This window comes from Lissotriton helveticus, chromosome 5_1, assembly GCF_964261635.1.
Source record: "Lissotriton helveticus chromosome 5_1, aLisHel1.1, whole genome shotgun sequence".
NCBI classification, from domain to species: Eukaryota; Metazoa; Chordata; class Amphibia; order Caudata; family Salamandridae; genus Lissotriton; species Lissotriton helveticus.
In genome coordinates, this window is record NC_136065.1 from 2,033,915,321 (window position 1) to 2,034,203,678 (window position 288,358).

Consider the following 288,358-nt stretch of genomic DNA (forward strand, 5'->3'; position numbering starts at 1 on the left):
AAGTTCCAGCAAATTATAGCCTGTACCTGGACCCTGTCTGAAGTGAGTCCTACCCTCCGAGTGGTGCCCACCTAGTCCTGGACTCTTGGAAGAGGTGCTAAAGGTGCCATAACAGTCAAAATCCAAACTTAGGATTTCAACGCACAGGATTGAGAACCGACAGGAGTCCGAGACCTTCCAGCTTGCCGATCTGCTCATGGTGCATCGCCGGTTGGCCTGCCTGCCATAATATTTTCCCAGTGGACTGGGACCCAGAAAGTTATATCTTTCAACTTCCAGAGATTATATGGTGGGTAATTTTTAGGGGCCATATACACTGATGCTAACACTGATGCATGGGCCTACCAAAACCTGAGTAGCGATTGCTGAAGAGCCAACCCAAGGGTAGAAAGTCAGAGAAACAAAAATATAGTCCTGAAATGCAGTCAGTGAATGTTAGAATAAAAAGTATAATACCTTCCCCTGCATGTTGAGTGCATGTTGGGTTTGCTCTCTAAATGGGCGAATTTACCAATTAATATTTACAATAGGATTAAAATGATAAAAATGACTTTTTTGCCAAAAGTGACATTTATGTTTAATTTTATTCCACTGATGTTCCAAAAGAAAGATATAGCAAAACTCCAGGAAAGAATAGGAAGCGTTAATTTGGCATCAAAGGGTGCCAGGATCTCCAGGAAAAAATTGCATAGGAGAGAGATTGGAGCATTGGCACTACCAGATATACTAGCTTACTGTTATGCCTTTCAATTCAAGAATGTTCGTATGCTGGCCAATAAGGTTGATCATTTAATGATTGGCACGCTTTTTGAAGCATTATTGACAGACGTACTACAAGATCAAATTAGTTTTCTTCTTAAATATGGGGACCCTACATCTTTTTTTAAGTGATGCTTAAGATCTTAAAGTCGGCACTGAAGGTATGGATGTATGTACGGAAAATCTTTAAAATCCCATATTTCTCATCATGGGCACCAATTTGGGACTCTCCCGGTACTCCAGAGTGTTTGAGGGACCAATTGAGCCAATCTTTGAAAACTGAAGGTATTTATCGTTGAGCCGACCTTAAGGTTGGTACAAATTTGATGAGCTGGGAAGCATTGAGTAACTGTGCCTTGACAAGGTTCAAATACTATCAACTCAGCTCTTGGTGGCTTATGCAAGACTGGGCAGAGGTTGAAGACGCCAACTCGGATCAAGTAATGAGAACCGGTCAGTGGCGTGAGAAAACATCGTTTTGGTATTGGGCCTTTGTGGAGACAAGAAGACATATTGGAAATTAAATCCTAACATTGTGGGGCGAAGAACTTGAAAATTGGGATCTAATGCAAATGTGGAGTAAATCATATGCTACCCTGCGAAAAGTAGTAAAATCAGCACCACTGAAACAAAATCATTTGTTCACCACATATAGGGTATATTGGTCCCCTGTAAAACTTTCTAAGGTAACTGGCAATATCTATACCTGTCCCAGGTGCATGCAGGTAGACGCTGATGATACACGTGTTTATGTCATGTCCGAAAATTGACCCTTTTTAGAATACGATATCTGCTTTTTTGGGAGAAACTATGGGGGTACAATTGAAAGTAAAATTAAGCTTAATTTTCTTTGGACTAAGTTTGGATCAAGAAGTGCAAATTTCTGCTGTAGAATCCAAATTTCTGTTTTATGTTGTTTTGTTGGCAAGATGGGAAATTTGTAAACTTTGGAAATCTGGGGATCCTCCAACATTTTCTGAATGCCTCAGAAATATTGTATATATTAGTGAATCTGATATGGGTGTGATCAAAAAAGCCGAGAGAGGGTGTGAGCTCCGTTGATAAAGTGGAGAGAGAAGGCAACGCGAGTCCAACAATTATGCCACCTACTCTGTTTGCCATATTATTTCCTGGCATTCCGGTTGGTACAGTTAGTATGCGGAGATGGAACTAGAAACAGCTGTATACGTGTGAGCCATTTTCCTCTGGGTCTCTTTTTAGGGTCTACGACCTGGGTCCCCAGGATAAGACTGTAGGAGGCCCTGGGGTCACTAAGAGACGGACACGCGTAAGGTGTAATAAGTAATTTATTATATACTAGCAGCCCGTCCTGACGTTGTCCGGGTATGACAGACATTTCTGCAATTAGAATGCGCCCCAGCGATATGTGCCTCTTGCCGTCCTGTTTGCAATTAGAATGCGCCCCAGCGATATGTGCAGGTGCCGACGCGTGTGTACCTGCTCTGAAGTTCTGGCCTCACAGTCTGCCCCAGCGATATGTGCCTCTTGCCGTCCTGCCGTGCACATCGTGCCCGGGTTCTGCATCCACAACACGGCGTGATGCACTGAGACGCCACACGCCATGTCAACATCACCCGATGGCGTACTCAGCCGCTGCGATAGAACGCTTTTCACACGCTCCAAACGTCACCCGACGGCGTACTCAGCCGCCGCGATAGAACGCTATTCACACGCTCAAAATTTATGCACACGCCCACCTCAGAGCCGGCGCTACTTCCAACAGACTACTTTGTCACACAACGTGCTTTGTCCCCTCCAAAGTATATGTTGCGCCGGTGTATAGCCTATGTCCATCTGCTTTGCCTCACCTTTCCAATGCTGCATGCGGCGCTCCGGTTGGCGCTGTGGTTCCGGAGCTTACCCGCCTCAAAGGTTTGGTCTCTCTCTTTATTATATTAGTATGGATATTCAGGAGCGCTGGGAACAGCACCAGCTCTGACTCGGCTGGGCAAAACAGTCCTCAACATCTGCTCGCGCTCCCAGCGTTCCCTGCCGTGACACGGCAGGAACACTAGAGCGCTACTCTACATATCTCCCGCCTTTAACAATCTGCAATTAACGAAGAACAGGACATATACATTGTCCTATGATTGATCCTGCTGATAAGTGTTTAAGTTTTCATGTCGAGCTCTTGATACCTCTTGGGCAGTACCACTGTCCTGCCTGTGCGGGTGTTTTACCGGAGTGCCCGTCCGGGCATCTCTGCTGTTGCTGGGTGGGGCATAGTTTGGTGTTTCTTGTGTTCTGCTCCCCCATTCCAATTTACCCCCTCCTTGGTCCTCCCGTTGAGCATTCATTCCTTTGTCTTCTAGATTCTTCTGTGTGCTGGTGGTAGTCGTTTCTTCCGTACTGGTGCTGCTCGTGTCGCTACTGGGTGCTTCTTTTTCTGTAGTGTTTTCTTCCCCCTCCGGGTTCTTGTCGTCTTCTCTTTCTGATTGCATTTCTCCTATCCTTGTCCAATTAAACACTTTGTTGCACCTTGACATTCTGTCCTGTGACCATATCTTTCTGTCACTTATTAGGGCTGATCTTGTGCAGACTTTGCGTACTTGCAGGAGTGTGCTTTACTTGCTGTCGCCTTTCCTTCTCATCTGAGCCAACTTCACTCTGACCCATTCCCCTTTTTCCAGTGACGACTCTTTGACGTTGTGTCGCTTGTTGTAGTGGTCCGTGTAGATCTTTTGTGCCCTTTCCAAGTTGCTGAGCACAACTGCTGGAGACCATTTGCTCTGTACTGTTCGTTGCTTCCATGCCACGTTGTCTCTTGTAAATGGGTCACGACCTCTCAGTATTTTGAATGGGCTATATCCAGTCTTGGTGGGGGTGATACGGTACGCCCATACTGTACTCTTGAGTACTGCCTCCTAATTCTTTGTGGCATTGATTGCTGCCTGTACTGACACCATAACAACCCGGTTAAATCTTTTCGCTAGGCCGTTCCCGGCCAGATGATATACCGGAGTGTGCTTAATCTGTATTCTGTTCTATTTGTCTGACGTAAATTGCTGTCCATTATCACACGTGATGAATCTTGGTATTCCTTCTCTCAAGAACGTGGCCATGAGGAATGCTAGTACGGTGTCAGTGTCCACGGTTTTGCATACCTCCACTTCCGGCCACTTCGAGTATCTGTCTACCAACACAATTGCATATTTGGGTACACTCTGCGCATCTAAAATGGGGCCTAGGATGTCCACTGCCAATTCTTCCCATGGATTTACCGGATTGGCAAATTTCCCCAGTGGAGGTCGCAGAGTGGTCTGCGTCTTGTCTGCATTGTACACATTCCCTGACATGCCTCTGCACCTGGTTGTCTAGCGCCGGCCACCAGTATGCTTGTTTGGCTCTCTGCTTAGGCTTCACTATGCCAAAATGTCCTTCATGCAGTATTGAGAGTAATCGCTTTACCAATTGGCCTGGCGGAACTACTTTATCTCCTTGCAGTATGAATACATTATTGTCCCCGACTGGTAGTTCCTCTCGAACTTCATAGAATTAATTTGCGGTGTTCTGCCCCCAAGTGTTTCTTCTCTGGCCATCCAGTGACTATGAACTGTTTAAGTGTTGTGAGATTTGCATCACTGTCGTGTGCCTCTCTCCACTCTTGTGCACTTATGACTGCTTCCTGATCTTCTGTGAAGGCCATGGTGTAATCATCCTCCCCAGTTTGCTTGGGCGCATCCTCCATTGCCGCCGCCTTGCTGAGGTAGTCCGCAACCTTGTTCTTGGCGCCCGGCATGTACTCTACATCGTACACGTAGTCCAGCAACCGCAGCGTCATTTTTGCTATGCGAGGTGGAGCACTAGCATGTCCACTGGATGTGAGCACCTTCACTAACCGCTTATAATCCGTTCTGAGTAGGAATCTGAAGCCCCAGAGGAATTGGGGGAATCTTTCCAATGCCCAGATCGCCGCCAGCTTCTCATTTTCCATCACACTGAATTTTTCTTTGTTCGGGCTTAGGGATCTTGATGCGAGGCTGACTGTCGTCACGTTAATATGAGTCATTCTCTCTATATAATGTGTGTGTGATGTAACGCACTCAGACACCCTGCCCTTCATACTTGGGATAAGTAACACTATAAAAGAAATTAAATACACATGAGAGACAGTCTAAGTGAAGATGAGGGACACCATTGGAGGGTGGTAGCAAGGCCGGACTGGCCGGACCGGGCATCAGGCGTTTCCCTGGGAGGCTGGAAAGGTGGGGGGCGGTTTTGTTGTTGGGGGCTGGCACTGCACAGTTCCTTGTATATCCAGTAGTTTTCAATCAACACTAAATGCGGCCTCACTTATATTCAGGTGTGGTTCACCATTGTCTGGTGACTAATGTACCTGCTGGAGTGAGATGCGGATTTTGAATCGTCTAAGGTAGCAAGCTGCGGCTATACTGAAAAACCATGAAGTGCACGATTATCTCAACCTAATATAAACTTATTTCGACTTGTACTTAGGTGATTGTTTATTTACTTACTTATATACTATTGCGCGACCACCTCTGATGTGTCTGTAAAACGTACCTTTTGTCCCGAAATTTTGTCCTGAATTTTGAACTTTTGTCCTGAATTTTTGTCCTGAATTTAGTCCCTTTGTCCTGCATTTTTGCACTCACAGTCCTAAATTTGCACCTATGCCAGTTGGTCACCCTAGAGACTAGGACAGTGGTTCCCAAACTTTTTTGACCTGTGGCTCCCTTGACCTAATCGGCAGTTGGCCGTGGCTCACCACCATTTTTTTACCGGTGGGTGGGTGGTATGTACCTCCTGTTATCTTCCTTAAAGTAATTGGGACGCATTCTTTCACTCATCCAACCATCCGTTCACTCATCCAGCCATCCGTTCTCTCATCCATCCACCCTTTCACTTCACTCATCTATCCATCCTTTTGTCCATCTACCCCCTTTCACTAACTCATCAATCCTTACATCCACCCTTTCACTCATCCATCCATTCACCATTTCACTTACAATTCATCCATCCACCCATTCACTTTCCCATCATCTACCCTTTCATTCATCCATCCATCCTTTCACACACCCATCCACCAATTCACTCACCCATCAGCTGCCCTTTCACTCATCCATCCATCCTTTCAGACACCCATCCACACTTTTACCCATCCATCTACCTTTCCAATCATACATCCATCTATTTACCTTTTCTCTCATCCATACTTCCACCCATTCACTCATCCATCCATCCTTTCTTTCATTATCTATCCATTCCCCTTTCCTTTCATTCATGCATTCATCCTTTCAGTAATCCATCCAGCCATTCAGACATTCCTTCACTTATTTACTCACCCACCTTTTCACATTATGAGCTGAGCCTTTGTCTGCAGAGTTGCAGCCAGAAGATGCCTATCAAGAACGAACTACAGCAAGGTGTGGGTTTCGGTGGGGGAGAGTTCACTATGCCCCTGCACATAGGCAGACTGAAAACGTATTGGTCATGCATGATGCACAGTGCCAGGATGTGAGGTTACTGTAATATGGTGTTGTTTCCAGGGCTTTAAGCGGTGTAAAAAAAACTGGGGGGGTCTCTTCAAAGGGGGTGTTGGATGTATTTAAGAGCGCAGTTTAAAACACCTAGGCTAAAAATCTGCGCTTAGCATAGTGTTGCGCCTGACTGGTATTATGTGATTTCTGTCATTACATCCAGATATATAATACAGCAAGTATCATTGCACCAACAACAAGCCAGGACTATTGGCTTTGTCAATGGTTGCTAGTTCCTTAAAATAAATAAAAAAGCAGCAACCATGGCTTTGTTGAATATAATATTGAAAATACTTAGTTCAAAAATGATGAGACAGTGAAAGAATGATAACCTGTTTTTTTAAACTTATTTCACAGGCTTCTTTTAATGAAGTGTTCTCTAACATTGCAGCATGGGCGTTTTACTTTTTATCTAACAGAAGGCCCTTCTGTACACTGAGGCAGGAGGCCGCCACCACATGCTTGAACATCCCTGACTGCCCCATTGTCATTCAGTAAGCGGCAATCAGCCCCATACAGAATTTCAATGGGCAGGAGGGGCTGCTCTTGTGCTCCTGGAGGAATGGGAGGCGGCTCCATCAGGGGGGTTGAGCCCTCTCTCAGGGAGCAGCGCCTCTCACAGGGAGCAGCGCTGCTCCCTGTCATGGCCAAAATTACAGATAAAAGGCGTAGGGACGGTCCATGGAATTTACGGACGGTTGGTCACCCTAGTGTGCACGGCACCCCTGGCACCTCATTACGGCGCACTGGGGTGCCGCGGCGCACAAATTGGGAACCACAGGACTAGGAGTATAACCCATCAAGATATTGGGCAAAATGAGGACAGACAAATAAAAAAATTTACAAAAAAAAATATGAACACAGAGATTCCTATAGAATGAAGAGTAACTAGATATCCGTAAGGGAAACCATTCAATGACCCCTTGAAATGCAGAGGAAGAATCCTCCCTCATTGCGCCCATGAAATCCTGTGAATAATCCCCAAATCATGTCAATGGGAAGTTGCCTATTGTTCACGGATTGATAAAGAAGGACCCGCGACTAAGACCCTAACTAAATGGTAAAACCTCGGCCTCAAAAACGTGCAGTTCCTGAAGAATGGAAATACACACAGGCCGCCTCTCCTGCGCAGCAAAATGAGAATATACAAATCGCTCTTTAGCTGTGTAGTGTCATAGCTGACACTGTTAAGGGTTAACAGTGTAAGCCTACACTAAACACCCACCCACCACTGATGTCACGAGGCACGTGACATCAGTCAATAAAAGGAGCCGAGCGCACGTGCTCGAGGCTCACTAACCCACGTACCCCTGGTGTCCATGTGTCGCAGTTCTTCTACCATGTGGGCCCCACACTATTACAATGGCGACGAGGCGGAGCCGGTGCCCATGCGTGCACCAGCATTAACGTTGGGGGGGGAAAAGAAGGGGAATGCTGCTCGTGCCATGAGCAAACTCCCCCCCACCAGCAAGTGACCTTCGGCGAGAGGCCCGTGAGGCGTGTGCCGTGCCCCGGGCCGAGTCATCGGAGAAGAAGCGGACCGGGCAGTGCCCACCTGCACCGGCCGCAACTGTGCCCCAAGCGGACCGACCGGAGCCCACCCGAGCCGGCCGCAGCAGCAGGGATCCCCACCGGAGCGGAGTGCTGACCGGGCGGAGCCCACTCGCCACGGCCGCAGGAGCAGACAGGCCCGTAGGTCGGAGGTGAGCCCGGGGACTGTGAATGCCCCTGGGGGGTCGCGTATGCCAGGAGCGATCCCCCCTATGACTGCCCACAAGCGGAGCCCACCCGCATGGTCAGGCGCCCCGCCGGGCGTGAAGCAGCCGCATATAAACTTTAAAAACAAAGCAGCGCCGGCGGAGCCCACCCGCGGCCTGCCTAGATCACCCCCCTTATAACTGATGTTAAGCGGAGCCCACCCGCGGCCTGCCAGAGGCGAGCCCCTATAAACAATTATTTCAGCAAGGCCAGCGGAGCCCACCCACGGCCTGCCTGCAACGTCTGTTGTCCCCCGCCGCGCCGCGTGTCTGGAGAGGCGGCCGCGGCGAGGGTGAAAGACAAGAAAGTGAAAGCAAGCGGGGCGGACTACAGTGACACCGGCCGCCGCTGCCTGCCCCGAGAAAAGAGTGAGGAGCGCTGCAATTTACGGCGGAGCCCACCCGCGCAACAGGAGAGGCCGAAGATGCGAGTGCCCACCTCGTGAGACCGAACCATGGACTGAAATGAGGCGCAAAACGCCTGCAGCGTGTGGAGGCTGCTACGGGCGGGAGCACCAAGGTGGACACGGTATTCGGCCGGTGGCCGAGTGTAGCGCCTGCACCCCCTCCCCCGCAGCCCGTGAACTGAATGGCCGGCTGCGAGGGGTGGGGGAGGAAAGAAAAGTCTGCATGCGGCCGGAGCTGCCTCGAAGTGTGCCACAAAGCCCCACCTCCCCAGGTGCCGAAAAGTAGGTCTTGGCCAGCCTTCAAACAACCAATAAATAAAAGAAAGGACTTACCTGCAGTGACTCTAGCCCCCTCCTCTCATGCACACTCCAGGGAAGCCAGCAAGCCCGGGACTTCAAGAAGGAAAGTCACCAAGTGGAGAAGCTGCTGCAGAAGTAAACCAACAGTCTACACTGCCATCTAGTGGTCACTAGGTGGTATTGCACCCAAAAGAAGCCACAAGAAAAAACAAGCACAAGTAAGCACAAGGGACAGCCTACAAGGAAAGCAAGCCTGCAGTGACGCGGATCAAGAAGAAGTGACGCCTGTGGCCACAGGTGATCCCCGCAATCGCAGAAGACACCCTCACGCTGGACGGAGAGGAAGAGTCAAGACGTCTACCGCAAGCAGCAAGTTTCACAGGCAACCAACTGGAAGAGCGCAAGTGTACCCCGGACGCGGACAGTACAAGACAGCGCCTGAAAGTAAGGAAGCCACACCCAGAGCACCAGAAGACGTGCGAGGCAAGTACCCAAGTGTGAAGAAGAAAAGTGCGACACGCAAGTGGAAGAGCGACAACGCCAAAGAATCCAATGAACCGCAAGGAACAAAGCTACACTGAAGATGTATCACGACGGTACCAAGTGAAGCAAGAACTTGCCACGCACACTGCACACTGACGTGCACCGGAAGAGTAACACAAAGTTACCCCGCAGCCAAAAGGAGGCGCAACAACCAAGCAAGGTGAACGCCCCAAGAAGCTAAAGAGCCTCACCGGAAGCGAGCACGAGAAGTGCATCCACCGGAGAAGGTCCAGGGAGAGGTGAAGCTAACCCTCCGGAAAAGCAGAGCACACGAAGAGCGCAGGAGAAACTGCGCCAACGCCAAAGCACTGCAGCAGAACTAATAGCGATCCCAACGGTCGCGGATAGCGAGAAGACTCACGAAGAGGAAGCTGTCCAACCCATCTGGTAGCAAAGAAGATCGCCCAGGAAAAAGGATGATCCGACAAGCCAGAGGGGCGCCCAAACAAAAGCCGATCACCCAAAATGATCGCCAGAAATGAAAGAAGAATTCTGCCAAGTCAGGATGGATATGTCCTGCCAGAAGACGTCCGTAAACCGAGAGATCAGAAGACCCGGAGAGACGGACGCAACACCAAGAGTAACTGGAAGTAATCGGAGACAAGAGAGAAGATCGTAATGACCGGTCCAGTCACCGAAGAGTGGAGAGAAGACCGTGTCCTAAAGACAGGGCAAGACCAGATGGAATCAGGCAGAGTGCACGCTGCTTGAAGAAGCCTGGTCAGCAAGACAAAGGAAGAAAGGTGACCGCACTGTGTCGTGAAAAGGAGAAGAGTGGCACGATGCCATGAAGAAGAGAACTGAAGTAAGAAGTCATGTGGCACGACGCCATCATCATCAACAACTTCTGGAAAAGGTGAAGAGACGTGTAACAAGTCCACACACCTACAAGAAGAAGAAGAGGTGACACACCACAACATCGTGTACAGTGACCCGCACGTCCTGGAGAACACTGACAGCACCAAGAACAGAACAGGCACCTATTCACAAGACCCCGACGACCCGTGGACGGTAGGAGAGCACAGGCCGGACCATTGGCAACACCCACCTTTGGGATTGAGCGGAAGTCTGGAAGCTGAGGGAGCTCAGATGTCCTGAACAAGGAGAACTGACCAATCCACACCAGCCCGTGGAGATCCAAGGGGCAAAGGCCTCAGGGACACCGGTGGCAGAGGGTCCCAACACGAGAGATGAGTCCATCGCCGTCTAACCTGCACGTCCCAGGAAGATGAGGAACTTGTGCGCAAAGGCAAGAGTCACCAACTACCCTTCAGGTGGAGCTACGGACTTTGCGAGGTAGTACCCCCATCGACTCCTCCATTCACACGCAGACTGTGGAGTTGGAGCAATGCTGTGGAATAATACCCGGCCCAGTGGAAACCTGGTGAAAAGGGCCTCCGGTGATATCTCGTGGCAGGAGAACACCCGCGAGAGGGGCGTCCTAGTGAGAAGAATGTCCTTCGAACACTCCATCCTTTGTATAGTAAAGCCAAGCTGCCCACAGTGAAGAAACCGACGGACCAGCTGAAGACAACATCATCCAAGTCTAACATCCGGTCATCCTGTTTGACGTCATCCTCAAAAACAAGATCTCCGTGGACTGACCACCACACGTCCACGGCGCAAGCCAAGAAGAACACGCCTACCGAGAACCAGGACGTCGAGCCAAGAAGAAATAAAGTCTCAGCAGCAATTTCCATCACCGTCATCAAGCAAGCAGCTGAAGAGAATCACTGTAAATTTGTAATTACTGTATATTTATGTACTTCCTCCCACAGGCTCGGACTTTGTGCCTTTCCTTAATTTTTATTAAAGTTTGGGAGGAATGTAGTGTCATAGCTGACACTGTTAAGGGTTAACAGTGTAAGCCTACACTAAACACCCACCCACCACTGATGTCACGAGGCACGTGACATCAGTCAATAAAAGGAGCCGAGCGCACGTGCTCGAGGCTCACTAACCCACGTACCCCTGGTGTCCATGTGTCGCAGTTCTTCTACCATGTGGGCCTAGGGCCCCACACTATTACAAGCTGAAAGAAACGCCTCAGAGCCGTTTATTCTGTCCGCTTGGAGCCACGGCCTACACATGCCTTCAGCTGAACCTCTGAAACAGTAATATTGAGTAATACTAATACTGAGACTGTTGTGGTTCTAGTTGTTTAATGTTTCACTATGTTCCTATTGGTTGCTAGGCACGTGCACACCTAGAATGTCTAGCAAGCAGGTATAAGTATGACGTCAGAGATGGCATTGTGGGATTTCACCCTGACTCTGTGTAGTCACCACTCCTCGCACAAGCTCTTTTACCTTACAAATAAAATTCATAAAGTTCATTCCTTTCTTCTGGAGTTTCTTCATTTCAATATCACTACAATGGCGACGAGGTACGGGATTGTTTTCATCTAGAGCTTGTGGAGGAATTTCTTCAAGATTTCGATTCTTCTTTCCGAGGCAGGTATTTGCTTTTCATTTCCAGTAGGGGGCTTTGCTTAAATATAATTCTGCCTCTTTTCTGTGTTTCATCGAGTGGAACAGTAACGGATGTTTCCAGGAGTCCAGTTTCAGAGAATACATCGCGGAGGAGCGTCTTGTCACAGAAGCATCTTATAATTATTTTTCAGGCAAGTGAGAATATTCACGTTTGGGAAGTGAAAATTGTTGTCAGTTCGTGAAATCGTGTCACATGTCTTTTACAGCGTTGTTGTGGAACTGTAATTCGTGGCAAAATAATATCTGAGGAGAGTGCAAAGTTCGTTAACAACGTTCGTTGGTAAGCAACTGTCAACTGTCAATTCACAGCTGACGCCATCTGTCATTCACGACCATTCTTGGTTCAGCATCATTGGAAGTTATAGCTGCGCGAGTGCGTTATCACGTCTTCGACGTAAGTACGCGACGCCATTTTGGATTGGCGGTTCTTTTCCTTTCAGCAGTGCATATTTACATGCATATGAGACAAATTTGTATTCGGTTCGTGACTAAATCTTCGGTTTTCATCTCTACGCTTGTTTGGTTAAAAAGGTGTTTGGCTATTAACCTTTCCTCTCTGCCTTTCACACGTAAAGAAGTGCATTTCTTCCTTTCAGTCGAGTATATTGTATTTACATTTAAAATGTAATTTCTCAGCTGACGGCATTCGTCAGGATGACAGCTCTTTATTCAGCATCATCGGCTATTCACGCTGCGTGAGTAAGTCATAGTGCCGGTAATGTAAGTACGTGAAGACAATTTGTTTAGCAAATTATGGCTTGTCAGCAGCACTCATCGTCGTGTTTATTTTGCAGCTAATTAAATAAAAAAAAAATTTAAAAACCAGTGTTCAAAGTGTCATTTCCATCGCTGATCATAACGGAAGATAAACGGATATAATTGGCATTTTAAGGAAGAGTAAAAGGACAGACCTGCTTATTTAATGAGTAGATTAGATGCTTCTTTTTCTTCATAACCTTTATCAGTCAAAGTGTTTTCTTATTCAAGTGATCAAATTAAGAACATTTCAAGAGTAGAGATTTATTCAAGTAACAAGTACAGTTTATGTATTCAGTGTGTTCTAAATATGTACCATGGTTCTTTTAATCATAAAGCTGATTCCGTAAGTTGTCCAGCAGTTATGAAAAGATGCACAAGATATGTGTTCCAGTATTGTTCTTTAGCTAGGGCCTAATGTTGATTCTTGCCTTTCTTATTGATCCTACAGCATTCAGGAAATATTAGATTAATATTCTTATCATTTCGAACGTTTTCTTAGCATAAGTTTATTTGGCAGAAAGGAGTAGAAGCATAGTAAAGTGGAGAGATAAAGTCACAGTTAAGTGATCCTATCACGGATCTTACTATCCCGCGTGTTAGATGTGGTGTCATTCCTTTTGTTTTTCTCCCATCAGGAGCCTGTAATGAATTATCTCTGTGTAGGTAAGTATATATATATATCATGCAGAAAATAGGAAATAATTCCCACATAGTACATTTCATTGTTTATAGGGCATACCGTGTAGAGAAATAGTACAGCATTCAGTATACCACATATAAAGCGATACCGCATGGATGGTATAATTTTTTTATTACGGTTCTATGCAATGTACTGCTAAAGTGTATTGATGGCCAGTGTTGTTACACATTACCGCTTGATTATTGCCAATTTAATTATTTGAGAGGGGCCTTTTAATGATACACTAAATTACTTCATCCTGCTTCTGAATTAGTGCATCTCGGGGATGACCGTTAAGTATATTCGCAAAACCAAGCGGCCTTGGATGTTCCACAAAGGGTGTACTTAGTTGCAAGTCTTCTTGAGATAAATGCATGTGATGTGTTTCTGGCTACACTAATATATAAATTCAGCAATCCATCATTTAACAGTTTTAAAAATGTTCATAAAGTGCTTTAAGAAGACAGTGAGGCAGTGCATGTACTATTTATTTTTTTTGACAATCTCCATGGGACAAGGGTCGAACCAGAGCTAAACATTGTCTCTAACCCTGCTTATCTTGCTCACTTCTAGGTGTATTAGCATGTTTGTGAGTTTCAGGGGCTACACATATTGCATCAATTGAAAGCTATCTTTATTGGAAGTAAACCTTTGTCTTCAAATCGTAATCTGCGTAATGTTTTTAGAACATTGTGCATGTGGCCTAAGATGTGAATGTTTAAAGAAGAAGAGAATTGCTCGTATCTTATCTCCCTATAGAGTTACACTCATTTTTATTATTGTGTATTTTTTTATTGTGGTAAGTCACATTTATTAATACATTGTTGAAAATTGTGATGTTTACCACTTGTGACAAGCATAGTACGCAATGCACATACATGCTATGTATCTCCTTCCCAAATCATCCCTTCTCAATGGTGCCTTAGATGGGCCTGCACCACTTTTCATTTTTATGCAAGTTTTTCAGCACAGTGACTATGCTGTAGTTATGGACTGCCTATGCTCATGTTTTCCACCGAGGGCACCCCGAAATTCTAGAGTACTCTCCATTATTTTCTCCAAATCCACGGACTCATTGGAGGAAGTAAAAGTTTTCTCATGGACGGTATTTGTCAGTAAAAGACATTGTTCATGAGGGATGGTTGTGGTGATCGAAGTTTCCTCAAGGAAAATTGGAATAAGCAGAAGGAGACAGTGTGGATTACAACGTTTTATTATTCATTTGTAGGAATGACAACGCATATTAAGCCATCAGAATGGAGTTGTTGTGGGTCTAGTAATATCATCATATGTATTTACTATGTATTCACTATGTTTTCCGTTTGTGCTTTGAGGGTTGGAAGGAGCTTACTTCATTCATCATTTATTCCAGTTATCCTGTGCACTTAATTAATATGAAAGTTTGTAAAATGTTCTTCCCCAAAAAAGGGAGATGTTGTGGTTCTAGTTGTTTAATGTTTCACTATGTTCCTATTGGTTGCTAGGCACGTGCACACCTAGAATGTCTAGCAGGTATAAGTATGACGTCAGAGATGGCATTGTGGGATTTCACCCTGACTCTGTGTAGTCACCACTCCTCGCACAAGCTCTTTTACCTTACAAATAAAATTCATAAAGTTCATTCCTTTCTTCTGGAGTTTCTTCATTTCAATATCACTACAGAGACCCTTCCTACATGCTCAGACAGCGGTATAAATCTCTCTTTGACAGATCTCAAATGATCAAAATAGCGAACAGTCTCTCTTCTCCTGTGGCGGTGGGTCAAGGTGTTCCCCAAGGATCAATACTAGCACCAACATTGTTCAATCTCTACTTAGAACCACTGGGAAACCTCCTAAGCAAATCTGGGATTCACTATCATCTCTATGCAGACGACACTCAACTCTACCTCAAGGTTGCCTCCACTCATGATCTCTCCATCCTAAGATCTACTCTTGACTCCATTCAAAACTGGATGTCTACTCATCAATTGATTCTGAATCCCTCCAAAACTGAATTCCTCCTCTTCTCCTCCTCACTCTCTCCTCCCCCGGTTCAATCATGGATGGATCAGATGAATCTACTAAACAATAAACCCATCATTGTCGACAGTGCAAAATCCCTTGGTGTCATTCTAGATAAAAAACTCAATCTAACTCCCCACATCAACTCTATTGCAAAATCTGCTCGCTACCAACTGCGCCTTCTTTGGGGAATCCGTCGCTTCTTCCCGGAGCAGGACCTTATAACCCTGGTGCAATCGCTGGTCCTCTCTAGACTAGACTACTGCAATTCTCTACTTACTGGCCTCCCCAAATCTCACCTGTCCCCACTTAAGTCTGTCTTCCATTCAGCAGCTCGTTTCATTTATGGGGCCAAAAGAAGCGATCACATCACGCCGATGTTATCCACCCTCCGCTGGCTTCCCTTCGAGGCTAGAGCTATCTACAAGTCTGCCTGCATTACCCACAAAGCCTTGCACTCCTCATCTCCCAGCTACCTGGCGAATAAACTGAAACTCTCTGGTGGCTCTAGACGTTCACGCAATGCGGAGAATCTACTGCTTGAACCTCCCACTTTCAAGAAGGAAAGAACAATGGCCCAATCCTTTTCAGGCAACGCAGTGAGAATCTGGAACTCCTTTCCACCTCAGCTCCGGACCACCGCCTCCTCCCAGGCCTTCAAAAGGGACCTCAAAGTTCTCCTCCTCCAGAGACACCTCCAAAAGTAACTCACGTCCTCTTGCTATTTGTGAGGAAGACTTCCCACAACTGATAATTTCTACTTTCCATGACCATGGAAGTGCCTTCCCAGTGTATGCCTGTGATTGGAGGGTCTGCCTTTTTGCAGTATTTTCCATGTACTGGTGTTCGGTGCCCTTTTGTAACATGCACACACCACTCTGCCCTTGCAACACACGGCTGCTACCTCTCACATGTCTTTACCCTTGATACTTGCACAAGTGCCACCTGGCCCACGTAACGCTTGTTCCTGAGCCTGAGTGTCTAGCACCTATTGCAGGACTATACCTCTAATTATACTCTGTTTTCTCTTATAACTGCACACTTGTCACTTTCTTTTCCTCTTGTGCACTTTTGACTACCTCATGTATTTTGGTTGCTCACAATATTTACTCAAGTATGTTGTTTGCTCACGATTGTCACTTTTACCTTTACTACCTCATGTATTTTGGTTGCTCACAATTTTTACTCAAGTATTTTGTTTGCTCACGATTGTCACTATTACCTTTACTACCTCATGTATTTTGGTTGCTCACAATTTTTACTCAAGTATTTTGTTTGCTCACGATTGTCACTATTACCTTTACTACCTCATGTATTTTGTTTGCTCACTATTACCTTATGTAAGTAACGTATGTTTTTGCAATCTGTTCTTTTGTAATGTTTCTCATTATGTTTCATGTCTGTTCCTAATGTGAAGCGCTCTGACGCCTTCGGGTAAAGTCCGCGCTATATAAAAATGCATAAATAAATAAATAAATAAATAAAATAAATAAATATAAACGGCAATGTCTCCTGGCGGCCCTTGCGAGGGAAAGCGCTCTCCCTGAATAAACATGCCCTGTCGTCGCTCATAGCTCCACGTCTGTTTCGGCTCCCTTTTCTTACCTGCGCATGCGTATTATTTTACGCACGCGACCTATGCATTTTGTCATCCAAAATGTCTTTTTAAGCTTCCCGCGGCAACACTGTAAACACCTGTTGCAGGACTGTGGCTCGGACCGGAGGCGCTTTAATACCACACCCGATACTAGGCGCTACACACGTGACATAGTAATCACTCAGAACAAATGGAAACCTCATGTCTGAATCCGTTTTGCATCTTTCAGCCCGGGTACTTTGATCCCTTGATGCTACTGCCCCTTTAATTATCTATTTCCCAAAAAGTGACCTTCTCTCCGAGCATGCGCAGTAAGACGCGACGTATACCTAGTGTCATAAACTACTTGGTGTATGGGATCTTCCATTTGCGCCACCTAGTAAGACACAGCTCTTAACTTGCGAGCATGCGCAGTGGTATATGATACTTATCTCCCGGGCATGCGCAGAAAGTAGCTCTCGGGAAGTAGTAGTAGTAGATGACACTGTGCTCAGGAAGGAGAGGGTTCCGTGCACTTCCAGGCTCCTCTCTCTAATCACCTACCCCCCTTTTCCATCCGTTAAGCGCAAGATCCCATTGAAGAGCCGCCCCGAGGTCCCATGGAGGTGAGATCGGTTTGTTGTAGGGAATTAAAAGGGCGGTGCCCGGGGGCCCTGATGCTTTGTCTGTACTGCGGGCTCATCACTGACCGGTGCCCCTCTGACAGCTTACTTCAGCACCCATCCCCCCAGTGTCACGTCCGGGTGGTTTAACCCCCCACAGTGGTATTACTTGAAGTAGGGTTAACCCCCCCCCCCCCCTCCCAGTTTTTTTATTTTTTTTATTTGTTTAATGCGATTTTATATAGCGCGAACTTTACCCGAAGGTGTCAGAGCGCTTTACATAAGAACCAGTTGCAAACCATAAGGATTTAGGATTACATGCGTTACATAAAAGATACACACAGAAACAAATTGCAAATGTACAAGATGTAAAGTCACACAAAGAAGAGACTGGTGAATATAGTTATTTCTATATACATAGGGAAGAGATATGAATGGATATACTCTAAGCGTCACATAGGAATAGTAGAGAGTACAAAGGTCTACTGCATATACTAGTGATTAGAGTTGTCTCTATATACATAGGGAAGGGATACACATGGATATACTCGTAAGAGTCACATACGAATGGTAGAGAGTACAAAGGTACTACATATACTAGTGATTAGAGTTATCTCTATATACATAGGGAAGGGATATGAATGGATATACTCTAAGAGTCACATAGGAATGGTAGAGAGTACTAAGGTCTACTGCATATACTAGTGATTAGAGTTATCTCTATATACATAGGGAATGGATACGAATGGATATACTCTAAGAGTCACATAGGAATGGTAGAGAGTACATAGGTCTACTGCATATACTAGTGATTAGAGTTATCTCTATATACATAGGGAAGGGATATGAATGGATATACTATAAGAGTCACATAGGAATGGTAGAGAGTACATAGGTCTACTGCATATACTAGTGATTAGAGTGATCTCCATTTACAGAAAAGCAGAGTTCCATTAAGTGGGGTTGGAGGGGGGATGCAGTCACAGCACCAAGGGAGGGACAGAGAAGGGCAGAAAAGTGAGACAAACGAGAGAGGGAAGCAGATAGTAATGAGTAAGACAGCCAGGAGTGTGTCAGAGGCAACAGGAGAGACAATAAAAAGGTTGCTAGGACAGAGGGGGAGGTCAGAGATCGCTAAAATGGTGGAGGAGAAAGGTAGAAGAAGCGAGTCATAAAAGAAAATGGTTTGGAGCACAAAGGTCCAAGTCCGAGAGTCCAGGAAGAGGGCTGCCATAGCCAGCAAGTCCGGGGGGTGAGGGGAGAAAGGCAGTCCGCAAGTCACAGCCTCTTCGTCCATGAGGAGCTGGGGCAGAGGAGTTCAATCCGGAGGCATGGTGGGTTGTTGTTGGGTGGGCACCTCACATTAAGGCACTGCAGATGTCAGGTAGATCGTGCTAGCAGTGTGACAGCAGTGTGGTAGTCTCCTCGCTGAAACCACGTTTGTTACGGATCTCATGGCGCTCCTCGCCACTTTTACCTCGCACATCTCACTAGCTTATTCCTCAGCCGCCGCCATTGTTGAGTCAGGCTGGCCGGTACAAAGCCGGGGTTTGTTGGGGCATGGTGTGACGCTGGGGTGCAGGCGAGGGGGAGAAGCAGAGCACTCCGCACAAGTCACCGCCAAGGATCCTTGAAGAGGGCTCACCCCCGCGGGCATGAGACACAGAGAGAGCTTGCGGCGTCGCTTAAAGCAACTCCGCATCCATTTTAGGGTCAGGCAAGCCGATCGCGAGGTGAGCTTTATTTCAGTATTTCATTTCGCATATGAGAGGCACCCACCTTAGGGATGTGAGGCTTCCGTGTAGTAGAGAGTCCGTTCAGCCCGAAAAACAGTGTCCAACGTGAGAGGATCGTAGATCAATTCGTGCCGGGAGTTGGCGCCATTTTGGGGGACCGCAGTGGGCTCTGCAGCGATCCGCTTACATCGCACTGCAAGTTAAACTTCGGCCCGTTCGTTCCAGAACGCGCTCCCCGCGTCCCCCGGAGCCCCATCTCTGAAGAGCTCCATAGAGGCCGGTGGTGGCGCCGCTCCGTCCGGAAATGGTGGCCCGGGGCACCTCAAAGCTGTCTGCATGAATTTCACTCTGGAATGGAATCCCTCCTCATCCTCGGGCGGAGGCGGCCGTGACCCCTCCCCGAGGGCCCGGGGCCCCCGCAGGCCCCCTCCGTGCCCGGTCCTGCTTACCATTTCTCTCGCTCAGCGCTGCCCCGTGCCCCCGCGCCCGGTGCAGGGAGAGCCCGGGAGAGGCCAGTGTCACTTATGGAAGGTTTAACTCCCCCCTCCAGTGTCACTTCAGGTAGGGTTAACCCCCCTCTAGTGTCCATGCAGGGTTAAGTCCCCCCTCCCTCCAGTGTCGCATAAGGGAGGGTTAACCCCTCCTCCAGTGTCACTTTAGGTAAGGTTACCCCCCCTCCAGTGTCACTTCAGGTATGTTAAAACCCCTCCCACCAGTGTCACTTCAGGTAGGGTTAAAAGCCCCCCAGTGTCACGTCAGGTAGGGTTAAAAGCCCCCCAGTGTCACTTCAGGTAGGGTTAAAAGCCCCCCAGTGTCACTTCAGGTAGAGTTAACCCTCTCCTTCCATTGTCACTTCAGGTAGAGTTAACGCCCTTCTCCATTGTCCCTTCAGGTAGGGCTAACTCCCCCCTCCTGTGTCACTTCAGGTACGTTTGACCCCCCGTGTCACTTTAGGTAGGGTTAACCCCCCTCTAGTGTCACTTCAGGTAGGTTAACTCCCCCTCCTCCAGAGTCACTTCAGGTAGGGTTAAACCCCCCCCATCACTTCAGGTCGGGTTTATCTCCCCACCCATGTCACTTCAGGTAAGGTTAACCTTAACCCCCCGCTCAAGTGTCACCTCAGGTAGGTTTACCCACCCTCCAGTGTCACTTTTGGTAGGGTTAACCCGCCCCCCTCCAGTGTCACTATAGGTAGGATTAAGGCCCTCTCTAGTGTCACTTCAGGTAGGGTTACACCCCCAAGTGTCAGTACAGGTAGAGTTACCCCACTTCCAGTGTCACTTCAGGTAGAGTTAACCCCCTAACCCCCAGTGTCACTTCAGGTAGAATTAACCCCCACTCCAGTGACACTTCAGGTAGGGTTAACACCCCCATTCCTGTGGCACTTCAGGTTTACCCACCCTTAAATGCTCATATTCTATATATTCCTATTCCTGAAGCTCTTCACACTCCCTTACCTCTACTCCTCTTCGTTATTCCACTGTCCACACCAGTGTTCCCAACACACACATCCTTACCTAAATGGTGTATTCTTCAACAGATTTCGCAGTCACTCCTGTTACAATTAACTGATTCTGCTTTTTTTTTTTACCCCATTAAGACACATAACTGAAGCGTGTTTCTCCACACCCAGAGCTTGTGCCTTGAGCACCGTTACACCTACACTGCACACTCTTTTATAATTTGGACACATGTTGTTTGTACCATGAATATGGTATCCTCCTCTAACATCCTACGACTGTCCTGAGAGTTGGCGGAGTGCACTGACCCACCCACCAACACGACGGACCCCAGCGAATCAGCCCGCAACCTCACACAGTGGCTCACCACCTGCGCCGACGACCTCGCACCACTGTAGAACCCTCCCAGCAGATCCGGCAGCAGGAAAGCCTCGTGGTTCACCAACGACCTCAAAAACTCCAAGAAAACCTGCCGCACCCTCGAGAAAGCCTGGCGCCACGACCAGACAACAGAAAACATGACAGCCTCAAGAACGCCACCCGCAAACACCACCAGCTGATCCGCACCACCAAAAGGGCAACATTCAAAGAACGACTGGACAACAACACCCACAACAGCAAGGAACTCTTCAGCATCGTTAAAGAGCTCTCCAACCCCAGCGCCTGCAACAACGATATCACACCCTCGCAAGACCTCTGCGACTCACTCGCCTCGTTCTTCCACCGCAAGATCGCCGACATACACAACAGCTTCGGCGCACAGACCACGCACCCAACCACTGAACCAACGCCCCCACCACCACCCTCTGCACCTGGACCCCTGTCAGCACCGAAGACACCACCCGCCTGATGAACACCATCCACTCCGGCTCCCCAACCGACCCCTGCCCACACCACATCTTCAACAAAGCCGACTCCATCATCGCACCCCGGCTCCGGAACATCATCAACAGCTCCTTCCCATCCGCCACCTTCCCGGAGAGTTGGAAACATGCTGAGCTGAGCGCCCTCCTGAAGAATCCACACCACAGCCAACTTCAGCCTATAAGTAACCCTTATCTGCAGACCTCTGCGACCCACCCCAAATACATGTGAAATTTCACAAACTTCATGTGCCCCTCATCATTGATGCCAGCACATTCATCCTCCTCAGAAATCTCAACTTTCACCTAGAGGACCCCACTGACCCATACTCCACAGCTCTCTTACAGACCGTCAGAAACCTAGGGCTCCCCCTGCATATTACCAGACTGATCTATGCCTCTGGTCATCGCCTGGACCAAATTTACACTTCCCTCAGCTACATCACAGTCAACAATACAGTACCATTGACCTGGACAGACCACGGGCCCATCAGCTTCAGCGTTCACATCCTATAACACCCAAAACGTCACTTCATTGGAACTGCCTGCCGGTTTTGGAACAAAATTACAGAACCTGACTGGATCCCCATACTCAGCACGCCCAACCTGAACATGCCAGCAGCCTACCTACTGCCATCAGAAGGTTCAACAGATGGTGAACCTTCCTGGGCCAACATTCTGGCCCTCTTAATTCTTAAACGGAAAAGCATCACACCAAGACCCATCCCAACGCAGACTGGTACACAGCAGATCTCAGGCTGACAAGAGACACTGCAAGCAACTGGATTATAGGTGGGGATTCACTCAAGACACTGCATACTAAGTCACTCGCTGATACCAATTGACAAAAGTACAACTACCACAGACTATATCAACGCCTGCACAAACAACGCCGCCTCCTGTCCAGGAGTTCACAGCCCTGCCAGGTGTCTCCAGCTGTAACCCCATCAAAGACCTCTATGACAAACTCTCTGAATACTCCAGCAACAACATTGCCACCATCTATGGAAACTTTGGCTGGCAACCAGACAACATCACCCAGGCCACCCAACTCCTCACTGAGACTGGGGAGCAAATACCGACTGCCTGGACCACTATCACCCAGACTTAACAACTACTACCATAAAGACAGACCACTCGGGCTCCTGCCAACTCCTGCCCAGACCACATCTTCATGACTCCTTCCTAACAGAGAAGTTCTAACTACCAACCTTAGTGCCTCCATCTGTTATATCCTGTGATTCCTAGTCCTGGCTGCTCAGCCTGCATGAGTGTGATGTTATAGAATGTTTGGTGTGTGTGCATTCTTTGAATGAGTGATCAGTTAGATTGAGTGGGGCTGAGCAGCAGGATGCTGCTCCCGGTGTGGCACCTTGTAGCATCTTACTTTAACTAATAAATCTACTTTACATCTCTGGCTCCTGGTCTACCTATGATGACAGTACTTCTTTAGATACAAAAATGGCGACAATGTTAAAAAGAACCACGCGTGAAGACCCAAGAAATTACAGATGGAACTAAAAGATGATAGCGAGAGTCTGAAAAGAAGCCTGAAAAGCAAGCCTGCGCAACGCCTGGGATGCCCCACTGGTGTCTTTTCCAACAGACAGTCCACAGAGGTATGTGTTGGGCGTTGGACATTATGTGGCTCGAGTGACTTGAAACCTGACTTTCTACTGACTATCTACTTTGTGCTTGGAAGTCGCTGCTAGTGTCTGGGACCTGTTCATATAACAAGCGCACCAAAGGTTAGTGGCAGAGTGTGTTGCAGCGAGTGTGCTCTGATTGCACCAGCGGCGGAGTACAGTGCAGTGCACGGTAATGCACGATGAAAGTGCTGTGATGGCACCAGCGGCTGAGTGTGAACAAAGTTGGTGTTAGTAGTACCGGCTGGAAACGCGAAGGAGAATTAGTGAAGCGTGAAGGGAGAATTAGTGTTGAAGGCAAGCTTCTCTTTAAAAGTAAACAAAGCCTGCTGGTCTTGAAGGTAAATCACCCTGCTGTGCATGTGTGTATCCAAGCGCGAGGGAGGATTAGCGCTGAAAGGAAGCTCTTTGTTAAAAGTAAACAAAGCCTGCTAGTCTTTGAAAATAAATACAAATCGTTTTATTCATATGGGAAGCTGCTCTAAGATACATGTGTTTTGGTGTGCGGTGAACTGTGTCCAGATCACTAGTTGGCAGCACAACTTAGATGAGGATGTTACAGAAATTTAAAGTGTGAATTTTCGTGCTGAACAAAGTTTGACCGTGTGCACCCAATCCTGCATGTCATATCTGCTGTGAAGAAAGTGGAGTTCTAGTGAGAAGGAGCGGGATTTGAAGGGGTTTATCTACACAAGATCAAAGCGCAACTAAAAAACTGCCAAGAGCATTTCAGATTGTGACTTGTATGGATCAGGGGCAGGTTTCCAACAAGATGTGATTGTAGAAACAGTGCTGCTTTTAGTGAGTCGGAGTCGTGAAGCAGTGTCTTGTGAAATAAGGAATCTGTGTGGAATAAAGAATTGTTTAAATTCCCACCAGAAAAGGCAAATATGTGAAGCGTCACTTTTCAATGCAATGGCTGGTCAGATTTCTTTACAACTGGAAGCCGCCAGTCTCTATGCCAAGGTCAAATCTACGTTTTTAAGAGACTGAACTGCATGTTTTGATGCATCTTAAGGTTGGAGCTGCGCTTGTATCAACTTACAAGGAAATGAGAGAGTTTAGGAACAACTGCAAAATGTTAGAAGCAGCGCCACCGGAGAGGTGTGATTCAAGACTTGTTATCTGGTGGAGATTTTGTTCTAGCAACTCCATTTAATGACAACGGTGACTACTTTGTGTTGTTTTAGTTTATTATTTTGATTTATTTCTGCTAAACAAGCAAGAAAATGTTTTCATGTTTTACCTACACAATTAATGCATGTTGTACTGTGGTAATGTTATGTCAAGTCAAGTCAAGTTAGAATTTGTATAGCGCACTACTCACCCAGAGGGTCTCAAGGCGCTTGAGGGAGGGAGGGGGGTGGGTGGGGGGGAGCGTTACTTATCGAATATCCAAGTTTTGAGTTGTTTTCTGAAGGAGAGGTGGTTCTGTGTAAGGCGGAGGTGGGTGGGGAGAAAGTTCCAGGTCTTGGCCGCTAAGTAGGAGAATGATCTTCCTCCCATGGTGGATCTTTGGATGCGTGGGATCGCGGCGAGGGCTTGATTGGACGATCGTAGTTGACGGGTGGGGGAGTAGAAGGTCAGGCGCGTGTTGAGGTATTTGGGTCCTAGGTCGTAGAGGGCTTTGTGTGCGTGGGTGAGTAGACGGAACGTTATTCTCTTGTTGACGGGGAGCCAGTGGAGGTCTCTCACGTGACCGGATATGTGAGCTTGGCGGGGGATGTCTAGGATAAGTCTGGCTGAGGCGTTCTGAATGCGTTGGAGTTTTTTCTGTAAGTTGGCTGTTGTTCCGGCGTAAAGGGTGTTTCCGTAGTCCAGTCAGCTTGTGACAAGTGCTTGGGTGACCGTCTTTCTTGTTTCGGTGGGGATCCAGCGGAAGATTTTTTTGAGCATACGTAGGATGTTAAAGCATGATGATGAGATGGCGTTGACTTGTCTGGTCATCGAGAGGGAGGAGTCCAGGATGAAGCCCAGGTTACGTGCGTGGTCCGTTGGTTTGGGTGCGATGCCCAGGGCCGGTGGCCACCATGAGTCGTCCCAAGCGGAGGGGGATGATCCTAAGATGAGGACTTCCGTTTTGTCTGAATTCAGTTTTAAACGGCTGTTCTTCATCCACTCGGCTACTTCTTGCATCCCTTCGTGTAGGTTGGTTTTGGCGGTGTTTGGGTCTTTGGTGAGGGAGAGGATCAGCTGGGCGTCGTCTGCGTAGGAGATGATGTTGAGGTTGTGTTGGCGCGCGATGGATGCGAGGGGACTCATGTATACGTTGAAGAGGGTGGGACTGAGTGAAGATCCTTGTGGTACGCCGCAGATGACTTCAGTGGCCTCTGATCTGAAAGGGGGGAGGCGGACTTTCTGGGTTCTTCCGGCGAGGAACGAGATGATCCAGTCCAGTGCTTTTCCTTGTATCCCGACGTTGCTGAGGCGTTGTATCAGGGTGCTATGGCAGACTGTGTCGAAGGCTGCGGAGAGGTCCAGTAGGATGAGGGCAGCTGTTTCTCCGTTGTCAAATAATGTTCGAATGTCGTCTGTGGCTGCGATGAGGGCGGTCTCGGTGCTGTGTTTGGCTCGGAAGCCGGACTGTGATGGGTCGAGGGAGCCGTTAGATTCGAGGAAGGCGGCGAGCTGATTGTTGATGGTTTTCTCAATGATTTTGGCAGGGAATGGGAGGAGCGAAATGGGGCGGTAGTTCTTAAGTTCGGTGGGGTCTGCTGTGGGTTTCTTCAGGAGTGCGCTGAGTTCGGCATGTTTCCAGCTTTCCGGGAAGGTAGCAGTGTTGAGGGAGCAGTTGATGACATCTCGGAGATGGGGTGCGATGATAGAGTCTGCTTTGTTGAAGATGTGGTGGGGACATGGGTCGGTTGGCGATCCGGAGTGGATGGAGTTCATCAAGCGGATGGTGTCTTCAGTGCTGATTGGGTTCCAGGCGCAAAGGATGTCGGAGGAGGGCTTTGGTTTGGAGGTGAGGGGGGTGGACTGGTCGCCAAAGCTGTTATGTATGTCAGCGATTTTGTTGTGGAAGAACGAGGCTAGAGAGTCGCAGAGGTCTTGAGATGGAGTGATGTCGTTGGTGTCGGCGGTGGGGTTGGTAAATTCTTTGACGATGTTGAATAGTTCCTTGCTGTTGTGGGCGTTGTTGTCGAGTCGATCCTTAAATGCTGATTTCTTGGTGGATCGGATCAGCTGGTGGTGTTTGCGGGTGGCGTTCTTGAAGGTGGTCATGTTGTCAGTGGTTGGGTTTTTTCGCCAGGCTTTCTCGAGGGTGCGGCAGATCTTTTTGGATTTCTTAAGGTCGTCATTGAACCAGGGGGCTTTTTTGCTACCTTGCTTGGTTAGATGGTTTTTCAAGGGTGCTAATTCGTCTGCGCAGTGAGTGATCCATTGTGTGAGGTTGATGGCTGCTTGATTTGGGTCCAATGATTTGGCGGGAAGGTTTTGGTAAAGCGATGTGAAGAGCTGGTCGGTGGTAATTTTGTTCCAGTTTCTGCGGGGGATTGGTTGTGGGTCGTGGTTTTTTTGTAGTTGGAAGTGAACGCAGCTGTGGTCCGTCCAATGGAGTCCTGTGGCGTGATTGAAGGAGATGTACTTGCTGGAGGAGAAGATTGGGTCGAGCGTGTGTCCGGCGTAGTGGGTGGGGGTGTTTACCAGTTGTTTGAGTCCGAGATTGGCGAGGTTGTCCAGAAGGGTGGTGGTGTTGCTGTCGTTGTTCTTTTCCAGGTGGAAGTTGAGGTCTCCTAGTAGAATGTAGTCCTCGGAGGGGAGGGCGTGTGGGCTGATGAAGTCTGCGATGTCTTCCCTGAAATGTGTGCGGGGTCCTGGGGGTCTGTAGATGAGGGTGCCTCTGAGTGTGGTCTTAGGGTCGGTGTGAATCTGGAAGTGAAGGTGTTCGGCGGTTGCGAGGTTGTCGTCGGAACTGGTCGTGATGCGGATGGTGTTTTTATGGACGATGGCGATGCCTCCTCCTGTTTGGTTGGTGCGGTCCTTTCGGATGATCTTGTAGCCGTCCGGGATGGCTATGGTGATGTCGGGCGCTGATGAGGCGTTCATCCAGGTTTCTGTGAGAGAGGCGACGTCCTGCGATGTGGTGTCTAGTAAGTTCCATAGTTCAGTGGCGTGTTTGTGGACCGAGCGGGTGTTGAGCAGGATGCACTTCAGGTGGTTAGTGTCGGAGTTCTGTTTGGCGTTTGTGGATTTGGTGTGGGTCCTGATGCAGTCTAGCTTGCAGGAGTGGCAGGTGAAGGGTCCATGGGTGTGTCCTGGGGCGGCTTGGTAGCAGTCTGGGAGACATCCTGTGTTGAGTGCAGAGAGGGTTGCAGCGTCGTACGTTATGCGGGTGGAGTGGATTGTGCGGGGACCAGGGGGTCTGGCTCTGGGTGCGGTCCGGGCGCGGACGGGCTTACCTTTGGCGCGCCTTCGGTGCGCATAGGGCGCGTCCGCTGCGCGTGGACGCTGCGCGCAAATGCATCTGTCATAAGTGGAGAGTGGAGGGGGGCGGAGCGAGGGAGGAGCAGCTGGGAGGCGGGAGCGGGGTGGAGAGACAGGCTAGGAGGCACAACAACAAGATGGCAGCAAAAACAAAAGTGAAACAGGACGAGATTTGGGCACAGTCTGGGATGTCGCTAAGATATGGGCAAAGGCACCGGCACAATCAGGCACAAATGATTACAAAAGCAGTGCGAGCAATGCAATATAGCGCTACGATATCAGTCAGCCACAAACAATAATACAAGCAATGAGGGCAATGCAATATAGCGCTACGATATCAGTCAGCCACAAATGATAATACAGGCAATGAGGGCAATGCGCAAATTGGTTAATGGCAGCAATGAGCACAATAGCGTTACGATACCAAGTGACCAGGGAGCGTGTGGGGAGCGACCGCTTCTGAGCGAGTCAGGACGGTCACAGCGCTGAGACAAACGGGACGATCCTTAGCTATCTGTGGGAGGGAGGAGCAGCTGGGAGGCGGGAGCGGGGTGGAGAGACGGGCTAGGAGGCACAACAACAAGATGGCAGCAAAAACAAAAGTGAAACAGGACGAGATTGGGGCACAGTCTGGGATGTCGCTAAGATATGGGCAGAGGCACCGGCACAATCAGGCACAAATGTAAGACCCTTCAACCAAAATTTAATGTGAATGTACTTCTATATTATTTTAGCATCTACTGTTACTTACATGCTGAGATTTTCTATAAAATGCCTGTGGGATATGTACCGTGTTTTGTCTAAGCATGTTTTGTGGGTCATGTACCCTGTGTTGTATTTTTTTTTTGCTTTCCCCTCGCACGCCAGGGTTGCGTTGGGAGTGTCCCTCGCACGTCAGGGTTGCGATGGCAATGTCTTTTGCCTCAATCGTCAAGGTTACGTTGGCAGTATCCCTCCCACGTCAGGGTTGTGTTGGGAATGTGCTTTGCCTCGCACGTCAAGGTTGCATTGGCAGTGTCCCTCACACGTCATGGTTGCGTTGGGAGGGTTCCTCACACATCAGGGTTGTGTTTGAAATGTGCTTTGCCTCGCACGTCAAGGTTGCGTTGGCAATATCCCTCGCACGTCAAACTTGCGTTGGGAGAGCTGTTTTTTTTGCCTCGCACATCAGGGTTGTGTTGGCAGAGTACTCAGGAGCAGTGCGGTAATGTCAATGTGCATTACATTTTTTGTGTTCTCCTTCGCACGTCATTTATTGTGCGTTATTACATCCTTGCTGGAACATGTGCATATTTTTTTTCATGTTCCTTTGCAGAGGGAGATGGGTGTGTTGTGGTGATTGGTGGTGTTCTTCAGAGTGTACTGGGTAGGTGTGGTGATTGCATTTTCCCTGTGGTGTTCTTCAGAGTGTACTGGGTAAGTGTGGTGATTGCATTTTTCCTGTGGTGTTCTTCAGAGTGTACTGGGTAAGTGTGGTGATTGCATTTTCCCTGAAACATTTGCAATCTGTTTTGATTGCATCCTGCCTGAAAACATGTGCAAACATTTAAATGTGAATTTACATGTTTCATTCCCATTCTATATGAAGAATACAATTAGTTATGCTATATGTTCTAATCTTAAGTGAACTAGAGAGGAATCATTTATCTCTCATCATCTTAGTTGACCTTATTAACTTTAATATCCTAGAATGCTATTTGATTTTTGTTGTGAACTAAGAATGCATTTACCTATCTAATATGATTTTTGTGACCTAATTCAATTTAATTTCCAAGTAACGAAATGTGATTATTTTCTTCACTTTGCTTCTTGTTGTTTTATTGTTTCTGAAGGGAGGAGATATGTTATGTCCTATGCTTCCTAGTCCTGGCTGCTCAGCCTGCATGTGTGTGATGTCATAGAATGTTTGGTGTGTGTGCATTCTTTGAATGAGTGATCAGTTAGATTGAGTGGGGCTGAGCAGCAATATGCTGCTCCCGGTGGGGCACCCTGTACCATCTTACTTTAACTAATAAATCTACTTAACTACATCTCTGGCTCCTGGTCTACCTATGATGACAGTACATCTTCAGATATTCCTGCCAACTCCTGCCCAGACCGAGTCTTCACCAAATGACTCCTTCCTAACAGCGAAGTTCTAACTACCAACCTCAGTGCCTCCACTGACTTAGGCGATATCCCAAACACCTAGAAACCGTCACTCCCCTGCTCAAGAAGCCATTTGCAAACCCAGCCACACTCTCCAACTACAGGCCCATCTCCCTCCTACCATACTCAGTCAAGGTCTCAGAGAAGGTAATCAATCTATTTCTCACTGTCCACCTCAGCAACCATTAACTCTTTGACATCACTCAATAATGTTTTAGACTCAACCACAGCATGGAACCGGCACTTATTTCCCCTATAGACAACATCCGCATGATTCTAGACAGAGGGGAATCTGTGTCCCTCATCCTCCTGGATCTTTTGACAGCTCTCAGCACCGTCTCACACCCTATCCTCATCATGTATCTGCATGACTTCAGTGTCCAAGACCACCCTCCACTGGACATGCTCCTTCTGAACTGAGAAAAAACAAGCTGGCAGCCTGACACTATTCCTCAGCAGCCTTTAAACTAATCTGCGGAGTAGCACAAGTCTGTTCCCTCAGCCCCATGCTCTTCAACACATACATCATTCCGCTGGACAGAGTCATGCAAACCCACAACATCAACATCCTCTCCTACGCCAATGAAATGCAACTGATAATCTCCCTCTCAGACAGGACCCCTAACACAAGAAGCAAGATCATCACCTGCATGACGAATGGAAGCAGTCCAACTATCTGAAGCTGAACACCGACAGTTCAGATGTAGTAATCTTCGGCCGCAGCACCTTAACTTGGAATTCCAACTTATGGCCGTTGAACTGGGACCTACATCTTCACCCAACAACTACACCAGGAACCGCTGGATCATTATATACAACTAACTGGGCATATAGAGTCAAGTTATTGGGGCTCCCACACCCTGAAAATTGTAATGAAGATCTACAAGTGCTCCCCTACCACACCAGAAGGACTGTCAGCAAGCCTTCGTCACTATCAAACTATACTGCAAAAATCCCCTCACTGCCGGAATCTCCAAACAACAAACCAGAAGGCTTTAACACCTTTGGTGCTTATGATGAGCCCAGCTCGTCATGAGTCACAGTAGAGCTGTGCTCATGACGAGCTGAGCTCGTCATAACGGCTGCACACTGCCCACGCGCGATTGATTCCCCGCCTGTGCGGGTGAATTAATCAGTGGGCGGGGTTGTGACGAGCCCAGCTCGTCATGAGCACAGCTCCACTGTGACTCATGATGAGCTGGGCTCGCCACAAGCACCGCGGAACCCCCCCCTGCACCGTGGGGGAATTACCCCTGCAGCGAAGGGGCTAATCCATCCCGAACTAAGCAGCAAGACTGATACTCAAACTCTCACACAGGACACCCCCCCCCCACACCTCAGGGAGCTCCACTGGGTCCCTGTACACATATGCCCTCGCTTTAGACTCCTTACACATACATTCAAGGCACTACAAAACTTTATTCCCCCATGCCTGAATCACCTTCTGCCAACCACAAAGACACCTCCGTTCTGTCCAACTCCTACTTTCACATATCCCATGCATACACAGAAACAAAGCCAAGGGCCGGGCGTCTTTGCATATTGCTACTAAAGTCCAGAATTACTTACCTCCTCACATCTGAGCCTCCTTCTCGCTTCTTGAGTTCCGTAGTAGGCGGAAGACTTGTCTTTTGAAGTAACCTCGTTATAGACAGTTTAGGCTCCAGTACCCGCATAGCGTTAGGATACCCTCCAGGTTGATAGCGCGCTCTACAAATACTTTAACCTAGCATAACCGTATGAAGGTCATCCAGATGGAATTACATTGGCTCCACTTGCCAGGCCACAACATGTTCAAACCAGATGCATCCTTTACCAAGCCATCATGAATAACACCCCTGCTTACCTTACTGACAAGCTCATCAACTCTGGTGTCACTCAACATACCCGCAGCCTCGACACCATCAGGCTGGAGACTAAGAACACTACATCTCAGTACAGTAACAAGCCACAAACTATCTCAGCTTTTATCACTTGTTGACCTTATTCTTGCCTTTGACCCTGTACATCACTCTTCTGCCATTTGGTGCTGTACAAGTACGATATTTATACAAACCTACGCACGTACACACATGCATTAACATATCCAGATGAATAGCAATTCATGTTCCCTAATAATTTCCTACAAATTTAATCTGCAAAATTTAATGGCGCAAGATCTTATCGCCCCCTGTAATTACTGCATGCAATAAACACCTCATTGTTTATAGCTGCAATCCCTTTGCAAATAGGTGCGTGTGAGGGGGTTGTCCTTTAATGACCCACTTGTAATCAGGCACTGAGTGTTGAAACTATTATTATTTAATCTATTGTTTCATATTTAAAAGTGGTCTTCAGCCCCTCCCAGTCAGTTTATTCATTACGCCTTTTTAATTTCTAAAACAGTCTTAAGTGCTTTCTTTAAAAAGAAGAGGGCAGAATGTGGTGGAAAGTTAACATTAAGTTCAATCTATTTAAGATGAACACAGGGACACAGAGTGTAGCAGCCAAGATAGAAACAACGTTTTTGTTTTTTTCAGACACAGGTTCCCATTTCCAATGCTTCTTGCTGTTTCTCTGCGGACGATTGGAATCTTTTACAAGAATGGCAGAAGGAGCTTTATGGGAACGTGATGAAAGAAATTCACCGAGCGCTGATCTCGCTAGGTAAAGTTGCAGCATTGATCATTAATATGAAACGTTGCTGTCATCCGGATACTCTTTGTTCTATTACTTTCATTCTTCCCGCAGTAATGATGTGGCTATGTTGAGGTGGAGTGGTTACTCCTGAAAAACAGGCAGCAGTGGTTATGATGCATGCTTAAATATTGTAAGTGGTAACATGCATTTGCAGTGAAATAGGTCACGCATTTACGAGAGTTTGAGCTATTGGCATTCATGACAATACCATTGGCTTAAACGTTTGCAAATGCGAGACCCATTGCATTGCATATGCTATTTTTGAAAAATCGCCCCATGCTGCGCTTTCACTTTGAACTGACAGCCAATCATTTGTAAATAAATAACTAAGACTAAGGGGAAATTTGAGGTTTTAATCATCAGACAGGGAAGACTTCAAAAGTGCGCATCGCTTCCCCTTAGCCACCAGAGATAATCAATGAAAAGACAAACTCAGTTTGAAGTCTACAGACAAATAGGTTGTTTAAAAAATAATTGTTTTCATTCAAATCTTTTGTTTTTATTTTTTGACCAAAAGCTGGCCAACACCTGTTTCACAGCATCAAGGTCTCTTCATCAGGGCCATACAATTGACTTTGAGTGGTATTATTTGGCGGCACAACTTCAGTGGCTCACGCAGGCGATAGCTCGTGAGTTCCGAGGACCTAAAGGACCGTGCGGCAGAGCGATTCCTCGGCATGTGTTGTCATTTATAGTTCTTCAGCAGAAGATCGATCTTAACCAGCTCACTCTTGAAGAGCGCACTCTTCACTTGTGCTGAAATCAGAGTCAGAAACGGGTGGGTTGCTCCCACCGGTATGCCCAGGAGATACCTCTAGGCATGTGCACGGCCCTTCCTCATGAGGGAAACTGGTCTGCGCTAGCGGTTTGGGAGGAACTCGGACTTCATATGGTGGGAGATTTATACAGAGATGGTTCATTGTTGTCATTTCAGGAATTGCAGGAACTATTTGAGCTGCCGTGGGGAGACTATTTATTGCACGCCGCGTTGGTGGTAGGGCTGCAGCGCCACTGGAAGATGGGGTTGCAGGAACCGCCGACTTCGCCGGGTTGTCAATATATCACTATGGTGGCGGGTACCTTTAAAGCTGTTACGTGCCTTTATCGACGCCTGTCGAGCGAACAGCTTCCACCCCTGGATGCCCTAAAAGGCAAATGGGAGGCAGATATCGGCAAAGCCATACCGGAGACAACATGGCCTCAACTGTTGCGGCGTGCCTGGAAAGGCACGCGCAATGCCCGGTTCCAGTTGGTACATTTTTAGGTTTCGCTGGAGGGCGGAGCTCTTAGCTCCGCCTCCAGAGAAATCTCTTGATTCTAGTAAGGAAAATGGAAAACGCCCCCCTGTCCCATTGGCTAGCTCCATAAATGGAGGCTAGCCATTGGAACAGACATCTGTCCGTCAAGGCCGGACCAGATTCGGGGGCGTTCCCGAGATTTTTTCCCAGGGCGGAGTTACGTTTTTTCCCGTTCCCTCCCCTTTCACTGATGCGCTGTCCATTTCCGCCCCCCCTCGCTGTCCTGTGCACGTTTCCCGCCGTCCGTGTCCTCTCCCGCCCCCTCCCGCCGTCCGTGTCCTCTCCCGCCCCCTCCCGCCGTCCGTGTCCACTCCCGCCCCCTCCCGCCGTCCGTGTCCACTCCCGCCCCCTCCCGCCGTCCGTGTCCACTCCCGCCCCCTCCCGCCCCCTCCCGCCGTCCGTGTCCACTCCCGCCCTGGTCTGTTTTGTTACGAAAAGGGACTGAACATGTTCTTAGATATTCAGTCATTATTGAGGCACCGCCCTCCGAAGTGTTGTCAACAGGGTCCCCACAGTTTACTATGTTTTTAGGGTACCCTCGAGTCCAGAGACGTATTTCTTTTTTTTTAAAGTACTCTGGGCAGTGCTTCCTAATCTCCTCTTGGGGACAGCAGAGGCGCGTGCATCTCTCCTTCAAAGGCGGACAATTACAGCTCGGGTTCGTCCAGGCGACTACAGAAACCCCCCCTCAGCGCCGCTTCCCATTCACATACGCCATCTGAAAGTGGCCATATTTCATTCTGCCCATTTAAAACTGCTCCCGCCGTCCGTGTCCACTCCCGCCCCCTCCCGCCGTCCGTGTCCACTCCCGCCCCCTCCCGCCGTCCGTGTCCACTCCCGCCCCCTCCCGCCCCCCGTGTCCACTCCCGCCCTGGTCTGTTTTGTTACGAAAAGGGACTGAACATGTTCTTAGATATTCAGTCATTATTGAGGCACCGCCCTCCGAAGTGTTGTCAACAGGGTCCCCACAGTTTACTATGTTTTTAGGGTACCCTCGAGTCCAGAGACTTATTTCTTTTTTTTTAAAGTACTCTGGGCAGTGCTTCCTAATCTCCTCTTGGGGACAGCAGAGGCGCGTGCATCTCTCCTTCAAAGGCGGACAATTACAGCTCGGGTTCGTCCAGGCGACTACAGAAACCCCCCCTCAGCGCCGCTTCCCATTCACATACGCCATCTGAAAGTGGCCATATTTCATTCTGCCCATTTAAAACTGCTCCCGCCGTCCGTGTCCACTCCCGCCCCCTCCCGCCGTCCGTGTCCACTCCCGCCGTCCGTGTCCACTCCCGCCCCCTCCCGCCCCCTCCCGCCGTCCGTGTCCACTCCCGCCCTGGTCTGTTTTGTTACGAAAAGGGACTGAACATGTTCTTAGATATTCAGTCATTATTGAGGCACCGCCCTCCGAAGTGTTGTCAACAGGGTCCCCACAGTTTACTATGTTTTTAGGGTACCCTCGAGTCCAGAGACTTATTTCTTTTTTTTTAAAGTACTCTGGGCAGTGCTTCCTAATCTCCTCTTGGGGACAGCAGAGGCGCGTGCATCTCTCCTTCAAAGGCGGACAATTACAGCTCGGGTTCGTCCAGGCGACTACAGAAACCCCCCCTCAGCGCCGCTTCCCATTCACATACGCCATCTGAAAGTGGCCATATTTCATTCTGCCCATTTAAAACTGCTCCCGCCGTCCGTGTCCACTCCCGCCCCCTCCCGCCGTCCGTGTCCACTCCCGCCCCCTCCCGCCGTCCGTGTCCACTCCCGCCCCCTCCCGCCCCCTCCCGCCGTCCGTGTCCACTCCCGCCCTGGTCTGTTTTGTTACGAAAAGGGACTGAACATGTTCTTAGATATTCAGTCATTATTGAGGCACCGCCCTCCGAAGTGTTGTCAACAGGGTCCCCACAGTTTACTATGTTTTTAGGGTACCCTCGAGTCCAGAGACTTATTTCTTTTTTTTTTAAAGTACTCTGGGCAGTGCTTCCTAATCTCCTCTTGGGGACAGCAGAGGCGCGTGCATCTCTCCTTCAAAGGCGGACAATTACAGCTCGGGTTCGTCCAGGCGACTACAGAAACCCCCCCTCAGCGCCGCTTCCCATTCACATACGCCATCTGAAAGTGGCCATATTTCATTCTGCCCATTTAAAACTGCTCCCGCCGTCCGTGTCCACTCCCGCCCCCTCCCGCCGTCCGTGTCCACTCCCGCCCCCTCCCGCCGTCCGTGTCCACTCCCGCCCCCTCCCGCCCCCCGTGTCCACTCCCGCCCTGGTCTGTTTTGTTACGAAAAGGGACTGAACATGTTCTTAGATATTCAGTCATTATTGAGGCACCGCCCTCCGAAGTGTTGTCAACAGGGTCCCCACAGTTTACTATGTTTTTAGGGTACCCTCGAGTCCAGAGACTTATTTCTTTTTTTTTAAAGTACTCTGGGCAGTGCTTCCTAATCTCCTCTTGGGGACAGCAGAGGCGCGTGCATCTCTCCTTCAAAGGCGGACAATTACAGCTCGGGTTCGTCCAGGCGACTACAGAAACCCCCCCTCAGCGCCGCTTCCCATTCACATACGCCATCTGAAAGTGGCCATATTTCATTCTGCCCATTTAAAACTGCTCCCGCCGTCCGTGTCCACTCCCGCCCCCTCCCGCCGTCCGTGTCCACTCCCGCCGTCCGTGTCCACTCCCGCCCCCTCCCGCCCCCTCCCGCCGTCCGTGTCCACTCCCGCCCTGGTCTGTTTTGTTACGAAAAGGGACTGAACATGTTCTTAGATATTCAGTCATTATTGAGGCACCGCCCTCCGAAGTGTTGTCAACAGGGTCCCCACAGTTTACTATGTTTTTAGGGTACCCTCGAGTCCAGAGACTTATTTCTTTTTTTTTAAAGTACTCTGGGCAGTGCTTCCTAATCTCCTCTTGGGGACAGCAGAGGCGCGTGCATCTCTCCTTCAAAGGCGGACAATTACAGCTCGGGTTCGTCCAGGCGACTACAGAAACCCCCCCTCAGCGCCGCTTCCCATTCACATACGCCATCTGAAAGTGGCCATATTTCATTCTGCCCATTTAAAACTGCTCCCGCCGTCCGTGTCCACTCCCGCCCCCTCCCGCCGTCCGTGTCCACTCCCGCCCCCTCCCGCCGTCCGTGTCCACTCCCGCCCCCTCCCGCCCCCTCCCGCCGTCCGTGTCCACTCCCGCCCTGGTCTGTTTTGTTACGAAAAGGGACTGAACATGTTCTTAGATATTCAGTCATTATTGAGGCACCGCCCTCCGAAGTGTTGTCAACAGGGTCCCCACAGTTTACTATGTTTTTAGGGTACCCTCGAGTCCAGAGACTTATTTCTTTTTTTTTTAAAGTACTCTGGGCAGTGCTTCCTAATCTCCTCTTGGGGACAGCAGAGGCGCGTGCATCTCTCCTTCAAAGGCGGACAATTACAGCTCGGGTTCGTCCAGGCGACTACAGAAACCCCCCCTCAGCGCCGCTTCCCATTCACATACGCCATCTGAAAGTGGCCATATTTCATTCTGCCCATTTAAAACTGCTCCCGCCGTCCGTGTCCACTCCCGCCCCCTCCCGCCGTCCGTGTCCACTCCCGCCCCCTCCCGCCGTCCGTGTCCACTCCCGCCCCCTCCCGCCGTCCGTGTCCACTCCCGCCCTGGTCTGTTTTGTTACGAAAAGGGACTGAACATGTTCTTAGATATTCAGTCATTATTGAGGCACCGCCCTCCGAAGTGTTGTCAACAGGGTCCCCACAGTTTACTATGTTTTTAGGGTACCCTCGAGTCCAGAGACTTATTTCTTTTTTTTTAAAGTACTCTGGGCAGTGCTTCCTAATCTCCTCTTGGGGACAGCAGAGGCGCGTGCATCTCTCCTTCAAAGGCGGACAATTACAGCTCGGGTTCGTCCAGGCGACTACAGAAACCCCCCCTCAGCGCCGCTTCCCATTCACATACGCCATCTGAAAGTGGCCATATTTCATTCTGCCCATTTAAAACTGCTTTCGTTGTTTGAGTACGGCAACATTCCTTAACCGCCTGATGTTCTCCATTGCACACATTTTACTGAAATACATTGCCCTTCGTTATTTTTCTTGTGGGAATATTGTGCTGAAAAGCCCGGAGTGAGCACTGTTAATGCCCGGACTCGCCTTCTTGTAGTTAAACTGTGTTTGTGAGCTTTTTGAATGGCCCTTTGTCCCTAGTTCATCGAGGACAAAGTCTGCATTTTAAACGTATGCAAATGGGAAGGTCAGCCAGGGCAGATATATACAGTGGAAACATCGCCCTCAAGCGTGCATCGATTGTGTAGTGTGTGGATGTACAGGGCTAGTTTGTTTAAATGTGTAATTTCATAATGTAACACAGCAGCCTCCTGGCAGAAGAGACTAAACATTTAAAAAGCAAATGGCACATTTAAAGTGGGGAGTAAGTGGACAGGCTGTTGGATTGTAGCAACAGTGGTAGTCATAGCATAAGAGACGCTTCCTGGCACATGCCCAGGCTGCCTGCATCACAAGGTGCTGGGCGCTAGCTTGGCCAATGCTGGGGCCACCTTATTAAGATCATACACTCAAGCGACTCCCTGCCTCTGCATGGCATGGTTAGGGCTATGGCAACCTCCTCTTGGCCACTCAGCTGGGGTCCAGGCTTCCCCGCTCCAAGAAAGGGACACACCTTGAGGTAAATAGGGATTTGGAACTCTCATTAGGCCCAAGTTAAATTATTTTGGATTAGGAGCTCTTATTAGACCCAGGTTAAACAATCATTGGCATTGCCAATAGGTCTCGCTTTTGGGATCTCCCGCCGTCCGTGTCCACTCCCGCCCCCTCCCGCCGTCCGTTCCACAGGTTCCTCAGGTTCGAGGGCAGAGCGTTCCAAGGATTACCCTGGCATCCTGCCAGCCTGCAAACATGTAGCACATATATAGCGTGACCCTGGCCAAAAGGCATCGGAGCGCTGCACTGTTGATCCTTGACTTAACCCCACGGACCAGGACGCTGCAGCGGTTTTAGAACCTGCACCTGATATACTCTTTCAAAAGTTTTCTAAAGGTGCTGGTAAGTGTGTCCTAGGACTTGTGGTTCGTTCCCACGGCCAACAGAGATGGACACCAGAACGACCACCCTTCTCATCTGTGCGTGATGAATGGTTTTTGAATCCGATTGGCATAGGAGATACCACGAGAGGAAGTGACGTCACCTAGAAGGGATCTGTCTGAAGGCATCTGGGCATGACAGGCTTTTACAAGGTGGTGAAGCTGAAACTCTCGACAGTCAACAGATGCACCCCAAAGCCCGGGTCCCCCCCCCACCTCCAACAACAAGAGAACAAAAGCCAGCTGTCATGGCCGACTTCCCCTGGACGTTGAGCCAAAGAGGCCCACTCCACGGTGGTCTCACCTTACCCGCCCACCTTATCACCTCTCGCTTTTCAACGCCCTGCAATCCTGTCCCCTTGTCTTCCCTGCTTGACTCAAAAAAGGGCCACCACCTTCCCACTCGGCGCCTCTCCCGTTTCAGAGGCCGAGCCTGCTCTCAGGGGCCCTCACACTGTCAGGGGCAGAACGGGCCATTCAGGCAGTGTTTGCTCGGCACACCTTGAGGTGTTTGCAGGACTCAGGAGGACACGGGACAGCGGCATGCCACCGAAGCGTCACACCCTTGGGGGGGTGAGAGGAGGGTAAGGCAGCAGAGGTGTGGTGAGTGTGTGATGAGTTGACAGGCTCCATACAGCGCTGACTTCAAGGTGTGTTTACTGGCCACAAACCCCTTCATATCTGCTCAGTCGAGAAGGTCAGAGAGGGTCCTCTAAGAACAGATCTCCTAAAAGAAGCTCCTTGGCAGTGTCCAGGCTAACTTTGCTCGCCATGGTGCCATGATGCCAGTTCAAGTTGCCGACCTAGGCCTCGTTTCCTTACGTTTGCGCTGATCTGGATGAAGTGTCAGCGATCGAAAATGTCCTCTGTCGTGAGAACTGCACACCAAACTCACACACCCGCAGCCCGGCCACCTGTCACCCACCTTCAAGAACGGATGACGCTAATCTCAGGGCCATGTAGAATGTTACTGGACCGCTGAAAGCGCCATGAAGCCATCCCGACAGCAGAAAGCATTATGCAAACACGGAAAGGGTCTATTTATATTCGTCTACACCTCATGAACAAAACACAGAAGTGCTACGTAAATTCCAGCTCCGAGGACCCTAAGAAATAAAACAAAGGTATCATTAAAAGCATTTCACTCAACACATAACATAAATGAACAAGACAACAAAAAAGAGAGAATAAATAGGACACCACAGCTAAATAAACAAGCATTTACAATGCAACGGTTTCGCCTTTGGAAAAGTTAGAGCTATTAGCAATGTAAATGACAATGCCATTTATTTATCTGTTTTCAAAACCAACACATAAATACAAATTTTGTCATTTACAATGCCAATAGCTCAAACTTTTCCAAAGGCGAAACCTTTGCATTGTAAATGCTTGTTTTACGTTGCATAGGGCGTTCTTGACCCCGGCCAAGATCTCGCAGTATTTTGGTGTTTCCCATTCAACATGCCCGAGGTGTAATGCAGACGGTGCTGATTTCTTGCACATGTTTTGGTCTTGTATAGGGTTGGGATCCTACTGGGAGGAGGTGGTGACGTGCCTAAATCAAGCGACAGGGCGGACATTAGAGGCAGAAATGGCGACTTGTTTATTGCTCTGGTTCCCGCACACCCCTAACACCAAGGTTACTAGTAAGTTCTATGACCTGGGGCTAATTATAGCAAAAAGGGAACTTACTATGCATTGGAAATCCAAGATGGGGCCTAGCTATCAGAGATGGCGGACACGTTTTTTGACTTGGGCGGGTAGCGAAGGGACGCTCCACCTGCAACTAGCTAGGCGCTCCGTTCATGATAAGGCGCTAGAAACAGCAAGGGCATGGGAAGCTCTGGTCGCCGAGTTACGCGCCCCGTCCGAAGACGCCGAGGATGAGGAGGGGTAGGAGCGCACAGAGCCTAGTCAGGGGGACCGAACGCCAGCGCCAGACGGATAGAGAATGTGTGGTGAGAGGATGTGACGTATGGGTGAGTAGGAGGGACACCCGGTCGCGAGGCAGGGCTGGTGATGCTAGTAGATTGAGCTGTGAATGTGTGGGCCCATCTGTATTCACGGAGACACTCCAATTTGTTTCTTCGTCTGCATCTTCTTGTGTAGCTGGTTGCACGACTGGATGGTCGGCTGACCTTATGGTGATCAACCGAAGTGGGGCACGCTGGCAGGGGGTGGGGGAGGGGGGAAGGGATGTTGGGATGGTGGGAGGGAGGGACAATCACTTGATATTAGCTTGTTATCCTATAGTGGAGTGGTGTGGCTCACTGGTTAGAGGCGGCAGACCCGTAAGCAGAGGACGGCCCGGGACCAGGGTTCGATTCCCAACGCGGCAGGGTCGTGGACCAGGGTCAGCGGGCTCGATAATTCTCGCCTCGGTGCCTACTCCAGTCAGGGACCACACTCGGCAACTCTGGGCATTAGCTTGCCTCATCTTCACAACGGCCCCCCAGACCGCCGGGGATGCTTGGTCGCACCTTAGAGATACCCATTAGGGACCATCTCTCAGGGTGAGCCAGGACGGGTTCCCCAGCGGTCGAAGCGCGGAGATACTCCTCCGGGAGTTGATTCCAGCGCTATATAAACCCACAATTAAATCCTGCGACAGCATGAGTCATCTGTGTAATGGCGGTCCTGGGACTGTCACCTCCACTGGTTTGTATTCATGGAAAACTAATAAAATCGTTTTATAAAAAAAAAATCAGGGCCATACAATGGCTTACAAAGTAAAAATTGTATGTCAAAACAGACGGTGATCATAACCCGATACAAGGAAAGACAAGAAAAAGGTAATGAATGAGATAAATAAACAAGCATTTACAATGCAATGGTTTCGCCTTTGGAAAAGTTAGAGCTATTGGCATTGTAAATGACAAATTTTGTATTTATGTGTTGGTTTTGAAAACAGATAAATAAATGGCATTGTCATTTACATTGCCATTAGCTTAATCTCTTGCAAATGTGAGACCTATTGTACCCTACGGACGAGCTCAGCAGACAGCAATTACTACCACACACACACACCCAGAGCCACCCACACACACACCCACCCAGAGCCACACACACCCACTCTGAATATTAATATTTGGCTTTTAAGGACTAAAAAGAATGTATTTACCATAACCAGGATTCCGATTTATGTACAAGGTAATGTGAGAATCTGTATTACTTGATCGAAAATCAGGTTCTGAAATGACCAAAGGGGTAAATATTCATACTAATATTCTCCTAGATTATTAGATTACAAGCTTCATATCTATTACCATCAAGACCTGTCAGGGGCGTAGCTAGAGCTTGTGGCGCCCGGGGCTATCCCTCAGGTTGCCGCCCCTTGGAAGAGGGGAGGGTGCTGGGGAAAAAGGACGGTGAGCACAATTAAGAGACAAAATAACAGGCCCCGCCATTGTGTGCCAGCCATCTTATTATTAAAGAACAACAGACCAGGAAGCAGTGTTGCAGCCTTGATTGGATGACTGGTGTTATTGTGACACTGGTAACCTTTCCATGAGTCAGTCCTGTTTTATAGGCACACGGAGTTCACTAACTAGGGTGTAAGGTGAAGCGATTTTGGAATGAGCTACAATATTACTGTGCCCTTTAAGATATAAAGGGAGGGTGACAGGGAACGACTTGCACAAATCTAGCTCATAAAAGCCCACCACTGAGATCCAGATTGTGTCAATATTTCCACCCTTCCTCGTGAATAGAAAAGTTGCCTGCATAGGAGGGATTATGGGTATATTACTTCTCTCCCCCCTCTGTGGTAAAGTGGACGATGCCTAACTAAGGGATTTTAAAGTAGTGGTTCATAGCTGCAAACGTTTCAGATTGCTTTGTGTGACATTTTCATAATTTCAGCGTAATTATGAGTGACATTTCAAAAACTAGGTGTGACACTTTTTCCGCAAATCAAAACCATGGAATTAGAACGAGGGAAACATAAATATCAGACATTACACCCATAGGGGTCACAACCCGGACACAGACTGTACTTTATTTCAAAAAGACACAATGAGCAGTTTAATAAATATCAATTTGCGGATTATAGCAGGGTTCGCAGCCCCGCTCATTATTTATTATTTACCCGAGGCTGAAAATACATGTTATTGCTATTCTAAGCCATTACCATACGACACAGTAAGGCATCGGAGGGAGGGGGGTGGGGCAGGGCAAGCCTCAGGAATAGAGGCTGACTGAAGTACATGTGGCCTAGTTCAGAGCCCGACTGTAAGCTGTATTCTCAAAAAAAATACACTTTTTGAGAGAGTGAGCAGTTATATTCATAAATAGTTGCACGCCCGTCAGCCCTGGCCATGGTTTACTGGTATGTCACCGCCTCTACCTAAGAGTACTTGCACCAGTGCGTGTCATGCAGGCTGTCTAAAAACACACATATGGCACAGAAGTCTTAATTTTAAAACATACCGGCACTCTCTCTCTCTGGTACATACTTCATTCTGATGACCAATGGCTTCGTGTGGCAGCTGAGCCCAACTCCAGCACTTCTCCTCCGGGGCTCCATGCGTCTCCGGGCGGGACTTCCGTCAGCTGGAGGAACCCAACTCCGCTCCTGCCGTCTCTTCCCCCGGGGCTCCCTCAGCACACGGGAGCCCCGCACCATCCAGCACTTCTCCTCCGGGGCTCCATGCGTCTCCGGGCGGGACTTCCGTCAGCTGGAGGAACACAACTCCGCTCCTGCCGTCTCTTCCCCCGGGGCTCCCTCAGCACACGGGAGCCCCGCACCATCCAGCACTTCTCCTCCGGGGCTCCATGCGTCTCCGGGCGGGACTTCCGGCCTTCTCTCCCACGCACCATGCCAACGGTGCTTCACCCTAACCCCCGTTTCCCCTCCCTTGCCCCACAGGACTCTGCTGACTTGCCTGACGCCGCGGCACCTGAGCCCTTCAAAGCATTCTTGAAGGGAGAGGACACGGACGGCGGGAGGGGGCGGGAGGGGACACGGACGGCGGGAGGGGGCGGGAGGGGACACGGACGGCGGGAGGGGGCGGGAGGGGACACGGACGGCGGGAGGGGGCGGGAGGGGGCGGGAAACGTGCACAGGACAGCGAGGGGGGGGGCGGAAAGGCACACGGAGGGGGCGGGAATGGACAGCGCATCTGAAATCACTTTTAGTGAAAGGGGAGGGAACGGGAAAAAACGTAACTCCGCCCAGGGAAAAAATCTCGGGAACGCCCCCGAATCTGGTCCGGCCTTGACGGACAGATCCGGCACCCAATGGCTAGCCTCCATTTATGGAGCTAGCCAATGAGAGCCGGGGGACGTTCCCGAAGTGCTTAGTGTCGACATAGGATTTCACCTGCACTGAAAAGCTGCGCAGAGCCCAGCCTTTCGGCAGGCGAAACCCAAAAATGAAAAATCATTACATCAGACTCCCTTGTGAATATCTTCTGAATAAAATATAATTGTAAAATCAAAGACACAACGAGTTTGTAAACATAAACAAAGATATGCAATAGATAGACACATAGGAACCAATAAAAAAAACATACTGTAGTATTGAAACTATAGTTATCGATCTAGTGGACATAGTTGCCTCCTTTTCGGTGATTCCTTTGCGATGAGATAGATATAGTTTTACTATAGCATTTATCAGTGGAACATTTACCATTTAAGTAAGTGACAGGATATGACAACAGAAATTCAGTAGGAGTGAATGAATGTTGGCAGAAGATAGCTCAGGGAAAAACAATAATACATAGGGGAAAACTGGCATAATAAATGAGTTCAGAAAGGCCTGGTACAGGCACAGGGAGTTTGAGTAAGCAAAGATAAAGTTGCATACCATGTAGAGCGGAGCTTTCCAAACTGTGTGGCGCGATACGGTACTGTGTCCCCTGCCATGTGTGGGTGTGTCGTGGAACGACGAGGAGATGCGCTCTACTCCTTTTTAGCAGGATGGTAATGCGCATGTCAGTGACGAAGTATATGGAGGAAGGCGACGGAGACATTTAGGCATGTGCGCGCAGCTTCGTTCCCTTTGCCGCGTTCGTCGAATGTACAGTCCAGTTCAGAGAGCCCCCTCCACTCCCCATTCCCGGCAAGTTTTGACACAAGTGGGACAAGATGGAACGGGGGAGGAGTAGATGGTACACACTGACCCTCAAACAATAACTTGAATGCTGATGCCTCGTGCTCCGTTTTGGGACTAAAAACAAATGAACTGTTTCAGCAGTAGCTGAACCTAAAGCACCTTAATAAATTGACAACTTCAAACAAGCAATTTATAAGCGCTATCAACAACACACCCCATGCGTAACCTGAAAGAATGCAAACTAATGTGTCTGCTTATGAATCGGTCCCCAAGGCGAAACATTTGGCACAAACCCCGCAATGCAAGGTTTCCAGGCGCTTTTTAAATTGTCTAATAAAATAGAGGGTAATGGATTTGCCAATTTAATAAAGGTTTGACAGATTCGTGTTTCTGCGGTGTGCGAGCAAAGATGTTTAGAGCACTGTAAAACGAGGACATGTTTATGATGCAGGAATAATCCTCCCATTAAAAACCATGGCACAAGTAAGGACCCATACTGTGTTCAACTAATTCGCAAAACACTTTACATGTAAGGACTTCAGAGAAAACGATTTATAATACAGAATATGTCTTGCACCGCATAGAATAGGTAAATCTCTATAATATTAGTTGCCTTAAGATGTATTCGATTTAGGTTATATGTCGAAAATGCAATACATCGATAAAAGCAAACAATGTAATATCACCTAAGAGAATATTTCTGTTTGCCCCCATCAGCATGCACTGATGTTCAGCTGCAAAGGCAAGGCCATCTCCATCAACATTGCTTTGCACTGCACCACTATACACACAGGTCAAGTGATCCTAAATGGCGTCTGATACTTTCAGCCAGGCCTTCTTTGTAGCCAACAGCACTTCACATGTTGAGATTCCAAGGCCTAGTGGCCCTTTTTGCATTGTTGTTCGCTTACATTTGCAAATACATAATTTTTACGAGTTCAAAATACTTTCCGCATTTAAAAAATGTTACATGCATTAGTTTTCTTGTGAGTACACAAATTCACAGTTGCATTGAGCGTAGAGGGAGCCATCTTTCAGATTTGAAATGCCTGTGTATTTATGCGCACCAGCAACTTTACAAACTCCACTGCTATCTCTTCCTACCCAAGAAAAGGTTAGAATTTTACTCCCGACAAAGGCAAGACACATTCACTTAGCAGGGTGTTAGCCCTGTCATCCTTGGCGTGATTTTCCCTGTCTTTGTTGCCTCTACCTCCTGTACTTTTGACTATATGCTGGACTTCGTTTTTGCTGGTTTGTGTACTCTGGGCACTTTACCACTGCTGATGAATGCTAAAGTGAAAGTGGTCCCTGTGTAAATTGTGATTATGTTTGGTTATCCATGATTGACATATTTGATTTAATGGTAAGTCCCTAGTAAAGTGCACTGTGTGTGCCCAGGGCCTGTAAATCAAATACTACTACTGGGCCTGCAGCACTGATTGTGCCACCCACCTAAGTAGCCCTGCAACCATGTCTCATGCCTGCCGTTGCAGTGTCTGTGCGTGCAGTTTTGAGCTGTCAGGTCGACCTAACAAGTGCAACCACTTGCCAGGCCTAAACCTTCCCTTTTCTTACATGTAAGGCATCCTTAACGTAGGCCAAAGGTAGCCCCATGGGCAGGGTGCAGTGTATGTGAAAGGTAGTGTGCTGGTGTGTTTTACATGTCCTGATAGTGAAATTCTGTCAGTTTCACTTTTCACTATTGTAAGGACTATCTCTCCCATAGGTTAACATTGGAGCTGCCTTGTAACATCTTACATGTGTACCTTTCAATTGAGAAGAGATATAGATTTGGAGTTAGGGTTCCCTGAGCACAGAATTTAAAAATACATCTTTTACTGGAGGGGGTTTTTAGGTCTTGTCTATTATATCCCGCAGGGATTAATAGGCGAGTATATAGTAGGTGAAACAAACTCTTGACCAAGCGCGGATTACGTCCAGTGCATGTGATCCAGTCGTGTGAGACGTACGTGCACGTCAAACCCATCAGCCTCGCACCAGACATGGAATGCTGCCTCCCAAGCTGCTCCCCCGCCATCAGACTTCAAAGCAATGCGCTCCCGCCCCGCCACAGCAATGCCAAGAGCTTGTTTACAATAACGTTCTCGTGTTACTTGCAGCTTTGCACTGCTTCTCCCGGTGTTGAACATTTCCTCCCTCCCTTCCACCATCACCATCTCCTACTTGTGTTTTTACGCAATAACGTTCTCGTGTTACTTGCAGCTTTGCACTGCATCTCCCCGTGTTGAACATTTCCTCCCTCCCTTCCACCATCACCTGCTCGTGTTTTTACGCACTTTCACGGCCAATGCTTGTCTCTACGCTTTTTCTCCTCACCCTTCATCTCCCTTTCCTTTGGTCTCCGTTTCTCCACTTCTTAATCACCGTCTTTCTTTGTTTCCTGCTCTCTCTTTCGCCCTTTTCCTCATTCTCTTCCTACTGTTTCTTCCTTCTGCTTCTTTTCACTCGGAGCAAACCTTTGCCCTGCTCTCCCCCTCTCTTTTCTCCCCTATGTGTTTTCCGCGCTCAGTCCCGCTTCCGCCCTCCCTGCACGTTACTCGGTCCTTCCTCTGCCAAACTCTCCATTTCTTCTCCCTATCTCACCCTCTTCCTCCTAGCACCGCCTTTGGTGTCCCATTTCGCTCTCAAGCATTCCCCGTCCTCCTTTCTATTTTCTCTCACTCTCCTATCCTATCCCTCCCTCCTCTATTAATTCTTCCATTAATCACCCCCGTCATGCCCTCACACCAGCCCCTCCCCGCCTCGCTCCCTCTCATTGACTTTGGCAGGCATCCCTGTTGTTTGCAGCCCTGACCCTTTGCATCTGGAACAATCCATTGAAGGCGGAGCTCGGTTCCTCGTGCTCGGATTTCACTCCTCCCTCGCACACCATGTCGCCCCCTCTCGTTCACTCCCCCCCCGGCCCGTGCACACCCACTCTTTCAAGCCATTCCTTCCACAAGCACACCTTCTTTCACCATCCAGCTTTCACTCCCCTCATCATTATCCTCCAACATTTCTCCCCCTCCTCTCTCACTTTCTTCTCCGCTCTATCCTTCACGCCCCCCTTTTCTCCTCCCCTTCTTTACCCTGGCTCATTCTGCGGATCTCTCCTTCCACTTCTCTTTCCCCTGGTTCTCTTCCACTCTTCCTTCTAGCATTCCCCATCTGCCCACGCATTCTTGGATTCTCCAGTTTAAAGTACTCTGCGCCCCTTTTACTTTGTGTCTCCTGCTCGTGTTTTTACGCAATACCGTTCTCGTCTTACTTGCTGCTTTGCACTGCATCTCCCCGTGTTGAACATTTGCTCCCTCCCTTCCACCATCACCATCCCCTGCTCGTGTTCTTACGCACTTCCATGGCCAATGCTTGTCTCTGCGCTTTTTCTCCTCACCCTTCATCTCCCTTTCCTTTAGTCTCCGTTTCTCCTCTTCTTAATCACCGTCTTTCTTTGTTTCCTGCTCTCTCTTTCGCCCTTTTCCGCTTTCTCTTCCTACTGTTTCTTCCTTCTGCTTCTTTTCACTCGGAGCGAACTTTTGCCCTGCTCTCTCCCTCTCTTTTCGCCCCTATGTGTTTTCTGTGCACAGTCCCGCTTCCGCCCTCCCTGCACGTTCCTCGGTCCTTCCTCTGCCAATCTCTCCATTTCTTCTCCCTAGCTCGCCCTCTTCCTCCTAGCGCCGCCTTTGGTTTCCCATTTCGCTCTCAAGCATTCCCCGTCCTCCTTTCCATTTTCTCTCACTATCCTATCCCTCCCTCCTCTATTAATTCTTCCATTAATCACCCCCGTCATGCCCTCGCGCCAGCCCCTCCCCGCCTCGCTCCCTCTCATTGGCTCTGGCAGGCATCCCTGGTGTTTGCAGCCCTGACCCTTTGCATCTGGAAGAATCCATTGAAGGCGGAGCTCGGTTCCTCGTGCTCGGATTTCACTCCTCCCTCGCACACCACATCGCCCCCTCTCGTTCACTCCTCCCCGGGCCGTGCACACCCACTCTTTCAAGCCATTCCTTCACGAGCACCCCTTTTTTCTCCATCCAGCTTTCACTCCCCTCATCATTATCCTCCAACATTTCTCCCCCCACTCTCTCATTTATTTCTCCTCGCTATCCTTCACGCCCCCCTTTTCTCCTCCCCTTGTCTACCCTTGCTCATTCTACTGATCTCTCCTTCCCCTGGTTCTCTTCCACTCTTCCTTCTAGCATTCCCCATCTGCCCACGCATTCTTGGATTCTCCAGTTTAAAGTACTCTGCGCCCCTTTTACTTTGTGTCCCCTTCCCCTCTCAGGTTTTATTTTTTCTTCTCTGTTCTTGCATATCATCTCTCTCACACACACACTCTCTCTCTCTCACACACACACTCTCTCTCACACTCTCTCTCTCACTCTCTCTCTCACCCTCTCACACTCTCTCTCTCACACTCTCTCACACTCTCTCACACTCTCACTCTCTCACACTCTCACACTCTCTCTCACACTCTCTCTCACTCTCTCTCTCACTCTCTCTCACACTCTCTCACACTCTCTCTCACACATACACACACTCTCTCTCACACACTCTCTCTCACACACTCTCTCTCACACACTCTCTCTCACACACTCTCTCTCACTCTCTCTCTCTCTCTCTCTCTCACACACTCTCCCTCTCACACTCTCTCTCTCACACACTCTCTCACACATACACACACTCTCTCACACACACACACACTCTCTCTCTCACATACACTCTCTCTCACACACACACACACACACTCTCTCTCACACACACACTCTCTCTCACACACACACTCTCTCTCACACACACACTCTCTCTCACACACGCACTGTCTCTCTCTCACACACACACACACTCTCTCACACACACTCTCTCTGACACACTCTCTCTCTCACACACACACACTCTCTATCTCTCACACACACACACACTCTCTCTCTCACACACACACACACACTCTCTCTCACACACACACTCTCTCTCACACACACACACTCTCTCTCACACACACACTCTCTCTCACACACACACTCTCTCTCACACACACACACTCACTCTCACACACACACACTCTCTCTCTCTCACACAGTACAGCCTTCTACTGCCACCACTCTACCACTCTCTCCACCAACACTCTACCACTCTATCCGCCACCACCGTATCCGCCACCACTGTATCCGCCACCCTATGCACCACCACTCTAGCGCACACACTCTAGCGCACACACTCTAGCGCGCACACTCTAGTGCACACACTCTAGCGCCACCACTCTTCCCGTCCACCACTCTACCCTCCAAATCCACCATCCAAATCCACCATCCAAGTACTACTACACCCTCCAAATCCACCCTCCGGCTACACCCACTAACTCCACCATCCAACTCCACCATCCAACTCCACCATCCAACTCCACCATCCAACTCCACCCTCCAACTCCACCCTCCAACTCCACTGTCCAACTCCATCCTCCAACATCCAAATACACCCTACAAATCCACCTTACAACTCCAGCCTCCAAATCCACCCTCCAAATCCACCCTCCAACTACAACTAAAAACTCCAACTCCACCCTCAAAATCCAACTCCACCACCCAACTCCACCACCCAACTCCACCCTCCGACTCCACCCTCCAACTCCACCCTCCGACTCCACCCTCCACCTCCATCCTCCAACTACACCATCCAACTACAACTCCAGCCTCAAACTCCACCCTCCAACTCCACCCTCCAAATCCAACTCCACCTAACTTTTATTTAAGTATTAATTATTTAAAAATAAAAAAACATTGTTATTTGTAAAATCAATACTTCTAAGTCACGTAAATACTAAACATGTTGCATTAAAAATGCTATAGGTGTCACATTGTCAAAAAATAAAAGTATTTGCATTGTAAATGACAAAGCTATTAATTTCACAATTTTCAAAAATAACACATAAATAACAAATTTGTCATGTACAAGACTAATAACTCAAACTTTCCTAATGCGAGACCTACTGCATTGCAAATGCTTGTTAAATTGTGTGTTTGAAAATGTCCCTTTTAGAAAGTGGGCATTTTCTTGCTGTTCCATTCTGTGTTTTTGCCTGCCTGAATAATCCCCATCTGGTTTAGACTAACAGCTGGGATGTTTTTGCATTCACTGAATGACATAGCCTGGCGGCCATGGACCCTAAAGCGAGAACTGAAAATGCACTCACTGCATAGTTGCCCAACTGAGGGCCTGGGGGAGGTGTGGGCACCCGTGTGTGGAAACACCTTGAGTGATCTCAGGGGTTAATGGGGCACTAAAGTGCAAGTGGAATGCGGCTACTGCTAAAGTGAAAGTTCTAATTGTTTTCACTAATAGGGTAAGAACTGATTAACTTGGCAACAGTGCCCTCGCAGCCCCCACTCTTGCTGCCCCCACAACGTGTCGCTGCTGACCTGCAAGGTAATTTAGTTTTAGAGAACTCCCACAAATGTGAGTTCAATCGCAGTCTCTTAAAATTAGGTTTACTAGAAGGCTACTCCTAGCTCCGCTGTCTCTGTGCTCCCATGTTAAGCTTTCATTGAAGAGTATTGCACTCTGGGAGTCGTAATCTTCGATCACACTATTTTAATTTAGCAGAGTACTGCTCCCCAAGTCGTTCTACGTCATGTGTGGCACCTGCGGCCATGCCTAATTTATGGAAAAGCACTTGCATCCTGGGACTTGTAGTTTGTGGTATGGGTGTAAAAAGACAAGTGTCCCTGGAGGGGTGGTTTGTTTGCCCTCCTAGACCCCTGGCTGTTCTTGCTATCCCTATTTATTATCTGCAGTTTCCACTCATTCCTTCCTTTTAAGTTAAAAGTCCGATATTGGAAACACTGTCTGGTGACAAGAAGCGAGGTTGGTACCTTACCTCTTTTGGCAAAGGGACCAAAGGCACATGTGGTGAGGTATCATCTGTGGGCAGTGTGATAAGGAGCCAGGGACCTGGACAGCGACATCAAGTCACACCGCCTTAACCCTTATATTTAGACTCCACTAGGGCTCAAAATGGTGTCTTGTGACTATTAAGGCTTGTGACTGTGTAGCCTTTTGTTAGCCTGGTTCCACGGTGAACTAAAGTCCCACTCATTGCGAGTGAGGCTCACGCATTTGGAGGTGCAGTGAGTTGTCACTCAAAGGAGGCTAAATGTGTCAAGCAAGGGCTAGAACTGTCTCCAGAGTTCTCTATGCAAAGTAGCTCATGGGAGGCGTTGCACCTAAGCAACCACAGTGTGACCACTGCCACAGACCCGTTTAGTTGGAGGGAGGAGCTGGTTTGGGCCCACCTGGTGGCTGTAATGCTACTTTTAAGCCAGGAGTCTATTTGCGAGAGGATCTGATGTCACTTTCTTCATTTGACACATTTATTTTATTTTTGTTACATTTTATTGATGTCATTAGCCTTCTAATTGATGTCAAAAGTTGTGTGCCGTTTTGTCCTCATGTCATTAGAGGTGCTAATTAGATCTTACTCCTACACATTTTCAAAATCAGGTCTCAGTCACTCAAAGGAACTCCACATGCTTGCCTGTGGGGGTGAAACATGTGATGCTTTGTGCAATCCAACACATCCTGCATTAATAGGAGCAGGGACGTCACCCACCCACAGACATTGGATGTTCATGATATGCAGAACCGGTTGTGCCACATTTACTTCCACCTACACATCCCTCGACCTAATATCAGTAAAAACTGCTTCTCTCATGGTATTTACTGTAAATAAGGTATAAATATAGTTTTGAAATATTATGAGTGTGGTGCCTGTAATGTAGCGCGCAGGGTAGCAAGCTCACAGTGCCGGATTACATAAACTTCCCAGGTAGTTCTATTTTGTCCTGCATTATTTGACACCATTTCTTTTTGTGCTATTTTTCGGTATGAAAAATCAGTGTTTGCACTTTGTCTAGCTCTAGTTGGATTTTGGCGTTTTGGCCTTTTGGCTTTTAGCTCTGTTGGCATTTGGAGAGCGGTGTCATCTGAGTTCAATGTGCAGAGACTAGCTGATAAGTTGCATCGTTGTTTTACCACTCACAATATCCCCTTCCTGAACGGATTTTTGTATAACTCATATTCTGCAAGGCAGCAGGCGGACTTTGTGCATGGTTGGAAGGGTTGGCAGTGCATGCACCCGCACTTTTTGTGCCGTAAATCCCTGGGGCATGTGTCAATGTGTGCATTATTAAATCCCCCCCCCCTCCAATCCCCCTTAGGTGGTTCGGGCTCGCTTGCTACACTGCCTTACTGTGTCCCAAAAATGTTGCATCTCCAAAAGGTGTGTCACCAACATGAAACATTTGGAAAGCCCTGGTGTAGAGTCTGTGATTTCAAAGAACGCAAGAAATGGGCAGGCTGAAACGGCTTCACTTCAAATTTTGTTGCTGCGTAGTTTTGCAAATGCCCTCTATTCGTCGGACGATACAGAAAAGGGGGTGGTGATGAACGTCGTCGGAGGCTGTGGAAACTATTACTTCATGTTACTGCAATGTCAAACAATACAAGAAATACTTTTCTTGAAAAAAATATAAGTGGGGCAGTACAATTTCAAACAGGAACAGAGCAGATCTTTTTTAATCGACTTCTACATCTTTCTCCACACTCCCACCCAAAAAACTGAATGTCGTGTGCGCTCAAACAGTGTCCAAATTCCTTCCGTTAATATGACCAAAAATCTGGGAAACTGTGTGCAGACTGTAAATACTTCCCTGAGGAATACGTTTCAGTAGGCAAAGTATGCAGCCTGTGAGACAGGCTGGGGCATCTTAATTGAGTCAGTCTGTTTGTGAGCGGTACAACAATTACATTGCGCTTCCCAACATGCCTTGTGTCGCTGGTGGAGTAAGACGCCCCCAGGTTTGTTTCTGACTCCCATCTGTTTATGGAGTTAGTTAATAACAGCTATATTGGTGACATTATAAAATATTTGGACATTATCAACCATCTACAGATGTAAAACAAGTGAGAAGGGACTGCTCTGTGAGGCCAACAGTTACACATACCCCACATTCGCACATATTCTCTTTTTCCTGCACACAGCGTATGTAAAAACAAGTTTGGAAGAAAATAAAGGCGCGCTATAGTAAAAGCATTCTGCGCTGCCAAAGGAAAAAGTACTATTAATAGATATCTACCTCACTGACCTTGCTGGGAGTGCTGTTCCTGTTTGTTGCCTGCTTTCCGGCCATTACGCCACGCCTCGCGGCCCCCGCTTCGCGGGAGCCGCTCGCAGGCTAAAGACTTTGGTGGGGATTCAGTCCCTGGGTTCCTCCACGTGCTTTGGAGCACCAACGCGCCTTCAGTGATATTCCATCTGGACACCAGTGCTAGAGGCGGGACTGCGAGGACCAGCGTGCTGAGCGGCGCTGATCGGCCGCAGCTGGTCCTCTTCCCGCCCCCTCCACCCGCTAAAACCACCGCGGAGTGAGTGCAGCTTGGGTTACCTCACTGACCTTGCTGGGAGTGCTGTTCCTGTTTGTTGCCTGCTTTCCGGCCATTACGCCACGCCTCGCGGCCCCCGCTTCGCGGGAGCCGCTCGCAGGCTAAAGACTTTGGTGGGGATTCAGTCCCTGGGTTCCTCCACGTGCTTTGGAGCACCAACGCGCCTTCAGTGATATTCCATCTGGACACCAGTGCTAGAGGTGGGACTGCGAGGACCAGCGTGCTGAGCGGCGCTGATCGGCCGCAGCTGGTCCTCTTCCCGCCCCCTCCACCCGCTAAAACCACCGCGGAGTGAGTGCAGCTTGGGTTACCTCACTGACCTTGCTGGGAGTGCTGTTCCTGTTTGTTGCCTGCTTTCCGGCCATTACGCCACGCCTCGCGGCCCCCGCTTCGCGGGAGCCGCTCGCAGGCTAAAGACTTTGGTGGGGATTCAGTCCCTGGGTTCCTCCACGTGCTTTGGAGCACCAACGTGCCTTCAGTGATATTCCATCTGGACACCAGTGCTAGAGGCGGGACTGCGAGGACCAGCGTGCTGAGCGGCGCTGATCGGCCGCAGCTGGTCCTCTTCCCGCCCCCTCCACCCGCTAAAACCACCGCGGAGTGAGTGCAGCTTGGGTTACCTCACTGACCTTGCTGGGAGTGCTGTTCCTGTTTGTTGCCTGCTTTCCGGCCATTACGCCACGCCTCGCGGCCCCCGCTTCGCGGGAGCCGCTCGCAGGCTAAAGACTTTGGTGGGGATTCAGTCCCTGGGTTCCTCCACGTGCTTTGGAGCACCAACGCGCCTTCAGTGATATTCCATCTGGACACCAGTGCTAGAGGCGGGACTGCGAGGACCAGCGTGCTGAGCGGCGCTGATCGGCCGCAGCTGGTCCTCTTCCCGCCCCCTCCACCCGCTAAAACCACCGCGGAGTGAGTGCAGCTTGGGTTACCTCACTGACCTTGCTGGGAGTGCTGTTCCTGTTTGTTCCCTGCTTTCCGGCCATTACGCCACGCCTCGCGGCCCCCGCTTCGCGGGAGCCGCTCGCAGGCTAAAGACTTTGGTGGGGATTCAGTCCCTGGGTTCCTCCACGTGCTTTGGAGCACCAACGCGCCTTCAGTGATATTCCATCTGGACACCAGTGCTAGAGGCGGGACTGCGAGGACCAGCGTGCTGAGCGGCGCTGATCGGCCGCAGCTGGTCCTCTTCCCGCCCCCTCCGTCTGACCTTTTCCTTGATAATCTGTGATTGTAACGCGCATGCGGGACGCGCGCCGGGGCGAAGACCGGGCAAAGAGCGGGCCGTTTAAGGCCGTTCAAGGACGGCAGAGGTCGGCCCTGGCCCTGAATCCCTGCATCTTCGCCATCAACCCACCGGCAAGGTAGGCGGCATTGTGATTTCCATTCTTTCATCCAGTACATAGTGGCCGCCTACTAGATCGAATATATATTGCATTCAAGGCCAATTCTGCTGCATCTGCCCTCGCCGCACAGATGTCATCTATGCGCAATAGAACCAGAAGTCGCACTAAAAAAGCTATGGCCGTTGCACAAGTGACTGGACCTATAGATCATTTTATCTCACGGGTAAATGAAACTATCGATAAAAGCATCATCTTGCTGGAAAAAAGGGTTTCCTTGGATCTCATGAACGCTAAGCGCTCGTCCTTGGGCTCTCTCGCAAATGCAAATTCCCCCTGCCAGCAAACCTTGAATAATTGTTCCCTACCCCTACCTTTAACCACTTCCGGCACGTTTACAGTCCCGAACGCTGTTGATTTATCAGTGACTCAATCTGACTCTGATCCGTCCTATGTAGATCTTGAGGCTACCCCAGACTTAGAAGCCTGTCAGCTATCTGACAAGCCAGAATTGAGTGCAGATAGGCAATTTGACACAGGAACAGCTCCTGATGTGATCGACTCGGGGAGAAAGGGCACTATTCCTACCAAGGTTGTGCGTAAGACCAAGTCCAAGGAAAAACCCAAAGCTAAAGCCAGGAATCACAACCTGATATCGCCCACCCCGCATTCTGCATCTGGCATACCCTGTTGGGTTGAAAATATGGTAACCGATTTGAAACTGGACCTTGAAGCTACACTAGCAGCGCAAATCAAGCCTTTAATCTCCAAACTCGATAGACTTACGTCGTTCATAAACTCGAAATGGACTAATACGTTGAGTGGGACTGGGCCCACTCAGCCACAAGGGTCTAAAGAAGCACCTCCCAAGACTATACCTTGCATCAAGCTTTCTAAAGACCCATCCAACAAGGCTAATACATCACTAGCTACCAAGGCTCCAGCTACACCACTCTTGACCCAAACAGGGAACAACTCTGCTTTACCCCTACCTTTATCTACCCCTAAGGTGGTGGGTTCTACTCCGGCATTGCAAACATCTGCTGGACGAAACAAAGCTGCCAACTCACAAGCCAAAGATCCAAATGGGAAGTCTGTCAACCCAACAGTACCCTCTTCCTCAAACAAGCCTGAAGGTCCTAAGTCAAAACAGGCGCGATTCAAGTTAATCAGCCTGCCACCGGAAGTTTCGCCTTTCGTGGTCGTGCTGACAGCTGTTCCACCATTGAAGGAGGGAGTAAAAGAAACTTTTGTAGAGCTCAGAAATAAATGTGCCCAGTGGCTCCAGCTACACAAACCTCTACCTAGCCATATGAGTGGTGAAATTCTCACTGTGCGTAGAGGGGATTGGGTGGGCAGGAACAGGAAGACTATAGCAGGTGATGTAATTACAGTTAACTTCAGGGATATAGGGGCAGCAAGTTATATATGTAATGCACCCAATAGTGGACCTGCTACCCAAATCAATCCACTCCCCTTGTCTTACTTTCTCCCCATGCCCCTGAAGCCAAACTCTTATCAGCCTACCCTTCCAAATACCAGAGGGTTTGCGTATCCCCCGCAACATACCACCAAACAATGGCAGCAACCTCTACATTTCCCATCATTATTCCCACAGCATACCACTTTGCAGTGGCAACAACCTTTTCAACATCCACCACCCCCTTATCATCCTGCCCAGCAGTGGCAGCAACCCCTTCAGCCCTTACAACCTCTTAACCATCAGTGGCAACAGCCGTGGCAAGATTTGCCCCCTTCCTTCAATCCCTTGGTTTCACAGTTTGCTCACCCAAATAGATTGTGTGTGCTAGATGAGGTAGATTGACTCAACCTCATGGAAGTTCCAGCCTCAAACTTTGTTACCAATAAGGATATGGAGGATGTTTCCTTAGCTATCCCTCTCCCTATTTGTCCCGAATCCCCAACAGTGGCACCTGCTATACCACTATCCCATGTTCCAACTAGGGATTTTGTAGATTTATTTAACCCCAAAACTACTCCCACCATTGGAGGCAATTTACCACATGGCGAGTTAAAAATTCTTAGCTGGAACCTTGCGGGGATTACTAGGAAATTAGGTCTGCCAGAGTGGAACGCCCTGATTGAAGCCCACAAGATCTGTGTTTTCCAGGAGACCTGGAGCACCGAGCCACTGTATAGAGTTGGGTTTGTTACCATCTTTGCACCAGCTGAAAAACCTAAGGAAAGGAAGGGGCGTCCGTCAGGGGGGCTTATTATCTGGGTAAGCGTCTCGCTCAATTGCCGTATAAGCATAAAGCGGACAGGTAACCCAGATATTCTTGGCATTTCTCTATCTGGCCATCGTGGGGGACTATTAGTAGATCTCTATGATGTCTATGCTAGAGGTTCCAAAAATGGATGCACATCACCTATAATATCTGAGCTTGAGGCCCAACTTAGGGATTATAGAGAACCTGACCACATTATAATAGCAGGAGATTTTAACTGCACATTTGAGCCACTTCCCCTAGAAGGAATACCTGATCTAGGAGAAGAGGATAGTAGGTGGGGTATCCCCATGCTTTCTATCCCTCCCATTAAGCGCTGGACTCGCAGCGCAATACAGCTTAATGCACTGACCTTAGAGTTCGGATTAAGAGCAGCTAATGGCCGCACTTCTTCCGATCAGATGGGTGCCCCAACATTCAACAGAGTTGGTCATTTCTCGAGAATCGACTACATTCTGTTGGATCGGGGGCTTTGGAGTTCGGTCATTGACATGGTTGTTATTCCAACCATAGAGAGTGACCATAACTCACTTTCTTTAACCCTAATGAATCCCTGGTCCCCAGGAGTGCCGTTGGCTCCATCAAACTGCACACAGGAGGTTACTGTCTCCTCTTGTGGAAGGCGCCTTAAGTGGAATAAAATCTCGAGTAATGTTGATAAACTCTCCACTATTGAAGAAGTGCTGAAAGGCTCACAAAAATAAATCAGCTCCTTAGATCTATGTTAGGCAGCAGATAGGGTAACACCTATCTATGAAGCAGCCGTAAAAGTAATAGGGGACGTCTTTTGGGTAAAAGGGACTACAGGGAAAATCATGCCTAAAACCAAAATCAAAGGGAGACATGACTGGTACTCTGCATCATGTAGGAAAGCCAAAACACGCCTAATTGAGGCAGTTAAAGGAAAGTCCCAACTATTAATACAAACGGCTAGGAGGGAATATAAAAGAGTTCTGGGGCTAGCAAAAAGGGAGGGGGAAGACGCCTACTGGTCAACCCTCAAAGAAGCCAGCTCGAAAAAAGACTCGAAATGGTTTTGGGACACCATAAGAGCTCGCAATAGACCAGATAGCGATCTGCTAACTTGCAATATCCCAAGCCAGGCGTGGGTGGATCACTTTTCCAAACTATATTCTTGTCATGATGTTCTGGATGAGGGAGGGGTGGCTCTACCTTCGTTCACCCCGAATTATGTAATCTGCCAAACAGACCTTGATTTTACGATCAAGGAAGTGGAATACGCAATAAGCTCTATTATTCCACAAAAAGCGGCTGGTCCCGATGGCATCCCCGGCGACCTCTTAAAGTCTGATAGTGCTAAATGGGGTAAATTAATCCATTCCCTCCTTGTTGCCATTTGTAAAGGTGCCCCTATTCCCTCATCGTGGAAAGGGGCCGAGGTGGTCCCGATCTACAAGAAAGGCGCGAGGGATGATCCATCCAATTACAGGCCGATCAGCTTGTTAGACATTAGCCAAAAAGTTGTCGGCAAAGTCCTGTTAGTTAGAATTCTAAATTGGGTAGAAGAGAACAAAATTCTCTCTGACTTCCAGGCAGGCTTTAGAGTAGGTACTGGAACGATTGAGCAGGCCTTTAGGCTCATGATGGTATACTGGAAGGTGGTGACTATAGGCAAGGGCAGTCTTTATCTCGCGTTTATCGACTTAAAGACTGCCTTTGACCTTGTTCCTAGGGAATCATTATGGCAAGTGCTCGCTGACATGGGGTTGCCCCTTTATTTGCTGTCCATACTAGTGAGGTTGCATCAAGATAGCTTTGCCCAAGTCAGGTGGGGCCCTGGAGGGGAGAAAACGGGTAGTATTCCGGTTGAGAGAGGTGTCCGCCAGGGATGTGTTCTGGCTCCCACCCTTTTTTCTCTCTACATCAATGGGGTGGTAGAGCATCTCCTTAAATATCCTTCTGATGAGCCATCCCTGGCTGGTGAACGCATACCGACCCTCCTCTTCGCGGATGATACGCTTTTAATATCCAAATCCCCAATGGGACTCCAGAGACTTTTAGACAACTTCCAAACCTTTTGCACCAAACGAGGTCTGGTAATAAACGCTAACAAAACGAAGTACCTTGTGCTAAATCCACCGAAGCAATATGTGCGTCCTCCCACCCTAAATGCTGAGCTCTTGGAAAGGGTAAAGGTCTTTGACTACCTTGGGATACGCCTATCGGACAAAATGGACTGGACGCCTCACTTAGACAAAATGTTGTTGAGCCACAAAAGGATTACAGGAGCCCTTTTGAAAGAGCAACGATCCAGTTCATCAAAGCCTATTGCCACAGTCCTTGAGATTTACTCAGCTAAAGGTGTTAGCTCTGCCCTTTACGGGGCCGAACTTTGGGGCTCTTCTACTACTGATGCTCTGCAGAGATCTGAAAATAAATTCTGTAGAGCAATCATGTCTCTCCCTCAAGGCACCCCTACATTACCTCTAACAATGGATCTAGGCTGCCCCCAGATTGGCGATATTGCAAAATTCCGCCCATTATTATTATGGGCACGCATCTGGCGGGTGGAAGAATTGAGTGGATATGCTAGAGGCCTTGAAGAAGTCATGTCATCGCCAAGTTGGCATAAAATCAAATGGCTTAAAGACATGAAGAACTTACTAACTAAGTTGGGACAAATTGAATTATGGCTGAATAGAACTTCACCCCCGAAGCAAGTCCTCAAAAAACTTTACTGGGACTGGATTTGTACACAAAGAAATTCTAGTACCACCTTGGGCATGCTCACAGAGGATTTTCTGAGGTTTAAAGACTGCCCTAGACGGGAACCGTACCTTGATGCAATTGGAAAACCCTTTGATAGGGCATTGTACTTCAGGTTCAGAGTGGGAACCCTTCCACTTAATTCCTTTACCACAAGATGGAAATCCCGTATGGAATTGCCTAATCTATGCCCAGTTTGCCTTGCCAAACCGGAATCATTGGCACACTTTTTGTTCGAGTGCAGCGGGTACGCAATTCCAAGGAGGGTCTGGCTCAAAAACCTATGCCGCCAGTTGGGGACTAGGAGGCATGATGTGGCAATTAGGATACTCATATCTGATAGTAGTGTACCCTACGCTTGTGCCCTAGCCAAATTTCTATCATGGGCTTGGGCTATTCGAGCCAAAAAGCTAAAATTAATTGTTTAATTCCATTTTTATAAAATCTTTCAATTGAATGAACTGCCATTTTTTGCCTGATCTGTAAAAACTCAATCAACTAATTGGCCAGTTTAAGATTGTATAAGCACTTTTTTTTTTATTTTTTTTTAAAACCTTTATTGAAAGACACGTAGAAGTACAAGCCTGGCCTACAACCACAGGGGCCGGCCGCAAAGTCAGGAGAATCAAAAAAACAAAGCAATGTATACGATAGGGTGAATACAGGACGGATGCAAATAAAGTCGTTACATCACCAGCGCCAGGATAAAAAAGGTTTCATTTTACATTATATAAAGGAGGCAGCAACCATATCTACCAGCGCGTCATGCAACATATACAGAAAAGAAGGGGGGGGGGCGGGAGGGAAATAGCCCCCCACGCAAGCAGACGACCACAGTAGGGCAAAGCCCAAAGACCTCACACGCCCATACCAGGTGCAAAATAGAGGAAGAATACCAGCAAACAAATAAAGTGGGTGCCACACGTACAGCCCACCCGCCCCGAAAAAGGAGAAAGTGCAGACGCTTACGAAACAGAGGAGTAAACACCAAGGGACATAGCCCACCCCCTGGAAAAAGGCAAAAAGGGACCATAGAATAAAACAAACTAAAATAACAAACACCCCCCCCACCCTACATCACTGTAATGGCTACGGCCTACCCCACTAAACAGCGTGCCTGTCGCCCAGAGTCACCCGAAATATAGAAAAAGAGAAAGGGAATTATAACGAAGAAAGAGAGGGGAATAAGAAAAGGAAGGAGAGGAAAAGGAAGAAAGAGAGAGGAGAGGAGTCAGCGACCGAGACATAAAACACTACCCCCCCGCAACAATAATTCACTAATCGAGGTCGAAAAGGAGAGTCAAGAAAAGCCTACACCGGGATGCAAACAGGAACCATCCAGAACAACGAGGCCCGGAGATGCCACGCAAAAAGGTCCCACAGGCATCCGGGCACGATCACCCCTGTCCACTTTTATGAAGAGTCGAGTTTCCCAACCCCGCCATAGCCAAAAAACAGCAGAACACAGTGGGTCCATACCAGTCAGGAAAAGCCGGTGGGATCCCCGCAAAACACCGTCCCGGCCAACTAGAAGCAACCAGGAGAACTCGGCAACAGCCAGAATGCAAAAGTTCCTCAAAGATCCACGTGGCCAAGCACAGTATCTGGGCCGTCCAGCACGAAGCAAAGAAAACAGGATGTAGAAAACACTGCAGCATCGGCACCGGGTCCGCTAGATCCCATAGAATCGAGCACCCAGCCGGAGATCCCAGCACAGCCGCCGGCGAAGTTTCAGGCAGTACAATTCGGGGAGACAACACTTCGTCACAAAATGGCGGAGCCACCATGGCAGCGATCCGCAACTCCAAGACTCGACATTTCAAGGACAGGTCGATCCGCAGAGCAGACAGGGCAATCCAGATAGCACTCCGAGTAGGGGCCGCCCAAACCAAACGAGGGCTGGAGAAAGCAAATGTGGCAACTTCCCTATCTCCAGGAGAAAGACACCCCGAGGGGCCATCCGCCATCTTAAGCACAGCACCCTCCGCCATCGCCGCAGGTTCTTCCAAGTCCATCAGGAGCACCGGCGGCCACAGGGCTCACCGCCAAACCGCGGCAGAAGGCGCTCGGCGGAGAAAGGAGAGTCACCAGAAGAACGGGCGTGCTCCCCACAGCACTCGGGGGGAGCCCAGCACCGGATCCCAGGCGGGACTAACAACAGGAGTGGGTTTCTCACTTGAGGGGTGCCGGACAGCGCGGCTTCTCTTCTTCGGGCCGGTAGGCAAACGGACATGCGGGGTGGCCCACCAGCGGGGGCGGGTCCGCCCCGGGGGTCCCGGCCCGCGGCTCTCAGGCTCCCACCATCGGGTCTCTCCACCGGTTCCGGACCGCCGGCACTCCGAACATCTCCGGGCAGGCACAGCACTCGAGGCCCCGGCGTCAGGGCCGGGAAGGCCAACAAGGTAACCAGGGCAGAACGCCGGAATCACTGCACGCCAGAGCCCCGGAAAAGGATGGTAAGTGACGGCTCTTCCTCAGTGACCAAATTCAGAACACCCCGAACAGGATGAAATACAGGATAGGTGGCGGGGAGGAAGAGATCACGGAGCGAGGCGGTTATGCGACCGTTCCGATCGCCATCTTGGCTCCTCCCCTATAAGCACTTTTTTAAAATTATTGCCTCTTTTAAATATTGTACACAGACAAAAATTCTTTTTTAATCCACTACTGTTTTCTATTTGTAATTTTTGATCTATTGAGCTGCTTTTATGATAATTGTTTTATCGAAATAAAGCACTTTGACTTTGATATCTAAATAATTTTAAAAAAACACTTAACTGTGCCACTTACCTTGCTTGTTGACTGCGCCTCTTCCTGCGTTGCTGCTCCTGGCTTCTGCTGCTGAGCAGTGGGGGCGGGGAGAGGGGGGTGTCATGTGAGTCCGGTACGGTGCAGTGCTGGCAGGCATATAGGGCTGCTGCATGAAAGTGAAAGTGTGGCATGGCGCACTGTTATAAAATAAGAAACGGATGTTTTTGACTGCCATTTTACATAATAAATGTGGTCTGGACGCTACAATGAAGGTGAAACCGTGCATGGGGCGCTGAATGTTGCAGGAAAGTATAATGTGCCTGCAGTATGAGGAATTAATTAAATAAGAGTGCTTAAAGACTAAAATAAAAGTACTGTGTGACAACCAAAGTAAAAGAGCAAGTCCTCATGGGCGGTTACAAATGAAGAGCGGTCTGAGTGGGATGACTATAGTAGAAGAAGAGAGTCCTTCTTTTGTTTATAAACCCCTCACTCACCAACCTGGTTGGTGACATGCTTCATCATCGGGGTCCACCCTGATAGCCGAGTGCCATCAGGGTGTGCTTCGACACCTGGATTACAGTGGAGCTGGTATTTGTGTGAATGGTGCAAAAAAATAATGTTAAAAAATGTCCTGGTATAACTTATGTGAAAAATAATTTTATTTTAAAGCTACTGGACAAAATTAAAATGGTGTATAGATACAGGTAAGGTTTGTTATGACCAAGTGTCATGCCGCCCCGCTATGGAGAGGCGAGTAGGTACCTAGCCACATTACCTCTGCGAAACTAGTATGCCCCTAACCGAGGCCAACCTTCCCTCCACCCCGTGAAGCCTTAAGACCCGGAACAGGAGTCTTTTTGCATTTTCTCTTGCCCATTTGGGAACGAGACATTTTCCTACTACAGATTTTTGTCAGTAGGTCGAAGGAATCTAGGACTGGCAGTGCGTTAGTGTGCCCTGACCACCCATTTTCCTCTGGTCCTGAAGAAAACCCGGCATTTTCCATCCACGGGTTGAAACATGTAGACCTTTCACATACAGATACACTTGGTCATAACAAACCTTACCTGTATCTCTACACCATTTTAATTTTGTCCAGTAGCTTTAGAATAAAATTATTTTTCACATAAGTTATACCAGGACATTTTTAAACATTATTTTTTTGCACCATTCACACAAATACCAGCTCCACTGTAATCCAGGTGTCGAAGCACACCCTGATGGCACTCGGCTATCAGGGTGGACCCCGATGATGAAGCATGTCACCAACCAGGTTGGTGAGTGAGGGGTTTATAAACAAAAGAAGGACTCTCTTCTTCTACTATAGTCATCCCACTCAGATCGCTCTTTGAGCACGTCTTGGTGGTACTCCTCTCATGTTTTTTAGATATATAGTCCAGGGGAGTAGGAGTACTCTCCATTCACCTTTGTGAATAGATTCCCTTACTCTCCCATTTGTTTATATATAGGTTACAAATGAAGACAAGGCGGTACTCAAGATGGACTAACAAGCCTATTAACCAATTAGAAGCCTGCTTTTACGATAGAAAATTACACAAGAAAATGAAAAATATGGGTGGAGAGTGGGTGTGGCTTCAAGTCCATACCCTAATACAGCATGGCTCGCAGAGCAGCAAATGCGCTGCCCATGCTCGACCTACAAAGGGAAAGACGGCCACTGGACTGGGATAGTAGTAAATTAGGGCTTACTTTGAACACGAAGGCCGTGCTAGGCTGGTTGGGGTAGAGGCTTCCTGGGACGAGGGAGTACTGACCAACAGCATGCTGCGAATAGCCAAAGGCCAAAGTGTGGCCGGGCATTTGCACTCTTGAAGGGTTGGGCGCAGAACCTTCCTGTCCATTAAGCTAATAATATTAACAAGTTAGATGTGCTTTCTAGGATATCTAAGCCTGAGGAAGTTGCTACTCTGCTACTGCCCACTCTATTAATTCTGCTTTCCAGGCTTTTCCTTCGGGCCTTAATCCTCACCCACTGTATTGCAATGCGCCTCCTCGCCAACATCATACTCAGCGCCAAAATTCAGGTTTTCATTATGAAGCATTTCCTTCTGGCATCACACCCAAGAGGCACATTTTGATAGAGAAGGATGCTTGCATCTGCAGCAACCTGCGGATCTGGCGGGGTATTTCATAGTCAATTTGTTTGGCCTCAGGTAGGTTCCGTGTAAATGGAGAAACCGCACTCGCTTAAATTTTGCCTTGACTTGTTCACATGCTGTGAGGAACCATGTCTTTTTGTAGTGCGTTCCCCCCCCCCCCTATTTTTTGCCCCAATTGGGACCGCTAGATGCTGGTTTTCTGACTCTGAGATTGCCCTGGCCTATGCTAACCAGACCCACTGTTATGTTTTATATCGGTACTCTAATATAGGTCCAGGGAACATCATACCCTTTGCCTACATCATCTCCCCCACATTTCACATGAACGAGCCTTTTAAGGACAAAACGCCTATAGGGACAGAACGCCTTATAGGGACAGAACGCCTTATAGGGACAGAACGCCTTATAGGGACAGAACGCCTTATAAGGTTTGAACGCCTTATAGGGACTAAACCTTTTACCTCGTTCCATGTAGAGGGAGGGTTTTCCCCAATCACAACGGCTAAGATGTCATCCTTAGCACATATGAATCATTTATGAGGACACTACGCAGGGGGTATACTAAACCTCTCCTATCTACGCACAAGGTTTAGTCCCGTACGCCATCCTCATACTAAACAATGGCTAACACACTCACAAGGACTGTATAAATACAGCACCTCCTGCTATCAGTAGTTGGAGGGAACTGAGACTTCAAGGCCGACATACTGACCAGAGACGCTGAGGCTCCTGCATGCAGTCACTTCAGCTGACAGTGGTCTAAACATCCCTTGCGGGGTGTCCAACTAGAGACCAGAACGAGGTCCCACACTCTCATTATTCAGGTAATGGGGTTGCGACTAAATCCTAGCAGGATTCTTGGCTTCTAGGCTTATTAGCTCTTTCGCACCTACTCACAAGCTAGGTACACTTGGGTACATCTAGACAGGCATTGTAGGAGTATGCGCTTCATTTGATAAATGCATTTTATATTTATGTATATGTTCATGACTATTGCAAAATGGTAGAACTGTACTATTCCTTTTTATTCACTTTCCTGCTGATCCTATATCTCTGCTACTGTGTAACCAGTTGTAGCAGCACATATATTTTACACCAGAAGAACAACAGTGCAATAAATTCTTATTGTAATCAAGCTCAACTGTTTGTTCCATGTATCTCTCTGAGACCAAATGATCAAGCCCGAGTGACTGGGTGAAAAGTAGTATATTGTTTCCAAGAGTCTGAGGAATCTGGGTTGTTATCTTCTGAGATTGCCAAATGCTAATCTCTCTGCTAAAAGGAGATTCTAGTGGCACTGTGAGCTAGCTAATGCAAACAATGCCAACACACGCGGCGGGGGTGCACTGAGTCAGCCTACCACCAGACCCACAGTGTATGTTATCCAAAAGCGCAGGTCCTGCAGAGGTGCTATAGGAACTACACTACACCAGGGCCAGTGCTCTAATTAAAAAAGGTATGTGTTAAGTGGGTATAATTACAATTGGCAATGACAGACTCCTCTAAATCCCTAGTATATAATAGGGCAAGAGGGATTCAAATTACCTTTAAGTCCCTAGTATATAATAGGGCCGGTAGGTTTAGAGGCCCAGTAGACTTCCTGCTCTGGAGTGTGCACTGTTGTTTTGCCGGCTGTCACTTTTAAAGGCAGGCCTGCTATGCAGGCTGGCTTTAAAAGCAAAATGTATGCAAATTTGACTTTGGAATAAAACGTACTTCCAAAGTGGTAAGCTATCTTATTTTTACATATTTTTACATATGTCACTCCTAAAGTCTCCCCTAGGTGCTATATGCAGGGACATTATAAATGTGTTTTATATGCCCTAGTGAGTGAAAAATGACCAATATCCCTTTTCCCTATTGTAAATACTTCGCTTCATAGGCTAATATTGAAATATTTTATTTTAGTATACATAGTGATAGGAAAATATCATTCAAGGATTCAAAAGATTGGTAATGATAAATTCAATGATTTGCCCCTGTTGAATTCATCATAAATAATGCAGAAGAGAAGTTATAGGGCTTTTTCTGTGAACCAAAATCCAGTCTTCTAGCAGCCTCTCCTGATTAGTCAGCCTTAACAGGCTTAGTCAAGCTGCTTTGATGAGGTGATGAGTGGCCTGCATGAGCAAAGGTTATATGGTGGGGAGAGCTCTGCAGCTGCAAGGAACAGGTCAGAAGGGTGAGTATGTAAATAAAACTGGACTTCAAAGAAAGAAGGACAGCAAGGAATGCCAGCCTGGCCTACCCCCTCTTCCTGGGCGCCCCGCCAGATGGCAGGCCCAGGAATGGAATTTGCAGAAGGTCTGGATGGGGATTGTTAATGGAAATGAGCCACACAGACCCAGTCTCAATAGAGAGCCAGATTTAATCGGGGCAAGTTATTTTTAGGGCCTACTCACCCATTCTGGCAAGCTGACAAAAGGTGTTCTGCTTGCTCACAAAGTGAATGAGCAATAAAGATGCCTTTAAAACCTGATAGCTTGTCACATATTTGCTCTTTCAGAGACCGAGGTCAAAAGTCAGTTTGTCTCTCTACATTTACTTTCTGTTACTGAAGTTAGAGGATTTTGTAAAATGAACTGTGTGACAATCAGTATGAGACCAGTTCACGTGCCAACTACATTATAGTTAGGTTGAGTAGTGTATTCAAGTTACTAGACCTGCTGGAGTAGTAAAATGTTTGATTTTTGAGCCCTGCCACACCAGTCGGTTGGTTTACCTATGTCTTACTCTGCTGGAGAAGAATCCTCCATCTTGAATTTTAAAGTGCGGTGCTTTGTGGGACAAGAATATGCCACACTATGGAGGAGCTGTCATGCTTTTGGGTGGCACGCAGCACCTAGTAGTAGTAGTAGTAGTAGTAATAATTCTTTATTTAGATATAAAACCATATCTTTAAAAGATTACACAAATCACATTATGTACTGTTTTATGAATAAAAAATGGTGAAAGAATAAAATGTAACCGTAAGCATGCTAGTTAAAACATTTCAATTTGTAGATTAGCCCTCCCGGTCATTGCAAGTTCTATTAAAGTACTTGTTCGATCTTGTCAATCAGCAGTACGGCCTCAGCAATGTCTGTTGTATCTAGGTTGCGATACACGTGCTGGATGAATTTGGACAAGTTTATGTTTAAAACAATATTATCTGGAGACAGAGCAGCGAAAATGGCATGCCTACAGGTCCGAACTCCCAACCTGTTCCATTCTGACTTAAGCAGACATCTGCGTTGGGAATTAAATAAGGGACAGATGCAGAGCACATGCAAGATTGTTTCTGTTGCTAACCCGCATCCTCTGCATGTTGTGTCTTCCTTCTTACGGCGCCAGGTGGGTAGATTTTGGAGAAAGCGCCAATCTTAGGGCAATCAGGCAGCGCTTTAGATAAAGTGAAAATGTCGTGGAGAGGTAGGCAGCAGGGGTCAATCGTTTGTAGGAGTTGACTACCGCCCAGGAATGACTACGTTTCATGGCAAGAGCTTTGTCTGAAGCCAGAGATTTCAATCTTACACATTTTTTGATTATATTTTTAAAAACAGTCTGACTAGGGTTAAGAGCCCAAAGGTCGGCAACTGACATTTTTTTTTTTTTTTTTTGGTGGTCAACCGTTTATTACAAGCTGTCACAATGCACACAGCTACATCGCCTACAACCCTGGGGCCGGCAGCATCAAGGAAGGGCAATAAGTGGGAGTGAGATGTACGGACACAGCCACAATACCGACAACCCGGGGGTCCGGTGGCGTTCAGTAGCGGAACATCAAGCATATAGTGCGCACATCGGAAGGCAGAATGAAGCAATCTGGACGGTTGGACCTTTTTTTTCGTCAGGAATGCATGCAAGACACTTGACAATTGGATGTATACTTTTCTCCCAAAAGCAAAACCAAATACACAATAAGGGAATAATTACAACATGACATAACGATTCAGAAGGTGACACAGTCAGTCATCGCCAGTAGAGGTATCATTCACCGATCCTATATTCGAGACATGGCCAGCATAGAAACGGGGACCATCATCAATGGTGTATGCCAACCGTGGCCACTCAGGGCCGCACATTCAGTCGGCAGCGCAAACACACTAGCTAACTGGGTATTTCAGTCGTAGCAAGATGCCCACCCAGAGAGAGGAGGGGCAGTAAGAAAAAGGGGGTGGGGGAAGAGGGGTGGACAACCCCTGTGTACTTCAGCCATAGTTCAGTGGAGGCCAAGCCCCCCCCCCCCCCCTCAGCCGATGCCCTCAGGGACCCTCGCAGGGGCTGGTGTAGCCTGCGAACCCTCAATGGTGGTCGCCATGTATGCGCGGTAGGGGCCCCAGATGTCAACCGGTCGTGACGCAGAGGGGACCCTCTCCGAGTATTCAGTGCTGTTTAGGTTGCAGTGTGCCATGCTCCGGAGCCAGGTGCTATGTAGGGGGGGGGGGGGCGTCGGTCGCACCAACGTAGTGCAATCTCCCGTTTCGCCAGCAAGAAGCCCAGCGCCGCTAGTTTGCGCACTGTTTTCGGAAAGTCTGCAACATAACCCAGAAGGGCTATTTCCGGTACATGGGCCAGTGGCAAACCGAGCATGGTGCCAAGTGTCACGTGCACTCGGGACCAATAGTCATGTATTTTGGGACATGTCCAGGAGAGGTGTGCAAAGTCAGCGAATTGGTCGCCGCATTTGGGACAGTAGTGTGAGCGCGATGGATCTATTCTGTGGAGTCTCGCGGGTGTAAAGTATAGCCTGCGCAGAAATTTAAAGTGCAAAAGCTATTGCTTGCTGTTAAGCGAAACAGTTTTGGTCGCCCTGCAGCACCATTGCCACTGGTCGTCTGAGATGGGGTACCCAAGGTCAGCTTCCCAGGCAGCCCTCACCGCCTGGTCTCGAGAGGGAAGGAGATCACAGCACATCCGGTACAACTTGGAGACCAGGTGTGCACTCGAGGGGTGTTGGATGATGAGAGTGAGAGGTGTCATCTCCTCGGGGGGGAGGGGAAACGACGGGAAGGACGCGCGCAGTAAAGAGCGCAGTCTAGTTAGGACAAACGAGTCCATGACTGTCCTATCAGTGAACCTGGGGTCCTCAGTCAGGGTGAACGCGTGCCCCTCCGGGAATAGATCCCCGATCGAGGCAATGTGGAATTTGGCGAATGTGTTACGCACCACTACCTCCCCAGTTATCGGAAGCCAAGTGGCGTTAGGAAGTGAAGCGCCGGAGAGTACAGATGTGGGAGGTCGACCAAACGCCTCAGCCTCCCCCATGCCCAGCACGTGGTGGACACCGTTTGGATGTCCTTTGGGTCTCTAGGGAAGCCCGACGGTAGCGTCGTAGACAGGGAGCCAGGCAACACCAAATCGGCTTCAGGTTTCAGATAAGGTATCCTGGCGTCAGGGTGGAACCATGGGTAAGCGTATGCGCACTGCGCCACAAGGAAGTAGAGGTAAAAGTCAGGGACGCCCAGCCCGCCTCTCTCATATGGGAGAGTCAGTACCCGCCAGGACACTCGGGGGGTCTTGTTTCCCCATACCAGCGACAGGAGCAAAGAGCGAAGCTGCGTGAAGAAAACCTTGGTGAGGGGTATGGGTATATTGTTGAACAGATACAGAAACCGGGGTAAAACTATCATTTTGATGATAGCGACACGGCCAGCCATGGATAACGGGAGCCTGGTCCATTGTTCAATCTGTCCCTCCAAGGCTGCCACAGCAGTGCCGTAGTTCAATCTGAGGATGGCCTCCGTCTCCATGTGAATATGGATGCCAAGGTACTTTACAGAGTCATGGCACCACGTAAGAGGGAAGGAGCAGGGCCATTCGACAGTGCAGGGCGTCAGCGGAAAAATAACCGATTTGTGCCAGTTAATGCGAAGGCCAGAGAATTTCCCAAAGCGGGTGATTTCCAGAAGGAGCGGCTCCAGGTTGGATTGTGGTTGCCTAACGTAGAGGATGGTATCATCCGCATATAGCGAGACCAATAGCGGACCCGTGCGGAACTGGAGGCCGCGGTGAAGATGCAACTCCTGGAAGTGTCGGACCAAAGGGTCCATTGCAAGAATGTATAATAGAGGGGATAATGGGCAGCCCTGCCTCGTGCCGCGGCCCAGTCTGAACTGGGCAGTGAGGGTGCCGTTAAGGCGGAGTCGGGCGACTGGTAGAGTATACAGTAATTCCACTGTATTGACCAGGCACTCCGGAATGCCCATGCGGCGCATCACCGACATCAGAAAAGGCCACTCTAAGGAGTCAAAAGCCTTCTCGGCATCTAATAATATCGCAGCTGCTGGGTATCGGGATCCACCCGGTGTAGAACCGAGAACAGTGTGCGGAGGTTGAGGGATGCGGAGCGGTGAGGGATAAAGCCCGACTGGGCCGGCGAGATTATGGTGTCCATCAGAAGTGAAAGTCGCATGGCCAGAACTTTTGCAAGGATTTTATAGTCCAGGTTAAGGAGGGACAGTGGGCGGTACGAGGAACAGAGGGTGGGGTCTTTGCCCGGCTTCGGCAACAATACAATAACCGCCTCTCTCAATGTGGGGGGGAGGCAGCCCGTTTCCAGCGCTTCTGCATACATTTCCACCAGGTGGGGGACCAGTAGTTCCTTGTAAACCTTATAAAAATCTGCGGTAGACCCATCCAGCCCCGGCGCGGATGAGCTTTTCATAGAGTCTATGGCCTCCTCAACACTGTCCGCTGTTATGGGGTGTGCCAGAAAGTCAATCATCCACCTGTCTAAGAACACCATAGCAATCTCATTCAAGTAATCCCCCCTCTCCGCGTCGTCGTCCATCAGGGTGGAAGTGTAAAGGTCGGTGTAGTATGATAGGAAGGTGTTGCAAATTTCAGAAGTGGTGTGCACCATGTCACCCGCGTGCCCCCTAAGTTCAGTGATGTAGGAATTTGAGCGGGAGGGGCGGAGAAGGTGGGCAAGCAGTTTGCCGGGTCTATCCCCCTCCCCATACTGCCTGGCAGCGTACGATCTCTCCATGAAACGAAGTTCCCTATCGGCCTCCTCCCTGAACTCCACCATAAGTTGCAAGCGTCTGGCCTCCCTGTCCTCCGTGTGCTGGTGAAGTTGCTCCAAGTCTAGTGCCGCAATGTCGCGCTCTAAGCGTGAAAGGGAGGCCCGCACCTCCCGAAGTAGTCCAGTGTGTCTAGCGATGCATACCCCCCTGATGGTCGCCTTGAACCCCTCCCAAAGTACCGCATGCGTGTCCTCCGTGCCCTCGTTTAGCTCAAAGTAATCCACTATAGCCTCCCTGATTCCTTCAGTGAACACTGGATCTTGTAAGGCCTTACCTGGAAAGCGCCAAACCCTCTCGTAACCCCCTTCCCGCGGGACCCGGAGTTTAAGTACAACTGGAGAATGGTCGGATAAGGTGCGCGGAAGTGTTAACAGGTCAGTTACCCACCCTACCAGTTCTGGGGATACTAGCCAGTAATCAATCCTGGTCCAGGTGTCATGAAATGCTGAGTAGTGGGAATAGGTCGGAGTGGTAGTGTGCAGTAGCGCTTCAATGTCGACCAAGGAGAAGTGGGTGCAGATATCCCGCAGTACGGGGCGGGCGCGTGGTCGGGAGTCTGGGGTAGTCGCAGTGCTATCTCTCGGGGGGTCCAATAGGAGGTTAAAATCCCCGCCCATTAGAATCAGGCCCGGGTCAGAAGCCAATAAGTGCACCAGGATATCTCTGAAAAAGGCGGGGGTGTCAGTGTTAGGACCATATATCCCAATGAGAGTGACCTTGTGGCCCAGTAGGGTGCCAGTGATGATGACGTATCTGCCTTCCGTATCGAGGACTGTGTGGTGCGGCCGAAATAGGAGCCGCTTGTGGATGCAGATCGCCACCCCTCTAGAGTACCTGTTGTAATTGGCAAAAAAGCGATGCGCGCCCCAACCCCTCGCCACCCCGGACACCGAACCTGCTGACAAATGCGTCTCTTGTAGGAAGACAATATCGATCTTGTGTCTGGATATGTAATTAAAGACCTGTTTGCATTTTCTGACGTTGTTCAAACCTCTAATATTCCAAGACATGAGGGACAAGTCCGATGGGCCTTGCTGCAGTCCTAAGGCAGGCATGGCGATATCACAGAGTTAAATGGATCGCAGCATGACTCGATAAGGATCAAAACAGAAACTGTAAGGACTGTCAAACACCTTCGTTCAGAAAAATAACAGACAAAAAAAACCCCAATCCCACCCTCCGCCCAGCCTCCAACAACACCCCGAGAGGACCACCCCACCCCGCACAAAGGAAGAACATAACAGCATGAAGAGCAAGAAAATGAACGGAGGACGAACCCCCGGAATGTAGAAGAAATCAAACCAAACTCAGTTAAATCGGCGATCGCCAGGGGGGGCAGCGACGCCTCGACATCCGGGCAGTCAGGACACTTTTGTGGAGTGGATAGATCAAGAAGGCACCGGTAGCGATGCCAGTGGATCACCATGGAAGTGCGGTAGCCAAAGTGAGCAAAACAGGCGTTAGCCCTGCCCAGCGTCTGTGAACAGGTCTATACTTTGTTGAGAGTCACCCTGCGCCGGTGATTGCGCCCTTGAGGTGTCCGAGTGCTGTGAGCCTCCAGATTTGTAGGTGCGACAAAACTCCTGAACTTCCATCGGTGAGTCAAAGATGCGAGCCCTGCCGGCCACTTCCACCCTGAGGCGAGCAGGGTAAAGCATGCCGTATTTCAGGCCCAGATTGCGCAGTGTAGCCTTCACCCCAGTGTATCTCTTCCTCGCTTCCTGGACCATGGCGGTGAAGTCAGGGTAGAACGACAGAGAGTCACCTTGCCATCTGACCTCGCCCTTGTCACGGGCGGCCCGCAGGGCCGCATCTCGATCCCTAAAGTTCATTAGCCTGGCAATGATTGGGCGAGGTGGAAGGCCCGGCTGTGGTCTCGGGCCCAGTGAGCGGTGTGCCCTCTCCACCACAAATCCCTGAGTAAACTGGTCTCTCCCAAACAGTTCAATAAGGAGTTTTTCCACGAATATGTCCATACGGCCAGTCTGAGTCGATTCCGCCCATTAATGCCCAGAATGCGAAGGTTGTTGCGCCGTCCGCGCGCTTCTAAATCCTCGTTCTTAATGGCAACTTCCTTCAGGATTTTCTCGACTCTTTCAAGGCGTTTCAGTGTCTTCGAGCCAGAATCCTCTATGTCGGAAATGCGAGCATCTGCGACGTCAAGGCGGCGGTCATGTGCCTGCACTTTAGAGCCCATATCTGCAAGTTTTTGCTCCAGCGCGTCAAAGCGATTGTCCAGTGCCTTGAATCCAGCCCTCATTTTGGACATCATGGTTGCGACCATCGTGGCGGCGCTGTCCAGTTGGGTAGGGGGGATCGGTTCCGTGGCGCCAGAGGCTCCGTCGCCGCCCAGTAGTGGAGTCTTGTCAAAACTACGTTTACGTTGGTTGGGGTCTCTTTTCCCCATGGCGGCCGCAATGGAGTACTCCGCGTGGGCCCAGTGGAGGGAGAGGCAGGACACAGACGTGAAGATCCGGGTCGATAGTGAGCAGTCTAACGCACCGCTCCCGTGGGTTCTGGACTGGTGGATCGTCGGCCACACTCGTGTTGCGGAGGCAGCGTGGGGGCGATGGGTCAGGGCCGGTAGTGTGGCAGCCAAGTAGCCAGGGTCAGCAGGGTGGCAACCGGCCTGGTGTAGATCCTCCAGGCCTGTTTGGATGGCTATTTGGCCTCTAGCAGCAAGTCCTCAGAGCACCCACCGGGCTATGGGCAGGATCACTGGGCAAGAGGGCGGCCCAGGGCGTGATAAACGCCTATAAGAGACTTTTCTGCGCCTCTCCAGCGCAAGCATCGGGTGAGGGGAGAGCTTAGCAGAGGGGACCAGGCGGGGCCCTCAGGCCCGAGGTAGACCCGCACCCAGAGCACCCACCCCCGTCCAGGAGACCCCTTCAGGCGCCGGCGCCCGTCCCGCCCCACAGTCCCCGCCCCGGGCAGCTGTCACGCGAGCCCCCGGCTCCCGCACACGCACTAGGCCGCAGGCCGTGCACGGCGCAGAACCCGGAGCCCATGCAGGTGGACCCTCGGGCAGGCGACCGCGGGAGGCAGCAACAGGCCTTCGGCCCCCACAGCGGACCCCCAGATCGCGGGCGCAGTGTCTCAGCGCGGCACCTACCCGAGCTCCGGGCGCAGTGAGAGCGGCCGCCGATGGGGTGGCGGCCCGCTCCTCTGTCAGTAATGGTCCCTCCTAGCACCTCCGGTCTCGAACCCCGCGCCGATCGGCAGCAAATCGCCGCCGCAGAAGGATAGGTGATGGGAGAGGCGTTAGCAGCGTCTCAGGCTCCCAGGATGTCGTGCTTCATCCGCCCGGACAGCGGAGCTTCAGTCAGAGGCGGCCATCTTGGTCGCTTCCGTGGCCACGCCCCCCCGTCGGCAACTGACATTTGATGGATGTAATCATTCAGAAGGCCCCCGAATGTTCCCGCTGGATTAGTCTCATTGATTTCTTTCCAGATTAGGGATTCTAGTGTTCCTGGATCGGCCTGTCTTAATTTGTGACATAGCTTAAGGTAAGTACCCACGTTAGAAGCTTCATAGTTGGTTAATCCCAGCTTTAATCTAATCTGGGCTGGGGAAGCAGTGCTCGGTAAATGAAGTACCTTTCTGTAGATTTTAGTTGTATATTTGTTTAGGGCAGTATTCATTTTGCCTTTAAAGGTCTCAATGCCATAAGAAAGTGTTGGCCCAATTTTTGCTCTAAGGACTTCTAATAAAGGGGCAAAGGTTGGACCTGAAAGTTTCTTCGATAGCTTGGCCAAGGATACCACTGGGGCCGTAGTTTTAGCTGCGATCAGACTGCTTTGCTTTGAAAAGCTGCCCCTTTCGTCCAAGTGGACGCCTAAATATTTGTATGATTGGCCAATCGAAAGATTTGTTTTATTAATTGACCAACCACCGCCGCTGTAGTGTTTCTTACCAAATGGGACTATCAGGGTTTTCTCCATATTAATTTCTAGTTGATTGCCAATCGTGTATTGCGATAATGCAACAAGGAGCCTTTGTAACCCTACTCTAGTGAGGCTAAACAGGGCCAAGTCGTCGGCATATAAAAGGTTACATAATGCCGCGCCTCCTATTTTGGGTGGATGACTATTTACCCTGTCCAGAGTACTTGACAGGTCGGATATAAATAGGTTAAAGAGAAGAGGGGCCAGCACGCATCCCTGCTTGACACCGCGTGAGGTCATGATTTTTCGCGAGAAGTGCGAGCCGGACCCTAACTTCACTCGAACCCATGTGTCAGAGTAGAGTTGAATAATTGGGTTCAGTATTTTGTTTGGAATACCCCACTGTGTCAGTTTTTTCCAGAGAGCCGCCCTAGGCACTCTATCAAACGCTGCTTTAAAATCGACAAAGCAACAAAAGACCATCCTGCTTGTTGATAAAGCTTTGTCGATTATAGTGGAAACTGCCATTAAATTTGTCGTAGTTCCTGAATTGGCAACAAACCCTGTCTGGTTCAGGGGAATCAGATCGTGGTCCTTTACCTATTGCCTTAGATCCTCCAGAATGAGTCCTGCAAAATGTTTTGCCTCTATGTCCAATAGGGCGATTAATCTGTAGTTGTTAGGCATGGTTCGTGATCCAGGTTTATGAATGGGATGAATTATTGCGCCCCGCCATGAGTCCGGGATTGTCAGTGATCTCAGGGTGTAATTAAAGAGGTTTAGTAACACCGTGGACCAGAAAGGGATGTCCGATTTGAATAGCCTTTGGTGCAGGCCATTCGGGCCTGGTGCTCCATCTTGTCTCCCCTTTGTCACTGCTTTGGCAACTCGGTCCTCGGTTAGCGCATATGCAGGGGTAAGTCCCCGATTTGTATCCAAGGATGTATTCAGTGATACATCTTCTACAATCCCGCAACCCCTAGGTGGTCTGCTGCAATCCTGGTTGTCTTGTGCCTGAAAGTGATCTGTTAAATATGTTACCCATTCTGCTTCCTGTATATTTGCAGAGCCAGAGTTTATTAGGTGCAGGTTGGTGTGGTTAACAAGGGACCAGAATTTCCTTGAGTTTTTTTGCTTGCTTTCCCACACCAATTTTACCCAGTATTGGTTTTTCCTGAGCCTGTTTCTCTTGGGAGACTGCCCTCCTGAATGCTTTTTGGGCAGGATGATATGTGGCAAGGAAGGCGCTGTTCCCCGGGAATTTTAAAACCAACCTCAGTGCGGTGTTCCTTGCTCTCTTTAGTGGTTTTATAGCGGCGGAGGTTGCGGCCCCTGTTGGAGGTGAGCAGTTTGATCTCTGCACAGTCGCAGGATATGAGTTGATCAGGTGAAGGCACAGCTGCGACCATTTCCGTATTGGGTTGACATCTTTATCAGGACTACCTGTTATAAAGTCCTTGCTTGCTTTTAATTCACTCAGACTGTTGGATTCATTCCATTTGAGGCGCTTGAGGTTTTCAGTGTGAATTCCCTTGTAGGTTATAGGAGCCGCTTTATGGAGTTCCGGGTTTGTTGTGAAGGTGATGACCTGGGGTCTGTGGTCGCTTTCAGACCGTGGGTGGATGCAGAAACAGTTCAACTTAAACAGTAGTTCTGAATTGCAGATAGTAAAGTCTAAGTAAGACTTTTTTCTTCCATTCGACCAGGTCCAGTTTGGGGGTGAGTCGCTTGTTGTCCTTCCATTCACTACCAGGTAGCCTGCGTTATAGAATCTCATCACGGAGATTTCACCTAATATATTTGGGGCTTGGTTCGGAGGTTTGGATTGAGTCAAGGCCTCAACGATGTTAGTCAGGTCCGGCCCTTCCATGTCTGCTGCGTTCCCCTGAAATAGGTTTGTGTTGAAATCTCCCATGATGATGCGGTCCGAATTGGGATATTCAGTAGGGATGTCATTCATGATTTCGCACAATCGGACCAGGTGGTCTTTTTTTGTATGGGTGCTAGGATTAATGTACACATTGACGAGGAGAGTTGGACGCTGCATCCCCCAGGGATTGATTTTGACCCCAAGTAACCAGTCTTCATTGAGGTGAAATTGGTTGAAAGCACCTTTTAGGTTATTTGAGATGTATATGGACAGACCGCCTTTGGGGTGGCCAAATCGGTTGTCCCTGAGAGCTGGTTTCCAAAACTCGATATATCCTTCTATGGGACGGCCCTCTGTTGCCCAGGTTTCCTGTAGGGCGATTGCTGTGTGTTTGCACAAGAAAGCCATAGTGTCTTCATTTGAAGTTTTTTGATGAAGTCCACTGATATTCCATGAGCACAGTGAGAATGGAGGCCGTCCCTGCTTGGTATCTCTTTTGGGCTGTGTGTCTGCCGCTGAGAGGGGTTTTCTAGAGGAATTGTGTGTTCCTACAGGTGTTTCCCCCGCTGGCGGTCAGTTTGAATGTTTTGATAACAGGATTGCTGGCAGCCACCCCCAGCTATAATTCGATTCTTCATTGACCCCGGCTTTTTCGGGCCCTTTTGATTCGACATCGGCCCCTGAAGCATTTTTTAAGACCGAGTAGGGTCTCGCGCATCCTGTTGTTTTGGGGGTTGACAGGTAGCTGGGTGAAGTCGGCCTTGTTAACAGGGAGGTGGGATACCCGGGGGTGGAGTAAGGGTACACTCTAATTCCCCAGTTCCGCAGCGTCGGCTTCTGTTGAAGAAAAGCTCCTACCCAGCTAGCCGATGAAAATGTCACCACAGTGACCTCAGAGGGTTGATTACCTCGAGGGGAGAGAAATTCGATGGATTCAATATTGTTCGTGACCAGTCCAGCTAAACCTGGAATTCCTTCTGCTAGTTTTAACAAATTGGATTGGTTAAGAATGTCGTGCCGCCCTTTAAATTTATATTCGGGTGCCAGTAGAATCTGATGGCACGGTGGATCGTTATTGATTGACTCCGGAACACTTGAAAGTTTAATGTTGGAATTTTCGAGTGTCCTGTCTGATTTAATTTCGTATAGCTGTTGTGACAGTCGTTGCGGAGCGCTCGTCAAATGTAAACTGTGACTGGTCGCAACTTTGGAATAGTTGCAGATGGTTTTAGAGTAATTGGTTCTTGACATTGCGTTTTCTTTTCCCGGGGAAATGAGAACCGTCGGTGGTCTGGAGGTTTCTAGTGTCATCTTAGGCCCGGTTGCACTTGCCATATCTGAGCTCACCCTAATGGTTTCTGTGTGGGCCCTGCCCTCGTTGTTTCTGGGGCCATTGTTTGATTGCTTCGGTCCTTTGGACTACTCGCAAAATCTTGGTTGAGTTTTTCCGGGGAGACTCCCTTGGGGGTAATTCTTTGCTCTGCGGCACTGTTTTTGACGGGGTTTTTTTGTTTTCGACTTTTTTGAAGATAGGGAAGAGTTCATGGTGGACCATGTTGGAGTTTGCCCTAAGTTTATTTCTGGCTTTGCGCTGGCGTTTGCGTTCTCTTTTACTACGTGGTCAAACTGGCCCTGCGAGGGCCGCCGCTGTTGAGTCATTTTGAGAAATGGGGCTGTTTGTTTGCACAGGCTCAAGATGATCCTGCCTGGTGATGGGTCCGATTGGTGACAAAGGGGGGCCGTTTTCTGCCGTCGGGTTTGATTTTGATTGGGCGCTCTGAGTATGACCATTCAGCTTCGTTTGGCCAGTGGTTGTTCCTGTGTTTGGAGCCTCCCCTTCTTTTGAGTTTGTGTTCTGCTTAGCAGGAAACTCATTGGGTTTTAAGTGTTCTTGCTGTGTGGGGGATGGCGATTTGGTAAAGACGTTTCCTCCTCTCAACAACTTTACTTCCCTTATGACTGTGGTTAGGCATTCTGGGAGCAGTGAAAGAGAATCTATGATTGGGGAGCAGCAGCAAGTTGATTCGGCAAGCTTTGTGGAGGTTTGCGCCCGTAAGATTAGGGAATTGAGTTTATCTAGTTTGCTGTCGATCCCAGACGTAAATAGTGCCAGGGTGTTTAGTAGGTCGACCTGCACCTCCAGTTTTTTCGAATGGTAATTGAGTGCGTTAACTGTTTGCTGCAGGGTTTGTAAAAGTTGTGGCCAAGCACCGGTCCCGGTATTTTCTTCAATATTTTGTTTTTCTTTTGGGATCGGGCTGGACCTGAGTGAACCTTCAGACATCTTGAAGAGAAGAGACAGGTCCGTCATAAACTGATCGTTCTGGGGAGGCAATGCTGGCTGGCTTTGCGATGTATCCTTTGTGTGTCCAGGTGGCGAAAATATCATGTACCGGGGGCTCAAAACTGGTGGTGCTGTTGTGAGGATTGTTGTTTGTGAGGTTGAAGATTTTTGACTGCTATTCAAGTGCTCGGGGTTGGCTTGCCCGTGGATTTGTGCCGTCGTTGTTTGGTGAAGAAAGGCCGCAAGAGGCATGGTCGTGGTCGCTGCGTTAGTTACAGTGGATTTAGGCGGCGTTATTTGGACCTCTGTTGGGCGCGTAATGATCTCCAGTTGGGTTTGTAGCGCTTGACTGGGCCAGCGGTCCTCTGCTGGAGACACTGAAAAATTGTCCGATGGAAGGTGGTCAGGTTGAGAGTTTTTACTGGTTTGGTCGTTACAGGAGGACCCAAAAATATAAACCTCTGATGGCTCGATTGCCCTCGCGGTTGCGGGTGCCCAATGTTGCACCAAGGCCAAGTTAGGCGACCCAGGTTGACCCAAGTTAATCGAGCCTGGTTGCGCCAGGGGGGTAATAGTTGTTGCCTCCAAAGACTGCTCTCTTGGTTTAGGCGATTCCGCAGACTTAGATGACGTTTTTTTGAAGAAGTCCCGTATGCTTAGCGGTTTTTGTGTTTTTAAAATGTGGCTGGGGTTGGCCGAGACCTCTGCGACGTCGGGTTGTGTTGCTTTCCTTCTTTTGGGCGCTGTATACTTCCTCACTTTTCCTGATCTCATTATTTCACGAGGGCCCGGGCTTGGGCTCTTCTGATTGCTCTCTGGTCCAACACCAGTGGTACTATATTACAGCTCTGTTGCAGCAGTGGGTTTTCGAGATACTAGCTTCTGGCTTCTGGAACTGTATGCAGGTTAAGCGTTGAGCGGCTGTGTTAGTGTATGGCACCCCCCTGCTCACCCTGTCCCTCCTGCGCGGGTCTCCCAGCCCTACCCCAACCCGCTGACACCACCTCACCTGCCCGCCCCGCTGGGTCGGACTAGAGTCCGAAAACAACCGGAGCTGCGTGCTGCGCAACTCTGGGAGGCGCGTGCAGGCACCACAGGGCCTGGGGCGAGATGGAGCCAACAGGGTCTGGGTGGCTAGTCAGGACTCGGCCGGCACTAGATGGACAGCAAGGAGAACAGCTCCAGAGCTGGTGGGCACCCCTGACCAGCCAAGCGGCGAGCAGTGAGTAAGGGATAGCTAAGGGCAGTAGGCGCTGGAGGCTGAGGCACCCACAAGAGCAACAGGAGCACCGCAAGCCGCGAGGGCTACAGGAACTGAGCCGGTGGAGAGAACTCAGAGAGAACACAAGAACTCTAAGGCACTGAGGCTCTGAGTGCGTTGAGCACAGACGCCGAGCAGACTCCAGGCAAGCAGCGCGTCAGGGTGGGCTGGCGGGGGGACCAGAGAAGAGGCTGCCCGCTCACCAAAAGTGAGCGATGGTAATGTGCGAGAGATTGACCTTAAATTACCCTCTCGGTCAGCCCCTGTCAGTCAGTTTCCATGCCCCCACCCGCGTGCGCCGAATGCCGAATGCTGCCTTACCGCGAGTCACACCGGTCTCTCAATCGTCCTCCCCCAAGGGCTCGCTCGCCTCGCTGTGCCCTCGCTGTGTCCTCGCCGAGCCCGCAGCTCCCCACTCTCAGAGCAGCCCCCGCACACCAAGCACCCGCCTGCCGGCAGCGTCTCCGCTCCCCTGCACTGCCACGCCTCCTGGCGAACCTCGGGAGTCACGTTAGTGGGATGCGGCCAATCACCAAGCACAACCAACCAGGAAATGAGTGGAATCTCACGCAGCACCTAATTGGACAAGGGTGCCCCTCCCCCACCTCTCTTGGTGCCCCAGAGAATTGAATAAATATTTGAGGGCCATATATGGTGTTATTTTAAAGAAAAACATATTTCTTATCTTTATAACTTGGTGTGGGATTTTTATTGTATGTTGTCTTACTTATTTAATGTATTAGGGCTAGATGTAGGTAAATGGTATTTACCGATTCGTAAATACCGAATTTTACCGATTCGGTATTTACAAATCGGTAAATGCTATGTAGCAAAACAATTCGGTAAAAATTACCGAATCGTTAAGATTCGGTATTTACCGATTCGGTAATTGCCATTCATTCCTATGGGCCTGGAGGCCCATAGGAATGAATGGCAATTACCGAATCGGTAAATACCGATTCGGTAAAAGGGGGAAAACATTGAAGGGTGGCAGGGTGTCACTTTGACACCCTGTTGCACCCCTCAATTGTTTATGGGTGCACATGTTGCAGACATACATGCCCTAAGGGCATGTATGTCTGCAACATGGCACTGAAGCAATTTGCATTAAATTGCTTCTTTTTTTTTCTTCGTTATTTACCACCAACTTGTAGTTGGTGGTAAATAACGAATCGTAACATGGGATAAGCACTCATTTAAGTGCTCCCTACATAAGGAATTCGGTAATTTACCGAATCGGTATTTTAGAAATCGGTAATTTACCGATTCCTTAAATTACCGAATCCTTAATTTCGACCCCCTACATAAGAAAAGCCTATTACCAGTCGGTAACAGCCGAAATTCGTTAATTTCGTCCGTTACCGACCGGTAATGGGCCACCTACATTTGGCCCTTAGTGTTTTAAATGTTTTACACACCTGTTTACTAAGTTAAGCCTCCCTGCTCATTGCCAGCTGCCAGGTGTGGAGCTAGGGACTAATTTACTGAGACCTTGACTGAAACGAACATTGTGTTGATAGCCTTATTCATAGTGGTAGGTGCATACTTACCCCAACTAATAATCCACCTTCCAACACATGCCCTCATCCGTTCTGCCACAGTCAATTCATCTGAATAGTCAGTAGCTCGGTCATGCCACCTTTACCTACCACTAAGGTCGCATGTAGATGTGGTATTCAGCTCTGCCAAGTACCACACATCAGGGTACTTGGCCGGTGTCTGCATCACCTCGCCAGTCCCAGTATCTGTTGTACGACTGCGTGTTCCTGTTGTTTATATGGGGAGAAATCCAAGACCCTCAGGCAGTGTTTGCTAATGCGTTCTGATTCAGGTGAGAGTAACTAGAGTTCCTCTTGTGAATGGGAGCATTTATGTCCCGAACACGTACCAGAATCATCTAGTCTCTGGCCCCGCAGTTGTCACCGGACATGCAAATTGCAATGGCGCTTGGAGGGGATTATAATTGTGTGGAAAATGTGACCCTGGCTAGGTCAGTTCCTCCTCTTATTGACTCCCCAGTAGTAAAATTAACTCTAGACTTTCGAGGATGGTCGATAAACTGAGATTTTGCTGACATCTGGAGACTAAGGTATATTCCTCTCCTAAACCAGTTTATGATCGACATGTCCAGCTGGATAGGCTGATGTGCTTCCCGGAATTAGTGAGATCATTTACATAGAGTTTTGGACCTGCACATTATTGGACCGCAGCCCATTCATTTTCAGAGTTGTGTGGGGATAACGGCTAACTCCAATTCCCTCATGGAGACTCTCGCCCTTACATTTACACAAACATATATGTAAAGATCCATTGGGTAATGCAAGTGGGAAATATGTTTGAATCAATCATGGCACAACACACCACATTAACTTAGAGTGGGGTGTGTTTAAGGTTGTGCTACAGGGCTTTTGCATCAGTCAAACAAAAGGAGTGCAAAAGTCCTTAAAAACAAATTGATCAAATTCGAAGGCAGCATCCATGCGCTGGCAATGGGCTTTCCAGTAGACCTCTTGATCCAACCCAGATTAGGAAAATGAGAAACATGCAACTGTGGTGGAGCAGTTAAGGGCCCTGAATGATCGAGAGTACTTGGACTCCACTCATGCAGAGAGTGGCAGGGCAGAAACTGCTGGCCTGGTTGCTATAACCTGAAGGGAGGAGCTGCTCAGTGACTGAGAATATAAGGTCACTAGGTGAGGTTGTGTTCTGTCAGATCAACATGCACATGGTCTTTATTCAACATTATTGGGAACCGTGTGACAAACAGCCCCCAGTTCCTGAAGAGGAAATAGAGACATATCTGGATAGGATAACATTTTCACAGTTAGCGGTTGAAGAGTGTCAGACATTAGGTGGGCCAGTAATGTAGTCTGAAGTGAAAGAAGCCATCAAGGAACTTGTGAGGGGTATAATGCTGAGGATGTTTGGGCTACTAGTGGAATTCTATCAGACATATGTGGTCTCCTCTGCATCCTGTTTGGCTGCCCTTTATTCTGGATCACAGAAATGGGGTTCCTAGCCAGACACTACTTGAGAGGCTCTGATTGTCTCCATCTCGAAGCCCCAGAGTAATGCATTGGCGGTAGCCTTGCCCTGACCTCTCTTCATGAGGAACCTGCAAATAATTGCGGTCACCCACCTCAGGCTTGTATTGGAGACAGGCTGCTGGTGCAAAGGTCTAAGAGCAGAAGAATGCCATCTTTTTAAAAGTTACAAACACAAAGTACCTTGTCTGAAATCATTTACACAGAAATTGCTTTGATGTGATCAAGAAATGTAATTAGCATGACCACTTCTTCAATTCATTTTACAATTTATAGGTTCATTTTACCAGACAAATCATAACCATTGGATGACATAACCATTAGTTAAATATCATATAAACTTCAGTGGCCCACATCTTCTTCATGAGTGCCTAAAACCAACAGAAAACTATGTGAAACATTACCTAGTTTGGAAAACAGTAAAAAAGTACTAGTTCACAACTCTGTTACAAAAAGAGTTGCAATTTTGTTCCTCAATTACTAATACTCCTCAACTAAATATAAAACTTCAGGGGTTAGAACACCATAATATTTTGGCCTATATGAGTCCCCAAATCAGTCACACAGGTTGCTTCTCCAAGGTTAGCACTTCCATATCATCCTAATGCTTGGTAGTCGACACAATTCAACCTCTGTTGTTTAAGGGTCTCCTCAGGACAGGTACAACTTACTAAAAGTGGACTTTTTTAGAGTGTAGTTATAAATTCGACTTTACCAAAAGAGATGATTTATCATTACAATTCAAGAGGTAATAAACACGACAGATCTAATCCCACTCATTGTAGAGATTAAATGTAATAAGGCATCCCCAATATTTTCTTTTGAGAGGGGTAGGCCTCACAGTAGTGAAAAACGAATGTAAGTGTTTTTCACTACCAGGACATGCAAAACTTAAAAGTACATGTCCTACCTTTTGGTTACACAGCACCCTGCTCTATGGGCTACCTGGGGCCAACCTTAGAGATGTCTTCAATGTAATAAAAAGGGAGTGTAAGTTTTAGCAAGGGAATTTAAATGCCAAGTAGACATGGCAGTGTAAACTACACACACACGCTCTGCAGTGGCAGGCCTGAGACATGTTTAAAGGGCTACTTAAGTGGGTGGCACAATCAGTGCCAGAGGCGGCCGAATAGTAGCATTTAACTTACAAGCCCTGCGCACAGGTAATGCACTCTACTAGGGCCTTTTAGGTAAATGAAATAAGCCAACTGTGGATACGTCAATCAAGCCACGTTTAGGGTAGTGAGCACAAGCACTTTAGCACTGGTTAGCAGTGGTGAAGTGCACATAGTCCTAAGGCCAACAAAAAGAATCGGCAAAAATTGGAGGCAAGCAGGCAAAACATTTGGGAGAAAACCACTCTAATGCAGACCGGTCTAACAGAACAAATTAACCTTTACTTATGCTATTTTGCTTTCTTTTCCACAAACTGTATGAGGTCATTATTGCTTAGATGCTTTCGTTTTAATAACCAATATCTCTCAATTTGTATGTAATTGATGTATTATGTTCTGATTTAATTGTTCTTGTGAATCTTAGAGATTTTCATCTAAGTACATTTCTCAAAGTAAACTTGATTATGTGTGTCAGTACTCCACATCCCTCCCCCTCCCCACCAGAAGAAGTTGCACCCAGTATATCCTGTGAGGGCTTATGAGTCAGGCTCAGTGAACATTGTGAGGATCCCTCACCCCCCTCCCGGGCGGACGTGTCACTCTTTACCCAATAAGGGGACCTCTTCCCATTGATAATGAGTCTCTCTTCACCCAATAAATGGGCCTATTCCCTTGGTGGACGAGTCACTCTTCACCCAATAAGAAGACCCCTTCACCCAAGGGAAGATGCCCCTTTATTGGATGAAGAATGACTCGTCACCCAATAAAAGGGCCTCTTCCCACAGAGGATAAATCACTCTTCACCCAATAAATGGGCCTCTTCCTATGGATGACTAGTCACTCTTCACCCAATACGGTAGCCTCTTCCCATGGAGAATAATACACATAGAATAGACCCTGTTAGAGGCCCCATAGAAGAAGTGTCTCACCAAGTGGATCCTGTGAGGGTTTATGATTCTGACTCAGTTGATATTGTGAGGATCCCTCACCCCTCTCCCGGGAGGACAAGTCAATGAGGGGGATGGTGGGGGGCTCTTCTTATTAAGAACGAGTCGCTCTTCACCCAATAAATGGGCCTCTTCCCATGGATGACGTATCACTCCTTACCCAATAAGGGGGCCTCTTCCCATGGAGGACGAGTTACTCTTCACTCAATAAGGGAGATTCTTCCCATGGCGAATGGCTCACACAGGGCCCTTTCCCTGGAAGCATGAATCATACATACTCTGCGCACCCCCAGAGAGGCATCAGGAGTATGAGAGACACTCAGTGGACCTTGTGAAGGGTTCTCTCCCCAAGGAGTGCAAGTTGAACTCATGGCCCCAATAGGGCTTTTCATGCAAGGAGGGTGAGTCACACTCAGTGGACCAAGTAACCTCCCCTCCTACTCCATGCAAACAGTTTTACCTGTAAGCGGACCCCAGCCTCCACCCCTATGAGTGCATGTGGATTTCTCATGCATGAAGGGCAACGTAAATCTGTGGACCCTCAGTGGGTTTCCACACCTCGACCTCAGAAGAAAGCATCACGCTCAGTGAACCAAGTAACCCACCTCTGTTACTCCACGCAAAAGATTAACACAGTTTTAGCTGTAAGTGGGCCTCTTCCCCTCCAGCCCGGGAGGGCTAGTCTTACTCGGTGGACCCAGTCAGGAGGCCTCTTTAGCCCAACTGCACCTTTCAGTACTCAGTGGCACATTTATGGGGTCCCCTCCAAAATGATGAATCACACTGAGTGTCCTTGTGAGGGGCTGTCTTCTTCCTGCCCCCTTCAGAACATGAGGCACATTCAATAGATCCTCTTTGGTAACCCCTGGAGGAGGATAAGTCCCACTCAGTTTGAACTGTAAGGGACCCTTGCCCACAAGGTGAAGAGTAACACTTTGTAGACCCTGTGAGGGGGGGCGGGGGCTCTCTTCCCGGCATTAGGAGTCGCACTCTGTGGACCCATTAATATGGAATGTCCATTCTTCCCACCCCACCCTCCCCCAAAGGGCAGGTTGCACCTAACGGATCGTTGAATATGCAGTCCCTAGAGTCAGGCGTCGCATTGAGTTGCACTGTATGGAGGGACCTGCCATCAAGATGACACTCAGAAGTCTCTGTGAGGGGGGCTTGTGCCCTAATACACCAATCGCATTCAGTTGCTTTTAAGTTATGTTTTGAGAGCTAAGCAGCCTTAATCTGGTACTGGTGGTAGGTTCTTTATCCCATGTTCAAGTCACAATCTGATACAGGCCACTTTTTTATTCTATAGTACATTCATAATCTGGGACAGATGGGTTCCTTATTCCATATTACAACCATAATCTGTTACATGTGGGTTCTTTATCCCATGTTACAATCCGACTCTGGTACAGGTAGGTTCTTTATTCTGTGTTAAAATCACAATACAGTACAGGCCGGTTCTTTATTCCATGTTACAATCACAGATTATGAAAGTACCAGATTGTCTCCGGAATCTGACCTTGCTCTCCAGATACTAAATAATGTCCTCCCCCCTCCAGGAGATACAATATGAGACATCTTCACGAGACACAATGTGAGACATGTCCACACGCTTCAGGAGACACAAAGTGAGACGTCCTCACTCTTCAGGAGACACAAAGTGAGAGATGTCCTCACTCTTCAGGAAACACAAAGTGAGACATGTCCTCACTCTTCAGGAGACACAATGTGAGGCATGTTCTCTCTCCACATGAAAGACAGTGTGAGGCAAGCCCTGCCCCTCTAGAAGAGACAGTAATTGAAAACCACCATGTTTCAATCACAATGTGGTGCAGGTAGGTTCTTTATTCCATGTTAAAATCACGTACAGGTGGGTTCTTTCTTCCATTTTACAATCGCTCTCAGGAACATGTATGTCGTTTATTCCATGCTACAATCACACTGGTACAGGTGGGTTCTTTATCCCATGTTACAATCACAATCTGGTACCAGTGGCAGATTCTTTATCCCATATTACAATCGCAATCCGGTACAGGTTGGTTCTTTATTCCATTCTACAATCACAGTCTGGTACATGTGAGTTTTTATTCCATGTCACAATCACAATTTGGTACAGTAGGTTCTTTATTCCATGTTACAGTCACACACTAGAAGTAAACTCACTTTTTTTAGATGCTTTCCGGGGTACTTTTATTATATTTTAAATAGGTTTTTTTTTTGCACTAATTGTTTGATGTCGTTAGATTCAGAGCAAATACAAGAGATAATGAATGGAGTGCTAAAGCTTTTCACACACTCTCTCCCAGTCACAGATCTGGGTTGAATCCATCATCGTTGTTTAGCTCACTTCGCCACCTCAGTTCGGGACCCAGCTATATGCAAATCAGTCTTGACTCTGTGCCTCATGGGAACAGTCCAGCCCGAACTGCCAAGCCATGTCTTCCCTGAACCGGAAACAAGCATCCAGGGACTGGTTTCGGGGTAACACCCTTCATCAGCCAGGCTAGCTTGAATCCTGTGGCAAAGTGAGCTAGGGACCCGTGTCTGACAACTTAGGGCGAAAAACGCAAACACAAGGAGATAATGCACGGAGAGCTGAAACTTTTCAGACCCGCGCTCTCCATGCCACTGGAGTCAAGCTAGCCTGGCTGATAAGGGGCGACGCCCCAAGACCAGTCCCAGATTGCTTGTTTCTGGTCAAGGCAGGACCTGGCCTGGGAGTTCGGGCTAGGCTGTTTCCACAGGGAACAGGGTCAAGACTGATTTGCATATGGCTGGCTTTAAACTGGAATGGCATGGGATACAAAATAACGATGGATTTAGGCCCAGATCTCAGGACTGGGGATAACCTTTGACATTGATCAGCATTCTGCCCAGACTTACCTGGCATTGTTGCTTCAATTTAGTACCCCAGGGCGTGTTGGAGACTGGGACTCCCTGGCCGTGTGCAGTGCGAGTTCGCCTCGATAGCACTTGAGTGGACGCCATCATGGTTGATGCGCAGCGGACACGCTCCTAAGGCAAGCCCACCTGCGCCCGTCCGGAGCTGGAAACCCTTGTCCTTCGCAGGGGAATTGGAAGCATTATACTTCAAAGGAATTGAAGGTCCTTATGTTGGCATCCAAGAAAATGTGCTGTCGTTCCCTGAACCCAATGTCCCAGCCAAGTAGGTGCTCACATTGTAATTATTCATTTAACTGTACCCCACCATGATACTCCAGGAAGCTCATGGCGGAAATAATTTACCAAACTTGGCAGCTTCCATTCAGTCTACGCAGGAATGGTGAATTTTTCTAGTAAACAGTCTGTCTCTCCCTAAAAAAAAGTTTGAGATATTACTCTACTGGGAGAACAAAGTCCAGATGCCCTCTTCTTAACGGAAACTTGGTGTGAGAAGTTACCCTGGAATATGATGTCCACTAGTTCTAGTGGGCACCTTGCACCAGTCTAATCGACCCTTATTGATGGTGGTTGTAAAGTCAACCTTATAGACAAGCTATCCTAGTGGTAGTATGGACCAGTAGTCATAGGCTAAGCCTTCAGAGAGCATGTGAAGCAAGCTGTTTTACCAATTATAATCCTTTGAATACCAAATGAAAGGACACCACACAAGGTATATATCAAATATATATGTATTTATTCTAAACACAACCCCTCTGCACTCTTTAAGAGGTCAGAGGTAAAAGTACATCACAAGTTACTCCATTAGCATACGATAAGTTGCACAAAATACCCTAGGGGCCTCAAGAACCATATACTAAAATAGTGGCATAAGAACCACGACAGAAATAGTGAGTAGGCCTAGGGCCTAGGGAATCGCCTGGGTTACACTAAACAACCAAAGGTTAGGAAGTAGGAGGCCCACGGGAGACGCGTACAGTGTCTAAACACAGTCACGAGTTACTATTGACTTATAATGGGAAACATAAAAGTTACAAAGTTACTATTTAAAGGCACTTCCGGATGGACTACGACAAAACCCCTTTAGACTAGGACACTTGGAGAGTCAATACCCACGGGAGCACCGGAGTACTCGTGTTACCTCACCCAGGGAAGCCGGGTGCATAGGTGTCTTTTGGTGTCGGGTTTCGTCGATGTTTTCTATGGAGATCTGCAAAGAAATGCTGCAGGCGACCAGAGGAAAAGTGTCCAGGTGGATCGAAGATGTGAAGAACCTGAAAGTAGAGGGGACGGAGTCTGAGTCAGGGGACAGAGTCTGGGTCACTAGCCAGTGACCAGAAACGAACCAGGCGATGTCGCGATGATCTCAGGTGAAGAGGTGAAGCTTGTCTCTGCAGCCACGAGGACCAGGAGGTGTCGACGACGACTAGGAGCTGGATTCGAGCTGTCCCACGAAGGATCTAGTTGACTGCGGTGTCGGTATCCAGATTGGACCCAACAAGCCTTGGCAAACGCAACCCAAACAGGACGTTAAGATTGGCTTCGGTGCAGACCAGCAAGGTCTGAGGAGCTTCTCCTTTGCAGGGAAGCTGGAGCAAGCCTGAAGCCACCAGGAAAGCAGTTTGGTTTCAAAGGAATGTCTTCAAGAGGCTCACTAGCCAACGGGCTAGCAACCGGGAAGACGCGTCAAGCTGAAATGCAGGAGCAGGCCCCACGCGGCACTCGTGGAGTGTGGACGGCTGTGCTTCGGTGCAAATGGTGCTCGGGTCTGGGGCTTTACGTACCCCAATGCACAACTTAGAGTTACCTCAGGAGTCGATGCAGTTAGCAAAATGCAGGATGTCCAGGTGTCCGCCACGGGTCTCAGCTTTGCTGTGGATGTGGGTCGAAGTCAGAGAAGTCTGAGAGTCCAGTTCCTGTGTCGCTAAGTCTTCGGGTTCCAACGGGAGCGTCATCAAAGCAGACCGGCAAGTTACTGGTGGTGCCTGTTTGCACAGGGTGGTCACTCCTTGACCACAAGGGAGATGTCTTCCGTCTTCTAGTCAGAATAGAATGTCGAAGGTCCAAGAGTTCTGTATCAAAGTTTCGTTCCAGGATAATCTAAAGTCCTGGGGATACAGCTCATGTACTTATACTGATTTAAGGGGCTGGATTACCTGCTATGGGTGGACCTGGGAAGGGGGTGGTTACACCCCTTTCGCTTTGTCCAGTTTCGCGCCAGAGCGGGCTGGAGTGCACCAGCAACTGGTTTGAACCGGGCTTTGCATGGAGCACCTTGTGTGCCCCAGGCAGTGTCTCAAAAAGCATCTGCTGATGCAGCCCTCCCTGCCCCAATACACAAACCCTGTCTGGGGAGGTGCTGGCACCTCCCTGGACAGAAAACCTATTGTCCAGGCCGCCCTTGCTGGAGTTTCCCCCAGCAATAGGAGGTCAGACTCGTGTCTGTGGCAGCAGCATTCATTTTGTGATGCTGAGGCTTTGTTTTACTTTAACCGGGGTTAGCAGTAACTACATGTCTTCTCCCTTTAGAAGGGTGGAATTCTATCCCCGCCACCAGAACTGGTGGGGGGGGGGGGGTAGTATTCCAAAGTGTTTGACACCTTACACAACATGTTTTAATAAAGCTAAACCAAAGTTAGCATTAACCGCAAGGATTATAATGCCCTTAAGAGTATACGGTATGGCTATATCATAGAACAGCTATAAGGAGATGGTACCGAAAGCTGCAGAGGGGCTCAGCTCATGCTAGGGCACCCTCTCACATAAAACCAAGCACTCTGCCTCCAGCATTGTAGAGGCCAACTATAGGAGTGACTTATAGGTGCATATGTGTCTATATATATATATATATTTGGTAGATATAAATATACTATATCTAAGTAAGGGGTGATTACACCACCTTACCCTAGCTGAGTGATCAGCCTGTGGTGTCAGTTTGGAGGGCCAGCCAGGGGTGGCATAATACATGCTGCAGCCCCTGGTAGGCCTTGGATGCACCTATGCCCTGGGTACCTATGGTACACTATACAGGGGCTCACAGAGGTGACCCAGTACCCAATCATGTATGTACCTAAAGTACATGGCATCAATTTAGAGAGAGAACAGCTGGGCTGTGGGTCCGATTAGCAGACCCTACTCTCCTACACTGAAAACCAGAACATCACAGCAACAAGTGGGGGTGACCATAGGAAGCAGACCCTACTCTCCTACACAACCCCCCCCCAAACCTGCAGACATTAAACTAACCTTGACCAGTTGAGTCTTCATTTTCTAAGTGGAAATATCTGGAGAGTCCATCTGCATTGGCATGGTCAGTCCCGGGTCTATGTTCCACTGGAAAGTGCATCCCCTGTAGGGAATGGACCACCTAAGCAGTTTGGGATTTTCACCCTTCATCTGATTTAGCCACAAGAGGGGCTTATGGTCTGTCTGAATCTTGAAGTGGAGTACCAAACAAGTATGGCCTCAGCTTCTTCAGGGCCCAACCCACAGCAAAGGCCTCCCTCTCAATAGCTGACCAACGTTTCTCTCTAGGGGTCAGCCTTCTGCTAATAAAAGCGACTGGCTGGTCTTGACCATTTTTATTCAGTTGTGAAAGAACAGCTCCTACCCCCAACTCAGAAGCATCTGTTTGAACAATGAATTCTTTGGAGTAGTCTGGACTTTGTCGAATAGGTGTAGTGCACATGGCCTGCTTCAGGTCATCAAATGCCTTTTGACAGCTTACTGTCCACTGAACTTTCTTTGGCATTTTCTTGGAAGTTAAGTCATTAAGGGGTATCACAATGGACCCATAGCCCTTGACAAATTTCATGTAGTACCCAGTCAGGCCCGAAAAAGCTCTGACATGTGTCTGGGTGATGGGAGCAGTCCAGTCCTTTATGGTCTGGATCTTGCTTTCCAATGGTTGAACCTGACCCCCACCTACAAGGTGGCCCAGGTATACAACCTTGCTCTGCCCTATCTGGCACTTGGTAGACTTGATAGTTAGACCTGCCTTTTGCAGGGCCTCCAAAACATTCTTCAGGTGGATCAGGTGATCTTCCCAAGAGGAGCTAAAGACAGCAATATCATCTAGATAAGCTGCACAGTAGTCATCCAGACCTGAGAGGACTTGGTTCACCAACCTTTGGAATGTGGCAGGTGCATTTGTCGGACCAAAGGGCATTACCACAAATTGATAATGACCTCCTGGGGTTGAAAATGCTGTTTTGGCTTTTGCATCATCAGCTAGCCTGATCTGCCAGTAGCCAGCTGTCAAGTTAAATGTACTCAAAAACTTGGCAGATGCCAATCTGTCAATGAGTTCATCTGCCCTTGGTATTGAATGGGCATCTGTCCTAGTGACAGCATTGAGGCCTCTGTAATCCACACAAAACCTCATCTCTCTCTTACCATCTTGGGTGTGAGGTTTAGGCACTAGGACTACAGAACTAGCCCAAGGGCGCTCTGAGGGCTCAAGGACTCCCAACTCCAACATCTTTTGGATCTCTGTCCTGATACAGTCCCTGACATGATCAGGTATCTTACGTTTAACAGGCAGACTGTCCCCAGTGTCCACCTCATGGGTGCACCAGGTTGTCTGACTTTGGAGTCAGTGAAAACATGTCTATAGGCCTGCAGAACTTGTCTGCAGTCCCTCTGCTGCTGATCAGTGAGGCTGCCTGCCAAGGCTACACCATCAACTGACCCATCATCAGGGTTCTGAGAGAGCAGGTCTGGGGAGGGTCACTCTCTTCCTCCTGTCCTTCATCAGTAGCCGTGAGCAAGCCCATGTCAGCCCTGTCAACATATGGTTTCAGTCTGTTGACATGAAGCACCCTGTGGGGGCTCCTGGGAGTTCCAAGATCAACCAAATAGGTTACCTCTCCCTTTTGCTCAACAATAGTGTGGGGTCCAGACCATTTGTCCTGGAGGGCTGCTGGGCCACTGGCTCCAACACCCACACTTTCTGCCCTGGCTGATACACAGTCAGCACAGCCTTTTGGTCATATCAGGCTTTTTGGAGTTCCTGGCTAGCCTCAAGGTTTTTGGATGCCTTTTTCATATACTCAGCCATCCTGGAGCGGAGACCAAGTCCATAATCCACAATGTCTTGCTTTGGAGCTTTGAGAGGTAACTCCCAACCTTCCTTTACCAGACAAAGGGGTCCTCTCACTGGGTGCCCAAACAAAAGTTCAAAAGGGCTGTAACCAACCCCCTTTTGTGGGACCTCTCTGTAAGCAATCAAAAGGCAGGGCAGCAGGATATCCCATCTCCGCCTGAGCTTTTCAGGGAGACCCTTAATCATGCCCTTTAAGGTCTCGTTAAATCTCTCAACTAGACCATTGCATTGTGGATGATAGGGTGTGGTGAACTTGTAGTTCACTCCACACTCCTTCCACATAGCAGTCAGATATTCAGACATAAAGTTTGCACCTCTGTCTGAGACAACCTCCTTTGGAAAACCCACTCTTGAGAAATCTCCCAGGAGGGCTCCTGCCACAACAGGTGCTGTTTTAGTCCTTAGGGGAATCGCTTCTGGGTATCTGGTGGCATGATCCACTACCACCAGAATAAACCTGTGCCCAGAGGCTGTTTGGGGATCCATTGGCCAACAATGTCAATCCCTACTCTTTCAAAGGGAACCCCCACCACAGGTAGTGGTAATATGGTGGCCTTTGTGGTGCCACCTGATTTGCCACTGGCTTGGCAGGTGACACAGGAGCGACAAAACTCCTTGGTGTCTTCTGACATGTGGGGCCAGTGAAAGCGAGGGACAAGCCTGTCCCAAGTCTTGTTCTGGCCAAGATGTACTGCAAGGGGAATATCATGGGCTAATGTAAGAAGGAAGCCCCTGAATGGCAAAGGTATGACCAACCTCCTGGAAGCACCAGGCTTGGGGTCTCTAGCCTCTGAATACAGGAGTCCTTCATCCCAATACACACTATGGGTTCCATTAGCATTCACAGCAGCCTCAGCAGCAGCTTGCTGTCTGAGGGGTTCAAGAGAAGGGCAGTCCAACTGCGCCTGCCCCAGATCTGCCCTTGAAGGTCCCCCTGTCCCAAGAAACTCAACCTGATCAGGCTCAAGCTCTTCTAGGACAGTTTATTCTTGGGTCTAACAATCCGCTTCCTTGGAAGGCTGATCCTCATTCTGAGGCAAGGGGGAAGGCACTGCCTTAACTCTACTGCTTCTCCTCCTGGTAGGCAACTGGTCCATTATTTCAGGATCCAGGGCCTGTCCAGTGTTGCAATTTTTGACCTGTGACCTGGTCACAGCAAGGACATGTGCTGATATACATAACATTTCTGCATGAGTCCTATACTCCACTTCAGACCAGACTGAAGATTCTAGGTCATTGCCAAGCAAACATTCTACAGGGAGGTCTGAACTAACAACTCTTTTGAGGTCAGTTACCCCTCCCCAGGAGAAATTAACAATTGCCATACTATGGGTGGTAGTGACATTGCTAGTATGATCTGTCCAGGGTCCACAAAGCTGGGTGTCTCCATTGTGACACTAGCACATGTGTCCCTGTAGGCCAGAGCCACTTTATTATTAATTAAAGGAGTCTGACTGTACTTGTCCAAGTTACTGGGGCTCACAGTAGAGGACATAGCCATGTCCACATCACAGACAAGAACAGCTTGAGTTGATATTCTGACTAGGCCAGAATCCACCTCAGTTCCCAGGGTTAACCCTACTACGCCCTTCTGTTGAGAACCACCACTATTAGCTGTACTAGGGGGGACAGTTGCCTTAGGGGCAATGGTGCTGGAGCTGCCTCCTTTTTGGTGCAATCACTGGTCCAGTGAGTATTAACCTTACAAAAGTTGCATCATGGTTTCTTTGGACCTTCTTTCTTTTTAGGTTTTGGGGGACTCTCCCCAGTAGAAGCTTTTTGGGGACCTTGAGAAGACTTCTGGTCTTTTGCTTTCTCCCAATACTTTTGGTCTTGCTTCTTCTGATCACCATCTTGGTTCTGTACCTTCTGCTTCACCCCGGTTCTGACCCATTTGTCCGCCTTCTTACCCAATTCTTGGGGAGAGGTCAGATCAGAGTCAACCAAGTGCTGATGCAATAACTGGTTTTGACAGTTGTTAAGAATTTGTTCTCTCATAATCAAATTATACAATCCTGTAGAGCCCTTGACCTTACTGCCTAGTAACCAGCCTTCCAGAGCCTTAGTAGCACAATCTACAAAGTCAGTCCAGTCCTGAGTCTGTGTCTTTTGGGTGTCTCTGAACAGCAACCTATACTGCTCTTTGGTTAAGCCAAACCCATCTATTAGAGCACTCTTCAGGACAGTGTAGTGTTCCGCATCCCCATCACTAACTGTGAGGAGCTTGTCTCTCCCTTTATCTGAAAAGGAGAGCCATAAGATTGCTGCCCACTGACTCTGGGGTACCTGCTGTACTCTGCAGGCACTCTCCAAAGCAGTTATCCACTTGTAGATGTCATCCCCACTCTTGCAGGGAGGGACAATCTTATTTAGGTTTTTATGGTCATGAGACCTTTCCCTATCTCGAGGAATTATGCTGCAACCACAATTCTCTCTCTCTCTCTCTCTCAAGAGCCAGGGTCTCTTTTGCAAGGGCAACTTCTTGCCTCTTGATTCTAAGCTTGGATTCCTTCATCCTAGCCTTAGGTTCTCTTCTCTGAGGGGAAGTAATTTTCCCTAGAGCTGAGGCATGGGACCCTACTGAGTCGTCAGAGTGGTTGGACTCACTGGAGAGTGACTTTCCTCTTCTGTGCTCAGGGTTAGGCCTACTTGGGGGTCTGGATTGGATCCTTCCTTCTCCAGTCCCATGTAGTCCTTGGTTAACCTGGTTCAGTTCCCTGACTTCTACCTGGTTATCAGCTACCTCATTATCAGAATCCCCTGGGTTCCCACGAATGGGATAATCTGTTGAGGGCTGGCCCCCCTCTGTACTACCTGTTTGTTCAGGGTTAGATGCCTTTTCTACATCATACTCCACTAAAATATCTACCACGTGGTTAAAGGTTGGACTCTGTCCTTGTCTCAGCCTTCTGGCTGTACACAGGCTTCCCAATTCGTGAAAAGTAAGTGCGTCGTATTTAGAATGTGCCCTGGGAGGGTCAGCTTCTGCCAGAGGCCCACTAGGCCCTGCATCCAAGGACATTTTCTAGTGAGGTGTTGTGTGTGCACCTACCTACACTAAATGGTATCTACTAGAACCTCTCTAGGAGTCGTAGCCAGGGTGTGCTAGGCCCTTATCACCTACAACTACTAAGTTCAGTAGAACTGAAAGTATTATAAGAACTTGATTTATATGTACCTACAGGTACCTTAATGTAATCTTTCAATGATATTTTAAGATTATATGGTAAAACAACAGCAAGCTCTTATTCCACCGCTGCCACCAATGTGAGAAGTTAGCCTGGCATATGATGTTCACTAGTTCTAGTGGGCACCTTGCACCAGTCTAATCGACCCTTATTGATGGTGGTTGTAGAGTCAACCTTATAGACAAGCTATCCTAGTGGTAGCATGGACCAGCAGTCATAGGCTAAGACTTCAGAGAGCATGTGAAGCAAGCTGTTTTGCCAATTATAATCCCTTGAATACCAAATGAAAGGACACCACACAAGGTATATATCAAATATATATGTATTTATTCTAAACCCAACCCCTCTGCACTCTTTGAGGTCAGAGGTAAAAGTACATCACAAGTTACTCAATTAGCATACGATAAGTTGCACAAAATACGGTAATGCATTAGGGGTCTCACGAACCATATACTAAAATAGTGGCATAAGAACCACAACAGAAATATGGAGTAGGCCTAGGGCCTAGGGAATCGCTGGGGCTACACTAAACAACCAAAGGTTAGGAAGTAGGAGGCCCACGGGAGATGCGTGCAGTGTCTAAACACAGTCGCGAGTTACCATTGACTTATAATGGGAAACGTAAAAGTTACAAAGTTACTATTTAAGGCACTTCCGGATGGACTACGCCAAAACCCCTTTAGACTAGGACACTTGGAGAGTCAATACCCACGGGAGCACCGGAGTACTCGTTTTACCTCACCCAGGGATGCCGGGTGGATAGGTGCCTTTTGGTGTCGGGTTTCGTCGATGTTTTCTATGGAGATCTGCAAAGAAATGCTGCAGGCGACCAGAGGAAAAGTGTCCGGTTGGATCCAAGGGTGGATCAAAGATGTGAAGAACCTGAAAGCAAAGGGGACAGAGTCTGGGTCACTAGCCAGTGACCAGGAAGGTACCAGGAAGGAACCAGGAGATGTCGCGATGATCTCAGGTGAAGAGGAGAAGCTTGTCTCTGCAGCCACGAGGACCAGGAAGTGTCAACGATGACCAGGAGCTGGATTCGAGCTGTCCCACGAAGGATCTAGTTGACTGCGGTGTCGGTATCTGGATTGGGCCCAACAAGCCTTGGCAAACGCAACCCACGCAGGAAGTAAAGATTGGCTTTGGTGCAGACCAGCAAGGTCTGAGGAGCTTCTCCTTTGCAGGGAAGCTGGAGCAAGCCTGGAGCAACCAGGAAAGCAGTATGGTTTCAAAGGAATGTCTTCCGAAGGCTCACTAGCCAACGGGCTTGCAACCGGGAAGACGCGTCGAGCTGAAATGCAGGAGCAGGCCCCACGCGGCACTCGTGGAGTGTGGAGGGCTGAGCTTCGGTGCAAATGGTGCTCGGGTTTGGGGCAGTTAGCAAAATGCAGGATGTCCAGGGTGTCCGGTCCCACGTCTCTCGTGTCCGCCCTGGGTCTCAGCTTTGCTGTGGATGTGGGTCGGAGTCAGAGAAGTCTGAGACTCCCGTTCCTGTGTCGCTAAGTTTTTGGGTTCCGACGGGAGCGTCAACAAAGCAGACTGGCAAGTTACTGGTGGTGCCTGTTTGCACAGGGTGGTCACTCCTTGACCACAAGGGAGATGTCTTCCGTCTTCTAGTCAGAATAGAATGTCGAAGGTCCAAGAGTTCTGTATCAAAGTTTCGTTCCAGGATAATCTAAAGTCCTGGGGACACAGCTCCTATACTTAGACTGATTTAAGGGGCTGGATTACCTGCTAGATCTCTCCTATGGGTGGACCTGGGAAGGGGGTGGTTACACCCCTTTCCCTTTGTCCAGTTTCGCGCCAGAGCGGGGCTGGAGTGCCCCAGCCACTGGTTTGAACCGGGCTATGCATGGAGCACCTTGTGTGCCCCAGGCAGTGTCTCAAAAAGCATCTGCTGATGCAGCCCTCCCTGCCCCAATACACAAAACCCTTTCTGGGGAGCTGCTGGCACCTCCCTGGACAGGCCGCCCTTGCTGGAGTTTCCCCCAGCAACAGGAGGTCAGACTCGGGTCTGTGGCAGCAGCGTCCATTTTGTGATGCTGAGGCTCTGTTTCACTTTAACCGGGGTTAGCAGTAACTACATGTCTTCGCCCTCTAGAAGGGTGGAATGCTACCCCCGCCACCAGAATCTTAGTATTCCAAAGTGTTTGACACCTTACACTACATGTTTTGATAAAGCCAAACCAAAGTTAGCATTAACCGCGAGGATTATAATAACACTGTAGAGTATATGGTATGGCTATTTTATAGAACAGCTATAAGGAGATGGGTCCGAAAGCTGCTGAGGGGCTCAGCTCATGCTAGGGCACCCTCTCACATTAAACCAAGCACTCTGCCTCCAGGATTGTCGAGGCCAACCATAGTAGTGACTTATAGGTGCATATGTGTCTATATATATGGTAGATATAGATATACTATATCTAAGTAAGGGGTGATTACACCACCTTACCCAAGCTGAGTGATCAGCCTGTGGTGTCAGTTTGGAGGGCCAGCCAGGGGGAGGGGCATAATACATGCTGCAGCCCCTGGTAGGCCTTGGATGCACCTATGCCCTGGGTACCTATGGTACACTGTACAGGGGCTCACAGAGGTGACCCAATACCCAATCATGTATGTACCTAAAGTACATGGTATCAATTTAGAGAGAGAACAGCTGGGCTGTAGGTCCGTTTAGCAGACCCTACTCTCCTACACTTAGCAATGGGAGGACAGCTCGTCAGATATTGCATTAGCTCTTCCGCCTGGCTACGCGATCATAAAAATACCGAACTGGGAAGAAATGGGGTGGGCGAAGCTATTCTTTTCAAAGAGCACTTTTTAGTATAAATCATATTCCATCACCATTACAGGCTGCAAAAGTCTTTTGTGTTTTCATGAAAACTTTCCCACACATTGACCTTCTCATGTATGCTTCTATACCGCCCACCAGGGCCTGCAGCTCAATTTGCACAGGAATGGCCCGAAACTGTAGCAGCTCATAGTCTTGCATCATCGACCTTCGCAGTACTAGAGGTACTAGGGGACTTAAATATTCACCTGTTGGATAATCTGTGCACGTCAGCTCACCATCTTATGCAAGATCTTTTAGTACTACAATTCAAGAAGTTGGTCATCCACCCTATTTACTCCAAGAGCCATCTCCTGGACCCTACATTTTTTTAGGTCTCGCTCCTAGTGGTGCACTGCGCAGCAGTGCTCATGCAGCTCGAGACATTTAGTAGTTGAAAAACTGTGAATCGAAGCTGACCTAGGAATCGCACACTCTTGTGCGTGTGCGATTCCTTTTGTGCTACGTAATTGGCCTTTGCGTGCGTCTTTTTATAAAAGACTTCACGCAATTGGCCAAAGGCGGGCGCATAGCTCCGCTCATGGCCTATTGGTGTCTATTACACGCTTGGTGCGCATAATAGACACCAATAGGCCATGGCTCGCAGTGGCGTGCGCGTGCACCACTCGCGCGCGGGACTGTGTTCTTTTGGAACCATTTCAAGGGGAAGCAACGAAATGAAAGAACCGCTGACGTCAAGACGTTTGGCAAGTAGATTAATGTCCTATTATACAAAGTATGTCTCCGCGTTACTAAAATAACGGGAAAACAAGACAAGAGGTAGTTTAGACCCCCAGAATATTGGCTTTCGGTGCCAGTGGCGGAAGTGAAAATCTTTCCCTCTTGTTTAGGTGGTCAGGCTATATAAGGGTCACAATGTATTCACTCATTCTGTGTGTGCTGTGGTCTTCTGCTCATGGAGTCCGAAGTAAAGCGCCTGGTTCTTAAGATGTGTGCTTGGAGTGGAGAACAGCAGGAGTGAGGCGCTGTCTCCAGTGAGGGCTTTCCGGTGAGCGCCGAGTGGGTCATATGTGTAGAGTGCAGATTGCTGTCAGGTGGGCAAGGCCTGCACCCGGCACACACATGACCTCAAGACTTCCCTACTCTCTTGAAGGGGCGGGAGAGGGGGGGATCGGGTGTGGACCGGGGTCTGTAAACAGCTGCCCTGAAGCATGCTTTAAGACCCAACTCTAACTGCACCGAGTGCAGACAGGCAGCGCCACCTCTGCAGGGGGCTGCAGTAATAGCTCATTGTTTTACAGCATAATGTTGTACAGCGGGGTACAATTGCCAGAACGCCGTATGCCATAAGCAGTTCTTTAAGTGAACTCGTGAAAGATTCCCGTATTTTATCTCCGATCCAGCGTTCGTGAGCCGTACCTCTCTGCAGAGATGAATCCGTGCTTAAGTGCACTGAGGTCCGCTCTCAATGCCGCCGTTGGGGCTGGGTCGTCCTCCAGCCACCCGCGGGCTTTCACAGGGCTTCCTGTGTCCAGTCCAGCCCTCTGAGTGCCGCCTCCCTTCCCGAGACTCTCCTGGCGTCAGATATCATTGCTCTTCCTTGAAGGATGACTGTCAGTCCATCATTCGTCTTTCCTTCAAATACAGGGGCCCAACATTGGCCCTCAGGGGCCACTTAACAGGGAGAGCCCAGCAAAGGTCCAGGAAATGTTTGCTGTGTAAATCATACAACATACGTCACTTAAATATGATAAAGCCTGTTCAAGATTCAACATTTAACATTACGCGTCACATTAAAGCACCTCAGTGAGAAGTACATGGTACAAGTAACAGTTTTTAATCCCAAGCAGTTACATTACACAATGTAGTATTTGTTTATAAGCCCGGGATGATTAAGTGATATGCCTTAAATCACAGGATGTTGAGCCGACGCAGAGACTCAGGGTTCTCTCGTTCCAAAGTTCTCAGCTCTGGCCATAAGGCCACATCCTAGTTTCTGGTGTTCGTTCACTCTATGGCTTTTTCCTGAAACTCCAGATCCAAATATGTCTTGTTGATTTGATTGGATCTTTAGGACCACAGCAAAACCTAAAACATAAAATGGAAGGAAAGCTAATAAAAGCTCAAAGAAAACTACGAGTGTGTTCTGAAATAGGCACAAACAGAAATAAATGACAAAATCCTTTGTAAAGTACATGAAACCATTGTTACCGTTTCCATTTACTCACTTCTAGATATGAGTGCACATATATTTATTGAATAGTTGGCGCCGCTGGTCTGAACTGCAGCTCTCTGATTGAAAGCAGCAGTTCCACGCTTGCTTTTCATGCTGCTTAGTGTTCCCGAAGCTGTATTTCTCCCTCTGGTGTAAAACACTGATGGGGACAGTAACAAGAGGGAATGCATGGAGTGACCGGGTGCACATGTATGTTAATGACCCTTTCAAGAGGCCACGTCAGTGGAAACGGTGCTCTGTGCACGGCAGGCCATCTCTGGCCAGCGTTACCCCTGTGTTTGGGACAGTGTCTCCACTAGACACAGCGAGTCATTAGCCCCTGTTTACCCTGCTGATGAGTTCGTCATTAGTGTGATATCACCGTGGAAAGATTGTGGAAATACCAGCTGGGGGCGGCGGGGGAGGGCAACGCTTTCTCTTTCCATGGAAGCCGAGGGCAAATGAAGCTGTGTGAACTGTGTGAGTTGTGGACGCATGGAGCTGTGTGAGTTGGTGCACACAGAGCTAAGGGAGCATGGCGCTGTGGGTGCGTGGAGCTGTGGAGCTGTGGGCGCCAGGAGCTGTGTGAGCTGTGGACGCATGGAGCTCTGTGAGTTGCGTGCACACTGCACACAGCACACAGAGCTGTGGGAGCATGGCGCTGTGGGTGCGTGGAGCTGTGTGAGTTATGTGCACACAGTCCTCTGCTAAGCCTTCACTTTTAGACAAACCACAGGGTTATGCACTTGTGTCTTTTTATGCATGTCGCTGAATTCTCTCTTCCCAGAAGAATTATTTTTTTCTTGCAAAGGAATTTACTGATGGTCAAATCTCTTTTCTGAGACCTTTAATGGTCATATTCTCAGTTTTGGAAGCATATCTTGAGACCCATTCTATTGACTTCCAAAAGAGAAATAAGCATGGTTAAGTTTCAAAAAGAGTCACCCGTTTTGGAAATGTGCTGTTCTAGATCCTGCCTTGATACCATGAAGTGCCCTAGGCCATCCCTTCATGAACAAGCATTTACAATGCAATAGGTCTCACATTTTCAAGAGTTTAAGCCACAGCTTTCCAAACTTTTCATGTTGGTGACACACCTTTTTGTGAAATTTTTTTCAGGGACACGGTAACGCTAGCGAGCGCAGCGAGCTAGCCTGAACCACCCAGAACCCCACACACAACCCCCACACACAACCCCCCCCCCCCACACACACACACACAACCCCATACACACACACAACCCCATACACACACACACAACCCACCCCACCCCACCCCCACAACCCCCCACCCCCCACACACACACAACCCCACACACACATCCCCACACACATCCCCACACACAACCCCACACACATCCCCACACACAACCCCACACACAACCCCACACACAACCCCACACACACACACAACCCCACACACACACAACCCCACACACACACAACCCCACACATACACAACCCCACACACAACCCCCCACACACACTCAACCCCACACACTCACACACAACCCCCCACACTCACACACAACCCCCCCACCCCCACAACACACACCCCCATCCCCCCCACACACATCCACCCCCAGATAATGTACGTATGTTTGTATGGACATGGTTGGTAGTAGAGCATGAACAGGAGATTTGCACATTTATATTATTACATTTTATATATACTAGTGAGGGAATCAGTGGCGGAGGTGGCCTTTCCCTCCATCTGTCTCCCTCCGACTGTCTCCCTCATTCCCTCTCTGTCTCACTCCCTCTCTGTCTCCCTGCCTGTCTGTCTTCCTCCCTCTGTCTCACTCCCTCTCCCTCCAACTGTCTCCCTCCCTCTGTCTCCCTCCCTCCCTCTCTGTCTCACTCCCTCTCCCTCTGACTGTCTCCCACCGTCTCCCTCTCTCTCCCTCCGTCTCCCTCTGTCTGTCTCACTCTCTCTGTCTCCCTCCCTGACTGTCTTCCTCTGTCTCACACTCTCTCTATGTCTTCCTCCCTCTCTGTCTCACTCCCTCCCTGTCTCACTCCCTCCTTCTCTGTCTCACTCCCTCCCTCTCCCCCTGACCAACATATTCTGTGGGTTCCATAAGGGTCTGTGACAAAGAGGAAAAAATGTTGCTTTCATTCTTAAATCGTTTTAATATTTTCCTGTATTGGTAGTGCGCAGGTGCGCAGCACCCCTCCCCACTCCCTCCCCCGCACTCCTCCATGCCCATGGCCCACAAGGGCATTCTCCATTGAACTGAATTGTTTGTTTTTGTTTTCGTAAGGTTACAAGTCGCAGTGTGCAGAATGATGTAAATGTGAAAGCTTCTATAGGGCTTCTTGGCAGCTTTTCTTTCCAATGCACCGCGATCCCGGGGCTGAACCAAACCCCAGACCAACCCCCTGGGTCCAGTAACCCACCGTATTCACCCACTGAAGGGCCCTTTGCCAAATGGACTATCCACAAATGAATCCCTGCCCCCCCAGCCCCCCTCCGTCGTGTGTGTCAGCCCCGGCTGAGACAGCTTGCGGGGCACATACACAGCCGCACCCGCGCACTTCACAGGTCTTTAAAATACTATTTAACGTGCTAATAAGGCTTTGTTGTTATTCATATTACAGCCCCTGCAGCGCCACTCTGCCTGTTGCTGGAAGGCCCGCGGGGTGATCTAAACAGCATGCTAAAACTGGGACATTTGGATGTTTTACCCGGACGCTGTTGTAAAACCCGGACATTTCTCTACTTTGGAGAAAAGTGTCGGGACACTTAGCCAAAAACGGGGACCGTCCGGGCAAAACCCGGACATCTGGTCACCCTACCCACTGAGCCTCGGTATAGCTGAATGGAGCTCCTGACCACGAGGCTCCGCTGCTACTCCGCCTTGCACGACGTAAACACTGAGCAAGGCTGGAGTCGCATTCCCCTATATCGGCCACCCCTGTGATCGCTCGACACACCTACGCATGGGGCGCAACACAGTAATGTGTCGCGCTACACAGTTTGGAAAGCTGTGGTTTAAGCTATTGGCATCGTAAATGACAATGCCTTTTAGTTATCAGTTTTAAAAAACAACACATAAATATAAGGCATTGTCATTTTCAAATGCCAATAGCTCAAACTTTCGCAAATGAAAGACCTATTGCATTGTAAATGCTTTTTTTTGGGGCCGTTCAGAACGCTTTAGCAATAGCGGCCATGTGCATTTCTTTTTGTCTCCGTAAGCAGCCAATGGCGGCCGTGCTCTTCTATTTTTAAAGTGTGCGCCTCGCCCCACTCCAGCAAAAGGCACAGTTCGGCTAACTCTATTTTAAATATTTTATGCTTTTAGAAAGCAGCGTGGCACAACCGCCATGCTGCATTGCGTACTACAAGCCTAAAATATTGAACAATTCGTTTGGTGAGCCGCACCTTTCTTTTCTTCGGCATGGCTCGTCAAACTCTATGTGTATTCTGCAGTCCCCTAGCGATGAGGTAGAAGCTTCACTATGCACACTTTCACTTTCATTTCCCAAGTAGCCCTTCACCCTTTCGCTTCAGCATTTGTTAAAGTTTGACTGCTTCTTGTAAAATTCCCTGCTCTTGCATTGAAGTCTGCAGAGACACCCACAAGTAGAGTGCATATATCTCCCCAATTCAAGTTGGCTGGCAGACTAACTAGAGTGAACATAGACTACTCGTTGTAGTTTCAGTACCCGGTTCCCGAAATACGTCATTGATTTTCCGACGTGTTTCCTCTTTGACATTTTGGGCCCTCATTGAATGCGGATTGAAGTGCTCACTGTAGTAATAGTTTTGTCAGTTCCCCACGCCCCGGTGTTCCCAGCCATACCGGCCCCCACACCACCCTCTGCCCCATCCTCGGCCGCCACTCTGCAGGAGGCCCTAGAAAGCAGTGGGCGCATTATCAAAAGACATGTGCAGAAGGAACGCATGTCCCACAACTGTCAGAGATGCTGCAAGTTCCCTCAGTAGTGGGATTGTGGAGGGTAACTTCTGAATAGCAATTTACTCACTACTGTGTATGGCGTGATGCCAGTATTTGACATAGTTTCGGTTGCCTTGGCTATTACTATTATTAATGCAATACCTGGTGCTGTTGTTGTGCCCATCTGCGCCTCTGCTGAAGCTGCTGTAGTGCCTGCCGGTGTCCTCTCCGCTGTCCCTGTTGTTGTCAGCTGTCCCTGAAGTTGTCAGCCGCTGCAGTGTCTGCCGGTGTCCTCTTCGCTGTCCCTGTTGTTGTCAGCTGCAGCATTGTCTGCCAGTGTCCTCTCCGCTGTCCCTGTTGTTGTCAGCTGCTGCAGTGTCTGCCGGTGTCCTCTCTGCTGTCCCTGTTGTCAGCTGCTGCAGTGTCTGCCGATGTGCTCTCCGCTGTCCCTGTTGTTGTCAGCTGCTGCAGTGTCAGCCGGTGTCCTCTCCGCTGTCCCTTTTGTTGTCAACTGTTGCAGTGTCTGCCGGTGTCCTCTCCGCTGTCCCTGTTGTCAGCTGCTGCAGTGTCTGCCAGTGTCCTCTCCGCTGTCCCTGTTGTTGTCAGCTGCTGCAGTGTCTGCCGGTGTCCTCTCCGCCGTCCCTGTTGCTGTCAGCTGCTGCAGTATCTGCTGGTGTCCTCTCCGCTGTCCCTGTTGTTGTCAACTGCTACAGTGTCTACTACTTTATTTATATTTATCTGACAACACAGATTTCTACCAGTAATTAGGTACCTAGGAGCGTTAACGGTAGAAGTGTTTTTTATAGATGTATTGTTAAACCCACCTTTTGTCAGTGTTTGTTTACTGCATTGCATGTTATATACTTAGCTGAGTGCAGTATTTGTTACTGTGCTCACATTGGTACAAATACATTACTTCAGCATTTGTTTAAGTTTAAGCTGTTGGCGTTGAAAATGACAATGTTTTTACTGTTGTTTTAAAAAAAAATTATTTGCAGTGGAGTATTTATATTTGCATAGCGGCATTGTCATTGGTATAACAAGCCAAAAGTAAAAAACATTGTCATTTTGAACGCCAACATCTCTAACTTCAACAAATGCGAGACCTATTGCATTGCAAATGCTTGTTACATCTTACAACTATGCAGACTCACTCCCTGGCCAATATTATGGTTGGATTATCTGTTGATACTGTTCACCATCCTAAAAATTAAATCACAGAATGTTTATGAAGCTTTTGGAAGACCTTCAAGGCTGTGGTCGAAATTGCCCGCTTTAAGCTGGCAAGCGACGTTGAGTAGGTCCACTCATAGGACTGATGGGGAAGGTGGTGCATCTTATCTTATCTGAAGGGATTGGATAGACTCTACGGTGGAAAGCCTGGTCCCGAGTAAGATCTTCCTGCACCAAAAACAAGGGCCAGTTGGTTCTCGGGAGGGATCTAAAGAAGGAATGTAAAAAACAGGAAAGGAAATAGAGGCGCCATTATGATGATGAAAATAAAAAAATGTACAAGATATCAATAAAAAAGTATCATTACGGAAATCGAAGGGCCAAATTCAAGGACTTTGCTGTCTAGATTAGCCAGGCAAAATACCCTGCCAAAGAAATATTTATGATTGTCAACACATTTTTTAACCCAGACGTTGCAGGAATAGGTGCCCTTCCTTCCAAGGAGTGATGCGAACATCTGGAGAATTATTTTCTGGGGAAGGGGGGGCGGAGCTTGCGGCAAACATGATGGCTGCCTGAACCTGTAGCTCTGCCACGCAGATAATTTAATCCTACAATATCCCGCACTAGAACGCACTGGAACCGGCCCCCAGGCCCCCCCACTGCACCTGTGAACCAACGTCGCGAGCAGTGGAGTCTTTTTCCCCCGAGTTTCTGAGGCGCCTAGACCGGTAACCACGGAGCGGCGGCCAGCGGCCAGGTGGGCCCAGAAGCCGCGACCTGAATTACAACGGGAGGCCGGAGTACGTCAAGCGATGTGCGGGGAGAGAGCGCGACATTGCCGGGGGAGTGAAGGCGAAGCGGTGAAGCCCCCTGGTGAGACCGACAAAGCTGAGGTGCCGGGAGCGACGGAGGGTCACTACGCAGAGACCATACCAGCACCGTTGGCCCCCCTTCTCTTGGCCCCAGCATCTGAGCGCTCACTCGCGGCGAGGACGCCCCAAGGTGAGCCGGTTGCGGATCGGGGAACGCCAGAGGTAACGACGACCCTAAGCGTACAGACGGGCCCTGGGCACAAGTCACCCAAACAGCGGGGGCACCGGATACGCGACGGCGGGGGGAGAGGGCTGCCTTGCCCTTGTGACTCAGGCCCATTTGACCAACTCGTGGGAGACAACACGTGAGTCATAGAATTCACGAAGCGACGTGGGCCCAGGAAACAGGCTGCTGGAAAGTGACCACTGGGCACGGCAGAGACCCTCGGGGGTGGCTGGCGCACAGTGAGGTGTAGTAAAGAGACAGTGGGGCACATGCAGGCAGTGGCGCCGCGTGGCTGGTGTCCCCCCTCCGACTGCAATGAGAATGCTGGTGATCACGTGGTGATAGGAGACACACAGGCCAACAGGAGACACAGTAAGGAGCGCGCACTGGCCGGAAGTCCTGGGGTTGGCCTGACGGCAGCTTGAGACACGTGGTGGTCCCGGTAGTGGTGTGTGGGTCGCGCAGCCATGACGCAGCGGCTGGGAGTAGCATCGCCAGAGCCCTTAGTATGAAAGTGGAGGTGCTTTGCCCACCCGGCTTAGCTGAGCTGTGGACTGTGGCGCAGCGGTGACGGGCAGCTAGGTGTCTCCGCTGGGTTGTTGTCGGTTGCCCAACCTTCCATCTGCGCTGAGTTCAGAAAGCCACCATGGTGAAAGGCGACAAAACGCAGAGCTGTAACCTCCGCTTTACTGGCCTGCCAGAAACTACGCAGACGGGCAAAATGGAAACGTTTGTGGAAAGACTCCTCACCACACTGTGGGCGACGGGGTGAACTCTACAATATTTGTTGTGGAACGGGCGCACCGCTCGCAGGGCCCACGTGCTCGCCCCGGGGCCCCTCCTCGCCCGATAATCACCGAACTACTTAATTATCGCGACAGAGACACGGCCCTCAGGCTGGCTAGGACTAAAGAACCATTGCGATACGAAGGATCGGAGATCTCGCTCTACCCTGACTTCACAGCTAGGGTCCAGGAGGCGTGTAAGCACTTTATTCCCTACAAGAAGCAACTCAGAGAGCTTGGCCTGGACTATGCGATGTTGTACCCGGCTAGACTGCGGGTGAATCGGCAGGGACACTCGCACCTCTTCACCGACCCACGGGCGCTGCAACAGGCGCTAAAAAACTGGTCTAGGGAACAGAAAGGCGGCGCCAATAGACCACTGTAAGAAGGGGGAGGAAGCAGCCAACTAGATGAACAGGAGTGATCATGTACGGCGGAGAGTATGGTAGGAATCGCCAATGGCGAATGAAACCATATATATATGTATTGACTCCCTAGAGGGAATGTTTATGACCAATGCATGTGGAGGTTTTCGTTATGATGTCAAAGGTTTTAGGATTAGAAGTTGAGATCGCTGACCCATGGGAGTGGAGCTCGAGTCCGGCGGATATGTGGGTCGTCTGTGTTACTCAGACAAATACTTGCTTGGTGCCATTTGGGCCCACAGGGGGAGGAGTGTCTAGAGGCGTGGGGAGGGGACGAAGAGGGCAATCTATAAGAGTGATGTTTAGTAATATTCTAGTGTTCTAGTGATGCATACCTCAGGGTGTGGCAGCAGCGGGGGTGTGGCTTGACAAAAGAAATGACCGACAATAGAGTACTCAGGCTGCTAGGCAACCTTGGCCCCCGCGCGCAATGCACTCCGGAGCTATCTAGGACAGAGTTGAGGGTTGGGAAGACTGGGAGGGCTGGGTGGGCACAGGTCCGGCAAGGCCAGGTTGGGGGAGGTCTCCTGTGGGTTGGGGGTGGGGAAGTTTCATGGTTCACAGTTTTGCAACGAGAGAGTGGGGAAACGTTTAGGATTCAGTCTGCACACACTGCATACACCGGACTTACACTTGGTACTGCCACGCCAGTTTCACACACTTTGGAGCGATGGCAAACACCTCTGAAGTGATTTCCAATGATAAGCCAGCGGCGCTTCGGGCCCTCACATGGAATGTAAGGGGACTTAATGACTACCGCAGAAGGTGGACTTGGCTCTCCTACAGGAGACACACCTACCGCTCACAAGTAGAATGCTACACAACAAAGGGTTAGCGAGCAATACAGCAGTGGCTGGATTCACAACACATTCCAGGGGGGTGCTGACGTGCTGACGTGGGTGAACCCTAGATCAAAGTTGAATTTGACGCAACTGCAGGCAGACCTAGAGGGCCGCTTTGTCATATCACGATGCACAGGGCTGGGGTTTGATCTAATAGTCATTAATGTTTATGGTCCGAATTATGACTCCCCGGAATTTTATAGTAAACTGGCACAAGCCGCCCACACATACCCTACTTCACAGATGCTATGGGGGGGGACTTTAACCTGGTGTTTGACCCGGCGCTTGACAGATAAGCTGGCCCGTCACGTAGACCCACGGCTGCTGCGCAAACACTAAAAACAGAGTTAGCCACCTTAGATCTAGAGGATGTATGGAGGTACAGACACGCAGCACAGGGAAGCTACACGCACTATGCCGCCTACCACAATATTCACACCAGAATTGACTGCTGGCTGACGTCATCCACCATTCTGGGACGTATCAAGGCGTGCACAGTCCTGGCTCGGACCCTCTCGGACCATTCGCCGATGCTCTTGGTATTAGCTTCCCCTATGTAAGTGATTCCGCCATTTACATGGAGGTTTCCCCCATACTCATTATTAGATGAACAATTTCGAGGGGAGCTAGCAGAAGAGATTGAGGTCTTTTTTGAGTCCAATATAGGTTCAGTAGACAGCTTTCAAACTGTGTGGGAGGCCTTCAAGGTTTACATAAGAGGCGTTGCTATGTCTAAACATTCGAGTGTGCTCAAAACTATTCGACAACTACTATTACTAATAGAACAGCAACTGGCAGCTCTTGAGAATAGGCAGCAGAGTAGCGATGACTCTGCACTAGCGGATGAAATAAAAACGCTGATAACTGAGTACAATGAGGAGGCGGATAGGGAAGTGCAGCATATGGGGAAATATGCGACTGCTCGGACATATGGTGAGGGGGAGCGTCCTAGCTTGCTACTTGCCAAAGTGCTGAAAGGCAAAAGAGGTAAAACGCAGATCTCGGAGTTGAAAACTGCGGACGGCGGCGTGACCACAGATGAGGCTGAGATTGCTAACGAGTTTAGAAGCTACTACTCGGACCTGTACTCGTCTAAACGTGGCGATCTCTCAGACGATATAGCGGATTACCTGTAGCACATTGACTTGGCCATGCTCACGAATACGCAACGCGAGTTCCTTATGCTGCCAATAGACAAAGATGAGATATCAGAAGCTTTGACGAGTATGCGCTCCGGTAGCGCACCCGGCGCTGATGGCCTTACGGTAGGCTTCTATAAAGCATTCCAGGAGAAGTTGCTTCCGCACTTGTCCACTCTATACGACGATATTTGTGTAGAAGGTAGCATGCCGCATTCCATGAGGGAAGCGCTGATAGTCACGATGCTCAAGCCCCACAATGAGTGCAGTTCATACAGGCCCTTGTCCCTACTTAACGTAGACGCTAAGATATATGCGAAGGTACTGGCGACGAGATTGGCGTTGCTCGCTCCCCAGTTGATTGCACCTGAACAAGCGGGATTTATCCGTAGTCGAAATCTCAACTATAACATCCGCACGGTGCTGGGCACTATGCAACATGTTAGATAGGATGCCAAGGCCATGGCAGTCTTCCTCGATATGGAGAAGGCCTTCGATTCCGTTGTGTGGCCGTTCATGGCCCGAGTGCTGCGGCGCTTTGGTTTGGGCGAGCCGTTTCTCCAAATGCTTGGCGCTTTATATAATGGCCCGACGGCCAGGCTACGTATAGGGGACTTGGTGTCGGCCGCATTTCCGATTGGTAGAGGGACTAGGCAGGGCTGCCCATTATCGCCGCTACTTTATGCACTCGTGGCAGAGCCTCTAGCCTGTGCGCTTCATGAGTATCACGGCAATGAATGTATCGATTTTCCAACATACAAAATTGTGGTGTCGACGTACGCTGACGACACACTCCTACATGTCCGGGATCCAGAGAACAACCTGTCATCAATGCTCAGGGAAGTGGTGCGTTTTGGGGCACTTTCTGGTTTAAGAGTAAATTGGTTGAAATCCGTGGCCTTCCCCCTAACTCCAGCGACCAGCAGGTTCGAAATGGAAGTCCCACTGCAATGGACGCAGGAGTCGGTTAGATATTTGGGGGTACAACTTCACTCAGATTCGTAAATACTGCTAAGGGAAAACTATGGAGTAGCTTACAGCAAGCTGGAAGACGATGTGGAGAAGTGGTGCAGGCTGCCGCTGTCCCTAATGGGGCGAATAGCCAACATGAAAATGGTGGTGTTGCCCAGATTCCTCTTTCTGTTTAGCGCTATACCGATGGTCCTATCGAAGGTTTTCTTTAGATCTATGACGCAACTCATGATTAAACTGGCGTGGGGTGGCAAACAACCCAGAGTGAAGTGGTCTCTTCTTACACTGCCGTATGATAAGGGAGGTCTGGGAGCCCCAGACCTGGAGCTGTACTACAGGGTTGCACAGGCAGCACATTTACACACTTGGGTGCATGGAGATGAGCACATCCCCCATGTCTGCATGGAGCGAGTCTTCGCGGACCCTCTCCCACTACCGACTACGGTATTCAGACCAATAGATCGCAGAGTAGGCATATTAGATTCTATAACTGCCACGAATCATGCATGGCACTCCCTACTACAAGCGCAACATTGCACACTCCTATATTCCTATATTCCCCCATAATGCTGCTGGAGTGGGCCATATGGCTAGCCCCGGTTGCAGAAAGAGGGGTGGTGCAGGCACTACGCACACTAGGAATTGACAAGGCGGGTGATTTATTCAAGGACGGGCAAGCGAAGTCGTGGGACCAGGTGGCGGAGGAGCGTGGTGAAACATCGCTACTACTCCGATTCCAATATCACAGAATACGCAGCACCCTGCTGGACCTTTAGGGCCGAGACCTGGCTGAGCCACCGGAAGTACCGGAACTCACGTACGTTGTCAAAACAGAAACCCCGCGCAGTTTGATCACAAACTTATACAAGACAGCAATGGCGCATAGAGAGCACCAGCTCGTGAAAGCCAGACTAGCATGGCAGAGAGACCTACTGGTCACGATAGATGACGGCATGTGGAGATACTGTTGCGCAAGCACTAAAAAGATATCACTTAACGGGAGGCACAGGTTAGTGCACTTCAAGTTCCTCCACAGAGTATACTACACACCAGAGAGGCTGCACAGGTATGGACTCAGACAGTCGGCAGAATGCGAGAGGTGTCACGAATCAACGGCAGATTTCATGCATCTGGCTTGGTGGTGCCCGGGTGTCCAGAAATACTGGGGCAGCATATTTGAAGAGCTGGGCAAGATGCTGAAGATGGAGATAGCTCCAGGTCCGGCGTTAGCACTAATAGGCTACTCCAGAAGGTTGCCGGCTGCGGTCAGGCGACTCGCTGACATGGGACTGCTACTGGCTAGGCGTGTGATAGCCCTTTGCTGGATGAGAGGCCCACTGCCTACGGCCAAGAGATGGGCACAGGATATGCTTTACTGCTGCACGCAATCTGAACATTATAGCGAGCTGCTACCCCCCACAAGCCGGCCAAAGAATTTCTGGGGGTTATACCAAACGCACCTGAGAACCAGGGACACAGAAAGCGCAGAAAGAGAGGAGGTAGATCTGGACGCGCCCGGGGAGGGGAGCGCGACGTTGAAGGGGTAGGGGGTCAACCTGGTAGGTAGACAATAAGGCGAGCCAGGGGCTTTTATAGGTAGTGGCAGACAGGGGTACACTGAGTAGGGAATACGCAGACTACAACAGGCAGATGGCTTGGACACAGGGAATCTCAGCAGAGGCAGGGAGTCCCGACGAGCGTCAGTAATTGCTATGTTAGAATCCGGGGAGGATAGGTGTGCATAGGGATTGGGGGAGGGGTGGATTGGGTTTGTTCTTTATTTAGGTTTTTTAGAAGTAGGAAGAAGTGGCCGCCGCCGGGAGGAGCATGGTAGCGCAGAGCCGTAGTTTGAGATTAGGGGCAATGTTGCTTCCCTTAGGGAGGGGTAATAGGTCGTACTATGAACAGAACAAACTTGCTCAGAGGAGTAAATGATTGTGACATTACGCCGGCGGACCCCAGGGTTGTCGGCCACAAGGCTGTGTATATCATGAATGTATGTGATCTAGGCTTGCGATTTCAATGCTGCCGGCCCCTGGGTTGTAGGCTGCGAGCTGTGTATGCTACCAGTAATGTACAATAAAGGTTTTTGAAAATTTAAAAAAAAAAAACATTTTTTGGGGAAAATCAGATTTATGATTCTTTGGGAGAGACCTCAGACTCCCCCAATATCACAAAAGCTGGCGATCTGGTACTGGTAGTTTCTTTATTCCATGTTACAATCACGATCTGCACCATATAGGTTTATTATTCCATGTTACAATCACAATCCTGTACAGGTTGTTTTTTTTCCATGTTACAACCAAACTATGGTAACGTCTCTCGAGGCTCCATCCTCCCATCAACTGTCCAAAACCTGGCCATCTAGAATGTGCTTACGTACGCTGACATTCCGTAACATCATTCCATTCTCTAGGCCACACTAACCCATCATGCATCAGTTCACCAAAACCAAGAAAGGAAGCATGCAAGGCACAATGCATCTCTTGCAGTGTATCCTGAGGGAGGCATCACTTACATCCTCCCTGCTCAGGGTTGAAGCCGTATCATTGATTCTTATGTTGGGGAGGATGTGTCTCTCATTGTCTCTCTTGAAGGGCGATGACATCTCCCACGCGGTCTCTCTCTTGAAGCACATGCCTACCTCTCTTTCTGTCTCTCCTGAAGAGAAGTCAGTCTTCCACATTGTGTTTTGTGAGGGGAGTGGGTCCTTCTCTCACATTGTCTCTATTGGATGGGTGTGCACATCTGTCACTTTGTTTGTCTTTGAATTTCTGGACTAAGCCTGTCGTGCTGTGCTCAATATCCGCTCCACTAATGAACGTCTGTTGTGTGACACAAACAGCAGATACTTCTCAGTATTGTATATTGCCCTCTTGCAGACTTACTTATTTGTGATTTCTTTCTTTAACAGGCCCTGTCATTGCCAGTACTGTCTATTCGTTGACCATGAAAGAAGCACAACTGCTCCATCCTATGGACAACAATGAGTCCGAGAGAAGAGACTGTGTCATTAGCTCCCCAAGTAAGCAAGCGGTGCTTTAGCCAGGATGTGAGAGTGATGGCCTTGTCCATGTGGGACACCTCTGCTCACTAGACAAGGCACTGCTTACCGATCACAGCAGTGACCACACACTCATGGAGGCACACATAAGTGTAGCCTCACTAGACAACACACTGCTTAAACCATCACAGCAGTGAACAAACACTCACCTAAGCCCTCAAAAGGTGTATGTCTTCATTAGGCAAAGCACTGCTTATTGACTGCAGCATTGAACACACATTCATGGAGGCAGACATATGGTGTATCCTCACTAGACAACACACTGCTTAAACCATCACAGCAGTGAACAAACACGGAGGCACACACAAGGTGTATGTCCTCACTAGACAAAGCACTGCTTATTGACTGCAGCGTTGAACACACATTCACAGAGGCAGACATAAGGTGTATCCTCACTAGACAAGGCACTGCTCACCCATCACAGCAGTGACCACACACTCACAAGGTGTGTGCCCTCAATAGACAAGACACCGCTTAACGATCACTGCAATGAACACACACTCACGGAGGGGCACACAAGGTGTATGTCTTAACTAGACAAGGCACTGCGTACTGACTGCAGCATTCAACACACAGGCACACATAAGGTGCATGTCCTTACTAGACAAGGCACTGCCTACCAATCGTAGCAGTGACCACACACTCACACAAGGTGTATGTCTTCGCTAGACAAGGCAGGCTTACCGATCACAAGCAGTGACCAAACTTTCACAGATTATTATTATTATTATTTTGTTGTTTTTTTTAAAGACAAAATAATGGTTTGTGGTGGCCTGAGAAGGTCCTGGTAAAGTAGGATATGACTATACTTGAATCAATCCTGGGAGAAAGCTTTTTTGTAGGGTGACATATAAATAGAATGCTTTATTATGTTTTTTAGTACACATATATATTTTTCAGGAGCTCACAAGGGTGACAAAGTGCTTAGAGTGACTGAGTGAAAAAATAAAATAAAACTATATACAGAGTGTCACAAACAAGGGTATATCCCATAAAATTATATACAGTAAGGTAGGGAAATTTCCTTGATTGGGTCGACGGCGTTTCGATCTACACAATTCTAGATCATCATCAGGACGTGGTGAGCTTCCCTGAAACAGTATTAAAAATGAGGTAATTTTAGTACTATGTCCCTACATGATTTATTTCTTAACATAGTGATATAGTGCTCCCAGTGGCATTTAAAACATGCACATTTGTTCATAATTAATAGGATTGGCAAACGTGAATTGGCGTGCTTTTATAATCACTAGATTTAGTTTAGAGTACATGCGTGGCTGCGTGCTATTCAATGAACGTGGCTTACTTAAATGGACGGCTGAATCTAATTTTCATCAAAGTAAGGGATTCGAAAATCAAACGGCTCAGTGGATAGATCTGAGAGCCTGGAGAAACATGGAAGGAATTAATCATTCATATAGTGATCCTCATAGAGGTACACAATGGTCACTTCTTTAGGATGAAGACTTACTGTGTTTGTTGTTGTCAAGGCTAGACCATTTATTAATCTAGGTTTAGCGTTCAAATTCGTCTGGTTTTTGCATTTTCATCACAATCTGTGAGCAAAACAAGCATTAGGTTTAGACTATAGGTGAAAACCTATAGGTGAACAAAGTATATTAAAAGGGGGAAGTTACCGATAGTATTGCGGTACTGGTTGAAGCAGCTAAGGTAATTCACAATTCATGCAGAGTAGATCTGAAAACGGCAGTGAGGTTAAATTAAAACCATAGTCTAATTGCAGGCAATGCTTAAGGCGTGTGTTAACAAAAGTAAAACAGTTACCAATTATAGTGGAGAAGTGTGGCTCACTGGTTAGAGGAGGCAGACCTGGAAGCAGAGGTCAGCCCGGGACCAGGGTTCAATTCCAAGATCGGCGGGGTCTTGAGTCCTAAAATGTCCATGGACTCGACAATTCTCGCTCCGGTGCCTACTCGATTCACGGGTTCACACTCCGCGACTCTGGGCAATAGCTTGCTTAATCTCCACAACGGCCCCTCGCGGCGGGATGCCTGGCTTTCACCTTGCGGATACCCTGCCGGGGTTATCTCTCAGGGGAATACCAGGACGGGTTCCCTAAGCAAGCGCTTAGAAACCGCTTGGTGATTTACGCTATATAAATTCCTGTACATTTACATTTACATTTACATTATTAGTACATGGTCCCGGCGGGAGCTGGGAACAAAAACGAAGAAAATATTAGAACTAAGCCTTCAATTAGTTCGGGCGAGTCACAAGAGTAAGCTCGTAAATGGAGCTGGAGCTTTCTATTTCTTAGGGGGTACACTTACTAGATCACCGCGGTCCGCGGTTCAGGTATCTCTGCCTCGCTGCTCTGGCGTTTGTTCTACGGGTTGCCGCGCGTACTGGTATTTACTTCCTGGATCTGGGAGGCGCATGCGCGCTAAAGTTTATGATTCGCGCATGTGCCTGGGGCCGATATTGTGCGCATGCCTAAGGGTCGGGACACTAATAGCGTCAATGACGACTTGGCATACAGTATACGATTCGTATTACATAACAGTATAAACAGTACGAGTATTGATAAATGTTACATTTTTCATTTTTGTGCCGGTATTTCAAACCCATTTCGAACATATAGCGAGTAAGCTCACTGGCCCCTCCCTGTTCCTGGGCCCTCTACTAAGTACTAGAACCATCACAGACCCAGCCAGTGATAAACTCTCTGAACTTGAGCGCCTAAAGAAAAAACACATACGCACAGAACTCCATGCCCGTATGTTAACAGACTATCTAAGAGCAGAAGTCATCCCAGTAGGCCTCCAAGTACGCAACGTCCCAGCTATCTTCATCCAGGACCCAAAATTCAAGAAGGGTTTTGCCCACATTGGCACGACTTGTTCGCGCCATTGGATGGTGCTTGGTATCGATACAGCACTGGAACATAGCAAACAAGAATTGGAGGAAATTCAGGCATTAGAACAGGCCATAAGAGAACTAGACACTTTAGCTGACGCAAAAGCCTGTCTTGACAAAATAGATCGGACGATTCAGGACTTTGAAGCCTTTGAACTACACAAAAAAACTACAAAAGTAACTAAGGATATTAAGAACTATAACAAAGAAAAAACCTACCCCTACCTTCAGGAAGATTTTTTCACTGTAGGTCCTCAGGAACAACAAAGATTTCCAACAGGGACCTGGGGTCGCTTTAAAAACAGAGCCCCTGTTACTTTCTCAGACTCTTCAGCTGAATCCGACGGTTCGGATACAGCAGAGGGCCCAAGCACCTCAGCCCACAACCCCCATTTTTTAGGCAGGGGCCAGCAGAGGAAAACAGATCCCCCCAGAGGCAGAGGGAGCGGGAGAACCAGACCCAGGTACAATATTCCCCCGGGAGAGCGCCAAACCAGGAACCGCTCTACCAGTGGGGTTACCAATATTGAACATTGAAACGTCTTCCCAGAGAAATATGGAAGCTATACCCATATTTAACCTCTCTCAGCATCAACTAAACTCGACAGACATCTCCCTATTAAGTAGAGGTCTGTCTTTCGTCCTCGCAGAAAAACCTAACTGGTTCAATATCCAGTCAGAGAGTTTACTCTTTTTTAGAAAAATAAGACTACAAGCTTCCTTTAAAGACAGAGAAGCTGCCCAAAAACATGAAACCACAGGACTACGTCCTAGCTTGACTTTTAATCCAGCGAGTGGCATTATGCCGCCGGAGGTGATCACTTTCGAACACCTGATCCTTCGGGAACTGGACAATTTGAAAAACGACTACAGATTCACACCATACAACATCAGTAGAGAGGATAGAAATAGCCTCACACAACTTAGACAGAACAATAACATCGTGATAAAACCGTGTGACAAAGGTGGCGGGATTGCCATTCAGGACCGCACCTCCTATGAGGCCGAAATTCTACGGCAGATTAACAACACAACACATTATGAGAAACTGAGACATAACCCTGTAAAAAGCATTAGGGAGACCATCCAGCAGATTACTCAGGAAGCCCTATAGGACGGCTATATTAGCAAAAATGAATTCCTGTTCCTAAATAATAAGGAACCACGTACGCAAGTACTCTATACACTTCCCAAACTACATAAAAACTTGGAGGCTCCACCAGGTAGACCCATCCTTTCAGGATGTGGCTCAATTGTTGAACCCCTAGGGAAATACATTGATTTCTTCATTAAAGACTTGGTCAAAGAAACAACCACTTACATCAAAGACACGACACACTTAATCAACCTTATTGAATCCCATCCATATCATCCAGACACTGAACTCTTAGTCACACTTGCCATAGAGTCTTTATATACAAATATTCCCCAACAGAAGGGGATGCATGTGATCCGAAAACACCTCAATAACCGACCTACGCCCCATCAAGTCCCTACAGACTTCATAATCAATCTACTTGATATTGCCCTTACAAAAAATTACTTCATGTTTTAGGATACCTATTACAGACAATGTAAAGATACTTCCATGGAGGCTATTTTTGCCCCCAACTGTGCCATACTCTTTGTAGATGACCTCGAATCGAACATCATCCTAAACTCTGACAACCCATATCGTGACAACATCCTCATGTGGCGCAGGTACATAGATGATGTCCTTATGATCTGGAAGGGAGACAAAGGCACACTAAAGGACTATTGTGAATGGCTCAATAATAGTCAACCTGATCTCAAATTTACCTTCAACTATGATAGACATCAGGTCGACTACTTGGACGTCACAATCAAATGTCAAGAAGAACAACTGTATACCACACTTTTCAGAAAGCCGACAGAGCGTAGTACGCTCCTGGAATATCGTAGTGCACATCCGAGGGCCCTCAGGGATGGCCTTCCCTATGGCCAGTTCCTCAGAATTAGGCGCAATTGTAAGTTTAAACAAGACTTCTTTTTAGAGGCTGAAACCCTATGTACAAAACTGATGAGCAGAGGTTACCCCAGAAAACTAGCGAGAAGAGCTATGAAAAGGGCATGGTATGCCCATAGAGAACATCTATTACAACCACAAAAGAAAGAACCCTTAAAAAGAATTACCTGTGTCACTACATTCAGTACAGTCAGCAACACGTTATGTAAAGCAATCAGAAGACACTGGTCTGTACTGGACCCTTTAGAACTTGATACAGGGGCTCCTTTGTTCTCCTTTAAAAGAGGACGCAATCTCAAAGATTATTTGGTTAGAGCTGCCACTACGACCAATAAAAATACCACCATTGAAACATGCCTAAATCTGCCACCTATTGTAGGACACTACAAATGTAACAACTGCACTGCATGTGAATTCACGGTCAATACAAAAATGTTTGAATATGAAAACTGTAAACATAAACTAAAATCTTTTACAAATTGTAATTCAAAAAACGTCATATACTGTATCCAATGCCCTTGCCAAAAATTGTATATTGGTCAAACAACTCAACAGATAAAGACAAGGATTTCGCAGCACAGAAGCAGAATTCGATGCAAGGTGACAGCTGCACCCCTAGTGGAACACTACGTGGAATACGGACACTCTGAAAAGGTGAACAACGTTTACAGTGAAACTTTTACAACGCACTACCATTACAACGCAGGCATTACCACGCATACCATTACAACGCATTGCGCTGGGGGGCGCTCTAGGATAGGGAATAAGTTTAATTTTCTATCCAACACCTTCCCTAGTGTCCACGGGGACTGGAGTTGGAATAGAAAATTATACTTACCACTATCCAGCACCTCTAAGCGCTATGCGTTGTAAAGGTTTGCGATGTAAAAACCGCGTTGTAAAGGTATGCGTGGTAAAAGTATGCGTTGTAACGTCATACATCCCTCTGAAAATGATCTACAATGGCAGGTTATTGATCATCTACTGACCAATGCAAGAGGGGGCAATCAACAAACAATCTTGAACCGCCTTGAATGCAAATGGATTTTTTTATGTAAAAGCATTGAGAAAGGACTCAATACTCTGGATGAGTGGAACAGCTGTGGCTAACCTGAAATCTAGACTCTAAGTACCATTATTTACCGGCACTCGTATTACATAGCAATGTTCGAAATGGGTTTGAAATACCGGCACAAAAATGAAAAATGTAACATTTATCAATACTCGTACTGTTTATACTGTTATGTAATACGAATCGTATACTTGTGGAAAAGTAAATTTTGCCATGTTCTGTGTCCCTACGTGTCCCCCATCTTATGCTATGTGTGCATGATTAATATGCATATGTATCCCCCATGTTTGATCAAAGACGCAATTACAGTTGTGTCCATCTCTAGTATGCCAGTTCCCAGTTCTCGTGAAAGCTACGAGTATTAGGCCTATGTAAGGTTACGTTGCCACGTTTCTCAGTGTGCACGTTATTTCATTGTAAAGTCCCCGTTTCTAGGCCTCAAAAGGGCCCGGACACCAGATTCAGCTCCTGTCTCCTGAACCCTCGCTGAGGAGCGATGCAGCCCCCACCTGTATCCTCGACCCTTCACTTACTTCCTGCCTCGCAGTGCCCGGCTCGGCCTGGCTCTGCCTACGAGTCTGCCAAGAGTATGTTATGATTCTAGTTATCAGTCCAGCCCTCCTTCTCTGCATTCCTAAGCTACTGAATCGCATCAATAGTTTCAGTCATCGTCTAGCCTTTACGTCTCCATGTAAGAGAAATACTGCATTTAATGGTCATTTAATATTCCTCAACACACACTACATGTAGAATAATGCATGCTCCAGTCTTAGAGTCTGTTAGCCTCTCCCCTCCTGACTCTTAGTTTATATCAACATGTCCTCTAAACATTAGATACTAGATAGGGTTTAGGTACATGTCGCCCTGACTCTCCAGACTCCAGTCTCTACTCCTAGCACAGAGTTCATAGCCCCCAGCTTCTCCTAGTAACACGTCATTGTCAGTTTGCGCGCACCATTAGGTTAGAGGTCCCGGCTCCTTAGGTAGCCCCCTCCATGTTTCCGCCCCATTTATGACATATTCTGTTACGTTTACATCACATGTCTATGTATACGCCTCCTGTTACACCCACTTTCACCCTTATCTTTCGCGACTGCTATTGACCACACCCACTGCTCCGCCTATTGTATGTATTACAATGCAACTGTTTTAGTATATATGCTTGTGCACTGTTATTAAATGTTACCCATTCCCTTACGCCAGTCCAATCCTGTCCCAGGCAGCGCTGCCATCCTATTCCTGTGCAGGTTGTCCTGTTCCTGTCCTTTATGCTGTATTAAACCTGCAAACTCCTACTACCTCGAATCTTGACTCTTATTTATTGAGCTATCTGTTATTGCTATGTCAAGTCAAACCTAGATCCGGTATTATTTATTTATATACCACATAATGGCGCCCGAACAGGGACTTGCCCTTTCCCCACGCGCCGGTGAAGCCACGCCGGCCCCCTGACCCTCTGCAGCCGTGACGGAACCATACCGTGCACGTGCAGATATTTCTGCTTCAAGTATCCCTCAGGCCCACGGAGGAGACGGAGGTGGCGGTCCAGCATCCAGACGAGGCGGTGGAGGAACGCGGCGAGTCCCGACCAGAGCCCAAGCCGAGAGTCCAAGGTCCGAGGTATCCGGAGGCCCACCCGTAACTGAAGTCCGAAGTTCGTCCGTCCGGCGTCGAAGCAGTCCAGTCCAGTCCGAGGCCTTCCGTTCTTGCTGCCCGGTGAGTACCGTTGCTGGGGTAGTATCTAGACAGGGTCAATCTAATTGACTCTGGTCCGTGGGTTTTGGTGGTACACAGACCCAAAACGAAGTGTCCACTTCGGTGGATACGGGTCCTGACGTGTCTCTTTATGAGACCGGTAAGTTTCGTACTGTTTTAGCAGTGCATCTAGTTTCTGTTCTAGTCAGTTCTGTTCTCGAGAAGATTCATGTATTCTGTTTTCAGTATTCCAGGTAGTATTCTGTTCGAACTGTTATTTTAAATGTTCTTCATGTATTTTAATGTCGTGGTATGAAAGTGGTGTAGTTATCGTGTTCATTGTGTATTGTATCGTGTCTAGATTACAGTTCAGTCATGCCCTTATTTTCTAAATTACGTCAGTTGAAAACTAGAAAAGGTCTGTTAGAAGCAGCAGTTCCTGTCCCGCCTAGGGACAGTCCAGGTCATTTTATGTATCAGAAGCATGGCATAAGTGCCATATTATATCTAGATTTATGGGTAGAGTACACCAAGGAGTTAGAAGAAAAGTATAGATGGCCCGTATCAGGCACATGGGATGCCGAGTGCATCATACGAGTAGAAGAAGCATTATGGAAAAAGAAAGCCAGACAGTCACAGAAAGATGCCATCGAGTTATGGCGCAAAGAATCTCATAAAAGAACCGAAAAAGAAATCAGAAAGTCAGAATTAAGTAGAGAATCCTTAGAACGAGCCCAAGAAAGGGAACTAATCGAGATAGGTGAACGAGTTAAAACCGAACAGTCAGACAGACAGAGGCATGCCCTCATTAAGGGTATGTATCCTCTTCTTGCCGAGGGCTTGCCAAAAGCAACCCCGGAGGCATCCAGTAATTTTCCGCCACCATTAGTTCCGATCAAGCTACGTCACAAACCGACCGCAGCTGATATTTTTATTTCGTCCTATTTGGACGACACAGTCCCAGAATATACAAATCTTGTTCCGCCAGCTCCTGTAAATAATGTAAATCCTGCTCCTCCAGTCACCGGAGTACCTGCTACGGTACCCCCGGTCCAGCCCACATTACAATTTCCCGCCGCGCCAGCACGAAGAGTATCGGTCGACGATTCCAGTTTAGGGGCCGCAGGAGGAGGTCCTCCTGGTACCCCGCCACCACACCAACGAGTAACGTTAGTCGAGTTACATGAAAGTGCGTTACAGCGTACGCCCAAATATAAGTCCGTTGCAGATATCCGACGAGCTCTTACTGAATGCCGCTATGATCCAGTTGCAGGTGATGATAGCACAGTTATATATTCCATCCGTGTAAGACGGGTGACCGGGTATTTGGATACCCTACCGAATATGAAAGAAGATCTAGACAGAATATATCGTTTCATCCGTACAGGGGATGATCCAGAAAGTATTGGCGAAGCCATGTCTCAAAGGAAAGCTGAGATCCAGCTCATGTTGTTAAAGTTTCTGATTAATTGTTTAATAAGAGAACAAGATTCTCCGACTAAAGATCCGGCCGAAATGAGAATCCTGACAAGGTGGAGTGATAATATAGCCGAGGGTAAACACAGAACTATCAGTAGTATAGAGAGTATGTACAAGAGAATTCGTAAAGAAATAATAAGGTTACACGAGAAACGCAAAGAAGCACAAGTAAGCGAGAAAGAAAATGACTCTTCTACGGAAGAGGTAGAGGACGAGAATCCCGCCAGAATAGCGTATGTAGGAAAGTCTAGATTTCCCGACCGACATTCACGTCTAGACTACAAGAAAACTGTTCCTCATCCAGCACCAGAACAAAGTTCCCTAGAACAAGTATTTCAAGCTACCGATCACATTCTGAAATCACGAATCGGTTACAGTGAGTTAAGTACTATGCATGAACAAGAACTAGCCCGATCAGCAGTCCGATGGATTACTGATTCTACCACTTTTCCAGATGAAATAGTGGCACAAATGTTTCTGAAACTGCCCCCAGCCGAGCAACGACTGGTGGGTATGTATATGATCCAGCACCTCATCACATTGTATGAGGGTCAACATTCTGATCCAGGTCCGTTACACGATGTCCTGAACGAGTTACTCCAGTATAGATGGAAAGGTCTAGGTACCGATTTAATTAGTGTTATTCTAGAACAGCGCCACAAATATAGAACGTTCCTGAACCCGCATTTTGTTCATGTCTCACCTCCAGAAAGTAAACCGTTTTACATAGATAGACAGAATCCGTTACGAGAAGTACACCCAGTCAGGACAGCAGATGGTGAAATGCAACGAGTATTTGTTTACACTCCGATTACCAAGATGGAACTCTTAGAGATGAAGAAATTAATTCCCTGTCATGACAAAGATCCAGCAGGGTTCCACCGAGAATTAAAGGACATGCTCCGTATGGGAGAATACACGTATCCAGATATAATTAAAATGTTAAAGGTCCTGTTGCCCGCAGGGGTATATGAAAAACTCAAGGAAAAAGAATGGGAGGTGGGAGAGAAAAAGATCGATTGGGCAGTTCTAGAAGCTGAAGATAAGATACGAGTACCAGGTACCGGTCTTGGAGAGAAATGTAAAGAATTACCTGAATTGTTAATACAAGTTTTGCCCAGATTGTTAGCCACTAAAAAGGAAGACTGGGATGCAATCTCAGCCTGTAAACAGAAACAAGATGAAGACACTAGTGATTTTTATTCTAGATTTGAGAAATGCTTTAGTATTAACAGTGGCCTCAAGACAAGTAGTGAGTCATACCCTCATCTCTTTGTTACTAAATTAGTCGAGAATTCGAGTCCACAAGTAAAGAATCGAGTTTTGAAAGTCGAAAGTACCTGGCAAGCTAGTACCCCGTCCCAAATGTTACAGATGCTCCAGTACCACCAGAATAGAATCAAAGAAGAGCAAGATCATGAAAGAAAACGTATGAAAGACACGAAAATGAAAGTACTAGTTGCACAATCTGTTCCTCAAGACAGTCAGAAGAGGGGTACGAATCAAGCCAGTCATCCTGCAGTTCCCGTTAAAGGGACCTGCAATTATTGTAAACAGCCAGGTCATTTTATAAACGAGTGTGCAGTTCTGAAACACAACATAGCTACTGGTAAGACTAAAGAAAGACCACGTCCGCCTAGACAAGAACAAGTTTCACAGACTTCTCAGCCACAGAATGCACAACAGACAGTTCCAGCACCGCAGCCTATTGCTGCAACACAGCATGTTACACAGCAGATGTACCAGTATGCACAGTCCGAGTATCCAGAGTATCAGCCATATTCATGAAACAGCCTAGAGAGGGAGGTAGGCTTGCCTCTCATCGAGATACCTGTAGATCAAGAAGGTCCCTATGTTCATAGTCAAGTACTAGGGAAAGACAGAAAGTTTCTAATTGATACAGGGGCAAGTAGGACCACCATCAGTCACGCCGAAGTTCCAGGGGCTCCGCTCTCAGGCTCTAGAAATGTTTCCCTTGGATTTTCAGGAAAGCCTATTGTAAACGAGATATCTAAGCCAGTTACTCTAGAAGTAGGTCCATTGTCCCGCACTACTGATCTGTTACTTACGAAGTCATGTCCAGAAAATCTGTTAGGTATTAAAACACTGAAAGAATTAGGTGCAGTTATTTGCTGCTCCCCAGAAGGAATACGACTGTTCTTACGTGACTTCAAGGGTCACTATGTATTACGAGATTTTGATCCAAGATTGTCTAATGTTCCGCAGCATCTATGGGCGCAAGGTCCAACTGATGTAGGATATATGCAAATCACACCCCATCGTGTGACTCTCAAGCCAGGTGTAGTGTTACCACGAATCAGACAGTACAGATTGCCACCTGAGGCTGTAGCAGCCTTATCCAAAATTATTGACGAGCTCATCGCTCAAGGAGTAGTTGTAGAAACTGACTCCAATGTATGTAATTCTCCGATCATTCCAGTCATGAAACGTACTGATCCAAATGCACCCCCAGTATATCGATTAGTGATTGACCTTCGAGAACTTAATAAATGTATTATTCCCCAGTACCCAGTTGTCCCAGATATCTCTTCCCTATTGACAGCCATTGATTCCGAACCCTCATTTTTTACAGTCATAGACCTCAAGAACGCGTTTTTCAGTGTCCCCATTCATCCAGACAGCCAGTTTCTTTTCGGTTTTTGTTTAAATGGAAGGAGCTATAAATTTACACGAGCTCCTCAAGGTTTCACAGAAAGTCCTAGTATTTATAGTCAAGCACTTAAGAGACAACTAGACAACATTCACATGCCAACTGACACTGCCCTGCTCCAGTATGTCGATGATCTACTGATCACAGCCCGTTCTGAACGTGCTTGCGAGCGAGCATCCCTTACAGTCTTGTATTTTCTCGCCGAGATGGGGCACAAGGTGTCCCCTTCGAAGCTTCAATTCTGTGTCCAGCAAGTGATCTATTTAGGCCACTTACTGTCCAAGAGGGGTAGGCAGTTGACACCTGACCGTATCCAGTTAATAGCGAGTCTTCCTCAGCCCAAGACACAGAAGGAGGTACGTGCTTTTATCGGCCTCACTTCTTACTGCAGACAATGGATTCCTCAGTATGCATTTCTAGCCAAGCCACTGATACAGTTAACGACACAGGAGGCAGCCGTATCGACTGTCCTCCCTTGGACATCTGAACATACACTTAGTTTCAATGAGTTAAAGAAAGCCTTATGCCAAGCTCCAGTTCTAGCTACACCGAACTACAGTAAGCCTTTTACACTTTTCGTCACAGAACGTGAAGGTACAGCATTATCTGTTCTCACACAAGATCAAGCAGGACAGTACAAGCCCTGTGCTTATTTTTCGAGCACATTAGATCCTGTAGCCCAGGCTCTGCCTGCGTGCCTCAAGTCAGTTGCAGCCACAGCACTAGCTATCAGACAAAGTGATTCCATAGTATTAGGACATTCCTTGACAGTAAAAGTAAAGTAAAAGTAAAGTCCACATTTGTAAAGCGCACAATCACCCGTAAGGGTCTCTAGGCGCTGGGGGGCCGTCGGGAAGATTAAGCGAGCTATTGCCCAGAGTCACATGGTGCTGGGCTGACCTGCCGCCGGAGCCGGGGATCGAACCGTGGTCCCCAGATTCCAGCGTCAGTCGCCCTGGCCGCGGCGCCACACCTCTTCCTCAGTACAAGTTCCACACTCCGTGGAAGTTCTTTTAAACCGAACACAGACTCAGCACTTGACAATTGCACGTTTAACAGGTTATGAACTGACACTGTTCCAGCCACACATAGAAATCAGACGCTGCAACGTTCTAAATCCTGCTACACTGTTACCGTCAGTTAATTCGAATCCTGCCACACACGGCTGTGTGGAAGTAGTTAACACTATGACAAAGCCAAGACAAGATCTGACAGATATTCCATTACCAGATCCCGACCTGACACTTTATGTGGATGGTTCATGTATGAGAACAAGTACAGGAGAACTAGTAGCCGTGTATGCAGTGACTACTGACACTGAAGTTATAGAAACACACCGTATTGACACCCTGTCTGCTCAAGCAGCAGAGCTCGTTGCTCTGACTCAAGCCTGCATACACGCCAAGAACCTGAAAGTTAATATTTATACAGATTCACGTTACGCATTTGGAGTCGTACACGACTTTGGAGTGCTCTGGCAGGAGAGAGGTTTCATGACTTCTCATGGAACCAAGATTCAGCATGGTCTCCTTATTCAAGCTCTGTTAGATGCCATACATTTACCGACATCTATTGCTATCATGAAGTGCAAAGCACATACGAAAGTTACTGACACTATTTCTCAAGGTAACGATCTAGCAGATCGCACAGCCAAGCTTACAGCACAGACTCCAGACATTCCAGTTAATCCGACACAGACACATACTCCAGATCTGACTACCTGTATGACAGTTAAGGACCCTACTCAAGATGTCATAGATATCCAGTTACATGCTACTCCCGATGAAATCAAGAAATGGTCCGAACAAGGAGGGGTCCAGACAGATCAGGGATGGGTAACGAAGGGTAAAGCCACATGGTTTCTCCCCGACTCTATGGTTCAAGTCATTATCAATACCGCACATAGTCCAGCACATTTAGGAGAAAAAGCTATGTTAGACAGTATCCAGAACATTTGGTTCAACAAGCATTTACGAGCTGCAGCCAAGCAGAAAGTCCGTACCTGTATGATATGTTGCCAGTTTAATCCAGGTAAAAGTGTCCCGGTGGAACAAGGTGGATTCCAGCCCCCTGACCACCCTTTTGAAGTCCTCCAAATGGATTATATTCAGATGGAGCGATGTCGAGGTTTCAAGTATGTCCTTGTAGTTGTATGCGCTTTGTCCAGGTGGACAGAAGCATATCCAGTCCCAGATTACACAGCCACGACCACTGCCAAGCAGTTGGTTCGTGAATTCTTCCCCCGTTATGGACTCCCTAGAGTCGTATATTCTGATAACGGCCAGCCATTCTCATCTGAGCTCATGAAACATGTTTCCCTTTTGTTAGGGTACCAGTGGAAGTTCCATTGTGTACGCCATCCTGAAGCAGCCGGTCTAGTAGAGAGACATAATCAGACCCTGAAAATCCGCATCGCCAAAATATGTAAAGAGAAAGGTGTGGACTGGCTAGTAGCTCTGCCAGTCGCTTTGTTTTATATGCGCATGGTCGCACATTCCAGATCAGGTCTGTCCCCGTACGAGGTCGTATTCGGCCGCCCCCCTAATATGTGGGGTACACCTAGACCCCGAAGTATTACAGATGTTTCAAGTAATATGCTGACAGATTACCTAGCTTCCTTGATGTCTGCCCTACACTCTTGTCGTTCACAGGTTGCCGCCGCATTTCCAGACAATACCGAGGTGGCACCGCATGAAATCGTTCCCGGATGCATGGTTCTTGTCCGGAATTTTGATCGTTCAAGTCCGCTGGAGCCTCGCTGGAAGGAACCCAGACAGGTCCTCCTGGCCACCCGTACTGCCGTCAAGCTGGAAGGCAGGAAGGGCTGGGTCCACCTGTCTCATGTGAAAAGATTTTACGGACTAAAGACTGTTTCAAAGAACATTTCCGAGGATTTTAAGGATTGCCAAAGTACTATTCTTAAGGACTGTCCCGCAAAAGACAATGATACAGATTCCTCCCTGTTAGAGAAAACTCTGCAGCAGGAGTATAAGAAAAAATTAAGGTCTAGTAAAATAAGTCAGCCAGTTTGATTGTCTAAGTCCTCCCCTAGGTGAAACGGTTAGACCGGTTTCTGACATGTATATAATAGACCCCCACAGAGAGAGAGTTAGTGAGAACTCCAAAAGTTGCACTATTATTTTATGTTTTCTGCTATATCTCAGCCTTATGTTTACCTGCACATGTTATGCATTTTATTTGTATTTTCCAGTTTCTCATGTAAATAAGTCTGCTAATGCTACAGTAGAGCACACGTTTAGTGATCTACCTCCTCATGAACTCTCATATCGTCTTGCTATGCGTAATAATTCCTTTATCCGCATGTTACATTATTCACACCAGACCAGCAATGCCACTAATTGTTGGGTGTGTGGTCGACTCCCCCCTTTCCAGACACCGAAGGGAGTTCTGCCACTCTTTCCTTATCCATTTTCACATAATGGTTCGTGTGGAGCATGGTCCACGTTAACGTCATCCTCAACAGATATGTCTTTTCTTAACAGTACATGTTTCCCAGACAAGCAAGGTCTTCCCCACAGAACAGGGTTAGATCTAGAAAATGAAGTTTATAATTTAGGTAATTATTCTTCGAATTTCATGGTCCTGAATGTTCAGTCTGATACTACTCCAGACTTACCTGCTATGTCAGTATTACCAGTCAAAGGCGAATTATGTGTCCGAAAGAATGGTTCCGTACGTGTAGGACATAGTGATTGTACTACTATTGTCAAGTATAGTGACAGTAGGAAATCTATTTTCAAAGCTTCACGTCATTCTTATTTTGTTTGTGGTCAGACCGCATATGTTCGTCTGCCCCTCGATTGGGAGGGTACCTGTTACATTGCCTTCCTACTGCCACCAGTTTTCCTAGCCCCACCTGACTATCATAGGAATTCCCACCTAGTACATACTAGACACAAAAGAGACCTCCCGATTGTCGATTATACTGAAACTGCTCTAGAACAATATATAGATATCAATAAAGGTGTTTTCCCCTATTTAGGCACTGTCGTGAATAGTAAACTGATACGTAGATTAACGAGAACCCTTGAAGCAGTAGTGATTGAGACTACCTCTGCTCTAGGTAACTTAACCGAAGAGCAATCCTTTATGAGAATTGTCGTGCTCCAGAATCGTCTCGTCCTTGACGTCATACTGGCCGATAGGGGCGGGGCATGTAGAGTCATCGGATCTAGTTGCTGCATTTTCATTCCTAATAACGCGCCGTCTGTTTATTCAGCTATTACCAGACTCCATAAAATTGCCCATCTGTTACACCAAGATCCAGGCACCTGGACATGGTCCGGTTGGTTCTGGAATATAATTTCTGCCTGGGGATGGAAAGTATTGTCATTTCTGGGTATTGCAGTAGCGATCATATTCAGTTGCTGCCTCTGTTTACAATGTGGCCCTGCGATTTGTGGCATTTGTGCTACCTCTTGTATTCCTAGTCCCAAGTCCCGTTCTAAATCCAGTTCCAAGAAAATTCGAGACGAGCAAATGATACTGTATGAAATGATAGATGGTATCATGAATATTGATGTTTCCTGATGGAAACGTAGTGACAAGGAGGGAATGTGGAAAAGTAAATTTTGCCATGTTCTGTGTCCCTACGTGTCCCCCATCTTATGCTATGTGTGCATGATTAATATGCATATGTATCCCCCATGTTTGATCAAAGACGCAATTACAGTTGTGTCCATCTCTAGTATGCCAGTTCCCAGTTCTCGTGAAAGCTACGAGTATTAGGCCTATGTAAGGTTACGTTGCCACGTTTCTCAGTGTGCACGTTATTTCATTGTAAAGTCCCCGTTTCTAGGCCTCAAAAGGGCCCGGACACCAGATTCAGCTCCTGTCTCCTGAACCCTCGCTGAGGAGCGATGCAGCCCCCACCTGTATCCTCGACCCTTCACTTACTTCCTGCCTCGCAGTGCCCGGCTCGGCCTGGCTCTGCCTACGAGTCTGCCAAGAGTATGTTATGATTCTAGTTATCAGTCCAGCCCTCCTTCTCTGCATTCCTAAGCTACTGAATCGCATCAATAGTTTCAGTCATCGTCTAGCCTTTACGTCTCCATGTAAGAGAAATACTGCATTTAATGGTCATTTAATATTCCTCAACACACACTACATGTAGAATAATGCATGCTCCAGTCTTAGAGTCTGTTAGCCTCTCCCCTCCTGACTCTTAGTTTATATCAACATGTCCTCTAAACATTAGATACTAGATAGGGTTTAGGTACATGTCGCCCTGACTCTCCAGACTCCAGTCTCTACTCCTAGCACAGAGTTCATAGCCCCCAGCTTCTCCTAGTAACACGTCATTGTCAGTTTGCGCGCACCATTAGGTTAGAGGTCCCGGCTCCTTAGGTAGCCCCCTCCATGTTTCCGCCCCATTTATGACATATTCTGTTACGTTTACATCACATGTCTATGTATACGCCTCCTGTTACACCCACTTTCACCCTTATCTTTCGCGACTGCTATTGACCACACCCACTGCTCCGCCTATTGTATGTATTACAATGCAACTGTTTTAGTATATATGCTTGTGCACTGTTATTAAATGTTACCCATTCCCTTACGCCAGTCCAATCCTGTCCCAGGCAGCGCTGCCATCCTATTCCTGTGCAGGTTGTCCTGTTCCTGTCCTTTATGCTGTATTAAACCTGCAAACTCCTACTACCTCGAATCTTGACTCTTATTTATTGAGCTATCTGTTATTGCTATGTCAAGTCAAACCTAGATCCGGTATTATTTATTTATATACCACATACTGTATGCCAAGTCGTCATTGACGCTATTAGTGTCCCGACCCTTAGGCATGCGCGCAATATCGGCCCCAGGCACATGCGCGAATCATAAACTTTAGCGCGCATGCGCCTCCCAGATCCAGGAAGTAAATACCAGTACGCGCTGCAACCCGTAGAACAAACGCCAGAGCAGCGAGGCAGAGATACCTGAACCGCGGACCGCGGTGATCTAGTAAGTGTACCCCCTAAGAAATAGAAAGCTCCAGCTCCATTTACGAGCTTACTCTTGTGACTCGCCCGAACTAATTGAAGGCTTAGTTCTAATATTTTCTTCGTTTTTGTCCCCAGCTCCCGCCGGGACCATGTACTAATAATTGGTAACTGTTTTACTTTAGTTAACACACTCCTTAAGCATTGCCTGCAATTAGACTATGGTTTTAATTTAACCTCACTGCCGTTTTCAGATCTACTCTGCCCGAATTGTGAATTACCTTAGCTGCTTCAACCAGTACCGCAATACTATCGGTAACTTTCCCCCTTTAATATGCTTTGTTCACCTATAGGTTTTCACCTATAGCCTAAACCTAATGCTTGTTTTGCTCACAGATTGTGATGAAAATGCAAAAACCAGACAAATTTGAACGCTAAACCTAGATTAATAAATGGTCTAGCCTTGACAACAACAAACACAGTAAGTCTGCATCCTAAAGAAGTGACCATTGTGTACCTCTATGAGGATCACTATATGAATGATTCATTCCTTCCCTGTTTTTCCAGGCTCTCAGATCTATCCACTGAGCCGTTTGATTTTCGAATCCCTTACTTTGATGGAAATTAGATTCAGCCGTCCATTTAAGTAAGCCACGTTCATTGAATAGCGCGCAGCCACGCATGTACTCTAAACTAAATCTAGTGATTATAAAAGTGCGCCAATTCACGTTTGCCAATCCTATTAATTATGAACAAATGTGCATGTTCTATATGCCACTGGGAGCACTATATCACTATGTTAAGAAATAAATCATGGAGGGACATAGTACTAAAATTACCTCATTTTTAATACTGTTTCAGGGAAGCTCACCACGTCCTGATGATGATCTAAAATTGTGTAGATCGAAACGCCGTCGACCCAATCAAGGAAATTTCCCTACCTTACTGTATATAATTTTGTGGGATATATCCTTGTTTGTGACACTCTGTATATAGTTTTATTTTATTTTTTCACTCAGTCACTCTAAGCACTTTGTCACCCTTGTGAGCTCCTGAAAAATATATATGTGTACTAAAAAACATAATAAAGCATTCTATTTATATGTCACCCTACAAAAAAGCTTTCTCTCAGGATTGATTCAAGTATAGTCATATCCTACTTTACCAGGACCTTCTCAGGCCACCACAAACCATGGTTTTTTCTTAAAAATACTTCAACCCCAGGTTTAACTAATGGGGTACCCTTGTTTTCCATAACAAACTTTCACAGAGGCACACACAATGTGTATTTCCTTACTAGACAAGGTACTGCTTGCAGATCACAGCAGTGACCCCACACTCACTGAGGCAATCACAAGGTGTATGTCTTCGCTAGACAAGGCACCGCTTACCCATCACAGCAGTGACCACACACTCATGAAGGCACACAAAAGGTGTATGTCTTCACTAGACAAGGCACTGCTTATTGACTGCAGCATTGAATACACACTTACGGAGGGACACACAGGGTGCATGTCCTTACTAGACAAGGCACTACTTACCGATCACAGCAGTGACCACACACTCATGAAGTTATCAAAACTCAAAGGAGTCGCCTCCAATACTCCGAAAAGGGACAGGATGCATTTATACTAATAACAACATAAGATTCCATTTTCTATATCACCTCATTTACGCCTTAGAAAAATCGGAACTCTATAGACCATCAAAAACTGTAACACATATCCAGAACAAATCAGTTTGCATTAGACATATAACTACGTGCTCTCTATGAATTAAAAGGCTAAAGTCGTCCTTGAGCCAGAAAAAGAGAAAGAAGCAAATACTTACTAGATCAGTAATTAACCTTAAACATTATTTCTTATTTTAAAAAGTATTTATTATTTCATTTTTACAAATATTGAAAACAATTGTTACATATATTTCACTTTTCTACTTAATACATAAATTGGTAACCACAATATTAAAAAAACAGTTGACAAATTCATAACATTCTCACAATCATTGAAAAAAAAAGGCCAGAAAAGGACAAATCTATAGAAATAAAAGTTCCTTTTAGCTCTATCGGTCAATGCAGCGTTTCAGCGAAACAATCACATTATCATCACCCTCTTCAGGACAATTATTGATTAATTCAATTATTTTTGTTAATATTATTTTTATTAAAGAAGAAAACAGAGTAGTAACAGTTGAAAATAAAGTGGTACAGTGCATGTATACATTTACAATCCTTTTGTTTTGCAGACCAACATATTTCGTACAGTACATATTATCTCTGATTCAATCCATTTTAATCACGATAAAACAGTAAAATTATCTAGGTGTTGATAATTTGATTGTTTCACTGAAACGCGTCGACAGAAACTCATACTGAGCGCCGTTTGCTCAAAGGAACTTTTACTATAACATCACCGTGATGTTATACTGCCACAAACTTCTGACTTTCAGGGAACCTTTGACCTATCCACCTGTGCAGAACTTGTTGTGCCTCTGCAGGAAACAGGATTGTTAGACTATTGGGCCTCCATTTTTGATAAAGGATGTGGCTGAACTAGAGCACAGTGAAAACAATCTTTTGCATGAACATAAAACAAGGTTTCTGTGAAAAATTCTATGCTTGCCTTTTGTAGCCTGAGACAAGCAATTGCATTCCTGTAACAAAAGTGCATTTGGGACATGTAGTGTTGCACCAAAACAACCTTTAAGTTAGTATATTAGCCCAAATCCATATAAAATTTAGTTCAGCAGAAATCAATATAACGACTGAAATGCCAGGTGTAAATCTTATGTAGAGATGGGCAAGATTGAAAAAAATACTAGGGTGTTTTCTATTACGTCTTAGTGGGTGTTTAAACACAACAATCCGCTTTGATTTGCAAAACTGCCTCTAGGAGACATGGCATTCAACCAAAGTAATGCACCCCACAGAATATGTGTTAAAAGAAGATATGTTTTCTGAACATGATGTCCTTTCCTTTAGTAGTTTCACCCACTTACAGAAATGTCCATGTTTACTGTTGGAAAACGAGGCAGTATCTGTGAGACCTGCACAAATAACATGTCACATTTGTCCTTCACTGGGAACCAAACACCCCAGTGTAGCGCCTGACTCTCAGAGGGTAGCGTTGCCGAGCAGACTAAGGCTTACTCACAGGAGGTGGTGTGGGCTAGTAATCGCCATTACAGTTACGCAGAAATAACACTCAATAATTGATTGTCCAGTCTGTACTTTGCTTTATAAAAGTAAGATTACATTTATTAAGCACACGCACTACTTAATACTATGCACCAATTTACAAACATACATAAGCGGTTTGAATTACTTTGTGACATTGTATAACATCTCCACCTTTCCCTCAAGGGGGTGGGGGTCCTAGCACCACCACTCCCATGTCTGCACCTCATCTTGCCCCCAAATGAAGTGTGTTGACACAACCTGGAGCGAGGACCTTGTCAACTGGCAACATCCCAGTGGGGACCCACCCCATCATCTCAACAAGCATTAAAAATAGGTACACCTGCCCTGGGGGCACATAACTCTGACTGACCATCTTGTACTGACCCTACAGTATACACCTACTCTTCTTGTGACTAACAGTCTGGGCTATTCCTCCCCTAACGCGGTAGCAAGAATACATGTTTGGGCATCACTTTAAATGAGGTACTTTTCATAGCTGATAACAGTTGTAATGCATTGCAATCACAGCCTCTAAAAGGCATCACAGAAGTAAGCATTTACAGCCGGACACCCCAGCAGGAATGTCTGGCAACGTAACCCCACTTTGCTTATGACTCAACCTTACACAGGTACTTCACATAACACATGTGACTTTCAGTCCCTCTAAAAAGAAATAGCATTAGTAAATGCACTACTGGTGCAATTACACCTCTTCGCCTCCAGGGGAAGCCCTCTTCCAGACATCCTCAAGCTCAGCCCTTCACATTTCACTGCTTGGAGCCATCCTTAACGCCCCCCCAGCTGAAGAACAAAAGTTCCAGCCACAGGATGCTGTTGACACCTGTGATGAGCCCTTGAGGGGTTATTCTTTGTAAGTCCCAAGAGACTTAGGGAGAGACTTTTCCTCTTTGCGCTGGGGGAGACTGCGCTGCTCCAGCAGCACCTTTCCAGCAAATGGGGGTGACCCCCCTCCTCTGAGGGCCACCAGGTGCCAGAAACAGTAGATTTCCCCATGCCTTGCAAGGCCTTATGGTGCGCTTCGTGTTCCTTGCCGTGCACATTATAGCAGCGGCTCCCCGGCTGCTCTGGGAAGAGCTGTGCTGCGTCTGCAGACTTCAGTGGGGGGCCAGGTCCCACCCGGCCCCCAGGTGAGTAATGCAGCTTGTGGAACCCACCCCAGGCTGCCATGGCCATTATTTGTGGGCCCGGTCCCACCCGGACCCTGTGCTTCTCTAGCGTTGGAGAGCCACCTGGGGACCCTAGACACTTTCGGTCTGCCTGCTCCGGCGGACAGACGCGGAGTCTTTCGCCAGTCCGCAGCGGCACTCCCCCGTCCTCCTCTTCGTTTTGGGACCCGGGGTTGTGGTCCTGGATCCCTGGGCCATCTTCATGAGGGGCGCGGTGGCGCCCCCGGCTTGTGTTTTGGCTGCGAATGGGGATGCGCGACGGCACGCCGCCCTCCACCTCACCGACACCATCGGGCCCGGATTTGGGATCCCGGGCCCCTGCGATCTTCAAGGGAAGCGCGATGGCGCTCCCTGCCCTCTGTCGTCGCCGGTGGCCAGGGTGGGCTCCTGGCACCCGGGTTGGGCCACTTCACGGGGGAGCGACGGTGCTCCCCGGCTTTGCTTTGTGTTGGGGGCAGCCCCCGGGACATGACCCACCCTGGGGGCACATTTAAGACCGGCGGCGGAGCCCCACGCGCTTCGTCGTCTATCTCCTCAGAGTTCAAAGGTCGCCTACCTTCTAGGGGGCATATCTTAGCCCCCAGAGTACCGATCAGTGCCATTTGTGTCTCTTCTTGCTCCTTGTGGCGCTCCCCAGCCACTTCGCCCTCCTGGTCTCAAGGAGGGTGAATTCAGCAGGGAGCTGCCTTCACCTGCTCCCTGCGCCAGCCTTTCACCTGGCTCTCTTCCTAGACCTCTCTTGTCCTTGCGCAGAGGCTCAGGCTTCTGCTCACTGGTCCTGGACTCCCTTCCTGGCACAATTCTGCATCCTGGGACAATCAGGGGGTTCTTCCTTCCAACTGCCCATGACGCCAGGCTCCAGCACCAGTCTTCCTCAGCAGACCACACTCCAGAGAGAGCTCCTCTTCCTGTGCAAACTCTTTTAAAGAATTGGGGAGGTGGCTGGCAGGAAGTCTCAGTTTGCCCTATCACACAGTGAGCCATCACTTCTCTGCCCCTGCTCCCTCCTTCCTGCCCAGGCCTCTGGGTTTGTTCAAAATGTCGTCGTCCAGGGGTCTCATGCCACATGGTCTCTGAGAGCCCCTTCCCCCCTCGCTGCCTTCTCTCCAGAGCAGCCTGGTGCCTAGCACCAGGTGACAGCTGCTGAAAGATGAACCTGTAGCTTCACCCATCTTCTCTTGGAGTGGAGGTCTTCACCCTTGGAATGCTTGTTGTGCAGGGCTGGACCTCTGAGGCTACAGCTCGTAGAGGAAGGTCATTAATTCAGCCTGGCAGGGCCAGCCCCTGCCTGGCCCTGGTTAGGAGCTGACTCAGAGAAATATGACATTTCTGGATGACCCAAAAGCAGTACAAATATGACTTTGGACCCTGCAGAATACTTCTTCTCGCATAAGTTACAGTGGACGTTAGTGCGTGTCAGGAATTTGTAGGCCCTAGGAAAGTAAAACGAACCCATGTGCTCCCCATCCTCATAGGAGAATAATGGAATAAAAACAGTAAAGCACACTGACTTTCCCTCATATGTTTCTTCCCATTGTAGAAAGGCTATTCCATGTCACCACCCAGTTCTGCATAAGTTCCGCCACACTATTCACTTTGTAGCTGCTCCTGGGCTGGCACGCTAGCAATCTCCCGAGCGCACCCCTTACACTTGTACTCACATGTCTGCATGTAACCAGCCCAGTGCTCCTTGCCCTGGCTGCAGCGCGGTGGCCTACTCGCGCCAGGGGGACACCTGTAAAATACACATGCAGTCCCTTTCATCATGAGTTCAGTGCGGGTGAGTCCCAACTTGTGAGGCTCTCCCACAGTAAAAGCTCAACAAATAGGTGTTAAAAAAGCAAAAAATACGGGCGGCTCAGGTCAGAACCACCTTCCAACATTTACATAGTAAACATAAAAATGCACATGGCAAGATCTTCTGAACTTGTAAAAGGTAGTGGCCCTAACCTTTTAGAAAGAATATTAGTGGTCTAGAATTGTATGTTTGTAATGTATGAAACTCGCTTCGTATAAGCCTGTAACTGCCCATAACTTGTTCTACTTGATTTTCTTTACGTCATTCTGCTATTTTATTGAGGAAAAAAGAAGAGCCAGCTTCAACTTTTATTGATCATCTTGGTCAGGAAATGAAAGAAAACATTGCAGACCCTGAGGCGGGTAAGTCTAAATTGTTGCACTTCTTTTGTTGGTGAATGTGCAGTTGTTTCAGGTTGACCCCTTTTTGGGTGGTCACTCCCAGTATTTTATTTTTTTGTGACTCTCCTCCTGGAAACCTTGAGCTCTAACTTTGGGACACTACTACCTGACGCCCAGTGTACGCACTTGAGGCTCTAAAAGATGTAAAAAGTGGCAGAAAACTTGTTTGGGACTTTTAACTGTCCTATAAGATCCCAGTATATGGTGCCGAAATGTACATTAATGGCATGTAAAGTTAAATGTCACCTCTGAACTACGCCACTTGTTGTGTCATCCACTACGTGGCAGTGAAAAGTAGCTTTAGGCCTGACTTGTGTAGCTTGACTGCAGCAGCCTGAACCCTTTTCTGTAGACCTGTCAATCACTCTTCTGACCTGTAGGAAACACTAATAAATAAGTCACCTCTAAATGCACCCTGCTGCTCACTGGGTAGGGCAAATAATATGTAAGAGTTGAACATGTGTGACATTATAAATGCCATGTGCACCCAGTGACTGGGCCCAAACAATATTGTCACTGATTAGACTATAACTGGTAAATAGGAAAAGTCAAGGTATAACATACATACTTTATAACCTTTGCCCTGTACCGGCTACAGACACATTTCATGTACCTATTTTATATTTATTAATAATGAGATCTAATGACTAAGTCAGAATTTTAATTAAATATATTGTAAATGTAATTTTAGTAAGCGGTCACTGCTGAGCTTGGTACTTCCAAGAAAAGGCCTCTTGATTTTTGTTGAGTCTCTAAAGTCACACAGGAGGTCCGCTAACTGGTCCTTGAAAGAATGCAACTCTTTGTCCTTGATAGAAAAGGAAAGGGTATGCACTTCTTCTGGGCTCCTCTCAGGTCACAGATGGCAGGTCCAGTCCTCTTCTCCAAAGCTCCAGGGCACCACCGGGACCAAGCTGCTTCAAGTATCCGACATTCGGTTTCACACCACGGCTACAATTTCAGCAGCAGCAGGATTTTTCATCCCAAAAGCAGCAGTCCCCTTTGAACTTTTTGACCTCCAGACTTTTGCCAGAATCAGCCTACGTGCTGTATCCGACCAGGGCTCCATTGCAGCCAGCCTCAAATTGTGTACCGTTTGGGTTGGATAGTGTGTAACTGCACCTCAGGCTCTTAAGTGTGTTCAGATCTACTCTTGGGTTGGGCAGTGTGTCATTGCACCTCAGAGAGGGTTCAGGTCTACCCTTGTGTTGGACAGTGTGTCACTTCACCTCAGGGTCAGAGAGGGTTCAAATATGCAATGACTAAAGCAAACAAAAATCCTACTGTATTCAAAGTTGGAGGTAACGGTTTTACCACCGTGGTTATCGTACAAGCAGATCATCTTTTAACCCTCTAATTTCTTTAGTCATTTTAAAAGAAGTTTCCCAGATGTTGTGCTATACTCGTATAAGAAAAAAATGTGAAGTTAAAAGCCACATCTTTTACCACATGAGTAGTCCTCTTAAAAATGAGAGCATTCCTGACTAGCATCAGTAACAGCGAGTGAGTCCTTCCTAATTTGACTCGGTGTTCAGAAGTTCAAGTTCTTCTAAAGTTTGCTACACAATTTAGGTTCTTCCTTTCTCCCCTGGCCTAAATGTCACATAACCAATGACTTACTTCTTAAAACAAGCATTTACAATGCAATGGTCTCGTCCTTGTTAAAGTTAGAGCTATTGGCATTGCTCATGACATTATTTTTGTTTTTAAAACATTTACAATACCAATAGCTTAATCTCTCGCAAATGCAAGACCTATTGCATTTGCACCCACACACACAGATGTAGAGCCACACGCACCCACACACACACAGAGCCACACACACACAGACAGAGCCACACACAAGCCGGGAACAGAGGCACAAAAAGGGATCATAATCCGGGAACAGAGGCACAAAAAGCGGATCATAATCCGGGAACAGAGGCACAAAAAGCAGATCACAAGCCGGGAACAGAGGCACAAAAAGCGGATCACAAGCAGTGTACAGAGGCACGAGCAGGGAACAGAGGCACGAGCAGGGAACAGAGGCACGAGCAGGGAACAGAGGCACGAGCAGGGAACAGAGGCACGAGCAGGGCACAGAGGCACGAGCAGGGCACAGAGGCACAAGCAGGGAACAGAGGCACAAGCAGGGTACAGAGGCACATGCAGGGAACAAAGACACAAGCAGGGCACAGAGGCACAAACAGGGCACAAGCAGGGAACAATCAGGGAACAGAGGCACAAGCAGGGCACAAGCAGGGAACAGAGGCACAAGCAGGGAATAGAGGCACAAGCAGGGAACAGAGGCACAAGCAGGTAACAGAGGCACAAGCAGGGAACAGAGGCACAAGCAGGGAACAGAGGCACAAGCAGGGAACAGAGGCACAAGCAGGGAACAGAGGCACGAGCAGGCAACAGAGGCACGAGCAGGGAACAGAGGCACGAGCAGGGAACAGAGGCACGAGCAGGGAACAGAGGCACGAGCAGGGAACAGAGGCACAAGCACCGGATGACAAGCAGGGTACAGAGGCACAAACAGGGAACAGAGCCACGAAAACCAGGAACAGAGGCACAGGGAACAGAGGCACAAGCAGGGAACAGAGGCACAAGCAGGGAACAGAGGCACAAGCAGGGAACAGAGGCACGAGCAGGGAACAGAGGCACAAAAACCGGGAACAGAGGCACGAAAACCGGGAACAGAGGCACACACACACAGAACATATACAATATCGCTGCTCCAAGAGCCGGTAAGGTTTACTTGTGTATTTATAGGGCGCAGAGAGAAATAGAGCATACATGTCTAAAATTGAGTGAATATAATGGGCGTAATTTAGACACTTTGAAGGCCCCTTCCACAGAACTCAACAATTCAGTCACATAATTAAAACATTTCCAATATTAGTTATTTACATCAAAATCATCGTTTTAGTCTGTTAGTTGTGTTACATATCTGATGCAATAACAAAAATTTCAGAGTCACCAAAATGCTGTTCAGATGGCACACTTAGGAAATCATAGAAATGTAGTTTACATGTTTAAGCCACGCTCCTAATTACATAAACCACGCTCCATTTAAAGACCACCCCAGCCACTATTTTCACCCCGCTTAAAGCCCTGAGTGGAGTAATACTACTGAGAACGAATGCTTCTAGTGGTGCGCCAGGTAAGAACTACATGTTTAAAGTAGGAGTAAACAAAATAAATCATGAATAGTAAGGGGAGATGATTTGTTTCCAAAACATACAGGACCAGTTATAAATCTCGTTCTGTCTAAAGAAAACAACAGCTATGTTCACCTACTTTTAAGTTTTTGTTCACAATAAATAAACCAAACGGAAGAAAGAACTAGTAAAGAAGTCAAAAGGCAAATGTATAAGGCCTTACGTCTTCGGGAAAAGCACGAACTCGTGTACCACGTACTCCAGTCCTCTTGTCGTGCACAAGAAAAATGCAGATTGACAAAGACTTTTTCATACATGCAAACATTTGGAAAGCAGCAAAAGGAACATTTAAAATATTAGGATATATTTACCCTATTGACTTGTATTGAAAAGGGGCAATTTAACGCGAAAGAAAGACTTGAATTAACCTGTTTTGACTTTAAAATTCGGCCATCTCCCGTCTGAATCGGGTATCTCGGCAAGTACACACGTCTTTTTTTAATTGCAATGAATTTTGTTAATCGAGCAATAAAGACTTTATTCAAGTTCTAGATGATTGATTGTAGCTAATTACACAGTGAAGCGCCCACATATATAACTACCTGGATTGAGGGTGGTGATGTGCGTGTGTGTGTGTGTGGGTGTGTGTGTCAGATTACAATTAGGCTGCAACCCCAGTCCACGTCCCCAGTGGGCCGCACGAGAAGAACATAGGAAGCAAAATATGGCTTTTTGCAGACCATTGCCAAAGTCAGGTTGAGTTTAATAGACAATGTCAACTTAATAAAGCCAATTAAAATGGAACAAGTGTCCTAATTTTCGGGGTGAAAGAGGCATCACCACATGCTAAGAACAGCCACTTGCTAGCACCCGTGAGTTTTTTAAATTAATTAAATGTTATCTTTGATACCGCGTATCCTGTGCTCTTTTCATTTACCATTTTTTTCTTTCTTCTATTGCTTTCCTATTGGTTGTTAATTCTTGTGCTGTGGCTTTCGCTGATGCAAAACGCCCCTTTGCTCTTCGGGGCGGAGCGCTCCTAATAGGTGTTGAAATGAAAATGAACCGCAATACTTACATTGAACAATTCTGCAGCACATCTCATGATCGGAGTCGCCTACGGCTCTTAAATCCAGTTTTATAAGTATCGACCCCAACATCGTTTTTGACGTACTGTGATCAACAACCTAAGGGATACACTGAGATCATTTTAGCTAGGGTTCAACTCACTGAGCTATCTTATGGGCTATTAATACCTGCACTGAATAGACCCATCACACAGAGGCGCACGCGAACACACAGATGTCATGAAGCGCCATGAAGCATTCTCGAGTGCACTAGTGCTTTGTAAAAACGAAATAACAGAAAAACGCTCAGTGACTGGTCGTGAACAGGGCGCTTGTGCGAGTGTGATCGGAGGTTTCACTGGTGCTAAAGGCAACTCGCGCACTGCACTCTGGGCTCTTTGTTAAGGGGTCGGGGGCACTCCTGGCTTGTGTAGGGGTTGGTGTAGGTGGGCCCCACGGGTGGACCATCTTGAGCTTTGGGTACTTAAAGAGTAGAGCCGCGGGTCCTGGGCAGTCCCCTATGTACTTGGTGGGGTCTTGGAGGGCACTGAGTGAAGCTGTGACCTCTAGGTTGTGGTAGAGCTGTAGTCTGCCATGGGTGGAGCTGTGGGCGCTGGGTGGAGCTGTGCCTATCGTATGGAGCAGGAGCTACGAGCACTTCGTGGAGGAGGTGGGCGCCGGTTGGAGCTGTGGGCAATGGGTGGACCTGTGGGCTCTGTGCACTAGATGGAGCTGTGTACATTGAATGTATAGAGCTGTAGGCGCTGGGTCACTGAGCTGCAGATCCTGGATAGGTGGAGGGGAGTGCGGTATGCTGTGGGCAGTTAGAGCAGCTGTAGGCCTCAGGAGGTGCTGTGGCGAGCCTTTGGTCGAGCAGTGTGCGCAGGAATGGATCGGAGCTGCAGGCCCTGGGTGGAGGCGCGTGAACTCGCGTTCGGTGGCTGCCTTACAAGGCGCGCACTCTTCGTGAGGGTGACCACGTTCAACTGGCACACGCGGTGAAGGCTCCGAATTTCAACAGTCTGCACCAATCGCCCCTTCCCAGGAGTCTTCCGTGGGTGCCGTGCCAGTCCTCAGCGCTTCGTGCTGCCAACAACCCTGAGAGGGACTGACGGCTCGAACCACAGCTCACGCCAGTCACATGTGACAGGAAACCAGTATTTCTGCCCGAACCTCCACGGCCAGCTAGTAATCAGCGTGTTGCAACAGACAGGAGGCCCTTTGGTGATGGTGATTAACAACAGGGAGGTTTCAAAACAAAAAAACACACGCTAGCAGGTTGAGATGTGAAATTCCAGGGTTTTTGCCGGAAGCGGAGAAAGACCTGCACATTTGCTTCCGTGACGCAATAGAACATTGTGGCAGAGGGTTTGGATGCCTTTCCAAGGGGGCAGCATGTTTGTTTTTTATCTAAAGGTCAATTATTTCTAGCGTGAGAGTGCCCCCTTGACACTCGTGCCACTGAAACTGGGCGAATGCTTCAGAAGATGATTACAAGTTTGTTAAGGGTGCAACACAAAGATCATAGCAGAGCACAATCTAATAAAATGTACTCTTTATAAAGTGCAGGCAGTGAAACTGGATTGGTGTCCCTGCCCGATTAACGGAATCTCTAAAGTAAGCCTGGGCCAAATTTATATTACCCCAGAATAGTTTCCGTATTCCATGTTACTCGGGGCACAAGTCCTAAAACAAGCGAAGGATAACGTTGTGAGCGTGCGAGCATGCACCTCAGCTGTACCATAGCTGCCAAGGTTTCAGATTGCTATGTGCGACATTTTCATAATTTATGTGTAATTATGAGTGACATGTAAAGAATTATGAGTGACACTTTCTCCAGAGCATAATCAAGCAATGAAGACGAGGGAAACATATAAATATACATTACACCAGCCCTGCCAAGTACCACGCATCAGTGGTTGGACTAACGCACATAGCTGCCAAGATTTTAGAATGCATATTAATGACATTTTTATGTGTATACTCTACTTATGAGGGGCATTTACATCTATCATGTGACACTTTAAATAACATTTTATCAAGAGAAGTTAGTAAGAAAACGTGTATGGGACAAAATAGCAAATCATCCATGTATTGTAATACATAGATTAGATCACCAAATCTAACAAAGGACAGTTTAGGATTTCTAAAGTTGGTGTGCATGAGGTCCCAGAGTACTGTGGTTAATCTCATTTTTTAAATAAAATGTAAAATATATTTTGTTTCATTAATTGCAACGGCTAACCGATCCACCATCATTAACAACCTTAAAAACCCCTTACTGCTCTCTTGACCCCCTCCCTCCTCCTTCAAGGCCTCAAAATAAACAAACGAGGGACAGAGCGGAGGAGGGGGCGATAACAGGGCTTCAGAAAGGGCAATAACTACATCAGAGGGGGCAATAAGAATGCATCAGAGGGAGCATTAACAGGGAATAGAGCGGGCAAAAACGCATCAGAGGCGACAATAATGAGATCTCAGAGGAGACATTAACAGAACAATAGAGAGGGCAACACTGGCATCAAAGTTGGCAGTAATGAGGCATCGGAAGGGGTATTAACGGACAGATGGAGCAGGCAATTGCGGCATGAGGCAGGACAATAATATCACGGGTAATGGGTTAATAACAGGGCAGTAAATAAAGAAATCATACTACTTTCGAGAGAACAATATTACTGCATCTGAGGGGCCTTAAGAGGGCATCAGGGGGTTAACATGGCATCAGAAAGGACAATGATAGGGCCATACAGGTGTAACAGAGCATCAGTGGCAGGAATAATAGCAAATTAGATAAGACAATAACAGGGCGTCTAAGACTGAGTACAAAGGTGGTGCTTCAGATGGGGTAATAATAGGGCATCCGAGAGGGAAGCAGAGCAAATCAGAGGGGTTATATTGTCATCACAGGGGCAATAAAAAGGCATCAAAGAGGACAATAATAAGGCGCCTGCTAGGGTATCCAGACACAACAATAATATGGCACCAGCGAGTGCAAAAACCATGTACCGGACACAATAATGAGGCATCATAGAGGGCAATAATGAAGCATCAAGGAAATAGAGCATCAGGACAAGAAATAACATGATCCATCTTATAGATTTAAACACAGGCTCTGGGCTGGTACCTATTTGGGCGGCGGCCCGGTCGCAGATGAGTTTGAGTGTCCAGAAGCTGCACGGGGGATGGCGCTTGCAGGCAGTGACGCACTCTGGTCTACAAGGGCTGGTTGCGGCACTGCAGACAGGCTGAGCTCAGGCGAGAACGCTATTTCAGTACTGTTTGCCACCCTGCCTGCGGCCTCCACACAGTGATCGGGGTGCTGCTGTACAGACTCCTCATGAGTTCAGTGGGGGACTGTGAGGCCTGTGATACTTTCCTCGAGGCCGCTTGGCGCTACAATTCCTGGGTAACTTTTCTGAATTGGCTGCATTCGGCGGGGTACAATTAATAGCAGCTGCGGTAGCATGGCGGCCCGGGCCGGTGCGAACTGCCTGCAGGAGTGCTGCGAGAGGTGCCACCATTGAATTTGTGGCACCGCCCGTAAACTTTCATACAGCCCGAAACCACCTCAAATCTGAGCATGAGCCGCACAGAGACCCGAGACCGCAGAGCTGCAGCACACTGCATGATGCCCTCTGCAGTCTTCTCCCGACTGAGTGACTGAATCGTCCCCCGCCAGCCCGCACAACATTGCGACCCTGATAATTATCACCAAGATGCCTTAGATGCACGGCGCCATGTCGTGTCAGTGTGGCTGTCGACGGTGGGTGACAAATTAGTGTGTCTGAATTAAGCCGTGCGGCGCCGCGGGCTGCCGGCTGCTGGGCAGATCGGTTACAAATACATTACGGGCGCACACTCAAAGTCACGCTGTGCCCGTTTCCACGTGCCGTGAGCGTGCACATCTGACGTATAGGAATGAAACTCGTCATCGGGAAGTCAGCCGGAAGATTTGCGGTGTGTGAGCTAGTGGGGCTCCTGTGGTCATGGAGAGCCCCGCCTGAGCCGCTGACCCTACACACCTGAGGAGGAAAGACCGGCCTGGAGAGCAGCGGGGGAGTCCTGAGTCAGCCCGGTGAGTAGGGGGGACTGTTTTTTGGTGCATCAGGCTAGCGAGACAGGAGATGGGCACTTCGAGTGTGTGGATGCGCGTGTGTGACTGTGTGTGCGCGTGAGCCCGTGAGTAGGTTGGGGGTGTGTGTGAGCGTGTGTGTATGCAGTGTGTGTGTGCCTGCGTGTGTGTGTGTGTGTGTGTGCGCGACTGAGAGAGAATTGGCTGACTCTGACTGAGATGTGCACGGCTCAGGGTGCGGGGTGTGCGCGCCCACGATGGGAAATCGACGCTCGTGCCCCGGTTTGTCTCCCTTGAGAGACATCTCGGCAGCAATAGGTCTCGAGGACGAGACCTAAAAAGGATTTCATAGATTACCAAAGAGTAAAGTAATTTTCCTTCATTTACCAAAAATTATGTTTAGTTTACTAGTATGTATTAATTGCCTTTGCAGATTTTTGTAAGATTCTAAGAAATTGATGGTGTTTCCACAATGGCCGCCAGCGATGTAGATGCAGTTTGTGCAGTTGAGCTTAGAGAGTTTGTGATTTTTTTGTATTGTATACACCGTGGCGTCACTCACCTGTGTGTCTGTTCCACAGCTCATCTTTTAAGGCCTCCTTTCAGATAGTTGCTTTTTGGTTATACTTCACAGATTACTCAACTCATTCTGTTTATTCAGTAATTCTATCTTGCAATTATATATGGTGTGTCTCCTCTTTTCAGGGGTTCCACGTATAACAGCAGTGTTTTCACTGAGCACAAAACCAGAGGAGGAATCATGTGTTCAGGAGACAACAAAACCTGAAATAAGGAGTTCAGGTGAGCATGAGAAGATGTGGTTAGTTCCAAGTTAGTAGAGAATGTAACAAGCTTTGTGTGTATGAGAATTAATGCGTCCTTGTACGGATCCATGGAAACTTAAGGGGTGTATTTAAGGAAGCCTTGTTACAGCAACTATCATAGCAGATTTTACGGACATTTGACATACGTTTCAATGGAAGAAAACGAAAATATACAAATATGTAGATATAGATGTGTAGAGATATATAAGATACAAAGGTTAAAGGGACGTTACAGTTAGTCGATAATGTCAGTTAAGATGTACTGTTTTAAAGAAACAAAACTACTGAATTATACAATATACAAATAACTAACTCGTATCCTAAAGTAACTATAACTTGCATCCTGTCATGCACAGTTTTGTCATAATGATATCATTGGACATGTCATGAGTGATGTAATACGGGAAGTAATTAGCAATGTATGGCGAGTGAACGAGTTAAAGTTTTGTTGGGGCACGAGTTAGGAGAATTGCCTAGCTCAAATATACTGAGAGGAAATGAGTAGGATGACTTTCTGCTGGTGGTAGATGCAACAACACCTCTGCCGATTGACTCAACACTGGACAACATTAGTAACTCTCATACCCTGGTTGAAAGAGCTGTAAAGCGATTTGAGCTTCCTTTGGCAGTCAGAGAAAATGACTGTGACGAACTGCAAAGAGACAAGAAAGCTGATGCAGACCCCACCTACAGTTGCAGCAATGGTTCCTAAACTGGACTAGAAATATAAGGTGCCAGATGATCACTCGCTTGTTTTCTGGGTCACCCACAACAGGACCAAAATACAATTCTGTGGTTTTTAAAAAATAAATCATATTCTCCCGGCTTCCCTAATGTACACAGCTTTTGGTCGTGTGCAGTTGTGGGTTGGCTGCAGGGCCTGGCCTCTGGCCAGGCCCAGCAAACAACTCCCCCCATGGGCTGCTAACCCCTAGTGGACGTCCGCCTCTCACTTTACATATTTATCTTAAAATATTTTTGCCCATGCACAGCTGGGGTTTGCTGCTGCAGCCAATCCTGTGGGTGCCAAGACCCATGCTGTGCAAATTCTTTTGCTGTGTGTCGGTGTGGTGCTACCTGCAGGCCCTGCACGCTATCACCTGCGGGTTACCAAACACCTTATGAACCCATGTCAAAATCACTGTTTTGACCTGTTGTAAAACCTGATTTTAAATATTAAATAACTGACCTCTAAGTGTTGCTGCTCAGAAGGGTGGGTGCATAATATGTAAGTGTTGAACATATTTCCCAGCTGAAAGCGAAGCGAACAATGCGATACCAAAGGGGATGATGGACTGAGAGTTTGAGCAAAACAAACACTCACCCCCAATCAACTGATCTGGGTTTAATCGATCATCATTCTTTAGCTCACTCCACCACCCCAGTTCAGACATGGCCATGTGCAAATCAGTCTAACCCTGTGCCTCATGGGAACAGGGTTTGTTTGCGCAAAGTTGGCAGGGTATGCACAGACAGTCCCTTGCTCACTTTGCCACTGCATTCAAGCTAGCCTGGCTGATGACGGCTGATTAGCCAGAAACCGGTCCCAGGATACTTTTTTCCGGTCCAGGGAAGACATGGCTTGGCAGTTCTGGCTGGACTGTTCCTATGAGGCACTGGGTGAGACTGATTTGCACATGCCCATGTCTGAACTGGGGTGGTGGAGTGAGCTAAAGAATGATGATGGATTAAACTAGGATCAGTTGACTGAGGGTGAGTGTTTGATTTGCTCAAATGCTCCGTCCATCATCCACCTTGGTATCGAAACCGAAGAGAACTACGCACCCGCCTAGGAGTTCTCATCTGTAAGGTAGAAATACCTAAAGATACCATCGCATTTACGTGGTATCGCCCCGGACGGTGTTCCATCGTAACTTCTGTTCCCTGTAGGAAGATGGATCGCCTCAACAATTTCATCATCTGCATCAACAATCTGAGGGGCCTAATGGTCTGTCTGAACCCGGAAGTGAGTGCCAAACAGGTATGGTCACAGTTTCTTCAGCACCCAGATCACAGCAAAAGTTTCTCTCTCAATGACAATCCATCTTTGTTCCTGGGGAAGTAACCTCCTACTGATGAGGGCTACAGGTTAGTCTACGGCTGCCTCATTTAACTGTGACAATACTGCCCCAATGCATACTGTGAGTCATCAGTTTGCACAATACATTCTCCTGGAAATTCAGGGGCCTTGATTACAGGGGAAGTACACTTGGCATGTTTGAGGAAGTCAAAGGCTTTCTAGCATTTCTCTGTCCAGATCACCTTTCTTGGCTCCTTCTTCGAAGTCAACGCAATCAAGGGGGCAGCAGTGGTACCATAGCCCTTGACAAACCTCGTGTAGTAACCAGTGAGGCCCAGGAATGCCTTCCCTTTTGTCTGCCTTTTGGAGGGCTTCCAGGCCACAAGGGTTTCTATCATGGCCTGGAGGGACTGCTCCTTACCCCCACCCTTCGGGAAATCCAAGTACACTATAGCCCCCTGCCTTATCTGAAACTTACTGACCTTGATATTCAGGCCTGCATGTTGCAGAACCTGAAGCACTTCCTGGAGCTGAAACGGGTGTCTTACCAACTGCTACTCAAGACAGCTGTGGCATCCAGGTAAGGAGCTCTGAAGACCTCCATTTAAAGCCAGATCCTGGTTCACCAGCCTCTAGAAGGTGGTAAGGGCATTTTCCGGTCAAAGGGCATTACCTTAAATTCGAAGTGGCCGCTGGTGTGGAAAACGCTATACTCAATTTAGCCACCGCAGTTCATGCAATCTGCCAGTAGCCTCAAGTCAGTACAAAAGTACTCGGGAGCATGGCAGTTCCCAACCGATATATGAGCGCATCATCTAAAGGGATGGGTGACTAAATTAAGCCCCCTGTATTCCAGACAGAACTGGAGTTCTGGTGTGGTGCCAAGTGGGGCAGCCTTTGGAACCAGCATCACTGGGCTGGACCAGGGACTACTGGAGTGGGCCCAACTTCAGCATCATGGAGACCTCCTCCTTGGTGATGTCCCTCACATTGTCTGACCCTCTGTAGATTTGTTTTTGACAGAGGAACTGTCACCAGTGTCAATATCGTGGGTACACAAGTTTGTAAGCCCATGGCTGAGGGAGAACAGAGATCGAAACTGTCCCAATAGCTGGCGTCAGTCCCTCTGCTGCTCTGGGGTCAGAGTAGGGGAGAGGTTAACACCATCCACTGACCCATCTCTCTCCTTGGATGACACAAGATCAGTGAGAGGTTTCCTCTCCTCCTCTTCTCCATCATCTGTCACCTAAAACATGGTGACTTTTGCCCTGTACCAGCTACAGACACATTTCAAGCACCTATTTTATATTTAATAACAATGAAATCTAATGACTATGTCAGAATTTTTATCAAATATATTGTAATTGTAATTTTAGTAAGCTGCCACTGCTGAGCTGGGTACTTTCAAGAAAATGCCTCTTGAATTCTATCGAGTCTCTGAAGCCATAAAAGTGGTCCGCTAAAGAGTGCAACTCTTTGTCCTTGATAGAAGAGAAAGGAGATGCACTTCTTCAGGGCTCCTCTCGAGTCACAGACAGCAGGTCCAGTCCTCTTCTCCAATGCTCTAGGGCCCCAATGGGACCAACCTGCTTCAAGTAGCTGATATTTGGTTTCAGACCACGGCTACAATTTCAGCAACAGCAGCCCACTCGAGATACCCCATGGTGGGGCTACAAGCGATTGAGGTGGAGGACCCATAGGGGGTGTCTGGGTGTCTTGAGATCCACCAGGTATGAAGCCTACTCCTTCCTCTCAAACACCTCGTAGGGCGCTGTCCAATGGTCTTGGAGGGCCCTGTGCTCAACTGGCGCCATCACTCTCACCTTCTGGTCTGTTTAAAACTCAACCAGAGTGACCTTCTGGTCATACCATTGCTTTGTCAACTTCTGGCTAGCTTCCAAGTTATCAAAAGCCTTCTTCCAGAACGTCTAAATTTGGTTGCGGCAGGTTAGCATGTAGCTAACCACATCCTGAGAGGGCTTCTTTGGAGCTTGCTCCCACTCCCACCCCCCTTCACTAAACTGGCGCCATTCCTGGGTGACCATAGAGGAGTTCAAGAAAGCTCAAACCTACTCCTTTCTACACTATTCTGTGTATGCAAAGAGTAGGCTGGGCAAGAGGACGTCCTGCTTCCACCACATGGGCTCCGGTAGGCCATTCTCATGTCCTTAAGGGTCTTGTTGAATCTCTCAACAATCCCATTAGTCTAGGGGTTATAAGTTATGAAGAACTTCTAGGTTACTCCACATTCCTTCCACATGGACTTCATGTACATGGGCATGAAGTTGATGCCACTGTCTGACACCACTTGCATTGGGAAACCCATCAGGACCCTAGCCACTGCAGGTGTAGTTATGATTTTCAGAGGGATGATCTTTGGTTAGCATGTGGCATGGTCCACCAAATCCTGGGTAAACCTGTTGCACAAGGCAATTTTGGGGTCCAGAGACCAACAATGTAGATGCCCACCCTCTCAACGGGGGTGCCAGCAGGCATGGGAGTCAGGGAAACATTGAGCTTCTTCCCTGTCTTCCCACTGGCTTGGTAAGTGAGACGTGTCTTACAGAAATCATCGGAGACTGTCCACATCTAGGGCCAATAGAAGTGGGCGACAAACCTGTCAAAGCTCCTTGTCCTGTCCCAGATGTCCTGCCAGGGAATCTCATGAGCCAAACCCAGTAGCAAGGCCCTGTAACATTGGGGAACCACCAGCACATGTTGCCCCATGCACAGGCTCTTTAGGCACACTGTAGAGGAGGCTGTTCTCCCACTAAATAAGGTGATCTCCAGAGGTACCGTCAGTTGCCTGGGCAGCGGCCTGCCACCTCAGCCTCTCTGGGGTTAGGCAATCGGTAGGTCCACCCTCAACATGCCACCCGACAAGCTCAGGCAGGTTTCCTACAGAGGCAGTGTCCTCCCTGGTTGGGTCGACGGCCGCCTCCTCCTGCACCTCATCTACCAGTACCATTGGAGCTTCCGAGGCTGGTTTCCGAAGCCATCTGCTATTCCCTTTCTTTGTAGCTGCCTGGACCCTTCTTCCATGCTCCAGGCTCTGTTGACTCTCCTCCCAGGCAGCCTTGCAACACTTCTTGTTGGCCATCTAGGAGTTTGGCTATCCCGTTCACCTCAAATCTCACTGTACCAACTTATGGTTAGAAGTGCACTGCACTCTAACATATACATTAATATACATTAAACATATACATTAAATAAAACCCTACTTACTCTGACACTCTCCTGCAGCGCCTGACTGGTGGAGTTGCAGACTAGTGATTTGGGGAAGCTGCTTCCTTATCTGGGAGACAGACTTTTTTGCCAATCACCACCAAAACATAAAAAATGCCCTACGTATGAATGACCTTTTCAACAAGCTATGGCTGAAGGTGACTGGGCTGGTGCAAGCAACCAAAGTTGAAGTGGCTGAACCAAAGTTGTCTTTTTTTTTATTGATAATCTGTTATCAGGCAGAGGACTAAAGCTGTTTGGGGCCAAACTTAAAATATACAGGCGATCCTGTTTTAAAACATTCAAAAGACTCCTGACTAACAGAACATATCTGAAAGAGACACGTTAGTATTAGATTCCTTACCTTAGAATATCCCCAGGCGTCAGACTGGATCCGGAAATTTTTTGCATAGCAGTACCCTTGCGCGTCGGTAGGCGTCGTCTGCGGCTCCGCGTCCGTCGTCGGCGTCGTGGGCGCCATGATGACGTCGTCGGAGTACTTAGACGCCGCCTCCGCGTGCTGACGTCAGTTCTTCTTTTTTCCGCGCCAGCAAGCGCAGATCTGGAAAAAGCAGTAACCCTAGTCAATTTTGACTAAACTTTTTGATCCTTTTTGATTACTATTTCGAGTCTCTCGACTCCGAAACGGTGCCGATAGGGATGCCCGGCTTCAAGCATTGCGACGATTGCGACCGGCTGATGTCGGTCACGGATCCTCACCGCGTGTGTTTGTCGTGTTTGGGCGTCGACCACGACGACAAGGCCTGCTCCGACTGCCGGGCCCTCTCTTCGAAAGCCAGGCGGGAGCGGTCCCGTAGGCGACTCGAACTCCGGCAGTCGGTCCCGCGCCGCGAGAGGTCCCGATCCCATGGGAGGTCGAGGGACAGGTCGCGGGCCCGGAGCCTCCACAGCTCCGAGAGTAGGCCGCACTCCTCCGGGTCGAAGTCGTCGTCAGGTAAGCGGCACAAGAAGTCCAAGTGGCGTCATCGCTCCTCGGACTCCCCCCGACGCTCGCACGATGCGGCCGGGGGTTCGGGTGACACCGCCCACGCGGCTCCGTCGGAGTCGCGGGCGCCCCGTCCAGCCCCATATCCTACGGTCCCTGGGCTCGACGCGACGCCGGAGGAGGTCGAGCGCTTCCACATGGCCATGAGGAAACTCTCTCCTCCGACGGGCTCCGCGGCGCCTCCGGGCCCAGCGGACCCGTCTGGGGGCCCTAGCGGGTCGGCGGCTCCGGCCCCAACGCCGTCGGGTGCTTCGGCCCCGATGCCGCCGATGCCTTTGGGCCCGGCGCCGCAGGCCCCTGTTATCCCGACGCCGCCGGCGCCTTCGGGCCCGGCGCCGAGAGGTCCAGTTGTTCCGACGACGCCGGCGCCTTCGGGCCCGGCGCCGCAGGACGCCGCTGGTCCTCCTTCGGGATCTGGTTCGTCGCCGGTGGATCTGACGACCTCCCTGGCGTCGGACCCTCAGGTGTCGCCTCCGGCGCCGTCCTCGGGCGGCGCCGACCCCGGTTCTACTTCCGTTCCTGTTCGGCCGTCGGGGCGGCCCCGTTGGGCGCCGCTCCAGACGCCGTTGGGTGAATTTCACTTTTATGAACAGGCCCCATTGGTTGAGGACCCTGAATTTCAGGAGATGGGTGAAGGAGAGGACTGGGAGGGGTCTGAGGACCCTCTGACCAGGGAGTGTCGGTCTCATGAGGACTGGACAGAAGACCTTGGGGAGGCCAGTGGCCTGGACACCTCTCCAGACCCTGGGTTTGTCTCCCCTCCTACCGTGGCTTCGGAGGAGGGGCAACATATAGTGTGGTGCTGATGAGGGCTGCCAAGGCCTTAAACCTTGAGCTCCCCGTCGCAGCCGTGAGGACTAACCTCCTCACTGAGGTCCTTAAACCGCAGTCAAGCTCGGCCGAGCCTCTGCTGCCCTTTAATGAGGCCTTGACTGACGTTCTTCTGGGCACTTGGTCCAAGCCCGCTACGGGTTCGCCCGTAGATAGGAACGTGGCCAGACGCCACCGCCCCGCCCCGGGCGACCCATGTTTTCTGTCCTTCCACCCTACCCCCGAGAGCCTGGTTATCCAGGCCTCCAATTCCCAAACCACATTCCCGTCGGCCCCGCTGAATCGGGAATCCAAGAGGTATGACCAGTATGGGAAGAAGATCTTCTCATCCATTAGTTTGGGCCTGCGGTCTTCCAACACCGCCTGCCTCTTGGGACGTTACACCCACTCTGTGTGGGATAAGGTCGCGGAAGTGCTGCCAGAGTGTCCGTTGGAGGTACGGGCCAAACTCGGCCAAGCCCTTGTGGAGGGCCGGGATGCAGCCAAGTATTCCATCCGGTGTGGGCTGGATACCACTGACTCGCTGGGTAGAGCGATGGCAATGACGGTGGCGGTCAGACGCCACGCCTGGCTGAGATCCGCCAACTTCTCGGCAGATGTCCAGAGCACGCTCATGGACATGCCGTTCGATGGCCGTCGCCTCTTTGGCGACAAGGCAGACCATGCGCTTGAGCGTTTTAAGGACTCCAGGGCTACGGCCAAGTCCTTAGGCCTCTCGGGCCAACGCCAGCAACCGGCTGCCTATCACTCCTTTCGTGGCCACGGAAGGGGTGCGCCCGCACGTGCCGCCAGCCACGCGCCGCAGGGCAATACCCAACGCGGTGGCGGCCGTGGGAACCGCCGTCCGGGCGGTCGTGGGCAGCGGCGAGGTCAGTCCACACCTTCCCCCGCAGCATCCGCCTCAAAACCCTCCTAGTCCGTGCTTTCAGGCCCATGTGACGCCAGTGGGGGGCAGGGTTCGCCATCACCACCTCCACTGGCGCACTGTCACATCGGACAGGTGGGTGCTGCAGATCGTCCGAAGGGGCTACTCCCTCCCCTTCGAGGCGACTCCTCCAACCATGCCACCGCCGAACCACCGTGTATCGGGGGATCACTTGCGACTTCTGCAGGAGGAAGTTACGGCCCTCTTGGCCAAAGGGGCCATCGAGCGCGTTCCTGGGCCAGAAGTAGGGTGTGGTTGCTACTCCCACTACTTTCTGGTACCCAAGAAGGGCAAAGGGGGCCTACGCCCTATCTTGGACCTACGGAACGTCAACGGCTTCCTCCGGAAGGAGAAGTTCAAGATGCTGACACTGGCTCAGGTCTTAGCTGCCCTGGATCCAGGAGACTGGATGGTGGCGTTGGACTTGCAGGACGCTTATTTCCACATCCCCATCCTGCCGGCCCACCGGCGCTACCTGCGGTTCACGGTTGGCCACGAGCACTTTCAGTTTACCGTGCTCCCCTTCGGCCTTACCAGCGCCCCACGGGTGCTCACAAAGGTGATGGCGGTGGTCGCAGCTCATCTGCGCAGGTTGGGGATTTCAGTCTTCCCCTACCTCGACGACTGGCTGTTGAAGGCGGGCTCGCCCCTGACAGTCGTCAGCCACCTCCAGACTACGGCAGACCTCCTGCATCAGCTGGGGTTCTCGATCAATGTGCCAAAGTCACACCTGTGCCCTTCTCAGAAGCTCCTCTTCATCGGAGCGGTTCTAGACTGGGCGCAGTTTCGGGTTTATCCACCCGAGCAGCGGGTCCGGGATATTCAGGCTCTGATTCCCATCTTTCAGCCGTTATCCCGGGTTTCGGTCAGGTTGACGCTGCGGCTTCTGGGGCTGATGGCCTCCTGCTTCTCTTCCAGGGGATCCTCATCAATAGTGATAAGCATTAGAATATTCCCGCCCATGTGCGGGACCCCGGAAACACTATATTATATGTGCCCCACATATAGATATACTCATATATATATAAATACATATATATATATAACATGCAATAGCAGCCAATAGAAACAGAGCTGAAATATGCTGTGTAGAATTTCCACCATACATGTAATAGTAATAAGCATTAGAAACATGAGAAACAACAAAAAAGTTTGTTTAGAAACGGTTTTATTTTAAATTTTATTTATTTTAAATTCTTCTAAAGCGCAAGAATCAATCCCGTAAGGGTATCTCCGCGCTGTGCCAGCAGTAGGAAACTCAGTCAGTGAATAAGGAACATTAGATTAGATGGGCAGAAATGCCTCTTGATAAAGGATAGTTTTTAGTATTTTCCTAAAGGATAGGTAATTAGTAGTTGTTCTGGCTTCAAGGGGCAGTCTGTTCCATAGGGCAGGTCCGACTGAGGAGAAGGCCCGGTCTCCTTGTCTGGACTTCTTTGTGGACGGGGGTTTTAGCAAGGCTTGACTGCTTGAGCGAAGGGACCTACTGGGCTGATATGGCACCAGAGATTGAGACAGGTATTTAGGACCTATGCCATAGATGCATAGATGCATTTAATGCTCAGAAAGCAGTAGAAATTCTTATAACTCACTGGAAGCATAGAAAGCTCCCAGGCTGCATTGCAAACACACAGTCTAAAAAGACTGAAAAGCTAACCTGTAACTGCATAGCAATAAACTGACACCGTGCCTTTAAGGCACTCATGACCCCCAGTATCCCATCATGCCTCAGGGGTGACAGTTAGGTCAGTTGTTCTTTCCGGCTCCTTCAGAGAAGGACCCTGGTTACACAGCGCCACTAATTTTCCTGTTTTTGACAGAAAAACTCTTCACTTTTGACAACTTTTGGTTCTTACTCGACACTTAACATCTTGTCAAGTAAGATACTGTCTTTTTCAGTCATTTTGGTGAGCGTTTTCCCCTGAAAATGCCTTCACTCTTTGACAAATGCCCTTCTTGTGGCAACAAGAAGGCCAAATCAGACAACCACGACGTCTGTATCCTGTGTCTGCCTGAGGAACATGATCCAGGCACCTGTCCTCATTGCGAACACCTGTCAGGAAGAACTTTGAAAGACAGGGAGAGGATTCGCATTTATGGCCTAGCTCATAGGTCATCAAGAGGAAGATCTCCGGTGAGGAAGGACTCCAAGAAGACTCACTCATCTTCCAGAAAGAAGTCTTCACACCCCTCACCCTCAGCGTCGGGCTCGGCGCTGAGAAAAGAACCACCAGTGGATCATTCATCGTCTAAACTACCGTCGACGGCGGGCTCGCCGTCGAAAAGAAGACCAGGTACGTCGACGACGTCGAAGGATCCAGTTCCGTCGTCGAAATCCCCTCCGTCGGCGTCAACCAAGGCGACGTCCGACGTCGAGGAAGGGAACTCCACCGCCGTCAACCGGGTGACGGTCGGCGTCGAGTTCCAAGACCCCTCCGCCGTCGTCAACCAGGCGACGACCGGCGTCGAGGGAGGTCACCCCTCCGCCGTCGTCATCCAGACGTCGACCGGCGTCGAGAAGTGTGACTCCTCCGCCGTCGTCGAAGAAGCGACGTTCGGCGTCGAGGACCAAGACCCCTCCACCGTCGTCAGGGAAGAGTCGATCGGCGTCGAGGATGCAGTCTCCGTCGGTGTCTCGTCAGCTCTCGACGTCGAGGGTGTCCAATACCCCTCCACCGTCGTCGCACAGACATTCGACGTCGAGGCAGAAATCTCCGTCGACGGCTGATCATCCCCGTTCGACATCGAGAGAAGGACCTCCGTCGACGACTGGGCATCGTCACTCGACGTCGAGGCAGGGTACTTCATCGACGACAGGACATCGTCATTCGACGTCGAGACTTCCGTCGACGACTGGGCATCGTCGGTCGACGTCGAGAGAGAGGACTCCGTCGACGGCCGGTACTCGCCGTTCGACGTCGAGACGTGGAACTCCGTCGGCGGCTGCTCATCGCCGCTCGACGTCGAGAGACCATACATCCTCGCATAGACATTCTAAAACAAGATTGTTTGATCCGCCGACTCCCCGAAAGCACTCGACCATGAGGGAAGATCGCTCGGCGTCGAGAGGTTCAGATGTGGTGATGGTAACGGAATCAGCTTCCCGTCATTCCACCTCAAGGTCCTCTGGCTCCTCAACTACATCTTCAAAGTCCAGGAGTCCGGTACGCAAATCACCTGTGCGTCGGACGGACCATTGGGCGGATAAAGTCAGACTGTCACCCAGGTGGTACAGGTCTTTGGACCATTGGAGAGATTCTGGGGCTGCAAAGCGTATGCAAGACTATGCCAGCTCGCACCACAGGTCTCCTCTTCAGAATCTGGTGGAGGAGATGGACAAGCATAGCCCTCCCAGGCACAAATCTCCTGTAAGAACACCACCCAGATCTCCCAGAAGGACCCGATCTCCCAGAAAAGACCCAGAGGTGCGGGTCAGGTCTCGCTCTCCTAGACGAGAAGAGCCTTCGAAACGATCAAAAGAGAGGAGGCACAGTGTCCACCATAGAAGTCGACGTACTCCGTCTACTTCCTCTACCGCTTCTTCCAGGTCTTCCAAGAGGGACTACTCCCCTACTTTGACGGACAGTCCTACGTCCCGATCTTCCCCAGTGGATGACATTGGCACGTATCTGGACGTCTTACAGAGAGGAGCTCAGAAGCTGAACATTGAGATGTCTGTCCCTCAGGTTACAACGACAGTCATTTTTGAAAAAGGGGATCACCCGTCCTCTACTGCCATTAGTTCCGGGGATTATAGATCCTGTCAAGGAGGTATTTCTAACTCCGGCGGCTATCAGGGCGGTGCCAGCCCGCATCCAAAAGAAATACAAACCGGCCTCTTCTGACCCGGTTTTTGTAAGATCGGACCCGCCTGCAGACTCTGTTATTGTGGCGGCGGCGAGGAAGACACACGCAGTGGCAGGTTCCTCTTCCGTCCCCCCAGACAAGGACAGCAAGACGCAAGACTCCTGGGGTCGCAAAGTCTGCAACTCAGCTGCGTCGACTCTTAAAGTTTCTAGTGCGGCTGCACTTCTGGGGCGGTACGACAGAGCCTTATGGGACTCTATGGAAAGGTTCAAAGCCAAGCTGCCAAAAGAAGACCAGCAGGACTTTGAGGAGACCGTCACTGAAGGATGTCTGGTGGCGAATCAGATGATCAGCACGGCTGCGGATGGCGCTGTCCTATCGGCGCATTCCTATTCTCATGGGGTTTGTGCCAGGAGATCGGCATGGTTGCGCTTGACAGGCCTGAAGCCGGATGCTCAACATCGCATCTTTAATCTCCCCTTTTCGGGTTCCGCTCTTTTCGGTGAGCATGCTGACGAAGAAATGACCCGAATGAAGACGGAACTGGACACAGTGAAAGCGGTGGGCTTGGAAAAGAAGAAAGAGTTCAAGCGTCGTTTCAAGCCCAACAGGGGGAGAGGGGCTCAACAGAGGGTTCAAACCCCTCAATGGTCCCAAAGTAAAGCCCAAGGAAAACCCCAGTTTCGGGGTAAACCTGGCAGAGGTAGAGGAGGTCATCAACAATCCTCTACCACTACAAGAGGAGGAAAAGCCTGATCAGTGGCTTCCTCTGGCGCCGTTACCCACTCCAGTGGGAGGAAATGCTTCACAACACCTGGCAGAGTGGGTCAGCATCACCAAGGATCAGTGGGTGCTGAATATACTGCGCAATGGATACAAGCTACGTTTCCTTGCTCCTCCAAAGAGCGCTTCCCCTCACCAACTAAGCTTGCTCCGAAGAGAGGTAACAGTCCTACTGCAAAAAGCGAGCGATAGAGGAGGTTCCTCTCGCTCAAAGAGGAAAGGGAGTCTACTCCAGGTACTTTCTTGTCCCCAAAAAAGATCAGGAGGACAAGTTCAGACCAATACTCGATCTACGACTTCTAAACAAGATCATCATCAGAGAAAAGTTCCGCATGCTGGCTCTTCACCAAATATGCCCACATCTTCAAGTCGGAGATTGGATGTGTTCGGTGGACCTGCAAGATGCGTACTTTCACATCCCAATTGCTCAACAACATCGCAAGTACTTGAGGTTTGTCGTAGGGAACAAGCACTATCGGTACACAGTGCTACCCTTCGGTCTCAAGTCCGCACCACGAGTCTTCACCAAATGCATGGCAGTGGTGGCGGCTTTTTTGCACAAGAAAGGACTCTTCCTATACCCATACTTGGACGACTGGCTCCTAAAAGGTCCGTCTCCAGTGCGGGTAAGACACGATCTACATCTGTGTCTTCTCCAATTGCACAGGCTCGGTCTCCATGTGATTCTGGAGAAGTCAGTCCAGCGGCCTACACAGTCAATTCACTATCTAGGCTCCGTTCTGGACACAAGAGTGGGAAAAACGTTTCCTTCGGAGGAGAGACTTTTTTCCCTGAACCAGAAATGTGGAATTCTGCTAGAATCTCGGCTTCCAACAGCCCGACAAGTAGCATCCCTGCTGGGTTCCATGGCATCCTGCATCTTTCTCATCCCCGTTCATCACCACCCCCTTTTCTGTATCTTTCTCATCCCCAACGCCAGGCTGAGAATGCGGCCTCTACAGCAGGCCCTGGAAGATCAATGGGACCAGGCGACAGGACTTTGGGAGGATCGCATCAAGCTCTCCCAAGTGACGAAAGACGCCATCAAATGGTGGACACGGAGAAAGAATCTGCTGGTGGGGGTTCGGTTTCACCAGCCTCTTCCAATCCAGTCGATAGTGACGGATGCCTCTCTGCAAGGTTGGGGAGCACATATGGGTCCTCTTCAGATTCAAGGCCTGTGGTCTGCGCAGGAGCAGACATACCACATCAATATGCTGGAACTCAGAGCGGTATTCCTGGCTCTCAAAGCTTTTTTACCAGCGATAGAGTCCAACTCAGTCCTAGTTCAGACGGACAACACGACCACCATGTTCTATCTGAACAAACAAGGAGGCACAAGATCTCGCCCTCTGTCTCGAGAGGCTCAGGCAATCTGGCATTGGCTCCTCTCTCGAGACCTCACGATAGTGGCGGTGCACCTTCCAGGCGAGTTGAACGTAAAAGCAGACGCACTCAGCAGGCACTTCGAAGATCAGCCAGACTGGGTGCTAAACGACGAAGTGCTGGAAGAGCTTTTTCGTTGCTGGGGTCGTCCAACCATAGATTTGTTTGCAGACGACGAAAACTCCAAATGCCACGCCTTCGCGTCCAGGTTCCACCGGCCAGGGACTCAGGGGAATGCTCTACTGATGGATTGGTCAGGGACATTCGCTTACGCGTTTCCTCCCCTGGCTCTCATTCCGAGAGTAGTTTCCAAGCTCTGCAGATCGGACATGGACATGATCCTGATAGCTCCGGATTGGCCACGACAGTGGTGGTACCCGGACCTTCTACTTCTGTCTGTGTGTCCACACAGACGACTTCCTTGCAGGCCGGATCTGTTGAGCAAGATGAACGGGAGGATAATGCATCCCAACCTCCCATCATTGAACCTAACAGCATGGCTCCTGAGGTCCTGCAATATGGGCATTTGAACTTGCCTCCTGAGTGCATGAACATTTTAAAGGAGGCCAAGAGACCCTCCACGAGAGCGTCTTATGCGTTTAAGTGGAAGCGGTTTTTCTTATGGTGTAAAGATCACCACCTTGACCCGATAAAAGGACAGGAGGACGTCATCTTGCCTTTCCCTAGCTACTGCTGGTTTGAAATACGCTTCTATTAGGGTGCATTTGTCAGCCATAGTTGCATATAGAAAATCACCAGATCAGGTTTCTTTTTTTCAGGTTCCAGTGGTTAAGGACTTCCTCCAGGGGTTGAAGAAAGTCTATCCCCCTGTGCGAAATCCTTCTCCCCCATGGGAATTAAACCTGGTGCTATCCAGGTTAATGTCACCACCTTTTGAGCCCATCCACAAGGCCTCTTTGCAGCATCTCTCTTGGAAGGCGGCCTTTTTGGTGGCGATTACCTCGGCTCGCAGAGTCAGCGAGATTCAAGCTCTCTGTGCGAAAGAACCATACACTATCTTTCATCACAATAGGGTAGTCCTAAGGGCTCATCCGGCTTTCTTACCTAAAGTCATCTCTGATTTTCATATAAATCAATCCATTTCCCTACCGTCATTTTTTCCAAATCCAACGACCCCAGCCGAGCGGTCACTGCACTCCTTAGATCTTAAAAGAGTGCTCAAGTTCCATCTGGAAATGACCAAAGGGATTAGAAAAACGGATCAACTGTTTGTGAACTATGGTTCAATGCGAACAGGTTTTCCGGCAGCCAAGAGGTCCATCGCGAGATGGATTGTCTCTTGCATAAAATTGGCTTATCAGCTTGCAGGCAAGCCTTTGTTGCAGTCACCCAAAGCGCATTCCACTAGAGGGAAGGCCGCTACAGTGGCCTTCTTGCACGACATTCCAATGTCGGAGATTTGCAAGGCTGCGACTTGGAAATCAGTTCATACCTTTACGAGACATTACTGTCTCGAGTCTGATTCCAGGGCCGATACTCAAGTAGGACAAGCCTCTTTGAGGAATCTATTTGGGTAGCCTACGGCCTGTACAAGCTTAGTAGTTACTAGGCTTCATATGGTTATTACTGTATTGTTACTCCTTTGCCCGCAGGGAGATGAGGTGAGGCTCGCTATTCTATTCTAATGCTTATGACTATTGATGAGGATCCCCTGGAAGAGAAAGATTAGTTACTTACCTGTAATCCTAGTTCTCTTCCAGGGGTATCCTCATCAAAGTCATAAGCAACCCTCCCGCCTCCCCGGGCAAAGGACATTCTTTGATAAGGAGATATTGTTAACCTATTTGTTATTGGGTTTATTTTCAGTCTCCGAAAAGAACAACTGACCTAACTGTCACCCCTGAGGCATGATGGGATACTGGGGGTCATGAGTGCCTTAAAGGCACGGTGTCAGTTTATTGCTATGCAGCTACAGGTTAGCTTTTCAGTCTTTTTAGACTGTGTGTTTGCAATGCAGCCTGGGAGCTTTCTATGCTTCCAGTGAGTTATAAGAATTTCTACTGCTTTCTGAGCATTAAAACAGTTTCTAAACAACCTTTTTTGTTGTTTCTCATGTTTCTAATGCTTATTATTATTACATGTATGGTGGAAATTCTACACAGCATATTTCAGCTCTGTTTCTATTGGCTGCTATTGCATGTTATATATATATATATATGTATTTATATATATATGAGTATATCTATATGTGGGGCACATATAATATAGTGTTTCCGGGGTCCCGCACATGGGCGGGAATATTCTAATGCTTATGACTTTGATGAGGATACCCCTGGAAGAGAACTAGGATTACAGGTAAGTAACTAATCCATCCTGCTGGTGCATCACGCCAGATGGCGGATGCGGGCTCTGCAGTGGGACCTGAAGTTTCAGTGGGCCCAGCATCAAGGCAACCTATCCGGCCATGTCCTGATCTCGGAGGGCACTGCGAGACAGTTGCAGTGGTGGCTCACGGACTGCGATTGGGTCTGCGGCAGATCCCTCTCCCTTCCCCAACCGGAGCACGTAGTTGTGACGGAGGCGTCCCTCCAGGGCTGGGGAGGCCACATGGGAGAGGCGGAGGTCAGAGGCCTCTGGTCTCCGGCGGAGACTCGACTCCACATCAACATGTTGGAGCTTCGGGCGATTCGTCTAGCACTGAAGGCATTCCTCCCCTCTGTCCGGGGGAGTGTAGTGCAGGTGTTCACGGACAACACCACCGCCATGTGGTACTGCAACAAACAGGGCGGGGTGGGGTCGTGGACCCTTTGCCAGGAGGCTCTGCGCCTTTGGCAATGGCTGGAACATCAGGGTGTGACCCTGGTGGTTCAACACCTGGCAGGTTCTCTGAACGCCAGGGCAGACGAACTCAGCCGCAGGTGCATGATGGATCACGAATGGCGTCTGAACTCGGACGTGGCGCAAGGCCTCTTTCAGCAATGGGGAGAGCCTTGGTTAGATCTATTCGCCACCGAAGAGAACGTGCAATGTCATCAGTTCTGCGCGTTGGAATTTCCAAGGCGGCACTCGCTCGGAGACGCTTTTCGGCGCGAGTGGAGCTGCGGTCTATTGTACGCCTTTCCGCCTATACCACTTCTGCCCAGAGTGCTGAAGAAGATCAGGCGCGACCGGGCCCAAGTCATCCTTGTGGCTCCGGACTGGGCTCGAAGGTACTGGTATCCCGAGCTACTCAGTATGTCAGTCAATCCCCTGGTTCGTCTGCCTCTTCGGGAGGACCTTCTGTCGCATAGCAGGGGACGGTCCTCCACCCGGACCTGTCCAGTCTCCACCTCCATGCTTGGAGATTGAGCGGCGACAGTTGAGGCCATTTGACTTGCCTCCTGAAGTCTGTAATGTCATTCTGACAGCCAGGCGTCCCTCCACAAAGTCGGTATACGCCTGCAGGTGGAACAGATTCGTGGCATGGTGCACAGCAAAGGCTGTGGATCCTCTTGCTGCCCCTCTTTCAGAGGTTCTTCTCTTCCTTCTTTCTCTTGCCCAGCAGGGCTCTGCTCTGGGCACTATCAAGGGCTACCTTTCTGCCCTTTCAGCCTTTCTCAGGCTACCTGATCAGCCTTCTTTGTTCAAGTCCCCTATTGTGAACAGATTTCTTAAAGGCATCACTCACACTTTTCCTCCTGTTCCGTTTGTGATGCCTCAGTGGGACTTGAACCTGGTTCTGACTTTTCTGATGTGCGCTCCCTTTGAGCCACTTCACAATTGCCCTCTTCGCCTTCTGACTCAGAAGACTGCTTTCCTGGTTGCCATCATCTCTGCCAGGAGAGTGAGTGAGCTCCAAGCTCTTTCTTGTACTCCACCTTTCCTTTCTGTCCATCCGGACAAAGTGGTGCTACGTACCAAACCATCTTTCCTGCCCAAGGTCGTCACGGCCTTCCACATTGGGCAGTCTATCACCTTGCCTACCTTCTTTCCGCCACCGCATCCCTCTAAAGAGGAAGAGCGGCTCCATCGTCTGGACCCAAAACGTGCGCTCTCGTTTTATCTGGATCGCACACGCCAGTTCCGGGTGGATGACCAACTCTTTGTTGGTTACGTGGGCGCTAAGAAGGGGAAAGCGGTGCACAAGCGGACCATCTCCCGGTGGATCATCTTGTGTATCCAGGCATGCTACTCCTTGGCTAGGAAGGAGCCCCCTGCTGGATTGCGGGCTCATTCTACCCGAGCCACGGCGACTACCACTGCCCTGGGCAGGGGTGTGCCCTTACAAGACATCTGTCAGGCAGCTACGTGGGCATCGCTGCACACGTTTGCGAGACACTACTGCCTGGACAGCCAAGTCCGGAGGGATGGCTTCTTTGGCCGTTCCGTCCTCCAGGACTTTCTGGTGTGAGTATTGGTTCGCAGACCCACCACCGGGGTTGGTATTGCTGGGGTATCTATTCTAAGGTAAGGAATCTAATACTAACGTGTCTCTTTCAGATGCACAAGTTACTACTTGTGTAACGATATATCTGTAAGAGACATTAGTTAGTATTAGATTCCTTACCGACCCGCCCATCCTCCCCGTTCTGCGAACCAATATCTAGGGTTAGGGTTGTCCCCTTTCAGGGCCCTAGTTTCAATGGCACCAGTTTTGGTTTTTAACATGGCTCTGCGTTTCTGGCGCGGAAAAGCTGTGTCTAAGAACTGACGTCAGCACGCGGAGGTGGCGTCTAAGTACTCCGACGACGTCATCACGGCGCCCACGACGCCGACGACGGACGCGGAGCCGCAGACGACGCCTACCGACGCGCAAGGGTACTGCTACGCAAAAAATTTCCGGATCCAGTCTGACGCCTGGGGATATTCTAAGGTAAGGAATCTAATACTAACTAATGTCTCTTACAGATATATCGTTACACAAGTAGTAACTTGTGCATTAACTACACAGTGGTTTTCCCATAATAACAACCAAGATGTAATCTACTCTGAAGAATCTGATTGATCGAAGTTCTCAGTTGTTGTGTAATTGATTGGCTGTTTTTCAGCTCTAGCCTGCTTAAAATCATGCCACTTTTCCACCACTGGGCATTCGCCAGTCATTGCACGGACTGGTACACGTTTGTCACTCAAGGTATCCAACACTTGCTTTCATTGGACTTCTTGAGTTTTGTCAGTAATAGGGCAGAATAACATTTGCAGTTCAGTGCACATGCCTATCAGAGACCAATGTGACATCTTTCTGCTTCTTGACTATCATTGATTGTTTGTCTGTATTATGACTGTCCCTCTTTCACAGGTGGCAACTGAGATGTGTTTTGTTTGATTAAGAAAATATTTTTCCTAATTTATTTTTTCATTCTATGTCAGGTATGTCAAGTATGCTTGTGAAGGAGTCCACTACATGCAATGAAAACAAGACCTCTATTCCAAAGTCTGTACTTAACCAATATCAAACACTCCAAAGTGAGGACAAGCACACCCTCTCCACTGATGGTACAAAGGCATTTAAAAGAATTGGGAATCATCTACACCATCAGAAATACCATGGGCTAAAGAAGCGCTTTCCCTGTAGCTATTGTGGAAAGGGTTTTGCTCACAAGTCCTATCTTCTTCGTCACCAGAGAATCCATACCAGTGAGAAGCCCTTTTCCTGTACTGAATGTGGGAAAGGTTTTACTCAGCCGGGAGGGCTTAAACGTCACCAGAACATACATAAGGGTGAGCTTCAGAAACCCTTTCCTTGCTATGAATGTGGGAAGTGCTTTGTGTCCAAGTCAGATTTTCAGCATCACCACAAAAGCCATATTAACAGCTTTGCGTTTAAATTAGACTTTCATCAAGACCAGAAAATTCAAAATGACGAAAAGCCATTTGCCTGCACTGAATGTGGGAAGAGATTTACTCTCAAAGCAAACCACAAACGCCATCTGAAAATCCACAAAGGTGAAATTGAGAAACGCTTTTCCTGCAGTGAGTGTGGTAAGTGCTTTACTCACCAACCAGGACTTGAACGCCACCTGAAAATCCACAGGGGTGCAATTGAGAAACCCTTTATCTGCAGCGAGTGTGAGAAGAGATTTGTCTATAAGTCACATTTAGAACGTCACAGAAGAATCCACACTGGTGAGAAGCCCTTTGTTTGCACTGTGTGTGGAAAAAGGTTTATTCAAAGGTCAAATCTTCGACATCACCTGGGAACCCATAAAGAAGCCACTTTCATTCAATCATTATGAAAAGATTTTTAATCAGCGCACACATTTTAAACATATCCAGATAATCCACACAGGTGAGAAACAATTTTCATGCATCTAATGTGTGAAGAGTTTTATGTATGAAACAGACCTTCAGTATCATGAGTTATTTTCTTGCACTCAGTAGAAGAAGAGCTTGGTGAATAAGTGATCTTCACTGTCACCAGACGTTTCACATGGGTGAGAAGCCATTTGCATACACAGAATGCAGTAAGAGGTTTGTTAAAAAGGACATTCTATGACCCTATATTGTCTACACTGGTTGGAACCCTAGAAGTTGATAGATCATTTCACAAAAGTTATCTTCAACATCACAAGAGAATTTTCACCTGGAACTTCAATTATGAACTTCAAATGAGTATTCATATCAATTGACAGTTGATTCCCTACACCAATGATGGGAAAATAAGTTGTAGATCTGCTTTGTGTTATTTACAGCTTCTTCAGTTGAAGTTTATTTGCCTGATCGTTTATACATTCTCACCTACTGCCACCCATCTGAGAAAGCTAGTGTGGAAAGGAATAACTGCATCTGGTATTTCCTGTAGTTGGAACTGTTCAATAGTGATCTGCTGCACTTTGCTTATTAAGTCTGCACTAAGTACTTCTCTCTATATTTTTTTTAATTTCTTTTAGCCTGGGTCTTACTTAATGTCATTTATATGGTGGTCTTAACTGTAAATAAATGAACCTTGTCTTTCCACAAAAAGATGAATTTGGACTGTGAACACCTCTGTTCGAGGCATATGGGCTGCAGACCACACACTTTTGCATTAGATCATCATCTGGTGGTGGGCCCGGATGATTACACAATCAATTCAATTCAAAATCTTTATTCGAATTTTTGCAAATTCATAAAAGCAATTCACACAATCCCAAATCAAATTACCATAGTTACAAAATACAGCATATTATTAAATACAATCAATTTATCTGTAAAGTCGGAAATTTACTAAGGGTGCTCCATAGTTTTCCGAACATGAGTAATAACCCTTAGAAAAGTGCTAGTGCGAAATATCAACTCTTCATTATTCAAAGTTAACATCATCAAATTTGATTCCTCCAAAGAACGTGGTCTATTTTTTTTAAAATACGGGGCTAAAATCCATTAAAAATATTTTTGATAAAATTTACAAAAGAAGAAAAAGTGTAATTCAGTTTGCAAACTCCTATCATCACATGGGCACAAATTATTTCCAGATTTTAGGGATGAGTAACCTAATGGGAAGCATAATAGAAATCTAATTGAGCCTCCCCTAAGGCGAAAGAGTAAGGACCTTTCCCAGCTTGTCATTGGCAGCATGAGATACAATGGGATTGGTTGTGTGTACAGATCTTTATCCACATAGGCCTTAATTGTTGGTTTGGTTAATTCCCTTGCCAGTCTTTCTTCTCTATAAAGTGCGTACAATGCGGATCTTAAAATGTTTTTATCTTCCAGTTCAATTTTCCCAGGGTCAAGAAAGAGATATCATTTGCCTACGCTACTCAATTCTTTAAAAACTCCAGAGAGTCAGGGGATTAGCATCCCTTTTTCACAATTGAGGCAGTCTCTTATAATGTCATGGGTTAGACCAGCCAAGTTGTTCTTCCAGATAGCGAGCCAAAACATTGCCGGTCTGGAGGCAATAAAATCCGATAAATAGTGCAAATTCAGTTCGCAGTGGCAGATGTATTCTGAGGAGGAAATAGGTGCTCCGAGAATTTTCCTGCAGAAGCGGTTTTCCTCAGTCTGAATACTCTGTGTTTTGCCCAAGCCCTAGATCTCTGCCCCATAGGTGGCTACTGGCACACATTGTGATTTAAAAAAAATTTAAATTGCTTTTGTGGCATCTATTTTCTTAGGCCGTGGAAGGCTAAGAATAGAGTTAATGGATTTTGAGAACTTGCTCGTGGCGTGGACCAAATGTCCACCCCACGAGCCGCTCGCAGCAAAAACCATTCCTAAATAGGGAAAAGTGTTAGTGGAGTAAAGTTTATCAGAATCCACCGCAATAACACTTAGTTGTCTCTTCCCCGGGCCACAGGAAGAAATAAAAGATTTTTTTAAATTTCCCTCCCCAATTTCCCAAGTTCCCTCCCCAGCTTCCCCATTCTTCATCCCATTCTTGATAGCCTGGTATACTCCAATTCCTGTCGTGACCTAGCCAGGCAGGACTCCTGGAGGGATAGAAGAAGGAGAGTTGTTTTGTTTCTATATGTTTATAGGGGGCCTGTGTGTCCCAAGAACATATGTAGTCTACAGTACGGGCGTCCTCAAAATTAATTATGACACAGTCACCCTGGATACTTTTACGCTCTTTCCCTATCCAGGGTACTCTGCGCACTGACAGAATCCTACTTGTACAATGTGGGGGGAGGGGATGATTAGCGTTAAGCCAATAATGTACTTTATTTTTTAGAGACCAACTTGTTTCAGTTATATGGTCCGCTACCTCTGGGACCCCAGTCATAACTACGGGCTTGCTTCTGGGGGAAGATGAACTGTGCGTCTATGCTCTTTTTCTTTTTCTTTTTCTTTTTCTCCCCTCTTCTGGTCCTTGTCCTTGTCCTTATCCGGGGGCACTAGAGTTGTCCTAGTTTGACTTCCTATTTGTTTAGTGTGTTGGGGAGGTGCAGAATTATTTGTCGACTTGACTGGATTTTTATTAACTTGGGCTGCTGGTGTCTTTGATGTTAGTGTTGTATTCAATACTTGTGCCATCGTCTTCTTAGCCCCCGGGTCTGCTATGTTGCTATTTATTGGTTTTGTCCCACCTGGTAGAATAGCCGCGGGGTTAGATATGTTCGAGGCTTTCTTAGGGATGTTTTTAGGGATGTTTTTAGCCGAAACATTAAGCCCAGCCAGTTGTTTCTCTATATTTGAAAGTCTGGTCTCTATTGGGGAGAGATATGATTTTAAAAGTTCCCCAATTTTTTCTAACAAATTACTAGTTGCTTCGCAGCAATTGCGTGTATCCCCCCCAGTAGTCTGGATCTCTATATTTCCTGAGTCAAAATCCTCATTTGTCTCATCAATATTTGGTTTACTATTCCTATCTTTACTTGGTTTTTTTCTTCGGTGCAATCTTCTCCTTAACCATTGGTATCTTTACTTGTTTCTTTTGTTTCTGTATGGCACCCTCCCTCCTACCCCTTAACTCTCTGTTCCTTACTTCATCTGGTGTATGGTTGATAACTAAGTCAGGTGTCTTTTCTAGTGCCAGACTTAGTTGGGAAACAGATAAAACTTCAGATGCAGACAGGTCCACTATATTTGGCATCCTGTCATCATGTAAGGACCCGGAGTCCTGAGTTCGTATTGGCGTTCTAGCTAGAGCAAGAAGTCCCATAGATGAACGTCTAGCTTGTTGTAGATCTTGGGATACTCTACGTTCAAAGAGAATAATACCTTGGTCTATAACATCATTCGCTCTAGTTATGAAGCTATCCAAGGGGCCAATTATCTGCTCTTGTTCCGCTGCAGTTTTGCTTCTACTACCCCTCGTAGACATGATGTGTGTCGAGGTGTGTTTAGCGATAATCAACTAATACCAGAGGGTAATGCAAATCATACAAACGATGTGTCTTTATGGAAAATACACAAACCAGGGGGGGGGGGGGCCCGGTCCGGTCACAAACGGTCTCTAACAGGCTACAACGGGCCCGCCCTTGGCAGCGTGAGGAGGGACTTGTAATATAGATGAGATAAGGCGACCAGGAGGCGGGGCAGTCAGGGGGCGCAGACCAGATGGCACAGGTCAAGCAGGGATTCCTGGGAATGCGAGTCCCTGCAGCGCTCCACCCCTGATTCCCTCTCACCTCTCTCCCCAGACAAACGGTAAGGTGATGGCCCCAGGCGGTATAGCACACCGCGCAGCGGCACCCGCGAAGCGGGTGCGGCAAGACGTAGGTAAGGGGCTCCCGTCCAGGAGGCAGCATCCCAGGTGCAGTTCCTTTACAGTTTCAGGCGTCCAGAGTTCTAAAATGATTACACTTTGTTGTTGTCTTGGAAGAGTCTTTGTCTGCTAGGTGACTCCTCCCTTAGACCGTTGTGCGCATGGGCATCGACTCCATCCTCAGATTGTTTTTTCCCGCCATCGGGCTCGGATGTGTTCATCGTTCGGCCCCTACAACATCAATATCGTCTTTGACACTGATTTCGGTCACCCGCGTCAAAGAGAGGATCCACTTCTCCATTCCAGCGCTCATCGGGGCCGTTGGGCCCAACTGCGCCACTGGGCCTTTGGCTCATGGAAAGAACACCATTCAAGAAGTGCCCTCCGTGTGGACACAAGTTTCCCCACACCGACCTGCATGAGGTTTGCAACTTGTGCTTGTCTCCAGAGCACGAGAGTCGAGACTGTGAGGCCTACGCTTCGTTCCGGTCCAAGAAAACAATCAGGGATCGTCGAGCTCGAAGAGCTATGGAGTAGTCATCGTCGTCGACACCAGACCTCATCCAACGAGGCGCCGATCGAGGTAGACGTCGAAGAACAACAAGAAGACGTCGCTTCTGAAGCAGAGTCAGCTTCTGGTGAGGAGGATCGATCCGAAGATGACGATCTTCTTCCAGCTGGTCAACAGGTCGTGAGTAAGAGCGTCGACCCTGTTCACCCCCCCATACCGGGACAGGCTTTGGTTCCACCCCCGCCTTCGGGTCCGGGTGCACACCGATCGAAACCTTCCGACGCCCCGCCTACGGGCTCGCAGCGAAGAGTATTAAAAAGCCTCCAGTCGGCTCGGGCTCGAGTCAGACTGTCGGTCCCGAAAAGCAGAAAGGGCTTAAACCGAAGTTAACACCTGCACCGACACACCCATCAATGCCGAAAGTTACCGAACCGAAACCAAGTTCGGCACCGAAAGAGGTGCCGAAACCAAGTTCGGCACCGAAAAACGTTCCAAAAGTTACGGAAACAAAGACAACTCCGGTAGCGAAAAAAGCAGACCCGAAAGCGGTTTCCATATCGAATCACTCTTCAGCACCGAAAGCTTCGGATCTAAAAAGCACAGATCCAAAGAAAAAGCTAGAAAAGTCTTCGGAACCAAAATCGCAAACTGTTTCCAAGGCAATAAACACTGTGAAGGCTAAGCCTGATGGTTCCAAACCACATAAATCGGCACCGAATAAGGATTTACCTATAGAAGAGCTTTTCCAACCTGATGTAAGGCAAAAGACTCTAAAAATTCATCCAAAGACTGTAAAAGTGTACACAGTGCCTGAAAAGAGGAAAATGGACTGTCCTAAACCATCTCCTGTTCCTCCAAAGAAGCATGTTTAGACTTCCCCTACAAATATTCCTTCACCAGAAATACTACCAGATATTTCTCCTGTGCACTCACCAGCTAGTACACATAGTATAATACCACACGAGGAGGATTATGGGGATACATACTCACAACAGAGTTATCAGCAAATAGATTACATGAATGACCCAGATGATATGGCTGGATCATCAGTTGACCCATGGGAGGATTACAATGCACCAGGTGCACCAGATCTACCACAAGACGAGGCATACCCGTCTAGGCCATCTCCACCAGATGACACCATTGGGTTCACACAACTCATCCATAGAGCAGCTACTTTTCATGGTGTAGACCTGCATACAGATCCAATAAAAGAGGATTTTCTTTTGGATACACTGTTAACGTCCCATAAAACCACTACCACACTTCCAATACTTAATGGAGTGGTAAGACACGCACCAGAAATATTTAAAGACCCAGTCAGGGCCAGGGTAATTAACCCCAGACTGGAAAAGAAATATAAAGCGGCTCCCTCTGATCCTGCATACATTAAGGGGCAGTTGCCACTAGACTCTCTGGTAGTGTCAAATGCGAGAAAAAGAGCCAACTCGCAAAAAACAGGGGATGCTCCATCCCCTGACAAAGAACCAAAGCTTTTAGATGCTTCAGGGAAACGCACTTTATCACAAGCTGACAATATATGGAGGATTGCTAACACTCACGCTCTGTTAGCAATATACGACAGAGCTCATTATTATGAGCTTGAGTCACTCATGCAACACCTGCCAGAACACTATAAGGCTAGGGCTGCTGACTTAATAAAGGAAGGAAAAGTTATAACTAATACCTCCATAAGATGCGAGCTAGACACTGCAGACACCACATCTAGAGCAGTAAATACAGGGGTATTGTTGCGTAGGCATGCATGGCTAAATATCTCTGGCTTCAAACCTGAAGTACAAGCCAGTATATTAAACCAGCGATTTGTCCAGCAACATCTTTTCGGTCCAAATGTAGACAGTGCACTAGAAAAGATGAAGAAAGATACGGATACCGCAAAATCAATGGGAGCACTACAAACACAAGCCCATAGACCTTCCTTTCGTCGCTCCTTGTATAAGGTGCATCAAAGAGTTTCCAAACTAATAACACCTCCTCTACTTACAAACAACCCAACCAAACCTCGCCCAGTAAGGGATATTATAGAGGAGAGTATAGAGGAAACAATAATAAGGGCAGAGGCAGAGGCAAAAACAATCGTAACGCCTCTACTCCGAAACAGTGACAACCCTTCCATCCCCCCAGACCATTCCACTCCGGTCGGGGGAAGATTACAACAGTTCCTACCTGTCTGGAACTCAATCACCACAGACAGGTGGGTGAGACAAATAATTCAGTCAGGTTATTGTCTGGAGCTCACTTCCACTCCTCCAACAATACCACCCAGACAACGTCCTATGTTTCAAGAACACCTCTTACTATTAAGGCAAGAGGTGGAATCACTACTGCAAAAGAATGCAAAAGAACCAGTACCAAAGCAACATCAAAACACAGGAGTTTACTCCCTTTATTTTCTCATACCCAAAAAGGACGTGTCTCTCAGAACAATTCTAGATCTAAGACCCCTAAACCAGTACATACACTCAGACCCCTTTCCTATGGTCACATTACAACAAGTTTTACCGTTGCTAGAGAAAGGCGACTTCCTTGCCACATTAGACCTCAAGGACGCCTACTTCCACATTCCCATTCATCAGTCTCACAGAAAATAGCTAAGGTTCGTGCTAGAAGGTCAGCACTACCAATTCAAGGTGCTCCCCTTCGGAGTGACAACAGCACCTCGAGTATTCACAAAGTGTCTAGCAGTAGTAGCAGCACACTTAAGGGACAACATTCATGTATTCCCATATCTAGACAACTGGCTAATGAAATCCAAGTTGTACAACCAATGCGTACAGCAAACGCATCAAACAGCCTGCTGCACAAGTTGGGGTTTACAGTGAATTAAAAGAAATCACATCTACAACGGTCCCTGACTCAGCAGTACCAAGGTGCAACTATAGATGCCTCCAAGGCAATAGCGTACCCCAACTTACTGAGAATACAAGCTATGCAAAATCTCATCAAAACATTCCAAGCACAACACTCACTACAGGCTCGAGTATTTATGCAGTTAATAGGAATGATGGAATCTTGCATTTTAATAGTCCCATATGCAAGACTACAAATGCGCCCCATACAAGAATGCTTGGCAGGTCAGTGGAATCAGACTCAACAGGAAATAACAGATCTGGTGGTGGTAGACGACCGGACGCATCGCTCTGTGCAATGGTGTAACAACAAAAACCTTTCAAAGGGCCGGCCGTTTATAGAGCCAGTTCCACAAATAATACTGACCACAGACGCATCTCTCACGGGATTGGGAGCGCATTTACAAAGTCATACAGTACAAGGTACGTGGACAATAAAACAAAAAGGTACTTCACATAAATTATCTGGAGTTACTAGCAATCTTTCAAGCTCTAAAATCGTTCCAACATTACATATCAAACACAGCTGTACTAGTCCGGATGAACAATATGACAGCAATGTATTACATTCAAAAGCAAGGAGGAACACACTCCCTACAGCTCTCCCGGCTGGCGCAGAGCATTTGGAGATGGGCCATTCCTCAAAACATTTATCTGTTAGCAGAACATCTACCAGGAGTTCACAATCAATTGGCAGATCTGTTAAGTCGTCAGAGACAACAGATACACGAATGGGAGCTGCATACTCAAGTTCTTCAGCCGTTCTTTCAAATGTGGCGACAACCAGAGATAGATCTGTTTGCCACACAAAGCAACTCCAAATGCCTAAGCTTCGCCGCCAGATACCCACACCCATTATCCAAGGCAATGCGGTATGGATGAACTGGTCAAACAAATTTGCGTACGCTTTTCCACCTCACCCACTAATTCCATTAGTGGTACGGAAACTAAGGCAACATTCTCTCACATTTATTCTAATAGCACCAACGGGGGAAGACAGCCGTGGTACACAACGCTACTGCAGCTCTCTGTAGTAGCACATCACAAACTAAAACTCTCTCCACATCTACTAACACAGAACCATGGAGAGATTATGCATCCAGACCCAATGCAGCTCAATCTAGCGAGGTCTTAGAGTTTGGATATCTAAATTTACCTCCTGATTGCATGGATGTCATTAAAGAAGCAAGACGTCCTACCACTAGAGCATGTTATGCAGCAAAATGGAAACGATTCGCTGTATATTGCACACATAACGAGGTTAACCCCTTAGATGTTTCTATACAAAACATCATATGCTATCTCTTACATCTACAAAGATCTAATTTAGCATGCTCTTCAATTAGATTACATCTTGCTGCTATAGCAGCATATCTACAAAACAGACAACAGTTGTCCTTGTTTAGGGTACCTGCAATTAAAGCATTCATGGAAGAACTTAAACGAATAATTCCTCCAAGAATATCACCTTCTCCAGTATGGAATTTAAATATTGTTCTTACAAGACGTATGGGTCCGCCCTTTGAACCACTGCATAAGTGTGAGTTACAGTTTCTTACATGGAAGGTTGCTTTTTTAGTACCAGTCACATCACTTAGAAGAGTGAGTGAGATCCAGGCATTAACCATCCAAGAACCATTTATACAACTGCATCATAATAAAGTGGTTCTCAAGACAAATCCAAAGTTTCTGCCAGAAGTCATTTCACCGTTCCATCTCAACCAATCCATTGAGTTGCCGGTATTTTTCCCACTACCACAAACAGTTGCAGAAAGGGCTATTCACACGTTAGATGTAAAAAGAGCACTTCTATACTACATAGATAGGACAAAAGCTTTTCGTAAAACTAAATAACTGTTTGGGTCCTTTTCACCTCCACATAAAGGCAATCCAATTTCAAAATCAGGCATTGCTAGATGGATTGTTAAGTGTATTCAAATTTGCTACCAAAAAGCAAAACGCACTTTATCCATTCCTCCTAGGGCTCATTCTACCCGTAAGATAGGAGCTTCTATGGCATTCTTAGGAAACATACCATTAGATGATATCTGTAAAGCAGCTACATGGTCTACTACGCACACCTTTACAAAACACTACTGTGTAGATGTGCAGGCAAAACAACAAGCAAGTGTGGGCCACGCTGTACTAAAGACATTATTTCAAACTACTGCAACAGATGTGGGTGACCACCACTAAGGGAGAAACTGCTGTGCAATCTATGCAAAAGTGTGTGGTCTGCAGCCCATATGCCTCGAACGGAAAATGCTACTTACCAGTATGCATCTGTTCTTGGCATGTAGGGCTGCAGAACCACACACGCCCACCCGCCTCCCAGGCTACCAATATCTGTTCCAGTATTATCTTATTTAGATACACAATACATGGTCATCCTTATCTGTAATGATACAACTCTGTCATTTGCCCAATGGCGAAAACAATCTGAGGATGGAGTCGATGCCCATGCGCACTACGGTCAAAGGGAGGAGTCACCTAGCAGACAAAGACTCTTCCAAGATGACAACAAAGTGTAATCACCTTGGCCCACCACCAAATGGTGATCTAATGCAGAAGTGTGTGGTTCTGCAGCCCTACATGCCAAGAACAGATACATACTGGCAAGTAGCATTTTCCTTTAGGCCATGCTAAGTAGGCCTGGATGGAGTTTTGCGGAGTTTTCCGCAGAACTCCGCAAAGTGCTAGAAGAACTCTGCCATGCTATGCGGAGTTCCATGAGTCGCACTGCTCCCACTGATTTTTTTTGTGCTGGGAGTTTGTCCCACACTGTAAAATCAGTGCGAATGACACTAGGCATCACACCAGTGGGCGCTGCTGCTTTCTGCCTCTCGAACAGACATTCTACTCGAGTGGCAGATTTCTCAACTTGAGCGGTCGCCACCGTCTGCCAACACCTGCGTTGAGCAATCTTGCAGAGAGGAGATATAGCGCCCAATTTTTTTCTTACGAGCACCTACCAACTTAGCGTTGAGACGCTCCAGAGAGAAAACTCCACTCTGTGTCACTTCACAGAGTTTTTCTGAACTCGGTGCAGAACGCGGATTGGGCAAAACTCCGCCGGTGTAGCAACATTTTTTGCCCACCCCTAATTGCTAATCAAATCTTGGGATGTGATAATTAACTGTCTTTTTGTCTGAAATTCCTATGGATTTTTGTGGATTTTTCAAATATATATAATTGTATGCTTTTATGGTTATACTATTTAATGTATAGCGAATAAAGATTATCTGATCTGATGGGAAAATACTTTTATAAAAAGTTTATTTACAGAATCACTAGAGAATTGCCCAAGGAGGTTGCAGCTCCCTCCCTCGTACAAAAGAGTTTTCTTTAGTACGAGAAATGCTGCACTCCAAAGTGCTGCACTCAAGTATGTTCATTCTGTGCAACAGGTGTGAAAAAAAGCTTAATGCTCTAACACGAAGGAATGCAGAAAGGAAGGATACCCTTCTCCTGCACGGTTAGTGTGAGATCTACACAGGTTGCTCCCCATACATAGATTTGCATTATGTGACAGCCTGCTTGCCCCTGCCATGTTACTCCCCCTTGAGCTGCGTAGCCTACCGGATTCTGCCATGTTACTGCCCCCTTGTGCTGCACAGCCCACCTTCCCCTGCTATGTAACTGCCCCCTTGTGCTGCACAGCCCGCCTTTCCCTGCTATGTAACTGCTCCCTTGTGCTGCACAGCCCACCTTCCTCTGCTATGTAACTGCCCCCTTGTGCTGCACAGCCATGTTACTGTCCCTTGTGCTGCGCAGCCCACCTGCCCCTCCACAGCCGTCAGCATTGAAGCTAGGCTTCATGTGAACTTGTGGAACCGAGCACAGCACCTGCCACATGAAACCAGCACTGCAGTGTTTGAATGATCAAGAAACATGAGGTTTCACCAACAGTTCTAGGGCTGCAAAAGCATTTCACATAATCTGTTTATCAGCCTAGCTCCTTCGTCCCAGCTTGTCCAATGTGAAGTTTTTTTTAACTAAACACATACAGTTAGTGCCCTGGACCTTACTGAGAGCTCGTGACGTGAGGAGAGGATCCTGGACATTTAGTGACAATTTTGAGAGAGTAGCTCCTGTACAGTTGTGATATCTGGCTCAGCCGTGTAGATTCTTATCAAGCGCCCAGAATCTGTCACCCAGAGGTCCCCATGGGCGGCAACAGGACAGCGACAAGTCAGTCCAGGAGAGCCATCTCGGCCATTCCCAGAGTGGAACAGCACAATGCAGGTCCCAGAGTAGAGGAGTCACCGTGAAACCGTCTTCGTACAGGAAGATGGATGTGGCTGTTAAGAGGGGCAGGCCTGGAGGAGGAGGCACAGTTCATACCAGTGGAAAAAGATGATGTGTGGGCAGAACACAGAACTGATTTGCACTACTCATGATAAAGTGTTGTATCTGAGTCACTGCAGTGGTTTGTGCATAAGAGTGGAGGAGTGTTACTCCCCCCACATACACTGCTGAAGAAAGTGTGTAAAATAAAATGGTAATAAAATCATTTTATCACAATTTTATTTTTTACCCATTCAAACGGAGTTTTGGGCGTGGCCAGTGCGTCATTGCTGCTGATTGGCAGCAATGAAGAGTGGCCGCTTCAGTTTGAATTGAGCATGTTGGTTTGGCCTGCTGTCTTCATACGGCCAGCCCGACATCACACTTCAAACCTCTCCAGAGACAGTAGGCACATTCCTCCAGTGCCTTTCGAAGCGCTGAGCCAGCCCGCTCCAGCCAATCTAGACTCTTCACTCATGCTGCTTAATATTGTTAACAGCATGAGAGCAGTGTCTGGATTGGATAAGGTGGTTGGCTGTGGGACGTCACATTCGGAGGACTATGGTGCCAGGTACTGGAGAACATCGAAGATGTGTTACAGGATAAGGTAAGTGAAACTTTTAGTTTTTCTTTGTTAGGTTGATTAATATTGTGTATCTGTCCTGCCTTTCAGTGTTTGGTTCCCTCCCGGTGGACATCACCAATTGATTCTTTTGGTTGGCCAGTTGGCCCCCCTCCCTTCACGCATAAATTCAGCATCCATCCATGTTGTTATCTGGAGGGGAACATTTACTCCGTTTTCTACAGGCCACTGTCCTGCTGAAGCAAGTCCTGGGATCCCAGAGGTAGGATCACGCATGTGCAATGCAATAGGAATCGCATTACTGAAAGTTTGACCTATTGGCGTTGTACATAATGCAACACCAATAGATCAATCTTTCAGTAATGCAAGACCTATTGCAAAAGCTTGTTCTTATGTATGTACCTGAGGTCACAATGCCCGATGAGGTTAGAATCATTTTAAAGTCAAGGTTACTTGTGAAGTAACAGCCATGAGGCCGCTGCAACAAATTAGGTCAAATCCACTAGTGATGTCAGTCACTGGTGAAGTCACAGTCGTTCTTGAGGTCACAGCAATTGATGAGATCACGGTCACTAGTGACATAACAGGGATTAGGGAATTCAGTGGTTAAGACAATCTCAGTGTAATTAATTCGGTAAATAACTAGTGAGGTCATAGTCAGTGGTGAATTCTTAGTTACTAATGATGTCACAAGTCATTGGAAGGTCTTAGCCACTGGTGGGTTTATTGTCTACAGTGGATTCAGTTTAGATTACAAACTCGTTTTGTGCAGGTCAGTACCAGGCTGCACAGACCATATCCAGGTTTACTTTTAGACACTTCCAAATGAAATAGACGCAGTAAATCACAGAAGCACATAACTTTCAATCAATCAATCAATCAATCAATCAAAGCATTTATATAGCGCACTACTCACCCGGAGGGTCTCAAGGCGCTGAGGGGAGGGGGTCCGCTACTGCTCGAACAGCCAGGTCTTGAGCTGCTTCCTGAAGGCGAGGTGGTCCTGGGTCAGGCGGAGGTGGGTCGGAAGGGAGTTCCAAGTCTTGGCGGCCAGGTAGGAGAAGGACCTTCCTCCTGTGGTGGCTCTTCGGAAGCGGGGGACGGCGGCGAGGGCGTGGCTGGTCGATCGAAGCTGGCGTTTGGGAGCGTAGAAGTTGAGGCGGCTGTTGAGGTATCCTGGTCCTAGGTTGTGTAGGGCTTTGTGTGCGTGGGTGAGGAGCCGGAAGGTGATTCTCTTGTTGACCGGGAGCCAGTGCAGGTCTCTCAGGTGTCCGGAGATGTGGCTGCGGCGGGGGATGTCCAGGATGAGTCGTGCTGAGGTGTTCTGGATCCGCTGGAGTCTTTTCTGGAGTTTGGCAGTGGTTCCGGCGTAGAGGGAGTTGCCGTAGTCCAGACGGCTGGTGACGAGGGCCTGGGTGACCGTCTTCCTGGTCTCGGTGGGGATCCATCGGAAAGATCTTGCGTAGCATGCGCAGGATGTTGAAGCACGACGAGGAGACGGCGTTGACTTGTCTGGTCATGGAGAGGGAGGAGTCCAGGATGAAGCCCAGGTTGCGTGCGTGGTCTGTTGGTTTGGGTGCACTGCCTAGGGCGGGGGGCCACCAGGAGTCGTCCCAGGCGGAGGGTGAGGATCCCAGGATGAGGACTTCCGTCTTGTCCGAGTTCAGTTTCAGGCGGCTGTTCGACATCCAGTTGGCTACGTCTGTCATCCCTTCGTGCAGGTTGGCTCTGGCGGTGGCGGGGTCATTAGTGAGGGAGAGGATCAGCTGGGTGTCGTCGGCGTAGGAGATGATGTTCAGGTTGTGCTGGCGTGCGATGGCTGCTAGGGGGCTCATGTAGACGTTGAAGAGGGTTGGACTGAGCGAGGAGCCTTGAGGAACGCCGCAGATGACTTTGGTGGCCTCCGATCTGAACGGGGGGAGGCGGACTCTCTGTGTCCTTCCGGCGAGGAAGGAGGTGATCCATTCCAGTGCCTTCTCCTGGATTCCGACGTTTCTGAGGCGCTGTACTAGGGTACGGTGGCAGACAGTGTCGAAGGCCGCGGAGAGGTCCAGGAGGATGAGGGCCGCTGTTTCTCCGTTGTCGAGCAGGGCTCGGATGTCATCGGTAGCTGCGATCAGGGCGGTCTCGGTGCTGTGGTTGGCCCGGAAGCCAGACTGCGAGTGGTCGAGGGAGCCGTTCGTCTCGAGGAAGGCGGCCAGTTGCTTGTTGACGGTCTTCTCGATGACTTTGGCCGGAAACGGGAGCAGCGAGATGGGGCGGTAGTTCTTGAGGTCGGTTGGGTCTGCTGATGGTTTCTTGAGTAGAGCGCTGAGTTCGGCGTGCTTCCAGCTCTCCGGGAAGGTGGCGATGTCGAAGGAGGTGTTGATGATGTCCCACAGGTGGGGTGCGATGACAGCGTCGGCCTTGTTGAAGACGTGGTGGGGGCAGGGGTCTGTCGGAGATCCGGAGTGGATGGAGTTCATCGTGCGGATTGTGTCTTCGGTGCTGATCGGGGTCCAGGCGCGGAGGGTGGTGGTGGGGGGCGGTGGTTCGGTCGTGGCGTGCGTCGGTTGAGTGCTGAAGCTGTTGTGTATGTCCGCGATCTTGTTGTGGAAGTAGGAGGCGAGGGAGTTGCAGAGGTCTTGCGAAGGGGTGATGTCGTTGTTTCCGGCGTTGGGGTTGGAGAGCTCTTTCACGATGTTGAAGAGTTCCTTGCTGTTGTGTGCGTTGTTGTCCAGTCGTTCCTTGAATGCGGTTTTCTTGGTGGCGTGGATCAGCTGGTGGTGTTTTCGGGTGGCGAGCTTGAGGGCAGTCATGTTGTCCGGTGTTGGGTCTCTGCGCCAGGTTTTCTCGAGTGCTCTGCAGTTCTTCTTGGAGCTCTTGAGTTCGTCGTTAAAACATGGGGCTTTCTTGCTGCCCGGTCTGCTCGGCGGGTCTTCAGCGGGGCGAGGTCGTCTGCGCAGTCGCTGATCCATTTCGTGAGGTTGGTGGCTGCTTGGCTGGGGTTAGTTGTGCTGGTGGGGGGGTTCTTGGTCAGGGAAGTCGCGAGCTGGTCTGCAGTGATCTTGTTCCAGCTTCTGCGGGGAGCCTGTTGCTGGTGATGGTGGAGCGTGGTCCTTCTGAAGCTGAAGTGGACGCAGCTGTGGTCCGTCCAGTGGAGTCCCGTGGCGTGGCTGAAGGCGATGTCCTTGCTGGAAGAGAAGATCGGGTCGAGTGTGTGTCCGGTGTAGTGTGTGGGGGTGGTCACCAGTTGCTTGAGTCCGAGGTTGGCGAGGTTGTCCAGCAGGGTGGTGGTGTTGCGGTCGTTGTTGCTCTCCGGGTGGAAGTTGAGGTCCCCGAGGAGGATGTAGTCAGCGGAGGGGAGGGCGTGCGGGCTGACGAAGTCGGCGACGTCCTCGCTGAATTGTGTGCGTGGTCCCGGGGTTCTGTAGATGAGGGTGCCTCTGAGGGTGGTCTTGGAGTTGACGTGGATCTGGAAGTGCAGGTGTTCGGCAGGTGCGAGGGTGTCGTCGGTGTTGGTCGTGATGCGGATGGTGTTCCTGTGGATGATGGCGATGCCTCCTCCTGTCTGGTTGGCGCGGTCTCTCCGGGTGATCTTGCAACCCTCTGGGATGGCGATGGCGATGTCGGGCGCGGAAGAGGCGTTCATCCAGGTTTCCGTGAGGAAGGCGACGTCTGGGTCTGTGGTGTCGAGCAGGTTCCAGAGCTCGGCGGCGTGTCTGTGGACGGAGTGGGTGTTGAGCAGGATGCACTTCAGGTGGGTGCTGCTGGAGTTCGGCTTGGTGGGAGCTGGTGTGGCGTGGGTCCGGTTGCAGGTGAACTTGCAGGAGTGGCAGCTGAAGGGTCCGTGGGTGCGTCTCGGTGTGGCTCGGTAGCAACCCGGGGTTCGGCCAGTGTTGAGTGCGTTGAGTTCGGTGGCGTCGTAGGTCCGTCTGGTCGGCTTCCGGCGGTGGGGGCCAGGAGTCCTGGCACTGGGCGCGGACGGGCGCAGACGGGCTTACCTTTGGCGCACCTTCGGCGCTCAATCGGTGCTCCCGCTGCGCGCGTCCGCTGCGCGGTCGCTCTGGGGGCGTCATAAGAGGGGAGCAGGGAGGGCGGGTCAGCTGGGAGGCGGGAAGGGGTGCCGAATCGTCTGGCGAGGGGCGGGGCCGCAATCAGGAGGCGCGGGAACGGGACCGGCAGAGCGGGTGGCCCAGCGGCGGCTGGGGCGCTGCTGACGGCGTCGGAGAGGAGGGACTCGGTATGCGGGTGAGCAGGGGCTCAGAGGCAGGCGCGGCAAGGAGCAGGGGGGCGACCAGGCCAGAGGCGCAGTGGTCGCTCCCCAGATGCAGGCGGGGTCCCCTTAAGAGGGGAGCAGGGAGGGCGGGTCAGCTGGGAGGCGGGAAGGGGTGCCCAATCGTCTGGCGAGGGGGCGGGGCCGCAATCAGGAGGCGCGGGAACGAGACCGGCAGAGCGGGCGGCCCAGCGGCGGCTGGGGCGCTGCTGACGGCGTCGGAGAGGAGGGACTCGGTATGCAGGTATTTCAAAGGGAAGTACACAGCAAATGGGGACAGTTTAATAAGCAAGTCGCCTCTATCACGGTATATGTTTGAGGTGAGCTCCTGGAAGTCGCCACCAGTGTGCCTTGATTGTCTGTGATCTTGACGAGGCGCTTCTTGAATGAAGTAAAATATTCCAGGAAGCTCTTCTTTTTAAGCTACGAGTAGCTTGGCCATCATCACATATTGGCAAGGGTTTTGGGGAGCATGAACAGCCGGTGCTCTGGTGGGAGGCTTTCATGTGGGACTAGGATATATAACACACCTCCAATCCCTCAAACCTTTATCTCGGCCCCATGCTGAGAGGCGACCTCGCTAACCCCTGAGTGGGGACTGGGGTAGGAGTGTGTTATACTTATTCCTGCTGCTCAGCATAGAATGTATGATGTAAGAGCCTGTTAGAATGTTCTGTGTGGATGTCTGGCAGTTGGATGAGGGCTGAGTGGCAGGAGGCTGCTCCTGGTGGGGTTTCTCCTTCTTATACTTGACTTACCATCTTACATGAATAAAGGAGCTTCAAGAAACTACATGGAGTACGTGACCTTTTATTTACAACATTTTTGGCGACGTTTGGAGAACTTGGAGCGTGCAGCAAAAAACTACCTACAAGCAAACTAAGGTACCTACAAGGAGTAAAGAATCTCAACCTTATGAGAAATAATTCAAAGAACCAACAGCGTGCAAGATAACTCTATATAAGCCAACTAGAGGACTTACAAGGGGGAAAGAAAATGTAAGGAAACAAAACTGAATCAAGGTAAAAGACTTTAGCATTTTAAAACATATGTTTAAGCTAACTGGCACTCCAAAACCCCACCAGTGACCCCGAAATCGGTCGCCCTTAACCTTAAGTGCCAGATTAAGCATACATGTCCAAGGTGAAGTTATCTTTACTGGCGTTATGAGCAGAGAAGTTTGCCATGTTCTGCTGCCTGCTCGTATTTAAACTGGTGCTCTGATGAGGAGTGGAGCTGCAAGCTGTTACTGAGAACAACCCTCTGGTATTACGTGCGACAAGCCCCAGAGCCCCATGGTGTCCCTGTGTGATGTGACATTAACCAGATTGATGATGACAGCTGTGCTCGGTCTCTAACAAAAAAAAGAAAAGAGAAAACTATGGATGTATGGAACAAGGTTTAGTTGCCTGCTTTCACGGAGTTGGATGTGTCATTGTGAACAGACAGTTAATTACCCTCGTGAACCTTTTATGTGACCTCTGAGGAAATTGGATTCAAGGAGAGCTGCACGCAGGAAAAGTCATTTATTTTCTTACTTAATCGTTTACAATTTAAGAGGAGCAGCGCACAGTTGATATTTGTAGTATCCTGCGAGACACGTTCTAGTGTCCCACAGGAAGTTGTAAAGCCAGCCACTCCCCCGAGGGCTGGGCACACTACACCCCCACACCCATCCATCACGGGTGTCACGAGTGACGTGACCCCACTAATAAAAGGGCCCAGGTGCACGTGCTCGAGGCCAGTTACTGTACCAAGCCACCTGGTGTCTGTGTCAGTGTTTGCCAATATGTGGGCCTAGGGCCCGACACCACACTGGCGACGAGGCGGGTCTGACCCCGCATGTTTGCAGCTCTGCCCATCATTGTTCCCGGGGAGAAAGGTGAAAAGAGCCGGGCAGGCAGCACTCCCATCCTGGGCCGTGTCCAACCGCCTGTCAGCAGGACATATCGGGCGTGAAACCGCCGCCCCCTGCCCCAGCACAGCAACCGGGGACTGCCGTACCTCGTCACCTCTGGCACTGGAAACAGGAGGAGAGGCTATGCCGTCCCGGTGAGAGCCTGCCGCGCCCGCTGACACGCTCGGAGGGGGAGGTTTACAGAGCCCAGAGACCCGCGAGCGCCTCCTCCACCTCGCAGAAGCAGCCGGCATTGGCCCAGCAGTCCGTCATGCGGACGAACCAGCACTGCTCCCGGTATCGAAACGACAGGCTGGGATTTTGACAGTCATAAACGGAGGTGAGAGAAAGCATGCGGGCGGAACCCTAGCGAGGCCCATAGGGGAGGACGACCGTTTTCAGCCGTACCTCCGCTCTCACACGCGACGCGCCATCAAGCTACCCAGTTTACTTCCCCACCCTCTGAAAGAGAGGGGGGATGCATTCCCCAACAAGGCAGGCTGTGCGAAGCTCAACCGCAGCACCGTGTACACCCTGAAGCACCCCTGGACTGCCAGCGCTACATGTTTGGAGTGCGAAGTTAACGGGAAAGAGCAGTGCCGCCACGCATCAGCATTGGCAACCCTCGCCGGCCAGCAAGCAACGAGACCGTCCCCATGTTAAGAGGCTCCGCACCTGACCCAGAGTTACTACCACACCAGTGACTCTGGAGCACTGCCTCAGAGACAGCGGTAGAGAATCCTGCAGGAAGTCGACAGAATCACCCAGCCACAAGGACGAGCTAAACAAGCCCTTACTTTTTGGAGCGACCGAAGTCCGGCGCTACAGCCACACAGTGATCCCCTCAAGTGAAGCACCGCTGGCCAGCAAGACCTGCAGCGTTAGGAAAGCTGCCCGAGCCTACAAACAAGGCTACACAGCCACCTAGTGGCTGATGGTGGCTACAGCGCCTGTTGGCAGAGAAACCGTTTAGAAAGCAAAGGCCAGCAGCATGGTGAAGCCTGCCAGGTAAAGAAAGAAAAGACGAGCACTGCATGAGTCTAGACAACACGGACAAGGACGACTACGTGACCCCAGCACACACATCTCAGGGTGCAGAAGAGAAACCGCAGCTGCCCCTCAGCACAGGTGCCAACGCCGCCTGGCGTCCAACAGCATGACCTGGTTCCGCCGCTGCCGGCACCCAAGCAGCGCCACGTGCCAGCACAACACAGCGGTTTGCACCAGCCCCTGCAGCACCCGCAACCGTCAGCATGCACGGCATGCCACCTAGTGGTCATTCGGCTACATCGCAACTGGAAATGCAAGTCGCACAGGCCGCAGGGGAGACTGAGAGGATCCCAACACCGAGCAGCCAATAGTGCCACCAATTCTCGGAAGCGCATGGGAAACAAGAGAACACAGGCACCCCGACACCCAAGTGGCCATTCCCAGGGGCAAGGAGCACATTCCAACGTATGCCATCCAGCAGCCTCAACCGCAACAGCCCTGGAAAAGCTCCTGCAGCACCACCGAGTGACTATAAGAAACACGGAAGAGAGTGAACTGTACACCCTCCACTCTACCCTGCAGGAAACGACCGCCGCCCCACAACACAGGTGCTCCACACCCAGACACAGGCCACTGCTCTGGAAGGGAGACCATTCAGCTAGCCACAGGACGGTCGCTGTCACCGCCACGGCAGAGCTGTCAGGGAGCCAGGTATACCCCCACACGCCACTGCCAAGGACCCCAAGAAGTCCAAGCCACCCCTGGACACGGACTGGCCACCCGAGCGAGGCAACAACACCCTCTGCAGCAGTAGCCCTACTGTGAACACAGCCCCGCGGACGCACGCACAGGCAGCAGGACAGTCACAGCAGCCAGGACCCCGCGAGTGGAAGCCGTGCACCCAAGCAGGGCATCGTCTCACTCACCACACCGAAACCAGGAGGTCCCTGGACACTGACCAGAGGTGCGAGTCTGTCTGCACGGCCCCAACGCAGCAAGCCCACCAGACGGAGAAAAAGGCTAGGAGAGACACAGCCAAGACTGGAGGAGGGTGCACGACGCACCACAACGGGCGGCCCAAACTCTCAAAAAAAAAAAGGGAAAAGAGCCATTGCATGTTACCAAAGGCCCAAGAAGCCGGACGCTTCTCCAGCCCGGCCAAGGGCCAAGCGACACAAGCAGCAACGACAAAGACAGCCGCCACCAGCAAAAGCAGAACGCCAGAGGCGTCTCAAGACAGCGATTGCCACCACAAGCACAAGAGCGACTGGTGCAGAGCGAGCACCACGAGTGGCTGCCAAGCGCCACCACCAAAGAAGAGCACACATTACTCGTTCCTGCAAGAGTACGTGTACACCACAGCATGATATAACGTGGGCCCATCTGTGGCCGAAAAAAGCGCCCAAAGAGAAGAGAGGGCGCACAAAGTCAAAGAGGCGCCCAAGAGACAGCGAAGTCCCCACAAAGAAGCACTGCTGAACGCAGCACCAAGAGCAGCTACACCTCGGCTGCACCAACGAAACCCCGCAGTAGGCCGACTCCAACCCGGAGTGTCCTCCTATGCACTGCCTCAAGATGGAGTCGACGGTGACCCAGAAGAGGTCGGAGAGGAGTTGCACACCCCACGTGGCATGCCGCCACAGATGTTCCCTCAACCAGCAACACGTGACTGACCGTCACGTTGGTAGAAGAGCACCCAAGTCTCCACCACCCCAGCGAAGTCTGCAGTAGGCCAAAGACCGCACGAAGCGTTCTTCCTCGCACTGCATCAAGATGTAGTCGGCGGAGATCCACAACAAGCAAGAGAGGAGTCGCACACCCTGCATGACATGCCGCCGCAGCCACAGATGCTCCATCAACAAACAAGAAGCACATCGCAAAGTTGCCAGTCCGGACAAGCACGCCGAAGCGAAGTCAGGCCCCAGTGCCTCAAAGTCCAAGCACAACGCCCTTAGAGAAAAGAGGAGTGACAGCCCTGTCACCCCGAAGATCGGATGAATACAGGTGAGTTGAGCAAACCGACAATGGGAGAAGATGGAGGATTCTCACAGCAAGCCAAGTGCACACCCTGAGACGTCAGACGGCCACCAAGGAGGACCGACGTCCCTGGAAACAGCCTCACAGGAGGACCGAACATAAGCCGCAGCAGTCGCCAACCGCGTCTCTCCCCGACGCTTCCTCAGGTGACCGGCCACCCCGAATGTCGGCAGTCTAAGTCAAGCGCATCCCTGCTCCTGTCGCAGATGCCAAGGGTGAAGATCAGCACAGAGTGTCCGTCCTCACACCGCCTCAAGATGGAGTCGGCAAAGACCCCAAGCCAGGCAAGAGAGGATCCCCACACTCTTCGTGTCAAGCCGCCACAGACACTCCAGCTCAGCAAGGCGGAGGCACATGGCTGCCAAGTCCCTCCGGACATCCAACACTCCCAGCAAGTCACCACCACCTGTCACCCCAGGTCACCACATGGCGGGCAACCGCCATCACGCCAGTCATCATCACCTGCGTCAAACATCACCACTCCTAGAAGATCGGCAGATTTGAGTCCTGCACCGTCGCCACACCAGCAGACAAAAGAAACCAGAGGCCACCTGTGAACCTGGCCTACACCGAAAACCGCGGCAGCGAAGGCAAGTCTTGGCCGAAAACTCATCCACCCGTAGGAGATGGGCGTGCAACTAAGTAACGGCTCCTCAGCGGCCCTGCAGCTGCCCCCAGATGGCGCACAAGCAACCCTCAGCACAGCCCTCCTACAGTCCCGCAGCAACCCCGACAACGGGCCTCCACAGGCGGGAGAGCGAGTAGAGACTCTGCCCCATTAAGGTTTCCGGTCACAGCCCAGCCGTTCAACAAGGACAGTCGGCCCAGCCACACCTCTGTGAACTCTCCTGTAGGACTCCATCCATCTTTATGACGCAGCCCACTACAATGAACTGTTAGAACCCGCCACGGACCATCACGGACTTCAGCAAAGTGGAAACCAGGCAAAGCAGCAAGACATGTCACCGTCGACGAACTGTCGGTATGCAACGGACGTCTCCAAGCCAGCGGTCGTGTCCTGAGACCCTCGGGTTAAACTACGGGTGCCCGCCAAGAAGGTTCTGCTGCAAGCCAAGTCACCAATCCAGGTCTGCTGTCGTCCTGCCACCTGACTCTAGAGACTGATGGACCCTGTGGTAACTAGTTAACCTTTTGTTTTATCCCCACAGGTTGGAGTAGCATTTTTGTTTGTTCCTCAATAACGTTTGGTAGGAATGTAGTATCCTGCGAGACACGTTCTAGTGTCTCGCAGGAAGTTGTAAAGCCAGCCACTCCCCCGAGGGCTGGGCACACTACACCCCCACACCCATCCATCACGGGTGTCACGAGTGACGTGACCCCGCTAATAAAAGGGTCCGGGTGCACGTGCTCGAGGCCAGTTACTGTACCAAGCCACCTGTTGTCTGTGTCAGTGTTTGCCAATATGTGGGCCTAGGGCCTGACACCACAATATTATCGGACTCTCTGTGTGAAAGTCAAGATATGCAGAGAGCCTGTTCCCATTTTTATCATTTAATTTTTACTGCGCAAGAGTTGACAGTTTAACTGTCGTAAATACCCATTAATCTTACCTGCTGTCTCACGCGTGAAGGGCTTTCTGACGTCGGTGATCAGCTGCTGTAATTCTCTAATGTTTCTTCAAGCACAGGCGTGCAGAGAGCCACCCGGTGCTGCGTCAGATGCGTGCCTCCATTTTAAGTTTCACATGAAATGTATAGAAGATATGTCGGGGGCTTCGTTTAGCAAATCACCATGGAGACAAACATGCTGAGTCACTACCAGTCTTGTGGTGTTAATCGGAACGTCGTGGCAGATAGTAATGTACTTTTAGCAGCTGTCTGGCAATGAATCTTTTGATACCCTGTAAGTCGATGTGGAGAAGATGATGCTACCAATGGAGGGTGTTTTTCTCAGCAGGCATGTCGATGGATTCTATGGACTTCTCTGGATTGATACAGATACCGGCAGAATAAGGACAGAGATGTCTACTTCTTTGGAGACCTCGGGTGAGAGACCGCTAACCGGAGCACGAGACTGTTGATAACATTATATTGCTGGTCATTGTAATGTCGTTTTGTGTGTGGGTTTAAGGTTTTAGTTGGAGTATAAGGTCTGGATTTGTGTATTTTACACTGAGTACTCATCTTTGGGGAGGTCATATTAGTGGTGTATTCTGTCCTGAGGTGATTTGTTAATTCATGGTGTGGTTAGGGTTCCAATTAAGTTTATTTTAGGGTAGTAGGTGCCCTGGGGTGGTGTGTTTGTGGGGTGGTAAGTATATGCCCTACGTTGGTGAGTTTCTGGGGTGGTCAGTTTCCAGTGCTTTTTACTTTAGGGTGGTGAGTGACCTATGGTGGTGAGTTTGTGGGGTGGTGATGTTTTTGCAAGGAACATGTGTATCCTACTACATGGAATTGGCCCCATATTTGTGATTTAAGAGGTTTTTGAGATCTAAATATCCCAGTGTTGATCATAGGAACTTGTGTATCCTATTACATGGAGTTTGCTCCTTATTCGAGATGTTAGTGGTTTTGGGACCTAAATGTCCCAGTGTTGATCTTATGTATCCTATTACATGGAGTTTGAGGGAGCTTAGTGCTCCATTTCTGGATGTTCACCAGACTTTCTATTTGACCTAAGTGATGTGAAGGATGTCACATATGTAAGTTTTGTATTGTCATGCCGTGAGTTGGGACCCTTTTGCCTCCTACTGACCTGGCCAGTCGGTTTGTTTGGTTTCTGGGGTTGAGTATGTGATGCGTTGGCGTGATGGTGTGTTGGTTATTTCGTTTTGGGAGTAATGTTTTGTTCAAGGAAGAGAGAAGGTGGTGTGAATGTTATTTGATGGTTTGCGTGATTTGTTTGAGTGAATGTTAAATTGCTGATCTTATCTGATTTTACATTTATTTTGAAATTGCGTGATCTGACTTGTGATCTGACTTATTCTCCGCAATTTCTATTCCTACATATTGTTCTTCAAATTAAAGAAGGGAGATGTGTTATACTTATTCCTGCTGCTCAGCATAGAATGTATGATGTAAGAGCCTGTTAGAATGTTCTGTGTGGATGTCTGGCAGTTGGATGAGGGCTGAGCGGCAGGAGACTGCTCCTGGTGGGGTTTCTCCTTCTTATACTTGACTTACCATCTTACATGAATAAAGGAGCTTCAAGAAACTACATGGACTACGTGACCTTTTATTTACAACAGAGTGACTGCCTCTGCCCCAATCGATTAAATGAATCTGTAAGATGGCAGGCACAGACCGGAAGAAGGGGAGTTTCTGAGCACTTCTTTTCAGACTTCTTCACACTTGTATGAGGGCACCAGCACAGAAGATTTACCCCCACACGATGGATGGCTCAACACACCATCCCTCCTTAATAACACATATGGTGCACAAAGGACGCTTTAAGATCTCCAGGTCACCGAGATCTTTCTACGGTGCAAGTACATCGGGCGACTGTACAGAGGCCACAATAATAGAAGGGTCAACATGTAGAGCGCGTTTTGTATGTATGTTCGCATGGCGCGCACCATTTTTGCATGTCACTAACCACCGCTGATTATTCAGTCCATTTGTACAATCATAGCTGAAGGTGCTGACAATCTCCCACCAGAGTAGAAACCTGTGCAGACATTTCCAGGCTCTCTCCTCCTCCCATGGCTGGAGTGGGGCAGGTGCAGATAGGGGATCTGAGGGGTTGCGGGGGATAGTGGTGCTCTGAAGATGAAGATAATTGCACAGACATACCTTGGTAAAGTAATTTTCATTTATGCATATTTATTTCATTACTTGTATGTATATATATATATATATATATATATATATATATATATATATATATATATATATATATATATATATATATTCACTGAAAAAACCATAGGTTTCACACCAGTTATAGTTAGCTGGAAGTTTTACTCGCATAAAACCATTGAAATTCCCACGTTATAGTTAGTTGGACTCACTATAACTTGCGCGTGCAATGCACTGCTGATGACGTCACATATTACATCACTCATGACATGGTCAGTGACATCACTCATGACATCACTGATGACACCATCCAGTGAATGTGTGTCTTTCTGAAAAATAAATATTAGTGAGTAATGTTTAAATATTTAAATATATGTATTAGTGTTTCACTTTGTGTATAAGTGGCTGCATGGGTTGGTGAGTAGCTACATGTGTATGTATATGGGTTATTAGATGTTTTTTTTTAGTATCAGTATGAGTGTCTGTATGGTTTAGTGGGGGTATTTCTTAGCACATAGATGCATGAATGACTGACTCTCTCTTTGTATGCGTTTTGAAGACTGCATATGTGCAGGACTGTATGGGTGGATGAGTGTGTATATGTCTGTGTTAGTGAGTGAATGACTGTCTTATTAGTGTCTTTATCAGTAACTACATATGTTTTAATCTAGTATATGTGAATATTGATGTATATAAGTGAGTATATGTAAGAGTGTGGGATTGTAAGAGTTCCTGTTTAAATTAGTATGTGTTTCTATAAGTGATTGTTTAAGAGAGTAAGTATGTGTAAGTTTCCTTAGAAGTAAAGTGGTAGTGTGTGTATAGCTGTATATGCAAATAAATGGATGTTCAATAGTTTATTTGCATGTGTGAGTATGTGTGTGAGTAACTTTTGGATGACTGTCGGTGTGTAACAGGATGTATAGGTGTATCAGGGTTACATTACAGTGAAAGGAGGTCTGTCACTCTGTCACAAGGATGGTGTCATCAGTGATGTCATGAGTGATGTCACTGACCATGTCATGAGTGATGTAATATGTGACGTCATCAGCAGTGCATTGCACGCGCAAGTTATAGTGAGTCCAACTAACTATAACGTGGGAATTTCAATGGTTTTATGCGAGTAAAACTTCCAGCTAACTATAACTGGTGTGAAACCTATGGTTTTTTCAGTGAATTTAATAGGTTTTTTAAATGCTAATTCCTAACTATAACTGGTGTAAAACCTATGGTTTTTTCAGTGAATTTCAATGGTTTTTTAATAGCAAATCTCTATAGGTATGAAAAGTAAAACTTCCAGCTAACTATAACTGGTGTGAAACCTATGGTTTTTTCAGTGAATTTAATAGGTTTTTTAAATGCTAATTCCTAACTATAACTGGTGTAAAACCTATGGTTTTTTCAGTGAATTTCAATGGTTTTTTAATAGCAAATCTCTATAGGTATGAAAAGTAATATTTTTTATAACGAATTTTATATTGTATAATTATGTAATAGTATTTTTTTTTTTTTGTAATTTATTTTTTGCCCGGAGCGCTCCCGGGGCGCGTACCGATGCGCTCACCGGTAAGCGCAGTGTTACGGCACGCCCCGGGGCGCGTACCGGTGAGCGTCCCGTTAGCGCTATTGCCGCGAACGAAAACAACATCGTAACGTATCGCGTAGCCGCGTCCGCGTGATACGCACGGCGTAAGCGCACCCGGAAGCACCCACGCGCATACGAACGCGCTACGTAAGCGCCCCGGGGCGCGCAGCGTAAGCGCGTCGGGTCATGTGACCTGAAAATAACACTTTTCATTGGTTGCTAACAGTTTTTTTTATAAAGAATGAAATCCCCACCCATTTCCTTCACTTCTTCTTTCACTTTTGTGACTGAAAGACCTGCCTTTTTGCTCTCGGTTCTTTGTTGGATATCTTGGATTATCATGGCTGCCAGACCATCTAGCAGTGAAGATGACTCCAATGAATTTATCGATGAAGAGCCTCCTCAGCCAAAATACAAAGAACATTTCATCTGGAATTTTTTTTCCATACCTGATGACCAGAAGAAGGTAAATGCTCCAAAAGTGGAGTGCAGGATCTGCCACACAGTCCTGTCACGGGGTGACCCCACTAAAAAATATTCTTTTGGGAACTCCACAATGATTCGCCATGTGGAGAGAAGGCACCCCCAGAATTTTTCCCGGGAAAGTGTCAGGGCTCTGGCCCAAGAGGTTCCCAGTGATGGGGCCTCTACATCAACCGGAGGACGAACAACATCGGTGAGGGGGAGATCACAAGAGCTGGTTCCGAACATTCAGCCTGCATTTAACAAAGGCGTCCTTAAATGCAGATACTGTGATCAGCTACTTTCCTGTGGGGAGCAAAGTGTTCTGCTCATGGTTCGAGCATTGGAGAACCATCGCTGCCGTTCCCAGCCCTAATTTATTTTTATTTTTTTTGCTCCTGTTGAGCAGTTTCCATTCCTTGTTTTTGTTTTTGTTCTAAAAAAAGAAAAAAGAAGAAAAAAAAAGTTCTTTTCAGAACTACCTCCAATTCTCATCAAAGAGCTATATTCTTAAAAAAATGAAAAAGAGTAAGTGAAGTGGAGTGCATTGATAAAGGAAAGGAAAATGAGTAAGAAAGAACAGAAAGGTATGAGAGGAGAAAGGAAGTGAAGTAGGGGGACTGAAAGAAGGTGAGTGTTGGGAACGAAAGTAAGGAGAAGGAGAGTGAACATGGGGAATGTGGTTATTCAAAGAAAATGTAGAAAAGGAACGGGGGTGTGGAAGGGTAAGAAAAGATGCATTGCTGGAGTTGCATCATTTTTGTGACACACTGCAGCAATGCATCACTTTTGCGCTTACAGATACGTCTGAAATACTGACGTATCTGTAAGTACTTGCGACATAATACGTCATATATTTAATATGACGCATGACTAGAAGACGGAAGGCCTCATTTATGAGGCCATGCGTCACTTTTACGCCACCGGTGCGTCACTTTTTGTCATATTTATTCAGTCATATTTACGAAGTGACGCATCTAGGTAGATGCGTCACTTTGTAAACCCCTGCGCCACATTATACCTACGTCAGGTGTAATGTATGCAAAAGGGACGTATTGACGCAAGAAAGGGTCGTAGAGGTGACGCAGTAAAATCTATGAGATATCACTACGTCACTTTTATGACGCTGCTGCGTCCAAATCTTGCGCCGGTTTCACAGCAGGCGTAAGACTGATGCAGGCCCTTTCACATGGGGCCTGGCCCCATGTGAAAGGATGCATTGCTGGAGTTGCATCATTTTTGTGACACACTCCAGCAATGCATCACTTTTGCGCCTACAGATACGTCTGAAATACTGACGTATCTAAAAGTACTTGCGACATAATACGTCATATATTTAATATGACGCATGAGTAGAAGACTGAAGGCCTCATTTATGAGGCCATGCGTCACTTTTACACCACCGGTGCGTCACTTTTTGTGACGCACCAGTGTTGTTAAAAATGCACCTTATTCAGTCATATTTACAAAGTGATGCATCTAGGTACCCTGCCCCTTTTCGTCATTTCCCCCTTTGTTTTTGCCACCTCTTGTGTCTCGATCCTACCGAGACACAAGATGGCAGCCGCTCCGGACTGTTTGGAATGTTTACAGACACCCGAGAGCCAATCAGCTTTCCGCGCGCGAACTCGCATAGCGTGCTGGTACGCTCCCCGGTGCGCGTACCGGGGCGCGCCTATAGATATATATATTTTTTTTAACCTAAATTACTCAAAATCCACTGGAGCGCATATCTTGAGACATAGCAAAGGCACATCGGGCTACCAGTCCCTACAATTTTGCCAAGTTTGGTGGAAATCCATTCAGCCGTTCGGGCTAAAAGTGAGTCCAACCGCCCTATGGAAATTAACATGGGGAAAACACGTTTTGGGACCCCCCTTTTATCTCGGCCCCTGCTTGACAAATCCCCCTCAAACTTTCAGGGAAGGAGCGGATCTTCTTTGATAAATTCGCGAAGATTCGTCCACCGGCGCCAAAGTTATTCCCAATAGAATGTTGCGGATTTCCTATGGAAAATAATCCTAACTATAACTACCTACTGGCAACCGCCAGTAGGTAATATATATATATATATATATATATATATATATATATATATATATATATATATATATATATATATATATATATATATATATATATATATATATGTATATATATGTATATGTATATATATGTATATGAATACATCATTCTAAAAAAGAAATTTTTAATATAAAATAATAAAAAGATAAAACGTAAATGTGCCAATAGTTAGACTTGATGTGCATAAATATGCCATACTATGCAATTTCTCATGTTATGTATAGCTAATAATATTTGTTCTCAGCAAATCATAAAATTTTTGTATGGTGGCAGTTCAGGATAGAGACTGATGGAGTAATAATATTGCTAGTCTGCAAGTTTGTACACCCCGTTCATTAAATACCATTTTCAGCATTGATCGTTGTTCTTCCGCTAAGGCCAGGCACAGACACACAAAATGTTTAATATTTTATTTTCTTGATTTACACAGCCTGTAGATCATCTTTGATTTGAACTTATTCCATCTTTTGGGGCGCGACCAAGCCAGTAATGCATAAAATCAATTTGTAAGAACCGCAACCATCCTACTAAATACATTTGTTGCTTATATGTCTTATATACGTTAATCAAAGACCGGACATGAGATCTAGAAGCCAACTATTCTTTATCTTTAAGGAGCGATAATTTCTTTACCGAGATGTTAACACTTTTTTGAAGATTGCTTGTGAAAATGAGTTTTTCCAGAGTGATTGGATTCCTAGGTCTTCAATTGATTGATGAAGATAAGTACAGGCAGGCGCCTCCTTATTCTGCTGTAATTCCTGCCACACTGCTTGGCATTGTTGGTTTTTGGAAGATGACTTTATTCTGTTCCACGTTTTTATATAGGCCCCTTTTCTTGCAATATTTGATTAACAAATCCGAATTCCAATCTTATCTGAGCTGGAGATGCATTTAGAGGAAGACGAAATAATGATCTAAACACTCTTGCTGATCCAGTATTAATCAGGACGGCATCTCTCCCTCGAACTTCCTTTCCACATGTAATGCCGGGAATCGGTGTAGCTGAGATGACTTTCAGTAAAGGGGCGATGCTTGGTCCAACTAAAGTTCGTTGTAGAGATTGAAAGGCCAAGGTAGTAGATTTTCTCTGCAGATATTTCTTGTGCTATGGAATTTGGCCCTATTATTGACTAATACACTCAGACATGTGTAGGTAGAAGTCCGCTCCAGTTTTTTCCCAAATAGGAACTTTTCCTTTTTTTTTTTTTTTTTTTACTCTACCGCTTCAATCGCCAATGATTTCTTTAGGTGGACTGTCATGCCATTTATTATAGAGTAATAATACAACTTATCTATTAGTCATTGTAGGTCGATTTTGGTCTGACTCATCAGGATGATATCGTCAGCATACAATATATCTGTATAGTACCTATTTTTGGTGTGTGGGCAGTTATTTCATTTAGTTCAATCGAAAGATCAGCCAAAAACAAATTAAATAGGTATGGGGCCAACACACATCCTTGCTTTAGCCCCTGGTCTATTTGTATTTTTCTTGAAATCTCAGATCTTTCCCCAATTCGCACCCTTACCCAGGTTTTTGAATATAGTAACTGGATTGATTTTAGTAAATAGACCAGGATACCCCAGAATGATAGTTTTTGCAATAGCAAGTTGCGATTTACACAGTAAAAAGCTGACTTGTAATCCACTTAACATAAGTACAGTGGCTGTTTCTTATACTTCTGTTTGTCCATTGCTAGGGCCAAGCATTGCAGATTGGTATCTGTTTCTGCACCCTGGATAAATCCTTTCTGGTTTGGGGGGACAATTTTGTTTTTGCGTAATCAAGAGATATGCGAAGGAGGCACTACAGGTCCAGAGCAGGCTCAACCCAGAAGTACTGATCAAGCCTTTGCCACCTCCCAACCTTGAGGTCAGACTGAGCAAATAACTTGCGTGGTCTTGAGAAGGGAATCCCCCTCTCACACGTAGATACACTTTAGGGCGTGTAGACACATAGTCTCCCCTACACCCCCACTAGGTAATTTGCACTCACTTATTTTAGGTCCTGAAGAAAGCCAGTCTAGTCATAAGGCACTGGCTGAAACATGTTGACCCATTGGATGTGAGAGGTCGAAACTCGCCCCTTACATCCCCTTGCCTTATTTTTAACCGCTGACGGAGGCCCAGGTATTAAAGTCTAATTTTACCTTCGGGTACTGGGACCACCGTTCAGCCGTTTTAACATCACTTCCTTAACTATCTTCACCGCACACTCAGTAAAATACCAGCTCCGCTGTAGTCAGGCGTTGAAGCACACCCGGGGCACGCTAGGTGCCACTGGGTGGGCCCGATGATGAAGCATGCCACCAACTAGGTTGGTGGGTGAGGGCTTTTTGAACACACCTGCTGGGTGTTCACACTCCGTGACAAAACATACCAGAGTCTTCCCCCTCCCCTAAAGTAACTTGAGCTAGTCTCTTTTTGATTTAATCACAATTTTGTTTTTGCCTGCCCATTTTATTCAATCCGTCAATCATATAATTTGTAATGCGCACTACTCACCCGTGAGGGTCTCAAGGCACTGGAGTGGGGAATGCTGCTACTGCTCGAAAAGCCAGGTCTTGAGGAGTTTTCTGAAGGTCAGCAGGTCTTGGGTGTGCCGTAGGTGGATGGGGAGCTTGTTCCAGATGTTGGCGGCGAGGTGGGTAAATGATGTGCCGCCGACGTTCGCCCTTCGGAAGCGAGGGACTGGGGCGAGGTCGGCGGAGCAGAGCTGGCGGGTGGGGTAGGAAAAGCTGAGTCGTCTGTTGAGGTACATTGGTCCGGTGTTGTGCAGTGCCTTGTGTTCATGGATGAGGAGCTTGAGGGTGATCCTCTTGTTGACCGGGAGCCAGTGCAGGTCTCTCAGGTGGGGTGGGGTGCGATGTGGCTACGACGAGGGATGTCGAGGATCAGGCGTGCAGAGGCGTTCTGGATGTGTTGGAGCCGTTTCAAGCTCCTGCGTAGAGTGTGTTTCTGTAGTCCAGCCTGCTGCTGACGAGGGCCTGGGTGACCGTTCTTCTCGTTTCAGTGGGGATCCACTTGTAGATCCTGCGGAGCATGCGGTGGGTGTTGAAGCAGGGAGAGGAGACGGCGTTGACCTGTTTAGTCATGGAGCGGGTGGAGTCGAGGATGACCCCTAGGTTGTGTGGTGGTCAATGGGTGTTGGGGCGGTTCCCAGTGCGGTCAGCCACCAGGAGTCGTCCCAGACCAAAGGGGTGGATCCGAGGATGAGGACCTCCGTCTTGTCCGAGTTCAGCTTCAGTCGGCTGTTCCTCATCCATTCAGCGACGGCCTTCATTCCTTCGTGAAGGTTGATTTTGGCGGTGTGGGGGTCATTGGTGAGGGAGAGGATCAGCTTGGGTGTCATCGACCTAGGAGATGATGTTGAGGTCGAGCCGACGGACGACCTGGGCGAGCGGTGCCATGTAGATGTTAAACAGAGTTGGGCTGAGGGATGAGCCCTGGGGTACGCCGCAGATGATCTCGGTGGCTTCGGAGCGGAAGAGGGGAAGGCGGATGCTCTGTGTTCTGCCGGAGAGGAAGGAGGTGGTCCAGTTCAGGGCCTTCTCTTGGATCCCGGCATTGTGGAGGCGTGTTCATAGTGTGTGGTGGTAAACCGTGTCGAAGGCGGCTGACAGGTCCAGGAGGATAAGGGCCGCCGTTTTTCGGTTGTCCAGCAGGGACTTGATGTCATCGGTGGCGGCGATGAGGGCAGTCTCTTTGCTGTGGTTGCTGCTGAACCCGGACTTGGAAGGGTCCAGGATGTTGTTCTCCTCGAGGAAGCGGGTCAGTTGTTCATTGACGGTCTTCTCGATTACCTTTGCCGGGAACGGGAGCAGGGAGATGGGCCGGAAGTTCTTGAGGTCCTTGGGGTCTGCCTTAGGCTTCTTGAGTAAGGCGTTGATCTCTGCTTGCTTCCAGCTCTCTGGGAAGGTTTCTGTCTCGACTGAGGTGTTGATGACTTTACGGAGATGGGGTGCGATGGCTGTGCTGGCTTTGTTGAAGATGTGGTCTGGGCATGGGTCTGATGGAGATCCGGAGTGGATGGCGTTCATGATCTTGATGGTGTCGTCGTTGTTGATGTTGGTCCAGGAGAGCAGGCGGTTACTGCGGATGGTGGTCGTGGGGCTGGAGGTCTCAGTGTTTGTCGGGGTGGTCGTGGCGTTGAAGCTGTCGTGGATATCTGCGATCTTGCGGTGGAAGAAGGTGGCCAGCGAGTCGCACAGGTCTTGCGAGGGTGGGACGTCGTTTGGTGTTGGAGCTGGGTTGGAGAGTTCCTTCACGATGTAGAAGAGCTCTTTGCTGTTGTGCTCGTTGTTGTCTAGGCGGTCTTTGAAGGAGGCCTTTTTGGCGGATCTGATGAGGTGATGGTGTCTGCTGGTGGCGTTCTTGTGGGCTGCGTGGGTGTCCGGTGTTCGTTCACGGAGCCAGATCTTTTCCAGCTTTCGGCAGGTTTGCTTGGAGGCCCGGAGTTCTTCAGTGAACCAGCCGGCTTTCTTGTTTGTGTGACTGTTTTTTTTTTATTTATTATTTTTTTATTAAGTTTTATTGCAAAACAACACCAAAAACAAGCAGTCATACAGAGTAAGACACCTGAAGATTGTTGGCAACGCACCCCCTCACCAGAAAGTACACAACCATATTGCCAACAACCCAGCACGGGGCAGGCGTATCGTGTTCAGACAACAAACTTCAATACTAATAGGGGGATTCCTCCTGAGTAGCGCAGCGTGGATCTTGGCAGTGGTCCTGCTACTCACCATCTGACAGTAGTTCAATACACCCTCAGTCTAGCCACCTCCATATCTACCCCAATCATCAAGTCGCCCGCTCCCACCAGCTCACTCCATCTGTATCCATGCCATGCGCACACCCTCTCTGGACGTACCCTTTATCTGCGTGACCTCCCTCAGCTCCAGTTGCTTCCATCAAATTATGTTTATTCATTGTGTATCACACTGTGTGGCGTCTCATCCCCCCTTGGGGGTTCGGCCCCGCTTCAACTGTTTCCTCATCCCCCTGGGTAGCTGTGCCAGAAATAGTCCCCAGAGGTTTTTTGGTCTGCTACGTGGTGGAAGCAGCTTGTTGTAGTTCTCTGACTGAGTACAGCAGTACAGCACGTCATGCTTCCATCGTCTCACCGTGGGAGTCGGTCCACGCATCCAACACAAGGCCACTACCCGTTTAGCTATAGGCATGCCCATATCGACCAATTTGCGCCTCGCCCTAGGCAGCTTTTTGGAGTATCCCAGGAGGGCAACCACGAGATCTGGATCCAGTGATACTTCTATTATTCCACTCAATTCCTTGAAGATCTCTACCCAAAATGCATATATTCCTGGGCATAGCCATGCTAAATGTAAAAAATCTGCTAAGGGCGCGCGGCATCGCTCGCACGTCGCCTCTTCCCGCAATCTGTAGCGGCATAAACGTTCTGGTGTGTAGTATACCCTATTAATATACTTAAAGTGGACAAGTCGGTGTTTGCCATGTAGCGAGATTGTCCTGGTATTCGTACAGCAGTATCGCCACATATCATCATCAATCGCTATTTGTAAGTCCCGTTGCCATGCCAGCCTCGCAGCGGTGTACCTGTGCTCCCTGTGGGACATTGCAATTTTATAGATATTGGTAACTACTGGGGGATTCAGCCGTGAGCACATAGGTAAGTACGGGGACCTCGGGTGGCTCGTCTAGGTCCTCTCCTAGCTGTTCCTGCATGGCCCTACGCACCCTATAGAATTGGAAACGCTGCAGTACTGTGCTCATTCCCGCAGCCGCAGATACCTCTTCCCAGGACTTCACTTTCCCATCTAGAAACAAGTCCCCTGCCGTCAGAACATTTAATTGGTGCAGTGCCCTATTGGTGTGACTGTTGGAGGGTTTCTTGATCGGGGCGAGGGTGTTGGCGCAGTCATTGATCCACTGTCTGAGGTTGCAGGCAGCGGTGTCGGGGTCGACGGGTGGCGTCTGGGCGAGGGTGGTGGTTAGCTGGTCTTCGGTGACTTTGCTCCAACAGCGACAAGGCATCTGTTGGGTGGAGTGGATGCAGTGATGGTCGGTCCAGTGGAGTTCGATGGTGTGGTTGAAGGAGACGTGAGGGCTTGCGGAGAACATGGGGTCAAGCGTGTGCCCGGCTGAGAGGGTGGGTGGGTGTTGTGACGAGTTGTCTAAATCCCAGGTTGGCTAGGTTGTCGATCAGGGTGGTGGAGTTGGTGTTGTTCTCGAGGTGGAAGTTCAGGTCCCCGAGGAGGATGTAGTCCGTGAAGGCGAGGGCGTGTGTGCTGACTAGGTCGGCGATGGAGTCGCTGAACTGTGGTCGGGGTCCGGGGGGGTTTGTTTATTCATAGATATAATCATGTTGCATTGAGCATTTCAGTTAGTAGGCAATTAGAATGTTTTGCTAGTGACATTTTCTGTTTAAGGTGTAATGGTCAAATAGCAGTAATTAGCATTTGATTATAAGTACATAGTCTGTCTTCTGTGCCTATCCATTTTCAATAGGGGGAAGGGGTATTTAACTGGGATTGTTGATGTCGCCAATCAGATTGATAAAGGTTGCTGTGCAGCCGAAACGCGTATCTCATCTAATGCGGGGTCGAGGGAGACCTGAAATACAATAAATGAGCCATATTCCTGCCTACCTCGAGTACATGCCTCTTCTTCATTGGAGTTGGATGTTTCTTTTGATATATATATATATATATGTGTATATATATATATATATATATACATATATATATATATATATATATATATGTATATATATATATATATATATATATATATATTCCACCAGTGCGAGCGTTGCTGCTGTCTCGAGCGGTCCAGGTTAGGTCACTGGCCGACCTACGAATTCCCTCCAAAGTACCTCTCATATAAAGAAGTTGACCTGGACACCCAGCGTTTGCTATAAATCCTTTATTCTGGCACGAGAAAAGTCACGACGCTTTTCACCATTACGGCTTGATCACGCTCGTCAGGCCGATAACAGCCATTTTTAAAATCCCAAAACACATCCTACGTGCAGGTCATGTGACAAACAATGTTAATAGGAGGACATCTTAGTCTAGTCAAATGTCTAAACTAAACATTGTGATCTAACCAGCATGGTATACTGTATGAATAAAGCATTATCATATATTTGGAAAAATGTAAATAGAGTATACCATGCATGATTGTGTCATACATTATTTGATAAATGCATTTCGAGAGAAATATTCAAGAAATTAATTACACACACCCAGTTCAGACATTTGAACAAATAAAATTCATGTTGTATCAATATCGGACACAGTGACCATCCAAATCAGATAATTCGATATTAACAAATCCATGATTAGGTTATAGGACGTTATCAGCTTTCTCATCTAGAACAAGTGTTCTAATTGGCTACGGTCCCATCAGCATAAGTTCAGCCCAAGTGGGCGAATTTGTAAATTTATCCATGATGAACATTGCACAATTGCTCAATATTGCAGTAATGACTGAAAAGGACATGATTGCACCATTGATAATGTCACTGCATTAGTTCAAAAATCCTTATTCCTGAAACAGTCACTGTGCTTCTAGGATAACGAGCTGTCATTTAGTCCTCCAATTTCGTCTGAAAAATTAAAATGTTAAAATCAAACAGTAGGCTGATAAATCTAATACATGATATCAAACAATGTACATTTCTTATTCATATAAGTGGACTTTTAATTCTTAAGTCCCATCGGAAACAGGCATTGAAAGTCGATAATATACTTAGACTCAAGTTTTCTTAGGGATAACTCATAGTTGCCCCCTCTCACTCCTAGATCAACACAATCTATAACCACCATACGCAACAAGGTTTCAGCCTGCATGTGTGTGTCAAAGAAATGTCTAGCAATAGGGTATAGTTTGTTGTGGGAGCGAATGGCCCGCAGATGTTCTAGCACTCTTTTCTTGGCTTCATGTTTGGTACTTCCCACATACCATTTGTCGCATGGACAAATTAGTACATATACACTGTATGGAGTACTGCATGTAAGACGTTTACGAATGGTGAATTCCCTATTGGTACCAGGAATGGCAAGAACTTTGCAATCCCGACTATTCTTGCACGCTTTGCATTTCCCACAGCATACGAAGCCTGCACGTGTTTCTCTTCTTTTTCCCGAATTGGTGACATAGTTCTGGCTAAGCTCGTCACGCAGGGTTCTACCCCTGCGGAACGTGATCTGTGGGTTCTCCTGGAGGTATTTTTTCAGATGCTCGTCTGTGTTCAGAACATGCCAATGTTTTTTGAGAATTCTACGAACTTCGTAAGATTGACCTGTGAAGGTGGTTATGAATCTAACTGTATCATATTCTTCTTTCATCTCTCTAGGGTGCAATAGTTCTTCCCTAGTCTTCATACTGACCCGTTGTATCGCTCTATCAATCACCTGTTTGCTATATCCTCGGCTCAAAAATCGCTGACACATGACTCCCTTCTCTTCTTCAAACCCATCCAAAGTACTGCATATATATATATATATATATATATATATATATATATATATATATATATATATATATAGTCTCGCCAGACGCCAACGGCGCCACCAACACTTCCTTGTCAGTACAACATGACGAAGAGTGGAAACCCGTTCTGGTGCCAAACAAAAGTGCTTTATTGGTGCCTTTCAACGCTCAGTATGTCCGCCACGACGCGTTTCGCCTGTATCCACAGGCTTGATCACATGATGTGTTTGTCTGAACAAGAGGAGGTACTTATAGTAGGCACAAAAGACGGACTGTTTATACCGCTATTACTTTCAGTGGTATTGAAACATGGAAACTGTAAACAGACTATAACTCGATATTGATCGAATCAGGTATAGTGCAAAATGCAATATATTACATCAAATCTTATACACAATTTAAATAATATAAATATGTGCAAAATACGCAAAGGGCAATAAATACATGTATAACAATCGTTAAAAACATATATATACATTTTTTTTTCGCGTATTTTAGTTTCCAGGTTAAAAAACACATGTGCAAAATATATCCCAAGTGGGATAGTATAAAGTGCCTATGCAATGTTATTAGAACATGTAAACCACATTGTACCTCTCCTTCAGTGCAGAACAGTTGTGCTAATCTAGTGCAAATATAATCATAAAGTGCTTGGTGCTAGTATAAAGGGTAAAATTCATTTTTGGAAAGGAGGACCCGTAAAAAAATGTGTATTTGTTCCTGTTAGTTCTTTTATAGGCAGGCTATTCTATTTATATTGACCCCCACTCATGATATTATTTGGCGGAGTCATCTGGGTAATGCCTGACCTGATATAGCTGATTCTGCCAGAAAAATGTTTCCCGAGGATCTATAAGCATGTGTAAAGATCCTCACTTGTGTTGAGGCCCCCTGGGGTTCTGATGTCAAGCTCCAATATATATCTGGTCTCAAGGACTCGTAATAGCACTTCTCTATTACCACCCCGTTTTAGTGGCATCACACAATCGATTATGTAGTACTGCAAATATTTTGGGTCACTGTCATGAATATTCTCAAAATGCCGGGCCACCGGATATGCTTGGTCTTTTGTAGTGATGGCCCTTATGTGTTGCAAAATCCGCTTGTGAGCCGGCAGTCGGTTACTTCCTACATACCGTAGCTCACAAGGGCATTGCAACACAGAAACTGCAAATTCCGTTTTGCAAGTCAATTGTTTTGTTATTTGTACAGGAACATCCTTGAAAGGGACCTGGTATTGAGTTTTGTTGCAACCATATCTGCACGCTTTGAAGTTGGGGCACTTTTTAAATCCTTTGTTTAGTGCCATCCAAGTTGCCGAAAGTGGCTGCTCCAGGTAGTTCTTGACTAATTTGTCAGGCATGGATGTGGATTTTCTGTAGGTTTAGTTGGGTTTCTTCCCTACTAGACCTCCAATGACAGGATACCCTGTCACCAGATTCCAGTTACAGGTGAAAATGTTTCTGATCTCTTTGTATTGTCTGTTATACGTGACAATAACCCTTGGTTGCCCTGAAATGTTCTCCTCACTAGCGGCATCATCCGATGTCCTAGGTGTAAGGGCCTGAGTTCTAGTGATTGCTCTCGAACGATTTATTGCTTTCTGTAACATCCCCTCTGAGTAGCCTCTAGCCAGGAACCGCCGCTTACTGGCCTCCTGGGCTTTGAGGCATTCTGATTCAGTACTGCAGATCCTTTTGATGCGCAGCATCTCCCCGAAGGGGATGCTGTGTATCAAATGGTGGGGGTGCTGGCTCGCCGCATGTAGGACAGTGTTGCCCGCTGTCGGCTTCCTATGTAATCTTGTAGCCAACCCACTATCCTCCACATACACCTCTATATCAAGAAAGCAGACTGATGTTGTACTAAAAACTCTAAATTCAGATCATTGATATTTAGTTGTTCCACAAAAGAATGTGCCTCCTGCATAGATCCCGCCAGATCAGAAAAAGATCATCAATGTATCTTAGGTATAGGGAACATGATTCTGCATGGTTGTTAAGTGTCGTCCTATGAGGACCTGTTCCTCCCACCAGCCCATGTGCAAGCACGCTAAGCTGGGGGAAAAACAGGCCCCCATAGCTACCCCCCTGGTCTGTTGATACACTTGGTTGTTAAATAGAAAATAGTTTTGCTCTAAACAGACCCTGATCATAGATAACAACATTTTGTTATGAGCAGAGAAATTGATGGCACGTTTGTTTAAATAGTGATTGACTGCCTTAATTCCATCATTGTGCCTTATAGAAGTGTACAGTGAGGATACATCTAATGTAATGAGCAAACACTCAGAATTCCACATCACATTTTGCAATTTACGGATGGAATCCGATGAGTCCTGTACATATGAATTCAGACTTTTAACATTGTCATGCAAAAAATAATCGATGTATATTGACATGTTTTCAGTAGAGCTATTTATAGCGGAAATGATGGGACGTCCCGGTGGTTTGTCCATACATTTATGTACTTTTGGTAACAGATAAAATGATGGTATCACCGGGTGTTCCTTTTTAAGAAAGTCAAACTCCTCTTTTGAAATTAGATTGCCGCTTCTCCATGCAACAAGTTTCGAGTTCTGGTCTTGCCATGCTGTTCCAATTGCGGCCAGGTTGCTTTTCCTGCAGCATGACGAGTCCTGTAGTTGTGATTCCGCCTCATCAATGTACATTTTACGTGGCCACAATACAATATTTCCGCCTTTGTCGGCTTGGCGGACAATGATATTTTTATTGGAATCAAGTTTTCTTCACCAAGTTATTATAACATTGATTCATTTTGTTAATTGCAACATGTTTCCTATTCGTAGTTTTGTACAACTTTTTCAGATCTTTTGTGATGAGTTTTTGGTATACATCTAAGTTGTCATGTGTCATGGTAGGTAAAAAACTGGATTTGGGTTTAAAGGGGGTATTGCAAATGGCTCGGTCTACACTTGATGTTGCTAGTCGAACCCGATTCCTCTTGTAAAGCCCAAATTTCATCAAATCCTGTGCGGTCTCCTGCTTCCAATAGAGTTGGGCTACTCGGTATTTCCCCAGCTTTCTTTTTTCCGGGTTCCAGCTTGAAATATTTCCTTAGTTTTAGCTTCCTTGCAAATCTAAATGTGTCCATTCTTATGCCCCCATAGTTGAAGTCACATGGTGGACTATATATATATATCTTTTGTGTCATTGTGTATGTATATTGTTGTGTGTTTTATCATTAATATACTTTTGGAGTGATTTTTGGGTCAGAATCTAGTCCCATGGCTTGCATGTGTGTCAAATTAATTGAACATTGGTCCTTGTAGAATTATATATTAACGTTAGGGTAATTAATTGTGCACTAGACCGAAAATAAATTGGTTATTCATCCCCCCATACTTCTTTTGTCATTTATCAATCTGGGTGGCAGATTGGCGCAAGGCACAGCTGGTCTTCGGGAGGGGGCGGGAGTAAAGACAACACAGACAACAGGAGCAGGGGGAGAAGTAAAGACAATACGAACAACGGAAAGGGGTGGGAGTAAACACAAAAAGACAACGGGAGGAAGAGGGAGTAAAGACAACACAGATAGCTCTGTGAGGGATGAACCCTCCTGCAATAACTTCTCACTGGCAGATGACAACATCATAGGTGGCATGAGGCAAGAAACGTCTAAAGCGCTGCAGTACTCACTCTAGAGTGCAAGTCTAGGCACACCACACCTCTATCCTAAAGCAGTGATAAAAACTGGCATTTCACCTTTCACTGGTGCGACAGTTCACCATCAATATTACCAATCAGTAATATTACTTGGAAAAAGCATTCACAAGGGATTCTACCATTCAGCAAAAACCAACGGCAGATACGGCATGGTCCAAAAAAATCAGGACAAAATCCTGCTGGTTCTTTCTTCCACCTCACTTTACCGTAATCCTTACTCCAGACTGGGAGAAGGAGGGAAACCATTAAAGCACAATTTAATGCCGCTGCGCACATATGCCACGCGAGATTAGGGAGGGGGACCGGGGGGAGAGAGGCAGGAGTGGGAACGCAAAAGGACATTTCACAGATCAGGGAACCCTAAGGAGTAAAACAAAAAAAAACAAGATGCGCAGACGCCAATTTTGAATATGTTAATTTATAAAGTGGAGGTCTCAGAACACGCTCACTCTGAGACAATTGACATAAATGACGTCAATAACCGCCTTCCCACCCGCTAAAATGCTTAAGTTTAAAACTGAGCGAGGCGCCGCTTTACGGACACCGCGCTCGGTTTCTTTATATACTTCTTAACTTTAACACTGAGCGCGGTGTCCTTGAAGATGGTGCTGCGCTCAATGCTAAAGTTAAGAAATATATCGATAAACCGAGCACGGTGTCCGTGAAGCGGCACCATGCTCAGTTTTAAAGTAAAAAAAAACAAACACAAACAGAGCACGGTGTCCCTGAAGTGGATGCTGTGAATATGTAACAATAACCGCGCTTGTGCAATTGGAGCTGCCCGCCATAACAAACACATGCGATGGCTTAAAAAAAAAGTGCAGCAAGTTAATATTAAGGCTACTGTGTCACGCCGCCGGTAAGAGATCCAATCCCGCTGGGCGAGGCCAAAAGGGGACATTGTGGTAACCAGGAGGGATTGAAATGCCTCCGGTGCAATCATTGCGCTGCCTTTTGCATAATTTGTGACGCCATGCCACGCGCACAAATGAAAACTGAAGGCGGAGCTGGGACATTGCTTCGGAATCTGTATTGATTCCAAGAAGCCTTCGCATGGTGAGGGCAGCGTATGGGCTGCTTTCGCCAGGCCGAGACCTAAAAAGGGTGGCTTGACATTCTAAAGCAACACCAGGCAATCTGGGTTAACAAATTAACCATGGGAAGAGCCTACAGTAATTCAAGTGTCCCCTTTAGTCAAGATGAGGCTTTGTAGCTAGGAGTTATGCAGTCATTTCCACCGCAGTCATAGCCACTGTCCTAACACCTGTTAAGGTACTGTTACAGTACCTTAATGGATATTAGGACAGTGGGGGGGTGGGACAGACGCAGATGGGCTTGTCCTTGGCCAGGAGTTCTCGCATCGCGTTATAGCACTCTGGCGTTGGCATCCCCTCCCCTTAGTCTCAAAAACAAGGTTTTACATCCCACATGACAACCAGGGTAGGGAGCAAATGAAAGGGCCGGAACTACGGCTGCGAGGCAGAGTCCACAACAGTGCAGTTCCTGGGTCACCACCTGGGCAGCCTGGGTCTTCAGACTGCGAGGCCGCAACCATCCAGCCTTCTACAAACAAGGCCCAATCAGGCCACCATCGATAATGCTCCCCTCAGACAGCGAGGTGGCCCGGGAATCGTACAGGCCCCACCGCAGGCACGCCGCGGACCACTAACGCGGGTTCAGCAGGGTGCAGGCCGCCAAAAGGGTTCACATGGGAGGCGAGGGGACAACACACTCCGCCCAGCCAACCCACCAGCAGGAGGAGTCAGTGCGCTCACTGTACTACCTGAGAGCTGCCATCAGTGCTTAGAAGTACACTGTGGCCTCTTCATACACTATGGACTAGTTACAAAGTACCAACAGAAGTACACTATGGCCTCTTTGTCTGACACGGAGGAGTTGCACAGTAACAACTACGCACATTGTTGGTGCGACAGGGATTCAATTGGCAGCCTCAGCTCTTGCGCCACGTGGTCTGTCAACGCGGAGGTAAACAAACAAAACACTTAGGGGCAGATTTACAAGCCCCTCTTAACATGTGAAAAGTAGCGAAAAGGGGTTGTAAATCTGCCCCTTAATCTGGAGGAGGATTTGGCAGTGCTCTTCTGTGAACTTAGAGGGAGGCGCATTTCCTGTTGTTAGTTTCCAGCACGTTGCTACCACTCTAGGACCACTCGGTGTATTTATTAGCCCTTAGGCACTCATTTGGCAGGTGGCAGTTTTTGTTTTTATTTGCTGTGCCCGCCGCAAGAGTGGCACCATTTCACTCCACACACAACCCCTCAGTGCTGCTCTGTGGGCACAGGCTACAATGTAAACAAAGTTGTGCCTATCACAGGTTTGAAGTAACATCTCAGACAAGCATTTTACGTAGGTGTGCCTACGCTTGTATGCAACATCTTAGATACCAACGCATATCCTTCAGCTTCTTCACAGCTCCCTGCACTGTAAACAGACACCTGCTTGTTGAGGGCGCCGTGCTGATTACGCAAAGCTCCCCTCCTACACTGGGCAGAGTGCCTCCTCACCGTTGCCATAGAGCTGAGAAGCACTCGTCAGTCTCAGGTCGGGTTGTTATATGATGTACTGAAGCAGGCTTGGCTGGCTTTGGCAGGCTGGGCTCCAGGGCAGGAAACAGAGCTGTGCCTCATTCTTTCTCGCTATGTTGCATCACACGCAGCTTCACACTTGGACATGTGGAATGCGCTGGTCTTACTGCATTTTCACTCTGGCTGTGTAGAACTTCTTACTTTTACCTCTTCTCTGAGCAGTACCTCCCTCACAAAAGCATTGTTTTAAAAGGTGTCGGAGAATTGCACGAGCAATGTCCACGCAAATTGCGCATGCAATTTCAAGGGTGCCAAAAGGACACCCTGAGGTGCCCCTGACTGTCCCCAAAGGCATGTGTGTGTGTAACATGGAACTTTGAAAAAATGCACTGTAGTACATTTTTCAAAGTTTTCACAAAATATCATCAACTTTAAATTGATAGTAATAAGCGATCCCTAATTGCAAAATGGCAATTTAAAATTGCATTATGCATTGCATTTAGGGAATTGCAATTTGCAATTCCCTAAATGCATCCGCAATTTAAGTAATCGCAAATTTTGCGATGACTTAAATTGCAAATTTGAATTTGGGTTTATGCATCCCAAATGCGAATATGCCCCTTTGCGACCGGTATTTAGAATGATGCATGTCCCCCTGGATGTGTTGGGGTGTGTTCCATTTCCCGGTTACTAGTGGGGAAGGGCGGCAAAAACATGCAGCTGTTAAGGTGGAAAGAAGAGTCAACCAGAGGAAGGCTCCAGCTGACAGAATGGAAATGTCCTCCTCAAACACCCTGAGGCTCTGTAGTGGAATAAGGTGACATAAGTGGAGGTTGTAGATGACAGAGCCCCAGCATACTGAGTAGGGGATGAAAAGGGAAATATAAAACACATGAGGATGATGTAACCCTAGCCAACTGAGCGGATGATCAAAAGCAATATACACCAAACATTCAAATGATGGAACCCCATTTAAATGAATGGGGGAAGAAAGGGAACTACGCCTCTCATGTAGATGATGGGACCTCAGCTGATTGAGCAGTGGAAGAAAGGACAATACACCACACATGTGGATGGAACCCCCGCTAACCAAGAAGAGGAAGGAAGATAAATGCACCACAGATGCAGCAGATAGAACCCCCGCTAACTGAGCTAGGGAAGGAGTGCATATACACCACGCATGTGGATGATGGAACCCCAGCTAACCGAGAAGAGGAAGAAAAGCAAATACACCACACATGCAGGTGATAGAACCACGGCTAACTGAGCGAGAGAAGAAATGGAAATACACCACACACTAAGCGGAGGAAGAAAAGGAAATACACCACACATGCAGCTGATAGAACCCCATTAACTGAGCAAGGGAAGAAATGCAACAACACCACACATAAATGATGAAACCCCCTGCTAACTCCATCCTTTCTTTTATGTTTAGTTTTTTTATGTTATTTACAATTCTTTTTTAAGAGGTCAGAGCTTTCTAGAGCAATCTCTTCATCCATTGTTTTATGTGTTGTGATTGGTTTAATCTGAAGGCGATTACAGATATAAAGCCATTTGTAGGAGCTATGAGGCTAGCACGTGCCTCACAAAATGTATTATTGCTAATGGTGCCAGTTTAGGGTGAATGTATGTGTTAAAAAATTACTTTTAGATTTGCTTGTTTGTGGACATCAATCAATGGCCATCTTTTTGTCTCTTTCTCTCAAAATTAGGACAGTGTCTCAATGTACTGCATGACAAGGAAAATACAACCCCCAGAGAGGCATTCACCTCCCTGGGGTGATTCACAAAAGAACAGCAGAGGAAGATGTTCAGAGGGCGCAAATCTACTATTGGTTTGAACCCGCCATCTTCTTTAGCACCAGGAAACAATGAGGAATGCCCCCACCTTTCTCTACCTCCTCTGCACCCTCTGCAGACCCTTTGTCCAAAGGTGATTAAGCTTCCTGCATGATCCACTAAACAATCTGCATCTTCCACTGATTTGATGTGATGGTCCAGCAGCTGCATATGAAAATAAGTCTTCCCCTACAGGCCAAGCCTGACCATTGGAGGAAAAATCAAATGAAGAAGCCTAATTTTCTTGGTGGTTGTACCGCATCTGCTACCACTGTTGTCTTGAGGTGCAAAGCGAGATGCGGGGTGCAGATGCATGATGCGCGAATGTGAAACTTGCAGTCGAGGTAATGCATCGATTTTCTTCAGGCAGTGCTGGCGATGTGTCTGTTCGGAATTTGATGCGCTGAACCTAGAGGTGTTGGTTCCATAGATGATGCACCGGGTTTCTTCAAGCAGTCGAGGAGAATAGTCGACTTTCCCACACAGCAACAATGCGTTGGTTCTTTGTGGCTGTTGAGAGAATGCAAAAAGTCAAGCCGGTACTTACCCCAGAAGTGTACTGGAGACAGGCTGTAGGCACACAGAGCTTTAATAGCAGAGAAATGTCCACTTTCTAAAAGTTTGAAAAAGAAGGGGGAGTTCAGCCCACGGGACAGAGAATAGGCAGGGCCGTTAATATATATATACAACTGGGAAAAACCTATATGTTTTTTGTGATATGAAAACTGAAAGACATTGTTTTCATTCTTCCATGTGATGAAACTGGAAAACTTAATCTAAGATATCAAGTGAAGAGGTTTGAATAAATGAACCAGGATAAACACAAGTTGTAAGTGTCTGTCCTAATAGCTCAAACTATTTAAGCTTTCCAACATTGAGAGATATAGGCTTATCCCCAGTTGTTTACACTTTCTAAAAGTGGTATTTCTAAAATAGAAATACTTAATACAACTTTACCAGTAAAGATTACCATTCCAAAGATAAAAACATGACAGAACCACTACTTTCTCTCGTCAGGAATTACAAGTTAAAAGAGTATTAAGGAATTCCCAATGTTAATATGAGAAGAGTAGGCCTCACAGTAGTGAAAATCAAATGTAGGGTTTTTTCACTACCAGGACATGCAAAACCTGTCCTTTTACTTACACAGCACCCTGCCCTTTGGGCTACTTAGGGCCTACGTTAGGGGTGACGTGTAATAAAAGGAGAGTTTTAAGGCCTGGCAAAGGGTTTTAAATGCATGGCAAGTGGACGTGGCATTACATTTGCATACACAGGATCTGCAGTGGAAGGCCTGAGACCTGTTCAAAGGGCTACTTGTGTGGGTGGCACCTATCAGTGCTGCAGGCCCACTATTAGCATTTAATTAACAGGCCTTGGGCACAGGTAGTGCATTCTACTAGGGACTTACAAATAAAACAAATATCTCAATTGTGAATATATCAAATGTAACCATGTTTAGGGGAGAAGCAAAAGCACTTTAGTTTGGTCAGCATTGGTAAAGTGCTCAGAGTCCACAAAGCCAATAAAAAGAATCCGCAAAAATAGGAAGGAAGTATGTAAAAGGTTTGGGGGAAGACCACCATAAGGCTGACAAGTCTAAATATTACATAACAAGATATCCATATGTTGCATACCCTCTTTCTATTTTTAGCATCTTCTTGTCATTTCAATAATTGTTTTTTTTCATAAGGTAACAAAGAGCATAATTACGTGAAGCATCCTGGTCCAGGGTATCTGCTACCCTCTGCTCCAGATCATTTACTCCTTCCTTGACTTTGTAAATCCCTGCCTCATTTTTTGACATTCAGTCTGCCAAATGGGGCCTACTGCTCACTCTCTTCTTTCTGTAAACACACTATCCATAAAAAAGATTCCTCCTGATCTTGTCCCTCCATAGTTTGCACAAACCCCATTCATATGTCAGAGGGGATGTTTTTAAATTGTCCTTTCGTTAGGGTGCCCTAGCTAAACACTGCTGTCCTTTGTACTTTCTCTTTTGATTTATTGCCTGACCTTTTCCATATCTGTATTGGAGGGTGTCAACTCCTTTGGATAGATAGAGCACTCATCCCCTGATAGATAAAGTGTACAGCGTAGCTCCCCAGTTGATCCAATTCTCTGTGCCTAAGGATTTTTTGGTGCAGCCTAGTTTGGCGTCACCATGTTACTTTTCACATAGACCACTTCCCTCATTGAAGAAATTACAAATCTGTTTGAAATGTAGTCAATGCGCCATTCCAGCTTCTGTGGCTTGGAACCCGATTCATATTTCTTTTCTCACCGCTGGCTTAGGTGACAGTATGTGACTTGTACAGCTTTCAGCTGTTCCCAGACTGGCATTCAGAGACAGACCATCCTTCCTGGGTCAGAGGTCAGGGAGCCCCCTATACCACATTCATGTACCTAAAGGATTAAGTGTCTCTGTCTGGGGATCCAGTTGACATTATATTTTGAATGGTCTTATTAAACATCTCATCTAACCCATTTGTTTGTGGATAGTATGGAGTCAAGAAATTGTCACCTCAGCTTGCTATCAAATCTCTCATTTAAGATGATATGAAATTGGTTCCCTAGTCGAAAATCCGTTCTAGGAAACACAAACCTAGAAACACTGCCTAGTAGAGAGTGAACTTCCACCTATGTAATTGTGCTCCTCAAAGGAACTGCATTGAATGACGCCTGGTGCCATGATCCATCGCAATCAAAACATGCTGAGGGGAGGCTTATGCGCAGAGCTACTGGACAGTGCTTCAGAGGGCAGAGAGCTGAAAGAGACATCAGCATTACTTGGAGTGGAGACAAGTGGGGAGCTGTCTATAAAGTCTCCCTGAGGTTTGTCTTTTGAGAGTGATCATAGGACTGTTCTCTTGCAGGACCCTACACCTCAGAGCAGAAAGCCCATGTGCTCTAGACTGATCAACAGTAGTAGAATCAGCTTCTGGCCTGGTCATTGTAGTGTGAGCCAAGTGCATTGCTCGCTTGCATCTTTTCTCTTTGTCCTCCATCCACCACAGGTTATGCAGGTACTGCTCCATTTTCAAATGCAACTCCTCATGCCACTCATCTGGCTATTTGGTGCCGAGACAATGCTGGATCTCCTAGCACTCCAAAGATGGCATCTGATGAAGGAATTGTACATGTGAATCAACTGCTGACCCTGAAGGTAAGGGAGGGGGGGGGGGGGGGGGGTTGGGAACAAAATAACAAACAGAGACTTTTGTGCCTTCAAGGTCCGCCACCGTCTTCTTGGAGTTGTACGTACATCTCTTCTCAGTCCTGGAGAGTGTCATTGAGGCATGTGTGTAATGTAGTGCACAGTGAGCTGTACTGCAAATATAAGTAGAGGTTATTCGACAAATGAGTAGTCATGAAATATTCCCTTCTGCCTTTGACATGTGTACTAACAGTCACATGATAATGAATCTATTGCTGCATAGACTTCCAATATTCAAATGTTACCCTTGGACTTGCGGCACTCCTGTTAGAAGCTAGATCGTGTTTTCCCATCACACACTAAGGTACACTTTGTTTTTTCAACACTATGCACAAGGTGCGCAAGAGTGTCTTTTTGGGCTCAGACTACAGAACGAGAAACGATGGCACATAAGAATGTCATTGGGTGCTAATACCAAGGCCTCAGTACGCGCATTAAATAATACCCACAATGTCGCAATGTTCAAGAGTTCTCCTGTTTTCCGCTCCATAAAAACAAGTGTTTGGTTGCTACGAGTTCTGTTAGTGCACTAAAATTAAGGATGGTACTTACCATGTATTCCCCTTTATGGTGCAGGGTTGGTTTTCGCTGCATTGCTGGCTTTGCAGGGGAGAAGAGATCAGAGATTTGCAGGAGAGCTGCAATTAAAGAAGCTCAGCTGGGTCATGGAGATGTTCAGAAGAGCGGAATCGCTAAAGAGGATACATCCTCTTCAACTAGTGGGTAAGCCAAGCACTGCCTCGTGGTTTGGATGCAGTACAAATACCGCTTCCAAATCCTGATGAGTCAGCCCAAATATCCCCATAGTTATGTGCCTACGAGGCAGCCCAAATATGCTCATTAACTGGGGTGGTGAAGTGAGCTAAAGTAAGATGATGAATTCAACCCAGATCTGTGACTGGGGGGGTGAGTGTCTGAAATGTTTCAGATTTCCATCCATAATCTCCTTGTGTTTGCTTTGTTCGCCCTAAGTTGGCCGGGTATGCCCAGACGTGGGTCCCTTGCTCACTTTGCCACTGAATTCAAGCAAAGCCTGGCTGATGAGGGTTCCTTCCCCAAATCAATCAATCAATCAATCAGACATTTGTAGAGGTGCTTCCCTGAAACCGGTCCCAATATGCTTGTTTCCGGTCCAGGGAAGACCTGACTTGGCAGTTCCGGCTGGAATGTTTCCATGAGGCACAGGGTCAAGACTGATTTGCATATAGCTGGTTTTGAACTGGTGTGGCGAAGTGAGTTAAAGAATAATGATGGATTCAACCTAGATTTGTGACGTGGTGAGTCTGAAAAATGTCAGCGCTCCGTCCATTATCTCCTTGTTTGCTTTGTTTGGCCAAGTTGGCAGGGTATGCCCAGACGTGGGCCCCTTGCTCACTTTGCCACTGGTTTCAAGCTAGCCTGTTTGATGAGAGGTGTTACCCCAAATCAATCAATCATTCAGACATTTGTATTGCGCACTACTCACCCGTGACGGTCTCAATGCGCTGAGGGGGTGGGGGAGCTGCTACAGTTCGAACAACCAGGTCTTGAGAAGTCTCCTAAAGGCCAGCAGGTCCTGGGTCTGTCGCAGGTGCATGGGGAGGGTGTTCCATGTCTTGGCGGTGAGGTGGAAGAAGGATCTACAGCCGGTGGTCGTTCGGTGGATGCGTGGAACGGTGGCAAGGGCAAGGTCAGCGGAGCGAAGCTGGCAGTTGGGAGTGTAATAGGGGAGTCTTTTGTTGAGGTATGTCTGTCTGGCGTCATGGGGTGCTTTGTGAGCATGGGTGAAGAGCTTGAAGGCGATTCTCTTGTTGACGAGGAGCCAGTGCAGGTCCCTCAGGTGGACAGTGATGTGGTGGGGGATGTTGAGGACGAGGCGTGCGGAGGTGTTCTGTATGCATTGAAGTCTCTTCTGGAGTAGTCTAGCCTGCTGGTGACGAGGGCCTGGGTGATTATCCTGGTTCCAGTGGGGATCCATCTGTAGATATTACAGAGCATACGGAGGGTGTTGAAGCAGGAGGAGACAGCGTTGACTTGCTGGGTCGCTGACAGTAATGAGTGATGGATGAATCCCAGGTTGCATGCATGGTTGGTGGGGGTTGGCGCAGCTCCCAGCGAGGCCGGCCACCAGGAGTCGTCCCAGGTGGAGGAGGTGGAACCGAGGATTAGGACCTCCGTCTTGTCAGAGTTCATTTTCAGGCGACTGGTCTTCATCCGTTCGGCGATGGCCTTCATTCCTTCATGGAAGTTGGTTTTGGCAGTGGCGGGGTATTTGATGCGGGAGATGATCAGCTGGGTGTTGTCGGCATATGAGATGATTTTGAGGTTGTGCGATCGGATGATGTTGGCGAGCGATGTCATGTAGACATTGAAGGGGGTCGGGCTGAGGGATGATCCTTGGGGTACGCCGCAGGTGATCTTGGTGGCTTTGGATCGGAATGGAGGGAGGTGGACTCTTTGGATTCTGTCGGTGAGGAGGGAGGTGATCCAGTCCAGGGCTTTGTCGTGGATCCCTGCGTTAAGAAAGGCGTGTGCGTAGGGTGTGGTGGCAGACGTGTCGAAGGCTGCCGAGAGGTCTAGGAGGATGAGGGTCGCATTTTCGCTGTCGTCCAGCAGTGTCCTGATGTCGTCGGTGGCGGCGATGAGAGAGGTTTCGGTGCGGTGGTTGCTGCGGGATCTGGACTGGGATGAGTCCAAGGTGTTGTTCTCTTCAAAGAAGAGTGTCAGTTGTCTATTGACTATCTTCTCAATGACTTTCGCCGGGAACGGGAGCAGAGATTTGGGTCGGAAGTTCTTGAGGTCCTTTGGGTCTGCTTTTGGTTTCTTGAGTAGGGCGTTGATCTCTGCGTGTTTCTAGCTTTCCGGGAAGGTGGCGGTCTCGAATGAACTGTTGAAGACCTTTCTGAGTTGGGGTGTGATGGAGCTTGCTTTGTTGAAGAAGTGGTGATGGCAGGGGTCTGACGGTGAGCGGAGTGGAAGGAGCTCATGGTTTTGATGGTGTCTTTCTTTTTGACGTGGTTCTAGGAGAGCAGGAGGCCGATTTGACTGGGGGGTGGTGAGTCTAAGGTATCGGCGGCTGTCGGGGGTCTGAGTGTTGACGCTGTCGTGGATGTCGATGATCTTGCAGTGGAAGAAGGTGGCTAGAGAGTCGCAGAAGTCTTGTGACAGCGGGATGTCGTTGGAGCTGGAGTTGGGGTTGGCGAGTTCTTTTACGATGTTGAAGAGCTCTTTGCTGCTGTGTGCGTTGTTGTCGATGCGTTCCTTGAAGGAAGTCCTTTTGGCGGTTTGGATGAATTGGTAGTGCCTGCGGCTGGAGTTCTTGAGGGCTGTGTGGTTGTTCGGTGTCTGTTCGTTGTACCATTTCTTCTCAAGTCTTCAGCAGGTCAGCTTGGATGCCTGGAGGTCAGCGGTGAACCAGATGTCCCTTCTGTTGGTGCGTCTGTTTGAGGGTTTTTTGATCAGGGTGAAAGTGTTGGCGCAATCGGCGATCCATTACCTGAGGTGGCGGGCGGCTGTGGCGGTGTGGTCGGTTGTTGGGTGGGTCTCGGGCAAGGGTGGTGATTAGCTAGTCTTCGGTGACCTTGTTCCTGCTGAGGTGAGGGATTCGTTGCAGGTGGTCGTGTGCGGTGTTTTTCTTGAAGGAGAAGTGGATGAAGCGGTGATCGGTCCAGAAGAGTTCGGTGGTGTGGCTGTAGGTGACGTGGCTGCTGGCGGAAAGAATGGGGTCCAGCGTGTGTCCGGCGGAGTGGGTGGGTGACGTGACGAGCTGTTTGAGACCGAGGTTGTGCAGCAGTGTGGCAGAGTTGCTGTCATTGGCATTCTCGAGGTGGAAGTTCAGGTCTCCGAGGAGGCCAAGGCGTGCGAGCTGACGACATCTGTGATGGAGTTGCCGAACTGTGTCCGGGGAGTCTGTAGACGAGGGTTCCTCTGAGGGTGGGTTTGGGGTCGATGTGGATCTGGAAGTGCAGGTGTTCGGCGGTGCTGAGGGAATCGTCGATGTTGGTCGAGATTCTGAAGGTATGTCTGTGGATGATGGCGATATCTCCTCCTGGTCTGTTGGTGCTGTCCCTGCGGGTGATCTTGTAGCCATCCGGGATGGCTATGACAACGTCGGGTGCCGATGAGGGGTTCATCCAGGTCTCTGTCAGGAAGGCGACGTCTGAGGAGGGTGAGTCGAGCAGGTCCCACAGTTCGACGGTGTGTCTGTGGATGGAGAGGGTGTTGAGCAGCATGCATCTGAGATGGTTGTGGCCTGCCCTGGTGGGAGGGGCAGGATGTGCAGGTGTTCTTTGGCTGGTGAAGCTGCAGTTTCGGCAGGTGAAGGGTCCGCGGGTGTGCTTGGGGGCGGCTTGGAAGCAGGTAGGTGTACTTCCGTCGTTGACTGCGTTCAGGAGGTTGGCGTCGTAGCGGCATCGTGGCTCTCGTAGGGGCCAGAGGGTCTGGCGCTGGGCGCGGTCCAGGCATGGACGGGCAAAGACGGGCTTGCCGTAGGCGTGCCTTTGGCCATACAGCGACTGCCACTTAGAAGGGGAGAAGAGCTGGGAGGCGGTTGGGACGGCGAATGGGTGAGCGAGGGGTCAGGGGACGCAGGGGATACAGCGTCGGGAAAGCGGAACCAGGGATCTACGGGGAGAGGAGGACAGGAAAAGACAAAAGCAACACAGGAGGGCAGAAAAAGAAAAAGAAAAGAAAAGACAAAAGCAACACTGTGGCCCAGGAGGGCATGAAAATAAAAATAAAATAAATGACAAATGCAACACAGTAGCCGAGAGAAGAGGGTCAACTACAGCGAAAACGGGAGCGGACCCAGGGGCGGCCAAACTCGCGGCGGCAGCGGGGGGAAATACACAGGCACAGACAGATGCAGCAAGCTGCGCGGCGTGGGGAGCGCCCTGCCTGAACACAGGGTCAAAAGCGGTCCTAGGATGCTTGTTTCTGGTACAGGGAAGGCCTGACTTGGCAGTTCGGGCTGGACTGTTTCCAGGTCGCACAGGGTCAAGACTGATTTGCATATAGCTGGGTTTGAACTGGTGTGGCAAAAGGAGCTAAAGAGAGATGATGGATAAACCCTGATCTGTGACTGGAGGAGAGGGTCTGAAAAGTTTCAGCGCTCCGTCCATCATCTTCTTGTATGTGCCAAATATCCTCAGTCATCTGCCTCAGTCAGCCCAAATATCCTGATAGTGGTATGCCTATTAGTCAGCCCAAAAATCCCCTTAGTAAGGTAATGATTAGTCAGCCCAAATATCCTCATAGTCATGTGCCTATGAGTCAGCCCACATATCTTCAGGACATGGGTCCTGGGCTCACTGTGCCACTGAAATCAAGCTATCCTGGCTGAAGAGGGGTGAAACCACAAAACCGGTCTTAGGATGCTAGTTTGTGGTCCAGGGATGACCTGGCTTGGCAGTTGGGGCAGGACTGTTCCCATGAGGCACAGGGACAAGACTGATTTGCATATGGCCAGGTCTAAACTGGGGTTGCATGTTGAACAAAAGAATGATGGATTTAACCCAGATCTCTTGACCGGGGGTGAATGTTTTGATTTGCTTTGCATTCCTTCCTTCAATTGTGTGTCTTTTGCCTTCTCGCCCTAAGTGTGCCAGGTATTCCCAGGCGTGGGTCCTGGGCTCACTGTGTCACTGGAATGAAGCTATCCTGGCTGAAGAGGGGCGAAATCCCAAAACCGGTCCTAGGATGCTTGTTTCCAGTCCAGGGAGGACCTGGCTTGGCAGTTCAGGCTGGACTGTACCCATGTGGCTACTAATCAATTCAAAAACAGTGGTAGGGAAACAAGGAACTGCTGAAACAGAAGCATAATGTACATCCCACGTCACATTCAAAGATAAACAGACTAGTTAAAAGGATTGCATAGTTTTTTACACCAATATTTAAATAGAAAGTGCAGAAATATTTACCAGCAGCATGTTTAACCCTATGTGTGACATGAATTGTTCGGCTTACAAAGTAACTTTTTGATCTAAAGTTTACAAACGTAAATAATTCCTCTCTTCTGTCAGTATGCTTCAAACTGTTAGTCACTCAGTACAGAACGCCCAGGTCATCTGATGTTAAAAGGAAAGTTATCACATATTAATAGCTTCTCAGCTTTTTAAAATAAATTTCATTTTTATTTTAAGGGTACCAAAACATAGACCAGCAAATGTCTGCTTAGAAATTGCTACTCTTTTTTACTATCATCTGTTGCTTTGGCATCACAGCAACTAAGCATCACAGGGACTGGGTGAACCTCTTTATTGTGTACATCTGCAGTCAAAGCTACAGTCAGATATCTTTCGATCAACAAACCATTTAAATTAGTGGAACATTTTCAGTACTCTCCGTCTGGGGGGGAACAAGTCAATTCTCAGTGAACTCCCGCCATTTCATGCCAGGCTGATAGCCATGTGGCTAGGAAGTGGTATTTTTTTAGTTACGTGCTGAGATTCTGGTCTGTCATTGTTTCGCAAACCTTTCAACACCAAAAATGCCCAGATGGATAGACCTCTGGCTCATGCATGTGCTGTGCTCATCCAGGTGTGTAACAGTTTAATTTACAAGTTCCAAAACTGACCTCATTCCAGACTGCCGGATGTAGACTTAGCAAAGTGACTGCATCTCTACAATCTTTATAAACATATCAGATAGTAGCCAGTTCCAAGATAACCAGAGGCAGTAAAATAAAAAAAAGTTTTGAAGTCCTTTGGTATACCAATTCAAAAAAGCAAATAGATTCATTTTTAGATATGTATTTTCGGTGCCAATGTTTTGGTTTACTAAATTATCAAAGTCTAAGTCTTACTCTAGTAATGCTATTTAATCATATTAATTTGTACACAGGGTTCCCTAACTTGACAAGTGCTGAAGACAAAAAAAAAACATACATTTTTATTAACATGTAAAATCTAGTTATTGTTCTTTACATTTTGTAGCATCAGGATTGGTTCAGATCATATTTTAATGGGACCAGTTTCTGGTATCTCATTTCCTATGTTGAACAATCATTTCAAAATTGGAGTACATTATCCACCTACCCTCTACAAAACTCTCAGATAGATGTAAATGCTTTTCTTTGCCTTGTGCTCTGTCTGGCCGTCATACAGCTGCAGCCCTCCTGACTTTCATTAATGATCCCTGTGAGAAGTTGGCCTGATGTGCAGTGCTCACTATTCTAGTGATCACTATATATCAGTCCAAACAACCCTTATTGATGATTGGTTGTAAGTCAACCTTATAGACCAGCTATCCTAGTAGCATGGATACGAGCAGTCTAAGGCTAAGACTCTGGAGGGCGTGTTAAGCCAGCTGTTTTACCATCACATTACCCCTTGAACACCCAGTGAAAGGACACCACACAAGTGTTATGAAAATAAACAATGTATTTATTAGAATCACAACAACCCTGTACTCTTTATGAGGACAGGGTGCTAAGCACACAACAAAACTCTTACGAAAATACTTTTAAGTTAGCACGTTACACAAATGCCCGAGGGGCACGAAAAACCATATACGCTAAAAGTGGAATGCGAATTACTAGCAGGTAAGTAACAGTTCTAATAGGCTTTGGAATCGCTAGGACTTAACTAGGGAATCGTTAGATTACTTCTAGGAGACCTAGGGGACTCGGGTGCAGAGTGTGCACTCTCACGCGGGATGCGGGACAAAGTCTATGGAGGCTAGTAAAGGCAAAGTTAGTGTTCACGGGCGAACCCGACCTGGTAGGAAGAAAACGACAGTGGATCCTGACCCTAGGATAGTGAGGCTATGCTGGGACACCGAAGTGCCGAAGTTACCTAGCCCAGGGGCTGCAGCTGCATAGGTCTGAAAAGACGTCGGGGATCTCGTTGCCGGACCAGGAGCCTGGAAGAAGGAAGTTGCTGGCAGGCGACCAGTGAAGGAAAGTTCGTTGGATCCAAGCCTGGATCGAGGAAGAAGAAACCTGAAAGCAGAGGGGACCAAGTTCTTGAATCACTAGCCAGTGATTAAGTGGGCACCAGGATGGCACCGGGCGAAGTCACCGCAGTCAGGTGAGTGGGCGCTGCTGGGCTCTGCAGTCTCTCGGACCAGGAGGCGTTGTCGGCGACCAGGATGGAGGTGCGAGCTGTCCCACGAAGGATGAAGTCGTTGGCGTCGAAGTTACCCAGGATTGGGCAACAAGCCTTGGCTAATTCAAGCCCACGCGGTGGACTTAAAATGGCGTCTTGAGTGGACCAGGAGGGTCCAGGGTGCTCCTCTTCGGGAAGGGAGCAAGGGCCAGTCTGGAGCAACCAGACCAGCAGCAGAAATGTCGTCGGGCGTCGTCAGGGAGGCCACAAGCCAACGGGCTAGTAGCCAAACAACGCGGTGAGCAGCGGAAAGCAGAAGGGCCCCACGCAGATCGTGGAGATGCTGGGGGGCTGCACTTCGGAGCTGGAGCTGCTCAGAGTCGGGGCTTCTCGGACCCCAAAGCACTCACCAGTAGATTACTCGGCGGGCTTGCTGGGAAGAAGTCGTGCAGTCTTGCAGATGGCCGGTCCCTTGAGGTCTCGTCGCACCCACGGTTCTCAGCTGGGCTGTAGAGGTGGGTAGAGGTCAGAGGTGCCAGGGAAGCCGGTTCTCGTCGAGCTGGGCAGTCGGATTCCGGAGGAAGGACTTACAGCAGACCGCAGTGTTCTTAGATGGTGCCTGCGGATGCAGGGTGACTACTCCTTAGTCACAAGGGAGAAATCTTAGGAAGAAGTCTTGAGTTCCTTTCGCAGAAAGTAGTTTCAGGATTCAAAGATGATCTGATTTGGAAGGGGGCCAGTCTCTACCTTTATCCTGTAAAAAGGGGCTGGCACGCGACTAGGTCCTGCCCTATGGGTGGGACCAGGAGGGGGGTGGTTACACCCACTTCCTTGGCGGGCTTTTCCCCAGCACAGGGTCTGGAGTGACCCTGGAACTGGTTCCAGCCAGCCTATGCACAGTGAGCACCGGGGTGCCACGTGCAGTCACCTTCCTCTAAAGCCCTGCCTACCTACAATACACAAAACCCTGTCTGGGACGGTGCTGGCACCGCCCCTGGCAGGAAACCCTTTGTCCTTATCTCCTGCTCTGGGAGGACTCCCAGCAGCAGGAGGGCAGACTTGTGTCTCGGTGGCAGCATCCATTTTGTGGATGCTAAGGCTCTGTCTGACTTTTAACCGGGTTATAGGTTACAGGCATGTCGTGTCCCTCTAGAAGGGTGGAATGCTAACCCCGTCGCCAGCATTGGCGAGGGGTTAGTATTCCAATTCGTATGACACCTTACTCGACATGTTTTGATAAAGCGATACCAGAGTTGGCACATAACCGCGAGGATTATAATGCACTTAAGAGTATATGGTATGCGATATCATGGAAACGGCTAAGGGATGGATCCCGAAAGCCGCAGACAGGCTCAGCTCATGCTAGAGCACCATCTCACACGATTCCCAGCACTCTGCCTTCAGGATTGTTAAGGCCTGCTATAGGAGTGACTGATAGGAGATCTGTGTGTCCATTTTTAGGGTTAGATATAGGTATACTATATCTAAAGCAAAGGGTGAGTACACCACCTTGCCCCAGCTGTCGTGCAGCCAGTTGTGTCAGTTTTAGTTAGTCAATCCAGGGGTGGCATAATACATGCTTCAGCCCCTGGGAGACTTCTGGGTGCACCTCAGCCCTGGGTACAGGGTCTTGGAGAGGGCCCAGTGCCAATTCAGTACCTAAGTACAATTTGGATAGAGAGAACAGCTAGGCTGTGGGTCTGATTAGCAGGCCCACAGCCAGGGAAAGTCGTAAACCAGTGCAGCAAAAAGCAAAAATCTGGGTGATCATAGGATTGCAGACCCTACTCTCCTACATGACCCCCCCCCAAACTTTGGGACAATAAACTAACCTTGACCAGGTGAGTCTTCTTGCTCTAAGTGGAAATACCTGGAGAGCCCATCAGCATTGCTGTGATCAGTCCCAGGTCTATGCTCCACTGTAAAATCCATCCCCTGTAGGGAAATGGACCACCTAAGCAGTTTGGGGTTTTCACCCTTCATCTGATTTAGCCACAAGAGGGGCTTATGGTCTGTCTGAATGGTGAAGTGAGTGCCAAACAAGTAGGCCCTCAGCTTCTTCAGGGCCCAGACCACAGCAAAGGCCTCCCTCTCAATAGCTGACCAATTTTTCTCTCTGGGTGTCAGCCTCCTACTAATGAAAGCAATAGGCTGATCATTACCATCAAAATTCAGTTGAGACAGAACAGCTCCCACACCCAACTCAGAAGCATCTGTTTGGACAATGAATGGCTTGGAGTAATCTGGACTCTTGAGGATAGGTGCTGTGCACATGGCCTGCTTTAGGTCATTGAATGCTTTCTGACAGCTTGCTGTCCACTGAACTTTCTTTGGCATCTTCTTGCTTGTCAGGTCATTAAGGGGGGTCACTATGGACCCATAATTTCTGACAAACTTCCTATAGTACCCAGTCAGGCCCAAGAAAGCTCGAACCTGAGTCTGGGTGATTGGAGGAGTCCAGTCCTTGATGGCCTGTATCTTACTCTCCAGTGGCTGAACCTGGCCTCCACCTACAAGGTGGCCCAGGTATACAACCTGTGACTGCCCTATCTGGCACTTTGTGGCCTTGATAGTGAGGCCTGCCTTTTGCAGGGCCTCTAACACTTTCCTCAGGTGGACCAGGTGATCCTCCCAGGTGGAGCTAAAGACAGCAATATCGTCAAGATAAGCTGCACAGAAGTCATCCAGCCCAGTGAGGACTTGATTCACCAACCTTTGGAAGGTGGCAGGTGCATTTTTCAGTCCAAAGGGCATTACCACAAATTGATAATGCCCTCCAGGGGTAGAAAATGCTGTCTTAGGTTTGGCTTCCTCAGCTAACCTGATTTGCCAATACCCAGCTGTCAAATCAAATGTGCTTAAGAAGTTGGCAGAAGCCAATCTATCTATAAGCTCATCTGCTCTTGGTATTGGGTGGGCATCAGTCTTAGTGACTGCATTGAGGCCTCTGTAGTCTACGCAAAACCTCATCTCTCTCTTACCACCCTGGGTGTGAGGCTTTGGCACTAGAACTACTGGGCTAGCCCAAGGGCTATCTGAGGGCTCAATGACTCCCAGTTCCAACATTTTCTGCACTTCAGTTTTTATGCAGTCTCTAACATGATCAGGCTGTCTGTAGATTTTACTCTTGACAGGCAGACTGTCTCCAGTGTCAACATCATGGGTACACCAATCAGTTTGGCTGGGTGTCAGAGAGAACATATGTCGAAAGGATTGCAGAACTTGCCTGCAATCCTGTTGCTGATGTTCAGTGAGGCTGCCACAAAAGACAACACCATCAACTGACCCATCATCAGGATTCTGAGTGAGCAGGTCTGGGAGAGGGTCACTCTCTTCCTCCTGTCCCTCATCTGTGGCCATGAGCAAGCTCATGTCCTTCCTGTCAACATATGCTTTGAGCCTGTTAACATGGAGCACTCTGAGAGGGCTCCTGGGAGTTCCAAGGTCCACCAAGTAGGTAACCTCTCCCTTTTGCTCAATGATGGTGTGGGGCCCAGACCATTTGTCTTTCAGAGCTGCTGGGGCCACTGGCTCCAGCACCCACACCTTCTGTCCTGGCTGGTACACAGTCAGTACAGCCTTTTGGTCATGCCAAGCTTTTTGAAGTTCCTGGCTGGCCTCAAGGTTTTTAGATGCCTTTTCCATATACTCAGCCATCCTGGAGTGGAGACCAAGTACATAGTCCACTATGTTGGTTGCAGGCTTTTTGAGAGGTCTCTCCCATCCTTCCTTCACCAAACACTGGGGTCCTCTTACAGGATGCCCATACAGAAGCTCAAAAGGGCTGTAGCCAACCCCCTTCTGTGGGACCTCTCTGTAAGCAAACAAGAGGCAGGGGATCAGGACATCCCATCTTCTCCTAAGAGGTTCAGGTAGTCCATGAATCATCCCTTTCAGGGTCCTGTTGAATCTCTCAACAAGCCCATTGCATTGTGGATGATAGGGTGTGGTGAACTTGTAGTTCACACCACACTCTTTCCACATGGCAGTCAGATATCCTGACATGAAGTTTGTACCTCTGTCAGAAACGACCTCCTTAGGGAAACCCACTCTGGAGAACACTCCAACTAGGGCTCTTGCCACTACAGGGGCTGTAGTGGTCCTAAGGGGAATAGCCTCAGGATACCTGGTGGCATGGTCCACCACCACCAGTATAAACTTGTGTCCTGATGCTGTCTGGGGTTCCATTGGACCAACAATGTCAATCCCCACTCTTTCAAAGGGAACCCCCACCACAGGTAGTGGTATAAGGGGGGCCTTTGTTGTGCCACCTGACTTACCACTGGCTTGGCAAGTGACACATGAGCGACAAAACTCCTTGGTATTCTCATTCATATGGGGCCAGTGAAAGTGTGAGACAAGCCTGTCCCAAGTCTTTGTCTGACCTAAATGACCTGCAAGGGGAATCTCATGGGCCAAGGTGAGAAGGAAACCTCTCAGAGACAAGGGGATGACCAGCCTCCTGGTTGCACCAGGCTTGGGGTCTCTTGACTCAGAGTACAGGAGTCCATCTTCCCAGTATACCCTGTGGGCACCTGTGGCATTCCCTGCAGCCTCAGCAGCAGCCTGCTGTCTGAGGGGTTCAAGGGAAGGGCAGCTCAACTGTTCCTTCCCCAGGTCTGCTCTGGAGGGTCCCCCTGAGCCCAGAAACTCAACTTGATCAAGTTCAAGCTCTTTAGGCTCAGTTTCCCTCAGCTCTTCTAGATCAGCCTCCTCAGAGACTTGATCCTCAACCTGGGGCAAGGGGGAAGGCAAAGCCTTACCCTTACTGCTCTTCTTCTTGGGAGGTGTCTGGTCCATAATTTCAGGATCCAGCACCTGTTCAGTGGGGCATCTTCTGGCCTGTGACCTAGTCACAGCAAGCACATGTGCTGGCAAGCCTAACATCTCCATGTGAGTCCTCTGCTCCACTTCTGACCATTGTGATGACTCCAAATCATTGCCCAACAAACAATCAACTGGGAGGTCTGAACTGACTACAACTTTCTTTTGTCCCTTCACTCCACCCCAGGAGAAAGCTACAATTGCCACACTATGACTAGTAGTGACATTGCTGGCATTGGTCACCAGGAAATCAGTACCTGGCATGATCTGTCCAGGGTCCACAAAGTTAGGTGTCACCATGGTGACACTGGCACAAGTGTCCCTATAGGCCTGAGCCATTTTGCCATTAATCAAAGGTGTCTGCCTGTATTTGCCCAAAGTATTGGGACTTATTTCAGGGGACATATCCACATCCCCTGTACAGACAAGGACAGCCTGAGTGAGTGTGCCAACTAAGTTGTCAGACCCCTCAGTACCCAAGGTTAACCCAACTAATGCCTTGGGAGTGACACTACCACTACTGACTGTACTAGGGGGTGCAGTTGCTTTAGGAGCTGTAGTGGTAGGAGTTTGTCCTCCTCCTCTTTTGGTGCACTCACTAAACCAGTGAGATTTACTTTTGCAGTACTGGCACCACCTTTTGGACTGGCCTTCTTGAGTCTTCTTCTTCTGGGAAGCCTGACCCCCACCCTCTTTGGTTTGTTGGGGACCTGGTGAAGACTTCTGGTCATTTTGCTCATTCTTGACATTACCCTTCTGGTCTGCTTTCTTCTGACCACCCTGGTTCTGGTTCTGCTTGATCCTTGTCCTGACCCATTTGTCTGCCTTCTTTCCCAATTCTTGGGGAGAGGTCAGATCTGAATCAACAAGGTGCTGGTGCAGCAACTGGTTCTGACAATTGTTCAAAATTTGTTCTCTCATCATTAGATTATACAATCCTGTGTAATCTGTAACCTTGCTACCCAGCAACCAGCCCTCCAAAGCCTTAGTGGCACAATCCACAAAATCAGACCAGTCCTGAGACTGAGTTTTCTGGGTGTCTCTGAACAGCAACCTGTACTGCTCAGTGGTTAAACCAAACCCATCAACCAGTGTATTCTTCAGGACCTGGTAATTGTTAGCATCCTCCACTCTTGTAGTGAGGAGCTTATCTCTACCTTTACCATCAAAGGAGAGCCACAGTATAGCTGCCCACTGACTCTGGGGAATGTTCTGCACAGTGCAGGCCCTCTCCAGAGCAGCCATCCATTTCTGGATGTCATCCCCTTGCTTAAAGGGGGGCACTATTTTAGTCAGGTGTTTAGTATCTAAACCCTTCTCTCTATCTCTTGGGAGATTGCTGCCACCAGTGGGAGCTAGCCCACTCATCTGCTGCTCTCTTGCCAGGGCAAGCTTCTCTTTGGCCAGGGCAATTTCTTCCCTTTCAATCCTCAGTTCAGCTTGTCTCATCCTAGCCTCATGCTCCCTTCTCTGAGGGGAAGTAAATCTCCTCTGTGGAGGATTCCTTCTCCCCTGAGAAGAGGCATTAGAGTGCAGAGATCTATTGGAGTCCCTAGAAAGAGATCTATCTCTCCTAACTCCAAGGTTAGGCCCACTTCGGGTTAGTACTGGGGGGCCCCCAGATCCTAGCCCAAGTAAGTCTAAGTTGGTCCTAGTTAGCCTTCTGACTACCTCAAGACCCTTGTCTACCTCATCCCCAGAGAGTACCTCCTCATCCTCCTCCTCAACTGCTGAATCAGTGTTGGGGAGGTCTGGATCCCCAGAGGTTCCCTCTAAGGCTGGCATGCTCTCATGTAACTGAGAGAGCTTTCTGGCATCATATGTCTCTAAGAGACCTATCAGAAAGGGAAGGGTGGGGTTAGACCCCTGCTTCAGTTTCCTGGAGACACAGAGTTGTCTCATCTCCTGAAAATTGAGAGCTGCATATCTTGAAGTGACCTGTGGAGGGTCAACACTGACCAGGGGAGTCTCAGTAGAGTCCCCCTGAGTCGACATGCTTTTCTAGTGAGGTGTAAGTGGTGCACTTACCTACACTATATGTTTGCCTACTGATCCCTTGCTAGAGTTGTAGTTTAGGGTGTGCTAGGCCCTAGGAGCTACAACAGCTGGTTCAGTAGAACTCAGAGTATTCTAAGCTAAGTTATATGTACCTTTAGTACTTATGTGATCTTTCACAAGATATTCTTAGGGCATGTGTGGTAAAACAACAGCAAGCTCAAATCCCAACCGCTGCTCACCAATGTGAGAAGTTGGCCTGATGTGCAGTGCTCACTATTCTAGTGATCACTATATATCAGTCCAAACAACCCTTATTGATGATTGGTTGTAAGTCAACCTTATAGACCAGCTATCCTAGTAGCATGGATACGAGCAGTCTAAGGCTAAGACTCTAGAGGGCGTGTTAAGCCAGCTGTTTTACCATCACATTACCCCTTGAACACCCAGTGAAAGGACACCACACAAGTGTTATGAAAATAAACAATGTATTTATTAGAATCACAACAACCCTGTACTCTTTATGAGGACAGGGTGCTAAGCACACAACAAAACTCTTACGAAAATACTTTTAAGTTAGCACGTTACACAAATGCCCGAGGGGCACGAAAAACCATATACGCTAAAAGTGGAATGCGAATTACTAGCAGGTAAGTAACAGTTCTAATAGGCTTTGGAATCGCTAGGACTTAACTAGGGAATCGTTAGATTACTTCTAGGAGACCTAGGGGACTCGGGTGCAGAGTGTGCACTCTCACGCGGGATGCGGGACAAAGTCTATGGAGGCTAGTAAAGGCAAAGTTAGTGTTCACGGGCGAACCCGACCTGGTAGGAAGAAAACGACAGTGGATCCTGACCCTAGGATAGTGAGGCTATGCTGGGACACCGAAGTGCCGAAGTTACCTAGCCCAGGGGCTGCAGCTGCATAGGTCTGAAAAGACGTCGGGGATCTCGTTGCCGGACCAGGAGCCTGGAAGAAGGAAGTTGCTGGCAGGCGACCAGTGAAGGAAAGTTCGTTGGATCCAAGCCTGGATCGAGGAAGAAGAAACCTGAAAGCAGAGGGGACCAAGTTCTTGAATCACTAGCCAGTGATTAAGTGGGCACCAGGATGGCACCGGGCGAAGTCACCGCAGTCAGGTGAGTGGGCGCTGCTGGGCTCTGCAGTCTCTCGGACCAGGAGGCGTTGTCGGCGACCAGGATGGAGGTGCGAGCTGTCCCACGAAGGATGAAGTCGTTGGCGTCGAAGTTACCCAGGATTGGGCAACAAGCCTTGGCTAATTCAAGCCCACGCGGTGGACTTAAAATGGCGTCTTGAGTGGACCAGGAGGGTCCAGGGTGCTCCTCTTCGGGAAGGGAGCAAGGGCCAGTCTGGAGCAACCAGACCAGCAGCAGAAATGTCGTCGGGCGTCGTCAGGGAGGCCACAAGCCAACGGGCTAGTAGCCAAACAACGCGGTGAGCAGCGGAAAGCAGAAGGGCCCCACGCAGATCGTGGAGATGCTGGGGGGCTGCACTTCGGAGCTGGAGCTGCTCAGAGTCGGGGCTTCTCGGACCCCAAAGCACTCACCAGTAGATTACTCGGCGGGCTTGCTGGGAAGAAGTCGTGCAGTCTTGCAGATGGCCGGTCCCTTGAGGTCTCGTCGCACCCACGGTTCTCAGCTGGGCTGTAGAGGTGGGTAGAGGTCAGAGGTGCCAGGGAAGCCGGTTCTCGTCGAGCTGGGCAGTCGGATTCCGGAGGAAGGACTTACAGCAGACCGCAGTGTTCTTAGATGGTGCCTGCGGATGCAGGGTGACTACTCCTTAGTCACAAGGGAGAAATCTTAGGAAGAAGTCTTGAGTTCCTTTCGCAGAAAGTAGTTTCAGGATTCAAAGATGATCTGATTTGGAAGGGGGCCAGTCTCTACCTTTATCCTGTAAAAAGGGGCTGGCACGCGACTAGGTCCTGCCCTATGGGTGGGACCAGGAGGGGGGTGGTTACACCCACTTCCTTGGCGGGCTTTTCCCCAGCACAGGGTCTGGAGTGACCCTGGAACTGGTTCCAGCCAGCCTATGCACAGTGAGCACCGGGGTGCCACGTGCAGTCACCTTCCTCTAAAGCCCTGCCTACCTACAATACACAAAACCCTGTCTGGGACGGTGCTGGCACCGCCCCTGGCAGGAAACCCTTTGTCCTTATCTCCTGCTCTGGGAGGACTCCCAGCAGCAGGAGGGCAGACTTGTGTCTCGGTGGCAGCATCCATTTTGTGGATGCTAAGGCTCTGTCTGACTTTTAACCGGGTTATAGGTTACAGGCATGTCGTGTCCCTCTAGAAGGGTGGAATGCTAACCCCGTCGCCAGCATTGGCGAGGGGTTAGTATTCCAATTCGTATGACACCTTACTCGACATGTTTTGATAAAGCGATACCAGAGTTGGCACATAACCGCGAGGATTATAATGCACTTAAGAGTATATGGTATGCGATATCATGGAAACGGCTAAGGGATGGATCCCGAAAGCCGCAGACAGGCTCAGCTCATGCTAGAGCACCATCTCACACGATTCCCAGCACTCTGCCTTCAGGATTGTTAAGGCCTGCTATAGGAGTGACTGATAGGAGATCTGTGTGTCCATTTTTAGGGTTAGATATAGGTATACTATATCTAAAGCAAAGGGTGAGTACACCACCTTGCCCCAGCTGTCGTGCAGCCAGTTGTGTCAGTTTTAGTTAGTCAATCCAGGGGTGGCATAATACATGCTTCAGCCCCTGGGAGACTTCTGGGTGCACCTCAGCCCTGGGTACAGGGTCTTGGAGAGGGCCCAGTGCCAATTCAGTACCTAAGTACAATTTGGATAGAGAGAACAGCTAGGCTGTGGGTCTGATTAGCAGGCCCACAGCCAGGGAAAGTCGTAAACCAGTGCAGCAAAAAGCAAAAATCTGGGTGATCATAGGATTGCAGACCCTACTCTCCTACAATCCCTCACTCTTCTGAAGAGAGGCCTTGTGCTCGGCCTGACCATCGTACAGGGTGCAGCTTCATGAATTTAAGGAGTTGCTGTTCCACCAGTGTGACATCCAAATAAACCTTGATGTTGTTGTGTAGGTCTGTGTGAAGGCACCCATACTACACAAAACTAAGGTAAGACAACATACTAGGATAATGTTATTGATATGTAACACAATAATATGTAATCAAGAACTTTAACTGCTGACCTTGCCAACTAGAGACCTCTAATACCAGTTCTGGTAATTAACCTTTTCAAACGATTTTGGGCAAACTTATTTACCTCTCTTTCGGGCACATGCATCAACGTTATTTTTTGCGATTCCTTATTTACGATAATTAAGGAATCGCAAATAAAGAATCGCAAATACCAATGCATCATTTTTTTCGCATTTGTTTTGCGATTCGGTAAAAATCGAATTTTTTACCGAATCGCAAGAAATATGCGAATTCTTAATTGCGAATTCGCATTTTGCGAATGCGCAAAATGCGAAAACACACACATGATGAATCTCATTGACCTAACAGCCTGGAAGCCAGTACAGTAATTAGTCGCAGCTGCTCCCTTGTTTGCTGTGGAGGTCTGGCAGTTGGCTTTTGGAGCTTTCCCTGGAGCTTGCTGCTGCAGTCTGTGTCTGCGAAATCTGTGGAGAAATGGCAAATGATAATCCTGTTGAAGAGGGGCCAGCCAGGAAAAGGAAAATTAAATTTTCAGACCAAGAGTTGGAAATTCTCATTGAGGAGGTGACTGAGAGACAGGAACAACTTTTTGGCAAGCAATCTCTGAAGGTTCCAGAAGCTGTTAAAAGAAATCTATGGGTTGCTATTCAAGCAAAGGTTAATGCAGTTGGTGTAGCACATCGTGACATTAATAATTTACAAAAAAGATGGTATGACCTGCGCAGTCGTGCTAAAGAGAGGTTAGCAACCAGGATTAAAATAGCAAAAAAACCTGGAGGTGGGACCCCCTGGGATAGACCCAATACCCCCCTGGAAGACATGGTGGAAGGCACACTGTTGACTGAGGCTGTAGTTGGAGTGATAGACATTGATACTTCAGAGCTTCCTACCCCTTCTGAAGGTAAGTTTACTGTTAATGTTTTTGGTTTTAAGAATTGAGCAATGAGAGTGCAAGAGGGATGTCAAAGTAGTTGTACTTGCTGAAATGTGTTTTCAGTACTTTAATATTTCATTTTCGTACTTAAAATCAAGATATTAACAGTTTGACTCCTGAAAGCAGTGCATCATGGGAGATGTAGTTTTGTTCAGTCCTTTTTTTTTTAAATTAGTCCAGAGGCAATCAAATTGGAAAGGACACTGGTATCTACCATAACCATTGGTTATTGTTTGACAACCCTCATAAACGCTTAGAATGTAACGTTGCGGTATATCTTTTTATCCGCCCCTTCTTTTGCGTTATGGCATAGTCATTGGGTTGTCAAAGGACGTGTTGTATGCCTGCCTCACCAGAGGCAACCTCTGGTAAGAGTAGAAGTGTCCAGGGATTTTAGGACAGCAGCTAAGCAAAAGGTAACTAGGGCAGTTACGAGGGGTATTTAAAACACAGTGTCTAACCAAACCAATTCTTTATTCTAAAAAGGTAGGCACTAGTGATTAAAACTTGTAAGTATATTTTATAATCGAGTTACCAGATTATAAATATGATCAAAATGTGGTCGACATGTTTCAGCTCACCTGGGCCCAGCCGGGTCTATGGAGCTTTCGTCAGGACAAAACAGGGGGATATATATAGTACTCACACGACTTGTGTAGTATTCAGAAAAGTTTTTTTTTGTAGAACTCTCAAAGGGTTTTCCTGCATTTAGGAAAGAAAAATTGGCATCGAGAGACATACTGTGCATTTTCAAACAGTAAACAGTAATTGGCATGTAGCACGTATCAAGACAGAATTCCAAGTTTATCTATCTATTCAAGCAGTCAATAGGATCAGAGAGTACTTGTAAGGGGTGCGTCGCTAATCGCACATAGGAGCAAACATACATACAGGGAGTAGAAGAACAAGCAGTTAAAGTCTAAACTTTAAGTAGACATCGGACTAAAATAGCGGACAACATTCTGGTGTATGACGAAGCCCCGGTAATTAGTTGGGAATACATCGTACTATATTTTAGATGGCATGAGCTCTCGCCATTACAAAAGTGTGTCTGGCAAAAATATAATGTCAGATCGTATGCGGCCTCACCCGCTTGCTGAGTAGAAATTAAAGGCACACATACAAAAAAGGAGTTATCGTCGCAAAACAATGAAAAGATTCAAGTACCTTAGTTTAGTTAGAGGTTCTCTTCCTCAGGGCGCAAAGAGTCGCATGAGGATACTGATTCTATACAGGACGAGAGATTTTGTTAAATACCTGTTTGTTAACGAGTAATAGAAAACGACAACCAGGCATCCAGAAACGCCGGTCTTACCCTCGTGTGCCAGTTAGAAGCTACTTGTGCTGACACTGCCCCCGGTAATGGAGGGCGTACTTCCTGTCTCAATATAACATCCTCAGTAGAAATCAAGAGAGGGTTCAGGGTTTTTGTAAAGAGTACTTTCAAGATGGGGGTTTTGTGCAAGAGCTTTTTTGAAAAAACGGGAAACTATGCCCTCTAAATCTCAGGGATTACGTTCGTCACATTTTTACAGACATTGTCATTTCAAAATGAGACAGAAGTAGACAGGGAACATGTCATTGTAATGTAACTCAAGCTTTATTAGAAAAATTTTTGGGATGTGCAAACTTTTAAATAACATCATGTTTGCATTTTGTCAACCATAGAACCACTTCAGGAATTAATTGAATGTGATTTGAGGGATTTCAACACCCACGAAGGTCAAGAAACAGATGAGGGAAATGCACCAACCACATCAGCATCCCTTTCTCAAAGAGGTGAAAGACAGAGAGTGCGTCAACTGCTGCAAAGTGATTCTGAAGAGGAACACATTGAAAATGTTTCAGAAAGGCAAACTCAACCTACTCCAACAGTCACTAACACAAGGCTGAGTAGGCGAAGGAGACTTCAGCAGTTCTATAGACGCCGTGCTCATGTAGCAGATAGTGGCAGAGTTGTAGAGGGCACCAGCACCGGTAGTCTTGTGGAAGACAAAATCCTCAAGGTGCAGCGCCTGCAAGGCAAAGACATTAGAATCATGAAAGGTAAACTTGGACATATCAGCAAACAAATTGGTGCCATGCACAACAGTATGAACAGAATGATAAATGTAATTAAGACAGACCATGAAACATCGTCAGAGAAGCTAGACCGCATTGCCACTTCTTTAGAGACCATGTGCACTGTGATACAAAACCAGCAAAATAACAGTGGAAAAAGACACCTGCAACTAATGACCTGCATGCAGGGTCATAACAGGCACATGTCTCGCCTTTCTAATTGTACTGTTCAGCTCTGCAAACAAACACTTTCAATGCAGTTAGATTTGAAGAAAATTTTTGCAGAGATTGCCAAGGGAATGGGGACACTTCATGAATCTATTGATAAATCACATAGCAATGCAGCTCCTGATAACCAGCTACCACTGGAGGATAGTGGAGCAGGAAGTACTGTGAGTGGCATACTTGAGCATTGCTTAACTGGCACACGGCGTAGCAATAGAAAACAGAATGATGCCAGCAACATGCACATCGCCAATTGTAAAAATGCAGGGAAGGCATTAGGTGTGCGTGGACGTAAGAAATAACCTCATTTCTGTGAAGCCACTTGTTTGTGAGGAAAATTCCCAAATTGTTTATGGTTTAATGTTTTTCATTATTAAAATGCAGGCTAAAACAAATTTAAATTTATGGTGAAACTTTCACATTACATGAAGTAAATGCATTAATTTTGACTTTTCTTAAATAATTAATTTTCATGCAATTCAAAAATTGTCTTGTGTGCTTCCTACCTCTTTCAGAAGTAATGTTGTGTGATCTCTGCCCTTCTCCTTCTTCCCTCTGCTGCCTCTGGTCCATGTAGTCTTGCTTGGGGTTGTGGAGGCTGATTGTCATTTTGAGGTAATACATCTTCCTCATCTAGTTCTATGCCTCTCTCGGTTGCTAAGTTGTGCAGCATTGCACATGCAGCTACTATTTTGCAACAAATCTCTGGACAATATTGTAATGCCCCACCAGTCTTATGTAGTATGCGGAAGCGATATTTCATCACACCAAAGGTTCTCTCAATCACATTGCGGGTTGTTAAGTGTGCCTGGTTGTAATGCTGCTCTTTCCTGGTAGTTGGATTGAGGTATGGAGTTAAAATGTAAGACCTCACTGCATAGGCACTATCACCTTCAAAAAAAGAGAAAGACAGTTAACATGCAAGGAAGACATGTGTCTTGGTAAGGGAAGAGTGTGTTACAATCTGAAAAAATTATATTTACCAAGCAAGTATCCATCTCCAAATTGACCTGCAAGCAGTCGAGCATGGATGGCACTGTGTCTAAAAATGTAAGAGTCATTGCAACTAGGTCTGTGATAACAGTTTTAGAATTACAAATGACTTGAATGTTGAGAGAATGGAAGCATTTCCTGTTGCGGAAAATATACTCATTTTCAGAGGGTGGGCAAATGGGAACATGTGTGCCATCTACACAGCCAATGACATGTGGGAAATGAACGATGTTATAGAAATCTAACTTGTTTTTCACCAAATCCTGCTGTGAAGTTGGACATTTTATGTGATACCTTATTCTTTGCAACATGGCATTTAGGAAGGCATTAAAAAATCTGGAAAGAGAACTCTGGGAGACACCACCAGCAATGGCCATTACACCCTGAAATGACCCAGAAGCAAGGAGGTGCAGTGAACACAATACCTGAACATGGGTTGGTATAGCTTGTGTCCTGCGTGTTTGCCTCTGTAAGATTGGGTCCAATTCTTGTATTAAATCTAAAATTAAATGAGCATTGAGCCTATACCTATCATAGATCTCTGCTTCAGTCTGCCCTAGTAAGGTTATGCGCACTCTGAAGATTCTCTCTTGTATCAGCCTTCTCCTCCATCCTGCAGCTACTCTCAACCTCTGCCTGCGAGCCAAAAAGAAAAGTGCAGCCATTGTGAAAAGCAAGTTAATGGTCTCTGAGGTCCTTATATGCAGTCCTGATGATTGACACCTGTTGTGAATGAATTTTGAAAAATTACCACCAGGTTTGACTTCTTCTACTTTTAAGAATTCCAATTTGCGATTTCTTAAGAAATCGCAAATTGCAATTTTTCATGCATAGCATTTTTTTGCAAACAAATGCGAATTGCAACTTTAGCGAATTATTTTAGAGATCCCAAATACATTTGCGATTCCTACAATTGCGAAAAAACACTTTAAACTTGATGCATCCCAAAAACATGAATTGCATTCGCAAACGGCCGATTTTTGCGATTCGCACCGTTTGCGAATGCAATTCTGTTTAATGAATGTGGGCAGTTGCTTCAAACTGTGAATATGCTTTATCTAAATATGTGCTCTCTAGTACTGTCCCAACTATTGTACATGTCATTTTGATATTCTGTCTTGGCTCAGCAGGCATCACTGGGGTTACACTGCATTGCTCTTGGATCATCCTGGATAGCCGATCTCTGGCGTTTTCTCTACTGATCAGGATGTCCAGTTTTCAGGGTTATGCATATACTGATGGCATCCACAGCCTGCTCAATTTGGATTTATCAGCATCTGACTAGCACTTCCTACCTCTACTATTGCACCAAAACGCTTTCATAATGTCGCACGTCCATGAATGTCTGCCAGAGATGACATTATAAAGCAGCACTTCATAGAGTCTACAGAGAATTCATCTTTTCACACCTTTCATCTAAATCTGCATTGCGTCACAAAAGTGTTTTGTCATTTTACTGTTTATAGAATAATAGTGTTATGCCCGCCTTCTGCTTCTCCTAGATAAGTTGTATGGAATATATGAACCAGCGGAACACACGAGAAAGCTTAGCATGACTGACACAGCCTTTCTTCCATCTATTTATTTAAACTTGTTTTTATTGGCATTTCTTATATCTTACAATTGTCTCAATACAATATTGCAGGGTACATCACAAAAACATGGTAATACAGTGTACATTTCAACAGTGTTATTTAGCATCTTAGTATCATACATTAGGCTCTACGAGTTGCTGTCAAGGTCAGTAATTACCCACCATTACCCAGTCTTGCACTACATTTTTATCTTTATCATCTGGGAAACCTAGATACACGTCCAGCTTGGGCACCCTCTCGGGCAGCGTTGTTATCTCATGTGTGTGGGCCTGAATACATTGTGTACCATGGCAGTGTTAATCATATAGTAATGGTTTGGGTCAGCTCGTCAATTGCGAATCTGTGTGCCGGGGAGGTGATTTCTTCCATCTGTGTTTGGTAAAATGAGTATCAATAAATTTGGTGGTAACTGTACTCTCGTTAAAGAGACAAATGAGTAATTGCATGTAAGTGGCTGTTTGTATTATTTAGTGCAGAGAACAACAACTATGCTCATATCTAGCTTTTATCCTAGGATATTTTTTGAGAAATGTTGTTAGTGGCTTGCCTATTTTGGCTGTTGTGAATCGGCCAGTGTTGGCTCTTCTTGTGCTTGTCACTACCCTGGAGTACAGCCACTGCAATCATACAGCAGAGGAGGACGAAAATGTGCGGCAGGGTTGAAATTATGCAGCATAATGGGGCACATTATGTGATAGTATTACTTCATTATTATGTAAGACTTCAGGTGTGCAGAGACCGGAGTCACCATATTTTTTTTAACATTTGATCTGATTGACCTACATACAAAATTAATCTGCAGATTATGCAGCAGATGATGGATTGTGTGGCAAATGCGAAAAAGCCATAATAATGCAAAAATCGAGGTGGCCGCAGAGTCGCTAAATTCCAGTGACCTGGAGTATAGCCTCTTTACCATCCTTCTGACTGGATGACTTGCATACTGTCACTGCTTGCTTTTGTCTCTTAGGTTAAGCATTCCATGGGAGTTCATGTGTTTTGGGTTTATGGATTTTATCAATAATCCCTTAATCTAGCTAAAAATACCCTTGTTAGTCCAAACATTGTTCATAGTGTTGCTTTTACCAGTAGTATAATTAGGTTTGCTTTGATGTTCTTTATAACCAACAATGTTTCTTTTCTTTTATTCCACAATATGCTAGTCTCCCAATGTTTCCTGGTACTTAATGTTTTTCCTACCTGTAGAGAAATGAAGAATCGCTGAGAGTAGGCATTTTTATAATTCTACAAATATCTATGGGGCTAATTACGATGGCAGTCGGTGAGTGTCCGATCATCGTTTCGGGATCGGACCGCCTGACAAGTAGGCAGTGGTCCCGACCTCTGCATTATGTAGGTGGTCAGAAACATGCCATTTTGCTTTGCTGCTTATGTTGCGGCCCAGAAAATAGCCGCAGCACAAGCCTTAATGCAAAAAGGCATGTTTTGAAACATCCCTGTACTGTGCGCCATGTGGTGCTCCCTCAGGGCCCCTCAGCGGGGGGGTCCTCAAACTTACTTCTGTCTGACTTTTTATGGCGGTCGGACCGCCATGAAAAGGCAGAGGGAAAGGGACACCGTAATCCGGATGGCAGTCTGCGCAGGCATCGCTGGTATTCAGGGATTACCTGTCCAACTGCCACCCCGATGGGATCGCCAGTCCTGTCGTAGCCGGCGGTCATTCCCCCTGCCCACAGTGCTGTGACCGTCAGTATCATTATCTGGCAGCTGGGCTGCGGCCCTGGATGTCGGGCAGACTTCCACCAATGGCCTGCCTGTGGCGGTCCATATGACATCATGATCTGACCCTACGTTTTTCTTCTTTCTTACCAGTTGGGTCTTTTATCATCTACTTTTTGTTATCTGGTATTTGTATGTTGCATAATATTATAAAGTTAGAATTTTATGTAATTCGTTCAACTCATAATAACTGCAAGTGTTTGCTACTTGTGTGTCCACAGATGCGTTAGTATTATTGCTGATGTACTGAAGTTCTTGCCATATTCGCTGCATCTCTAGGATTTTTTCCAAGTGTGTTTAAAAAGGTGTGTTTTTGCATATGGCTGTGTAGAATTGATATCCGACTATAGCTCTTCAAACATTCACTGCACTTGAATGGTTTTCCCCCTGTGTGAGTTTGCCGATGAGCCCTTAATTCAGACGAGCTAGAAAAACTACTCCCACATTTAGTGCAATGGTAAGGTTTTTCCCCAGTGTGTGTTCGCTGATGTCTTTGGAGAGCTGATATTTGACAAAAGCTTTTCCCACATTCACTGCAATGGTAAGGTTTTTCACCAGTGTGAGTTCGTTGATGGCAAACGAGGTTTGATAATTGACTAAAGCTCTTCACACATTCATTGCACTTGAATGGTTTTTCCCCTGTGTGAGTTCGCTGATGAATCATTAATGCTGAATAGCCACAAAAACTACTTCCCCATTCATTGCAATGGTAAGGTTTTTCCCCAGTGTGTATCCGCTGATGTCTTTTGAGAGATGATGACAGACAAAAACTCTTCACACATTCACTGCAATGGTAAGGTTTTTCCACCAGTGTGTGTTCGCAGATGGCATTGTAGGTCTGATGACTGACTAAAGCACTTTACACACTCATTACTATGGTAGGGTGTACCGCCTGTGTGTGTTTGCTGATGTTTGTGTAGGTAATATGATTGACTAAACCTCCTCCCACATTCACTGCACTTGAATGGCTTTTCCTCTGTGTGTGTTCGCTCATGTTGGAGTAGGTATGATAACCGACTAAAGCTCTTCACACACTCACTGCACTTGAATGGCTTTTCCCCTGTGTGTTTTTGCTGATGAACACGGAGATGTGATAACTGGCTAAAGCTCTTCACACATTGAGTGCAATGGAATGGTTTTTCCCCGGTGTGTGTTCGCTGATGATTTTTGAGGTTTGATGACTGACGATAGCTCTTTGTACATTCACTGCAGTGATATGGCTTTTCCCTAGTGTGTGTCCGCTGATGTTTGTGTAGAGTTGATAACAGACGAAATCTCTTCACACATTCACTGCAATTATAAGGCTTTTCACTAGTGTCTATTCGCTGATGGTATTGTAGTTGTGATAACCGACTAAAGCTCTTTCCACACTCAATACAATTGTATGGTTTTTCCCCATTGTGTGTTCGCCGATGTATTTGGAGGTGTGATAAACAACTAAAGCTCTTCACACAAGCATTGCAATGGTATGTTTTTTCTCCTGTGTGTATTCGATAATGTCTTTGGAGTTGTGATACACGACTAAAGCTCTTCACACATTCATTGCAATGGTAGGGTTTTTCTCCTGTATATGTTCGATGATGTATTTTGAGGTGTGATAAACATCTTAAGCTCTTTGCACATTCATTGCAATGGTATGGTCTTTCACCTATGTGTGTTCGCTGATGTTTTTGGAGATCTGATGACTGACAAAAGCTCTTCACACATTCATTGCAATGGTAAGGTTTTTCCCCCGTGTGTATTCGTTGATGTCTTTTTAGCACTGAAAAGCGACTAAAGCTCTTCTCACATTCACTGCACTTGAATGCTTTTTCCCCTGTCTGTGCTCGCTGATGATTACTAAATGCGGAAGAGTAACCAAAACTGCTCACAGATTCGTTGCAAGGGTGTGATTGTTCCCCTTTGTGGGCTTGTTGATGACATTGTAGGTTAAATGAACAACTAAAGCTTTTAGCACATTCAGTAGTATTGAATTATTTTTCTCCTGTGTGCATTTGGTGAGGGTGCTTTAGGTCTGATGGCAAACTAAAGCTCTCACTGCATGTGTCCGATACTTCTCTCTTGGTTAGGGTGTCTGAGTTGGGAATATGTTTGTCTACAACCAATGATTGTGCCTCCTGAAGGGCAAGCATGGCTGATAAAGCACTTATATTTTTCCCACATAACCTGTATGTGTGCGGTATTTTGCAGTTTTGCTTTCAGATTTAACAATTAAGTACAATGTTCACCAAATACATGTCACACTCATAATGTGTGTAAGGATAGTGTCTTTAGACTGGATAATCATTTTTCACAGTTACAGGTAAAGATTCATCTTCCTTCTGGTTGGTGCACATTGGGATATAAGTTTGCTTTATAGATAGCAGAACTCCTCTTTGCTTTACTCTTCAGTTGTATGGCTCCACTGTGTTGCTCTTTTCTCTGGTTCCTGTGATTTTGCCTGAAAGAGTTTACTATACATCTAGAGCACTGGATAGTGCTTATCCGGTTAGAAAGCAGAGCCCTGCTGTAAACACATTATACCGATCCCATGATCAAAGCCGGCATTGGACACTTGTTACACATGAGGCGGTTTGTTGATTTTGTTGCCTTAATTTTCCAAAGGTTATTTCTTTTTCTTTTGGAGTGGAAGTGCACAGTTCAGACTCTTACATTCTCGGAATTGCTCTTGACTGCTTCTTCCAGGGTCTGTCAATTTATATTCAGGTCTGTCTGTCCCCGACGACGCTAATGTTTTCCCAAATACTAGAGTTCAGATTTTCATTGTTTTTGGAGATTTAAAGTAGTATCTTCAATATCCATAATCACTTCATGCATCCAAGGCAAATTTTCTGTTGGATGTAAAGAGATGTCAAATTATTAAATGCAAATGTAATAGAACGTGAATACTCAATGTTTTACTGGTTGTAAAAGAAATTTTTTCTTTACCATATTGGGTACAAGGGTGTAAGAAATGGGGGTTACCCAAATCTCAAAGGGGGTAGCATGGAACCAAGCGGGCAGGCCAAACTTCGAGGACATGTGAAGCACTCACGCAGTACCCACACACGACGCACCAGGCACACCACAAAAGAAGCAGGACACCAGTTTGAGTTCGAAAAAGCTAAGTAGTTTAGTAGTGTTTCCAACCTTCAAGGCAAAATAAAATGCACAACAGTAGTGTCACAACAGGGCGCCAATTGGCGCCAGAGCCAATTGTATAATGGGGGGATTATTTACATGGGAAGTAAGGGCTGAGTCTATAAGTCCATGCTGAAAGGAAAAAGGATGGGATCAAAATGACATTAGATCTGGGGCCAATCTGGTGGGGCCAACTCAGACTCTCATCCTTAGGGGAGGGCTGTAATTGCAAAATACCACATTAGCATAGATATACTTCATGCACAATAACGCCAACCCAACCCCTGTAAAAAAAAACATCAGGGCATCATAGAAAATCATAAATAGAAGCACCTGTAATAAATCAGCACAGCTGGCCCATTAACCTGGGACATAACCAAGGGCCTGGAATAACACGTCAGGCCAACCTATTGACCAATATTAGGCAGAACATACCTCACCCAGCAGTAATATCAGGTAGGGGCCCTCCTCATAGACCAGGAACACCTGTAAGGAAACAGTTAGGCTCCCTCTACCATCAAACTAGGGGTATCAAACATCAGGGTGTATTGGCATCAACTCTTCCCGGGGCACCTTAGGGGAACAATAACCCATGGGGCCCAGAACTAAGCATAGGGCAACCACTCCTGGGACCTAAACATGCAGTTTGGCAAACACACAGGGTAACTTGCGTTAACAAAGCTCGCAGTCCCTAGGGATTAATCCTACTTATAGATACAACCCCGGCCTCCACTTCTCACTGTGGGGAGGTTGCCCAGTCTAGGGGTCTCCTGTGTACCTTCAGGGCCAACATGGCCAGTCCCGGTGTCCAAAGGAAGAGGGGGGGCGAGCACCGACCCTGTGCCCCGTTGCCTTTCCCACCACCCCTACACAGTCCAGCTGTGGCCCCACTCACCAGCTGCTCCTGGACTCTTTCGCCTAGGGACCTCAGCAGGCGCAGGGCTTCACTGAGGAAGGGCAGGCACCGACAATGTGCCTCGATGCCCCCTCCTCTCTCACGACTATATCCGGGCCCCCCTTTCCTCACGGGGGCCTGGGACTTAAAGGTAGCCTCCGCGAGGCTTCAGGCCCCAAACAGGGGCTCTCTTCAGCTTCGCGGAGGAGGGACAGGCACCGGCAATGTGCCTCGAGGCCCTCCCTCCTTTCAAGCCTCGGGCCACAACACTCGGGGCACTCCTTTCTTGTGTAAGTACCTGGGCCCCTCTTGCTCACGGGGGCCCGGGGGTTCCAACACGCCTCTGGGCGGCCCAATCGGGGCTCCCTCCTCCTCACGGGAGCCCCGCAGTCTCTCTGCTCCTCCGGCCGCCTCAGGTCGGGAGGCGGGGCTGGCACCGACAGTGTGCCCCGGCACCGCTTACCTCACTTGCCCCTCGCGTGGGACCACAGACCGGCGGGGTGGCCTCCCGCTCCGGTCGCTCCTCTCGGGGCTCCCTCCTTGGCACGGGGGCCCCGCAACGGTGCTTCACCTGGGTCCCCCCTTTCCTCACGGGGACCCAGGGCTTCCGGACGCTCCTCTTTCCGGGCTGCCGGCCGGCAGCCAATCCCTGCGCGGCCTTCAGTGGCACGGCCGCGCAGGCCAATCCGTTCGCGGCGGTGGCGGGGGCGGGCCGATGACGCGGTCAGGCCCCCGTCACGTGATGAGGTAGACGGCGGCCTCAGGGCCTAGCACGGCCCTTCCCTCACTTCGGCGGCCCTCTCCTGGCACCGGGGGCCGCCGCGACGATGCCGAGCACGGCGGGGGTCTCCTTGGCGGCACCGGGCCGCGGCGCTGATGACGGCAACAATTAGGGGTAGGCTCCCTTTATTTAATTATTTTCTTCACGGGGCCGGCGCAACTGCGCGGGACAGCAATAAGGGGTAGGCTCCCTTCTGGTCAGTTACTCCTCACGCGGGATGCGCGCCACAACGAGGGTTAGGCTTCCTCAGCGCTATTCAGTAATTTGCTCCTTGCGCCCACACAGCAGTTCTGGGGCAGAACAGCGCTTCCTAATTATAGCGCTTCCTAGGGGGAGCACAGAAGGCCCTCAGAACACAGCGCTTTTCTTCCCACAACGCTGGGTAGGCAGTCCAGGGCTTCTAGGGACACGCAGCTCCTCCCAGTCCAGCGCTTAAGGGCAATGTAGCAGCAGCACTTCCAAAAGGGCCACAGCTTCCTGGGGGCACCAACCTCCCCAAACAGCGTCTGACAGGCGCACCTCACGGAGGGGGGGGCTAACAGCTCCACAGCCAGCCCCAGGGGCACACTCCTCACCTCCTGGGGGGTTCAAGCCCTCAGCATTCCTCCTCTTCTGGGCACCTTTTTCCCTCAGTGCTGGCGTAGTTCAAGGTCCCACAGCATCAGGGACCTAGGGGGGGGCTCCCCTATTGTCAAGGGCCCTGGGGGACAGTGGAGGGGGGATAGAATGGATGCAGGGCCCAGCTCACAGGCCCATGTGGCGGTGACTCCTTGCAGCAGGTCCCCTCACCTCCCTGTCCCAGCTCTGACTGACTCTCTGGTGGCACATCCCCCTTATTTATACCCTCCTCCCTGGCAGTGCCAGAACCTTCTAGAATGTTGGCAAACTAGCCTAAACTGGCTCAAGGGGAGGGGGTGAGCACCCTGGGTGCCAGGCTTTCCCTCCAAATGCTCGGGGTAGCTGGGTAATAATAGCTAGACTGCTGACCTATGGCAGTACAGTGGCAAAACCCATGGCCATGGCATCCATTTTAAACACAGTACATTTTAGTCAGGTGCGTTTTTAAAATGGGGAAATTTACAAGTGCTCACACCATTACATGACATTACATTTTTAACAAGGTGTCTCACACCACTCATGGCCTATACAGGTTTAATCCCATGGGGGAGACATTTCAAATAAGGGGGTCAAAAGCGAAAATTTTTGGGGGAAAAGGCCAAGTCCAACACAGCTCCCCCCCCAGCCAAAAGCCAGGGTAGACAGATCAATACCTTGATGGGCTTCCCTGCTTGGGGCGGAAAAAGGTGGACGCAGGCCGGCTACTACAGGAGCACCTGCAGTCTCTTTTCCACTCTGGAACCCAATGGTTCTCTCTCGCAACCCTCCCTTCACCAACAAAACCACCCCACTGGTGTTCCCTAGTGGGATGTGGCCAGGACTGGCCTCTAGGCCATCCAGAAATCTCTGGCCCTTGTTCCTTCCTAGAGTGGGAGGCTCTAGCCTCAGGCTTGTAATGCTCTTGGACCACTCTTTTCCTTCCAAATTGCCACTGGTCCACCCACCTGGGGTCTACACCCCCAGGCTGACCAGCTCTCAGTGGCGAGGCTTTCCTCCCCCTACTTCTCCTCCTAGGGTTCCTCCATCTCCTTCTCCTGGGGACACCCTCACACAACCACTCTCTCCCCAACCTGGAGTCGAAACCCTCAGGTTGCACCGGTGACAGGGGCGAGTCCTCCCTCTCCCTGCACCCCCTCCCAGAGTTCCACACCCTCCTAACTGGAGTAGTACCCCTGAGAGTCAACTTTGGGGGGACTCTGAACACAGATGTCCCACCCGCCAGGTCCGGAAATCCCTCAACCTGGCCACCCAACCCGGGATCTGCGCCCTTTGGCTGAGCCGGTGACAGAGGAGAGACCTTGCTCCCTCTGCACCCCCTCCCAGAGTTCCGCACCCTCCCACTGGGAGAAGTACCCCTGGGAGTCAACTTGGTAGGGACCTGGGTTACAGGTACCCCACCCTCCAGGACAGGCAACCCCTGAACCTGGAAGCCCAGTCCAGGATCTAAACCCCGTGACTGGTCAGACCCCCGAACCACTGGAGCTCTGGTTACTGATGCTCCGGGTTCTCCTGACACTAGGGGATCCCCTTCACGAGAAGGCACATCGGGACAGCCTAGACTCCCAACCTGGGGTTCCCTAAAAGAACTCTCCAGGCCCTGTGACTGCAGTTGGGGCATCTCGGGACACCTCCCCGTCTCACTCCCTCCTGTAGATGGGATGTGAGGCCCTACAACCCGCCCACTATCCTGGGACCTAACTGGGCTTCTCACCTCTCCCGCCAAGCTGGGTCGGAAGATCCCTGCACCTCTCCTTTCTGGATCACTCCCCAATGTCTTCCCAGACGCTCTGGCCCTTACCCAGAGGTCTGCCTCCCGTGCAAGTTCCCTGGGGTCTGAGAACCTACACTGCAACAGATGGTGACGCAGACTTGGGACACAACTCCTCAGCATGTGCTCCCGAATAACGGCATGGCACAGCCCTTCCCAATCCTCTACTGCTCTCCTCACCACCCAATCCTCCAATGCAGTCCAACACTCCTCCTCAAACTCTCCCCAGGACTGGTGGGACAGCTTTCCCCTGCCCCTAAACACTAACCCGTCCCCCTCTTCCTGGGAATCAGGCACCGTCTCCTGGGCTTCGGGAGTGGGACACCTTGCACTGGACCTACACTCGCTGCCACCACTGGATCCCACCCTCACTGGTGAATCCAGACTACACAACCCACTCTCAGGGGACAACCTACCCACCTGAGCTGATCTCTCTCTGGCGAAAGCCCTCTCCGCCTCCGCCGTCCTCTCCTGGGCTAGGACCATTTCTGTCTCTAGCCTCTGCTCCTGAATCCTCAGCTGCGCTAACTCTGTGGCCTGCTCAAACCTGAGCTTCGCCAGCGCCAGCTGATGCTCCCTTTCTTCCCTCCTATCTACCCACTCTTCTGGGGACAGGGAAAGGGATGGGGCAGTGCCCCCGGGACTGGACCCAGTGCGAGACTCCCTATCTACGGTGTCCTCATCAGCTACTGGCGTCTCTGCCCTGTTAAACTCTTCCTCCTCTTCATCGGGGTAACTACTTCCCAGGGTTCTGGATGGGGAGCCCTCTCTCTGGCCTCTAACCCACTGACCCTTCAAAAACTCGGGAGGGTAGTCAGACAAGTCCCCACCAATCTCTAAGGGCTCTCCCCTCTTGAGGGCCTCATAGAGAAACAACTTTCTCCTAATGTTTCCTACTGGGGGTATCCCTCTCTCCTTGAGGAAATCTATGACTTCCTGCTCGGTGTACTCCATCAGTTCCACTTCGTCCAAAACCAACCCCATCGTGGCGAGGTACACCCGGGACACACCCTCCCAGTGGAACAAGGGGACACAATTCCACAACAACACTTTTCAGGAGGAAGTAATAATATGAAAATCAATATTCAGCCAACAATAATCCCCACAACAAGGCTCTGAATTCTCTCAAAGCTCTACTTGTGGTGTAACCTGCGGCCGCTGTGGTACTGCGCAAACACAAGTCCTATCCCACCGCTCGCCACCAATGTAAGAAATGGGGGTTACCCAAATCTCAAAGGGGGTAGCATGGAACCAAGCGGGCAGGCCAAACTTCGAGGACATGTGAAGCACTCAAGCAGTACCCACACACGACGCACCAGGCACACCACAAAAGAAGCAGGACACCAGTTTGAGTTGGAAAAAGCTAAGTAGTTTAGTAGTGTTTCCAACCTGCAAGGCAAAATAAAATGCACAACAGTAGTGTCACAACAGGGCGCCAATTGGCGCCAGAGCCAATTGTATAATGGGGGGATTATTTACATGGGAAGTAAGGGCTGAGTCTATAAGTCCATGCTGAAAGGAAAAAGGATGGGATCAAAATGACATTAGATCTGGGGCCAATCTGGTGGGGCCAACTCAGACTCTCATCCTTAGGGGAGGGCTGTAATTGCAAAATACCACATTAGCATAGATATACTTCATGCACAATAACGCCAACCCAACCCCTGTAAAAAAAAACATCAGGGCATCATAGAAAATCATAAATAGAAGCACCTGTAATAAATCAGCACAGCTGGCCCATTAACCTGGGACATAACCAAGGGCCTGGAATAACACGTCAGGCCAACCTATTGACCAATATTAGGCAGAACATACCTCACCCAGCAGTAATATCAGGTAGGGGCCCTCCTCATAGACCAGGAACACCTGTAAGGAAACAGTTAGGCTCCCTCTACCATCAAACTAGGGGTATCAAACATCAGGGTGTATTGGCATCAACTCTTCCCGGGGCACCTTAGGGGAACAATAACCCATGGGGCCCAGAACTAAGCATAGGGCAACCACTCCTGGGACCTAAACATGCAGTTTGGCAAACACACAGGGTAACTTGCGTTAACAAAGCTCGCAGTCCCTGTTTTCCCTCAACGCCGGCAAACTTTGGAACTCGCTCCCCTTTAGCCTCAGAGCCCAACCCAACCTTCTTACATTCCGTAGAGCTCTCAAAACGTGGCTGTTCCCATAAAATATCCCTCTTCAGGTTTTGTCTCTCAGCGCTGGGACGCCTATGGGCAGCCATGCGCTCTATAAATCTGTAAAATAAATAAAAAATAAATAATTAATCCTACTTATAGAAACAACCCCGGCCTCCACTTCTCACTGTGGGGAGGTTGCCCAGTCTAGGGGTCTCCTGTGTACCTTCAGGGCCAACATGGCCAGTCCCGGTGTCCAAAGGAAGAGGGGGGGCGAGCACCGACCCTGTGCCCCGTTGCCTTTCCCACCACCCCTACACAGTCCAGCTGTGGCCCCACTCACCAGCTGCTCCTGGACTCTTTCGCCTAGGGACCTCAGCAGGCGCAGGGCTTCACTGAGGAAGGGCAGGCACCGACAATGTGCCTCGATGCCCCCTCCTCTCTCACGACTATAGCCGGGCCCCCCTTTCCTCACGGGGGCCTGGGACTTAAAGGTAGCCTCCGCGAGGCTTCAGGCCCCAAACAGGGGCTCTCTTCAGCTTCGAGGAGGAGGGACAGGCACCGGCAATGTGCCTCGAGGCCCTCCCTCCTTTCAAGCCTCGGGCCACAACACTCGGGGCACTCCTTTCTTGCAGAAGTACCTGGGCCCCTCTTGCTCACGGGGGCCCGGGGGTTCCAACACGCCTCTGGGCAGCCCAATCGGGGCTCCCTCCTCCTCACGGGAGCCCCGCAGTCTCTCTGCTCCTCCGGCCGCCTCAGGTCGGGAGGCGGGGCTGGCACCGACAGTGTGCCCCGGCCCCGCTTACCTCACTGGCCCCTCGCGTGGGACCACAGACCGGCGGGGTGGCCTCCCGCTCCGGTCGCTCCTCTCGGGGCTCCCTCCTTGGCACGGGGGCCCCGCAACGGTGCTTCACCTGGGTCCCCCCTTTCCTCACGGGGACCCAGGGCTTCCGGACGCTCCTCTTTCCGGGCTGCCGGCCAGCAGCCAATCCCTGCGCGGCCTTCAGGGCCACGGCCGCGCAGGCTAATCCGTTTGCGGCGGTGGCGGGGGCGGGCCGATGATGCGGTCAGGCCCCCGTCACGTGATGAGGTAGACGGCGGCCTCAGGGCCTAGCGCGGCCCTTCCCTCACTTCAGCGGCCCTCTCCTGGCACCGGGGGCCGCCGCGACGATGCCGAGCACGGCGGGGGTCTCCTTGGCGGCGCCGGGCCGCGGCGCTGACGACGGCAACAATTAGGGGTAGGCTCCCTTTATTTAATTATTTTCTTCACGGGGCCGGCGCAACTGCGCGGGACAGCAATAAGGGGTAGGCTCCCTTCTGGTCAGTTACTCCTCAAGCGGGACGCGCGCCACAACGAGGGTTAGGCTTCCTCAGCGCTATTCAGTCATTTGCTCCTTGCGCCCACACAGCAGTTCTGGGGCAGAACAGCGCTTCCTAATTATAGCGCTTCCTAGGGGAGCACAGCAGGCCCTCAGAACACAGCGCTTTTCTTCCCACAACGCTGGGTAGGCAGTCCAGGGCTTCTAGGGACACGCAGCTCCTCCCAGTCCAGCGCTTAAGGGCAATGTAGCAGCAGCACTTCCAAAAGGGCCACAGCTTCCTGGGGGTACCAACCTCCCCAAACAGCGTCTGACAGGCGCACCTCACGGAGGGGGGGGCTAACAGCTCCACAGCCAGCCCCAGGGGCACACTCCTCACCTCCTGGGGGGTTCAAGCCCTCAGCATTCCTCCTCCCTCTTCTGGGCACCTCTTTCCCTCAGTGCTGGCGTAGTTCAAGGTCCCACAGCATCAGGGACCTAGGGGGGGCTCCCCTATTGTCAAGGGCCCTGGGGGACAGTGGAGGGGGGATAGAATGGATGCAGGGCCCAGCTCACAGGCCCATGTGGCGGTGACTCCTTGCAGCAGGTCCCCTCACCTCCCTGTCCCAGCTCTGACTGACTCTCTGGTGGCACATCCCCCTTATTTATACCCTCCTCCCTGGCAGTGCCAGAACCTTCTAGAATGTTGGCAAACTAGCCTAAACTGGCTCAAGGGGAGGGGGTGAGCACCCTGGGTGCCAGGCTTTCCCTCCAAATGCTAGGGGTAGCTGGGTAATAATAGCTAGACTGCTGACCTATGGCAGTACAGTGGCAAAACCCATGGCCATGGCATCCATTTTAAACACAGTACATTTTAGTCAGGTGCGTTTTTAAAATGGGGAAATTTACAAGTGCTCACACCATTACATGACATTACATTTTTAACAAGGTGTCTCACACCACTCATGGCCTATACAGGTTTAATCCCATGGGGGAGACATTTCAAATAAGGGGGTCAAAAGCGAAAATTTTTGGGGGAAAAGGCCAAGTCCAACTTTCTGTTGGATGTAAAGAGATGTCAAATTATTAAATGCAAATGTAATAGAACGTGAATACTCAATGTTTTACTGGTTGTAAAAGAAATGTTTTCTTTACCATATTGGGTACAAGGGATAGTGAAATATCCCTGTACACAGATATTTAATTAACAGTTCTGTTGACCAAGTCACATGTTATTTACCTCTGAAAAGGAGGTGATTTACCAGCTTTCACACGGTAACTTAGTAGAGCAAGGGTACTCACAGGGTACCCGCATGCAAGAGGTAAAGATTTAGGATGTACATGGACAAGATTTCATTGAAACCAGAACAGATTGTGGAAAAAGGAATTTGCTGCTGATACTTATGTTTTAGGAAGAATAGAACAAAGATAGCTCTTTAGGAAGTGCATAACAAAACAAAATCTTCAGGAAGTATATTACAAAGGTAACTCAGGATGCATTGTTACCAAAGCAGTGGAGTGGCTTACTGTATGCACACAGCAGAAATCAGGTAATGAATGAACTGACAGTCAGTGTCCATGGTTGGCAGTGTGGGTATCGCAAGCTTGATTACAGAAGCTTTCCTGATAGGTACAAACAAAGGAAGTGCAAAGGCTGGTCCTTATGAGGTGCAAACAGAGGAGATGCAAATGTAGGTGCTTATGAGGTACAGAGGAGGTGCATAGATCGGTGATTATGAGATACAAACAGGGAAGGTGCACAGGTAGGTGTTTATGAAGTATAAACAGATTAGGTGCACGGGTAGATGCTTACGAGATACAGATGGAGGAGTTGCAGAAGTAGGTGCATGTTCCTCTCTGGGTCTGCTTCCATCCGTACCGGGTGGGGTATTGGTGTACACTGTAACCTATTCCTGATGCCTCACATGGGCGCTTGCTGAGTGGGTGTTACCACTTTGATCCTTTTCTTAAAGGGAGCAAAACCTCAGAAAACACAACACCTGGAGGCTACTTGCCTTGATGGGAAGATCCAGGTGAGGGTCTAGGTGTCAGGCAGCATAAGACAAAGAAATCCTTGGGAAATACTGTTTCTCCGGGTGTCCCCACAATAGATCCAAAGGTTAATTTGCTGTCAGTTCACCCTCCCTAACTTAGATTCCTTTCCCAGTGCCCCATGAGCTACACATGCCTATAGGCACTCTTCTGGTAATACTGGTTCTCTCTCTTTCTACAAATTATCGTTGCCTGCTATAGAGTTGCCTGCTATAGAGTTTGTCGGACAGGTAAGTCCTTCACAAATGTGACAGGTATCCCATCTGCTCTCCTTAGTAGAACTGCCACAGGATATAATGAGCTGGTTTATCTGTCATGTTCTGTGACCTTGTAACCAGTCTGCCAAACTCTAAACCAGGCTATTGGTGCACATTCTTCCCAGTGTTTGTTCATTGTTGGAAAGACTCAATTTTATAAAAGAGACCGTATTATCTCACTATGGCTGTGAGTTGTAGTCATAATACCACCCCTGCCATGTTTCTTTTTTTCTTCTTTTCCCAGCTCCTGTCACCTATGCTCAAGAATTGTCCAGAGTCTAGTTTACTATTGGTTCACTATGATGTTTCCAGTGATGGATGCTCTTCACTATGCTGAATCGGCAGAGAAGAGGACTGGCTGCAAGCGTGGAAGGCTTAGCTGTAATCAAGAGACTCATAAGAGAAGTCTTCCGTTTTCATGCATCCCATTGGGCTCTGGGAACTGCACTCTTTATGTGACTGCACTTAATGTGGCTGCCATATAAATAAAGCAAGGGAAAGTAATGCACAATACCCTGCTCTCTGCATTTAATAACGTTGAGACCTTCCATAACTTTACACTTAGGAAACTCTAAACTCTGAGCATACATTTAACATATCTGTCAGAGGGCAGAAACGAAAGGTAGTGATAAACTTAGTTTAGCGTGCTTTTAGACCTCTAATTTCAACACTTTCAGGAAGGGAGCGGGTCAGATATGAATTTTTGTGGGTACCATATATTCAGAGCACTGCACCAAAGGGCCTATTGAGGGTAGATGTCTGTCAAATGAGGGGACCTGAGATGAAGACCCACTTCCTAGAGTTCTGTTCTTGCTCAATAATCCGAGCCTTCATTTTAATGCATCAGATTTTATCACTGCATTTATTAAAAGTGATAGTTCTCAAACATGAACTTAGAAAACATTTATGCTGTCCCTACCATGACAACAATACCATCAGTTGTCATGTACACCAACTATGTGACCTGGGTTATTATTATACATGGAACAAATGTTAGTTCATGAACTCAAGCAAAAGAGATTTTGTACAGTACGCATCCTGAGCCCATGTATTTCACGGTGCTCTCATATGTGGTGATTATGAAGTAAAAAGAGCCAAAGTGAAATAAAACAATTGCCTAGAATCACACAATTTGGTAAATCAGGGATGCCTGGATGGATCCCAGGTTTTCTAATTTCAGAATGTGCAATTCAGCAAGTAGAGGGGTATTTTCTTTGCTCTCTCATTTTATAATACAATTTAGTGTTTGTCTTTAATTCTTGGGGCATGAGGTTTATGCGTGGGTGGCAGAGAGAAGGCTCGGCTTAATTTAACCCAAGGAACCAAGCGAATCCCAAGCTGAGCTAAAGCCAGGCATCTGGTTTGAGCCTTCAGTGGAGATTTGACTATCACTAAAACATTTAGTGAAGCACGAATACCAACACCACAGCGCATGACTCTTTGTTTCAAGATTCATAACTTTCTCACTATACCATATTTAAGCGAGTGAACTATGAGACTGGGTGTAAAATGATTAATATTTTACAGCTCAGTTTATCATCACACACTACCGGTGTTTTATTTGATTTATGTTTTTCGTATCTCTGTTGAAGAAAAAGGAACAGATAAATATGTTTTAAAATGATCTGCCGGATGGGGGCTGTTGGGGGACGAGCGAGGGTGGGCAGACCGTTGTCTCCCGATGGTTTATTGTTTTTGGCCGCCTATGGGCCGCTGTTTTTTATTTTAATTGACATCAATCAATGTACACGCGTCACCCTGATGACATGACGATTAGCAGACTACAAGAAATGCAACCCAATGCGCCGGCTAGGAGAAGCTGCCTCCCCTGGGACCCAGGTATACCTGCATTAGTATCCCACACACAATACCCGCCCGAATGATGTCCACCTTACATAGACCCCTCCACATTGTGTCGTGGAAAGGCAACGGCATGCTAGAATGCATAAAGCGAACTGCAGTCCTCCGCAGCGCCCTGCACCACGCACCCGACATCCTCTTTCTACAAGAAACGCACCTTTTAGGCAATCAGTGCACTTTTCTTGCCCGTTATGGGTTTGATAGGGTCTGGCACTCATGTTTTACACGGGGTTCCCGGGGGGATGTCCATACTGCTCCGTAAGGGTCTCCCCTTTACTTTGTCACAGGTTGAGAATGATGCGCAAGGCCGCTATGTGGCCCTGGTCGGCAGGATCCAGGGATTTCCTCTTAATCACGTATCTCTTTACATTCCCACGCCACAATGCCCGCTGCCCTCTGGCGACTCACGCTCTTAGACTTCACCCTTCCCCAGAGCCTGACAGTCATCGGAGGTGACTTTAACGCTGTTGCCCCAGTATTGGAACTTTCATAGATTCCCATGCTTTGTATCATTCCCCGTTGTCGGAATGGGAGCCTCGGTAGTATAAAAACCATAGAAACAAAAGAGAAACCTAGGCCTAGGCCTCATCTCATTTTGTATCCTATCACCCTCTTTTTGTAAAAAAAAGAGACCAAACTTTTGCCAGGACCAATCAGAGCAGTCTTACCCTCTAGAACCTTCCTGAGAGAGCTCAGAGCCTCAGATTTTTCTACCGCACGTTGTGCTAGGGAGTCTCCACTGAGCTCTGCTCAGTTTTTCACTACTTTCTGGTTATTTTCTTCAAGTTTTTCTGCTGAAATTCGACATGTCTGACAAGGAGAAGAAGGCCTTATTCAGGCCCTGTGCCTCTTGTGGGAAAAAACGACTTTTTGTGGAAGATAAGCATGAAAATTGTATTTATTGCTTATATCCGGACCCCAAGGCCACAGAGTGCAAGATCTGTAGAACCTTCTCGAACAAGACTCTTCGGGACAGAGAAGGCCGGCTGTTGACCTGGCTTCAGAAGATGAAGACTCGCAAAGAGGTGCTCTCTTCGTATGAGGAGGATTCCGCATCTTTTAATTCATCTCACAGATCAAGGAAGAGGGGTAGGTCTCCCCCTGGTGCTTCTACATCTGAGCCCACTCTTCAAGCCCCTCATAAGATCTCTGACAGGTCTGAGAGGGCTGGACCCCTTCAATCTCCTCACGGAAGTGAAAAGGAGAGGCAGGGACAGGCTGCTGGAGGGATTACAGCCTTAAAGGACAAAAAGGAGGTTGCTCTCCCTTCTCCTCCGTCCAAAAAGAGCACATCCAGTGACAAACACTCTTCTGTCACTTCAGGATCTGTGCCGGAGAAAAAACAGTGTCCGTCGACGACAAAAACACCAGGTACGTCGACAACAGTTGCTTCTGTTAAAGTTCCCGCTGTTTCTTTGGCTCCGTCGACGGGCTCGTCGGCGGTAGCGATCTCCAGGACGACGACTTCGTCGACATTCAAGGTCCCGAGCTGGTCGACGATGACGTCTTCCTTGTCGACGACGACGAGCAAAGTGCTGTCGACGGCATTGACGACGACGAAAACTACGTCGACGACGACAACAACTTCAACGTCGACGATAATGTTGATGACGACTAGTTCGTCTACGAAGCTGTCGACGATTGTTTTGTCGGTGACGAGGATTGTGTCAGCGAAGGCAATGGTACCGTCGACGATTCCTTTGGCAGCTCCGTTGACGACTGCTGCGACGACGGCTCCGTCGACGAGACCGTCGACGGGTCAAAAAATGCATTTTCCACCTCAGAAGATGAAAATAACGCCGGAGATGACGTCTCCGCGACGAGTTTCTTCACATCCGCCAACAATGCTGCTGGATGACGAATCTGAGGAGGATGAGATTGAGGATGATGACAATTATGGGCCTGCCTATAGTCCCTCTGACTTGAATGTAAAGATGCAGGAGACGGACACGGAGGAGTATTACGAACATGCTGGTGGCCCTCAGGTGCGTCCATATGTTTCGGAAGAGCGACGCACTCCTGGTTTGGGACAGGGCATGGTGGCCATGCCCTCCTCGCTAATCTCTGATCTACAAATGATGCTACAGGATTATCGTAAACGGTTTCCGTCTGAACCTTCTGGGCAGCCTGCGCATTCTCCACCGCAGATACAGTCGCAAGTGCAGCCGGCTATTGGTCTTCCAGTGGTGCCCCTCTCACCACCACCAGTGACACCTTTGGTCCGGGTCCGCACACCAGATCCCGACCCAGTTCCTGCTGTCCAACAGGATACCTCTTCGGATGAGGAGGTCGTACAGGTGGATCCCTTAATTGATCCGTTACAAGACCCAGACTTGGACCAAGGCGGCAGTGGGCTTACAGATCCGGACGCCGCTGGTCGCGACACTTCCATCTCCCCTCCAGTGGATATAGGGGGTTTTAATCACTTGATGGAAAGGGCAGCGAAGAGGTTTGGACTGCCTGTTACAAGAGAGGAATCGGAATGTTTCCTTTATGACTTTAAGGAACAATACCGGAGATCTGTCAAATCTATTCCCATCATTGAGCATGTATGGGAGGAAGGGATGAAAATTATGCAAAATCCGGCAACAGTTATTCCGGTTCTCCCAAGACTGGAGAAAAAGTATAAAGCTCCAGAAGGCAGTCCAGCTTACCTTCTTGGTCAGCCAAAGCCTGATTCAGTGATTTCTCAGGCGGCCCAAAACAAGTCTAAGAATCCGTCCACACCTTTGACCACACCTCCGGACAAGGACGGTAGACGTCTAGATAACGTTGGGAAGAGATTTTCATCCATGGCCAGCTTGCTTGTTAGGGCGGCAAACGCTCTGGCCATCCTAGGCCGATACGACCGCCAGATGTGGTGCGACATGGAACCCTTCGTGGAACTATTACCAGATCCCACAAAGGAGGAGGCCAAAAAAGTGCTTATGGAAGGGGAGAAGTCTTCCGCAGAAGTTATCGACTGTGCAATGGACATTGCTTCCACGGCGTTTCGAGCCTTAGCAGGCTCAGCAGTGTTAAGGCGCCAGGGCTGGTTAAGAGCCACCTGGTTTCGTCAGGAGGTCCAAAATAGGATCCTGGATCTCCCATTTGATGGGGAAATGCTGTTTGGCAAGCATGTGGACGATACCCTGCAGAATATAAAAAAGGGCACGGACACAGCAAAATCCTTGGGGTCACTCAGCTACCGTAAAGTCCCCTTCAAGGGCGCACGAGGCAGAGGATTTACATCGTACAGAGGAAACCAACAGAGATATTCCTCTCAGCCTTCACAGTCTTATAAATCCCAGTATTCAAATCAGCGACAGGGGCAATCGGCGTCTTTCTCTCGCCATCAGCCGCGGGCCGTCAGAACCGTCAAGGACGGGACAACACCAAGCTGCAATAGCGGCCTCCTGGCTCTACCTACTGTTCTCCCCTCCCAATCACATCAGTGGGGGGCAGGATATCCCTTTGTCTGAACAGCTGGAAATCTATAACATCGGACCAGTGGGTCCTCAATATTGTAGAGTATGGCCATACGTTGGAATTCCAAGATCTTCCTCCAACAAGAGCTCCGGGCGCCCTCCGCACAGGACATCTGGGACTACTCCATCTCGAAGCCCATCAATTGTTCCTCAAGGGAGCGATAGAACCGGTACCTCTCTCTCAGAGGGGCCGGGGTTCCTATTCAAGGTTCTTCCTCGTGCAGAAGACGGTAGAGTCTTGGCGTCCCATTCTAGACCTCCGGGAGCTCAACACCTATCTCGTCAAGCTCTCTTTCAGGATGGTCACTCTCCAGGAAATTCTTCCTCTCTTGAATCCCGGCAACTACTTGGCGTCCCTGGATTTGGAAGATGCGTATTTCCATATTCCGATACACCCAGCTCACAGACAATACCTATGCTTCACAGTGGGAAAGAGCCATTTCCAATTCAAGGTGCTTCCGTTTGGCCTGCGGTCGGCACCAAGAGTGTTCACCAAGGTGTTAGCACCAGTAGCAGCTTTTCTTCAGAAGCAATCCCTGGAAGTTTTCCCTTACTTGGACGACTGGCTCGTCAAAGCACCGTCTTTCGAGGAAACTTCTCAAGCAGTTTCAATTTGCATCCATTTGTTCCGTCACCTGGGCCTTCAGCTGAACGAACGCAAGTCAGTCCTGCTGCCCTCCAGAACGGCCAGGTTCCTGGGGGCCATTTGGACACCACGCAATGTATGGCTCGCCCCTCGGAGGAACGACAACTGAAGTTGATGGTATCAGCTCGACAACTATACCACAAGAAATGCCTTTCAGTCCGCCAATACAAATCCCTTCTCGGGTCGATGTCATCCTGCATACCATTGGTACCGCATTGCAGGCTGCAAATGTGTCCACTGCAGGAAGAACTAGACAAGCAATGGCGCCAGGCAGAGGGGTCATTCAACGACAAGGTGTTGGTAACATCGGCAATGAAGAAGGCGACTGAATGGTGGCTTCTAAGAGACAATATCGCCCAAGGTCTGACTTTCAGGATTTCATCTTCTCCCATGATCATGACCACAGACGCCTCGTTGGAGGGCTGGGGTGCAGTGCTCCGAGAGCTTCAAGTCAGTGGCCACTGGAGACCAGAACAGCGCCAGTGCCATATCAATTTCCTGGAGCTGACGGCCATTCGGTTGGCTTTGCAGGCTTTCCTTCCCAGAGTTCGCAACCATACAGTGCTGGTCCGGACGGACAATACGACGGCCATGCACTACGTCAACAAGCAAGGAGGTACCAGATCGCAAACTCTGTCCACGGAGGCTCAACGGATCTGGGATTTTGCGATTCTACACAACATCACTCTGACAGCCGAACACCTGGCAGGCTCACTCAATGTCAAGGCGGATGCCTTGAGTCGACAGACAGAAGTGACTCACGAGTGGGAATTGAATCAGTCCATTCTGGACAGGGTGTTCTCGGTTTGGGGGACGCCAGCCATCGACCTCTTTGCTTCTCCGGAGAACGCCAAATGCCGGTTTTACGCAAGCAAAGTTCACCATCAGGGGTCCCTGGGGTACGCTCTTTCGATGGCTTGGTACAGCGCATTCTTTTACGCTTTTCCTCCACTCCCCCTCATTCCTCGAGTTCTCAGGAAGATGAAGGCAGAGCCCTGCAAAATGATTCTAATTGCTCCAGCATGGCCCAGACAATTCTGGTACACAGAGCTTCTGAGGCTCTCCCAAGCTCCTCCAATTCGCTTACAACCCATTCCGTCCCTGTTGTCAAGGAGTCAGGGGCAGGTTTACCATCCGGACCCGAAATCGCTCCACTTGACGGCGTGGCTCCTGAACACAGAGAGTTCAGTCATCTAACACTCTCCCAGGAATGCAGAGAGGTTTTGTCTCAGGCCAGAGCACCAAGTACCAATAAGACTTACAAGGCAAAATGGAAACGATTCTGCTTGTGGTGTCAAGGTCAAGGTCTCCATCCTTACAAATCCCAACCTCATCAATTGTTGCCATATTTACTATCTCTGGCTAAGTCTGGCTTGGCACATTCATCAGTAAAGGTACATCTAGCGGCCATATCAAGGTTTCGACGCAGTTCTTCAGGTCCTTCCTTATGGTCCTCTAGGATCGTTAAACAATTCTTAACCCCTTCGCTGCTAGGCCTTTTCCCCCTCCTGTGCTAAAGCTTTTTTTGGTGTTTTGGGGTAGTGCGCGCTTAGGCCCTTGTAACTTTTTGACCACATAAGGGATCCGCGCCAAATTTGCGTCCTTTTCTTCCAACATCATGGGGATTCTAAAGGCGCCCAGGGTTTGTGGATTCCCTTGGAGGGGTCCCAGAAATTAACCAAAATATAGTGTTTTTTTTGTTTTTTTCAGAAAAATGGGAAAAACGGGCTGCAAATAAAAGCCTCTGGCTTTTTCCCTGAATATGGTATCAAAAAAGGGTTGGTGGGGCTGAATTCTCCATTTTCTCAGCTTTTAGGGAATGACAGTGTTTTGTCAGAGAACCGAAATTTTTCACTCAGTTTTGGCATTTTTCTGGGACATAGCCTATTTTTGCTATTTTTAGAGCTTTCCACCTCCTTCCAGTTAATGGTAGAAATGAGTTTGAAAGCAATAATGGATCCTGGAAAGCTTTACATTTCCGACAAATAGACAAAATTCTGAATTCAGAAAGGGGTCATTTGTCTAAATCCATGAAGGTTTCGTTATAGAAACTAACAGTTAGATATTGGAATATTTGAAAATTTGTTGAAAACAACGGCCTTTTGTCTCAACGTTTTCACCTATAACTTTCTCTAATTTTGACAGCTCTTGGAAAGCAATATACCGTTACATCCGTTAGACCTTCCTGGTTGTGGGGATATATGGGACTTGTAGTTTCACCAAGAACCCGACGAACCCAGATCCAAAAACTGAGCAGCAACTTGCAATGGTATTTTTTCATTTACTGGGTATAGTGCACTTTGTCTTGGAAAATGTACACATGGAATAATCTGCATGAAAGACACCTATGTATGTATGAATTGGGTACAAATTATAGAGTTCAGAAACAGTATATAATTGCACATTTTCAAAGTTGGGAATACTCATACTAGCATGAGAATTATTGGTCATTTTTCATAAAGTTTTTTTTTCTACACAATATCTTTCATTCAAAGGGAGAAATGCAAGAAAGCTCAATTGGTAATAACAGTTGATTTACAAATCTGAATTACCCCAAGTGTCCCGATAAAAACGGTACCTCACTTGTGTGGGTCGGCCTTGTGCCTGCGACAGGAAACGGCGCAAAATGCAACGTGCTCACACCTAAATTTTGCAGTTACAAATTGACCCTTTTTTGGCAAAGTGCCTACCTGTAGTTTTTGCACCCTAGTTCTTCCGGCACCTAGGGAAACCTAGCAAACCTATACATTTTTGAAAAGTAGACACCCAGGGGAATTCAGGATGGGATGGCTCGACTGCCTACCACCAGGTTTTGTTACCCAGAATCCCTTGCAAAGCTCAGATTTTGACAAAAAAAACACATTTTCCTCACATTTCTGTGGTGGAAAGTTCTGGAATCTGCGTGGATCAACAAATTTCCACCCACCCAGCGTGCCCCCAGGTCTCCCGAAAACAATGGTACCTCACTTGTGTGGGTCGGCCTTGTGCCTACGACGGGAAACGGCACAAAATGCAACGTGGTCGCTCCTCAATTTCCCAGTGAAATCTTAAGCTCTTTGGACAAAGAGACTACCTTTTGTTTTTGAGCCGTAGCTCAACCAGCACCTAGGGAAACCTAGCAAACCTATACATTTTTGAAAACTAGACACCCAGGGCAATTCAGGATGGGGTGACTCGTCTGCCTACCCCCAGGTTTTGTTACCCAGAATCCCTTGCAAACATAAATATTTGACCAAAAAAACACATTTTCCTCACATTTCTGTGGTGGAAAGTTCTGGAATCTGCGTGGATCAACAAATTTCCACCCACCCAGCGTGCCCCTAGGTCTCCCGAAAAAAATGGTACCTCACTTGCGTGGGTAGGCATAGTGGCTGCGACATGAAACCGCGCAAAACGCAGCATGGTCGCATCTCAATTTCCCAGTGAAATTTAGCACGATTCGGACAAAAAGACTACCTTTTGTTTTTGCGCCGTAGCTCTGCCAGCACCTAGGGAAACCTAGCAACCCTATACATTTTTGAAAACTAGACAACCAGGGCAATACAGGATGGGGTGACTCGTCTGCCTACCCCCAGGTTTTGTTACCCAGAATCCCTTTCAAACAAACAAATTTGACCAAAAAAAACACATTTTCCTCACATTTCTGTGGTGGAAAGTTCTGGAATCTGCGTGGATCAACAAATTTCCACCCACCCAGCGTGCCCCCAGGTCTCCCGAAAAAAATGGTACCCCACTTGCGTGGGTAGGCATAGTGGCTGCGACATGAAACAGCGCAAAACGCAGCATGGTCGCACCTCAATTTCCCAGTGAAATTTTGCACGATTTGGACAAAAAGACTACCTTTTGATTTTGCGCCGTAGCTCTGCCAGCACCTAGGGAAACCTAGCAAGCCTATACATTTCTGAAAACTAGACACCCAGGGCAATTCAGGATGGGGTGACTCGTCTGCCTACCCCCAGGTTTTGTTACCCAGAATCCCTTTCAAACAAAAAAATTTGACCAAAAAAACACATTTTCCTCACATTTCTGTGGTGGAAAGTTCTGGAATCTGCGTGGATCAACAAATTTCCACCCACCCAGCGTGCCCCCAGGTCTCCCGAAAAAAATGGTACCCCACTTGCGTGGGTAGGCATAGTGGCTGCGACATGAAACAGCGCAAAACGCAGCATGGTCGCACCTCAAGTTCCCAGTGAAATTTTGCACGATTTGGACAAAAAGACTACCTTTTGATTTTGCGCCGTAGCTCTGCCAGCACCTAGGGAAACCTAGCAAGCCTATACATTTCTGAAAACTAGACACCCAGGGCAATTCAGGATGGGGTGACTCGTCTGCCTACCCCCAGGTTTTGTTACCCAGAATCCCTTTCAAACAAAAAAATTTGACCAAAAAAACACATTTTCCTCACATTTCTGTGGTGGAAAGTTCTGGAATCTGCGTGGATCAACAAATTTCCATCCATCCAGTGTGCCCCCAGGTCTCCCGAAAAAAATGGTACCTCACTTGCGTGGGTAGGCATAGTGGCTGCGACATGAAACAGCGCAAAACGCAGCATGGTCGCACCTCAATTTCCCAGTGAAATTTAGCACGATTCGGACAAAAAGACTACCTTTTGTTTTTGCGCCGTAGCTCTGCCAGCACCTAGGGAAACCTAGCAAACCTATACATTTCTGAAAACTAGACACCCAGGGCAATTCAGGATGGGGTGACTCGTCTGCCTACCCCCAGGTTTTGTTACCCAGAATCCCTTTCAAACAAAAACATTTGACCAAAAAAACACATTTTCCTCACATTTCTGTGGTGGAAAGTTCTGGAATCTGCGTGGATCAACAAATTTCCATGCACCCAGTGTGCCCCCAGGTCTTCCGAAAAAAATGGTACCTCACTTGCGTGGGTAGGCATACTGGCTGCGACATGAAACAGCGCAAAACGCAGCATGGTCGCACCTCAATTTCCCAGTGAAATTTTGCACGATTCGGACAAAAAGACTACCTTTTGTTTTTGCGCCGTAGCTCTGCCAGCACCTAGGGAAACCTAGCAAACCTATACATTTCTGAAAACTAGACACCCAGGGCAATTCAGGATGGGGTGACTCGTCTGCCTACCCCCAGGTTTTGTTACCCAGAATCCCTTTCAAACAAAAAAATTTAACCAAAAAAACACATTTTCCTCACATTTCTGTGGTGGAAAGTTCTGGAATCTGCGTGGATCAACAAATTTCCACCCACCCAGCGTGCCCCCAGGTCTCCCGAAAAAAATGGTACCTCACTTGCATGGGTAGGCATAGTGGCTGCGACATGAAACAGCGCAAAACGCAGCATGGTCGCACCTCAATTTCCCAGTGAAATTTAGCACGATTCGGACAAAAAGACTACCTTTTGTTTTTGCGCCGTAGCTCTGCCAGCACCTAGGAAAACCTAGCAAACCTATACATTTCTGAAAACTAGACACCCAGGGCAATTCAGGATGGGGTGACTCGTCTGCCTACCCCCAGGTTTTGTTACCCAGAATCCCTTTCAAACAAAAAAATTTAACCAAAAAAACACATTTTCCTCACATTTCTGTGGTGGAAAGTTCTGGAATCTGCGTGGATCAACAAATTTCCACCCACCCAGCGTGCCCCCAGGTCTCCCGAAAAAAATGGTACCTCACTTGCGTGGGTAGGCATAGTGGCTGCGACATGAAACAGCGCAAAACGCAGCATGGTCGCACCTCAATTTCCCAGTGAAATTTAGCACGATTCGGACAAAAAGACTACCTTTTGTTTTTGCGCCGTAGCTCTGCCAGCACCTAGGGAAACCTAGCAAACCTATACATTTCTGAAAACTAGACACCCAGGGCAATTCAGGATGGGGTGACTCGTCTGCCTACCCCCAGGTTTTGTTACCCAGAATCCCTTACAAACATAAAAATTTGACCAAAAAAACACATTTTCCTCACATTTCTGTGGTGGAAAGTTCTGGAATCTGCGTGGAGCAACAAATTTCCACTCACCCAGCGTGCCCCCAGGTCTCCCAAAAAAAACGGTACCTCACTTGCGTGGATAGACATAGTGGCTGCAACAGGAAACGGTTCAAATCGTACGGTGGTGAATTTACATTACCTTATTGCAAAACTACCTTGATTTTGGGGGGGGGGATCTGAATTTGTGGCCCGGGGCTCGGTGGTATTCTTTGCAAAGTAGCAAACCCAAACAGTTCTGAAAACTAGACACCTGGGGGAGTCCAGGGAGGTATGGCATGCATGGGTCCCCCAATGTTTTCCTACCCAGAACTCTCTGCAAACCTTAAAATTAGGTAAAAATTGCCCTTTTCCAAACTTTTTGGCGTGGGATCGCCGTGCCGGCAAAAAAGTCGTACCACCCTGCGTTCCCCTAGTTCTCCCGAGTAAAAGGATACCTCACTTGTGTGGGTGCCCCAAAGCAGAACACCCCAAAAATGAATTTTGAAAAAAGTAGTTTTTACTCACATTTACGTTTTACAAATTAAGCACCCCAGCCTAAGTCACTTGCCTTTGGCCCACCCACACAAGTGAGGTATCATTTTACTCGGGAGAACAAGGGAAACGCTGGGTGGTAGGACATTTGTTCCGGCAGCGAGATCCCACCCAAAAAAGTATGGAAAAGTGGGTTTTTGGACCAAAATTTCAGGTTTGCAGGGGTTTCTGGGTAGGAAAACATTGGGGGACCCACGCATGCCATACCACCCTGGACTCCCCCGGGTGTCTAGTTCTCAGAACTGTTTGGGTTTGGTAGTTTCCAAAGATGCCTGCCAAGCCCCGGGCCAAAAGCTCAGGTAACCCCCTCAAAAAATAAGATTATTTGGCTAAAGGTAATGTTTTCGTCTCCACAGTATGAATTGGGCCTTTTCCTAAAGCAGCCGCTATGCCTAACCACGCAAGTGAGGTACCATTTTTATCGGGAGACCTTGGGGAACGCTGGGTGGGAGGTAATTTGTGTGAGCCCAGTGATGCCATGCTTGCCCACACTAAAACGTGTGAAAAAACTGATTTTTTCCAAGCAAAAAATGAGGTTTGCAAGGGATTCTGGGTAAAGGAACGTTGGAGGATCCACGCAAGCCATACCTCCTTGGAAGCCCCCGGGTGTCTACTTTTCAGAAATGTGTGGGTTTGGTAGGTTTCCCTAGATGGCTGTCTCGCACGGGGCCAAAAACCCGGGTAACCCCTCTTGCAAAAGCTGGTGGACATGAATTCTCCAGCTTTTGCAAGAGGGGTTACCTGGGTTTCTGGCCCCGTGCGAGACAGCCATCTAGGGAAACCTACCAAACCCACACATTTCTGAAAAGTAGACACCCGGGGGAGTCCAGGGAGGTATGGCATGCATGGGTCCCCCAATGTTTTCCTACCCAGAACTCCTTGCAAACCTTAATTAGGTAAAAATAGCACTTTTCCAAAAATTTTGCCGTGGGATCGCCGTGCCGGCAAAAATGTCCTACCACCCAGCGTTCCCCTTGTTCTCCCGAGTAAAAGGGTACCTCACCTTAACAGAGTTACTCAAAAGTCAAACATTCAAGCACGGCTATCTATTCCTCAAAGACACACACATACAGGTTGGATTTGGCACGAGGGCAAGTGATGGTTCAGTATATAAAATTTTATTAACAAGATATTTCAAAAAAATGAAATGCTCTGTCAATAAATAAATGCATAAAAACCGAACCAGTGACTCGCAACTCGTGAGCTGTAAAGCCACGACAAGGCACCAACCATTTTACAGGCCATTCACGCACCTTTCATACCTGATACAAACAAGACCACTGACACCATCTGGAATAAAAGCAACACATTACAACAATCACAATAAGGGACAAGGTACACCCTAATGCAGAAAGAGAAAAAAAAAACAATTATTACTGCACACCCATCTAATCCGCAAGCACACACACATACTGGTTGGATTTGGCACGAGGGTGAGTGATGATTCAGTACATACAATTGTATACGCAAGTAATTTCACAAAAATGAAATACACTGTGTATAATTGCAAGTATGATAAACTGAACCACTGACTCACAGCTCGTGAGCTGTAAAGCCACGTCAAGGCACCAACCTCTTTACAGGCCATTCATACACCTTTCGTACGTGTGACACATTCAAAACATTCACAACGCCAGCCGCGGACCCATCACATTTCAACACTCACACCAGCAAACAGCGCCATTCAAGGGCCCATCACTTTCACACGCCCACATTTCTGACACTGGAACTACACAAATTGATGGACTGCGTGGAGTGTCACTCAACAAGCAGTGTGTGCAGTGACCAACAGAAAGTAACTACTCACACACCGCCAGCCGAGCGCCAGTCCACCCACACCACCAGCCAAGCACCAGACCATGCACACCGCCAGCCAAACACTCAGCGCACACCACCAGCCAAGCGCCTCTCCACGCACACCGCCAGCCAAGCACCACTCCGTGCACAGACAGCTAAACACCGCTCCACGCACACCCTCCAGCCAAGTACCACTCCACAAACACCACCAGCCAAGCGCCACTCCACACACACTGCCAGCCAAGCACCATTCCACACACACTGCCAGCCAAGCACCACTCCACACACACCGCCAGCCAAGCAGCACTCCACACACACCGCCAGCCAAGCACCACTCCATGCACAGACAGCCAAGCACCACTCCACGAACACCACCAGCCAAGCGCCACTCCACACACACCGCCAGCAAAGCACCACTCCACACACACCGCCAGCCAAGCACCACTCCACACACACCGCCAGCCAAGCACCACTCCACACACACCGCCAGCCAAGCACCACTCCATGCACAGACAGCCAAGTACCACTCCACGAACACCACCAGCCAAGCGCCACTCCACACACACCGCCAGCAAAGCACCACTCCGTGCACAGACAGCCAAGCACCACTCCACACACACCGCCAGCCAAGCACCACTCCACACACACCGCCAGCCAAGCACCACTCCACACACACCGCCAGCCAAGCACCACTCCACACACACCGCCAGCCAAGCACCACTCCACACACACCGCCAGCCAAGCACCACTCCACACACACCGCCAGCCAAGCACCACTCCACACACACCGCCAGCCAAGCACCACTCCATGCACAGACAGCCAAGTACCACTCCACGAACACCACCAGCCAAGCGCCACTCCACACACACCGCCAGCCAAGCACCAGCCGGCACAAACCACAAACACATTTAGAATTCTTTTTTTGAAAATAACACTAAACAAATGGAAATACCTACAAATTAGGTAACACAAATTCTTAAAATAAAAACTTTGCACTAATGCCAATCCTTGAAACAAACTAAAAATGTTTTACAGAATGCAGACCAAGCAATTCACTTTACAGCTCAATCAAACTCCCAATAGTTCTTTTGCGTGTGGTACGATTTAAAACAAGCTGACATACACAATGCAGGCTTAGAAGGACAGTCAGGACAGTATATACGAGACTCCTTCCGCACGCCTCTTCGCCAACAGACTCTACATCTTCTAGTCGGAAAGTCTCTAGCAGTAGTGGAAGGAATAGATTCAGGAAAGTGGCGATCTTGCAATGTAGCCACTTCCTCCACCACTCCAAATCTAGGAACACTTGCCTGCTGCACAAGTACAAGGCTGCCTATTATAGACTCCTGAAACTTAAGAAAAGTCATCTTCGTCCCAGGACAAGACTTCTGGTACACAACGAAAGCATTAAATGATGCCAAGTGGAACAGATGGATAGCCAACTTCTTGTACCAAACGTAAGCCTTTCGAAGAGCAGCATAAGGTTCCAACCTCTGATCTACTCTGTCAACACCACCCATGAACTTATTGTAAGCTAGAATGCACACAGGTTTGCGCACTTCAGCACCCTGACCCCAAACAGGCACAGGTACAGTACTTTCATCGTGGATAGTAGTCAGCATGTACACATCTCTCTTGTCTGAATACTTCACAGCTAAAAGCTCCCCACATCGCAATGCCGTAGACTGTCCCCGCACAAGCCTTTTGCAAACAAGTTCCTTTGGGAAACCTTTACGGTTACTGCGCATTGTGCCACAAGCAACAGTGCCCTCTTTGGCCAACTCCTTGAACAACTGCACACCAGTGTAGAAGTTATCTACATATAAATGATGGCCTTTGTTAAATAATCCTCTACCTAGTTCCCACACAATTTTCTCAGTTACTCCAAAAGTAGAAGGACAACCAGGAGGGTTAATGCGGGACTCCTTACCAGTGTACACCCTGAAATTGTGGACATATCCAGTCTCACTGTCACACAGCATATACAGTTTGATTCCATAGCGTGACCTCTTACTAGGAATGTATTGCCTAAAAACCAAGCGGCCCTTGAACAACACCAAAGACTCATCCACTGCAATTTCTTTACCAGGGACAAAAATCTCAGAAAAACGATCAACAAAGTGATCAAGGACAGGCCGAATTTTAAACAAACGGTCACAATCAGGGTGATCGCGTGACAACGCTAAACTATTATCAGCAAAATGCATCATCCGAAGAAGAAGCGTATACCGATCACGACTTATGACTGCTGGAAATATAGCTGTTACCATCAAGGGACTAGTGGACCAATATGAAGTAATTGATGACTTCCTTATCAAGCCCATCAAAAAAGTTAATCCCAGAAACTTCTTCATCTCTTCAACATTGGTGGGAGTCCACCGGATTGCTCTACAATAGGGCTTAAGGCTGGCACTGTTGGCCCTCAAATATTGTTCTGCATATAAATTGGTTTGCTCAACAATCTCTTGCAAAAACACATCGTCAAAAAACAACTGAAAAAAATTAATTGGCAGAAAATTCTCTGTATTCACTCTACACCCAGGAACACCAGTGAACTCTGGCAATGCCGGCTGCACCAAGCCAGGGGGAACCCAGAGGCCATCCCTATCAACGGGGGGAGCAGCCACCCCAGCCTGCAGCACCGAAACATCTTGCTGCTGTTCTCCAACGGGAAGCCTAACAGCCACAGATACTTCTGGCTGCACAACACCAACAGAAGACGTAGCATCCCCAGAGGGCTCTTCCTGCACTACACCAACGGGAAGCCCAGCAGCCTGAGATGCTTCTTGCTGCACTACACCACCGGGAAACCCAGCAGGCCCAGATGCCTCTTGCCGCTCTACACCAATGGGAAGCCTAACAGCCCCAGATGCCTCTTGCTGCACTACACGAGTAGGAAGACGAAAAGCACCAGATGCCCCTTTGCGCACCACAGCAATGTGAAGCCTTTTGGGTGCAGGCTCCAGCCCACATGCCTCTTGCCGATGTAAAAAGAAAGGAAACCTTGCGGCCCTAGGCAGCAGCACAGGTGCCTCTTGGCCCACTACCGGCAACACAATGTCCTCCTGTACCATAGGCCCTTCATCAGCACTAGAAGAAGAGTCATCATCCGATGATGATGATTCCATGCGAAGAGAAAACTCACTGCCTGAATCTTCTGCCGCTTCCTGGGAGTCCGAATCGGACTCAGACTCTGAACCATGGTCCGAGGAAGACTCAAAAAGCAAACCAAGAACCTGCTGAGCAGTAATCCTGCGACTAGCCATTATCCTTACAAAGCAAGAAGACTGCACACACAAGTGAACAACAACCTACACTGTGCAAAGTAAGAAGTAAACAAGGTAAGGCTTTCACTAAAAGATAAATACAATCCAAAACAATTTCACTCTTACAAAATATAGCTACACTCACCAGCACCTACTCTGTTGAGACACAGCGAAAAGAAATGAAATCCCACTAGAAAGAAAAAAAGAAATGACATTAGAAAACAAAGTGCACATCAAACACTAATGCTGAAAAAAAAAACACAGAGCCACACAAACTGCTAGAAGTACAACCTTTTTCAAAAAGACAAACATCAAGGAGAAGTAGTACAAAATACATTCACTTACCAAGCACAAGCAACTACACAAGCTGCAAACAGACACGCAACCTACAACAATCCAAACAGCAAAAGCCTGGAACAAGACAAAAATAGAGAAGAAAAAAAAATTACTACCACATTTCACAAACAATATAACAATTAAAAAAACAACACACAAATTTGCCCCCCAAATTAAAATTCGGCCAGATGGGCCATCAATTAGGGCTTAGACCAAATGAGATTAGATGAGGTTTAACATCAAGACACTGGATAATTTTTTGAATTTTTTTAAAGTGCCTGACCACTTTGGTGCCAGTCAGTCTTTTGCTACTACCAGTACCCATATCACACAGGGGCAGTAAGGACATTCATACACCTTTTGTACGTGTGACACATACAAAACATTCACACCGCCAGCCGCCCATCACTTTCACACGCCCACATATCTGACATAGCAACTACAGAAAATGATGGACTGCGTAGAGTGTCACTCAACTAGCAGTGTGTGTAGTGACCAACAGAAAGTAACTACTCACACACCGCCAGCAGAGTTCCAGTCCACCCACACCACCATCCAAGCACCAGACCATGCACACCGCCAGCCAAACCCCACTCAGCGCACACCGACAGCCAAGTACCACTCCACGCACACCATCCAGCCAAGTACCACTCCCCACACACCGCCAGCCAAACACCACTCCCCACACACCGCCAGCCAAACACCACTCCACACACACCGCCAGCCAAGCAGCACTCCGTGCACAGACAGCAAAGTAGCACTCCAGCACACCACCAGCCAAGCGCCACTCCACACACACCGCCAGCCAAGCAGCACTCCGTGCACAGACAGCAAAGTAGCACTCCACGCACACCACCAGCCAAGCGCCACTCAACACACACCTCCAGCCAAGCAGCACTCCACGCACACCACCAGCCAAGCGCCACTCAACACACACCTCCAGCCAAGCAGCACTCTGTGCACAGACAGCAAAGTAGCACTCCACGCACACCACCAGCCAAGCGCCACTCCACACACACCGCCAGCCAAGCAGCACTCCGTGCACAGACAGCAAAGTAGCACTCCACGCACACCACCAGCCAAGCGCCACTCCACACACACCGCCAGCCAAGCAGCACTCCACACACACCGCCAGCCAAGCAGCACTCCGTGCAGACAGCAAAGTAGCACTCCACGCACACCACCAGCCAAGCGCCACTCCACACACACCGCCAGCCAAGCAGCACTCCGTGCACAGACAGCAAAGTAGCACTCCACGCACACCACCAGCCAAGCGCCACTCCACACACACCGCCAGCCAAGCAGCACTCCGTGCACAGACAGCAAAGTAGCACTCCACGCACACCACCAGCCAAGCGCCACTCCACACACACCGCCAGCCAAGCAGCACTCCGTGCACAGACAGCAAAGTAGCACTCCACGCACACCACCAGCCAAGCGCCACTCCACACACACCGCCAGCCAAGCAGCACTCCGTGCACAGACAGCAAAGTAGCACTCCACGCACACCACCAGCCAAGCGCCACTCCACACACACCGCCAGCCAAGCAGCACTCCGTGCACAGACAGCAAAGTAGCACTCCACGCACACTAACAGCCAAGCGCCACTCCACACACACCGCCAGCCAAGCACCACTCCGTGCACAGACAGCAAAGTAGCACTCCACGCACACCACCTGCCAGGCGCCACTCCACAAGCACCACCAGCCAAGCACCACTCACCGCCAGCCAAGCACCATCCAGCCAAGCGCCACTCCACACACACCGCCAGCCAAGCGCCACTCCACACACACCGCCAGCCAAGCAGCACTCCGTGCACAGACAGCAAAGTAGCACTCCACGCACACCACCAGCCAAGCGCCACTCCACACACACCGCCAGCCAAGCAGCACTCCGTGCACAGACAGCAAAGTAGCACTCCACGCACACCACCAGCCAAGCGCCACTCCACACACACCGCCAGCCAAGCAGCACTCCGTGCACAGACAGCAAAGTAGCACTCCACGCACACTAACAGCCAAGCGCCACTCCACACACACCGCCAGCCAAGCACCACTCCGTGCACAGACAGCAAAGTAGCACTCCACGCACACCACCTGCCAAGCGCCACTCCACAAGCACCACCAGCCAAGCACCACTCACCGCCAGCCAAGCACCATCCAGCCAAGCGCCACTCCACACACACCGCCAGCCAAGCGCCACTCCACACACACCGCCAGCCAAGCAGCACTCCGTGCACAGACAGCAAAGTAGCACTCCACGCACACCACCAGCCAAGCGCCACTCCACACACACCGCCAGCCAAGCAGCACTCCGTGCACAGACAGCAAAGTAGCACTCCACGCACACCACCAGCCAAGCGCCACTCCACACACACCGCCAGCCAAGGAGCACTCCGTGCACAGACAGCAAAGTAGCACTCCACGCACACCACCAGCCAAGCGCCACTCCACACACACCACCAGCCAAGCAGCACTCCGTGCACAGACAGCAAAGTAGCACTCCACGCACACCACCAGCCAAGCGCCACTCCACACACACCACCAGCCAAGCAGCACTCCGTGCACAGACAGCAAAGTAGCACTCCACGCACACCACCAGCCAAGCGCCACTCCACACACACCGCCAGCCAAGCACCACTCCGTGCACAGACAGCCAAGTACCACTCTACACACACCACCAGCCAAGCGCCACTCCACACACACCGCCAGCCAAGCACCACTCCGTGCATAGATAGCCAAGTACCCCTCCACGCACACCGCCAGCCAAACACCACTCAGCGCACACCGACAGCCAAGTACCACTCCACACACACCGCCAGCCAAGCACCACTCCGTGCACAGACAGCCAAGTACCACTCTACACACACCACCAGCCAAGCGCCACTCCACACACACCGCCAGCCAAGCACCACTCCGTGCATAGATAGCCAAGTACCCCTCCACGCACACCGCCAGCCAAACACCACTCAGCGCACACCGACAGCCAAGTACCACTCCACACACACCGCCAGCCAAGCACCGCTCCACGCACACCATCCAGCCAAGTACCACTCCCCACACACACCACCAGCAAACATGCCCAAGGGGTCGCTTCCTAAAAACTTTGTGTTAGTGGGCATTTTCCGCCCCCCCCTGGGGGCAAAACGGCAAAAAAAACAGGCCGATTTGCCCCCAGGGTGGACAGAAAAACAAAAACACAATCATGTCCACCTGGAAGCGACCCTTACCCAAGGGGTCGCTTCCCAAAACAAACACATTGCCCCAACAAAAATCCCTGGTTCAAGTGGGTAATTTCTGCCCCCCCTGGGGGCAAAACGGCCGAAAAACGGGCCGATTTCCCCCCAGGGGGGGCAGAAAAACGAAAACATACTCAGACCCCGCCTGGAAGCGACCCTAAAAACTAAAATTACATCCCTGGTGTCTAGTGGGCATTTTCTGTCCCCCCTGGGGGCAAAACGGCAAAAAAAACGGGCCGATTTGCCCCCAGGGGGGACAGAAAAACGTAAACAAAATCAATGGCCGCCATCTTGGCAAAAATCAATATCCCTGGTGCTAGTGGGGGCAAAACGGCCGAAAAAACGGGCCGATTTCCCCCCAGGGGGGGCAGAAAAACGAAAACATATTGCCAGCCAGCCTGGAAGCGACCCTTGCCCAAGGGGTCACTTCCTAAAAACTAAAAGTATATCCCTGGTGTCTAGTGGGGGCATTTCCGCCGCACAATCGCGACGCTGTGCGCGATCGTGAGGCAGAAATGCCCTGCAAAGAGACATCAGGGGAAAGGAAAATCTCTTTCCTCTCCCCTGATGCCTCTTCGCTGCCCCCAAACCCCCGCCAGCCTCGAGAAACCTACCTTCTTCCAGCGCGGTCAGGAAGCAAATGGCTTCCTGAGCGCTGGGAATCCCTGATGATGTCAGCGCGCGCTGTGCGCGCTGACGTCATCAGGGATTACCATGGGGGGGGGCGGGGGCGGCAGCGGAAGCTCTTCCACTGCCGCCCCCAGCAAAACAACGAGGATCAGAGAGCCTCGGGGGGAGCGCCAGCGCTTCCCCCGAGGGTGGGGCTGATGACGAGCTGGCCTTGTCATCCGCGCAGGACAGGTAAGCGCGATGACGAGCCCAGCTCGTCATTAGCCCCGAAGGGGTTAAAGGGCTTATTCCGGATGTATCCGCCAGTTCGTCCGCCTCCACCAGTTTGGCAGCTCAACCTTGTCCTGGCTCAACTCATGAAAGCTCCGTTTGAGCCTGTGCACAAAGCAGATTTAAAGTTCCTGTCTTGGAAACTTGCCCTCCTCTTGGCTCTAACATCAGCGAGAAGAGTGAGTGAGCTTCAAGCCCTCTCCATAGTGCATCCATTCCTGCAATTTAAAAGAGAGGGTCTTATTCTTCGCACCAATCCCAAGTTTATCCCTAAGGTGCCATCTGAGTTCCACTTGAATGAACCTTTGATTTTGAGATCTTTCTTTCCACACCCTTCTACGCCTGCGGAACGCACGCTACATTCTTTGGACGTTCAGAGATGCTTAAAATTTTATTTGGAGCGCACACGTCCCTTTCGGAAGTCAACCCAGTTGTTTGTGTCCTACAGCGCACCACGGAAGGGATTTCCTTTGGAAAAGAGTGGCATTTCCCGCTGGATCTCCAGTGCGATTCAATTCTGTCATCAGGAAGCGGGCAAGCCACTGGACAGTAGAGTCCGTGCACATTCCACAAGGTCTGTGGCATCGTCGGTGGCTCTCTTCTCGGGAGTCGCCATTAAGGACATATGCAGGGCAGCAACGTGGAGTAGTACTCATACCTTCACGAAACACTACTGCCTGGAGTCTGCAGCACGAGACGACGCGGCTGTTGGTCAGGCAGTCCTGCGGAATCTTTTTCATTGAGAGGTGAGCTTTCCCTACGATCCCTCCATCCTGGTGAGCACATTTTGTTAGTTTTTCTTATGCTATATGTATTACTGATATGGTTATGTGATGCCATGTATTTACAAAATGTGTTCTTGGTAATTTACTGCTAGCTACTCTGATACAAAGCATGGGAATCTATGAAAGTTCCAATACTGGGGCAAGAAAACAAGTTACTTACCTGTAACTTTGGTTTCCCAGTATTGGTAACTTTCATAGATTCCCATGCGCCCACCCTCCTCCCCTGGGAAAGCTCAGTCTTTTTACAGAGATAGTGGCGGTTTGCACAACGGCTACGAAAATCTGAGGCTCTGAGCTCTCTCAGGAAGGTTCTAGAGGGTGAGACTGCTCTGATTGGTCCTGGCAAAAGTTTGGTCTCTTTTTTTTTTACAAAAAGAGGGTGATAGGATACAAAATGAGATGAGGCCTAGGCCTAGGTTTCTCTTTTGTTTCTATGGTTTTTATACTACCGAGGCTCCCATTCCGACGACGGGGAATGATACAAAGCATGGGAATCTATGAAAGTTACCAATACTGGGGAACCAAAGTTACAGGTAAGTAACTTGTTTTCTTATGCACTCCTCTCGTAACGCGACAGGCGTTCCCTCCACGTCCCGCCTTGCCTCCGCTAAGCGCCTTTCGGATTGGTCCTCCGCCCTGGGTCTCTGCGACGCGTGGAGGGGGTGGAATCCCTGGCGGGAACAGTACACCTGCATTTCCAAGGCCCATCATAGTCACTCTCGTCTTGACCTGCTCCTAAGGCCTGCCCTTGATTGTTTGTTGGTGTCCGGGGCTACTATTTTGCCCAGGGGCATCTCGATCACTCTCCTGTCTCCCTCCGGCTTGGTAACGCCCCCGATTGCGTTCGTACGACTTGAAGAATGAACGTCTGGTTTTTGCAAGACACAGAATTCGTTGAATCACTCTGATGGGAACTGAAGCAATACTTCGTGCTCAATGTAGGGTCGGTCCTGTCGCCGGGTACTCTGTGGGAGGCCGGCAATGCCACCATGCAGGGTGTGGCCAGAGGCTTAGTTCATGTGAAGCGCACAACTCAGGTCACCCACCTTGCACAGTTGGAGGCTCGAGCTGCCCCGTTGGAGTCAACTCAGGGGTCTACTGAGGGTGCAGATTCCGCCTGACAGCTTGCACTGCTTCGGGAGGAGATCTGCCAGATCTCCCTGGAAGCCACTAAAATGCTCTGCAGCTCTTCGGTGGCTCGAGTATATGGCTGGGGAGATAAAAACGGCAAATTACTCCATAACCTAATTTCATATCCCAAGGCCACTCGCATCATTCCCGAGGTCCGTGATGGGCATGGTACCCACCACTTCACCTCTCGGGCTATCGCCCAAGCCTTTGCGGAGTACTATGCCAATCTCTATGTGGGCCGACCCCCCGAGGCCTCCCTAACTGCACTGTTGTCGGAGACAGGGACCCATCTGCCACGTCTTCCCCAAACTATCTCGCAGACTCTGGATCTCCCCCTCACTTCGGAGGAAATTCATGAGGCCATTTCTAACTTGCATTCTGGCAAGACGCCGGGACCAGACGGCTGTCCGCAGGAATTCTATGCGACCCATCGCAAGTTGCTGGTCCCGAACTTGGTGGAATTGTTTCGCCATGTGGTGGACAAAGGGTCCTTTCCCCCTGAAATGGACGTGGCCACTATTGTGGTGCTCTCGAAGACACAGCCGCCCTCTTTTACTTGTGCAGACTATCGCCCTATTTCCCTCATCAACACCAAGGTTAAAATCTTCGCTACTGGTTTAGCCCAACGCCTCAGCCCTCTCTTACATGATTTGGCCCATCTGGACCAATGCGGTTTCATGCCTGTCCGGGGTACACGGCACTGCATTCGCCATCTCCACCTCTCACATCGCCACCATCTCACTCCGTACTTAGCCCTTCTTTTCATTGATTTTGACAAATTCGGTGATTCGGTGGACTGGACTTATTTGGATGATGTGCTAGAGGTGATGGGGTTCGGCCTGCCTTTCCGGTGCCTCATTCACGTTTTGTACTCCTGCCCTAAAGCGAGGGTCCTGGTCAATGGTGTGCTGCCGGAGGCGTTTCCCATCCAGAGAGGCACTCGCCAGGGTTGTCCGCTTTCGCCGCTCTTATTTGCGCTAGCGATGCAGCCCCTGGCCTCCCTTATATGCCAAGATCCCTGCATCCGGGGCTGGGCGTGGGACCCATTGTGGGTCGATAAGGTCGCCCTTTGTTCCGAAGACGTCCTCCTTTTCCTGGCGGACTCAAGAACTCTGGCCCGCACTGCTTGGAGGTCCTCTCCACTTTCGAACGGGTCTCGGGCTTTCGGCTCAACCCAGCAAAGTCCACTCTGGTTCCCCTCCACCCGTCCCATGCCTGTTTCGTTTGGCAGACAACCATCCCCTTGCGCAGGCAATCTTTCAAGTACCTGGGGATTTGGGTTGCCCTGCTCCCAGATCTCGAATGGGCCATGAACATTACACCCCTAATCGCCAGGGCGGACCTTAGGAAATGGCAATCTCTCCCTCTTAAGCCCCTTGGCAGAAGTGCCCTTTTAAAAATTATGGTTTCCCCCGGTTCTTGTATATTCTGCAGAATATTTCTTTTCACCTCCCTGCGAGCTGGTTTAGTGAGTTTGGAGGTTTTTTCACCCGGTTTTTATGGGGGGGGCAGGAGATCGCGGATGTCCCTGGCACATTGCTGCATACCTCCTTATGACGGGGGTATGGGAGTAACCAACCTCCATCTATATTATCGAGCCACAAAACTTATTGTGGAAAATTACTGGTTCACGGCGGGTGGTCCGACCCGGCGTACCAGGTAGAACTCCAGGTGTTGGACTTCCCGCAGCTTCAGGCCTACTTGTAAGGAACCTCCATACCAAGGGACCTCCCCCATCACTCGGTCAGTCCTCCTGGCTTGGAGCACTGCTTTGCGTCTCACGAGGTGGGATCAGAAACTTACCAGGCAGACCCCCTGTGGTGTGGCCACTTGGCTGCAGAGACCTCATCCCTCCGGGACTTCCATTGGTGGGACCACATAGGGATCTCACTTCTTGGGGATGTCTGGGTGGGGGACCATATCAGAACCTTTGCGGACCTGCAGCAGTGCTATTCCCTCCACTCTTCCCAATTCTACAAATATCTGCAGCTTAGGCAAGCCCTGGGGGTGCACCTTTCGTCCACCACCTCCCTTCCCAAGTTTAGTCCCCTCGAGGCCCAGGTGATGATGGGGAATCTGGGTAGAGGTGGGGTTTCTCGGATTTATAGTTCCCATGTGAACAATAGCCCCGCAACCTTAGACGCTCTGCGAGTCCGTTGGGAGAGTTGGTTGGGACCCTTGGAGGAGGCGGACTGGAGGTACGTCCTCATGGCCCCCAAGACCCTGATGACCTCATCCAAGCTGCTTTTTTTCCAACCCTATTACTTACACAGGGCTTACCTCACCCCGGCGCGCTTAAATAAAGCACAGCTGCGCCCCTCCCCTGCCTGCACGCGTTGCAGCCATGCCAGCGCGGACTTCTATCATATGGTCTGGCAGTGCCCTGTCCTTGCTCCATTCTGGGCGGGTGTGGAATTCTCACAGACCCTGCGGTGGACCATTCTCCATGACCCATTGCGCCTGATTCTAGGCGTATTTGATGGCCTCAATGGCTCTCGGGCAGACAAGCATTTCCTTGGGACAGCAGTGGCGAAGCTAGATATAGCAGCACTATGGTCCCAGGCCAAACACCCAACTGTGCGGAGCTGGAGACCGGGGGAGGGGTGTGGACTGGTGTGGTACTCACGAGGAGCCCCTCTTTGAAGCCCGGGGCTGCCCAGAACTCTTCGAAAAGATATTGGGCAAATGGTTCAACCTGGTGTCTTGAGGGGTGGGGTTGTGTCTTCTATGCTTCAGGTTAACCCTATGTATGATTTTACCCTGCAAATTGATTTGCAAGTCTCTGTCGTTTCACGTGTGGATGTACATTGTGATATGCTCGATTTTGATGCCAATGTGAATGTGTGGTTTGATCTAAGATTTAATAAACTGGATTATCAACAAAAAAAAAACAGCCAAGAGCACACAATTTGTCACAAAAGGAGGGAGAGCTTTATACAACAATAAAAGAAATTCTCTCTGGTTCCATAGTTTCCATTAAACAACTGGGTTGGGAGGGGTTGCAATGGTTAGAATCAGGGGCTACTCTCACCAAGAGATATGCTACTGTGCTTTAGAACCTGCCAAGACTATATATAAAGATTTCACAACCAGCATATCTTGGTGAAGCAAGGATTAAAGGCCAAGCCCCATCGTGCGATGGCTAAAACGTTAGCTCTGCCCCTTGTCTAGTGGTGGAGGTTGGGTGTTCTCTGCTTTACACCTCAGTAAATTACGCTTATTGTTGGGGGTCCTTGTCAGGTATTTCTTTTATAGCCTTTGTAACTTCGTCCAAGCTTAATTCTAAGCACTGCTAATGTTATCAGATAAGAGAAAAGGGATATGGAGATTCCCTTTTATTCTAATTCAATAATCAAGGTATCTCCTTTGTGCACTTGACTTGCTAAAGATAGCAATAGCAAGCAGAGAAGGCTTACCCCGGGATGTGGTAAAGGGATAGCACCCTCAGATGCAGCCAAACACCTTTTGTCAAATCCATGACTCCATTACAGAAACTAAGGGCTTAATTTAGAGGGCAGTATGGAATGAAACCCTCAAAATAACTCTAAGACTCACTGTGCACACCATGCACAAGCATCGCTTTGCCTACACCCCCCTGCCACAGAGTCCCATCCCCGCAATGCTGGCTTTGAGCCGCTCTCTGCTACACCATAGACCATGCCTTTTGGCCACATAGGAAAATGTTTGCGAGTACCCATGATTTAGCAAGTCAGTGGAGGGGCGAAATGTGCTGATCACTCACACTGAACAAGCTATCCAGGACTTGTGCAAGAATCTTAGGGGTTGACATTTACCCGTGAGATTTCAAGCAACAAACAGGATGCTCCTGTGTGCTTTGAATTCTTCTAATGTATGTGCTTCACATTTCATTCACTAATTAGAACTATGTTTTTGTGCAACAGAATCCATATGATAATGTGTGCATTTTCCATCACAAATCAGGAGTTCTGACTCTTTCCAAGATAATGTTCAAAGTGAATTAACCTCAAAGCACAGACATTTTATCAAAGAGGACTTCTTTAGATTTCCAGGCAGAATAAGGCTGGTAATGCACTCATCTGACCCGAGCACTTCACAGATCTTTAAAAGACCATTTGCATGTTCATTAGGCCTTGCTGTTGTTTCACCCCTTCTAAGAGTCCCAGCAGCTCCACTCTGCCGATTGCTTAACCCCTTCCACGCTCATGACGAGCTGGGCTCGTCATGAGGTAGCCTCCTCGCACGCTCATGACGAGCCCAGCTCGTCATGAAACATGGGAATAAGTAAATCCCAGCACAGGAGGGGAAAATGCATAGCATCGATCTGGTTAAAGATTCAGCCCCCCCCCCCGAAATTTTTTCTTAGCTCCACCCCCTCCCGCCTCCCCCCCCCCCCAAAAAAAATTTGACTCTAGTTGCGCCTCCGGTTCCGGGGCAGTGGCAGTGAATCAAGATCCTTAGGGTGAGCCAGTTTAATTTAGTTTGAAACGTGCATGAGTGCGAGCGTCTGGGGGGGCTGTGGGAACCCAAAAAACAACCTTATTTTTGCCCATGTTACAGACAATAACGCTTCAGCAGAAAAACACCAGAGGCAGGACAGGTGGCAAAGGGGGTCATGGAGGGGGGATTAGGGGGTCAGGAGGAGATGGGGGGGTGCTGGGAGACGGGGGTTGGGAGGTGGTGGGGGGCAGACGCGGAGAGGGGTGAGGGGAGGGCCTGGGGCCCAGGGGGAGCAGGATGAGGTAGGGGGTGGTCACCGTTATTGATATCAGTGGGGTTTGCGGGGAATTGGGGAGGGGGTCAGGGAGGCGCGGGGGAACAGGGAGGGCCTGGGGGGTCGGGGGCTTTTGGGGTGGGCGTGAAGCAGGGGCGGGCAGGAGCGCCGGAGAGGCAGGCCGCGGACGGGGAAGGTTGTGTAGTGTAGTTCCTATATTCCCAATAGGCTCTGCGCATTGGAATAATATAAACAGCAGTTTAGACGTAGGACTGAGGTCATCTAGGTCTCTACTGACTATATTAGACTTAATTAGTTTTGCCAGCTAGCTCAGAGGTCACTAGAAACTTTCACGAGTAAACAAGGAGGAGTTTAACTTTCCTGGATAGACAAGAAGGGATTAGCTTCTGACAACCATAAACATGACAACTTTGCTCCCTCAGAATAAGAGTGTATCTCTAGAGTTGTGTGAAAACAATAGACAGCTATTTTACTCAGTCAATCGTGTATACTTAGTTTCACCAGAGTGCAGAGAATAGAGAGACGGGCGTTTTCAATAAAAGGTGTTATTTATTGAGCAGTCTTCTTTCTCATGCAAGAGAAATGAATTGCCACAATTGCAATACTTATAGTAAAGTAAAGTGCGTACAGTAAAAGGAGTATTATGAAATAATACTGTAAAAGCATTGATATGGTTTCTTAGCCATATGATACTTTAAAATGGATAAAATATATTCATACATATATACATTGATTAACGTACTCAACTGGTGCTTCTAAATACGCCTACCCCGGTGTACCTGACTTAAGCCTAATACGTGGGAAGGAGTAAGTAAGTAGCAGTTTAAGTTAAGTTGGTTTTGCCAAGAATATGAATCAAGAATTCTCTTTAAGGGTTTAGTCAGCTCCGTACCTGGGTAATAGAAAGCAGGAGGTCTGGTATCTCTCTCTCAGGACTCGATATCCCAGCAACTCTAAAATATTGTCTCTAGAGTCCCTAAAATAGAAGCTCTGTTCTCTAAGAATAGTTCTACTTTAAGCAAAGTACATGTGCCAGGAAAAAGGTAAATATTTTGGAAGGAAAAAAAAAAAATTTGCTTTCAGGGGAAAAAATAATTCCAAATGTTTTCAGTAGCTTTTGTTTATCAAAGCTGAAGGCCGAATTCAGAGTTCAAGGAACGCTGTGTGCTCATTTGTTTTAGAAAGTTATTCTTTCTGTTCAGGGGAGAACATAATTTCAGACAGACTCGCAAAAAATTGGTCTACCGCATCAGGTGAAAGTTCGACCAAGTTTGAAAATGCTGCAACAGTGCAGTCGTGAGAATGATTGCTATCATCGATGTCAGGATCAGCAATGCTCACTCAGGTTGTACCTGGGTGATGCTGCTCTTATCTCGTACTCCACTGCCACATAATTGTAGTGGTGAAGTCTCAACGAATGCCGTCATCAGAATGGGTAGCCGCTGGGGACAACACGATGCATGAGTCGTGACCGGACCTAGCAAGGTATCTGTATCCATTGGTACTGCTGATGGTAGTGTAAGACAGACGTCCAACACGCATTCTTCTCCGCATAGCATACATCGAAGCACAGGTAAGATGCAATTTTGCCAGATAGGTCTGAATGAAAGAAACCAGGTCATATTCAGATCTCTTAGCCGGGCTAATCCGAGGAGTTTAGTTATGCGGTCCCGGTAGCGTATTGCTAGGATCGTTTCTTCTATCGTTGCTGGAGTCTTGCCTGCGACTTGGCTTGCCGTATCGGAGCAGAAGAATCAAAAATAAAATTCCTGCTACGAGTCCCAAAAGTAGAGGTAGGCCACCAAAGACAGAATGGACAAAATTGGGAAGATGCCCAGAACTGTTTCAAAGGGTGCCAACAGTCCCGAAAAAATTGTCTTAAATATATGTGCGATGCCACTGGTATCTGACATATTTAGGATTTGCCTCAGCATTTGTACGAAATGCACGGGGCAATTTGTTGATAAAAGGGTATGTATCTCTGCCGTTGTCCTTACAACTTGCAGATCATACGTTTCTCTGGACGAGGTCAAAGGCACGGTTGTCTGTAAAAGAATAGACTTCATTCTGCTTAAAGTATCAATTCGAATAGAAGAGATATTCAAACGAGGCCATTTTGCCGCCTCCATATCACTAAGAAATACATTCTTTTTCTTTTCACTGTAACATGTGTGTGTATGAGGTAGTTTCCATGTTGACTTGATGTACCCTTTACCCAACCTTTCATACTGGCCCGCTGGTATATACTCTTGGCAATATTTAAATTGGAAAGTTGTTATCGGAATTGTGATTATTCCGTGTATTATCCATTCAATGAC

General features: G+C 48.4%; 1 protein-coding gene and 1 pseudogene across 2 annotated transcripts; one reads left to right on the forward strand and one right to left on the reverse strand.

The window, feature by feature from the left end:
- The first annotated feature begins 17,271 nt into the window (after positions 1–17,271).
- LOC144756217 (uncharacterized) lies at positions 17,272–170,682 on the forward strand. 2 transcript variants are annotated; one of them, XM_078645831.1, is made up of 6 exons: positions 17,272–17,420; positions 32,218–32,344; positions 116,230–116,340; positions 140,574–140,645; positions 149,672–149,767; positions 169,084–170,682. In XM_078645831.1, exons 1-6 carry the CDS (start codon positions 17,415–17,417, stop codon positions 169,947–169,949), a joined length of 1,278 nt encoding a protein of 425 aa, XP_078501957.1. In that variant the 5' UTR covers positions 17,272–17,414; the 3' UTR covers positions 169,950–170,682. The 2 variants fall into 2 exon arrangements, with proteins under 2 accessions (XP_078501957.1, XP_078501958.1); XM_078645832.1 differs by lacking the exons at positions 17,272–17,420; positions 32,218–32,344 and adding an exon at positions 88,562–88,670.
- Positions 170,683–244,721: 74,039 nt separating this feature from the next.
- On the reverse strand, positions 244,722–256,678 carry LOC144752858 (uncharacterized; annotated as a pseudogene).
- Between the last annotated feature and the right edge of the window lie 31,680 nt (positions 256,679–288,358).

Bases quoted from the DNA above. Each gene is read 5' to 3' on its own strand.
- LOC144756217 (XM_078645831.1), top strand. The intron at 140,646-149,671 runs GTAAGTCTAAAT...TCCTCTTTTCAG, and splicing joins CATTGCAGACCCTGAGGCGG to GGGTTCCACGTATAACAGCA. The intron at 149,768-169,083 runs GTGAGCATGAGA...ATTCTATGTCAG, and splicing joins ACCTGAAATAAGGAGTTCAG to GTATGTCAAGTATGCTTGTG.